The sequence below is a fragment of the Bombus vancouverensis genome, chromosome 1 (assembly GCF_051014615.1).
Source record: "Bombus vancouverensis nearcticus chromosome 1, iyBomVanc1_principal, whole genome shotgun sequence".
NCBI classification, from domain to species: domain Eukaryota; kingdom Metazoa; phylum Arthropoda; class Insecta; order Hymenoptera; family Apidae; genus Bombus; species Bombus vancouverensis.
In genome coordinates, this window is record NC_134911.1 from 15,930,557 (window position 1) to 16,218,914 (window position 288,358).

Genomic DNA, 288,358 nt, shown 5'->3' on the forward strand with positions numbered 1-288,358 from the left:
GTCGACCGTGCTTTTCCTCTGAAATAGGACATGTATTTATACGAGATATTGATCTATGATCGCGTGTTAAATGTTTCGTGTGAAACGTTCGGGCAAACAGTCGGTCAATTTCCGTGGTATATGTATTGCCGAATAAAAAATGCGGAGCTATTAGCCGCGCCAAGGTATACTTTGCTCTTTTCATGGACCTCTAACCACCAACGACAACGCGACCCCGTAGAGTGTTGATCGAGCCCTCGACTTTGTATGCACGGAAAGCCGCTTTACGACGTCAACGAAGGGGACACGCGCGCTTCGGTTGGATACCAGCCATGATAATATGTAATGCCTGTATAGAGCCAAGTGCTCGATCGCGAATCTTTGAAGTCCGAACTGGCTTTTCGCCGACAAACCGGAGCCGCTACGATCAAGTACTAAAAATCATCCGGTAAAACTATGAGAAAGCCAAACATACAGCTCTCGGTGGTCATACTCGCGGGCATCGGCTGCTTCACAGTCCTTATATTCGTTCTTTTTTTGGTACGTGGAACGAGCGTATATACGGGCGAGCACCTGTGGCCACTTTAAACGATGCCGTGGTAAACGGTAGTCAGGATAGATTGAACGGTCCGATAGGGTTTTAGCTCTCTTCTTTTGCAGTGAGGATCGGGACTCGCGCTTTAACCCCTCGACTCATTAGAGCCCATAACTCTGTTCAGCGAAACGTTTTACGTTGGCTGCCGTGCGGTATACGTAGCCACCGAAAGGAAGCTCGATGCATTATACCGTATCTTAGCTTGCGACGCGTATCTCTCATGTTTCGAACGAAATTTATTCCTCGAACGTAGAGTTACGGACTCGTTAGCTGTGTACATTAATCGCGATAACTGTTTCAGAACTGAATGATCGGACCTTAATGTATAATGCAGCGTATAATACCGTAATAATTGTACGGAATCGACCTCGACGGACGTGACGTTCGACCACTGGCTTCACTTTTTTTCACTCGTCTCCTCGAAACACGGTTTTTAGGCGATCGAGACGACGAGTTCGACTAGATACGCGCTGGCTTTGTTGTCTGTTATTGCCGTTTTTCCCGCGGACCTCCCACTGTCCTTCTAACGAGACCACCAAAGGTACCGGGAGTAAAAACCGTGCAAGAAACCTGCCAAAGTACGCTCTTTATACGGGATGTTTTATATCGTAGCCAATTCGAGTGAGTGCAGTCGCTCCAATTATGGACGAATATATAAGTCGCTGCTGTTGGATACGCGCTACCATTGCGACCCTTTATATGGCAAAAACGATAGAGAGCGCGAAGTCCGTCATCGGGTTCAGGTCGAATTTACTGTTACACGTCGGCGTTGCTTGCCATCCGTGGAGAGGACAGCATGATCTAGAAGCTGTTTTTTGCCAGCGACGCGAGCGCATTTGCACCTCCACCGCGCGTTTCTTAGTTCGTGCGTGCATACACGCGAGTAACTCACGACGTCCCTACGTAACGTTCCTCTGGAATCTTTGACAAAAACCGAGCTGGCGTTAGTTCTCTCGTTCCGCCCCGTTCTCCTCTCTGCGAGATACATACGTTTCGATAAACCACAACAGGAAAAGCATTTCATTTGAAAAAAAAGCTAAAAACAGAAAACGTAGACCCTTTATCGCGGTTGTTCTTTCGCGAATAGAGTCGATTATGCGAATAGCTCGATCGAGTAACAACCGTGCTACATCGATGGATCTGCTTCGCGGTTTGATTTTGTTGCATGAAAACCAATGGTATAGTATACCATATCCAATACTTTCATGTATGGGGTGAGGTTATACGAAATACAACGGTTCGTTTTCAAACTATACTTCTATTCGAAAACGAGTAGCTTTTGTTGCGGAACAGAGCCTACCGAAATTTTGACATTACCTATTTGCGTTTTACGTGGTCGTTGTTAGAATTTTTGAAATGAAAAAAAAAAAAAAAAATGGGGACACGAGTTGAAAGTAGAGTTAAACGTGTCTCGTCTGAATAAACTTGTTGTCGAAAACGCTTGGCATTAATAAAGGCACACCTTGTATGCGAGCAGGATTCATGGTTACAAAGAAGCAAGTGTGCGTTGAAGTAACGTTTCACGTTGGTCGAAAGTAAAAGAAGTTGGCGGAAACCATACATTACATAATGAATTCTTGTACACGCTCGGATAAACGTGTACAGTAAAAAAGCATTCCCCTGTTGCATTGTCCAAGAATTAATTAAAATGGCGCGAGAACAAACGGGTTGGGAGAATTATAGGGAGGGTGGGGAAGGGGAAAGAAAAGAAGCTTGCGGTTCTCGTCGGAATCCCAGCGGCGACATATCACTGGGCGGTAGATCACACGAACTCTTTTGCAGTTTGCACCAGACGGATAAAGCGCTGCAGCGGCTGCAGGCTCGCGCATCTTTTACGTATGCACGAGCATAAGCATAACGCAAGGGAACATGGGTAGATGATATCGTGGATGCACCTACGGGGCCACGGGGCGTCGACGCGATTCCTTTGTCCTCGTTCTTGGCCGCTCGTTCTTCTTGCTGCAACCGCTTCGCCCCCGGACGACCTCTTGGTGCACACATTTTGTTCACGGAAATACCACGGCCAATCTCGTGCATCAATCCTGCCGGGTTTAGAATTGTATCAAAGAACACGCTGCGTGTTGGCTACCGCGGTCAAAAGATTACCATCTGATCTCCACGAGATCCCTGATATTGTTATTTGGCGTGGTAAACCATTTTTCCCTTTTCTCTGCAGAGACACAAATCCGTATCCTCGCGGTTGTAATTATTTTAATCGAGCCGATCTCTGATCGTGATGATCCTTGTAAAGCGGTGTTACAGAATACGCTTAATGCGCGTTCATGGTCGTGTTTAACAGCATTGTCATTTCGGCGAAACGATAGCAACCATTAACAATACTTGAAAACTTATGTATTTAACTCGTGAATCGTTTGTCCGTTGCAAAGTCTTACGCGGATCGAGCTCAATCATTAGTCGTCATTTCATTAGAATATCGTCGATAAAAGGGGTTTAATTATAAAGGCACCACGACGCTTCCTGTCCGTGGACACGCATATGCGTGCCGCACGTATACTCCGTCCCTTCTAGTGTTCTCCCTTCGTCTTTTGTGGCTTGTATATATTTTTACACACGGTAGGTGATTAGTAAGGCCATTTTCTTCATTACAAAACATTGCTGCGAAGAACTGTTCTCATTATAACTCCGCGATTATCTGGATAATCTTGTTCAAGACTATACGTATTATGCAAATCATAGACTTTCTTCTTTGTCTGTCGTATCCAGGCATCGTGATGATTATATCAACACCATTAAAAGGCTTGACTATCCGATCTTGTTATAAATTAAGTAACTTTCGCGCAAGATTTTATCGTCGCCTATCTTTTTTAATATCTCGTCACAACAAAACGTCAGAGTGCGTGTTCCTTTTAATGTCGAATAATAGATGTGCAATCGAGAACGTATAATTTTAACTTACACGTACGATAACCTTGGGTCCCAAGGTACTGATCTTAATGGCACCCTTGGGTAGTTAGTAGTGCTTCTCATTTCAAATATACATACAGCAGCATTTATTGTATCATCTAGTTAACGTGAATTATGGCACCAGTCTTAATTTTAAGTTATACGTTTCGTGTAGCGTGTAATTAAAAAATTAATAGTGGTCCGTTTGATTCGAACTTGTAAATGTATCAGATAACGTAACAAAAGTCAATTACTTCATCGACCATCGTCGATGCGTATAGCAGCACTTAAATCGCAGTGTTTAAAGTTTAAAGCTCTATCTGGCTGTGCACGGTTATTCACATTAGTTTGTGCGACGGGTTCGTCAGCCGGATGTTTGCATCGATGGAATATAACGCGTCGGGCTGCTAAAAGGTTTTACGAATCGTCTATTTGCGCGGGCAGAATCAAATATCTAGTTCCATCGACGGTTAATACGTTCGGCTCCGAAGTGAAAAATCGGTTTTCGCGTGGCCGCTGGTTTTTATGTACGTGTATCGCGACATGGGATGCGAGCTAGCAGCTGGATCGCGCGTTACATATTCCATCGCGTCCTACACGATTATAATACAATTAAATTGACTGCTATTATGTGTTATGCATGAGGAGTAACGATTGCACTCGTTACTAATGATGTTAACAATTTTTTTTGTGGTGCAATATGATTACAGTTCGTTAGTACATTATTAAAGGAAGAAATTACACGTTGCGTTCATGTATGCATTTTCACGCATACATAATTTTTATTTGCATTTTTAAGTAGCAATTAGACATCGCTCACTTGTTCCAATGACGTACAATGCGACGGAAGGTTTTCACGATACTACCATCTACAGTATATTAATACGTACTAGACGTATATCTTCTGGTTAGCTATATTGGATTTAGAAAAATTACGTATGTATCAGTTGTCTTCGATTAACAGAATCGGAGTTCAGTTGTAATGCGTTCTGAATTCATTGCGTGTATCGTGCGACACAGAGGTCGTTTTTATCGACAGCACAGCGAGGCAGTGAAGATAGTGGCGCTGCTGTGCCGACCAGTAGTGACAAGATGGCGACGCCCAGTGAACTGTCTATCGAAGAGATTCGCGAATATTTATTGGAAAATGGGGGCACTGCTCGTAATCACGATCTGGTGAAGCACTTCAAGAAGTTCCTAACGGATCCGGAAACACGAGGTATGTTGAAAATCTGATATACGACGTAGTCGAATCACTGTCTCACTTTCGCAAGGTGTGACCCTGATGTTACACGGTGTGCTGTGTGTAAACACGGGCAGATCTTAATACTCGTCACACCGGGAGTCAAATCTAACGATACTTAGTGAATATTGCGCAAATTTACATTGCAGTCGAGGCACGAAATCGGTTCAAGGAGTATGTAAACACCCTGGCTACTATAAAGAACGAAGAGGTGCGTCATCGAGTAGCAATTTCCTTCCGCCTTGACAGCAGCGACTTGTTGCACGTTTTGCGACGTTGCCGGTTTTTCCAATATGTACTTCGCGCAATTGTTGGAAAATGAGGTTATCTAGGAAGCTTTTTTCTCCAAGATTTTCTTACTATTTCTTATCGAACACTGCGTACTATATATATCGTCGTAAAGCGTACTAGGTATTCTTTTTATTTATACAAATAAAGGTGCAAGAAAGCTAATGTTGATATATAATGTTTAAAATATTCGAGTGGTAAATTCGCAAAACGTAATACTTATGTTCGTTCATGCTGCAAGGTCGAGTCTATCCATGCATCATAAAGAAATTGCTCGTGCAGGGTGAAAGATATTTGGTTCTGAAGAAGAAGTATCGTCTAAATTCTCTGCAACTGACGTCTCCGGATCAAATCGGATCACCTATTTCCACTGCCGACATATCTACCCCGGTTTCTCCGTTAAGAGTCCCGCCACCCTACCGGTCCCCACCTCCCGCACCCCTCAGTCCGCCGGCGAATAATACGAACGCACATCGCGAGGAGTCGTGTTCGAATTTCTCCCGCGAAGAAGTCGCTATCAGTGCACAGAAAAATGGCGTTGATCAAATCGAGACCGGATTTTCAACATCGTCACCTCCCGTACCGCCACGCCGTAAAAGTCAAGATAAGATCAAGATCGAGAATAAGGAGAACGTGGACAAGAATAAGGGAGGATCAGAGGCTGTTATCAAGGTCAGTATTTGCCTTATACAAGTAAATGCAATAAAAAGAAACGTGAAATTTTATTCGGATTATGTATCATAAGGGAAGGCGAGGTGCGGTATCATTTGGTCAAGTTTAATTAACTAGTTAATTAAGAGGATATCAATTTTTTCATGTTCTGACTGAGATTCGTTTATAATACGGGAATCATAACTCGTTAAGCTATACAAGTGTTTGATAAAAGTTCACGTTTCTCGTACACACGCAAGCCACGTAGTATATGTTCTGCCTATAGTGTCCTGGTTGTGGTCGTATATGTAAATAAGTGTGCAAACGATAAAATGGTTGAACACGTTTTCGCTTTATCGGGTAATTACCGAGGCCAGATAATTTTGGTATTATTGCGCAATAGTGTTGCGTGTACATGGTTTGGTTATGTAGAAAGGTGTTCATGGTTACAGTAAATGTCACTTACGCGGTATGATAGCGTACGCAGCACACTCGACACTGGTGTTCCTCATCCTCTATCGAAAGCTTAACGTCCTTGCATAACGACACTGGTGTCCACGTCATGAATAATCGAAAATCTTATTTTCACAACTGTCATTGTTCTCTCAGTTTTTTAGCATGCTTAGATACCACGAGTATTGATGTGTTGCTTTAATTAGTATTGTAGCATGATAATATGACATAGATAAGCACCTCTATTTAGCGTGTACTAGTCTCGTCGAGTATTTATATGTTAGCACATGGTTTTTTGTCACCCTTTCTGTGTTACTCTGTTGCTGTTTCGTTGTTGATTCCGCCTTTTATCAGTAGCTGGACGTAGCGTTACGTGTTACTATTCTCTGAGTCTTGACAATCCGAGATATTAAACATGCAGGAAGATGAGGCCGTCGCGACGAATCCGGGCTCAACCGAGCAATTAAGCTTCCGCGAGCGGATGCAACGTTTCAACCGGATGGCTAGCGAAACCGATCTCCAAGGCAGGCCTAACGGCACTATCACACCTACTAAAAAGCGATCTGACAAGGTAACCGATAATCTAATAATTTTTTGCCTTTCTTCCTCTTAAGATGATCAGCGATGCTCGCCGGAACATTTTTCTTTCATCGTCATAATACTAGAGTCGAGGCAATTATTTTGCCGTTCTTTCATAAAATTATATCCGGTGGCCATTCGGTTCATTGACTAACAAATTTGCCGCTTCACGATACATTCCGCGCTATAAGGTGCGCCTCGATAACTTCCTAATCGCGATTGGTAATCGAGGGTATGAAATAACGGAGCAGAGCGATTGCAAAACTTGAACGAGTCGTACGAGTGTAAGAACTAGCACGTGGCAAAAATGAAAAAATACTCAAAGGTAAAGAACTGAGAGACGAAGCGTAGTAATTCCGGGAATAATGGATATTGATGTCTATTATTAATTTCATACGATATATTCGTTTGCACGAAGTTAATTATTCGAAAGTGCGTGTATATTCGTGTATACACGAGGTACGTTTTAAAACAGTTATTAAACATACAAACGGCGTAATCATGTGGCTAATTCTCTGACGTATCCCTCGCTTCGTATAAGATATCGACAAATTACTTTGCTCTAACAGAAAGCTTATATTATCTGACTATGATCTTCACGCGGATGTAATTCATGTGAGAACACGTATCAAGCAGCTCCTCAGTTATAAATAAGTATCTTTTATTTCCTCGAGATAAGATCGGTTAATAACACAAGGTGTTCTTAAACGTTTTGCTTTCAAATCATAACTACCCATCTGCTGCCGTTTCACGTTTGACACTGAGTTATCGGAGAAAAAGCGAACGATTCGAAGCGACCATGGTGGACAGCCGGCTCTCGATATATCGAATAATCCACACGCAAGGATATACCTCCTTTTTTTTTATTTGGCGAAGAAGGGATGCGGTGCGTACAGGTCTGACCGCTCATCTTGCATACCGAATAGACTACTAAGAATCCTTTTCTCGTATCCTTTACACGCGCGCCTCCCGCCAGTCAGCTCCTTTGCATCTTTCTCTATCTGCTCTCCCGTCGTTCCACCCTCTCGCTTTCTCTTTCTTTCTGTTTCTCATCTCGTCTGTCGCTGTTCGTGCGCCGTTTATCGCGGCGAGCAATATTCATCGCATTTGAATATCCTGCGGGCGGTATCTCGCGTACCGATCAGGATGTTGCGTCGATGTTGCCGTAAATCATAATTAGCCGCGCCTGAAAATTAAAAGTGGAGGAGGCAGACGCGGCGGGAACGAGAGGATCCTTTCCGCCGCGGCCGCAAAGCTTGCCACGATCACCACCGCTCGTCCTTTACGCGCTCGATCCTCCATCATAATTTCGATATGTTTATCGTGCCGAACGATTAAAAGGATCGGCCACGTGGAACCCTTCGTGGCAATCGGAAGAAGTTCTGATCGTGCTGGCAATGCTCCAACGTTGCACAACTCGCCGACGAAAACATACCGTAAGGACCTCGACACATGTACATATTCCCAAGAATTTTCATATTCATTGTATGTATGTATATTGTGGAGGATCGTGGAACAATAGATTATTGTCTGGGTCGCCTACAATTCCGGTATTTAGATTGTTCATTCTCCGAAAGAAACGCTAAAAATCTGTCCGTTTTATGAGAAAGATTATCCGATATCTCTAACGTGTAAGCGATGTAAAGTCAACCGGAAATACGAATCGTTTGGAACGCAGTGATCGTTTATGTTTCGCTCGCCGCAAAAGAGCTCACGGGTGGCGCGTGGGCCCAACGATAATTATTTATTATTCAGCTGTCATCATCTATTTGTGGCGGTCCGTCTTTCATGTACGAATCCAACCGGCCGGTTGTTAATTTTTATTAGTCGTGAGCGTGGATAGGGTTTCGGGACATGCCGAGAGAATCCTCTCGCCTCCGGACATCCTGTAATCTCTTGGGAGCTCTCTCGAGAGGCAAGGCGTCCGCCGGGTCGGAGCTTTCTTTGCTGTAATTATCATGCAGCATGGCCATGGTATTCCGCCCTCCGCATCCTTAATGAGCCCTTCGTCTAGCGTTGTGTCGCGTGCCGCGTCGTTTGCCAGCCGGTCGTCGCATCAACACGTTTCACGTAATTTTCCGTCGTGCTTTCTTCGAAAGCCTCGTTATAGGTCATTGAATGCAGCCGTGGCTACGTGTCGACGAATGATTATAGCACCGTGACGTCGACGATTAGGGTGAGCCATGGGAATCGTGACCGAGAGGGCTCTCACATGTTTGGAAATACATTTGTCTTTAAAACGACGGTAATTTTTATTTGCACGAATATTTTCTTGGTGTGGGTCTTGCTGATTTATTTATTATATGTATATATTAGAAACGTTTTTGTGCCATCTATTTGTTTGTTTACTTACTCTTCCATTAGTTGGTTTACGTGGTAGTTACTGATCACTTAATGATCATATTTTACTTGTAGCCTGTGTGTATAGCGGATTTATAGAAACAAGTCAGATTTGAAGCAGAACAATTTACTTCCGAGTTACTAAAGTGTTTCGTAACTCCTCGTTCGCGCCAAAGAAAGGAAATATTAAAACGATGCCACCAAGTTAATGCGGTTATTCGTAGTCATCGGGCTTCGGGGCTACAGAGCCCTGGCTCGTTTTTATGTAAATTCGCTGAAAATGTGGGTGGTAAAGAATACTATTAAGAGTTGTATCTCCGTGAGAATTTTCGTAATCGTATGTATATTCCTTGCTCTTTTCACAGAATACAATATCCGTTGTAACGGGGTGGTATTCCGACGGCGTTAACGCTACGTTGAAACTTTATGCGTCCACGTCGGTCTGGTCATCCAACGGGAAGAAACGTCGTTTGTTTTTCGATGATACCGCGCTTTCTTCCGCAACGTACGCTCTTGAATGCTCGCGGGCGGAGTGGCACGCGGAACGAAGCAACAAGAAAGCTGCTTTTACTTCGACACTTGGAGGAGGACGCGTTCTAATTAGGATCACGCGTGTTCGCCGCTTCTACGGTGTAGTCTTGTCGGTAGTTCGTCCTTTCCTGGAGTCGGGAGAAAGAGCGAGACCGTGCTAGATACTCATCGTAAAGGTACCTAACACGGGCATGCCGAACTTGGAATTTCTCTCGTATAGTTCCGCATACATTAGGGACCTTCTAGGTGAAACTTGCAGGGTAGTTTGCCTCCTGGCAAAAGGAGCGAGCTCTCGTCGAGGGCTGCGAGGCGTTCGGCGTACTGAAGGACGAGCAGCAGCTACGCCGTGGCTGGGTCGAGGGTGTAAACCGCACAAAGTAATCTTACAGAATGTATATGCAAAGAGGTTCACCGACGTAGAACGGGCGAGGCTCGAGGGGTGGGGAGAGCACAGCTTGCATGATCCCATCCGCGACAACATCGACAAGACACCCCCAGAGGCAAACTTACCTCATAGTTCGAAGACTCTTCGACCTTTGCACGCTATCATCGTCTTTGCGATGCTTTTTATCCCAGTTACGAGACCGTACTCTTCTCCCGGAATTTAATCAATAAGCGCCACGCGAAACGGATACGATATTACCTAGGCGATGATATCGACGTCGAATTAGGGAAAGTATTACGTACACCGGTGAAATATTTTCGTCGTTCTTTGGTTGGTACAAGTTTGGGAGACGTTATTAATGGTTCATTGGTTCTTGACACGCCACAGATAGACTGATATCGTGGAACCTTGGTAAAAGTAAATTGGTTTATGTCCTGTTCTCTTAATTAAACGAATCGAGTCGAACTCCAGTGACAAATGATCGCGTTTCGTAAATAGGAAACTTGCTCTTCTCTATTAGGTCTCTCTTTCTTCTTATAATCAAATTTAACGTGATACATAGATAGGTCGAATATCACAGATATTTAATTCACCAGGAAATATTCCCTGATAGATTGTCGATTCTATGATAGTCAGACACCGATAAAATTTAATAACCGGTCCAGATAATTACAAGTCGCGTCGAAGGGTGGTGGGGTCGTTCGACTGGGTAATAATTTATCGGCAAACAAGAATATCGAGATCGGCGGACGCGATGATGCGCGACCCAATTTCCTTGACGCCATCGAGCGCAGGACAAATTCACCCGTACCTCCCGAGATACACGGCGCACCAATATAAACAAGCTTGTCTACAGAAGTAGTTAGCACCTACTGTTCCCCATGTAACAGTGCTAGATACGCCTAACAGGTCTGCCGACATTTATTCCAGCCTATTACGAGTTAATCTTGGAAGCATACATAGCGCGCATTATCATTTAAATTGGTGCCGTTCTACACGCGCATTAAATTTGTTTGCTTAACGGTCGCCTCGTGCCGTACGCCCTCGCGCTTCCGCAGGAATTTTTAATGTCTTCATGCGAAGGTGATTGTACACTGATGGAGAGATGACGAAAAATAGCTGTAACCCTGCTATTTTTCATTCTGTGTGTATCTCTGAATAAAGATACCTATTAACTATACCTTATTCGTCTGACTCGTCTTCTCAAACATCGGAATGGAGATTTTATTCGTTTTTTGTTCGATCAGAAAACGTCAATAGTCGTCCGTAACTGGCTTCGCTAGAACGATCAAAATTTGATAAGCTACTAAAAAATGCAAGGACATTTGTCGTAGTAGAAACCGACCGTAGTAGAAACTGTACCGAGTCGAATCGCTTGATTTCTTCGTTTCGTACACACCATTCACCGGAGACTAAGTACCTTCGTCGGCGGGTGTCCGTCTCCCGTTGTGACAGTCAGAGAATGCGTCGAAAACTGATTGTGACTGTCACGATAGCGAACGAGTCTCCACCCTTCCGGGTCACGTCGTTCTTGGTGGTCCGGTTATGGGACAGGGATTTCTTTTTTACCGCCTAAGCGTAGGTCCGCTCGATGACCTTCCATTGACAAATTGAACGAATCTGTGTTCGGTGGACGTGGAAGCTATCAAACGAATTATAGGAAACGAAGATTCTCACGCAGGATAGAAGAAAGGGAGGAAAGAAATTATAGCGTTTTGTTTCGTGACTGTGCGTATTGTAATTCATCGTCCTTATAACAGTTCGTCCTTTATTTTTACCAAAGACAAGGGAGACATACATTGTAAATTCATTAGAAAGTTTTGAGTCAGGCCGCGTCTCGTGGTCATGAGTGTCTGAACAAATGGTTGTCAGTAGATCGAAGGAGGCGTAGTTCTTACACGACATTAGCCGCAGATAAAGGCAGATACTGTCTCCAATCCTGAAACGCACGGCAGGAGCGTAGGTATCTTCTTACTGATCGACCGGATGAAACCGGGGAATGACCGATCGAGCGATGGCATTCCTTTCTGCTTGGAAGGCAGAACATGGATGAAGACGCGTAATTTGTTATCGGCACTGTAAAATGCATTCCACAGTCGCAGGAAAGAAGGGTGCGGATCGTTGCGAATTCCGATTACACTTTTCAGTACACACGTTATATTGAAATATTCAGATTAATTTCTGGAAATCGTCGAATGTCTTATTAACAAACGTTCATTCGGATGAAGAATATAAGAATTGAGAAACGTTTCTTTCCATCGAATGTGTATTCTAGCCTGAAGATACTTTATTTTCCATTGTGCTTCCGTTACGTTCTACAATTTCTCCTGGAAATATAACCCAAACTTAGGTATCTTCTGTCAGCTGAACGACCGTTATTTTATCTTCGAATATATCGACGATCGGGTTCTCGCTTAAACGCCTTGTTCCCTGGAAGAAGCATATCTGTTGGAAGTTAATAATGTCTCTTTCACCGTCCGTGTAGAGAAACCGATACGGTTGGTCCGCCCTCGGTTCGATCTCTCAGCGAGTCTCGCGAGGTCGTCTGCATGACATTCCGGAGTCCTTTCTTTCAACCGATACAAGGACGATATCGTCCGATGCGAATCTTTCTTCGCCGCGAGGATAATCTTCCGTTAAACGGTGGTGCCTCGGTGGCCGCGAGGACCTAAGCTCGTACTTTATGCTAGTCCGTGGTACCGGTAAGCCAGGAGTGTACCTTATCAGGAATCTGAGTCGCGCAGTAAGCGGCTATTTGTATTCATAAGTCCGCGGGAGGCCGGCGCTCGCTCCTTGGGCCCTGAGTCCCGGGGCCCGTCCTAGCTTCCATTGGGTCCACACCGTTCCCCAGGGATATCCGACCGTAGCCTGGCATCGCTCGGTCGTGCTCGAAGAAAATGGGAGAACGATGGAGAAGCAGAACGGCAGAGGGCCACGTCATTCAACCGAGGCGCCCTTCTCGCGGACATCTTCGAACGGCCAAAGTTCCACAGTGTGCGTGTACGTGTGCACGTTCTTCTTGGTTGCTGTGTATGCCGCGTGTCGGAGAATGTGACCAGTCATCGGGTTATTTAATTTTTCGAGGCACCCCTGTTGCGCATGTTTGCTCAGCCCCGCTGTGAGCACAAATTACCTCGCGACCGAATCACCTCCAGCGAAATATTCGGTCCTCGTCCTCGTCTACTCCTCCCCACGTGGCCGCTGCCAATGGCAAACTGCCATTCATGTCGGTCACACTTCGTGCCAGTATACTCTATTCCCTCCTCCTTTGCATTAGAGACCGTCTTCGTGGAAACAATACGCTCGACCGTATCTCGATCGTTTTTTGCATCGTTCTTTGGTACGTACAAACTCTCAAGTTGATTCTTCGAAGAAAAGGATCATGAGATATTGTTGACGGAGTGTTTCTTTTGACTGATTTCCCAGCCATGCATCAAGCAGGGACACGGTAAAGGAAATGGTTCATTAGACGCGACGATTGATCTACTGTTCTGATAATTAGTTCTGGACGGGCGTTCGATGTACAAGAGACGCTCGGGGTTCATCCGCTGCAGTTGCGGGGGTGTTGCAGCGTAGCACCAGCTGACCCCCTTACGTACAGAGGACACGAGACCAAAACGGACATGGCTACGTCCTGCGACGTAGTCTAGGCGCGTATATATACGGTCAGCCCACCTCGCTATCTATATGCTAATCCATTGAGATGGTACCCGCAGATTACACCTCGGAATTAGCCCAGAGACTGGGGTATCAGGGCCGCACAGACAGGCCGACCTGTACCTATACGTACCTTTATCCCACCTTATACACGTAACCTGTCCCGTCGAGCGCCTGCTCTCGCCCTGCACTTACAAGCCCGTGTGTATAGACTTCCATACGTACACAGGTAGACACGGGCACACGTACAGGTGTGTACGCGTACCTGGTGGAACCGTGGCTCCGCGTTTGGCGGAGGACCTCGGTGACTCGGCACTTCCAGTTCGTTAGCCCGTGTTAATAACGTTAAAGAGGATGCGATAAACTCGTTAGGAGACGAAACTACGCTCGAGGATGGTTAAGCCTGATCGTCGTGAGCTTACGTCGTTTCTTTCATTAGTGGATTTGCTTATAATCGAAAGAAAATTCATGAATGAACGTAGTGTATTTTTAAACGTTAGGAATAAGATAAGGACAGAGAGAAATAATTTCGAATAATCTTGGAATAATCCGGTGGTCGAGTGACAACCATAATTGCTCGCAGAATCATCTCGTCGGAGTAGAATCGCGTCGATTAGCATTGTAAAAGGTCCTTGAAACAGTGACACTGCCGGCAGGACAATCGACCGACGACATTCGTACGATAGTTGTGCGCTCGAGCACCATGGTAAATTTATTAGTCGACGAGAATATGATCGCGCGACGCGTATTGCGGGACCGAGCTACACCGAGGAACACGATAGGTACCTACGAATATAATCCTGTCAACGGAGGCCGGTCGGAGGATGGGAGGTGCGGAGCAGCGTCGATGCTGCATGTTCTCTATCCGGACCAAATTCGACGTGCCGCTTCGCGAAAATACGAGCTGCCGGTTATGAATTACTCCCAATGCCACCATAGCGTCGGCTCAGCTAATAATCGTCTCTATGCCGAATTTCTCTGGCGTCGTGTAATCGTTCGATGCTTGCCTTGTCGAGCGTGCTCGGCACCCAGTCTCTTCGTACTCCGATATAAAAAATTGCTCTGACCCAAGGACCAATTCCATTATTGATTCTTTCGTATTTCGTAATTATCCTTGTGATTCGCATTAAACGTTTTGCGTTGAGAAACTTGTGTGTCATTCGAGTTTCATAGTCCACGTGTTAAAATAAATATCCTATTTGTAATCCTGTTTATACTTTACAATTAACCTGCTTGCCTGCACGCTTGGTCGATGCAATAGAATCTTCCAATTATTCTGAGTAGTGCATTCGAATTAGATAAAACGCACTTGCATACTGTTAGATTTTTTGTCTTGAAACCAAACAACAAAGTAGAAAAAAAAGAATATCCTAGTGTTTTACAAGATACTTAACCTTCATTGCCTCTATACAGGTATCTTTTCATCTATCCGACGTAAAGTTTGTTAATTTTTGATCTAAAGAATTTTTGCCACATCCACCATCCGTCTCTTTACAATCGAATACCGAGAACAGGCGAAGAGAATCCCGGACGAACAAAGCAGACCTGTATCTCCGATTCAGGGAGACGCGGTGTCGCGCGATTCACCCATTCCGCGTGTCCGATTCAAACAGCGGTCTGCACTTCGGCGCGATTTCGTCCGACTCCGGACTAAACCTTGGATTATGATCCCGGACGATAGCAGCCGATGGAAATGGCGTTAGGTAGGTGGGCACCGGGCTAGGTGTAGGCATTATGGTGGTCGTTGGGAGGCGTCGCCGAACGGAACGCTGAATCACCCAGCGAGAGTTTTCCTGTCAGCGGCAGTACGGTCGCCACCATCCGACGAAGCCCCGTGGAATTGCCTCGTACGGCCACGAAATGAATGCGCGAACGCCCATTAGGGGAATAAATCAGGCCAACGTTATCCGCAGCGTTGCATAATCGATCTCGCGCGCACCACTAATCCGGGCCTAATCGTTCGTCCACTGTCAGCGCGTCAGAAAAGTTCCTCCTAACGATGCTCGTTAGAGAGGACCGAGCTTCTACCTTTCACGGTGGAGAACTTTCGGTATCGGGGATGATCTAGGGAATTCTGGTGGGAGTTCTGCAGCTCTGACGTAAATCGAATAGAGGAAAAGTGATTGCGAAGATGTAGTAAGTAGGTAGATATTGCACTTGGCTAATTGAACACGAGTCGGGATTTTACTCGGTCAGTTATCGATAGTTTAATATCTCTAATTCCTCTTTGATTCGAAGAATTGCTGGCGATAGAGATGACCGATAAACGAATCAAATCCCAAACAATTATAAAGACGAAAGATACACGTTTTCCGAGTAATCGATTGAACAATTTAATAAATAGAGGAAGATTCCCGCGATCGAACAAAACGAGCGGATAAACGTTCCAATATAAATGGGGCGAAATAATCCATAAACTCGATAATTACGTAAATCGTGAGTAGTATATAATCTTTTAAGTGGTACCCGCAAACAGGCAGATTATTAATAGTCGGCGGTGGTCGAACGTTAACGGGCACATTAAATAGATATCCAGCTTTAATTCGTGAAATCGATCCTCCTTCCTCCCTGCTGCCCCATCTCTCAGGTCCGGTGGCTTTACGTCCGTCGTGTAGCAGGGATAAATTCGAGGGTGCGGCGAGTCGCGAAAATGTTTGGTTAGCATTCGGCTTATTGGCCGGCGAATGTTCGTGCTCTGTTAGGCATGTATGGATGGCCCCCAGGTTATAATAAAGCTAATTCTGCGGTGCTCTTGAGGCAGCTCGTGCCGCAACATGTTTTGCCTCCGCCATCCCGCACCAGCCCACCACCGCCACCGCCCTTGCCCTTCTGACTCCTTTTGCCGTTTCACCGATATCCAACCCTCCCGACTCTTCACCTCCTGACTCTGGTACTCTCTGTTTCTCTCCTCTCCACTGCCTTCTTCCACGCGCTCGAACAACTGAATATATTTATACGCCCCCTCGGAGGGGTAGCACACGTCCGTTTATTAAAACGTTTCCACCCCGAAGAACAACCGCACGCGCTCACACCGCCTACGCTTTTATTTCTCTCTTTCTCTCTCTCTCTGTTTCTCTCTTTTTCTCCAGCTTTCTGTTTCATTCGGTTTTTGCGTTCTTTTCATTGTCCCGAGAAGAGAAAAGCACCGATGAACGTGAGCCAACACGTGCACCGCTGTTCGAGTATCTGCGCGCGTTTCTCTATGGCTACATTCTCGAAATTAACCGGAGAGGCGTATTTAATTTAATTAGAACAGGGAGAGAATGTTTTGGAATCAACGTCGACGCGGCGCACACTTGCGTTAACAGCGAGATGGTCATGGAAATTCCTCCCTTTGTGTTCGTTTCTAGAGCCGTTACGCTCGTTGTTTCTCCCAGCGATCTAGTATTAACGCGGTACTTCGCTATTTCTTTTTCTCCCGTCCTCTTTCGAGGGGGTAAGATAATAGAGTTTGAGCAAATCGTGGAACCGTGAAGCGAGTCGACAATATTTGACACCGTATCTCGGAAGTTGTCGAAAAAGTTAGCAGCCGGAAAAAGTTTTAAGCGCGTGTCTGGATCCTCCAGAAGTTTCTCACCTCTCGAAACACGTTTGTATATGTACGTACCTCTGATCGAAGAGACAAATCGTTCCGCGTACTTGCCGTGTATGAGAGCCGTATAGATACGTACCGTATGCTGGCGTATTTAGCGAATTAAAAAGTTCCGTGGTGGAATTTAAAATACTCCTGCTCAGAGGTTCGCGTAATCGTAACGGTTATATAAATAACGACGAGTAAAAAAATTAGTCCCGAGATAATATCTAAGGGGCGTCTACGCGCAGCGTGAAGTCGTGATAGTCGACGAAATTCATGGAACGAGCTGTACAGCTCTGACAGGCGCCGTGTTACGATCGATTAAATGAACAGTCCAGACGGAGGGTATAACGACGCCGTTGCATTAATTAATTCTCGGTGATCTCAATTAAAATATTAATTACGGAGAAACAATGACTCGCTGACGGGTCCAGGCGCCGATGAGGATAGATCTGTCTTTTCTCTTTTCTCTTTTCCCTCCCTTCCTATACCTGCGACTCGTTCCGTTCTCGATCTCGCTGGCAACGATGAATCAGAGAAGCCATCGTAGCGATGTTATTACGATTACCGTCCGTCTATAAGCTTATCTGATAACCACCCCATTATAGTGGTGACTCTCGCGGGATCGGCATCGTTGACTAGTCCGTCTGTCCAATCGTTCGCGTTCGTTGTTGCGCCAACACGAGACAAGACCATTTGCATATTTCTGGACCAAGATATCGGAGGAAACAAGTGTCTCGTCCTGGCCATTTACGTCGAGCGTCCAATCGTTGGAAAATCAACCAAACCTACCGGCGACAAGAATCTTAACGTGCTGACTTTTTAACCGGTATATCGACGATGTTCCACTTATCAGAAACCGAGAAAGCGAACAAGTTCCTGGACAAGTTGTCGTTCGTTGTTCGACGTTGTTTGCAATCTATGAAATCTCTCCGATGTTACATCGTTTCTTTTCGCCCCTCGAGTGCCGACTGGCTGTCAGAAGCTAACCGAATTCGTTGTTGACCCGTTGGTTCGCGCGGTTATTGTTAAACAGGCCGGACAATAACAACCGCTTATTGAAAATACGATTGTCGAATCACTGATGGAGGATAACGCTCTGGGCACGTCCATAATAAAGACTATCCCCCGTCCGTGTGTACCGATGCATTTGCACGAGGCACGGACAACTCTGCCGGGAGAGTGGCCGTAGCACATGAAAGCTGGGAACGTAGCTCGCTGCACCACCTGACGCGACGGGGGGTCAGTGGTTCTCACTCGTCCTTTGATTGGTAGGAAAGAGAGGGGCGGGGGATATATCGCGATGACACACGCCACGAAGAGATCATCGGACTCGAACGATCGAGCGAATTTGCATACCACAAGAGGAACGTTAAGCGTTAGGGATTACCCTGCGAAATTAAATTAAGCGCGGAATGCGCGAGCTGTGCGAGGCAGGCTTCTTAAGCTGGCAGCGCTGATCGCCCTCTCGAATCACGATTTCACTTAAAGACACGCAAGGTGGTGTCGATCGATAGAGATATATCGGGCCCGGCTAATGATGACTCGACCGAATTCAACTTCTACCCCTCCCGTTCCTTCGTTGAAAGTAATTTACGAGGAGTCACGATTGATTCGGATACGAGTGTCGATGTGAGCACCTCGAACGGACGATGCAGCCGTGACGAGTGAAAATACAAACAGTTTAACAGGGATGAGTAGTCGTTTAGCGTTCTTGGGATCAGCCGCTCCTCACTGCCTCCTCTTCCTTCTTCTCCGACTTCTTCTTTTTCCTCTTCTTCTTCCTTCTCTTTTTTCGAATGCCTCGTGGACGTACATAGGTGTGGTCGTGTGTTGTGAAAAGTGTCGCAGAAATCGAGAGGGTTGTGTTTTACGTTTGTTGAATGCACTTTGCTTCGAAGGGTTAGTTGCGATTACTTTCACTCATAAATAAATGAAATATTGTAAATTCTATTAATGACGATGCCAATTAATATCGATCGCGAATTCTCGAAACGATTACGAGAAGGATATATCCCTCCGTGTTTAAACAATCGAGTCAAGAAGTAAAAGCGGACAGATCGTTCGATGTAAAAGGTATCGGTTCCAAACTTCTACGAGACCATTAGCAGCGTTCCGCGATCCTGATAGAGACCCACTTTATCCGGCAAACAGCGCCGAGACAAAGTTCGCCGCAGGCTGGTTAAAACGCTTGCCCTCGGCCCGGTGGTGGCCGACAGGGGTTGCGTAAGTTGGTCCAACCTCCTGCGGTCTTGCGTCAGAGAATCAATTATTGGATCCGTATATCAATCTGATGACCGAAGCACGTTCGTGGTGCGCGGCTCCCCGCTGCTTTTACGCATTTTCTTCTCCCCGAGCTCTCCGTGGCCCTTGTGGCGTTCGTAACCGCGAGGGCACGTTGTTCACCGTAAGAAAGACGAAGATAGAATTAAAGCGGGAGAAAGAGGGAACGTGGTTCTCCGTATGGCTCTGCAGGACCATATAGAGCGATCGCGCGCCAACGACCGGTTCCCTCATGGTGTTTCACGGCGATTCACCGTTCGCCCCGTCGCGCGTGACGTAGCACGTAATGTTGATTTCTCGAGCGACTGACTGATTTTCTTCTTTTCCCCGCAGGGCGCCGACGAAGATGACAGCGCTTCCGTTGCCTCGGTAAGTTCATCGTGCGAGTCTTCCGTGGATCTTGATTATCATACGCGAGCCAGCCCGCGAACACTTGGACCGTGTGTGTGAGAAGAGAGACGATAGATTCGGTTCGAACGGATTGCGCGTCTTGGCATGATTAACGCACGCGGCCTCCTCGCGGAGATCTTAATTAAAATTTTCCCCTTCTAATCGAACCATGGATCTCTCTTCGACGCGGTCCTGTTCGTGTTGGCCGTTATCGTTCGCTGGCTCGATATCGCGAGTAACCTCTGTTAATTGAGGCAATTATCGCTTTGGGAAGTAGCAACTGGACGGGAAGTCACGGGAGTGGTTGGTCAGAGCGGCGCAAGGGGATTATCAGGCATTGGCGAAATTGGCCACGGAAGAACCTCGCCTCACCCGACTCAAGGTATGTCAACTTTTTATGATCGCCATTTAATTCGAGCATGTTTTCTCGTTTGTTTTTTACTTTGTCGAAATGCCAGCAACGTCGAGTAAGATATAGGCGTTTTATATAAGTGTGACGTGTTATCTCGAACGACCCGAATAAAGACGGCAGACGTCTCTCGTAAATTTCTTTCGATTTATCTAAAGCGGTCTCTCCCTCCCTCCCTTCGTCTCGGTTGCGTGTACGATCGGTTAAAAAATTGTAGATTCGCGAGCGATTTGTCGTCCCGTGTGTTTAACGTGTTCACGTAGAGAAAGGGGCGCGCTGGTCCGCGCAATGGATCTCATTGAATTACGGCCACGCCGCCTCGGGTGATAATGACAAAGGTGGCGGGCCAGAGGTTCGGAAATATAATTACGGTGTGGCTTACCGTAGGCCTGGGATCAGGCCGTTATTACACGCACGGCAGAACTTAACACCTGCGGCGTTGTAAATTCGCCGTTTTCGCGCGCCACCATTGACAGGTCAATAAATCTAAGAGCCCCCGTGGCAATCAGGCAGCCGGTGTATACCAAACCGCCAATATGTGGAGCGGATCACCAGTGTCCGATAGGGAACGAGTTAAGGATTACTCACACTATCGATTTCACTTATAATCCGTACACTGAGAATCAAAGACAAGGAAGAAGATTTACCACGGAGGGTAGTAAATAGCTCTGGTTCGATCGCACCTCGAAAGGAACTTTCTACTTTCCCCTCCTTAGAACTAGAAAATTCAGCTTGTGCAATCGACGACCGAGAAAAATGCCGCGACTACACGTATCGTAGAAACCGTGTCAATCGTATTCTACACGTTGCTTTCTTCGAAACGGTTAATTAAGCTAAAACGACTATCGTGTACAAAGCGTCGTCCGATGATCATAGCGGCACTAGACCGAGCGATAAAAACTATTCACCGCGACGTGGTCGTTCCTGTTAACACGCGTCGTTTTCTGGCCTGAATAGTTTGAACCGGCCTTAACGGCCGTTCACGGTCGGTGTCGATGGAAAAGGCGGAGAGGAAGGAACAAGGGGATGAAACGGCTGGAAAGTGGGGATGTAGCACGAGGTAGCCTGTGGAGGTGGTGGTCTGCGAAAGGGGTGGAGGCGGCTGAACCGCACAGGGGCTGCGTGCTGAATTCATTCCGCTGGACAAGGTAGCCCCACACCCCGGTTCAGGCCACGTCCGCCTCATCCCTTGGGATAAATTGGTCGAACCCGCGTGTTTGCGGATAACATCGCCGCGATATACGCTCGCCTATGGCCGACGTACGAACGTAACCATACACTGCTCCCTTTTTGCGACGAGTCTCGCGTTCGCGGAAATTGGCAACGAACTCCGGTCTCTCTGTTGTCTTTTTCGCGTCTCTGCTCTCTCCCTGCAGCATCGTACACGCGCCGTCTATCACGCGGCCGTGCTACCGCTTTTGCATGGCTCTCGCATCTACTATCCGAATAAAATGCGGAAAATGTTTTTCCTGTTGGAAATCGTACTTTCATTTCGCTGCCGCGTTTCCTCTTTCTCTTTTACGTCGAAACTTATATTTTCTTGCAAAAGGAAGATAGTTTATATGCATATTTCCGTGTAATTGATTTCTTTCTGTCCGCTTTCGTCAATGCGACATTTGTTTTCCGAAGTGGTCGATCGGTATATATGGTAGTAGTATTCCGATCTTTGATTAATATAAAAATTTATTCTCTACGGGGTGTACTCTCGAGTGACCACTACCATCTCGTTGACCGAGGCTTCGACACATGGATATGTATATATATATTAATCCATCGATGAATATGCAACGGTCAGGCGAGGAGAGAATGCCAGAGCGATGGGATGTGGGAGACAAAGTGAAGCAAACGACATGGGGGTGTCGTTTGTGGGTGGGAAGGGGAACGTCGGTAGGCATTCCAATTACTCCCCCTCCGGTAATTAAATCAACACGGAAGCTAATCAACGTGGGTACCACGCTCGACGTTTCTCTCCCCTTTGCCGAATTTTTGCTTGGATAAATAAATCGGACGATTAGCCGATAACCAATCGGAAAATCGTGTTTCACGGTTGATCGCGGTACGAAGATGTCGATGAATAATTGAGAGGGACCGAATGGCCCGTTAAAATTAACTCGTATCCTTCGGATGAGACGTTGTACAAATTTCAACAAGATCGATAACGGGTTTCGACTATGGCCGATAAAAGATTCAGCACAAAAGCTCGATCGATCTGTTTTCTTTTCTTTCTTTTTTTTTTTTTTTTTTCATTGAGTCACCTCGCATCGATTAGCCATCGGGCGTCGATCGGTCGTATCGGTATCCGCGCGCTTTTGTGCGATTGTTCACGAGCCACCGTCAACAGTCACACCGCGTAGCTTTCTTTTCTCGCGGATGGTTTACGAGCCCGTATTAAAGAGTCGTTCGCACACACGTGGCCTACGTGATCGGTGGCCGAACGTCGTAGACGGCCATTGTATTCGCTGGGTCAGGTGTACGTCGTCGTCCGGGTACCGTGTGCCCATTATACTTTATTAACGGACGCGTCTGGCATCGCGATAGATTCGCCCGTTCGATTTCTGCGTCCCCCTACAATGCAGGACGGCTGCATCAGTCTGACACGACGTTTGACTCTGCTCCATTATACTTGATTCAATGGGATCGTTAGCAATCCGTTTTTGTCGCTTTCGACAGGTGCAATGTGCTAACCCTTTTCATTCGCATCTCCTCAAATATGGCATATCTCGTCTTGGTTTCGAGTTTGAACTTGCACCGTAACATAGAAAAATCTTCGAAATGAAAAAGGAAGGACAAAGGTATCTAGAGGGTCTGAAACGAAGTTCACGAAGACGCGCAAGAAGGAAGAAACCAAGCGAACGAAAGATCAGAACGAAAAGCTGTTAAGAACGATCACAACGTTATATATTGGCGGATGAGCGAAGCGCGGGTTTAGCATCCGTCCGTGTATTTATCAGCTGGTATCGGTTGGTTTAATAACGCCAGGCAATCAGAAGGTGTTCCCTCCCACCTACTTGTGCATTCGCTGCCCCCACGTCTCTGCCGGTCGATAAATAATAACCATTTGTATCGGATTCTAATTACTCGCTCTAAGCAAACAAATAAACGGCAGGTCGGGAAGACGCAGCACCGTGAGAGGCAGGCTTAATGTTATGGTGGCTGCAGGCTGATTTAAGGAGTGTGGGACCGCCCACCTCGAAGATGCATCTACAGCCCGAGCATCGGTCCACCTGTTATGAGTGTTTCAACGCCACTGTGCGTTCCTTTTTTTCTCTGGAGCTCGCCTCGATACCTGTTGCCGATACAGAGCCGAGAAAAATATCGGAAATACCGTGGCGTAATTAAATTGCCAGAAACCGTGATCATCGAACACGTTGATTCTCATCAGGGGAGAATGAAAAAGCTAAGATAAATAAGAAGAAAGAGGCAAGAAGAATAATCATTGGACAAACGAAACCATTTAATCCCATCTTGGTAAAATTGTCCACCGTCGCGACGTATTATAAGCGAGCGTCCTGCGGCTGAACGGTGACCGATACTCGCGCATGCGCGCGCGAGAACCCACGGTATATCATCGGAAGAGGAGAGAAGCACGCGGGTAAGGAATTCGTTTCCAGAGGCAAGAGCGATCCTTTTTCGCAACGACTCGACCAGGATGATCGATAAGAGGCCGGGCGAGAGGAGAGACGCGTTCGTTTTCGCTTAAAAGGTCGTCGAAAAATGCCGACGGTAGTTCGTTACCGGTGGGCTATTAGCGGGCGTAACGCACGTCCTGGCAGCGTCACAGGACTAAGTAAACCCTGGCTAACAAGGAGGCGTATCCAACGGCCACGAATGATCTACCGATCCAGAGTTGGCATTATTTCGTTCTCCGTTTCTCCCTCCTCGATCCGTGGTATTCTCTTTTCCCCTTGACGTATCTTTCTTACCCTTCACGACCCTTTTCTCGCTACGACGAACGCGTACGAGCGTTCCTATAGACAGAGAGCGTATATACCTCTACCTGCACCACCTACCTACGCCCCCGAATATTAACACTTTGATTTATGCGCGTAATTATCTCTAGTTATTTTCTCAGGAAGGCACGGTGCGTTCTTTCGTAGCCTGTCTTCGTAGCTGCCGGTGCTGCTGCCGCTGATACACAACAAATTAACCGTTTCTTCTTCCGCCTCTTCTTATCCCGCTTGCTCGTCCGTGCGCGGCTTCTCGCGTCTGCAACGTATCCTCCATCTTTCTGTTTCCAGCCGGCCGTTTTCCAACTGGAGAGGAGACTCTATTTATAGGTGTCTCGTTTCGCTTGGTAATTGCATTCTTATTATATTGGTGGACGGTTTGCGAGAAGACGAAGGGAAACGCGCTCGTAGACGGTAGCGCGAACAGGGAGAAAGAGGCCGTCGTCCAGGTCGAATTCAGCTCGCGGTGATCATTTATCCTCCGGCGGAGACTCGCCAAACGACCTGTCGCCCCTTTGTGCGCCCTGCCCTTTGAAGCTTCATGGCAAAATATATTTTCAGCCGCGCTCGATGCGCCCGACGATTATTACGTACGGCCGGTCTGTCAGTAATTAGCACGGAATCGTTTGGCAGCCCTCCGAATTAGTCTTGCCGCGTTATCGTTCGAAACACCTATTAGTCAGATTGAACGTCCTTACCGGTTCTTTAAATCTTCCTCTCTTTTCCGTCTCGTTGCTGAACCGTCGAACGTCGTAGATTAAGTAGGAGAAAGTCGACCGTTGTCCAGGCCATGACAGTCGTCGAGGTCGAACAGGAAGTCGACTGGGACCGATAACGGATCAGCGAGGGAGAGATTTTGTGGAGCAGGCCAGGGTGTCGCAAATCGAGGCGCCGTCGAGGCGTCATCTTTCCGTGGCATCGTCCCATGGACGCATGTTCTTCGTTACTTTTCGGTGCCCCACCTTTCTCCTCTCCTCGCTCTAGTAGACTTCTAGAATTTCACGTTTCGTTTCGCTCTGGCGTTCTCTGGCTGGCGTTCCACGATTCCGCTACTCACGCTCGAATTAGTCAACATTTCTCGTACGAAACTTGCGCGCACGGTCGTCTTAATCGGCTACCCCTTGACGTTTCGAGCAAAGAGAAGGAAAAGAACACCGTGGAACATCGAAAAGACAATAGCCGACCATGACGCTGGCCGTGAAACTCGAGAGGAGAATTGCTTTAGCCATTTTGTAAGAGTTTGGTTCGCTTCGAGGACTCGAACCGATGTCGAGCAACGGGCCGTGAACACGAGTTAACCTCGTTGGCGGAATCGTCCTTTGAACGTCACTCCTTTCTGAACGCGAATATTCCTATTTTGTTTCGTCCTCTTCTTTCCCTGTCACGAAAGCGTCTCAATGTTCTCATTGAAATCGTTTATCTTCTCGAATTCCTACTTAATAGCCGTATTCCGTAAAACTTGTAGTTTCGGTTCTTATATCTGGCAATTTAAGATCTACGAATGAAAATCGTATATTCCGTAACGCGCCATTAGTCTTCGAAACGACCAGTCGTCAACCGTTAATCCACTCGAATCAATTTAGAAAATAATATCAAGAATTACCGTGCTAGCTATGGAACATCAGCACGGAAGCTTTTCGTTTCTCGAAGAAATTCTGCGAATTTCTCTCCCATACGCCAATGACAGATCCGCTTCGTTCCTCTTGATTAATGTCACGCGTACAGACGCGCGCCTGGTACACGTGGCAAAGGGACGTGTACACGGGCGGGCCAGCACGCACGTCTCGAAGTCAGTCGATCCTCGTTTATACGTAATTTCACCGCGCCTTGAGCGAGGTTCGCAGAAATTATGCGAGTAATAACGAGGAACGACGAAACGTCGTCCTGGTATCTGGTCGCGAAATCGTTCGTGACGGCCGGTCGTAGATCGTCTCGTGGCCGGTGCGCTCGAGGAGCGTATTCTCCGAGTTGGTACGATGACGATCGAGAGACCGAGTCGAAGAGTAAATGCAAGAAGCACGAGGTGGAAAGAAAAAAAATTGTAGAAGGGCGTTCACCGTTGTATGGAATACACGCGTTTACGTGTATATCGTGGGCCGATGGAGTCAGTGTCTGCTTGTTCGCACTGTGCACCGCTAATTAGGTTCAAGATCGATGGCTATCTGTCCGGCCACATGTCCCTAAAGTGGCGAGCTGAAACATCCGGTACGCCCTTTCCGTTCGGAAACTCGGTCGGTTTCTCGAGGACGGTAATACGAAGGAATCCATAGCCACTTAAGCGTCCAACCCTTGGTCTCGTTTCTACCCCTCTTCGTTACGTTGTATCAGTTAGGCGACGCGATGTCAAACAAACGACCTGCAAATGCGAGAAGCATCGAGGAGAACCTCTGGCCGGGACCCTCTGATCCCTTGTATCGATGCGTGACAACAGCTGTGCACTTTTAAAATTCATAAAATACGTGTGTAACCCGTATTCCGATAATTATGCTTGCATGTAACATCGGATTATCGAGTGTGTTGTCCCTTTCCTGCTCCCCTTTCGCTGCCCCTTTGCTACCCTGGTCACGCATAGCTTTGGACTTTGCGATTGACGCGACTCAAACTCGTTCGCACGGAAACTTTTCAACTCGTTGTTCGTCTGGATATATCTACTTTACGCATTGATCCGTCGTGGCTGCCGGTATTCCACGCTTGATCCGATATTTTCTTCCGCAACGGCTAACGGAAACTCGTGGTAACACGCGAAATTACACGGACGGTGCATGAGAAAATGGGGCGCAATTAACGGGCGGAGCTTATTATGGTGATTCAGTCGCGCAAGTAAATACGTAATACTGGTCCCAGCCTGTGTCTCTCCGTCTCGTTGAATTCGTAAAGAAGCGACACAGCCAGCCAACCCGCATACACAGTGACAGCCACCTAGCAAAGAGAAAAGACTCTTGGCTGTTGGTTCGTTTTATAAACTACGTACGTAAACGTGGGATCCACACGGGCGGGCTGCGTGCACACGAGAACGCTTGGCGAGTGTGTAAGAGTAAGAAACGCCTGTGCGCCCTAAGCGGCGGCCGGATCGCGTGTCGATCTACGCCGAGATATTTGTTACTTTACAGTTGTATCACGTTTTTCGCGTGGAAACAAAGCCATTGTTTGTAGTTCGTACACGCTACGCCCGTCTGAGCCAACCGCGCTCCGCTTCGCTGTTCGACGCGATCGAGGATGCGAAGCGCCCCGTCCAAAACGACCTCTCTTCCTCCTGACCTCTCCTCTCGTCCAATCTGCCATTTTGATCACCATCGTCAACATGGTTCCTCGCTATTTCATTTCTCTCTCTGCTTTTCTCGGATTTTCGGGACACGATCATCACGTGAATTTCTTTCCTTTCTGCAATTTCTGATCTTGAGAATAAATCGTGTTACTTTCTCGATATTTTTAACATTATCGTCGGCGAAGGTATAAGCTTTCTACCGTAATATTCTTCCAGATATAGATTGTTTCTTGTAGAAGTACTATTAATCATAGCCACTCGTAACCGATATATGTCACGATCGAGACGATCGAACAAAAGCGGAATTTTCCACGAGTCACGGTCTGTGACCGAGGTAAATGTTCTAAGTGCACGCGTGTTAGCCCATTCTCGAATTCCGCGGTCGGTTCTCTCGCGTTTCAAGCGACTCGAGCACACGTGGCAGCGTCGCTCGCGAAGCCGAGGGCGGCACACGGCCAGATGAATTCGTGAGCCGCCGTTGATATTTCAGTGTCAGCGCCGGCAGTTTTTGTCATTTGTACCGGCAGCCTTAGGATCGCATCGCCGACGTGTACACCGGTCGCTGGGCTAAATCGAGTTTAGACTCTAATTACGCGCTCGCGCCATTTTCGAACCGCTTGTACGTCGTACAAGCTGTACAGAATAATTAAGAAGTCTTGCGTTCTACGACTGAACTAAAATTTTTGAACTCGCATTTTCGAAGTACAGTAGAGATTTGTGTGATTTATTCGAGCTCGTCGAAGGACAGATATACATTTCTATTCACGGGAATTAAAACAGTTATTATCTTCGTATGAAATTTTACTGTTATTAACTTGAACTATCAAAGAGTCGATTAACCGTTCGTAAATCTATTCGATCTTTTGCGAAAGAGGTAACGTAACAAAATTTGACAGACTGCGCTTTAATGGCTGATTCATGAGCGACGAAAGATTTCGGCGATATTTACGGACGAAGATTAAAGTAGGTAAACTTGAAGCGTTACATCGGGTTAAGAGGTGATTATTGCGTGTTCGTTGCTCTTCAACTCGTGATTTTTATCAGCTTCTAAATGGGGCGATTGTTCGACGTAATGGCTAGTTGACAACAGAGTCTAACAAGAACTTTTCCGAGAACGATCCTCTTTAAAGCGACTACTTAACTCAATTTTATTCTCAGACGGTGTATTATAACGTTGAAATAATGAAGCCATAAGCAGCACTCGTCACGATAGTTCACGGCATGTTCTCGAAGCGCTAACTTGCGGAAAGGTCGAATTCAATGGTAATTACAACCACGAATTAACCAAACCACAAGCGTGTCAAGCGATTAATCATGCAGTTTTTTTTTAGCGGAGTCGTGGTAACGTAATTAACTAGCGTTACGGCGAATAACTACCAGTCGACGTCCGTACCGACGGTAAAACGGTTTTATTCTCACGTTAGATTCGAGGAGGCTCGTTGAACGAATCGAAGAAACCGAATTACCCGGTACGACGTATCCTGGTAGCGTCTAATTGTCCCGATGTATGCGCCTCTCTTCGAATACCAAGACGGATAATCTGCTCACGAAGCGTCTGCCAGAGACGCACAAAAACAGCCTAGGCTCTAGCTGGCTCGGTGAAGATTAGTCGATCGCTATCGGTCCCGGTTGTCTTACGTTAACGAGCCGCTCTATACTCGAGGGGACCATAACCTGTCCCGAACCGATCTCTTCGGCTCACTCAGAGCTCACTTCCGCTTCGTCCACAGGTTACAACAAGGGACGATCGCGCAGGTAAAGAAAACCTCGAGCGGTTTCACGGAGAGCATAACAGTTAATGCGAGTAACAAACGCGACCATCTTGCTTTTTCAAGATCGTAAGTTCTCTGCAGACCTGTAAAGAAGTTCCTTAGGTGCTCTGTTCTCTCATTTACCGATATGCGGCTGCACACGGTTTTATTTGTAAATGTAAACTTTTGTCCACTACGTGTTCTTGTTGATTTTTTAATATGCTGCTTAATAAACAGCTGCCGTAGTCGGTAGACGATCACAATTTGTAAATGGCGCTAATGTACCGAGCTAATCGAGAAGTAAGCATTGTAAATCGAGGATTATCGACGCTTGATTGCATCTAGCCACGGACCAACGTCCGCATAATTTATCCCTTAATTGGCCCTTTTAAAGAATGGATTAACAGCAATTAGCCGATATGGCCGGCTCGTTAATATCCCGCACGTTTGTTCACGCGTGATGGAGACGGTGTAATCTACGCACGACCGGTCTTGTACCGGTAGAATAGAAATAGGTTAGTATAGAAATAGAAATTCATATCCAATAAATTTCTATGATTACGATGCATTCTTTCGCTATAATAAATTTAACGTAGGCTAATGTAACGCAAGAGCAGGAACATAAACGTTCAGAAAGGAGAACACGTTTGGCTGCGGGAACTACTCAAACGCGAGACTTGAGTGGAAAGCGAAAAACGACGCTGGAAAATTTACTGCTAATATTTTTTCGTTGCGGACATAGTGGGCTTAAAACAGTCGGAATATATGGCACAATAGCGACTTTGGAAAATTTATTAGCGCCCTTCTGGCCTCGTGTTACACCAGCCACATTGCAGCAAGATACAGAGGCCTGGCGCCACTACGACCGTCGTTAAACGATCGTTCGAAAGAGATCGTATCGGTTTTTGGGTCTTCCTGCCTCCTAACCCAGGGGCTCAATTTCACGAATTTTCCCAACGATTCACGCAAACCACCGAACGAGAAACTTAGTCCTGCGAAAGCTTACTTGAAAGCGATACCTTCACGGTAATGGTTTAGCTTTACCTGTGGACAAAGATTCTCTGTCAAAAATACGTTCCAGTATCTAATCTTTAAATGGTTGCGATTTTAGTCACCGGACCGATATCCGTTAAGAAAGTTTGAAATGCCTCTCGAGAGGTAAATAAATACGGATTAATTAATGGAGTTAGCGGACAAAATCCACGGGCGCCGTGGTCACCAGGGAGAGAAGGGCCATTTCGATGTGGAACGTTGTTGTCGTCCGTAACGAATTGTTCATTTAATTTCGCTGAACATTTTCGGGCGTTGCGGTGGGGCTCGGCCTACGGCCCTCGACACCGTGTTCCGATAAATCGAGAACAAAAGGGGGCGAGAGAAGTTGGGCTAACGAAAAAAATGCGGCCGTCTTCCGCGAGGGAAACATTAGTCGAGAGCTGGACACGGAAAAAGAAACGCCGCCAACAGTTTGGATCGGGTTAGCGAGGCAAACATTTCTTTCGAGATATTATCTGGTTTACGAGCTTTTACGACGGTCCTTATTTATTGCGCAGCGTAACCGAAAGAAGAGCAGCGCCTTTATTGCGTCTACTCTTCCTAGATGGTAGAAACTCGTTGAATTCTATGTTGCGTGTTAAACGGTTGAAACTTTTACAATCTTAAGAACTTGAGATACAGGGAGACTTCGATTCTCTTACGGATCTAGGAAATATGGAATTATAAATGGAAATTTTGCGCATGGACGATGAATATTATCGCGAAGAAACTTTGACCGATGCGGTGGGTTTGCTTTTGAATCGGCCTGTATCCTGCAGCGTTCCGCAATATTTTCTATCGGAAATATTTTAACGAGAGCAATGTCGAGCCTCGGATTATATCTGTTCGCTGGAGCGTTCCTGTATTGGATTCCGGGGGAATTACGAAAAATATCAATTAAACATAAAAGCCTGGGTCCGTGTCATCCGATAATGGCGAGATCGAACGGCCCGGGGCGTCGAATAATTGGGATGCAGGCAAAAGGGAAAAAGGGACGGCCCGGAGAAAACAATAGTGCAAATAACACAAAGCAAATTACAGGTACAACTTATTGTATACATTGGCCGAGTATAATTGAACCTCGCGTTCGACCAGCGGCGTTACGTGTTTTCGGTATTTCGAACAATACGCCTATCCTTTCACGCAAATCTTTTCTCCGATCGAGACCGTTGTTACGATCCTTGTCAATATCCTCTAAATCGAGCTACCGATCGTTTCATAGAGCCTTCGATCAAACACGAGAGCGTTTCCTCGAAACATTTTTCGTGCCTCTCTTCTGAAATAACAACATATTATGACCGCACGCGATCTCATATTCTCGCGTCTGGAAACAATCATTTTCTACGGTCGAGCGCGTACCAACTTTCTCGCGTAAACGTTCGTAATATCCGTTCCATTTGTTGACCTCGAAGACGATGCCGGCGGCGAGCTTCGAAACGGTGAACTTTTCCTCTGGTAAAGCTGTTCGATCATTTCGGTCGAGCGAGTAAAGAGGAGGAAGGATAAAGAGAACGGCAACCATCTCTCCCCATTCATTTGTTTGCTCGTTGATTCGTTTGCCCTCCGGGGTTTCGTGGATTCAAAGACGGACGCGCAGACCCGTAGAATGGCGCTCTGGTGGGGTTGTACGGGGACGCTGGAACGCCGAAGCGAACAGAAACGGTTCCCCAGCCCGCGATTCCAGCAGGTTCATTAGCGCTGCTGTCCTTTGATTAATGGCCGCCGGAGGATACCACTCGCCACCGGTTTTCTTACAGATCATTTCACCGTCGCCTATCTAGATGGTCGTTAAGGTGATCCTCCTACGAGCTTTACGGCTGAGACAAGCTGCGAATGAAATCGCGCCGGTTACGACGCTTCCTATTACGATCTTACGCGGGTTATCACCTGCTACGTCGCCACAGGTATCGCAATTCGAGTCTAATCGATCAATCGTCTTCGCGATCAGACGTCTCTTACATTTGTTAAACAAACGGTAGTTTCTGTTTTTACAGCGACCCTACGATCGATCTATGCATTCCATTTGTACGATTTATTCAGAGTATATCTCCCATTTACTTTGGTATATTCGCAAAAGTGAAATACGTATAATATAAACGTTGGAGGAGGAAGTTGCTCACAGGATACGAAAAGTTTGTCAGTCAAAGTGAAGAAAAGAGATTCAGCAATTCAATGGTCGCGCGAGTATTAAAAAGTTTCTTTTGTTTCCTCGCGGAGCGTTGTGGGAAACGTCGGTTCCTGACACAGGCTGACGCGTTTCTTCACAAACTTATCGATTATTCGTCCTGGCCTTTGGAATTATTCATAAGCTTTCTCTCTGCAGCTTTGAAGGATACCGCGTGTTCCTTCCTGAAGAGAAGAGGGAGGAAGTTCGATATGAAAAGTAGACGGTCGGACTCTTTCGTGACAATGCTCGTGCCAAACTGAAACATTCTCTTTTCTCTGTCTCCGTGAATTCATCGTCTGGCCGGATGAATGAGGTTAATTCATTCATCCGCTGAGACAATGGCGGATCGGTTACACGCTGACTCGGCCGTTTATTAATGGCCCCTTGAAAATCTTCCTGCATTTCTAATGGCCCGTTTGAACTTCATCGTTCAGGGCCGGTCCTCGTCATTGAACCTTGCCAAGCAAAAAGTCTTGCAATCGTGTGTTTTATACGTCAACGTTGTTAATTAAAGAATTTTCTCTGTCAGTGAAAAATTGCAACGTCCGCTGATTTACAAGATACAGAACCAGAGGTCCATTAAATATATTGTACCGACTCAAAAGCGCGATATACGGAAGAAACAATACAAAAAACAAGTTGCAGAACTCGGGAACGTACGAAAGGCGAGATCTCTTGCTGGCCGTTTTCGGTGTGGTTTATTGCTCGGAAAAGAAAAGGACGCTTCGCGTTGGGCGCCATTTTCGAAATGGCCGGCCCTGGTAGTCCTCGGCGTGGACAGAACCGCTGTGACGTTCACGACTTATGCCGACCCGGAAAGGGATGTAAGAGGAGGGTAAAGAGGTATAAGGAGGAAAGAATGGCGCCCACGCGTTATGCTAACACTAACGCTGCCGACACGGGCTGGGTGGTCCTATTCCACTCCACCTACTCACCCTTCAGCCCTTTACGTGGTCCACACCTTCGTCGTTCAACGAGGATACAAATACAGCTAATTTTATCGATCGAAGAGTCCGAATGATCTTAATACCCGATAATGGGACATCTTCGTATACAAAGCTTTCGCGAGTGTCACCGAATACGTTGCCATTCGATAGAACGTCACCGCTGTTTGTTTTTATTGCAACGCGTACCATAAACTTTTCGCTTTAAGAATTTCATAAGAAAAGAACCTGCCCTAAGAAGAAGATTCCCTACGGGGTTTCATCATTCCAATCGTCGGTAAATTGCACCTGGAACAATTTTCTCGGTTCCCGAAATTGTGACATTGAGCATCAACACCGGTGACAAAATGTTTGACGGTGTGTTCCGGAGATGAGAGCGCGGAGAGGAAACGAGAGAGAGGCGGAGGTGTGAATGAGGCCGGCTTGTAACAGCGACGCCTCCAGCCGCGGCGTTCCCCTTGTGTCAACACCTTTGACGAAACTTCACGCCACCACCCCACGGTTAGCCGTTCGCCGCATCCCCGAGCGCTTCCTCCTGTCTCGCCTTCATCCCACTCCATCCCGCGCTTCTACGCTCCTGAATTCATTCGAACGATAAACATCTTGGCCGCTCCTCGCATAATTCGTCGCGCGGAAGCGCCCATTCACGCGTTCTCTGCGCGTTCTCAATGAGCCGGGGCAGTATGAATGGTGACGGATAGACGAGACGCAAAGTCGAGTACGAAATTTTCTTTGCCAATAGATTTACTCGTTTCACTTATCTTTTATTAGGAAGAAATAATAATAGAAGGGCAAGTTGGTAAGATGGAAATTTTTACGTCTGGTATCTTAATTACGATATCGAGAAATAATCCGTTCGATGAAACTTTTTTACACGTAAATCAAAGATTTTCCTAGACACGTAGCAAAAAATATATCTTTGAAAATCACGATTTCAACGAAAGATAGTAAAGCTCCAGATTAAATAACTCTTATCTAACCCTTCTCTTAAATCTGTTCGCGGATCACTAGTCGGTAGGCAAGCGGACGTATTTATCGCGAACAGATAGTCCGGGCGCGGGCAGCAATTTTTTTGACCGCCATAAATCGTTGGAAGGCTCGAAGAACGGCGGCGTATAGGCTTATCCAAGGGAGCACGGCAAATGGCCGTCTTGTACCGATTCGGGACCGATGTAACCGTTTAAACAGCTTCGTACATAGGCCAGGGAAAGTTGCAGCATCCCTCTTGAGAAAGAGGATGTTGTTTGGTGAGCGCGGCGCGTTTCAAAAAAATTTCGTTGTTCCGCGGCGAAATATATCTGGGACACCCGAGTCGGTGACGGGTCCTCGGGCGGGTTCCCCAGGATTCGTCGAGGCTCGAATGTCGCGCGGAGGCACTAAGTGGAAATTGTTGTCAAAAACGGCGGGTCCAGGCCGCGTATACCGGTTCGACGGTACCAACGTGGCCGCTGGCTCATATATTTCGGAGACCGCGGTACCAGAAAGCCGACGTGGGCGTGAGGGAGGAAAGACACCCATACACGCGGGCCCGATGCGTACGCGTTTCACCTTCACCCGATAGCTATTAGTCTTTCCAAGACCATCAGTGGGCAACGCGTGATTCACGGATAAAATATCAAGAAGCTCTAGCCACTCGATCCTTTCCGTTTTATCCCGATCGTCGTTGTAGCCGTTGAGCAAAAATCGCGGGTTCTGACCCAGGTCCCGACTTAGCTCCGTTCATAAAAGTGTCACGAGTTTTTTGACGAACACCAGCCGCCTGTTCGGGTTCTGTGTGAGTATCGAGGGAGAGCGGGGATCATGGTAGAACCTGCACTCGTTCAGCTGGGCAATAAAGTCGTATTGTTTTTGCGGCGTTGCGTTGCTTTAACGCTCGGCTATATAACTTTAACAACTCTCTGGATGCCTAGCGAAAGGAGAAGGGCGCGAGTGGGAGGAAGAAGACAGCGATGGGTAAAGAGGCCGAGAGATCCCGGGTGACTTTGTGCCCAATACGGCGCCAGAACCTTCGCAGGTCCCGGTTCACCATGGGACCGTCGGACGTTGTACATCGTCGGACGGTCCATAGGTCCGGATGCGGCTGGATATACCTTCTCGTATACACCGAGAGAACGACCCAACCCACCCGTTAGACCCTCGTAAAATTTTTTCTCGATCCTTTTGCTCCGATCCTACGGAGCAAACGGTCCGCTACAGCTTCGACGTCCGAGGATTTAATTTGGCCGACTACGTTCTCGTTCCACGTTCTTCCCTTTCCTTCCTTCCCGACCCGACTCTCTGTCTCTCCCTTTCTCTTTCTGGATCCTCATTCTTCCGCGCCAATCCTCCCTTGTCTCTCGATTCTTATCCGATGGTTTATCATATCCACTCCTCGCCGTCAGCCAGCCGGAGAGTGTGCATCTCTGCGCGTTGAACGTGGGTCTGGTTTTATCGAAACGGTCGAACGGTCGTGCAGGATTAATACAGCGTTATTAATAAAAATCTCCGCGACTTTGCCGAATTGCCAGGTCCGCCATGAATTATCGATCGTGTCACGGACCTGACCGTTTTTAACTGCGGCAGGTGGTTGGATAGGAATGCGTTCACCGATCTCCTTCCTTCTCTCTTTCTCTTTTTCTTCTCCTTTTTAGTCAGACGTTCGTTCACGAAACACGTTTTTCCCTGCTCGTAATTATCGAGCTTTAAGCGGATAGCTGGTACTACGGAGACATGCCCCGTAAGGAACTGTTACACCCGCGGGACGCGGCCTTATCGTTCTTACCTCTGGTTATCTTCCAGTACAGAAGGTGTTAATTAAAAAAGAACGAGGCTGGTACTTATCGTGTCGCTTAAGCCGTTTATCTCGTCAACGACTGTCTGTCGGGTGTAAACATTATTGACGCGATAATGCGCGTCCCATTGAGCTTTCTGACGCTTTTCTACGAGCACATCCACGGCTTGGCCAAGCACGTGTCTCGGAGATAGACACGGTCGTACGATTTTTTGTGAGTTCCCTGTACATTGTCGCTTCAAAGATACATCGACTTTTACGACCGCTCGTCTGTTTTACGTCAGCTAACGGTCGCAACGGCCCTGGAAACTGCCTGCTCGTCCACCACTAGACGCTTTCCTCTATCCTTCTTCCATAAATTACATAAAAATTTATGTATACATTTTCCACGCGTTTTCTCACATCTTCGCGGCAATTAGTAAAAGGAGGTTCCTCGATAATAGACAGCAGGTGAATGTGAAACCGGCACAAAGCTTCACGATCGCGAATAATAACGATCTCTACCTAGAAGTTATCGCTCCGTGGGACCGAAGCTCGGCTTAGAGGAAGAGAACTGGTATGGGGAGAAAGAGAGAAAGAGAGAGAGAGAGAGAGGAGACTTCACTCGTAAAGCGGATAGAGAGCTTCCCTCTCTCTTTCGCCTAGCGCTTCTCTGGTTCCTCGTGTATATGCTAATGCGAGACGAATGTCTCCTCCTGTACCTCCCTCCTGGTCGTCTCGCCTCCAAAAGACGGTGTCTTCTGCCTCGGTACGGTGTGTCGACGACTTAGGAGGATGCGTTACCTCGTGGGCGTGTTTGCTCCTCTAAACTCTGTCCGCAGCGGGGTGGCTGCAGTTGCAACAGATTCCTCTCTCTCTCCATCCTTTACCTCGTTGGCCTTCCTCCGTGCAATCGATTGCCTATCGACAACGCGATAGATTAGTCGGAATTATCGCGATACCAGGCCGAGTTCGTGGCCATACATCGACTATGTTCGCGGAGAAAAAGAAACAGGGATACAACTACACTGTGAAACACAGTGAAAAGTTTCGTTTCGCGAAGCGAAGGCACGCTTTGAAATTACTATGCATCGATGCCGAGCTGCTATAGATTAGTTGAAATTATGCAGGGTCGAACAAAAGGATGGTAATCGATTACGCGGTTTTCTCTTTTGAGAAAATGTAATACGAGCGAAGATTCTTTCTCGTTAAAGGCTCTGTCTAAAATTGGATCATTTCGGAAGGTCCAATTTCCACCGTATTTATGTTAAACTCTCGTCGCAGTGCTATCGATTATCCCGCGAAATTCCACGACATTCGTATAACGTAATTAAGCGTCGGTGTGCCGGTTGGTAACGCGGAGGAATGGGAGAAGGAAACTTTTTGACGGTGAAACTCAGAACGATCTATTTAACGTGGTGGGACCGACGGCGTTCTGGTAGCGACGAGCGTGAACGAAAGACGAAACACGAGTGGTACACTGCGGGAAGAAGCGAAGGAGGACGAAACGCGAGGCAGAGGTAAATGTTCTGAGGTTTCCCTGGGAGAGCAACAAATGCAGGGTGGAGTAGACGCGGAGCGCGGTGATTCCTCTACACTGAGAATTCGTAACACGTGTATCCCGGTGGTTTATGGTGATTAGTAGTTTACGGGAGACATTTCCGTTGCCTGCAATCGTTCCTAGTCTTCCTTGCGACCCATTCTTACATTAGTTACCCCGATTCTCCAACAACGACAAACGCCTCCCTTTCTCAAAATGTCGCAACGACCGTCAGCTTCTCGCGAATCCCTGCCGATCTAGATCGTTTTTATTCATTCGGTAGAAAATTTCGTCTTATCCGCAGCGTTTACGTTCGGGAAAATAGCGTTAACATGCTAATTGATCGAATATATTTTGGACTGTTGTAAAATTTTCTTTTTTAATGAATTATTAATAACAGAAATATATATTTTCTAATATATTTATGAAGAGGATATACTGCGTTTAAAGTATTTTCTTCCAATATAAATATAGGCAAAGATATTTGATATTTCGGAGTTTAAAAATCTTCAAACTCGTTCTCTCATTCTCACTCGTGTCACGAAAGTATGTAAATACTTGGATCACCTGTCCAATCCACTTTCTACTCGCAAGGGGAATTACATCCAAGTCTCATTATCGTTCAAACAAAAGTTCCACCTGAAACTGGCAACTTGAGTGGCAGGCTATTAACGGCTGGCTCTATCTTGTAATTCTATCATTCTAAACCATCCCTAATTCGTCTTATCGAAGCATCCAAAATTGCAACCGAAGTAGCTCGTAAACGTCAAACGAGGTCGAAATTTCGGGAACTATGACAACGGGGTAGTTTCGGCATCTACCAGGCGGGCATCTCCTAATTATGAACGCGACGTGCAGCTCGGTGTCGGGTGACGGGCGTATCCGGGTCGGACTCTGGAGATTGTTAAACGTTTACCCGACACCGAAGTTAAACGGCAGTGGACTAGCGCCACGTTGTATTCGATTCCAGCAGCTTAAAGTGTCGGGTTCGAAAGGTTATGTTTTCGTGTATGTAACAGGACGCTGCAGCTCGTGTGTAAATATTCGGACTAAAAAAATATGTATTCCTGTAACTGCGTTAATAGGGTGGGATCTTTTTCCATGTGTTTGCTATTCAGTTCGAAACGCGTAAGAATTTTCCATCGTTCTTGGAACAAAACCGAACATAGATGCGCGGAGAGTCCAATGTCTAGCAATTCGACGCTATTGTTTCTTTCATTCGCCATTGTTCTGTGCCTGGTTCCGCGTAAACGCAAAGGATTCAAGAATCGTATGAGAAATACGACCTGGTTATTAAGCCTCTGGCCAATATCAAGTCAGACCTTCGTAAAACTATCGAGAAGCGTGTTGCGACACATGCTCAGCGTATGTTTCCGCAAGCTGAAAGCTTCGATCGTCTCGACCGGTCTCTGGTCGCTCGCAGAAGTGCCAACAAAAGACTCGCAGTCGCTAGAAGGACGCTGGCTGTCAAACTAAACATTGACCACACATCGACGAGAAGTACGGTGGTGTACCATGAGCGTGGACGGTGGTGGTGTTATGTTTCGAGCTTCGTTACATCCCCACGGATACGTGAGAACACGAGAAGTCGTAAGAGGGCTACGCGCAGTCGCCGTCCGCTCTCGTCGTCCTGTGTCATTTATCTAGCGTAGAGAAACCGGGAAGGACTAAAGGGGGCTGGATCGACGAGTCCCCGTGATTGATCGGCAGCAACGCCTCGACGACTAGCTGGCGACGTTCTGCTCCACCCTGCGTCTCTCGCCTGCCGCAGGAAATTCGGTACTTCCGTGAGTACGCGCGCTGTGATTCGGCTTATTTAAGACCTAGCAGCGCTAGGTAAATTAATCGACTGAGCTCGAAGTCTCCGGTTTTTTTCGTATCAAAGCAAAAACGTGTTGTCTCTCTAACGGGGCGAGCGTCTTATGAGAGTGATTTATCGTTCGACCAAGTGACACGTTCTTGGTAATTGGCAGAGACCCGATATTTTCTTCTCTTTTTTCATCAAATTCCACAGCCCTAGTTTCTTAAATACTCTCGAGAAGTAAAAAAAACGTAGAGTTATATTAATAAATCTCCAACCAGTTGGGATTAAATTCAGAGTAAGCCTTCCAGAATCTTGGTCCTCGGAATTTATTCCCTTTTGTCGTCTGGATTCCCAGTGTTTCGTCTGTATACGACTATACGTTATCCCGACGCTCGTTCGCAGCGTCGTTTGGAGTACGGTCAATTAGAGCTTGAAACGACGAGTGATTCGTTGAGAAATATTTTGGGGTCGAGAGTGTCGGGATCGGGGACAGAAAAGAGGGGGCGAAAGGAATAAAAAACGACGCTGGAGGAAGAGGGATGGCGAAGAAGAAGGACGAAGGGAACTCTGCCCGGTTGTGCCTTCTTGGCAATCCGAGAACTCCGAGGACGTCGTTGGGACTTATAAATCGCTTCCAGGTTTCGCCGGCCCCTCCACGGGGACGCCTGTCACCCGTTATCCTAACGACGTTTAACTAATCACACCCAGAGAAAATATATATCCGCGATGGGAAGCTGGCGCCTCGAGCCACTCTATCACCGGCTCTGGGACTGGCTGCTTAATTTGTATCAAAACATGTCAGGCCGGGGCGCCACGCGAACGAGTTATACGTTAAACGCAGACACGATAACCGTCGAGCGTACCCGATTGCATCGGACCGTGCGTGCCATCTATTCGCACAATGTGCCCCGCATGTGTGCGCGTCCCCCATCAATGGAAGAACCATTCTCGCGTTCCCTTTCGTCGTTCTATGTGCTGGAGTTGCACGGGGTAAATCAATTAAGCAAGCCCGTATGCCGTTAGGACAATAATGTGCTAAGAATTATTCGCTACAGTCATACTTTGTAATAGTTTCGGGGGATATCGGATAGCTTGCGATTCAGGAAATGTTCTTCGTTAAATGCCATGATCGAATGAATTCTTCGCGTGGAAAGTAAGCGAGTGTGTGAAAAAGTCTTCTAATTCGTCCATTTCTTTTTTCATCGGATCATAGTAAAACGTTCGTTTTGAGGCATAGGTGCAGTAGCTGATCGAATTAACCGGCGCGCACTGGAAATGCGTGCATCTTGCAATTAAGACAGTGACTGCGAAACTACGTCGTTAACGGTCTCTTTCCCGGTCGCCACGCCGGCTCGTCGTAGATTGCACTCGCGCAGTGATAACCAGCAGCTGCAGTGCTGGAACCCCGTTCGATCGCGACACTGCAATTGCCGTGACACCATTGCCTGTACGTGATATTGCGCATAAAAGGTATTACCGTTACGCCTGTCGGCCTGAACGAAAGGTCGTTTCAGGGCTGCTCGGAAATTGCATCGAATTACCCTCCCATTGAAAACTTTCAATCGTATCCGTGACGGGAGAAAAATGATGTCGTTCTTCGACGAGACACGCGGATCCGACACGCGCGAATAAAAGCAAAAGCTCGAGGAGAAAGGAAATTAAATGGGATATCGTTTGCGGAGTAGGTTTCTCTTTCGGTTGAATTGCTCGGGACCGCGATAGAAACTGGCAAAAAGTACTGGTAACACGTTGTCCCTAAAAATTAATGGGAGAAGAGGAGGATATCAGTGGAGGACATCGGAGCCCGTGGTACCTTCTGCCGCCAATTACAACATTCCACGTTCTTCTGCATCGGACGGGCGTCGTTCGTGCGGGCAACGGCACGCGATTTCCTGCCAAATTGGGGCCGGATTACGATCGTTTCCATCGACGCCTTGAGCGACCGCAAGAAAAACTCGTGGGGCCCTCGAACCGTTTCAAACGTTCGCGAGTCCAAACAGGGATTTCATTTCTACCCTGTGGCAGAGAGAGGCTGCAAGGCGGTTATTTAGTCGTAGACTCAATTACATCTGGATGCACGATTCCTCGCAGCGAGCACGAAGGATAATTCGAAGGGGTCGCCTTTTTTCTTCCCGATCCTCGGGTATACCTTGCCAATTTGCTACCTTTTACCGTGTGTACGCGTGTTACGTGACTCGTTGCCGATTGATCGCACGGACGCTGCGTCCCGGGGAGAGACGGACAGCGATAATATTGTAATTAGAAATCATCGGTGAAACGAGCGATGCACGCAGGTATATACGACTTATCACTTTGTAAGCACATCGCTAGCTGCCAGCGACCGTTCTCTGATTGCACCTTTACCGCGAAATCGCGCAGTAGGTGTACATTTCGCGTGTCGGCCGTGTAAATTTCTATCCGTCTAAACGTATCCGCGTGATTACTCGACGCACGGGTGTCATTTGTTCCGATCGAATTTTTCTTTGCCTCGAGTCAACCAGCGACGGTTACCCGATCTGTCGGGTTTGTAACCGGCAGCGATACGACGACTCTCGCTGACTCTCTCTCTTGACCAAAGCCGACGCGATCCGACGCGCAACTCACGCGGTAGTGTACCAACACTAGCTTAAATCGCGAACAAATACCACTGAGCGTGATTCTTCGCGATCCAAGGAATTCGCGTAATTCCAATTTTTCCCACGGTACCGTCGCGAATAGTTGTCGATCTTACGCGACGCAATGCGACGCGAGGACGCTGGCCAGCCGCAAAAGCTCGCAACCCGCCTAGGAGGGAATCTCCGGTCTCGAGTCATCCCCGATGTTTATCGCAGCGTAGCGTGTATTTCGGAATCACGATGAATTTCGCCGCTCTGTAACCAGCACGAAGAAGACGTTTGCATATCGATCAGAGAAGAGAGTGGCGTCTCCTTCCCTGAATCGTCCCTCGATCTTTATCTCGGTCGGGATATCGCGGTGGCTGGATCGTCTCGCGGCTTGTTCATTCGGCTTTTGAAGGGAACCGGCCGTCTCTGGCGAACTCGAAGATCCGTTAACGCGCTCGCGAGGCCGATATCGAGATCGGTAAGGCTCGAATCGAGATTACAAGAGCCTATCCTCTGGCGATTTACAAGAAGCAAAGCTATTATATATCGCGTCGCGGCGGTGTATGTCCCGTTAAAGCCGCATTAAACGTTACGTCGGCATCCCGGTGCGCGCACCTTCCGCGTGCTAGTACGTATACATATCCCTGTGTACCTACCTGGCTGGCCGCGGCCCCGGTTCGTAAATCAGGAACACGAGCCACGGCGGAAAAAGTCACTCGCCGTCTCGTTCGCCGTGCCCGATACGTTTACCTACGACGATGGCGATGCTAACTTATGCCTCTGCCTAGCCGATCCCGCGCGCATGCCGGCTTCGCGATATTTACGATTTGCTGGAACCGCAGTAAACCACTCGCTCGTACGCCCCTTCGTTTCTGCCCCCCTCTGCCCGTTCTTTCCCTCGTTCTCAGGCTTCGACGGCTCTTTGGGAGAATTCCCGACGGCGAAATGGCTACGATGCTCGACGAGGGACCATCCGATACACAGCTCCATTCAACTCGCACCATCGTTCAAAGTGGTTGCTTCATTTGGTGCTTCATTAGGTGTTCGAGCATTTCTCCAAACTTGTTTGGAAATGTGGCGATATAACTATTTCCCGCGAGTATGTACAAATTTCGTCGGATTTTATTATCCAGTTCTTGAAACTCGCTTCGTACAGTATTGTCAACGTTGAGTTTTCATCGTTGCACGCTTAGTTTGAATATCGTTTTCTTTTTTCGTTGCTCGCTACAATGTCTGGAACATGTACGAGCCCGAATAAACATCCAGAGTAGTTCCACACTGTATCGTACATCTTTTCAACTGTAACGGTCGAACTGTTTCTCGCTTTGTGAATGAAAACGCTGATAGTTAAGGGCAAGTTCTTAATGGTACCTTCCCGGTATCGTTGTACCGATGAAATCTAAGGTTACCATCTTCGCTCTCTAGCCCATTTTCTTCATACCACTGGCCGAGACCGTTTTGAAGCGTTCAAAGGACAGACCGGTTAAGTTATTTCCGTCGAATTTTCCCAGAGCTATCGTCGATCTCTCAGAGAATGCGGTAAAAAATCAAAGGTGCGAGAAATATCGTTCCGTTTCGGATAGGCTAAACGAAGCACACGATACGATGGCCGTGGCTCGCCACGCGGCGGGCATAAATATTCCACGGGTTGCTTAAGAAGTAGCTATGGAGCTGCCGCGAGGCCAATTTAGAGGCAGCTCGGTTAATGAGCCACCGCGGATGCCACACGCATCTTTTTGCGCCCCGGGCTCCTGCATCTGTGTGGCCAACTCGCTGCTTAACAAACGAATGGGCACCTGGTTCTACTCCTTCTCCTCCTTTTGAATTTTCTTCTTCGTGAATTTCGTTCCTAGAATTTCGATAACTATATTTCGGAAGTTCGTATGACTATTTCGACAGGTTCATCAGGAGATTAAATGGTTCGTAGCGTCACTTTCCGTCTTTTTCGTCAAATGGATTCGTATACTTTTCTATGTAGTTCCAACAGCTGCAGATTTCCGACATTTAGGCTATGGTTACCACAGTGCATGCGTGTCGTGGCAAATGAAACGTATGGAGATCGAAATACATACATATTCTCATAAGAACGTATTTATGAGCCGTTCAGATGTCACGTTAACATCATAAATGGCAAAGTAAAGAAAAATGACGACGTTGAATACACCATTTCTTTAAATTTCATCATTTGACCAAAGTAAAATTTGCAGATGTTTGATGAACAACCTCGATAACTCAATTAACACGCCGCTAGAACATTCTGAACACTCTCGTTTTCCTTGGTAACCGGATCCAAGAGACAGGAAATGTTCTTACATTCGCGACACGGCGATTATAAAATCTCTCCTACCCTCGAGCTAATGACGCGGTTATAAAACGATGTCGGGTTCGGCGGTCTAAGGCGGCGCTTATTTCATCCGGCCAGGCGTTATTAAAACGTATAAACGCAAGTGATAAAGAAACGTATACGCGAAAGTTAACGCCTTCGGATTTAACGGGCGTCCAATTAATTTCGTGACGCATCGCGCGCATTCGTCGGAGTGCAGCTGCGGGACACGGAGCACCCCTGCGGCGTGCTTTCTCTCCACTCCGATGCTGTCTTTGGTTCCACTCGCAAACTCCTACGGCCCTTCACCAGGCTCTCTCTTTTTTACCCCCGTGAAACTAAGAAGACCGCGTTTATCTCAACTTTTTAATTTTGAAATTCAGGATTGTAGAAGATAGTAGTTCCTTATTAGGTAAAAAACGTATCTACAGATGCTATCTTATCATGGAGTGACGACAGTAGATGACGTAAAATGATAGAAAGCGTGAAGTGTTGAAGGAAGATGAAAGTAGATCATCCTCTTGCGAGGGACGATCTAAAGCCCAGATACTGTCGCGCGGCTCCTTCCCTTCTTCTCTCACGCACTCTACGAGAATCTGGCGGTTCTTACGTGTTTTTGATAATTTGGATATCGTGGCGCATTGTAGAGAAGATACTGTAAATAGAACACGCCATGGCCTGTAAGCCTCGCGGATCATTCTGAATGTTTCCTCCTGCACCCCACCATGGCGCGCGTCACTCAACGCTGGGGACATTATTTGTAGCCACAGACGCTGCCCTAATAATAACGCCAAGCAACGAGAAACGAGCAACCAGAAAGAGAGAAAGAGAGAGAGAGAAAGAGAGGAAGAGAGAGAGAAAGAGAGAGAGAGAGAGAAAGAGAGAAATAGTTGAACGATGAAGAGAGGTCGTTCGTGCGTTTGAAGTAGTTCGAAGGTAACGCCAGAAATCTCGACGGCGTTAAATCGACGCCAATGGCTGGCGAGGAAAAAGGAAAAACGGTAGCCAGCTTTCTTCACGATTCTCCTCGACTGGCCAGGAATTGATAATTAATGTTAGAGACTTAAGGCGGCCGGTTTATCTTTGGCCCGGCACTAACATCACGAAGGCAGGTGCAACCCCTTCTAAGTAGAGGCGAACGCTCTGACGGATGACAAACTACCGATCGCGAAAGGGTGGACGGCCATCGTCTTTGGTGTCTCTGCGCTTCGTGGAATCAAATGCGATCAAAAAAGATTCTTTTTACGCTACGTGCAAACCGGTGTCTGCGAGTTTACGAACAGAACGCGAGCAGTGTTTACCGACAATGTGGAAATCTTCGTCGGCAAGAAACTCGTCACAAACTTTATATTCTGCTTCTCAACAATCTGCAGTTACAGGGTGGATACGAAGATTCTTTTCTTCGCGATCGCTATGCAAACAATTCACGATTATTTCTGATCACAGTGAACGCGACATTACACCTTGCGTGCCGAGACACGCAAGGCCACAGATTCCCTTTGCGACTTATATATTCGGATACATTCGAATACTTGTATATTCGGATACATTGACACTTTGGATGCCAAAAGCGTCTTTTGAAATTTAATTTCAAGGAACGTCGAGATTACCAACTGAAGCGATTAAGCTAATACGACACCGATGCACCGTCGTAAACCAGTACGAAACGATCTCTTGGACTGGATTTTCAAGACAGTGATCTGCAAGAGGGAGGCTGGTATAGATATCAGCGACTGTGGCGGAGAAACAAATAAACGCAGTCGGCGCGTCATAACTGTCGGCACGGGGGCCACGCTTAATAAATACTCGGTTGTTGGCGCGACGTACTCGCCGTGTCTTACGAGGGTGGCGCGGCCCTTGGCCGGGTCTCTCGACTCGCTCATATACGCGTGCAAACCGAGCCAAGCCGAGACACGTTACGAGCTTAGCTGAACGAGTGAGATAGTAGCTTGGTGACAGCGGCAACGAGCCGTGCATCGGTTAGTCTCGCCACATCAGGATCCCGACGTACGAGCCGCTCTCATTCGGAGCGGTCGTACGCGTGTACGCGACGCGAGCCACGCGTTCCTTCGCTCCGGTAGCGCACAGGGAACAGCTCGCGTCCGCTCGATAATTCTAGTCGACGCGTACACGCGACGAGCATCCGTCCAGAGATTTTATCAATGGACAGCCTTTACCCTCGGCTAGAATCGAGGAAACGCACCGCTTCGCGGACGGATCGATAGGTTCGATGGTTAATTACGTCGTTACGTGACTGCATCGAGCTTGCACATGCACTGAAAATATCGCCTTTTGGTGTGCTTTGCTAGCTACGATACGTTTGGAGATAAGGGTCTGTGCTTTAAAGTTTGTCGTGGGTGAAATTTCACACCGTGTGAAATGTTTGCTTGAATGTTATCGTACAAGAAGTAGCTTTCTTTATTTTCTATCTAATATCGATTAAGAATAAAGTAATGTAATTGATTTCTATAGTACACAAAAACATAGGTATATACGTATAAGGAAACAGCGCGGAGGTGTTGATCCGAGGATTCCATCCTGTTATCGTTGCGGTGGTTAAATAAATTGTCGGACGCCGAGGAGTTTATTATAGTCCCCATCGGTCATGCCACTCCACCGAGGAGGACTCCATCGGGTACGGGAATCGCGAAGCCTGGCATTCAGAGAAAATGGAAACGCGCGTTCTCACCCGAGCGATTATTCCGTTTCGTAGCGAAGCGCGCAATTTATGCGCGTTCATGGTATGATTTATCGCCGTCACGGCAGTCGCTGCACACTTAATAAAAGTAACGACAGTTCTAATTACGGTCGTTAGCGGTTTATGATGCCGAGGTAATTGCTGGCCAGGGGACGATGTAAATCTTTTTTCCCGCTTCAGGGACGCGTTAAAAAGTGCGCTTCTGCATCTCCGCTCGTACACTTCACCATCGAAAATGATACTTTCCTCGACGAAAGTACGGCCACTTCCTTTCTCTTTCAATTTGGTTGTTTACTCAAGTCGGTAAGTTATTATCGTTCAGGAGAATCCAGACCGTGTCTTCTTTTTATACCATCTTATTTTTACAGAATCTCTCGTGATCATTTTAACGTCGTAACAACAAAAACTGCACGACGATACGAAATATTTTTCGAGATACGTATTTGCTCGTGTTCGCTGAAGCAAGATTCGGAAACGTTTGTTTTACGAGAACGTCAAGAGCCATTACGTTCATTAACGGTACTTTCTTTCACCGGTTTATTTCCGCGAGCATACATTCGTAGTCTGGTGTTTTCTTCGACGGAATACGTATGGAAATCCTTAGAAGGCCATGTATGCAGTGCACGCGGATGGATACACTCACAAGGGTTGACTTTATGCTCTTTTCTTCTTGCTTCCTTTTCTCCTCCCTCTATCTTTTTTTCTTTTTTGTTTTTTTTTTCGAGAATCTCCAGAGGGCCGGCAAAACATCAAGGCCTCTCTCTCGAGAGAGAGAGTGGCCACGAGCTGCTCTTCAGGAACGTACCGTATTACAATGGTCCTCCTCGTGGAGAGTATCGGGCGTCCCGTGGAGAGCCACTCGAGGATGTGTTTGAGAACGTGGGGGCTCGGTTTTCTCTCGGAGCTTAAAACAAACAGCTCTCACCTGTACCATCGATGGCATAATAACCACCTGTGCCGCCGCCTCTTCGTCTCCTCTTTCACCGTTTCGCCGGTCGAGCGGTCTCTTTCAGCTTTTTTGCCTCGGCCGATCGAAAAAGTAGTTTTTGCTTTCGTCGTCCGCTTTTGGATTTTACCTTCTCCTGCGTTCAGTAAGTTTATTAGATACTTATAAAACTTCACCGTTCGCAATTAGCGAATACCGTATCATGAAATTCCGTTCTTTCCATTTGTTTTTCTTTTTCATCTTTGTCGACGCAGCTGCAACGATCGAATCGATATCGCGAGGTTTTAAATTTACACGCTAAAGCTCGGCTGCATCTCTCCCATCGAATCTTTCCCTCCAATTACTTGGTCGCTGGCTCATATTCTCTCGAGTCCACTTTGTCTTCCTTCACGAATACGCCTAGCAGGCGTCCGTTGTGTTTTCTCCATTATATTCCGCGGCATTTATCATTGTATCCTTTTTTTCAACGCAATCAACGTTTTATCGGTCTCGTATCTCTTTCGCCGTGCACGATTCTTTCCCTCTTCTTGTTTCTTTCCTCCGTCTCTCTTTTTCCTCTCCCTTTTCCCTCGTTTCTCCCTTTCTTCCGTCCGAAGCCCACTCTACCTTGGGTGTCTTTCTCTGTTTGGCCGACTTGGTACTCCATTCAGGTTCCTTGCTCGGGCCCTTCTTCGCAGAACCGTGAGCAGAGTTACGAGACCGTCGAGCCACTCGTTTATCTTGCTTGACGAGGAAAGGAGGAATTAACGAGGAATTAATAGTGGATCCTAATGATAAATGATTCGTTCAACCAACCACCCCTGCCGCCTGTCCTAATTTGTCTAATTATTTCGCTTAATTCCCTCTCGCGAAACGACAAGATTTCGTGCCTCGCTTAACGAAACGAAACTAATTAATGGGATCATTAACCTACGAACCGGTTGGCATACATTTCTATGGCGAAACGAGACAATTTCCGTGGCGATTCCCTTTTGCTTCTTCCGGCCCCCCCCCGTGCTACGGAATTATCTTGTCCCGTTTGAAACGGAAAAAGAATTATGAACTCGGACAGATTGATGAAAGAAGTTTTATCAAGGCGTGAAAGGGGGATGGATAATTGATGGTGATGAATTCGAGCGATTATAACTCGTGGAGGACGTTCACGAATGAAATATGTAGAGACCTGCCAAGGATTGATATCTCGCTGCTATTTATCGTCAACGATATAATACCCGATATCGATGCGGATAAACACGCGCGTCCCCACTTTTACCACCAATCTTTTCACAAAAATACCCTAGGAATCGAAGACACGCACGAATGATACCGACGATGGCCGTCCGTCTGTCGGCCCGTCTGGTTAACAACTTCCTTCGCCTTAACGCCTCTCGAAGGCTATAAACTCTCGCTTCGTTTTATCGTCCTTATATCAACTTTCCGAGTGTTTGCAGAAGAACCAAGAGAAACAAGTAGCCCTCTAATGTCGCTCGTAAAAGTTCGGAGGGGCGGTTTTTTGTCGCCGTCAGCTCTTTCGTCGCGTCACGCTCGTGGACGTCGCGACGAGCTAACAACGCTTCACATACCCGACACCTACTTCCCTCGGCGTGAACAAAGAAACCACATTTCCGGTCGAGCAATTAATACGCTCAAAGCAAAAGAGACTCCCGAAAATACTTTCGTGGCAAAAGCCTTTTTTCCAAATGTTCCTCCAACAGAAAGCAGAAAACACATCCGATAGAATCGCTATAATTTTCTAAATTGCAAGTTTGATTATTCTGCAAAGTGCAAAGTCCAAGACCGAATTTCAAGACGTCGAAACTTAGTCGGTCGAATGACCCAACCTTGATATTCATATTCACCGGGTTCTCTGTCACAGTGAACGCGTGTAATCGCGTGCGTTTCCTCGTGGTTTGATATTATCGTCGTACTGCTCGAATTTTGAAGACGACACGTCGATCGCGCCTCGCTAACGTTCACCGCTAACTTTCGATGTTTCCGTTCACGAAACGTGTCATTATCCCAGCCACGAGACATTTCAGTCTTCCGTGTAGGGTCCTTCGAGTTGAACAGCTTGAACAGAGTACATGCACTGCAACAAGCGTGTCAATCATCTTTTCGACAATCGCGTGCCAACGCAACTCGGTTCTCTTTCACGAACGCGATCCTTTGACAACGATGGTTACCCGATTGTTCTATCGAGATAAGAAAGCCGAGATGACGACGAGAATGGCAAGACGCGTGCGCATGCCTGTTTACCCAATGGCCACGCTCAGCTGGCGCGTTCCATCAGTCACACGCAAATAACTCACTTCTCGCGGAGGAGCGAGCGACCGAGGTAATTTATGCTCGCCGAAGCCCCTATCGCTTTCGTCCGCTGCGACGTTCTCGCACCTAGGCCAGCGACGTTCTTTCCTCTCGTCCACGGCCGACTTGTTTGTATTATTTAAGCGGCGGGGCACCGCGAACAGCTTTATGGATGAATTAATGTCCGCGAAGAGACTAGCGCGAACAACGACCCGGTCAAGTTGCTTCACTGTCGCCGATTGATCTTTGTGATTTTAAGTTGCAAGCGGATCGTTCCGCCATGTTGTTGTTTGACATGTTTTATATGACTTACGGTATAAACTACGTGCGATGCGAAACTCAGGATTATTTCGAATTCGTCGTTCAATAGGGAGACGATGTTTGATATTTAAAATTATTGGAAGACGATAGTAGCTAAACTAATTTCACGTTTCTTTGAAAATGGTAAAACGGCTGAATAGCAAATTCTGTCGATGGTACGCGCGACCGTCCGTCTAACGTCGGCGAAAATGCAGGCAGTTTGAAGGGAAACGAGCCGGTTAATTCTGGAGCCGTTTGTCAGGCGAGGACCGGCATCAACATCGGCAACAGTACACAGAATGAACGAAGCGGTTTCCCAACCTCCACGGTTACACCGCACTCGGTATATTTATTGGTGACGTTATTTCGGTATTTCGTTATGGGCGACGTCGGGCACGAGGCCGCGGCTCATTCGATCCGTTGAGTAATCGTTGCCATTAAGCAGCTTGTCCTCTCGCGTCTATACGCGAGGCTTTTTTGAAAGACAACGCCATGAAGAGGGGTTGCCCGCACGGTGAGAAATAAGGGAGGCGGAGGTCTAGCGAGACTAAGGAACGAAAGGGAGAGTCGAGTCGAAGAAGAAACTGGCTAGAAGAGGAACACCGACGCCTCTTAGCAGTGATAGAACGACCGGGATTCACACTATGACCGTTACACCGCCAATTCGCTCGGTGATGAACTACCCCGACTTTCTCTTTCTCTTTCTCTTTCTCTCTCTCTCTCTCTCTCTCTCTGCTCCTCGCCGCCTCTTTCTTTCCTTCCATACGATGACGCGGATCGTAGCTAAGTTTGCTCCTCATATCCCTTCGTGACGCGCCTCGGTTACCGTACCATCGACCAATTAGAAGATCTCTGATCTCGAAGCTGTTCGAACGATTCCATCGTTGGGTGTTTCTCGTTGAATCAAGGATCAGAGAGGATACAGAAGTTTAATTAGTAAGCGCAGAGAGCGAACGTGTTCGTGTAACCGCGGGTACGGCGCAATAATTCGGCGAGAGGCATTCTCCAATTTACCGGTTAGCGTTAGTCGCTTTTCAAAGTGCATCGTGGACGATTAGATCGGGACTGGTCGCGACACGGTCTCGAGACGCTCGTATTCACTTCTGGCGCGGTTCTCCAGTGGTCATCCAATCTGTCGAAGCAGCCATGGCGATACCATCGAACGGGGTCCCGCCTCGTGAATCTGGAACAACGCGAGTATCGCCAATTTCTCTTTCCACAACGGCTTCGAAGACAAAGTTGCTCGTCCGTTGGCCCTCGACCGGAATTTTGCTCGTAGGCGGAAACCACGAAGTATGGTAGGAAAGCAAGAGACGGGCGAAGAAAGAGAAGAAAGAAGGAGAAAGAGAGAGAGAAATTCGGGTGGACTGGTCCCTATTGCCGCGAGTCCAAAAAACGGTCCCCACGGAACGAACGTGGCCCATTATGTGCGCGAGGGAGCGAGCTTTTTTGCGGGGGACACTGAGGCTCGCCGAGGGTGGCCGCCGCCGTCACGTTGACGAGAGTCGCGCAGCTGGAAAACCGAGCCACCTCGTCGAGATTTCGAGAAAAAGGGAGGAAGAGACCAGAAGACTCTCGAGAGAGAAGCGGAGGAAGAGAAGAGCTAAGACAGAGACCCGGTGCACGAAATGCTCGCGTGCTTTCGGCTATCTCTATATATTTTGCTTCCAACCTACACGTGTCTCCGCGTGTCTCCGCGCTGTTCCGGGCTCAACATTCTTGCGGTACGCCGAGCACTCCTCTCCCGTTCGTCCTCTCTCGTTCGCCACTCGTTTCTCTTCTTTTCTTCTTGTATATCGTCGCGAGGACGGTCGGCGAACTAACTCGTAATCCTCTCGTCGCCTCCACACATCACCCTCCAACGACGACCGTCTCAAGACCGAACACACCCCCGCGTCGCTGTTCTTCGCCGTGGATCTCGCTCGAATCTGCTACGGAAAATTACGAGCCTCTGGTTGAGGTGCACGGTCCAGCTTCAGATCCACGGCTCTTCGTGTGTACTTCAAGCGGGTAAACAGATTTCTGGACCTTTTCTGAGGATGCGATTACATCTCTCCGTTTAGGTATTTTTCAGGGTGATTTAGTAGCCTCGAAACACAAAGGAGCGAGAAACATTCAACTTTTATGTTAAGTACTTTCGAGAACGTGCATAGTGAGTTACGACGTGCTACCATGAAATCAGATGCAAGTATACCATAAAAGATTCAATCGCAGAGTGAATCTATGAGAAATGACAAACTTCCTTATTTTCGATGGATATGTGGCTAAATATAATTCCTAAACACGATGCTCCAAATTGCCACTCGTCGCATGACTCAAAGTCCCATAAGACGTAGAGATTCTACGGTATATTTTGTCTTCGGTGCACCACGCGGTCGTCTAGCCTGTAACACGGCGCGCCTCCTCCAATTCGTCTCTTCCATAATCGTCGCGCGACTTTGGTGTCTCGATGCAGTGACACTCACATTTGTCTTCGACGATCAGGCATCAGGATAAACTATTCCAGCGTTGCGTTCCCCGGCCAATTAGAAATCGTCGGGAAGTACAGCCGGGTCCGTACGTCAGGGCAAAGTGGAAAGACCGATTAGCGCGACTCGCTGTCAAAACATCCACTCGCAGCCGGGACACGCGGCCTCCCTCGTCTCACCCCCGCGCTGACGCATACGCAAAGAGTGCATCCATGCACTCTCGGAGAATCAGCCACCCATGTGCACTCCCGGCAGTCCATCACTCCCGCCTGGACGGCTGCTGTCGGGGAGAGAAAGGGAGCGAGACACCATACGACTCTGAACAGAGGATAAAGGGAGAATAAGAGAGGTAAAATGAAAGCGAGCGAGAGCAACGGGGGCTTGGAAAGAGCGTAGCTGGACCGGCGCATAATATATCGGTTTAAAAGTACCATTTATTTAAATGGCGTTTATACCGGCCCGCCACGGGACGAAAAACACAGACCGCAGACCTGAAAATAATAACGGGGTTAGCAGGGTCCTCCACGAGGAGAGAAATGTCCTGCACGGCCGGCACGCGGATGCAATTGAATCAATCATCCACGAAAATGGGATTTCTGGATGCTCTCTCCGGCTCGTAAACCGCGATGAATTACCGTTCCACAGGAGCAGTCTCGCTATAATAGTTGTCACCAGCCGGAAAAACGTCTCTAGCCTCGGTTATGCCTGTTTTACGACCGCCTGCCACCAAAAATCTCTCTCCTTCCTTTCTTTTTTCTTTCGTTTTACTTTTCTCTGTCTATTTATTCCTTTTTTTTCATTTTTCTTTTTGGTGTTTCAAGAAAATCGTTCACGTCCCACCAACACCATCGTCGATAAACTTTTCTCTCACGGACGTAATTTGTACTCGGTGGCTCGATCGTTAATCGCCGGAGAATTCGTGGAGAGCCGAACCGTTTCGACGTCTCCGCGTTTCACAATACGTCGCGAGTCTCGACGGTGAGTTATTAAAATGGCACGAGCGATTTTATCTCGAGGCCACAAATAAGCAGCTTCCTTTGAACGAACGTTTAGGTGTGATCGAGGGGACAGGCCGCCTAACTTTATAGTCCCTAACGGTGCTGAACTCCTCTCTCTTTTTCTCTCGCTCTTTTTCTTTTTTCATCTCTTTCTCCTGGGTGTATGTTGCTCTTCTCTCCGGCAAAATTACGAAACCACGTTCCTCGATGGATATATACGTGTTTTCTGCTCGAACGTAATCAACGTCAGCCCCGTCCTTCGTACATCACCGCCGCGTACAATTATGTCAGCGATGACGCGGCCGACTGGCGCGGCGGGAACAAGAAAAAGATGGCCGGCCCACGAAACGCGAGAGGCATTAAAGTGTCAGCGGCCGGGGTTCATTTAAATCCTGAGATATCCGCGCTACGTTGCACCATGTGCGCACCGACTACGACAGTTTTAAGTGCAGAGACCGGGCCACGCTATCGGTTCCTCCTCGCGCGTACGTTCTTCTTCCAGTAACGCATTTTTGCGTGTCTCCGCGTTTTATCTTGTGGTCCCATTCTTGGTACCTTTTGTCTCCGCTTTGCACAGTGTCTCGTCGGGAACCCAAGAAGCTTCGAAGCGATCGAAAGGTCACACCACTACCTGTAGCGTACTCGCGTTTCGTCATGGAGAATTCGAGCGGGAAGTCCTCGGTGAAACGACTTTCAGATCTTTAGATAAAAACGGGTTTCGTCGTCGATAACTTATGGGCCGGAGATCACCGTCTAATCCTCGAGCGTGTCGTTTTCAGACGATTACAGGCGATTACGTCGTCGAAGGATCGTTGTCTCGTTAGTCAGAGAGCTATAATTTTTGAAACTGTATAACGCGAAAACATTGAAAAAAGAACCTAAGAGCTTGTCGAATATACAAATCTCCTACGCTATTTACGAACGGTACTATCACTTACAGTCGAAGATGCTTCTCTTCGAACATCGTTAGGCAAAGAAATCTGTCAAAGGTTGACGCAGACATTTTTTAGCTGCCTATCGTCGAACCAAGGATTCCGCCTAGGGCAATTGGCGAAGGTAAACGATGTCAACGATAATGAAAACGACGAGCTCGTCGAAGTCGTCAGAGGGAACCGGAGCAGAACGAAACGCTTCGGGATAGACGGTACGCGAAGAATCGAGCCGAAAGGCAAAAAGAAGAGATAGGCTCCTCCGACGCGGAGGGTGCACGAGAGAAGGGAAAAGAAGGCAAAGGAGGAAGAGACGCGAACGGTAGCGGATGGGGAGCGCGGATTAACAATGCCGCAAATACTGGTACCGGCCGTGGAATGCCCGCGAGCGCACACGACGCATAATTAATACCACGGTCGAGGGAGCGGCGAGTAGAGGCTCGCGGCGAGTCGAAGCGGTCGAACCAAGGGAGCAAGGGGGACGAGAGCAACGCGCAGCCTCCTCGGCCCGTTGCGGATCGTGGAACGGTGGAAAGAAAGAAGAAGGGAAGTCCCCGTTGGTACCGAAGGGATCGGGTTCGGGATGTCCGCGGGGAGGAGATTTATGTGGCTCCTGATTGAATCGTTCTCACTCGATCGCGCCGCTTGCTTTTTGCCCTCCCGAGATTCTCTCCGCGCTCTGCTCCTTCTTCCCTCCTTCACCCTCGCTGCTCTCCTCTTGCTGGTCACCGCTCTTTCTCTCTTTTTCCAGTCGGCCTCCGGACCGCTACGACCGCGATCGCCCAGAACCGTTTGCGACCGTATGGCTTATGCCCGTCTGGAAGCTTATCTCCAAGACTTGGTCTTTGTGGCTCTTGGTAGTTCTTCTCTGAAGGAATCATAAAGTCGACCCTTTTTTCCTATAGCATGAAAAATTGGTTATCACGTAGATTTCGATTATTTTGGTATTCCAACGACGATAGAAATACGTATTGTGGATGAAATAAGAAGATAGCTAGCCAGAGGAATGCAGGTGCGACTGATTGTTTCTATTACGGTCATAAAAATAGTCATGTACGAAACTGTTTAGGAAGATTGTAAAGTTTGTCGACTATTCGGGTGGAAATCTTGATCGCAAAGTTGTAAGGTGTCGTTTTATCGCGAGGTGAAAGGCAAATCGGCCCGTTGATCGGGATATTACACGGGACCGGCGCGAGTTTCTGTCTTTCGAATCGGCCGCGTTGCTATCCGAGATAAGATTGTCGATGGTGCTCGCGCGACGGTCGTGCTTCAGACCGCTGAAAACGTTGATTTCTCACGCCTGTGTTCGTGCCTGTGTGCTTCTCGTGCTCGTTCGTCACGCCTGTACGCCCACGCTTGCGTCCGCGACCTAACAAAAGCTAGAAAATTAACGTAGGAAAGTAGCATTTTGTCGAGACGAATATCCCCTTCCAGCGTCATCGTGAGACATCTGTTCCGATGTGGATTCAAATGACAACGCTTGCCTTCATAAATAAACGATTACACCTAAGTATAGTTGGAATATGTAGATTGTGAAATACAATTGCGTCGTACGGACGATCCAATTTTGGCGTTACTCGTTAGATAAAGGGACGAATGTCGTGCACCGATGAAACGACAGATGACGTTCCTATTTATATACCTACTCTTTAGATGTGCTCCAAAATGACAAGGGCTCTTCACTCACTTTGTATCGTACGTCTCCCCGATCCTCGATATTCACCGGAAATGTATTATTCACTAAGCGGACAGACGTCTCTTGGCTCCGTAGGAAATGCAAAGGAATGTTTTGCTCTAATTTTAAACGTCCAATTTTGGAACTTCGAGAAACTTCGAATCCGCGTATTGACACCATAATACGAAGCATCTAGAAACCAAACCGATCGATTCTATCAAGACCAAACGTTTTATTTCCAAGGGATGAAACATCAGTCGTATACTTCGATGTCAAAGGTGGACGAGAACGAACTTCGTTAGTTTAGCTTTTATCGCACGTGGCACCTGTATGACAAGCGTGTTTCTCTATTTTTCATGGTAAAATATCGCTTCTGTTTCGTCTGTAGAGTAGACAGTTGTCGACGTAGGTATTTATCCGTAATTTTCTCGCATCGTCGTCATCGACGTTGTCGTGGCGCACGGTAAATTTCTGGAACAGAATCTCCATTGTAATGCCACGCTCTCGCTCGGGGCGCTCTGTTAGCTAGCTAGGCGGCGAACGGAAGCAAAACAAAAGACGCCGAAATGCGTTCATTATTTCGAGCTAATTGGCGGTGCCTTTACCCTCGAGCCGAGAGGGAGCAGCTCGACTCGCTGCAGCAGCCACCAGCACCAGCCTCCTCGTACTTTCAGAAGCGACGTTCTCTCTTTTACCCGCTCGCCGCAGGCCTCTCCTCCTCCTCCTCCTCCTCCTCCTCGCTCTCTTCTCCGGATCCCCTCTCTAACCTTTGAATTAAATATTCCTTCTTGGTGAACAGGAATTTTCTATACCCCCTAATGTTGTATTCGTGTCCCGCGTGTTCCACGGGGAACCGGCGGTCCTCTGTTTTACGGCCTCGGTCGTCTTGGGAGTAATCCGAACGTTTGAATCCATGGCAAACTGCTCTATTTCTGTTGCAATCTCTTTTACCTAAAGAGAATTTATTCTTACCATTTTCCTCATCACTCGAATGATTTCTCAAAGAGAAATATATCGATCGATCGAAGAAATCCTCGGAATCAAAGGTACATATAGACAGCACAACAGACGACACTGGTTATTTCGCAAAGCAATCTCGAGGACAAGAGTCCTTTCACTTACTACATACCACCGTAACTGCCGCCGATCCGTCAGACAAAAGGCCACGCTTGTACTTCTTGAGAAGACATCCACCCCGGAAGAGGAGAGCCGGTAGAAATCTCGAAATCTCCGGAGATGGAGATTCAGGTGGAAAAAATGGGCTTCGCGTACCAGGAGGCTCATTCAGGTTGCCGGTAGTCGAGACGCATCGGTCGCTCGGCGAACATGGTTGCGCGGTATGCGTACACGACTTACGATAAGTATCGCGACACATGTCGGCGTAAGTGGCGCGATCAATAAGGCGCGCGCGCGCGACGGAGAGGAGATTCGTCTCTTTGGCGCGGCTGGAAGTCAAGGAGCCACGGCATCGAAACAGCCAATTCGTTTTCTTCTCTCGGCCACGGTTGTCTCCCCCGAAAGACGAAGATACAGACAAGATACGAACGTATATCGAGAAGGAAGCGTAAGAGTAAGAAAGAAAGGGTGAAAGAACCGCAAGGTAGGTCATCGTGCGACCGTAGCGCACACACGGTAGCTGGATCCTTCTGCGACGTACGACGTTACACGCTCACGCATATGTCGTTTGCCGGAGGAGAGCGCAAGGACTATACATAATATTCCTTCGGTGGTGTTACGGCGTGGGGCGCTACGTCGCGTCGTTGGTTCCATCGGACAACGCCACGTGATGGTAATGGCCGCGATAATTATTTAGATAGCGGAGGATATATGCTTCCTAGCGCAGCATGGGTCCCGGCCGCGTCGTTTCCATGGTGCCCCCGTCGCTGGAACCGGGGACGTGGCCGGTGAAACCCGACGGAACGCGTATATGTATATATATTCCAACCACCGGTTCGCCTCCTCCCTAGGTTTATCCACGGCCTCGTTATTCCGCGCCGTCGCCACGAATCACGCCAGGTAACGCCGCTTTTCCGGCCGCGGGCTCGATCGTTCGTCTTGCGCCCGCATCGCCGCCATCTGCCCCCTTCGAAGCGAATAGATAACCACCGACTGAAATACGAATCACCGGTTGCTTCAACGAGGATATTCGTCACTGTCGCGATTGCGTTCTAAATACTAAACGTTTTTCATAGCAAGGCGTTAGAGATCTGTCTTCTATATCGTGCATTGTAATATATCGAATGTTGAGCTACGGCGTGTAGCGTGGAGGTGTCCAAAGTTTCGAAACACGAGTCGGATAATGCGAGCGTTAATACCGCGGAACTAATTATTACCGCGAGAACAACGTAACTACGGTAGTTTTTACAACGGCGAACGCGGTTAATGGTCGGTGGATGGCGAACTGTTCATCAGCGCGTCGACTGCGATCGCGCGGACGGAGCTAGATTAATCGTATGTATCTTCTATATGCGTTGTAAGTGGTACATAATCGCGTAATGTATCGTGCGAGGTGGGCAGATAAGCGTCAAATAATATAATAATATAAACGATAAGTCGATAAATTTCACGGAATCCTGTTTACGAATTATGTTAAGCAGAACGGGAGAAGAGGAATTAACGCGGCGGGTTCGATAACTATCTGGCCAGGATCCGTGGCGCAATCGATCTGTCCGCCGATAAACCCGTCGCCTAGACGCGGATTTCGGCTCGATCGCGTTTGCATAATTAAAGCAAACGAGCATATTATTCCGACGGTTTCGTGGAATCGCGCGCTTATCGATTTCCCTGATCGCTACCTTGTCGAAATCCGGCATGCCAGACCAAATTGGGTGACGATAGACTCGACGAAGGGGAGCAACAAATCAGCAAGCTAATCGTCCTATTTATGGCCGTCCCCCTACACATCGACATAGAGAAAGAGAATGGAATAGGCGATTTCAAGCATCATCGTCGTCGTCGTCGTCATTGAGATACTTCCTCTTGCGGTTTCCATCGCTCTCTTTCTTCCTTCCTCTTAACGGAGTTTGGGGTGGATTAACCCGATTCAGCCAGAGTGTGTAGCAGGGCATTACTTCCACACAGTGTTCCTCGGGTCCGTGAATCCTGGCTGAGAGAGAGTCCCCCGATTTTCGCATAAATCAGCCATGTCCCCCGACGTGTTCCCCTCTCTCTGTCTCTGTCGGATGGAACCGTGGCGGCATCCCTTCCTCCTTGGTTCGCCGCTGTTCCACCCACGGACGACGGGACTGGAGAATCGAAGAGGGAAGAAAGGAGACGGCGAAACGAAGAGCAGAGGAGCGCTATTTTATTGCCGGCTTAATAAATGGAGGCTCCTTTATTTGCTCGAGCCAGCATCCGCTCGCAGTTTGCCAACCTGTTTGCTAACAACAAATTAATCGGGTGACGTATCCCGGAGAGCGCGTATATACACGTATATATATTTATACGTATACACGCTGAGGTTCTTACGTCTCCCTTTCTCCGTAGGGTCCGAGCAGGTCGTACTTTTACCTCTTTCTCTCTCTTTCTTCTGCTTATCCTCCGCCAGGCTGAGACTCTTTCGAGGACGAAGACGACAGGCCGGAATACGAAGCTCGACAGCGGCCGTTCTTTCACCCCTTCGAGCGACCTGCAACCTGCTGCTGTGCTCACTTCATCGTTTCTCTCCTCTCTTCTCGTTCTCTCTCCGCGTATCTCTGCTTGGCCCGTAGCCTCGTTGCGAGGCCAGGTATGCGTTACCCGCGGTGCCACGGCCCGATACGTACTTACGCATTTGCCAATCTGTAATTCATAACGCGAACGTTCGCGGTTTTTGCCCGCTACTCGCGCTGGGAGACCAAAGGAAACAAGAGAAGGAACGAGCGACGTGCAGCATCACGTTTCCGATCCCGTGGGAATAAAACCTGACCTGGTCAACGTCCCAGCTCCTGCAAAACCCGTGTTTCTTCCCTGCGAGATTCTAACCGGTGAATACGACATCAACGGATCGACCGATGACAGATATATGGACACCTACTTCTGCCCCTGATAGACGTAATCGTTTGTACGACTTCGATCCACGTCGTTTTCTTGAGAAGATCCGTTTCTTCTGCGGTTTGTGTCTTCGACAAATGGCTCGATGCTGACGTAAAATTTTTGGACTTTGAATCATATTATGATAATTCTGGGGGCATATGTATTATTTATCCATCGATGAATCTGACGATATTCCACAATTTTTCAACGTCGTCAAGACAAATTCTTATGATTTACGCTTATGAGAGTTGCTCAAAGTCGCAGGAACGCATTTGATTCAACCTGTTCGATCGTTTCAACTGAAATTGATCATTCAAAGAAATCAAATCCAAGGAATTTCCAACGTGCTGATAAATCGATCGTTCGATTTTCAAGAAAAAATCGACGGCCATTATGTCCGTTGGCGAAACAGGTTTACAGAATAGATCCTAAGTCATTTAGATCTTGGCTGGGTCGCGGGACGACCTGCAGGGAGTGTCTTTCGGCGCCGACATCCGGGGATTATATCAGCTGCGACGGACAGCTCGCCTAACAAATGATTCCCCTAATTCTCTTTTCGTCGAGCATTCGCATAATGGTCGTTATCGTCCCCGACCCACCGGGTAGCGCTGATACTTCGGGATTACCATATTTACGACGGAGTCGTTCTCGTCTGCAGGACCTCGCGCGTATATACGTTCAGAGCGTACGTTACTCACCTACGAACGCTTTGTTCCAACATACAACATGAACAGCCTTGATCGTGTTCCCCTCTTTTTAAATACTCTTCCATGGAAGTGGAAGGTTAAAGTCGTAGAAATCGGAGGTGCAACTGCTACTTTGTAAAAACGAAGGCTTCGAGTTCACGGAAATCAGGAAAGACTCGCCGGATGGATTTTTACACGGTGGTCGAAAGTTTATTGCACCCTCCAGTTGGTGAGTCGGTTCCAGCGTTAAACGGAGAATTCCCCGGGCAGTTTCACAGGCTCGACCGGTCGATTCCGTAGCCGGGAGGCGCGGGAAGAGCTATATCGGACGGCCGGTTGGCAAATAGCGACAGCTTACCGACGTTTCGATACATTTCTATCGGGAGCAATAAAGTGGCGGCGTTTTTGCCCGTTTCGAAACTCGTTACACGCTCGACTCGTCTCGATGGATACGCCGCGCGTATCGATGCGTCGAACCGAGAGTCGGGTAGAGGAGATCTTGGGATCCGATGCAACTTTTTCTCGCGCCCCGCGCCTTTTTTCCGCGCCAGCTCCGTATCCGTTTGTCAGTGGCCGTGGCTAAGGGGGCAAGGAGAAGGCGGATGAGAGGCCGAGTCGAAGAACATCCGAGCATCGGACAGAGAAGAGATACTTTTCTTCTTGGTGCACGAGCCGAGCGCGCAGCTTTACTCTCGCGGCGAAACGGCGCTCGGGGGACTTGGAATTCCAGCGCGAGATGCCGGTGCTGTGTGCTTACGTAAGAAAATCTCGGCAAAAGCCGCGGTAAGAAAAGGGTTCGCGACCGTGCCTTCTTTCTCTCTCTTCTCTTTTGCAATTCTCTGCTTCTCTTTTTCCTTCGTTCGTTCGTTCTCAAGGAACAGCAGCGAGGTGGTAGAGTAGAGCATTCAAGAATTGCTTCTCTCTGCACCTGCTCGATCTGCGGTGAAATCTGCGGAGTGGAGAGAAAGAAAAAGAGAAGGAAGAAACAGCGGCGGCGGCGGCGGCGGCGGCGGCGGCTGCCGGCAGCGTTTGTCGTGCTGCTCGTCGGCGTCGTCAGGAGTCGTCGCCACCGGCGCAGTGTCGTCGTTGTCGTCGACCACTCGCGGCAGCCAGCCGGTAGCTGTGCTCCAGGTCTCCGTACCGGTCATGCGTCGCAACTATAATTTGAAATAATTTATAAATCCTATTCAATTCAAATTAAGGCTCCACTCTGTCGGATGAATAAAAGATGCGCCGTACCGCTCGCTCGCCCGCTCGCTCTCGTGCTCACGCGCGCCGCCGAGAGGCCGCGCAATAATGCGCGCGCGCGCGCGCTCTCTTCTGCGCGCAAGGGGCCAAATGGTGGCCCATTATGTCTCTCTCCTTCTCCCTCTTTTTCGCTCCCTTGGATCAGGCGAGTTACGCCAGGGGCGGCTTGTCTCGAATTCCTGCGAAGATTATGATCGGTCCGCGAAATTGGAGGATTAGGCCGCGCGTCGCCTCGCGTACACATTCTTCTGCGTGTTTTCTTTCTTTGTCACGTGTCTCTTAAACGTCGATTGTAATTTCTCGTAGTTGGAACCACGGTGGTCGAGAGATACCCTCTTTCGTACCTTTCGCATCTACTTTTGTTTGAGAAGATCGAATGGCTCGAAGAATTCGATTATCGCGTGAATCGTTTCAGTTCGAGCGTTACCGTACTGAATTTCCTTCGATATTTCTGTCGTGATCGAAGGATGAAATCGTTGTTAATAATACAAAAAGCAACGACATTCCACGAATCGTAATCACGCGTTCGTACATAAATGCGTAAATGAGCGCTAAATGACAGATCCACGGTTGGAAAACTACTCGGAACGGCGATTCGCCCTCTCTAGAGCCATCCTCATATTTTATTGCGAAAAATCCGACGGATGGTGTGTGCCTGGTGTCCCCCTTTCCGTGTTATCCAGCGGCGTAGAGCCTGGCGACGAGAGAAGAGACGACCAAAGAGGAAGAGAGACAAGGGACCCGAGAGAGGCATATACGGGGCATTATAAAGCATTACAACGAGTGCTGTTAACGTCCGTGTCCAATCCGCGTGCCGCTCGAAAATAAAATACAAAATAGCGCGACAGCGCTTTGTAAAGCTTTCTGTCAAATCCATCGGCCGTCGCGCGTTTTGCCTCTTTTCCTCTCTTTCCACTCGAGCCACGATACCCTGTCCCCTCCGTCACCCCTTGCTGGCTCGAAAAATCCATCTCTGTTTCGCCATTGCCTCGTCGTCACCCTCGCGCGACCCGTTCACACTGTCAGTTGTAAAAGGGTCACGATGGAGCGGCGAAAATCACTTCTGTCCCCTGGCCAGCCGATACTTCGTTTTATTTTTTTCGTCGCGTCGTTTCGATCCATCGATACGCCTGATATTCGTCAGATATTATTCCCCGATAAACCAAATAATCAAATAGAAACCGCGATTAGAGGAAAAAAGGATTCAACGACGAGTCTCCGGAGGAAGTTGCAGGAAGCGAAATCAATTTGCACGTATATCCGCGATAGACACTTTCCGGAGATTGCGTTTTCACCCCCCGAGCTAGTGGAACAACGTCGACGACTCTCGATTCGTCTTCCCGCTTGGTTACGTCTATTCGTCTCCCTTTTTCACCGCTCGTACTCCTCTTCTTTCCTCCTCTGGCATCAACCGCTCGTGGATCTCGAACACACACGAGCAACTGACGAACACACGCGCGTTTCTTCTCTTCACCGTTACGCGAGTGCGACCGATTCGAATTGCAAATCAAATAGAACGTGCCCTGCGGAACGCTCGCCGGGGATATTCGTTCCCGTCGCTCGATCTTCCTTTCCACGAATTTTCCGCGAGAAAAAAGCTGGGTAACGCGATAGCTATGGGATCGAGTTTGTTCGTAACGTAGGAACGACACGCTTCAGAAAATTATTTAGAGTTCGGTTTCGTAAATTTATACAGCTTACGTAATTTGATTATAGACGTGATTTATAGTTTGATTCTGCAGATGATATGTCAGCTACAAAGTTCATCGGTAAATGTATTGTATAATTTACGGTACAAGTAGTTCTCCTGTTTCTATTTTCAAGTACGTTATACGATATGTATTATAATTCCTGACTATTGGATTTAGCGTTTAGTAAACTAATGAAATTCGGACTAATGCTATTTGGATAGCAAAAGATCTATGATTCAGAGGTAGACCTAATTTTCAGATTCGACTCATATGATCGGAAGATTCGAAATACTCGCGCACGTAATTACAAATACAAACATCTTCCGCACTTTCCTACATTTTTCACCAAGCAATGGAAGAGTTTTCTGAACCATCGCTCCGTTAAATCCACCCCTGTAGCTTCTCTAGGGCAAAATTTCGAAAACCCTCCGTTCAACGAACGCAACTTCTCTCATTGTGGCTTTTCTCTCGTTCACCAGGGCGCGGATTCACGGGGGATGAAGCGAAGCGGTAGCGCCGCGGCCGCTCGCAGCCAATCGAGAGTTTATCGGGGTGGCGCGCGCGCCACGGAATATTCGCCGCTCAATTTCGTTTTCCCCCCTGTTTAATCATGGTCCTGGGGGTCCGTCGGTTCGGAGGTGGCTCGGGTGCGCTACGCCGCGCAACAGGAACGATAGACAAAGAGCGTCGACGTGGAACGGTGGCGTGTAAGGGGTTCGGGGACAGGGAGGGGTTGCTGATAGCCGAGGAGGGGTTGCTAGGGCGGCGGCAATAGCCTCGCTCGGGCCGTCATTTGTCAGGGGCTGTCGCGGCACGAGCGTGTTTCTGTTCCAGCGGCGCAGATAGCGGCCCATCCATAGGCCGTTCATCTTTATTCCTTTATATATAGAGTTCGTGTGCGCCACCCCCCCACCTTCTCCTGTTCACCATTCCCCCCGTCCATCGTCTCTTTCGCCTAAAACGCCCTACACGATTCCCTCGAACTCATTTAATTACAACAAACAATTTATTAGGTCCATCCAGGATCCGCCCACGGGCACGCACGCGGAATATAGTGGGAGAGCACAGGCTGGCGTTCGAGGTGAGGCGAGAAGACGAGGGGAAACCGGGGGATAGAATGGTGCACTCGTTCGTTCGACCGGCGAAACTGAAATTATTCCGCCGGGGGTGGCCGGTCACCCAATTGTATCCGCACAAAGGAACGTGTTTTTGGTTCGTTCGCCGGTGAAACGTGTCGGTTCCGCTCGGATCGGCTCGGTTCGACCCAGCGGCTCGCCGATGCGGCACGGGACCCCCTCGTCGATGAAACGACCGGGAATATCAGCGTGCCCAATTGATCTCCGAAGGTGGACCGGACGCGGGAACGAATCGCTGATTTGCTGGGAATAATTAACTCTTGACCGTGTAGTAACTTTGTTGCGGGCTACCGCGTGTATGTGGTATTCTCTTTCTCTGATAGTTTCACCGATAGAACAATATATATTTTACATTTGCCATTGCTGCCGCTGATATGATAAACGTATAGGTGTCTCGTGCATGCCGTAAGTAAAGTAACCCGGTTAAAAAAGAAGAATCGCATTATTTGAGAAACCGCGAGTACCGATCGGACACGTACGATAGGGCGACGCTATTAAAAACGAAAGCGTGAGAGATCCGACTTGTTCGACTCGGTGTCTCTCCGTCTTTCACTCCCAGCAATCAGTAGATTGATTGCAGCGGAAAGCAAGGAACATTTCGTTTAGAAAGCCGTACGCCGATAGGAATCGCACGCTATTATAACAGCGGTCTCGGCATAATTCAAGACGTAATTACGTGCCAGCCATTTTCTTCTTACCCACGCAAAGTCAAAACGCGCTTCTAATAAGGGACATGTAACGCATACGTTAGCCTGGATCGCGACGCAATTTTCCATCTTACGTTCACGAGTTTTTCCGCGTAGCCGTTAATTATATCCCATTGCGAAGAACGAACCTGGCTGAAACTGCTCTCTCTCTTTCTCTCTTGTGATCCTCTTTCTCTTGGTTAGCGCCTCCGTAGTGATTCACGCGACTTTCCGTGGACACGCGTGGGCGGCTGCTTGCCTGACCTATGACCTTTGCAAGGCTCGAGCCGACGCGCTATCTCGACGACCGCCGATAAGATTCGCGAATTCGAAGCGATCGTTCATCACACTGCTTTCGTCGCACATAATGTACGTCGCCTCGTCGACTCTATTTCGCGTTCCTTCTCGCATGGAACTGTCCGCAGGGTAGGACCAGCGCGAGGTATCCGATAACTTTAACCTTTCTTCCACTTCCCGACGATTCGTCAGATTAGTTTTATTAATGGCTGCAAACTGCTATCTTAATAGCGGCCTCTTTCTCCGTCTGTACGACTAACGACCACGTGGAAGCCTATCATACGGCTGGTCAGAGAAATAACGAGCAGACCAACTTCATACTTGGTCGTTACCTTCGCGGTTGTTGTTGGGTGGCGTTAGGTGAACTTCCACGGAAGACTCTGTCTGGTATACATATGTTCTAAAAAGTTCAGCGATTCTTTGAAACTCGGGAATGTAGTAGAATCCGTGTAGAAGTAGAATTCTTTCTTCTGACGCTGTTTCTCTTACCTTGGAATATTATGTGAGTCTACTCTTTGACGTAAACACCGCTGGTGGCAGCAAGCTAGGTTTATACGAGAGAAGCATCTCTTACGCAACGCTATAGCAAGAAACTTTGCCTGGAATAAAGAATAGCGCGAAACTGGTCTCCGTGGCACGGAGTAAAGATCTTTTGACCTTCTTTTCGCCTGTCATAAAGCCTTTCTGCGAACCCTTCGTCTTACGGCTGGATATCTTCCGACGTTATTACCACCTTGATGCTGAGATTTTTTCAGGAAGAATTTTATTTAAATACGTAATATTAAAAAGAAGAGAAATGTCGTGCCCCGAGAAGAGTAAAAGTTCCCTTAACAAACGCAACGTAAGTTGAAGCGAGCCAATGATGGCGCAGTCCCTAGTTCCACCGCGATTCGATCAATTAAGCCGACACCATTGTAATTTGTAGCATCTCTATCTGCATTTGTCTGGAACCGGTTAACGAGGGCAGCCAATCTAAGAAGGAACGATCTCTCGTTGCCCCCAGCTAGGCCGATTAATCGACTCTTCGTCGAGCGAAACAGCAGCAACAGCAGCTCTGCGACTCATTGCACGCGCGTACGTTACCTTGAATATTTTCAGCCGGCCACTGGTTGCAGCTGCTGTTGCCGTCGCAGTCCTCTGTGCAATTTTAGTTCTTCGCTTCCATCACTGAACGGCAAAATAAAGTGATCCCAAACACACGAAGTAATTAATTACCGCGATCTGATTGCGCGCAATTAATCCTGCCGTCTTGCCGGTGGATCATTAATTAAGAGTAAACGAATGTCTCCGGGATGTAGACACTCGAGGGATACGCGCTCATTTATTTGGAATAATTTACTTTAAACGGCCGTGCTTAGGACTCGAGGTCCACAAGGAGCACGTCCTCGCGCTAGATCCACGCGATAAATTCTCGCTTATCGGATGCCGGGATATCGATCTGTCTACGTTGCATGTCCGCCAGATGCTTTCTTGTAAATTTCCCAACACCTCAGGTTTGTTCGAGAATTTGTGTAGCAATAGCAATTTACATACGTTTCTTACTAAATCCATATTGCAGAAGATCAACGTTCTTCCTGATTTTCATTTGGAAATCTTATTAATCGTTGGTACAAATTTTTTACGGCAGGTGATGGAATACTTTCATGAACCAGTATAGATTTTACGATTTTAGGAAGAAAGGGATGCTACTAACTGTTGAAGAAATCATAGCTACAAATATTCCTCCGTTTTCTAGACCCAGCAATCCGAATAAAGTTTCCGTAGAAACGCGTGTCGTCGCCGCGTTAACGTCTGCAGAAAACGCAATTATCATTTGGCGCGAACGATGGAGGAAGTTCTCGGACTGGAATCTCGCGTTCTCGTCCCGTTGACTTTTTATTTCTCCTAGAAAGAAGTTAACAGGGTTCGCTTAGCTCGTTACTGGAGTCCTCCCACGTGAATCGAATTATCCTGCACTTGGTAGCGTGAAAAAGAGGAGGCGTGCCATTTACGACCGCTTCCCTCGATTATTGCCACTTCCGGTTGCAAAGCTTTCCGATTAGCGTATGCACGAGCTTTCCTGTTTTCCCTTCCTTTCGAGAGCCTCTCCCTAATTCCGAGTAGCTCACATGGGTATCCCCTCGATCCTCGACGATCGCAAGAAAGGAATATTAATTTGTTTGAACGAGCTCCAGTCGAATTATTACGTCCTGTGAGTGGGATCCTCGGTTTTCGTCAGATTTCTCGATTACTCACAGCCACAACCTTTGTCCATAAGTTCAAGCGGTTTAATAGCACGATCGAAAGAGCGGCAGCGATCGGTGCATTAAGGTCAGCTGGGTCGAGCTATATAAAGATAATAACCAGCCACCGGCCAACCGGCGAATAAGTTCTTTTATGTCCGAGTATGTTACGCGCGTGAGAGGTTTCTTTAAAGGTGCGCGCCGCTCGAACTTTGGGGAACCCCGATCTTTCCGATGCTGACATTTGCATGCAACAAATCGGTGATAGATCCCGTGTGAAATATTACGTTTAATATAATAACTCGTAAATACTTTAATTCGTGAAAAATTACACTCGAAACAAATAAACATTAGGTAACGTTTTGTTACTACAGTTACTAAAAGAATGTAGGTGTTCTGGAAAAAATTAATATCAACTTTTATCAGCACTACTAGCGTTACTAGTAGCGTTAAAAGATCTTAAAATGAAAATAAATACTAATTTAAACCACTGAATTCCCAATTACAAAGCGTTGAATTTATCGCGATATAAATGTAACTTATAAAATATAAATCACTTATAATAAATATAACGATATAAATTCTATTGCACTGCTTTACGATAATAAGGACGTTAAAGGGCGACACGACGCGCATCGCGAGATCGTTGGACGGTCACGCGTTCCCAAGGAGTAATTCGATAATAATTGGTGCGTGGAGGAAATGCTGTCCACCGGTAAAAGGTTTCGGGGTCCCCTTAATGATGAGATCGGGCGATCAGCGGACGAGCGATCGAGCACGGGGGTCAGCGAGGTCAGGCCGCACAAAAATAATAATCAATCGGACGAGCGGAAAGTGAGAGCCGGCCAATTACGCGGTGTCGGCGGTGCCTGTGCTGCGGTTTCCCTTCGTCAAGAGGAACGAGGACAAACGGAGCTTCCTACCACCTTCAATTCACCTCCACCAATTCCTCCTGGCCGCCTATCATAACCTAACAACACGAAACTCCCTCGCTTTATTATTAAAAGTTAAAATTCCGCTGGGAGTAGGCCCGATCTTGCGGCAAACCGCCATCCACCTTCCTTCACCTGCCTCTGCCCTACCTCGCACTCTCGCTCGATTCACGCGGACCCACCACCCTTTATAAAGTCGTGCAAACGCTCTCGTTGTCGGCTATCCTCGGCATCCGGTTCTGGCAGTTCGTGTGAAGCTGCTAGTTCGTCGTTCAGCTTTGACTGACAGGTTGCTGGTGAGTTTTAATCATGTTGAAATGTTGCAAAGGCTCGTGTAATTTGTTCGCGAGTAGAGCTTGTTACGAGAGTTGTAATAAGGAGCACGGAATGATTGGTTCTGTCTAAGACGCTTGTCACTGACGCTAGAAAAATGCACAGTTTCTATAGTATCTAGGTTATCTAAATGGATTAACGAGTCTTGCTATATACAATTTATCGAAATAGCTTAAGAAACTATATTGATCGAGCAACTTGACAATCTACCTAACAGCCTATCAAATGGCAGCCGCATTTACGGTCGTCTTTAGTGTTGCCTCCAATTTATCTTCTAAATATCGCACGTGTATTTCAAAAGTGCCGTGACTCACAATAATTCAATTCTCCGTTAGAAGAACGATAAATAAGCTTGTGTAATCTTCCAAATAGTTTGAGAAACTTGTTCGAGTCGCGTTACTTTTGAAATATGGATAGGTATGCACGCGCGATGTGTTGATGCTGGAAGCTCTGATTGAAACGCGGAAATTTTTAAAATCGCGTCGCGTGTCTAGAAAAAGTTTTCTGTAGCAGCTACATCGTTAAAAGAGGAAGTCGGAGAAAAAAATAAAAATGCAACGACAACAACCGCAACGATATAACTCCAGCTGGGACTTTCGAACGGCGCGTGTAGCGGCAGGGTAATAAAATTCACGGCGCCCACTGGAGGATTCCGAAGCGAACGAGGAGGCGATTTTTTTCCTGAAGAGCGGAATTGTCGAAAAGTGGTAAAACTGTCGGGGAAGAGTAAAGGGATTGGAATGGCGAGGCAGGGTCGTTACGAATTACGCGGACGTTTACCGGCGAGCCGATTGAAACGCGCGGAAACAGGGTCCTCGGGTGCTGGTACTGGTTCCACGATGGAATATTTAAACGGAACAGGAGTCGCTCGACGTGGCCGAGTCGGGAAACCGCAACTCGTTTCCTCGTCCACGAAACTCTGTGTCACCGAAAACGCATGGCCGCAGAACATTTTGAGGGTTTATAAACAAACGGATCTCCGGCCGGAATGAGTTCGCTCGCGTGTTCTCGTTTAAGTCCGATCGAAACCGTGTTTTCCACGAATTGTGAGCCTGTTTTGAGTGGTTTCAGCGGTCACTGTCACGGTAAGAATTGCGTACATACCCGTTTCCTTTGGAGTAACGTAAGTTTCGCAATGAATCGAGCGTGCAATTAAATTTGACGAACATTTTATATTTCGTGCTCTATGAAATTTGTGTTTCGAATGGTTAAAATACCAGAGGACATTTCTTCTTTAAAACATCAGATCAAATTCGACAGGGCACCGCAAACAGTTAAAACAATACCAATTAACGAACAAACAATGCAAATCCCATGCTCGTTAAACTTTATTACTCGCCATTTGTGCTCGATCAATTACTCGAACGATTTACAACAAATTTCGTATAATTATTCCCCGATACTAGTGTTCCCGTACAATTCTTGCGTCGGATCTCGTCTGCAGCACGATATCTTCTTTGACGAACGATACCTCGACTTTAATAATTTATCAAAGATCGATGGCCGAAGGGATTTTTGGGATGAGAATCGGGGGGAGATCGATCATATTCTTGGCGCGAGCTGGTTTTCGATAAGGTATATAAATTGTTCTGGGAACGCGGTTCAGAACCGATCCCGAACAAGGGTTTTTTCGCCGTCGAGAAGATGGTCGAAGATGGTTAACGACTCGATGGACGCGACGCAGCCGCGCCTCGGACGGGATTGGGAATAATTCGACGAGCGACCGATTCGCGCGATTACGTATTATGCTAAACACGCGAAAATGGCTTTTTAAATGGAACATCTACATTTATGCGTCCCCTCTATTCACCATCTTGCCCTGTAGCTCGATGGTGGCTGGTAGCCTGAGTCTCGAGTGCCGGAATGGATGGAACGCGTAAGCAGCGGCGAATTAAACGCAATTTTCGTCCATGCGAGGTATGCATAACAAATTGTCGATGGGGACTGAACGTCTTTATACTTTGAAACTGGCGCGCGGTCATTATGCACGTAGCACGGGGGCAGAAAAGCGGTGCTTCCGTCCCACCGACGATTACAATCCAATTATTATTCCTGCATAAACGCCCCTCGTCGTCTCCTCCCTATCGATCGATCGTTTCGCCGATCGTGTACTCACTTGGCTGACGAGCCGCCGCCGATCGACCTAATCGGTCGCGTTTCACCGACGATAATAAGGAACGAACGATGGAAAGCGGGTCGAAAGGAATCGAGGGACGGAGGCGGTGAGATCGATCCGCGAAATTGAAAATTAAACGGTTCGCGACCACCACCGTTTGATTTTCGAGTAACAGCACCGCGTGTTTCTTCTTCCTTTCTTCTCTTTTATTTTTCTCTCTTTTTTCATTTCCTTTTTTTAATCGGGGTATCCCATGCATTTTTTTCTGTTCCATACGCCGACCGGGATACATCTCGACCATCCAGGATCCAACGTCCGTAAGTATGGGTTGTTATTACGTATCACGAAATGTTGCAAAGTAGCGGCCGAACGAACGAACGAAGCCGCTGCTCACCGGCAGTTAGCACGAACGAACGGGTTTCTTTCCCGTCGCGACGACCGACCGTGATCGATTCGGCCAGAGACCCTGAAAAAAGTCTCGCGCGTATCGCGTTTCGCTTATTGCGACCCGCACCGCGAACTGTTCGTTCGATCGGTCTGGGTGGCGGGTAAAAAGTAGAACGAACCGGCAGCTTTGAAAATTCGGTGTTTCACGGTTACCGACACGCCGCGCCGACGACTCTCTTTCTTGCCTCCGCTTCCACAGAAAAGAACGATGAATTTCTAATCAACACTTTGTCGTCCGGTAAGAGTTACGCTTGCCTGACGTTGCATTCCTTGACACGAACTTCTACGCTTGCAAGTGCTTTTTCCCAGATTTTTTGATCCAGAGAGACGCTTGATTGAGTTCTCTACTCGGTCCACTCAGTCAGAAGTTTCTTGTAGAAAGACGACGAGATACTGTAACGGCGAATAACAAAACCAACGCGTTTTCACACTTACTTTTTAACAATATTTTCTAACGTACGTTATCGATGGCGAATTTTTTTTTTTTCAAATTATAATCGCAGTACGACTATAATCTAAAATAAGATCCATACGTAGTTCGAAGCTAGATCCTCCAAACGGAATTTCTTTAATTTTTACATTGTTTCATATCCGTCTTACCGACAATCTCTGCAACTTCGTGCACGATGGAACTGACTACCATGGGACTGACTTGGAATTCAGGGCGTAAGTAGCATACAAATTCTTACATTGAAAATTGCACGTTATCGATGCGCCTCGACCTCGTTCGAGGTGCGTCATTAAGCGTCGCGCCTTCCTCCCAGGCATGCAAACGCACGTACCGGTTCGCTATCTCGCAAACGAACAGTTTGTTCCAACTCGCAACGGTGAACAAACAAAAACGCGGCAAAAAGAGCATTTACCGGCACGAATCGATGATTTTCGTGCGAACGGTCAAAGACGCCCGCGGATGGCATCGCGTGAACGGCACCAGTTATTGAATTCTATGATCGCGTAACGAGCGTACCATACCAAGGCGTATCAGAAATCGACCCAGAAAGAACGAACAACTAATTATTTAGTAATAATAATCCCTGGGGCGAGGGAGCGACGAGTAATTTATCGAGAAACTTCTTCCCGCGAGTTTGCCGACTTTTTCGCGAAGAAACGCGAAAGAAGAAGATGAAGCGGACACGCGATCGTTCGCAAGGCGTCTCCTCTTCGCGTGTGCCGCTTCGCTCTACACGTCGCGTTACTAGCTCGCTATCTGTGGCACAGTCACGATAAATCAGCAGCGCGTTCTCAGCTGAAAATTGCGATCAATCGCGACAATAACATCATACGCGGCGCAAAACACGGGGATCGTTATCGTACGTTTGTTTCCCGCGGCGGATCCGTTCCCGCTGCGAGAGCTCGGCCGAGCACAGCTGTTCTTGTCAGTATCCCGATGCATCACGATAAATCCAGCGAGCTCCTTTTTCGTACGGTCTCTCGATGTCCGCCGCTCCACTCTCCGGCTACGAGTCGAGTCGCCGAGCCTTGTGTCGAGACGCGGTCTCGATCTCGTCTGGGCGAACGGGTAAAACCGAGCGAGGGTACGCGTGTCTTTTCTCATACGGCAACGACGGCATAATCGCGGGATCGAGGCCCGCGGTTAGGTCTCAATTAAGCGGTAGATCTCTATCGACGGAGACTCGGAGTTGCGCCAGATTATCGATCCCGATTGCATAATGAAACACTCGTGATTCTCCAGCCGACGACGATTCCGAAATTCTCCCCACCAACGTGCCTTTCGACAGATTTCTACTCGTTCGTATCCCATCGTACGTTGCCTTCCAGATTCCAAGAGAAAAGTATTTTGCTCGCTGCGTCCATTCACGTTTAAATATTTTTATCTCTTTATCAGTTATATTCAAAAAGATACTCGAACGTGTCACACGTGTTAAGAATCTCGAAAATTGCTAACACGAAGCTCGAACTGTTTGCTAAAGTAGGAAATTTTGCGAAAGATCCTACGATCGGTAACGGTCCCAGTTTCGCGCGCGGACACGAAAAATCCAGGGGACCCGGACCTCGAGGCCACGAATACGAAATGACGGGACGGATATCTGACGTCTCTATAGCAGTAAAACGGCGGGCATGCGTGCCACGACGGGGGTTCCGAGACGTCGTCGGAGACATCGGGCACCGCAGGCGTCCATTGTCTCAAGGGAGTCCCAAGGGCGAGGCAGGAAGGGCCAACCCCGGCTGACACGCACGAGGGGGTCGCCAGCGCCCCGTCGGGCCCCCAAACGAAATTAATAACCGAATTTCAAGTATTCCTATTTCGGGGCGAGGAATTATCGACCGGGGCCACCTGAGCCTGTCTGCTCTCGCTGACCGGTCCACGCACGATGTCACACCCACGCGATCCCTGGCTCCGAAAACGAATGTTATATCCGCCGGCTGACTTACGACACCGATAAACGATATTTACGGCGTAATCGTTAATTAAAATATATTGTCGCGATCGCGAATCCGCGAGGAACGCGTGTTCACCGGGGATGTTAATGAGCCAGGTCGACGTCTCAGTTAGGTTTCCTTTTATTCGTCGCTGAGAAGCGTCTGGTCAGGTTCCATAGGCGTGATACCGAGGCGTAAAGATCACGGTGGTTGATCGATCACTTCGCTCGGGAAGGATTCTTTGTCAACTTCATCGATCTTCGTAATGACACAGAAATAAAAGGCGTAGGCGCTGGAACCAGAGCAACAAATGTATTGGAGGGAATTTTGGGCTTATCGAAAAATAAGGACGATGTTGGAAGTTGGTTACATGACTAGTAAGGAAAGTTGTTGAACGTATCAGGAAATAATTAGAGTTATTACAAGTTGTACAGTGAGAGTGAATATAGGTATACGTATAGATTACAATATTTTAGGAATGACAGATTACACGAACACGCTATTACATTTAACGTGTTCGACTGGTTGGAATTATAAAATTTAGAGGATGTTATATTCGTCGAACGATCGACTCGCTTTCTCACGTAACGCATAATCGCGTTCCGAGCAATTTGTAAAACAAGAATCACCGGTCTTGCGTATATACGTCTTGGCCTCCGGATCGCGACGTGACCTTGCCTTTTTTCCAACGCCGCACCGCCACGGTGTATCGCGAGCGGCGCTATAAGCGGGCAATTAAAAGCGTGCAGCAGGGACATTTATGTTGGCACTAACTGCCCGTTAAGACGAAGGAACCGCCTAACCGTGGAAGGTGTAATTGGCCGACGTGCTGAACCCGCAGCTCGTAAAACAGCGGGCGTGCCTAGCCAACTGCCGCAGTTTTTCCGCTCGCGCCGCCATCGTGTATCGCGTTACGTTGAATTTGCAATTAATCTACTCCCCACCAATATCTTCCTTCTCTGTCTTTAAATAGAATTCGTTTTTCCTTGCGAGATCTCACGACCTTGGCTGCTCCTCGAGCCCTACTGGCTCATTGTAGATTTAACAACGAGAGGCTTTAATTAGCGTTGACTAACAAGCAAGGCGAATAACGTTGAAAAATTCATTACGCAATTAGCGATCGCTTTACCAATTGCTGCAATGTATCAAACTGTATTCATAACGTTGTTGCCGCATGTTTCGCGTATCTTGTGAAACGGAAGAATCGAGCGAATTCTTTGTACATGACATGTCACGCCTTCCGAATATAGGAAACGCGTGTCTACGTTGGCTTACAAGCTCTTCCGCCTCGCTGTTGAAGGGCGATCGGTTGGAAACGAGTTCCGTTAAAAGATACCGACTAAAACAAATCCGGTCTCGTTATTAACGCAGATTCTTTGATCGATAACGTAATCGCGACGCGTCTCTAATTATGGCGGGTTTCCGCGATGGATGACGCGGTTCGAGGAAAAATCATGGGACTGTGGAGCGATCGGGACGGCACGAAAGGGCGGATGGCCTTTATTTTATAACACGATCGTTACGCTGCCCTGGCCGCGGGGATACGCGTTTCGCCGGCAACCCATTTCTCCCTCGCAGCTTCGATTAAAATGCCAGACGTCGGCAGCCAGAGCAGGAGAGAGAAAAGGGAGGCGGCAGAAAGAGATTCTCCCGATACGCGATATTGTTACGCGTGTACACGTTGTAACTGTCCGGATCCGTGACGGAGTCACGCGATATGCATTATGCACGCATGTAACGCGGCGGCATCGCCGTCAGACGTTTCCGCAATCACTCCCACGATGTAGCGCCGGGTGACGACTGACACCTTGTGAGAAACGAACCATCGATGTTCTCCTACTTGCTCGTCGTTCGCGGATAGATCTGAAACGCGCAATCGATTTGAATGATCCAGTTGAATCCATGATGGAATTTTATCCTTGACGAATGCTGGATACAAACGTTTGGATCTTTGTTCGTGGGAGATAGGAAGTGGGAGTAGACAGGGAAGAGTATTGTGAAACGTAAAATTGTACTACTTAGTCATTTTGCTTTGTAATAATACATAATACTGGCATTATGTCAGTCTCCCCTACTTGTTAGAAGTGAGAACATTTGATAGGAATTTGATAAGTACAGAAATGATGTTGTTGGTGTAACTGTAGCCATTTAGAAAGAGGAAAACGTTTCTCTCTTTTTCTTTCTTTTTTCACAATTATCAGTTTGTAGGGATGTTCTAATTAAACTCACAGAATGCGATTCATAAAGAAGCTTTTACTGCCGCAGAAATTTAAATAGCAATTAACATGTGCGTGTACTACAAGCAAGTAGTTTTCGCGCAATTTCAAGCGTAAACGCACGAAGGGATATATTTACCGCGATAAAAGTTCTCCCTTGTTCTACATACGTACCTGGAAAAACAGGCTTACGAACTTGTTAATATTTTCGAAGTACGGAGTTCACGAAAAAAATCGTAACGATCGAACTTCCATAATAATTACCATCATCTTATCTGGTTATTATTTTCGATTAATTCATCGATCACGATTTCACTTTCCTTTCTTCCAAAGAAGCTCCGTATATTTCTGTAATCGTAACTTATTATTAAAAATGCACGCACGGACATCCGCGCTGCGACATTTCTTGCGGCAATTAACGAGACAGATGTCGTTCATCCACTTCCCTCGTCGTTTAAACTGATTTACTATTAGATAAGACATCGGATGAAGATATGCACGTGTGTGGTAACCAGGGTAATCTGTGGCCGTGCGAATACTTTCTCGGTTGGCCAGCTGTTTGTCGGAAAGCGAAGAAATGTCGCGGTGTCACGCTTCGAACGGTGCGAGGACCTCCGACGCCGATATACACCGTGGTTCATTACAGCAGCTGCATTACTCGTACATACGCGACGCGTCATTATTTTTATTAGCATAATGACAGGCGAACAACTCAATTTGCATGGAAAATCACACAGGTCCGTAACGAAGTTCGCCCGCGGATCCGTGATCGTCCTTCTACCCCGACTGCGCGTGTAATAAAGCCTCGCGCACACACACTGCTCTATGTGTATCGCGAGGAAGGAGAAGAGCATGCGAAAAACATTGTTAACGGAGTCGGAGGGTGCGAAAGAGAGATCCACGAAGGAGCATCCTCGAGGGAGTCGGTCGACTGGCTTCGTTCTTTGGGCATCGATGATCCCTTTGCGCTGGATAATTCCGTATCATCATCGAAATTGCAGTCGATCGTCATCCGGTTGGTCGTCGATCAGCGTCCAACGTCCTTCGTTCGCCGTCCAAGTTGATTGAGAGTCGCCAGGGATCGTTTGCCACCGCGGCCGATCGAAACGTCCATTCGATAATTGGCGTCGGTAATGAGGCCACGAATTACTTGGTAATCGGTCTGTGGCCTCCTACCGAAAAACGAGAACTTCGTCGTTAATAATATCGTTCTTTGATTCGCCTACAGACTTCATTCGCCTCGTACCTCTTGACGTGTCAATCGAACGCTTCTCCGACGTGTTCACGATCACATCGATCAATGTTCGTGGAATGCTTTATGCGTATGCTCGTTTCATAGAAATTCGAATCAGATCGCGTAGCTTTCGGTTCTCAGTTTGTGGGATGTTGTCATTTGAAAGCTTTTATTCTCAAATTATGTTTCACGAGTAGTCGTTCCTCAGGAGAATAACATCTTATTTCGTTCAATTCTATTTCGTCTTTTTGCGATACAATTTGCGAAAGAGGGCAGGTAAGATCGAAAGACGACGTTGTACATAAGATCTTTATGGCCTCATTTACAAAAGTACTTACTTCATGAAAAAACATCAGCATGTTCGAAACCGTGGCTCGCTACACTCGTACGTTTAAAACACGAGCGGACGAAAGCTCGGGATATTACATGGAAAATATGAAATATGACACCGTCGTATCGTGTTTACACGAAATTACCGAGAGTATTAACACGGAGACGGTGCTAAAGTTGCCGAAAACACGGAGTACGTACCGCGTGAATTGACTTTGGCGCTCCTCCGAGCACCTTTGCTGGCTGTCGATTTGCTTTATGAATCGATGCCTATCGCTAATAACAGAGATCCCACTTATCTGTGCATCGCCGGTTGATACCTTTCATGGTCGAGCCATTTCTCGTGGCGCGCAAATAGCTATTTCGGATTCCTAATTTTTGCCGACCGCCCTCATTAAAGAGCCCAATCTCTGTTCTGATACCGATCTCGCAAAAAATTATGTAGAGTAGCTACGTCGACTAACACAAAAGACTCAGAAAAAAAAAAAGAAATTTCTCTCGCGGTAAATAATCGGATAAGGAAATCGATAAAAAAGTTTGAAATTCGAATTTGGCGAGTTACGAGTTACTTACCTTCGCTCAGATATTCTTTTCGTTCGAGAAATTGAATTTTTTCGAAAGTCGATCGTTCGTAACGCTATTTCATATGTTAAAGTAGACGACGACCATGTCTATGGGTTTTAATTTTAACGCAGGTCCTTGTAAAAAGGCATTACACGAGCACTCTTTGATACTGATCTTTCGCGAAATATTATGTAAATAAAACGTGCTTCAAACGGGGCACGATCTAGAAAGGCTGGACGGACCAGGGTGCAGCGCACGTATTCCGCACGACCGGATGCCGGCTGAATAAAAAGCGCATAAAGTAACATTTAGCGCGCGCTTAAACGAAATTGCTGTAATCCTCCGGTGGCGTGGCGGTCAAGAGCGATGCGAGAACCGCGGGAGGAAGAGCTGCGTAAAAGAGGGGCGGAAGAGGGGCTGCAGGAGGGTGGAGGCAGTGCATTAACATACCGATTTACATAATGCGTATAATTCGAGTAATTATGAAGGGAAATATACACAATTTAATATAATGGTGGATGTTTAGGGGCCGGTGCTATATCTGCCACGGGAGATCTCAGTGCACTGCCGCGAAACTGGACCCCTCTATGCTGCCCCCTTTTCTTTCCTTTGCTTTCTTACGCGTTCATGCATATGCATACGCGTATACATGTAGCTGATCCTCGAAACGTCGATGATACCGATGGACAACACCAGCAGCTGCGTTTTGAGACCGACGTCGTGCGCCTTCCTCTGATATACATATCGCGTTGCGCTCGAGGTTCTAAAGATTCCATCATCTGTGGGAATAGATAAGACAGTTCGAGTGGATGGGGAAGATATAGGGATCGATATTGGTGTAGATCGCCCGGGTTGCGACGGAAGTTTGATGCCGCGGATATGGCCTGTCGTTCACGTACTTTCGTGTCGTTTCTTTCTGGATTATTGCGTGGAGATTGGAGATACGATCGAGATACGAGTTTAACTCGAAAGACGAAATTTGAGGTTTATTTTTAACGCGACCAATGAAATCGTAAATCTCCGTGGATCCTGTAATTCGAACTGAAAAGCGCCTTTTCAAGTAGCATCCGAAATACCTAAAATCGTTTTGCATCTGAAATACAACGAATCACCGAGTCGGTCGTCCAGCGTGGAATCGATAAGAACGTTTAACGAGTAGTCTACAGAGCGAGAAAACGGCTCGAACAGTTCGATGTAAGATGTTTAGAGGCAGTTTCGTCCGCGGTGAGTAAATTGCCCGTTTCTGGCACAGTGAGTTCTCCGAAAAGTGGCCCATTGCCGCTTAATGACGAGGCATCCTCGCGCCTCCCTTCTCTACCTACCAGACATTGATGGATACCACTGCCAGTTCTCTAGAGTATTTTAATTTATGTCTTCACACGATAAATACGGATTTTCTTCCCTCGCCTTATTCACTCCCTTCGAGAACCTGGCTTCGTCGCGTTTCCAATCTGAATTTCCAATTTCCTCCCCTTTCAACATTTCTTCATTTTCTCGCACACGTTCAGCCATTATTTTCATTTTACATTTGTTTACTTTGTTCGTTCGATCGACGAACAAAAAGTTAAACGTGTAGAACTAAATTAATCAGGCTCGTAATCCGATTCGTTCACTAGTCGCTGTTCACGCAGGTTAGTTGCCCGTAAAACTGGCAGGATTTTCAGTTAAATTAAACGAGGTCCCCGTGTTCGAAAAGTCTCGTCGTGGGATCGTGGCGGCGAAAGTGCACCGGACCCCACGCGAAGTACTAACGAGATAGTCGGTGTTTATCGGTCCCGTAGTCCAGCTCACGTATCCTCGGTCTCTCACTCCAATTAGCGCTACAGCCGGGGCTAATTGCTCGATATAAATCGCCGCGACTTAAAAAACTGGTCGAATAATTAGACGGAACGTCGCAGGTGCGCTGCCGCTTTATTATGCGCGTCTTCCCGAAGACGTTTGCCGCATTACCAGCTGTATCGTTCTAACGACGCGTCGCGATCCGCGCGCATAATGAGAGAGAAGAGAACCCGCATTGCTTTTTCCATCGTGAGCATGCGAACGCGAGCCGATTACACCGTTTCATGCTAATAGAGCCTATTAGGGAGCTCCGCTATCCGCATGACAATCCGTACGCTGCATAATCTAAATGTCAATCTCGACAGAGAAACCCACGACTATCATGACTTTTCGATCGATCGTATACAACGCCGGTGAATGGATCCTTTCGATCGCTGCTCGATATCGTCCGGTAACTTTGTCTCATTTCGCGGCAGTAGTTCAGATAGACATCGACTTCTTTCAGTCGACGTTATGTGACTCTTGACTCACGCCTACAATTGTTGCGTAGGCTAGCGATTATTCTTACTCTTTGAATTTCTAATTTTTGGACAATTTGAATTTTGGATCTTTGAAATTCGTATACGTTTAAAATAAAAACTTTTGAATCTATCGGAGATTAATTTTTAACTCAAAGACGATCCACAGGGAATAATATCGCGAATTTCTGATGATTTCAATTCCAGATACCATCTGAAATACCATTCCATTTGAAATATCATCTTTGATTTCTTTCTACAAATTCCTTCTTATCCAATCTTTGATATCTTAAGCAATTAGTATGCCGTGCATCAAAGAAAACGTATAATTATGTATGCAAAATTTATAGTATTTAATTTAGCTTTCAAAGCCAACGATTGAAGAAACAGGGAGTATCTGAGGACTGGATTTGCCGCTGAGAAGTCGGAGGTCCGCTCGACTCGTGGTATCTCTACGTCTATCTGAATAATAACGTGTACGACAACATGTCAAATTATTCAGAACTTGCGACGCACGCAGACGTGTATGCGGGCAGAAATGGACGAGTGTGCACATAGTCGGTGGGTGCACGGGGGCGTTGGTATACGCGCGCGCCCGTTGGTTCGTGCGTGCGTGCATGCGTTTGCTCCCGTGTCAACGTCGAAGAACGTCGACCAGGGGTGGCAGCGGCTCGACATGTGTTCGCGGTGGCGGTGGTTCTCGACAGCAGTTTTATAATTGCCAGACTGGATATCGTGCCGGTTACCCGGCGAGATTCGCGAAACTCGCGTCGTTTCACAATGAGATCGACCGTTTCGAATATCTCCTCGTCCTATCGGAGACGAATATAGATCCTCAGTGAAATGATTAACTATTTTCTCGTCTCTTCATCTGAAAAGAGAAATTTTATTTTCATAAATATCCGTCTCTTCCCTTCTCTCGATGTATCTATACACGTTAATGGAGAATACTGTTCGTTTAAACGATATTTTAAGTAACAGGAGATACGTGTTTGAATTATTCATCTTTTCGCAATAGCACAAATGACTCTACCACCGATAGACACTCCACATTCGTAACATCGATAGTATTTCCAACCTCCGTTCTTCTTATCCGAAAAATTTCTAGAAGAAATTAAAAATAATTGCCCCACCGATGCATCATCGTTACACGAAACGGAACAAGGAAACCTCTTTCCATATCGGACCTTAAAAACCACGAAACCCGGTCGAAAATAACTTACCGTGGCCTGGCCCGATCCTGAAGTTTCTCTATGTCGTCGCGGGGTCAGCTGAGTGACAATTAAATCACAGGTGTCGGTTGATCATGACGGATCGAGGCGGAATGGTCTCGTGCACGGCGTCGCACGCTTCTCTGCTTTGCCTTGGAAATTCCCTCGAACGTTTTCCACGCGATTGTTCCTCGACGATTTCGTGCATGGCAGCTACGCTATCATGCTCGTCGTAAAAAACGACGTTAATAACAGTTATATCGTATTTGCAGGCCGATACGCGATTGCCAGCTCGGCGTAACTTGATTGCTGGCTGTCAACGATCGTCCGACTGTATTCTTGATTATTATTCCACTCTGCGACAGCACCTCTTTCACCCCCTCGCACCCTCGTAACATCGGCTAACGACATAGATCCCCGCCGCGCAACGTTTAATCGCAACTACGCAAATAGATTACGCGAACGTCTCTTTTAGATAAATAGGGACTCGATGTCTCTTGATGATGATTGCGTATTAATGTCGTTGCGTTTTCTGTTTCACGCTGTTCCACGCCCCGCCGCGCCGCTATGGACGTCTACTCACGTGCTCCGATGGATCATCACAGTATGTAAGTATCTAATTGAACATTATATTACCATCCGTGTGTTGTTTTAGTTTACAGTGTGCAATTGATGCGTTTGAAATGAATGTATACGTCACGAGGATCGAGCGATACACCTGATACATCTAAATAACTTTTTCCAAGTATTCGATATTTTGTATGACAGTGCAGCGTTGATTAAGATTGCCCGATAAGATCAAATGAAATATCCATTTGCTTAATTTTTTTCGAAGGATCGTTAACATCTATACACGACGGACTTATTACCCGTCCTTAACGTTACCCTCAACGACTTCTAATGTCTCGCACACATCGAAACTAACGATCGTACAGGATCGTCAACGCGAATTACCAAAATTACCCCACGCGTATAAGTAAAATCTTGGAACGCGAGTTCGCGCAGCTGGATCGTTTCGGCGTTTCCCGATCTACCTGTAAAATTGTCCAATTACCAGTGATCAAGGGCGAATTTATCGATCGTAAATGATCGTACACACGATCATGCCGTATACGTGATAGGATCGCGTAAATCCAAGTGGATTTCGCGTGGCGGGATGAACGCGCGTTAAACTTCGGTTCCGATTTCCCGCGGAGCAGTTCCGTTTTTACGGGAATCGGGGGAAGCAAGGGTTAGCTCCGGTAGGTTTCAATTACGCGGCCGTGTCGGCTTGTCTGATGTTGCTGCCGCCCTCATTATGTGGAATATGAGCTTGTGCTAGCTGTTCTCTCCCGCCCTCGGATGTCGGCTGCTACTCGTCGATCGATTGCCCGGTACCTCGACGTTACCAGCCACCTGTACGCCGTGAATCGCGATCGACCGTGCTCTGCCTCTCGATCATCCTCTAGAACCAACGAAAACTCTTCCAATCCGTGAACCACACTTATCATTACCGATTTCGTTGCGTATCCACCTAAATCCCCGCCGAAAGCCATTCCATCGAAATGTATTGCTTCCTAATTACCGGAAGCAGGGGAATCATCTCGCTTCTGATGGCTTTGGGAATTTAGAACGAGGCATGTGGCGTTTGATTTGTAGTTTCGTTCAAAAGTACATGGTGTTACCAGACTGGTAGCTCTAGATTAGATAGGGTTGAAGAACAAAAGAATAAAAAGAATGAAAAATATGCAAAATATGCAAAAATACGGAAGTTCATCACCGTTCGCATCGGCATTCTGATATTATCGCCCATAGTGTCAACTTCACGCGCTGAGCAAACTATCCAGAAGGCTGGATGGTATTTTCACTTGGACATTATAATACTTTCCTCTGAAATTTTGTACGATTACATTATATTTATAACATGACTTAATTGGAGAGCCGGATATTTCCTTTTACATTTTTGTACTTTTTTATGATCGATTTGGCTGTATCGGTAAAAAATACATATTAGTTAAACACCAAGGACCTTGTTACGTTGAGATAAATAACATTGCATTAAGCAACGGTCGGGAAGGCAATTTCGAATACCAGGAAGGACGATGTAAAAGAAATTAAATGAAATTAAACGAAGCTGTCGACGACTCCATTTGCCGGGTACCGAACGGAGGAATGATTACACGTTTCGAGATGAAAGTGACGACGCTCAATTTACCAGCATTCCCGGCAGCGTATCTTTCGTTTCGTGTTATACCGGGAGACTGGGTTCGATCAAGCTTCTACGCGCGCGTCCCACCGCCGCTACTAATAACGGAGCAAACGACCGGACTTGTTCCACGGTACTTAACTTCGCGGGACATTTCCTGGTAGCCGGGTACACTGAAGTTCGTGTATCGTCGCGCGTAACCTGTCATTATCAGGGATATTGCTTGTATAGCGACACGCATGCATTTGGAAACGTCTCGTCTGTATGTGATTTATTATTTCGAACGTTCGCTCGCGCCTAGCCGTCGCAGCATGGCTGATCACGTAGTTCGCAACGATCACTCTTCAAAAGCATTCGGTCGTTGTTAACAAGCACTTTGCTCGAGTAACGTTACTCGACTAAATTTCATTTGTCCTGTAGTCGCAGGGAAGAAGATCGAGGATTTGTTTATGGAGTCGCCAGGAATTTACGATTATTTATGTCAGCTTCTTGCGATAAATCTGTACTAATCGTGAACCAAGATTAGTTATTGCGAGAGATTTTCAGGATTGCGTGAAAGTAACTGTAAAATTCTAAGACTTACGATTTCTTCTCGTAACGGAGTAGTATCATTCATTAGGATCTTTGTAAATAACAACTCCCGAGAAAGGAATAAATCAGCGAGCAATCTTCGCAAGCCAGCCAATAATTCGCCAAGCGTGGGTGGCCGGAGGGCAGGTGGTTCGTTGGAGATCGGTATATCCAGCAAAAACGATCGAAACCGCAGAATATCGGAGGCAGCCGAATCGCGGTGCCGGTATTGCGCTGGCCGCATTAAATACCGAGCCATTTACCACCGGACCGTTTTCCCGTATCGGCGCTAAACGTTCGTTGCCTAACAACACGAGGAGGAAAGCGCATCGAATGGCCAGCTATAATACAAACGTTCCATGAGAAACAGAGAACGAGAAAATGAACGAGACTATAGGAGAGAGGGAGAGGCGGTCCTGGTGGAGCGCGAGGAACCGTGAACAATTATGGCCGATATGGTGGTGGCGGCAGTGGTAGCGCAGATAGATGGAAAGAGAAGGCAAACGAGAAATCGAACGAGAAGGAGAACGCATGGAACGCGGAGGACGGGCATGGGGCACCATGGATCCGCGGACTCTGCGGCCTGTGGTGCTGGCCGAGTACGTCGGGGCTTGGGGTTAATACGGTGGCCAGTGATGCACGACCGACGCAACGCTGCGGCTGGAGCGGCTGACCGCACGCCAGCTGCCCAACGCCGCTCGAGCTGCCCGCAAAAATCTGTAGCTGACCCCTCGCCGCGGCTGTGCTGTTGCACACAAACCCCTAACCCACGCCCTCGATAGCCCCACGCCACGCTTCTTTGCTTCGCGTTCTTCCGCGTGCACCGCCGTCCTCCTATCTTCCTTCTTTTCCCCTACCCCACCGCCTCTTTCACCGGACCTTCGATTGCTGGACGCACGTCGATTCTAAACGCTCTCGAGCTTACCGGTAGTCTTGGAAATTACCGCGAGATTAGCGTTTCGACGACCCGCGACTACCGTGCAACTTATGCAAGCCGGAGGATAGCGTTTGATTAATTTAAACGGATGAACGCGAGATGTCTTTTTGCTCGTGGTGAGTGAGGATACTGCCCAAGGCTACGTTGGGTGAGGTGTACCGGAATGGATTTGCGTAGGTTGGTAGGCCATGCTTTTTATGCCGTTTTATGAGTCGTAAATATTCGAGCAGACGTTCAGCAGCGTATAAAGAATATCGAACAATTACATCGGTTCGAGGATATACAAACGTCTACATTTGAAAATGGAGCATCGATAGGCGTTCCGTTCTAAGAAATACCTTCACCTCCTCTATGCTAACACGTATAAGAAGCTCGAGTTTTGACAAGGCTGTCATCCCTATTGAAACCGAGAAGTCCCAAAAACCACAACCATTTGTGTTCCATGTTTTCAAGTATACAAGCTGTCACAAAATATGTGACTGATATTTTCGCTACAAGATAAATGACACAGGAATCGATTGACATGAAACATATTTCTAGCGTAAAGTAAAATCGTTTGTAACTTGAAAAGTAAGCATCAAACGACGTTTCTGTACGTGAACTTTTTCTCAATTTCGATGTTTAGAATCGATCCCGCAAATATCTCCCACATAGTTTGTATAAATTGAACATTGCCAGAGACCCACTCTTCAAATTTAAACTGCCTCAAGAATTTCCCTTCAAATCGTTTCACGTTTCTATTCCATCCCGTAAACGCTGAAGAATCTACCTGCGACACGAAAAATCGCGGCTAGAGCGTTTTTCCGCCCGGGTGTTGCGGTCTCGCGGCAAGAAACGTCCGCTCCATAGCGCGGTTCTTTCCTTGGGTGACAAGCGGCGGGCAGACGGGTAAAATTGATATTTCACGCACGTCTGCACGGCAGCAAGGTAATTGCGTTTAAACGGCGCGGTTGCGTATGCGACTGCTGCGCCCACCTGTGTCAGGCCGCGTCTAAATAATAGAATTCACGGCGCGCGCTTCTCTCCTGCGAGCGGAGAAGAAGAGAACGTGGTGTTCGATCGCGCGTCATCAGCCTCGTCATCTTGCTGGCCGACACGGAACTGTATGGCGACCGACTACTAATCAACCGTCGTGATTCACGGAGCTTCTTCGTTAAAAACGACGCGTCTCCGATTGCCTTCAGGCGAAAGTGTACCCTCGGTGATACAATCGATTTCCTGGCTTTTCGAGTTTTGACTCACGGACCTCCCTTTCGTATGCAGCCACCGGTCGCGCGACTTACTGCCCGCCCGGCTCGCACTTCCGAATCTTGTACGATGACTCGAGAATATTAACGACCCACGACCTCCCCTGAAGTTTATTAACGTAGAATGATCGTGGTTCGTTTGGGAAATTTAAAAGTTTCATGTTTTAGGGGACGGATTTTTATGAAAGTTTCTGGAAAACCAGAGAAGTTTACTGTCAATAGAAATAAGTTTCTTATATTTTAATTTCATGGTAATAGATTCTTTTGAAGCGAAGGCTATAGAGAAACAACAGATAAAGTTACATTTCCTGTATCTTACAGGGAAACAGTTTTAAAGTTCGGTATTAAAGGCATTGGATCTCTTAGAGACACCATGACTTATGTTGAAATTTTTAAGTCTGCGACCTCCACAGGGTTAAAACAGACAGGTTTACCTTGAATTTTATTTCATGGCTAAAAGCATGTAGCTGCAACTTTTCTGACGTTAAACTTCACGGCTACTTCGTGGATATAATGGGTCCTTTTATAAGAGTCATCTGGCATGTGCATATACGATGTAATCTGTAAACTTTTCCTGGTGGGGATATTTTCCGCAATTTTTCGATCACAAATTACCCGCGCGTTATTTCGCCGAGCGTGCGCTCGCGCGCGTTACATTACAGCCACCAATTTACTTTTCTCGAGCGAGGGCGCCTATATCTTTTAATACGTTTCTCGTGGGAACGATTCTCACTCGCACGATGCACTTTACCGCGCGTAGGCTCGATCGAACCTCAGGGCCCGGACGCATCGCGGTAATTTAATTGACGCAAAGATTGCCACAAAAAGTTCATCTTTACATAATGGTTCTTTTCCTTTCCCAGCAAGACGAACGATCATCGACGTTTCCCATGGTGAGCGCGGCAACCCGCATTACCATGCACCACGATCACCCTTGGACTCTCCTAAATGTCGAGCCACGTTCTTTCCTTTTGTTCCTCCGTTTGTCCACCTGGAAGGTCGGGAATTTCTCTTGGTCGTCATTCGAAAAAAAGAAAAAGATATTTCCATCTCCCAACCAGATTAGGTATTATAAAACTTAGACGCGTTTCTCTTTCGTCCATGGACGAATTCACCAACACGTACACGGTTTACTTACCCACGGAGGAAAGTTTGATCGATCCAAAAGGAAACTGGTACGAGTCGAGTACCCTCGGTTGGATTAGACCGGTATCTTGTAATCGTTCTGCTTTCGATTTTCAAACAATCGATGAAACGTTTATCTTTCTTTGGTTGCGATCTAGCCATTTTACCTTTCTTTCGGTGGTCTTCCTTATGGTTCTATGGTTATAGATCGCTGACTGGTCAGGAAAAATGGTTCCGATTGTCGAGAATCGGCCTCATTGTCGTAGATTGCCTCTTCAGTGACATGGATACCGATCTTCGTTCCTGCTGCAAGAGGGATCGTTGCACGATCGTCGGTTTAACTTTCCCTGAAAACTGTGCACACCGATTGTGCTTGATCGTTATCTTTTGGGATCGTTGGACCATCCTTGGGCTGAAGGGGTCTGTTTCCGGGCGCGCGCGACATTTATCCTCACGGTTCGCTTGAACGACGACAAAGCCCTGTCTCCGTGGTCGAGTAAGGGCCCTCTTCCTCTCTGCCTTCTGCAACCGAAATCCAATTTGCATGAACTGCAGCCAAAATGGACGAGGTAATTGGTACACAGGAGAGATTAGGGCTGCGCCAAGGCGACGGATGTCCGGGCACCGTTGCTGCCCCTAAATTCCACCGTTTGCGGCGCCGCCGGCTTCTTCTAATTGCCAGCGTTGGACGGTTTTCAATTAAAATTTGTGCCGCGATGTCTCTTGATCTATGATCGCACCACCAACCGTATAAAACGAATTACTTCGCTCGACTTCGCTGAAATTACTTCTCAACCATTTTTAGGACTTTGCATTGGAATTCCAATTTTCAGGCTATAATTTTTCATCGCAGTAAGATTCCCTTAATACTTCGCTACTTTCCAACTCGTATTTGCACATACGCTTATTTTCCAATGAAGCGTCTTTTTATCAGTCTGAGAAATCGAGAAGAAGACAAAGCAAATCATTCGAAGCGTTCCTGAGGAGGGACGCGTCCTCGCGGTTATGGCACGAAGGAACAGCGAAGAAAGATGAAGAAGAAGGACAAGAAGAAGAAGAACTACGGGAAGAGCTACGACAGCGATGGTGGCGGCGGAGGAGGAAAGAAAGAGGATGAGGACGCTCACATAAATACGTACGCAACGCAAACAAAAACCCACAAAGGACCGCGCTCGCGGAAGATACGATCTTGCGGCATGCAGATACGAGCATACTAATCTCTCCGAGAAGCCTCTCCGAGGAAACCGTGTCCTTTTGTTGTATCCGTCTATGAAATATATTGGTGGTTGGCCCGACGTCCGACACGAGGGAACGATTCAATATCATTCCGACGCGCTGGATCTCCCGGTGTATTTTTCCGGGATCGCGTCGCCTCTAGATCATCGACCACGCCGCGTACTGGGAAATAGAAATATATACGAGCACCGGGAACGAAACAAAGGCCTGGCTTTTGCACGAGAATCCGTGGACACGCGAAATCATTTTTATCGGCCCGTCAAGTGATGGCCGGAGGAGCTTGCTCACAGGGATGATGCATGGTCAGGATAGTGTAACATATGTCTAAGAGAGCCGATCGTACTTTACGCGAATGAAGCATAGGTTTCTAGTTGAATACTTAAATTAATAATTGATCATTCTGCTGATAGAGTGCTAATGTTGCAAACATTGAAAATTTCCATAAGTCCGTTTCACGATGTTAATGGATCGTATTTACGTCGAGTCCATAAAAAATGACTTGTTCATCCCATTTACTACTACGACCTCGATCCACTTCTTAAACGAAACCCGATCGCTCCCCTGATTTGTCTGCTTGTCACGAATCGCATATTCAATATCCATTTTACGAACATGGCAAATTACCGATTCCACGGAAAACGACGTCGTAGATCATTTGACCCGGGCGAACACCAGGCATAATTCGGTTCTTCTACGAGGTCTACGCGTCGTTCGATCCTCTGTCCAGGATCCAGCTAATTTCCAGCATTTGCATGCCGATACAAGGATAGGACGCCGGTGGCAGGCGGCAGTTTCAGTTTCGCCACGCCAATCCAATCATGTAAATCGGGGGTAGCATTATTAGTGGCGGCAATCGAACTCACTCTCCTAGGCCAATAGGAGGTGTGGTGTCGCGGAGGTGGAGGCAGGACCCGATCCGAAACGAAGGGAGCACCAGCCGTCCAACTAATCCTGGGTTTACCTAATCGCTTACTCCCTTCCTCCTTCGTCTGTGCGCGATTCCGCTCGTTCGCAAAGCGGCTTACCCTTGCACCACAACCTCGTGAAACTCTCGTCGAGACGCTAGAGAAATTCCGCATCTGCGATCGAGCAACGTTCGATTTTCCTCGATCGTTGACCTCCTCTTCAAGTACCGTAGCCAACAGCTTTTTCAAGCTTGGCAATCGTTCGTGAACAAGTATTTTCGCCAAATCTACACGTTTCGAATAAATCGCCATCTTCGTTGTTCCGAGTTTGATTAATAACGTACCACCTTACTTGGCATCGGCTGAGGAATTCGTGAAGGACGATTGATCGTCGCGCGATGCGTCTTTCTTAGCGTCGACGATTCCTGTTGGTGACAACACGAGCGAAGATGCTTTAAAGGAAACGTTTCGACGCGATGGAGAATCGGGCCAAAATTAGACAACTACGATCAGTGTTCTCGAGGTTCAAGCTGGTTTTTAAATGTTGGTGTTGTTTCACCACTTTATGGACAAACGACCAACGATCGCTATTCTTAAAGAAGTTGTCAAGTACGTTCATAAATATCGTTCAATTGCGCGATAATAATTTCTCTTACACCGACTTATCGTTAATGCATCTTCCGTCATGAATGTGGCAATACTATCACGAAGATATATCTATACCTATACGATGATTTCAACTTCGTTTATCGAAAGCTTGCTAATCGAGAACAATTCTAAAGAGAGACTGGTTCGCTTTCAAGTGCAGCACTCTGTATCGAGGATTTCCACTGCTATCGCGTCGTTTGATATTCGATCTGATCGCGGCCGGTTATCTGTCATCCAGCAGACGCGTGGTCGATGAAAGTACAAAGCGATTCGTTTGAAAAAACCCAACTATATTTCCCAAACCTGATAAAAAAACCGATCAAAAATAGATTCACTGAACTTCGACGCGATAACAACGACGTCGTACGTTTACACAAAACGGAACACAAAACAGTGGAAGAAAAAGAATTTCTCTACCGAGGGAATTAACGAGGGAAACGAAGGGAAACGATGGGACTGAAGGGAAATATAATCAGCACGCGGCCGATAATTCCTGACAGCGAAAGAGGTGGAGCGGTGGCCGATCGAACGAAAACGTAAGCCGCGTAATCCCCTGTGAAATACCGCGCTGGATCCGAGAACTTTGCCGTACGCCCGAGGACATCGGGGACATCGATTATTCGCGGCAAACCGCTCGCGTTAATCGTTTAAACTCCGCTCGAAGAGGACGTACGCGGCGATCGTACCTCCGCCAGGTACGCGCCACGTTATCCAGCAAACCACTAGACACCAGGATTCGCTGCGGATATCGATACTCGTCCTAGAAGAATCTCGGCTCGTTGCCAGACTATCAGGCTCTATTTCCTGTGGAACTCGATTGGAGATTAACAACATACCCTGGTGTAGTCGATGGTTTTTAATGTCAGTGTTAAGGCTAATGGTTAGTTACCTATGTTTTCGTTTAGTGGAATCGTAATATATGTTTGGATTTAATTTTATAGCTCTGGTTTAAAAATTGCGAAAGAATTTCTGAATTTTAAACCTGCTATTCTCCTCCTACCTCATATAGGCGAGGTGATTCGAAATGGATGTCACATTTCAATAGATCGTTACTTGCATCCTTAATATTTATCGGCTCGATCAGTTAGGAATATAGTAGATGGCGAAGGCCTAGAAACAGGTTGTTCCTGACACCGCAAATAGGTCAGCCAGTATCCAGAACAGTGAGCATCTTCCTGCGACAAACAGTACCGATCCTCGACTTCCGGTCTCCCACGGTTGCACGTGTAAGACACTCTACAATTTCCATATTTGCTCTCTAGTCATCCATTTGGCGAAATCGTTGCCGGTCGATGCTCGTCGAAGCGAGTCAACGTTTTCAAGTTAATGGACGTGGCTGATGGCGATACCTTGTCGCGTCGCGGCTCAAAGAAGCCACCTGCGACACACCGAGGACACTGCCAAGCAACGATTTCTACCTGCAATTGTGCTTCTCCTTATACGCTTGCTTAATTGCGTAACGGATGTTGATAGCTTTTTTTGGTCGATGGTCGAGTCAGTTTCCTCTACCAATTAGTTAAGACTTACTCGACAGCTTTTTCTGATATTTTTCAGAATGATATAACTTTCCCTTCCCGAATTTTCAGAAGATGATCGTTTATTCCTTGGGAGGACTGCGAACAATACTGAGAAATTACAAAATGAACTTGGATATTTTGGCAATTCTTTTTCATTCTTTAAAACGTTGATGCTTCCAGCATAATCGTTAAAATAAAGCGAAATTCGTACGTCAGGATCGATGGATAAATCATCCAAACTAGGCTAAGTGCGTTGTTCTTAGGATTGAATATTATAGCGAGAATAATAGCAAGAAGCAGTATCGCGCTATCTCGACCGGCGATCGATGGGGGAATTAAAGAGTCGGGAGCGGGATAAAAATCTCGTAGTGCAGTCACAGCTCGTTTGAGCGGATGCCTCAAGTGATTTCGGTTACACCTCGTTTGCACGATCCGGCGTTGTACGGTTCTTATTATTTCCTTGATCTAGGAAGCAGTGTTTCAATCGCGCCGACGGATTGAAATTGCAGGCTCGATGGCGCTGGATAACATTGTGATCGCGATGTAAAAGAGAACGCTGGTATCGGTCCGGAGTGGCCAGCGGGAGCTGTTGAACAATCGAGTGTCCCATTTTCAGCAATCAGTGCGTATCGTTCCTTCGGTCCGAGGTGAACGGTTTGCCAGGAGCTGTTGCGGATGTTGTTGAAAACATTTCAAAACATGTATCTAGTTACGTTCGAATCGTTGCTACAGATTGTTCTAATATCTTTTAATTGGTAACCAAGTCATAAGGAATGATGTATGATCATTTTCATGAATATCTACTGATATACATGTAAGAAATTCCTTGATAATCTTTGTATACGATTTCTTTTATTGGTTACAATACAATAGCTATATCGGTCATAATAGATGAACGTTATTCGATCTTCGTAAAAATGTATGTATCTTAAACTATATTTGTCTACAACGCATTCAGACTGGTTACATTGCCTCCTATTGTTCGTCGTTTGAACCGAAGCCGAGATCGCTGCCATTGCGAACGCTTTTGATAACGAATATTAGTTTCAGAGTTATTAATCATTCGTATGCATGCAAGAGATCGATTGAATCGGACAGCAGCGTAAACACCTAGAGCTAAACGGCGTTAAATATCACCTTAGCTCGTCAGAATATATCCAGATACGAGCGAAATGCAGAGATTTCTCAGATATATGAACGGACAAAAGTGAATTTCCTTTTTTCTGCATCTGCTCCATGAATCTACATAGCTACGGATTGTGGCCTGGGTCGTGTTTACTTGGCGTGCAGCTGGAATTACGAGTGAAAAGAACGGTCTAACAAGAAGGGGCCGAATAAATCATAAAGCACGGCTCTTCCGCGCTATGCTAATGACACCTCCTGCATCCTGTATATCCTTGGCGCGGGCCGCGAAAGTTCCTAGTGGCACGCCACGCGGCGTTTGTTCTTTTTTTTACGGGACTGCCGGCAACACACCTCCTTGACGCAATTGCAGGAAATAAAACACTCTTACCCGGACGTTTCCCCCGCATTCACCGAGCGAACAACAGCCACGAGAGGACCGCGACGCAACAACACCCGTACTCGGCCGTGTAACGAGCACCTCGGTGCGAGGAAGAAATATCGTCCCCCAGTCCGTTTTTCTTCAATCTCGCCAAATATACAGCGCCAATTAATCGTGTCGGTACTCCTTTCGCTTACGGCTTATACGATCCAGTTATTTTATGCTCGTGATCCTTAGACTAGTAAAAAAATTAATTACAATATTCCTTATATCGCATTATTTTTTAATTTCTTTCGCTACAGTTAACTAAATTAACTTTACTCTTTGCTACGACACGTCTTAATCGCCTAAAAAATACAACGAATCTCTTTTAACAATTAAATAGCCTGTTGACACTATCTCAGCCTATGGTATCATACAACCCTGTTGTCGAGGTATAGGAATAGTTCTGTGTATTGTCCGCGCTTCTCATCCGCGATCAGTCGATTCAGACAGCTTCGACACTGGCGTCAATGCGGCGAGTTCCGTCGTAGAAAGGGGAATTCGTGACTAATAGATCCGATCGAAGCTCTAGCCGATACACGGCGGGCATAGACGCAACGAGGCTGATCAACAGGCGAGGACACGCGCCATCGAGCACGCGCCGATAGATCTGACATCTCGACGCCCGACGCCGTACACGTGACCGGAGGCTCGTTACCTCTCCTCTCCTTTCCTTCTTTCTTCCTTCCTTATCCGCCGGCGACTCCGTTCCTTCCTCCACCTTCCCATCGGAAGACACGCGCCCGACGTCTCCCTCGATTTCCCGGAATCGACTTTCGAGAGATCGAATCGCCGCCAGGATCGGGACGACCCACCGCGAGCGGCCACGAGTTCGAGGAGAGGTTCGGTCGCCGAACCGGCTTCCTGCCCCCGCTCGAATCTCGATGTCGAGATGAACGCCGCAGTTAAGAACCGTCCTCGCTTCGCCGGAATCTGTTTACCCTGCCCGATTCCGGGGAAACAAAGACATCTCTGCGAGCCGATTATTCGCGGCAAAGCCTGTTAAACCGCAGCTCAGATCCCTCTTCTACTTCGTCAATTTGTATCTTGATCGTTCGCGATCTACTATATGCGTTATGTATCCTGATACGTGGCCGATATTTCTCTAAAAGATCTTGGAAGGGAGTCGAAGATGTTCGCAGAAACGGTTGTCCTAAGCGATGTTGCTTCAGATATGCAGATATTTTTGCATTTTCATAATTCTTTTTGTGAACGAGATTTATGTCGTCGAACTGTTCTCTCGGCAACTTCGTATGGATCCTGGTGATCTTACACGAAGCGCAATAAAATTATCTATGAACAAATATTATAGATGTATCTTTGATGAATACATTTGGATGGAGATATTTTTTTTCCAATCTAATTACACAAATGTTCAGAAACCACAAACGAAAACGCCTTTTTTCTTATAATTGCGACATCTTTTGCCTGTTGCGAAGTCTCGCATTCGACTGTCGCGAGCGAAGAATTTGGGCTTCCGAGTATCATCTTGATATGGAAGTCTTCGATCGCGGCGATTGTAGCGGTTTAATCAACGCGCCACGAATTGACGTAGCCGGACTTGGAGAAGGTCGCGGGAACGAGGCGCGACGGAGGCAAAAATTTGGGCCGGGATCGGGCGCGGATTTTAAGGAGAGTCCGCATACCAGGCAGCGACAGAGTCCCACGGGAGCAAAAGGGAGGAAAGGGCCACGCTGAGGAGACGGCCACTAAATATTGTGTTCGCGCAGAGAATACAGCTCTCGGGACACGTGTAAGCGGGGCCGCGGGATTCCGTATGAGCAGATCGGCCCGCCGATTATACGCTAATTCAACGCAAATTCCTTCCCGGAGATATCTGTATCGCTCGCATACATCAGAGCCCGCGGTAGCTGGCTGCCGTTGTTGCTGCTGCTGCTGCTGCTGCTGCTGCTGCACAGGCCTTCTCCGTGCCGCTCGCCGTGCCTTCGAGCGTCCGCAGTCTCCGGTTAGCTTAATCAGTACCCACGAGGAGACAACTATATACCCACGGCTACATAGTTTTCGTGCACATGTGGTGTACACACATCGACCGTGGGTACACCAGGGACCCACGAAAACCGGCGACTCTGTCGTGCCGCTACCGGTGCAACCGGTCAGCCAGCGGAAACCGCCGGGATGTACTAATTAATCCAGACGGAGATTTGATTATGATATCGACAAAGGATGTCCGGAACTATTCGTCGAGACGGTGTTTGGACTCTTGCGAATCGAACGTCCGATCAGAATGCTTTCGCAAAGATCAGAGGGGTCAAGATGCTGGCTGGTATCACGTGTCAGATGCACAAGTTCAAATTCACTTGATATTAACTACTGTATACTATGTTCAAAATCGATCTATCACTAATGGCCATTGACGAGCTTCTCCCATGATCGTGATTCAATCTGAAGACTATTCCCATCTCTAACAACTGACCCTAAACGCTCAGTCTACCGAAACGACATACGAAACGTCCCCTACAATTAACAACGCATTAATCCCGTCATTAATCCGGCAAACAAAGCTACATAAGGCAAAAACGTGGCACGAGCTGGCGGAAGATGATGGAACAAAGGGGAGCGCAAATCGCTTGCCAGACCTAGAAGAGAGGGTCAGGATCGACGGTGAACGTTCTCACGCATGACGAAGGCAGCCGGCCAAGGGATTTCCAAGTCAGGAATCGCCGGTAAAGAGCGCGAAGACGACGGCTACCGTGTATATAGGTATGGCGCGCGGTGGTCAACGAAGGTCCAGGGCAGAGGACCGAAGATATATCACGTTGTCGGCCGACATACCATTCTTTCGCGGCAGCCGACACAGTGTGTGCGCGTAGCATTCACAAATTAAGGAGCGCCAAAGTCCACGAGACGGCGTAGGTATGGCGCTATCGCGCTTCATAAAACTTCGTTAGCAGGCTGCAAGTAGACGGCCGACGCGGTATATACGCGCTCGTAGAGAAACGCGCGCTGATGGCCCCTCTCTCACGGCCGAGAGCTGCGGGGCTACCGTAAAAATTCATTTTGTTTCCCCGGCCGTGTAATTTCTCCCGGATTCTTGCATCTTTCGCGCCGGACCGTATTAGGCGGTACCGTGTTCGCCGCTGGTCCTCGCGTTCTCGCTTCTCCACCGCTGATCACGCTCGTCTGTCGTCTGGTTTGCGATCCTAATCTTGATTAGCACTCCACACGCTCCTTTATACTCTGTGTAAACGAGATTCATTGTGCCGTCTTCCTCGAATCTCTGTCGCTGTAGGCGATGTCGTGCGTTGTTCACAGGGTGGTTGAGTTTGTTACGTTAAGGGGATGCCGATATTTTGGTTTTCCTGTCGTTACTTGGTTATACGATATTCAGTGAAAGAGAACAGAGGAGATAACTATTACGAAGTGTTAATAATTCTTATCTTCGTTTTATTTATACCGGTGACTGATCCACGGAATTGCATTTGACAGTATATCGGTGAAAGCATAATTTTAGAAAACTCTTAGTATTTTCCTCTCACTGCGAGTACAAGGTACAAATACCTTATACATTTCGATAACAAGATTCAATAACTCGTAAAAATAACAACAGCGAATTAACAAAGCAGGTTCGCTTCCCTCCTCCTTGAACTTGAATACTTCGAGATCATTTAAATTACACAGTGGTATCCTTCCCAAATCAATTCACGATTTAACGAACCAAAGCGAAGATTGCTCTTCGATATCCACCATACTGAGCAGCCGCGTTTATCGTGCTGCTACGATTTCGATTTCGATCAGGGAGTTCTTGGTCCTCGCGGTCGCTGGCTGAGCAACGGTATTGGCGCCACGTGCCTCTAATATCAAGCAGGAGGTCGTATATCCTCTCGGTGCGTTGCTCGTTAATTTGCCGTGCAGTCAGCGCATATAGAGCTAGTGGGCGCACAAGGTGCACCCCACACGTGGCTGCACGGACGACGCGGTCACCCACACGCTTTCACGAACAGACGTAGAGCATAGGGTGACGTTGGTCGTGGCAGCGCAACGGTGGCCACGTAAAACCACACACACAGCCACATCGGGTAAATAGGCATACACGAAAGAGCGCGCGCGTGGTTCTCGTCATTAGGTACGTAGCCTCGTTAGGATGAGTTTTTCCGCCGCTAATGAGGTGGCCTGCAAGTTGTCTCTGGTAGCGGTGCAGACGGTCCAGCCGCGGTAGTGGCTCTCTCCGTGTGGATCAGGTGGACGTCCGGCTTTCTATGACGGCAGCGTGCGAATCTGGAGACCCGGACACTATTTTTAATCTACCCCCGGGACGCGGACTTGACGGAATTAAAATACATGTCCCTGGGAGCACCGCGAACGCTTGCTTATATCCCCGACGCGGATCGTATATTTCTCTCTTAGCGAACCAGCCACCCTACGCTGGACCGTGCGGAATAATCCTGGTTCTTCCTGGTTGTTTTGCCAACGGACATCTTGTTTCTTTTTCTCTTTTTCCTTCATTTTTCCTTTTTGCTTCTTCTCTTCCTCCCTTTATTTCAAATTTATTATATCCCTTACAGAAAAAAACTGCTGGAATCTGTTAAAAAATATAATTCCGAAGAAGCGCACAATACCACCGATTGTGAGTATTTCTCCAATAACTATTTGGACCGACTATTAATTCCAGCACTAACTAATCTCAGTAATTCACCAGCTGTAATTCATTACTGACTATTGATCAGTACTAAGCTCTCAGTAGTACAAGCACCAGAATCTAGTAATGCACTACTCAGAATCAGTACTATATCACTGGTCAATCCGTGATATCTGCAGGAGGTGCTTTCAAAGCCTTCGCGTTTTCATTCGTGATCAATTTTTTTTAAAGGCGAATGGCGTCATCGATTATACGGATATTTTTTATGTGAAAATCGTTGGAAACACTGCAGTCTAATTATTTGTGAAATAACTTTGTTATCTCCCGTACACGTTTTACGGAAACGCTAAATGCTTAGTGACCATCGACAGGGCCATGCGATCGTCGTGATACCGCGAGGTACCACGCGACAGCGACATTTAAGCGCGGTCGGACGAATGGCGCGCGCGTGTCTGCGCGTTTTTGCGAGACCTGCCCGCGGCCATTAAATTTACGAGCCGTCACGGCTAACTTGCAAAGAATAATAACGTATATGCTCGAAATAATCCGCTGGTCGGAATAACCCGCTATATGGAAATAGCCGGGCATTTGAACGGCTCGATGTCAAAGCAAGCCAGCCCGGATATAACTCAACGCTTAAACGAGACCGCGTTCGCTTCAACCGCTCGTAGACGCGTGCTGTTTTGGATTTAAAAACGCGCTCTTTACATTTTACTCGCGGGTTATTTCTAACTCTCTCGCTTTTTGTCCAGCGTGTCACTCATAGCGTAAACGGACGATTTAAACAAAATTTGCGAAAAACGTTCCCTCGACTTCTTGTTTCGGCCCTGAATTCCATCCCTGTAAATTCTCTGACCGTTCATACGGGATGATCCTCTTTCTGGTTAATTGAAAGACAATGTCGCTGATCGCTTCGCGGTTCACCATCTCTTCGTCTCATTTCACATATGCTACGGTTTGTAAATGAGCGAGCCTCTCACAAGTCAAACTGATCGACTCCACTTGTCGACGATATCATAATTTTATTACATAAGTACACGGTTGATACTCAATTCTCAAGAAATAAACGAGTTAGTTCTACAAGTTCGTTTTATTCGCAAGGAAATGACAAATAACGGTAAATTATTGTGCAAGAGCGGTCAGATGTAAAAGATCCATCGATTGACGTCCTTTAAATTTTCCACCGAGCCATATCGTCGATCTGAATCGCAGCCAAGAATCCAGCGGTCCGTGCCAGTTCCGGTGGAGAATTTTTTCGCCCCGACATCCACGCGGAGTAATTCGAGCCCGGACGACGATTCTAGAGATGTTCGGGTCTTCGTGAGTCGAGTTTCGTCGCACCGTGTCCTTCCCTCTCTCGTGAGCTCGCGCCCGGTGATCGACTGCCCTCGAAGTGCTCCACCTCATTCTACTCTCGAGTGCTGTCCGACGTCGCCATTCATCCAGCTCGTTCCGGTCGACGTGGCCGGGAGCCGTTGCTTAATTCGCGAATATTTCACCGGGGCCCCGCGGGCTGAAAATACGCTACAGCTGGTCGCGTCGTGTCTACAACCGGGCCACCGTCGCGATTTTTCCGAAATATTCGCGACGTGGCCCGTAAATTTCCGTCGTTGGCGTATTTTTACGTTCACCCCATTTTACGTTCATCCTCCTTCTCCGCTGTCTCTCCTTTTCCTAATCGTTTTGTCTCGTTTCTCTGCAAGTGTAATCCGTGCGCAGAGTTATTTTATTTCGCAATATGAGTAGATTGTACGATCTATTATCTCATGTTGTTGATGATGTTGCAGACGGCGTTGCACTGGGCGGCCAAACACGGCGACGAGAACATCGTGAAGCTGATCGCGGGTACCTACAAGGATTATATCAAAAGTGTCAATGAGACTTCGGTGAGTTCGGTTAATTCTCTAAGCGAAGAAAAATTCTATATAAAAATTCTGATGGGTGTCTTAGATTTGACGTTTCTGTTGAAATAAATGACGCAAAGGTTTGATATAAATTTTGTCCCTAATGCGGTTCATCTCTAAGCTTCAGAGTTCATTTAAAATTCGTACAATGTCCTTCTCGCCCGTTTCATCGCGTCAGATGCTTAGATCAGATCATAAAGGCTCCCCGGCAGTATATCTTTTTTTAAGGTATATTATGCAAAGGTGGGCGTATAAGGAGTCGGTATGGATTTTTTAGTATCATACGGTGTCATCGCGAATAAACTTACGATCTATAGAATGCTATTCGATAGTTATATACCTACAACTCAGCAAATATTTTAAGTGTTATCGCATCTGCACCTTTGATGATCGCTTCTAATCTTGTCTTCTTCTATTTCCGGATACTCTGCCAATCTGCGATCCACAGAACGGGGTAAGTCTTACTATCGACTTTTCGATTTTAATTCGTTGCGAACATTCCACATACCAAAATCTAATCGCTAAGACACGTAACAAGGATCAGTGGACGATGGAAAACGTCAAAGGAAAAGTAATAAACTTTCTCCATAACCTTCCGCAATCTAAATCCATCCACGTCTCTCACCACCTGCCGCGAGTGTCTCGAGCAGCGCGTGGCGCAAATAATAACGACGAACGGGGAGGTAAAAAGAACGAGATCGATAAAGAGAAAAGCGAGACAAGGCTGGCTGAGAATAAATCGCGAGCAGAATATCGCTCTGGAATCTACCGTGATCTGTAAGTGGCCGGCGTGCGAAAGGAGCGTAGGACGCGCATTTAAGCGGGTTGCGAGCGCCGCGTGTCTCTTCGTGCCGGCAGAAAGGCGCAGAGTTTGTCCCCGTGGCAGAAAGGAAGGAAAGAGAGGGAAAGGTAGGCGCAGCGCACAGAGAGAAGACTGCAGATAGGATCGGATGTGTGTGGTCCGCCGCTTTGCTCTTTATAAGACTTATATAAGGTGGAGCGCCCTTCGCGGGGCAAAGAAGGAGGGCAGAAAAGAGACGAACCCACGGAGAAAACGAGAGAAAGAACGAGAAAGAGGAGAGAAGGTTGCTCGTTAGCGGCTCGCGACAAACACCGCTGAACTACCGCACACGTTCTAGTTAAACAGACCGATGAAGATAGAAATATGTAACAACTATGTACAGCGAAAAAGATGTAATGAAATTCATCGAAATTCAATTTAGAGGTAATGGAAGCCTTTAGATCGGCTAGAATATTTTACAGGTTTATCGCAAGGAAACGGTTACGTGCTGCACAAGGTTCTTCCCGTTCCCTCTCTCCCCTCCCTCTTCACGAAGAGCCTCAATTAAGCCGATTAGCGGCGTAATGGTTGCAGATCGCATCTAATCGCGATCATATTCGTTCGACAATGAATCTTTCGAAGTTCCGTAGCACGTTCGCGTATCCGCCTGCTCGTTACTTGATACGCTCGTTTATTTTCCCGTCATCGAGACCCGTGTTTCTCGTTTCGAAATTTTACAGAATTCCTTAGAGCTTGCAAATTAAAGAAATTATTTTAAGTCCACAGATAGTCTCGTACGGATAATTGATAGCACGGATAGAATAATGCTGGAGACGATATAGACTTTTGTAACAGAATTTGAAAGAAATCAAAGATTTTGTAACCTGTATCAGTTTTCCTGCGGACCTCTCAATAGCGAGAACGGGAGAAACAGGGAGAATCCTTGGAAAGTAGGTTCGATTCTTTTAAAACACCAGCCGTGTCCGTCGAAGTACGCCAGAATCTCTGTTTTCAAGGATTAGTGCTCGATTTAATAAATACGCGTGTATTCGTGTAGGTACCAACAACGTCGGCCCAGGCTAATCCACTCCGGAATGGATCCATTCTCTATCCGGCTAGCTCTTTTTTCCTTCCAGCAGCGGCTTTAGCGGCAGACGGTGAATCGTGTCGCACGGCGTAATCTGTCACAGCCACCACTCTCGCCGTAGTTTTCTGCGGCTTATCCCAGCGGCCGCCTCGCCCGCTTAATGCTCTGGCAAATGAAAAAGAGGGAAAACCGTGGGGAACCGACGACGAGTCTCTCCGGCAGCCTCCCTGCACTCTTAAGTCGCGTATCCTTCTCGTCGCGATTTCGCGCTGTGTAATATCCTACCCATCTTCTGCTCTAACTGTTTCGAATCAAAGCAACTGTGCTTCTTCGTCGTTCTAGTGTAACAAGAATTTTCTATTTCTCTTAGAGAGATTGGAGCAGAGTGATTGCTACGAGGAACTTTGGTTGAGATGAAAGTAAATGAAGTTAAATTTTAATAAACTTCGAAGGTGTCTATTCGAAACAAAGACACCTAAACTTCTCTGTTTGGAGACTTAAACACTCATCGTCTAAACTCTGAAGTAATCCTACGTTTCTTAGATTTATGTTCCAATGACTTCGTATTGCAATTAATAATTCAAAGATCAAAAGACTGACATTTGCATATATCAATTCGTTCCAAATCTCTGCAAAAAGTAACTTCAAACCTTCCTGCATCAAAGAACACAGAAATTTTTTCATAGATCAAACTCGTTGTAACGACCAATTTAATTCCTTCCTCGACTGATCGTTTTTTCGCACAGTATCTTATCTGGTGGCGAAATTCGTGGAGACATTTCTTCTCGCGATTGACCGAACGTCGAACGTTAGACGTTACCGGCGATCTTACGTGGCGCACGGCGGATCGGAGTCACGAGCGTAATCTGTCACCGGTACCGCTTCCAGCGCAGTTTTCTACGGCTTATCGCGGCATCGGCTCGCATTTAATCCCCGCAAAAAACGGTGCCCGTTCCCCACGGGGACCGTAAGCCGCCCGTGTGGCGCCTGCATCCTTGCAGGCGTACGACAGACAACGACAATGGCGATCCCACTGGTAGACCTTCGAGACACCGGCGGAATCTGTCGCGTACACCGGGTGACCCATTTCGAACGCATCCTGTAGAACCCCGAGATCGACGATCATATAGAGGAGTATACTACTTTAGTTAATAAAAGCTGACGCAGAGAAATCTTAATGATGAATGTCGTCGTGAGCGACTAGGCTTGATCATCCAAATGCACGCGAATCTTTTTTCTATTTTTAGTAATCTTGAACACTAGATAAAAATGCATATACTTCTTCGAGTGTTATTGATGAACCTCGTGGTCTCGGGATTATTTAGTAGTAAATCTATAGCGAATTTTATTAATAAAAGTATGAAAACCTTCCAATTGAAAAAGCATTGTTGCATCGATTGCCGATTTATCCAGCTCTACACCGCAATCGTGTTAACTCAGGCACTACCGTCTGAAGTCCGTGAAGGGATCTTTAAAAAATCATCCGTCGATGTTTGCGACCGTGTAACATTTTCTCTACAAATTAACTCAGGAAAGCCAAGAAGTCGAGGACTGGAGAATGGGGCTACCTGAGAGACTACCAGCCGGCGAGAACAGAAAGGCGAAGAAAAAAGGTGGGATCCGCGTTATAGGAACCAATATTCGAGGGTGTCGAAATACAAAATGTCGGAATCTCGGCCGTCAAGGGCGGGCCGTTATGATTTAGCTGCTCGTAAAGGCGGCTCGATGTAGGAAAATATTAAAATTGAAAATCCTCAACGGTGATATACGCGTGCGTGATATTGGTGGCCGGCAGCTGTCCCGTTCCCGAAGATTGTCGCTGAAGAAGGACGGCGACAGTCTGCCTAGCGCAAGAGGACGCGCAGACACACGAGTCCAGGAACGCGAAAAGAAATCTTTTGGAGTAACCGAGACAAGACGAGAGGGTTGGAAAGCGAAGGTGGAGATCGTGGGGGAGAAAACGGGCCTGGTGACGACGCGATATTGTCTCGAGGCTCGGTGACTCCGCGTGTCGGGACAATGCTACTTTAAAATATCGTCGAAAGTATAAAGAGGAGAAGGGTGAGCCACGGTGCGCGTATACGAGAATGAACGAAATAGAAAAGGGTGAGAGAGTGAGCATGCGTGAAGGCAGAGGGTGTCGTGCCACTTGTCGCGAGGACACACGTGTCGCACGCTATTGGAGTCGGGGAAAAAGGGTGACTCCAACGAGTTACCCCATACGTGCCATTTTCTATTCCTGGCGTCGTTGTAACGCGCTGCCTTTCGCCCACCTATACGCGGGGACTTTAAAGTGAAATAAATTAGAGCCGGCGCCCACCGAATAACTCTCTGCCTCTCTCTTTTTCTCTCTCGTCCAGCCGGCTTCGACCCCTTTCGAAAACCTCTGCACCCCCGAGGGTTGCAGCTCTCGCCTCGAAAACGGCGCTCGCCTATGATCGCGGTTTCGACGCATTTGTCACTGCGTTTATTGCGGAATGCGATATTGAGAGAGATATAGTGTATATACAGGGAGGCTGTTTATGGTGGCGCGTTCGGGAGTCGATTCAATTTTTTAGTCGTCTCGTTCAGCTTGTAACTTGAAAACATCGCTCCTCGCGTTGTCGACGTTGCAACTGGTGTTCGCTTTATCGAATGGTTCGAACGAAGTTTTCGCAGTTTATTTTAACTGCTGACTCTGTATGGGCGCAGAGTGGTTTATACGGGTTTTTCAAATAGTCTGAAATCGTTGCTGGATATTAGTCGCAGCTCTATTTTAGTGGAAAATCTTGGAAATTTAAACGACGTGAAATTGGACGATGACAATTTAAATCTTGTTTCGAAGTTATGAGAGAGGCTGTGCGTACACAGATCCGTTGCATCGTCTACGCAACTCTTGCGGATCGTCCGCGTTTTCACTTCCACCGGATAATGACCGGTGCACGCACACAATTACGCGCAATTTGTCGCACTTATCGAAGCGTATATCGTGAACGGCCGGTACGTGCTCGTAGCTCGCTTTCGTGAGTACCGGTTCACCGAGACACCGTCGCGAGTTTGCACTTTGCATACGATATTTCAAGGTCGCGCAATTTTTATCCCCGCCACGACTGACGCGATCGATCTTTCTTCCACCGATGAGAAATTCTTTCAACCTGAACCTCGTCCGCGTGACATGTTTTCCTTTATCCAAATTGTGATTAAACCCGTCTTTTATAATAATCGTTGCGTACCAATAACTATAAGACTATAAAGCTGAAAGTGTCACGGTTATTTTCTGTCCATGATTCTAGCCGTAATAACGTTGCAGCACCAATCACACTACTTGTACTTATTTTTCTTTCATGACTCGATTTATCCAACTACACATATATATCACTCCGTCTCAACGACTCCGTTACTAGATTTTGCAATATAGCCATCATTAAGATAGTGAGACGATACAAAATCGTCGATTAACTTCAATATCCATAGGGATCTGCTGCGATTCTCCAATTTTTACATTTCATTCATTTGCTCTCACAGTAGCAAATGAAATAGATTTGTAATATTTTAAGAGAATGTTCGACGTAACATTAGAATAAACCCGATACATTTTAATGTCGGAAAAACACAGTTGAGTAAAACATGATCGAGAAACGCAAAAAAAAAAAAAGGAAAACTTTCTTCAATTTCGAGGTAGATAGGGCATTTTAACTAAAGAAGATAGCATAAAAACAAGTTTTAAGATGCTGGGCGATTTTGGTCAGACGAAAAGTTGCCTCCAACGTACATCCACCTTCCTATTTTCCTCGCAGGTACTTTCTCAGTTCGGGGCCACGCAGTCCGCCTGCTAAATTATTCAAAAGATTGGAATCTTAAGGGCGAGCTACTGAATTATTAATTTATAGGCGTTATTGGGTGCGTGTGCGGCTATCTCGATACCGGCACGCATTAGTCAAACGGGTTATGGCGATCGGGCCAGTCGGCTACGCGTCGATCTTCGAGCTAGTATTGTTAATATCTTTGTAAAGGCGAAGAAGCGGATCAAAAGTGGCAGCTGTTTCCTGCGCGACCGAGGAAAAGCGGTCCCTCTTTCACCTGCCGCCCTCCGCGCGATACTAATTGCCAGATAACGTCCCTCCGATGTTTCATCCACCGCGACACAATTTCGTGTACCATCGATTCCGCGCTACGCGCCATTTCACGCGCGTACACTGTCATCCGTAAGTGTTCCGGTGTTTTCAGTCTAGCGAAAATATTTCAGATACGTTTCGAATGAATCCCTTTAATCTGATTTTTTCCTTTGATCTTATCCCAGCGACAACCGTATACAATTAGTGGATATCAGCTAACACTAAACAGCAGTTTATAATACAGTTTATACAAAACGCTTACACGATACGTATTAGCTTAACTTTTGGAAGTGGCTGTTAAGTAATTTTAATTTTCACGCGAGTAAATCGATGCACTTTCTATAGTGTATTCGTTGTTACTGTCATTTTGTGCATATAACATGCAAAATTGCGCCAGGTGTCCGAATACTTGTGGACGTAGCATACGCGTACTCCTTTTATTCCCGTTGCACCTTTTCTCCGCGCGTTATGTCGCGTCGCGACGCACAAGGGTGCGAAAGACGTTTATTCGGTATCGTTTGCATCGTAATTGGCTGTGGCGCGTGTATCGGGATATGGCGATACTGTCGTAGAGCAGGGACATGGAAGAACATGTTATTAGAGCACGATGAGGGATTACATTGTCATGGAACGAGTGGTATAATTCTTGTGACGGACGCGATGGTCGCTTTTGTTCCACCTTTCCTTTCATTCCCTGTTCGATGATAATGAGATGCGTATTGCGGTAGGTTGGGGTTAATCGCTGGTGTTTACCGTTCTTTTATAGCGATCCAAGTTACGAAGTAACATAGCAACCATGATAAGAAACCTGGTAGGTATTCGCAGTGTCTGTAGTAATTTCACCACTCGAGTTTTTTAGTCATCTTCTGAATTGTTGGTTTGAAGGTGGAAAATACACTAATGGTTCAATTATGCATGCTACCAGGTAACTATATTTTTCTATACTACGTCGGTAAACTGGATCGTTTATATTCAAACCTAACCTTCTACTACCCCTAGGCTTTGAAGAAATTCGAAAAGATTCTAGATTACTTGTTAACGTCTATACTAAATTATCTAATAATTCGCTAAGTCAAATGTGCGAAACTTTTTTCAACTTTTCCAAGATAAAAATTCTTTTCGGAAAGATTTAAAGGTGAAACGTCGTTTTATTTTTATGGAGAACTAAAGATATTGAAGACAACCGTCGCGTCCTACCCTGATCTTCGAAAACAGCCCCGTCGCAAAGGAAAACTCGTACAGGGAGACGTATTCTGCGAACGATTATCGAGCAATGTTGCAAGATAACGGTGAATTCGTTGAAACCGCAGAGAGCAGCGGCGAGATCCACGCCGAACAGCCGGATGAAAGTCGGAAAGTTCATGCGTATGCCAATCTGTCTGTCGCACGCAAGGTTCGTTTTCCCGGCATCGCGTTTCAATCTCCTCGTTCGTGCACGCACGCGGCACGGCACGGAGATAATATTGTTGCGTCGCGGAAACGCGAATTCGCACGCTCCGAATGATATTCATAATACGACGCCATTAATTCCTCATTGTCTCCGCGTTCCTTCGCCCCTCCATCTTGACTTTACCTCATTTTTTCTCCATCGTCATCCTCCCATCGCGTTCTCGATGGCGAGAAAATAGCCGCGCCGCGATAACGCATCAATGGAAGAGCCGTTTTCCCGTAGTTCGTTGCGTGCGCACGAGTTTTTCTCTCGCAAATAAGTAAAAACTGGATCCTCGTTACGTGATTCTGATTATGTGGAAAATGTTGCTGGTTAATCGTAGCTTGACTCGTAATTCGACTCTTGCAGGGATACACGCCGTTGCACATCGCGATGCAGTTCGGTCACGAGAATATCTTCAATCTGTTGGTTCAGGTGTACGGTGAGTTCTTATTGTTGAGAATCGCGGATTAACGCTTTCTATTGACACATATGTCGTGTAGTTTTTTTTAATTACTTATGTAATTAAGCGTAAGCGACGCTGCTGACGTAACCGATGCATCTTTGCGCTTGTGTGTGAACGAAACGATTGCTGCACTTGGTACAAAAAAAAGTTGACGATAAATGGACAAGAATTAAATGCGTTATGCGTTAGAAAGCTATCGCTACGATAGCAGTCCTAGGAAAACAAATCATTCTATAGTAAATGCTCTTGACCGATGCGTATAAGAATCGTACGGTTTTCACGATTATCTCTTCCATTCTGTTTTCACACGATATTTACAGGTGCGAACCAAGAGGTACGCGACTACAGCGGAAAGAAGGCCAGACAATACTTGGTCTCCCAGGAGGCCGCTGTCAGTCAGGACACCTTCCGCAGTAAGTACCGCGCTCCTTTGAAGCAAAGAAATTCAAAGCGATGCAAAGGAAAGAAAAAAAAGGGACAGCAGCAAGATGGAGCAAAAAGAAAAGAATAAATACAATTTATTATCCGCGTAAAAGCGCAATAATTGACTCGTAAATGCGAACACTATCAAGGCAAACGATCGAGTGATGTTATCGGCGGGCACCGTAAATGAGACGCGTCAGAGTTTCATAATATTCGCGCAAGGGAAGCTCGTAACGTTTACGCAAATCACCGAGTAAATTACCTCCCCGTCCGTGTACTTTTATAGTCGCCTTCTTTTTTTTTTTTTTTTCTTTTTTATTCTCCGTCGTTTTTATTCTTTTCCTTTTATTCACCATTGAAACCCGAGAGAATGATCATCGTCGTCGATCTCTTTCCTTTCCGTTGCGGTTATCACGCTAACATCGGTGGTCTATTAATTTCGCGTTAATCGCGAGCCTGAGAAAACGCGTCGGACGAGAGGGACGCGGTGCCGCGCCGTTTCAATGCTACGAGCAGATATTGTCGCCCGAACGAGAAGCGATTAAAGTTACGCAACATTAAGAGGCAAACACTCGAACCCGGTGGGGAAAGTATCCCCTCTAACGAGGATTCCCCTGCTCGCTTCGATTGTATTTTAAACAGCGCCCGCGTTTCTGTCGATTCGATTAAATACTTCTCGCTATAGAAATCGTTTGAACCATAGCGCGTATGTTACGGGCTAAAAGTATCTCGATTATGCGAATATTATTGCAATAGAGTCTGGCTCGTATTAGATTCGAGAAATTTATCTAATCCGAATTAATCCAGCTACTTGTCGAATCGGAATAAATTTTAACGAATAGTTCTGCATTTATACTTTTGGCCTGTAGTGTTCGTAGAAATTGATACGTAATTTAAGACACGCGAGTATTCTCTTTAAGAGAACGTAAATAATCTAGAATTTAGTTTTACGTATGTTATTACAAACTGTAATTTACAAGAAGGAAATTTTCCTTGGAAGGATGTTCATAATTTAATACCTTTCAATTACTTCCTCAAGCTGTAACTTGATTCATATAATCCGTGACAATTCGCGATTTTATTTAAGTAAATATCGTACGAGAGAAGAAATACAACGTAATAAAATACGGATGCTCAATCGTCGCGATAGAGCAATTACAGGTTTCCGCACCAGGTACACCGCAGTTTACATTGCTTTCATGCGCTTGGTTCTGGTTCAGCCTTGGTTTTCTAAGCCTTCTATTTTCACTATCAGCTTTCTTTTGATCGCGCGCATGTCCGTCTCGAGGAATTCGCCTGCCGTGTCTCGGCGACGTTTGCTTCCTAGTTTCCATACTCTTTCCAAGGGAGCATGCGAGTAATCTACATGAGGCATTAACTAGTTTGCATCGACCATACACCTTGTTCTTCCTCCTTCTTTATTACAAACAATTAAATTTCTACTTTGTTCTCTGTCTATCCGTATAAATCTTGCTCCAACGAAGATATTTACACAGACATACACGTACATACGTTTGGTCTATACTTGGTAGAATTCTGTCCTTTCCTCCTAACAAACTCATTTCTCAAATCATTTAACAAATTCATTCTTTTCGTAGTAACAGAGTTTATCGAGACAAAGAATATCGCACAATGACGATCAGACATGTGTCGTAATATCTAAAATCCAAACTCATTTCCTCTTTGTCGAATCAAAATCATTCGAAAACAGGGAATTAATAGAAATTGGATTCGTCTTTCACATTTATTAAAGTAAATCGCTATAAGCATGTGCCATAAAATCATCTACACGCATCTAAAATAATTTAATAAACTCCTGTATATTCGAGAACTTTTTACATATTTTTCTTTTTCTTTTTTCTTACAAAAGCTCCACCTTATACATAAACCAACGAAATTTCAACTAATTCGTTCGATCGAATCACGCTGTATCACACGATCGTACTAACCGAACGATCTCCTCCTCTGTTTCTAACCTTCGTCCAACGATAACCACGTATTCCAAAATTTTATAATCTTTTCCATCGTCCAGCATCGAAATTTTCATCGAAATTAACCCTCCATACCAGTAAGCACGAGTTCACGGCATGCATCTCCAGCTTGCTTCTAAACGTTAATCCTGCCTCTGTAAAGAAAAAGTAAAAGGTGTACAGGTATCCCGTGTGACGACCACGCGATCGAAATAGACGACAGGAAATGGTTTCGGGTTCTCTGCTCCTCTGTCCTCTGTTCTCGGTGAGTATCGGGGCTCTGGAAGTATTCTTCTGTTGTAGGGATTACTGCTGCCGCTACGCTCAGGCAAGTTCAGAAGCACACCTCTGCTAAAGTAGTAAAGCGCTTGTGTCGCAAGATTAAAGTAGCCGCACCTTAGAGTAACGTATGACTGTCACTTTTGTCGACGCTGACGTGAGTATTGCGCGGAGAATCCGCGGGTCCACTTCGCGTTTTTAACACTCTGCGCCATCGAGATGCCTCGACGGTCTACGACAGGAAGAAGACTCTCGGACATCTTTTTCTCTATCCTTTTGTTTTATTTATTATATTTTTTTTCTTTCTCTCTTACTTTTTCCTCTATTTCGATCGGTATCCGACAAACAGTGGACCCGTTCATTCCCGAAATTCCAATGGAATCATGTACGTCCAGTACTCGTGACTCTTCGCTTCAATCTTTTTTTTTTTTTTTCAACGAATCGCACACCACTGAATATTTTTGTGATGTCTTTACACGTATACTTAACTGTAAACGCGTATAAAGTCGCGAAGTGTGGCTGTTTGCGAACGCGTAAATATTTCGTTTATCTCGTTTATTTATTGTTTGACGATGTCGTGCTGCTATTAATCGAACGTTGCGCTTGTCATCGAATGCCTCGACGTAATTAAATCACACTTGTGTAACGATCGATGCGTGGTATTCTCGTGTTGCGATACTCTCGAGGCTTGACGCAACGCACGTGGTATCGAGAAGGCTGAAAATAAAACTGGTGAACAAGCATAAATCCTCGCCTCACGTTGTCTCCAAACGATTTGTCTTTGAACGAAAATTACGTTTCAACGATCAATCGAAGTGGCAGTAGTACCTGAAAACACTCCCAGCACCGTAGAAACGATGTGATTTAACCCTGTCAGCCGACGATGCGAACAGTTCCTGAATGCCGCGATTTTATCTCGTTCAATTTACACGCTTATGCTCTCCGGCGATCGCGTAAGGCGACGAGAACGACTCAGACCTGTTCCACATCGTCGGCTAACGACAATCGTCAGTGTTTTCTTTGTTGTCACTGTTCAACGCGTTTGATGGTAAAGCATGTGTACGCGAGCATGAGAAAATTTGCCGATTTCCTTCATTCACATCCGTTTTCCGTGCGCGTTGCACCTCTAAATCTCGACAATCGAATAATCGTCAGTTTTATTTTAACAGAGATTCGCTTTGTTACACGTCCTATCATTACACGTTAATCGTATGCAGCGCGAGTTCACTCACCCTTTCGATCTTCCGTTCGATGAAACACGCGAGAAGATCGACTACTTCCCGCCGTGGCGCCGGAAGGTGCTCGCACGACTTCGCGGCAAACATCGACTTCGCGCGCGAATACGAAGCGACACGAGTTACTTTTTAACCAGATTAACTCTCTCGGTTGTATCTCCGTTCTGTTTCGATTGCTCGTCTAGTACGAAAGACGAGTTTAATCGTTTTACGAGCGAATCCATCTTCGATGCTCGGTTGCGTGGAAGAAGTTTGTTTTTAGATGATCAGTGCTTAGTAGCGTCGTAGCAGGTTGTAACAGAGGCTGACTGCCTACGTATTTCGTATATTTTTCTACGATTAACCACGAAGACAAGAATTTCAAGAGCTTGCTATTGACTGGAACGAGTACGATAAATTCTCTTATTCGTTGTTACTGATAATAATCAGCCTATTTTACGAGCTACTTTATCACGTTAAACGTAATACTACGTTAGGTGGCGTTAATTGGTTAAAGTTATCGTAAATCTTACGAATACTAAAGTTTCTTTAATTTAATTTTTTTGATCAACTGCGACATCGTTGGTCGCTGATTATTCCTATGACAGTTGACGTATTAATCCGAGAAGAAATTTCGACAGAGTGTTCTTTAAGAATTTTTATAGATTCGTGTAGAAATTTTGAACGATTATATTAATCGATCAATGTGGTTACCAAGCACTGAGCATCTCCGCAGCTCTTTCATCCGTTATTAACCAACGTCGACAGCCAGCAAATACAACACAAGCTGTCGTTCTAACGTTTTCTAACCACGACGACTAATTCCGTTCGGTCGTTTAGTGGCTTTCTGATAATTTTTAATAATCACTCCGTGTCTACTAATCCTTGATACTCCTCTTCATCGACGACCGCGCGCGTCGTCGTGCCTCCACGAGACAGTCTCAAATGATTTTCTATTTTATTTCAGAAATAAAAGCAAGGAAAAAGCATGCAGGTAAGAAATAATACGCATGGAACGATCACTAATTAAATGGAGCTATAGTTTAGTGCATGCGTCGGGCCGATCTGTGGAGTAGACAGTGTGTTCGGTAGAGTGGTTTTTCATTTTTCTCTAAACCTGGTACACTACCACTTGTTTCTATTCGCAGTATTATTTTTTAGACGGAAAGTGAAAAGATTATTAGGATCCGTATTGGTAACGTAGAATTTTCACTTTCTACTTCGAAACACCTTTATAGATCTCCGACACAGGATTATTCTATGACCGAAACGAAGAAAATTGGCGTTGCTCGACTATCTTTGTACGCGTAGCGTAACTCGCGAAAAATGATAGCAGAGGCTCGATTACTTTCTTCCGTCAATTTTCTCCTTTCTTATAGATGAACTCCTAGTCTCGAATTTCTACAATTACACTTTACAACTGACGCATCTATCCCTCGCACAAGTCTGCGTATCTCGAAACAATTGCCCTCTGAGGTATCTCACAAAAATCTTGCTCCTCGTTAACAATAACCTCGTCTTACTCCAACGCCATTCCGTCTACAACGATTGCAAAAAGTATTGGCACACGCCCTTCTCTTTCAATGAAGCGTTTCTTCGTCAGGTTCTACCTTTCGTCTTCGTAACGTGAAATGTTTACTTGTCTCCCAACGAATCAGCGTACAATTGCTGTAATAAATACAACGATGCGCCAAATACTTCCTGTAATCACCGTAGATCACCATTGACGATGAACCAATGATACTATAACGCGAACAATAAATTAACGATACCAAGAGACTTCCTCGTCCAGAAGATAGATTCCGCTCTTTGATCGTCCTTGGACTCGATCCTAGCCTCCTTCGCTGGTAGATGCATGCGACACGAGCCAAATTTCAAACACGTAAAACGTTGCAGTGCGTTGCAACGTGTGCAACAGACGCGCACTTGCGTTGCTCCGTTTGCCAGTGGCACGTACAGTTCCCTTAGGAACGGTGATTTAGAAACAGCTAAACGCAACGAGCAACGTATACGCGCGGCAAGCGTTTAGCAACGGCGATGATTACAACGTGGTAACACGATGATTGATTGAACACGCAGAGAAAGATCTTGGTTTCCTGCGTATTGGCTCGCTGAACGTACGCGTGAAACGTACGACGGAAGCGTTCAGCCAGTTCCTGGGTGTGGCAACTAGCAGCAGCGCCAGCAGCAACCACGAGAAGATACACAAGAGCTGGGGATCGGCGGATAATGTGCAGGTAGAAGAGAGAAAGAGGGACGATCGCGTTCTCGAAAATTACCCGATACCCGGCCTCCTTTCCTTAACCCTCTATAATTATTCAACCCTTGGACGAGCGCTCGCCACCATCGTACCCCGCCCCCTCCATCGCTGAATATTATGAATATTACGCGACGAATCGCCAACTCGTTTAATATTAACGCTCGCTTTCCATGCAGAAGGAGACGAAATTACCGTGTAAGCGCGACCACCGTCCTCTTCTTTCAGATGACACTGGATTCATCTGCAAGTCGCGCCTTTTTTACATAGGAGATGGTTGATTCTTTCGATAACAATTTTCCATTTATAGTTCCCTCTTGTCTTCCCCTCGCGCAAGTATTCGATATACAGGGTGGTTGGTAACTGGTGGTACGAGCGGTGAAAAGGGGAGATTCTACGCGAAAAAAGAAGTCGAAAATATAGAATAAACATTTTTCGCTTGAGGCTTTGTTTTCGAGAAAATCGACTTTGAATTTTCGCTCGGTACGCCTGCACTTTATCGCGTCTCGTTATAACGCATCTCACTGTAGATCGTTGTCTCGATGGAAAAATTAAAAAAAACAATTTTTATTCCATATTTTCGACTTCTTTTTTCGCGTAGAATCACCCCCTTTTCGCTTGTACCACCAATTACCAACCACCCTGTAGATAATAAAAATAGTAACGTACGTAAGTGGTGGGATATTGGGTTAGCAATAATTAAGTGATTGCGGATTTTGTCATTAGGTGGTACTGACAAAATCCGCAATCACTTAGTTTCCAACATACATACATAATAGTAGACATAATAGTAGACAAAATAATAGACAAAAGTTGAAGAGTAGAAAAAAGTAAAGAATTTGCAGAATTCCGGGAAACTATCTACAGCTTACATGGGTAACTTAACTTAAGGTTATTAGAGAAAAATCAATTTCCTCGATTCTGTAGCTACTTTCATAAACCGTGTGTTACTTTATGATATTCTCTGCTATATTATTGGCTTGGCAACTAAGTGATTGCGGATTCTGTCATTAGGTGGTATTGACAAAATCCGCAATCACTTAGTTGCCAAGCCAATTCGCCAGAATCGAGGAAACTGATTTTTCTCTAATAACCTTAAGTTGTTATCCATGTAAGCTGTAGATAGTTTCCCGGAATTCTGCAAATTCTTTACTTTTTTCTACCGTTCAACTTTTGTCTACTATTTTGTCTACTATTATGTATGTACGTTGGAAACTAAGTTATTGCGGATTTTGTCAATACCACCTAATGACAGAATCCGCAATCACTTAGTTGCCAAGCCAATATAGTAGAATCGCCTTACAATGCTTAACCCGACGAAAGGCTGGTACAATATCGTCCAAGGGTTGTGATTCTGCCATCGGAGAAAGATTATTAACGATTGACAAACAATTTTTCTAATTTCCACGAAGTTGGAGCAGAAGATGATGCCACCGCCTAAGTACGCGCCCATCAAGAAGAGAAGAAGCCGACGAGGGCAGGATTTTGGATCGTCGCGAGATCATCAGGCTGCCAGTCAACCGAGCACTCCACTGCTTCAGGGCAAGGCTTCTCGGTCGAGTCAATCGATGCATCGTCGACCGATCTCCACGACAGCCGTCAGTTCCGCCGCGCCCAAGACGCAGCAGAACAACGACTCGGACTCGGATACCGCGTGTGGTTTCGACTCCGCGTGGAGAGGATCCGCGCAACTCTAGGAGAAACATTTTATCGCGAAACTTCCCTTCTTTGGTATCGCGAAAGCCCGAGGCTCTACTGAATCACCGTGTACCTTGCCTTCTGGTCTTTTAAAGTAACAATTCTTATCTATCTCTATTTTTATCTCTATTTTTTATCTCTATTTTTATCTCTCTCTCTCTCTCTCTCTCTTCCTCTCCGATTAATCGATCAAATTGTAATTACTGAAGCGTATTATGTTCAAAAGAAAACTGAGAGCAAATTGTTTGAGGAAAGAGTAACGATGATGGTAATTGACGAGCTTAAATGTTGGACGAGCTTGGAGTAACTTTTCGTGGATTGTGGAAGAATGTTATTCGGAGCTACGAAAGTATAAAATCAGGAAAAAGATCACTCGCCCTATCGATCCGACTAATCTGATACGACAGGGGTTTTAAAGGAATTCATTTTTAAAGATAACTCCCGTGATGATTTTCCAATGACATTTTCTTAAGTTACAGAAACGATCTACTTTTTAATATAATTATTATTGTAGAGTTTGTAAGTGCCTTAATTTAATACCTGGAAGCAATGCTTTAGGTTTATCGATGCATTCTTTGCACAAAAGCCAAATCAGCGTGTTTCTGTCGTAATTGTGGTAACGAGATTACGATTCGTTCATACAGGGTGTATTGCGCACAATTTTTTGTGAAATACTTTTATCAATTAAGAATGTGAATACAGTCGATGTACCTAAATCGTAGTGAATAGAAATTGCAATATCGTCTGTGTTCTCGTATTGTCGATGAATATATTAAATATTTGATCGTAGATTTTCTAAATGAATTGTATAAATAATTGTTTGGAATAACAATAAATAATAACTTGACTAATCGTAATTGCACATACATACTTATATGCGTAATTCGTATTCCCTATTAGATTTACTGCAAGTGTCCAATGGAATTTAATAAGCGATATACGCGCCATCTCTTCGGGTGCTCGGATACTAGTTTCACTAACAGCTTCCTGAGTTCTCTGCTAGATTTCGCGTAGTTACATTGCCAAAGTCATTCGACTTACGTATCAACAGATGTCGCTAAATAGTTATTACGACCATATTATCAATGGAGTAGTTTTACGACAAATATGTTTACGAAGGCATTGAACTCTGAATTGTAAATTGTAAGGATTTGTTAGTTAAGGCATATGCTCGATAAATTTTGCTTTACTTTTTCTAAATACTAAATTTTCTAAATACTTTTTAAATACTTAAAGTGTAAATATGAATTGATTTTATCGATTGACTGTTTTCAAATAAAGTGGAATATGTGGGGTTATATTGGATTTAGTTAGATATTCCTTTCTTTTATTAAAGAGAATTATTTTTTCTTAGCCATGTACGATATATGCCATCCTAGTGTAAGTGTATTTAAATAATTTTCAAAACCAGTAGTTTTGAAACTAATTCGCTTTAATACCATTAGTATTTTGATATTGGAAAATTGGGTTGCATCGATCCTGTGAAAATAAGTACAACGTTTTACGTTTATATTGAACTTTGTGAAACAAAGAAATATTGGGAAGTTGATTATAAATACAATGAAAATTTGGATTTATTGTATTTAGAAGTACGAAAAAAGAAAAATTCACAAACAGAAATATATGTACCGTGGCCAGCATCGTGCAACATTTCTCTTGATACGATAGAAAAGATACAAACAGGTTTAGATGTTGAACAGTAAGAGTAAAAATTGTTTACACATTCTGGCGATTATGTGGTCATGATTTATGAATTGATCTATGTATTTTGTAACAGGATAACGTTTGTTTTTAAATTAGAAGATAGTACAAGCATTATTTACAAAGTTAGTAAGGATCTTGTGAAGCCTGTAGATCCAGAGAGAACAAAATTAATGAAAGAGAAGGAGGAAAAAAAATCAAATTTAGAGAAAGAAATCAGGAAAAATACTTCGTATTTGTACGAATTAGCAAAATCATTAACTGCAGAAAATACTAATGAAGATAAGGATACAGATGTAAGCCATAGCAGTAAAACAACAGCTGAATAAAATATGTTATTTTATTTATTTAATTTTCATATTTAAGTGGTATCGATATTCTTCAAAGAGTTAAAAGAAATTAAATATAAAATTGTAATATGTTTCCCTTAAATGTTTATTATATTGAAATTATGTTTGAAATATGTAGAGTTAAAAAGTGTACTAAAAATTATGTAACTATGTATTTAAAATGATATGTATTAAGCTGCCACTGCAAATGTGAATATTAAATAAATTATTGCTTAAAGACATTTTAGAAGCAGTTTCTATATTAACACATTATCTATGTGATTTAATAAACACTGCAAGTATGAGGCACATGCTGTTTCATTACTTCCTACTATCCATAAAGATAATGAATATTCTAAGCTAAGATTAAATCTTTTGATAATTCTATGTTGTTTTGTATGTATAAAAATACGTAACGAAAGTACATTTTAGTACGGTTTCTACTCCGAGTGTTGAAAATATATCTATCTACAAAAAGAATTTACGACACTTGTATTATATACATCTTTGAATTACTATTTTTTGAACGACATGATTTTCATTTTTAACATCGTAGTATATATAAAGAACGTCGCTCTCGTAAAAACTACTTATCTGTTTTATCTTAATGAAATATTCTTTTAATCGTATTTATGCTATGTATATAGCAGATGTTCCACGATAAGTGCCGTTTGATATAACTAATGAACGGCAGGTGACAAAATACAAGGAGACTTTTATCATCAGACATTATGTAAAATGTCGATATGAATACAAATTTTACCTTTAACTTTTCAAGGTCATGCTGTGGCTACTTCATAAATATTTTAAACATTCAATGCTGTAAAATTTATCGTATGAGAGACGAATATAAACAATGCGTACTTTTCTATTTATGTTTACCTTGTTCTTCATACAACAAGTTTTACAACATTAACGTAAAAATATCTTTTAACCTGATCATTTCTCAACCCAAATACCTTAATACTTTTGTAGAGAATTAAAAGAATATGTTGAATAGTGTATGAAAAAATGTATGCTGCCACTTAAGACAGTAAAGATGACCTAGGCATGACCCTGAAAATTTGAAGATAAAAATTTTTTCACGGTGACATTTTGCATAAAAAATGATGATAAAAGTCTTACATTCTTGTCTTATCACCTATTGTTCAGTAGTTACATCGAACAGCACTTGTCGCAGGACATCCTGTGTGCATCGTTTATGTATATGTATACATACATATGACTTAAATATTATAGAGTATATAATTAATACATTGACAAGAAAATATTAATTAATACAAAACGAGTGATTTTTTACATAATTATGTAGTTTGGCAGTTCGATACGTGGGAATAATATAATGTACTACGAATAAAATATGAAAATAAATATTTTTTAATTAATAACAAAACAATATGTCTTGTTATCTTTGTTTCAAATCTTTTGAAAATTCAAGTCAAATCAAGCAATCTGTGACCATTTACCTTTATTGAAATAGAAGTACTTTTTATGGATTGTAAATACGAATATTTTCAAACATTCCAATGTCTGCATATTTTCTTGTCTATTATACAATAAAAAGATATAATATAGTTTTCAATGTCCGCGTATATTTGAACTAAAATTGTATTATAGTTACTGAATAGATTTTAAGATCTACGTATGAGAATTGTATAAAAACAGGCACATTAGGAATAATGTGTTACATGAGCACCTTTGTATAAATAGGTTTTCATTTCTAATATACACAAGGTCTCGGTATAAAATAGTTACCAAACAGTTATTAATTTATTAGTGCATTAAGGCAACTAGAATTCGAGCTGTACTCGAAACTATCACAAGTGATACGATTACTTTTTTGTTTCACAATTTTAAATACTGTTTTTGAGAGAATGATTAATGATTTCAAGCTTATATGACTAAGTTTATAATATAAGAAAATTTCAAATGAAACCATTTGACATTACTATCACAGTATCCCAATCAGTAAATATTATGATCAATCACTTATGTTATTCTTTTGCAAACATACTTCAGATGAAAATTGTTTCATAGAAGTGTAATTTAAGTCTACATAGATAATGGTAAATATTGCATTAGGTTCCATTTAAAAAATTCTTTAACATAAAACTTGTATATCAACTGCTAAATGAACGAACTCGATGGATTGACAATATTGTTACAAGAGAAATTACTACTACAGGTGTGTGGTTCTTAATATTAATTAATGTATTATGTGGAAGTAGTAAATTTACTGTTTTAAATAAGCTCATAAAATGGAACAAAAGAATTCTAAAAGGGCATCAAAATAATCTTAGTATAAAACACTTTCAATAGCTAACACATACATTTGTGATGATTGTACAGGATACTCATAAATATCCACAAAATCAAATACATAGCAAAAAAAAAAAAAAAAGAAAAGAAAAAGAAATATATGAAAACGAATTGAAAGGAAACGAACTACGGTGATGTTTAGATTAAAACATAAAAATGATTACTAGCAGTGTACTAATATGAACTTGAGATGTTACTCTTGTGATATAGTGTTATACATCAAGCTAAACTATTGTACTTATAAATCTTATTCATTATTACTTTTCAATGTTTGGTTACATATTTACAAGGTATAGCACTAGAACACCACAAGTATTCTATCACATACTGAAAACATGAAGATATATAACTAGTTAAAACAATAAAATGGATAAGAGGATTATAGGAATCAGACCTGCAAAAATTTGTTCATTAAAAAAGAAAGGTTAACATAGGGACACTGTCAAGTTAAGTAAATAAGTGGTCGTGTTAATAATTAGGTACACGTGACTGATATAATTAATGCGTCCAGTGTTAACTTGTGATTATGTTGATCAACATTGTTATACATAGTGCCATTTCTTCATTTAATTCCCTATCACATGAGCATGAGCAAATACAACTACGTTTTGATTTATTTTCTGCAACTTTATGAATTATAATATGTTTATACAGTGAATATCCTTTATTCTATAAGGACATTGTTGTTGAGTACTTGAAAACTATATAAAAATGACTGTGCTAAGTGAAAATTGTGAAATAATATTTTAAACAGATATCATTTCAAATATTTGGTCAATACTTCAAATCATGATTACGACATCTAGTGAATTTTAATTAAATGGTATAAATCTTTAAAAATTTAAATTCCAAACTGCTGTTTCTTATCAAAATATGAACATGCTACGAAATTACTTATACAAATTTATGTTTCTTTTCTGGTCATACAGTTGATTAAATCTGAATATTATATCCAGATATTTTAAATTATGATTATTCACTACGTTGCGTATTGGAAACAATCGTGATGAGTGTATAACTACGAGTTAAAAGTCTGACATTCATACATATTAATTAAAAACCTGAGATTCGTATGTTGAACATAATTTTTTAAATTCTATATGCCTGATTATATCGTGATACTAAAAGTAAAACATCTGTACAATTTAAACATCCTCTGAAAATTAAACAAATACATATGAAATTAACAGTGTTATTAATTGTGATTTGATTGCCCTTAAAATGATGTTGAAAATATAATAATAAATGATTTGCGTATCAAATTTAACAAAAAGACAATTAACATTGTTGTTATGGCTAGCACCAATCAGCCATATATGTAAAATCTTTAAATAGACTTTGTTCTAAATCACTAAGTGGTCTAGGATCTTTAGGTGGAGTTAATTGTGGCTTTTCTGATGTAAATTCTTCGTCAAAATTACTGACATCTTCCACAGAATGCTGAAATACAAGTATAATTTTCATTTACCGACAAATATACTAATTGGAGTAAAAAAACATGAGAAAAGGTTAGTACTTACAATTACTGGAACAAATGGTGGTTTTACGCGTCTTAAAAGTAAATCATCCCAAGCTATATGCCTGAAGAATGCTTGTTTTTTGACATCTTCAGCATCTCTTTCACTACTACCCAATCTTCTATCAGGATTTTTTCTTAGTAACTATAATTAAACATAAATAGCGTAAATTATTTATGTTCTATTTATTATCTTACTAGAAAAAAATATATTTATATTGTTCTTACCCTACGCATTATTGCAATTGCTTCTAACGAAAGAAATCGTGGATAACGAACTTCGTCGTTCACAATGGAGTCGAAAACTTCTTCTTCATCATCACCAGGGAATGGTGACTAAATAAGAAGATGTTAATTAGTAATATAGTGATCATAATGCATAATAAAATAAAATTAGATAAAATGCTTACTTCACCAACGAGCATTTCAAATATTAATACACCAAGTCCCCACCAATCAACAGCCCGTGTATATGAAGTTTCAGTAAGAACCTCAGGAGCTAAGAATTCTGGAGTACCACAAAATGTTCCTGTTCTATCTCCATATCCCATTCCCTCCTTACACAAACCGAAATCCGCAATTTTTACATATCCTTCTGTATCCAATAGTAAATTATCTAATTTTAGGTCTCTGTAAATTGAGTAACATCATTAATATCGCATATTTAATGTAAAATATCATACATAATTTTATTTAATTTTTATTTATTTAAATATGTACCTATAAATAATTCGACTTTCATGCAAGTATTGCAACCCTAACACAACACACGCTGAATAAAATACAGCTCGTGGCTCTCCAAACACATCTGCATGTATATGCATCATAAGATCTCCTCCAGCTGCATATTCCATTACAAAACACACATGTGCCTATAAGGAATAAAACATTAATTTTCCATATTCTGACTAAAACATTTATCGTAAACATAACTAAAATAATATATACCTCAGTTTGAAAACAAGCAAATAAATTTACAAGGAAAGGGTGGCGTGTAGCGTTGGCAACTTCAAATATTCTCTTCTCTGAAAGTAATGACTCTACTTCATCCCTTGCTATTATGTCTCCTTTTTTTAATGCTTTGATTGCGAAGTATTCTCCTGTATTTCTGTATTGCGATAGGATTACTTTTCCAAAATGACCACGGCCAAGAACTGATAGTAGTCTAAAGTTTTCTATAGTCATTCCAGTAAGTTGCGAGTGTCTTCTAGACTCGTAGGCACTGTCTCTATATTGAGCAGGCTTGTTCGGCATTTCATATACAACCTATAATCGTTAAAACGTTTAAATCGAAGTACCGAAAGATAATGATTAAATTTATATTAATTACTTTCATATTAATTGATAGTATGTATATATATGTTAATCATAATTCCAATTAAAAATTTTTAGTTATAATACAATGCATATGTTATTAGTATATTTTATAGGTAAGATAAATTTCACTTATTTAATAGAGTTCTTGCTATTTTATCAAGAAAAAGCCCTAAAGCTGTTGAATAATCAAGTATTTACGACATTAGCAGTAAGACATCTATAGTTGATATAAGACATAAACATGTACAAGTACAGTATTAAAAGCCATGATATATGTAATACGCACATACAGACATGCAAAAATTTTGGGTACATGCTTTTACTAAAAGAAATATTAATATACCAAAAAATTAATTATATTTTATTAATTTAATAAAATGAATTACAAGAACTTAGAAGAACAATTTTATAGTTTACGTGTTAGTACAGAAGCACAAAAATTAAAAATATATAAATAAAGCTGCGTGTATTGGAGGTATATACCTCATCTTCAGGAAACTCGACGACAGGTTGGGGCGAGGGTGTGCGTGGAGAGGGTGGTGCAATCAGCACAGGACGAGGCTCTGTTACAAGAGGCCTCAAATTTGCCCCCTGAGGACCCCCCTTTTCCTCGTTGTGCAGGAAATCAAACTCCCTTAATGCACTCTGTAACTACATTACTATCTGCTTAGCTCTAAAAACTACTTTAAGTTGCAATATACTTTAAACTGTCACCTAGCAAAGTTTTACATAATTAATAATAAAATTGTAATAAACATTTTGAATCGAATAATTTACATACTGAGAAAACAAATAGATCCAATTATTGAAGGGAGTTTGCTGCAACTTTGTTGAAGGAGTACTAAATATATTGCACAATGCATATTGCAGAGTACCTTTTTCATGTGGGTGCTAAACAACATTGTAAAAATTACTATGCATAAAAAGCTAAGAATTAAAAATACGATATAAGCTTAAAGTAAAAAACGAATAAACAATTTGTACAGTTTAAACATGTAACAAGTTGTTGCCCATTATACATCGCGTTCTAAAATTTGCAAGATACCTATAAAAAAAGGTATATTTATAGTATATTCGAAGCAGTATCTTGCACAGTTGAAAGTATATAAAAGTATACTAACATGCCTTGATAAAGTACATTGATATAATACTATATACAAACGTTAGCAAGTATATCGACTCAACTGGATATAATATATTGTATGCATGTGTTTTTTTACCCATAACCATAGTGTACCAAAACCCTAAACCTTTTAAGTAAAAGAAGATACTAGATAACTTCGAAATACTTCGTAATATGACGGACAACTACAATATCGCTAAAAAAAAGTACAAAATATAGTGTACAACTATCTTCTATATAACACTTTGGTGAGTATAACGTCGTTGCAAAAAAAAGTAAAGAAAAAAATAATGTATATTTTGCAGGACCTACTTCTTGATCTAATTTTGGTGGCGGTGGAGGTGCAGGCATTGAAGGTTTCTTTGTAACTGTAGGTGGTGGTGGAGGAGGATGTTCTGGAGGACGTGGCAGTGTAGGACTACTACTTGAAGTTGATAGTCCTAAAGGTCTGGCTCCACCTAAGCCTCCCTTTTCAGGATCAGGCAATTCCCCAGGTGTTTCGGGTTTATCTTCTAACGAAGTATCAAAAACAAGTTGCAAAGGTTGAGGTCCTAAAAAATATAGATTCGTACAGCAGTCATGTGCCAATTTGCTGTAAACGTAATGAAAAACATGTACTTACCAGATGGCGGACTTTCGGAGTTTCTTGTATTGTGTAATGAAGGAGCTGATCGTTTCAACAGCCTACCCCAGGTTGCAACGTTAATGTTCATTTGATTAGCTCTTGGGAAATTCTTCACCTGTTGCTTAAAGATCTTGCGTTGACGTTGTAATTTAGGTTTTCTCGAAATCATAGGATTCAAGAACTTAATTTCAGCAAAGAGAAGACCTTGCGGCTCCAATTGTAGAGCCATTCCGTGTCTCACATCATCGATGAACTCTTCTAAACGTAAAAATTTTATAGCACAAAGAGATCTCCAATCTTTCCAATAAATGCCTATTTCAAGTTCTCTCGATTTATCTAGTTCGATGGAAAACCTATGAAAACAATGTATTCATATAAACTAACACTTCCGACTTCTTTTTATCATAAAACGGAGTATAAGAGTTTAGTATAGCTCTAACAGAAATATGTATACAATAAAAGAGTACCTTTGGTCCCAAGCTTGTTGGGAACACGGTCGCCAACTAGTTTGTGCTACTGTTTGATTATCCAGTTTAATAACTGCCATGATATCATCTACGATAAATACAAAAATGAATGAGATTCAGCTTTTCATAAGAATTTGTAATATTTGTAAAACAAACTTACTACTTGTTTCATCTTTAACACTGTACGATTTGCTCGAACTGCGTCCTGTAACACCTTTAACGAAACTACGTAGATCCGGACTTGCTGGGTGCTCTCTTCTTGTGCGACCAGGCACTTCTTCTGCCAGGTCTTGACACCCCATTAATCTTACCTAAAATTATAAGTACATATTATTGAAGCAAGAGAATTTATACGAAGCTATCGTTATAAAATATCTTTTACCTCTAATTGTCCAGTTACAGCAGCACATCTTGAAACCGATGCAGGCACTGTAGCTTTACCTTCCAGAGGACCACGAAACGGTTGTAGCGAGGTGTAGGTTACAGGAACCGGGCTAGCAGATTGTACACTAGCTAATTCTCTCTTCAATTGAGCAGCAGTACCACTGTCAGGTGGTAATTCTTGTCTTCTAAGTTCAAGGGATAATCTCAATAGGTCCAATTTTCTACTTGATTCTGCCAGACTTGCTTGAGCCTAAATTAATTCAGGAGAAAATATAAGAAAGAAAAATTCGATGTTGAACAAGTACTCACAGAGGTAGGAATAAATGAGTTACGTAACGAAGTGTAATTACTAATATAATCAACGTTTATTAACAGCATTAAGTAATTGCGTGTATCTGTTAGTTTACATAAATGCTTTATATTCAGCAGAATGTTTTAGCAGATGCTAACAATCATAAATAGAAAAAAAAGTATGATATTTTATTCAATAAATATAACTTAACACACGCGTTATATGTTACAAAACACAACCTTACAATATTTTCAATACAGTTTCACCAAGAAACAGAAAATACTATTAATAATGATACAATTTTTAAAAACTTTTAAAAACGCGTTAATGAAGTATTGAGTCTCAGGATTTGTCATTTTTCGGGATCGGGCGAAATATCCTCTTTTCATTCTGTAAACGATATCCCGTTTGACGTTCGAATTCGCTTACAGAACAAGCTCGTGAATTCAGTTCCTCGAAATATCTTCGACAATGTTCACAGGAACAGGAGGGGTTCTTGGAAGGTCCTATGTGATGGCCTGGCTTTCGAAACGCGTTCACTACCGCGCCGAATATCGAGGCCTTCAAAATATGGTCGGTTCTTTCGCCCTGAGGCGTCATAAAGGGAGAAGTAACTCGCGAAGGTACTTTCGATGGAAGAGGGGAAGGGCTTTTGGAACCGAACGAACCGATTTGATTACGAAAAGTGTATGGATGGGGAATACTGTCGCTACGGGTCGTGGAATCAGAATGATCTTGCTGTAAATTTTTTTGCTTCAAAAGCTCTTGTTCCACTATACTAGCGCTTCTGTCTGTACATTCAGTGATTGGTTTACTTGCTCGTCGCATGGTCGGAACTTTCTTAAACATTCTTTGATTATCCTCGCTAGATACAAAACTCCATCCAACTGTACCACTTTCGTCAGATTCCTCGCCACTGTCACCCGACGACCATCCTATCTCATGTTTCTTTAAATATTCTTTCATCTTTCGATTCTGCAACAAATATTTGCGCTCAACTTCTGGTGAACGCCATTGTTTCCCTTCACTTCCCGTCTTAGCCCATATTTCTTCAATTCTTCGTATTCTTTCGCGATCCGAACTGCTCGCATACTCAAAGCTATCACAAGGGGTCAAGTCTACTTCGTTATTTATCAAAGACTCTATGTCGGACAGAGTATCTTTAGATGAAGTAGCAATAGTCGAATCATAATCAAATGGAATGCCCGCGTTAGAGGACGCAGCTGACCAGGGCGCTGAATCGAGATCTCTAAGAGCGCTGTAAGAACTGAATTGAGAAGGATAAAGCGAGCTGAGGACGTCATCACTGTCATAGCCCTTTGAACTAGCTATGGAGGGCATCCTTATTGGTGCGTGTTTAAAGCTATCGCATCGTCGTTCTGTAGCGCGTTTCAAAAAGGCCTTGTCATCTTGAAATCCTCTGGGCAGAATGTTACTTGCTACTTGCGTATGGGTGACCTTCACGTCCGGATTCTCGAATACGGTCATAGGAGTATCGCATTCATTCTCAGATGTCGTATCGGTGTTCTCATCATCGTCAGAGCCGGTGCAGTACACATCGATGTGCACGGTTCGTGATTTTCGTTTCGCGCTGTCATCTCTCGTTGAGGAATCGGATCTTTCCGAGTCCGCTGAAGGACCGACGCTCGTGGTCTCGGATACTGTTGGCGATTGATTCTCTTGCTAAAATCAGATACACATAATACGAACCTGTTCATCTTTCAGGACAAGAAGATACAACTTACCTTCTTCTTTTTCTGCTCGTCCAACGGATGGAGACCAGTAGCCGCTTTCTTTCTTACTTTGCTTCTGCTGACGATCGTTGACGAAGATTCGTAGGATTCTATATCCGTCGTTTGCGAAGAAGCGTCTTTACTGACTGTGGTCAATTTGGTCGTAACTTTTTCCTGTACACTACTGCACAAATGCGTATCGTGTACGCTGGAAACGGTTCCCTCGGAGCACTCTTCACAAACTTCCGGTAACGTACTGAACTGCTGACGCGAAAACACATGTTGATGCGTCGAGGGATGGCGCCAAGAATTGTCGTACGAATGCCTGATGGTTTCACTGCTTGCTATTTTGCTGAAACTCTGTTCCTTCGAACTGCCTGCAGCATCCACGGCGGATAGTACGATGCTGCATGTGCTCTTGCATCGACGATTGTATTGTTGAGAAGAACTGTTGGAAGGACGACGAGAAGGCAGACTCGAGTATGATTGAGGTGAAAATTGCCCGCTGTTATAGCCTGAGTCCGAGACATTCACACTCCGTCCTCTAGATGACATAGAATCGTCATTCCCAGACGAGCCTGATCTTGGAATCGTGAAGTAGCTTGGCTTTGGAGGCGGCGTCGAAGTAAACACGATGTTTCCTCGTTGGAAGCCGAACGAGCTGGAGGATAGGGGTGGGCCAGAAGTCGTGACGATTGGAGTTGTCGGTAATGAAGATGATTGACTGGTATTCCATCGATATATCATGCGAACACCACTCGAATCCGTGACAGTTGAAGACATGCTTACTGGTACCTGACTGGATTCCGAAGTGACCGGTGTACCATGGCGAATCGTGACTTCTGCACGCACCAACCACGGCGGTGGTTGCGTGTTATTCGAGTTACCTTGACGCCCGTACATGTTGTAGCCTTTTTTTTCAGCCTTCTCCACGCTGTTATCCACCGCAAAACATCATCGCCTCGAGCGTTTAATCGGTTTCGCTGCGAAAACGCATTCGCACAACCGTTTCTCTCCTCCCTTGCGAAGAGAATCCGACGTTCTTTCGCTAGCGCCGTTCCGTTGCACATCGATTCGAACGATCGATCGCATTCGCGAAAGATGGAAGCACCGCGCTGCTATTTGTTTCCTTTCTCGATGTCGTTTATTTTCCACTAGATTTCAACAAGCTCAATCGTTTAACGACTCGTTCCACAGCAAGCAAATTTGTTATGCAATTTTTTTGTAAAAATTGATTAAACAATTTCAAAGCAAACGAAAGTATTTTCAGAGCGTATTTCACAAGTGCATATATTACATAGTTCTTCGTGAAAGACGGCAATTCTGCGATATTGCGTCTCCGTGATCTATTTTCAGAAACAGTATTACTGTATTCAAGTGATTTCGGAATCTCTTGTATCGTTTCAATATTACGTATCGAAATTGTAAAATAATCTCTTGTTCAAAGAGCGCTCTTGCATCGTAGCAGCACACTTTTCATGAAATAGGAAGCTTTCTTTTCATCCTCGTTAAAAAAAGATTTACGCAACGTTATGATCGCGTTATCGTGTTAACGCGTTGTTTTACTTGAGTTTACGTTTATCGCTGCTCACAAATGATTTTCAAATATCGAGTGCAATTGTCATCGTTTGCTCGTTTCTCGTAAGGTGACAAACCATACGTTACAGCAGCGACGCAAGGTATAATTAGCACAATATAAATTTGGAGCAACGTACAGTCGGACCAAATATACCTGGAACCAGATGATACTTTTAATAAGGCACCGTTTGCCGATTAGTCGTTTCTACTGACAGATACGTCATGCATATCGAATATCAATTTTCTTCAAATAAAAAAAAATTACTAATACTATCCAGTTAGCCAGTCTGAATAAATGCACGGTTTCCTTTGTCTTAATCTTATTCGACTCTTCGAACGACGAAATCGACTCGATCGAAGTAGCCCTCTATATGAGCTTTGGGTCGAGTATTCTCGCCTCCACAAATGTATAATTATTCAACGTGCAACATCCTCTATTTCTGTCAGTTGGTTTCCGTCGTGGAATTCAGTGTGCTTCACAGAAAATCTCGACGTTCTAAAAACCAACGAGAGGGATATCGTACTGAATGACTAGGAACTCGTTTTTTGAGCTTTTTAAACTTCGATCGCTTCTTGCATCCACAGGTATATCTCTAGATAACGGCAACGATATCTCGCGGAACAGACACGTCTGTCTTCTTGGAGTGTAGCAAATTGGGTGCAGAAGAGTGCGACGTCCAACGGGAGTATAACTTTGGGCGGAATCGAGTCAGTCTTGAGATTCAGGTCATAGTTCGGTACGATGGCGTGAATTACCCACGAGTTATATGCCCAGGAATGTCCAAGCAAAGGACACAGACATTTGTTGAACAGTCAGTTCGCGATTGATTGGCGCACATGTCGTTGGTTTATCGCGTTGCTTACGACTGGGTTGTGCCAGCTCCCCTCGAAAGGTGGTAACTAAGCGCGACCCGAAAAGGCGTCATAGAAGACGACGGGGTAGCGGGGATTAGGCAGTGCTATTTCGAGACCGGTGCGTATACGCTACTGCTGTTCGAACTCGACGTAGTCGTCTACGTCGAACACTTTCGTGCGACTTGGATACACAGAAAATCGTTAATCTACTTGGCGAGTTTGATTGTCGGGTCTCTCGTTTCGATTTGCGTCGACCACGGGATACAATAGTGCTTACGTTAAAACGACGATATAATTTTCAAGATCAAACCTTTTGGAGTCTCGTCTCTGTGGTCCTCGACTATATGAATGAAATTTTATAGATAGAAAGCGATGCTAATGAATATTCTTCGCGTAAAAGGCGTGCATGTTAGCTGTTCAATGATACGATGACTTATAAAGGACAGCATGTCTGTTAAGTAGAATATAATATCAATAGCTCCCTTTTGACAGCGTATCTCCGTTCTGTCTCACAAAAGCTTTTCATTATCGAATGTCAGTCCCTACGTGATATGTCATATCATTGCATATATTGAACAGGAAATGATACATACCTCCGTTAAGGCCTTCTTATCGGCGACTTTGGCACTTTGTAAAAGACGTATCACGTTCTTAGCCCCTTCTACAACCGCAGCTTCGATCCGTAAACGATGTCGTAGTTCCTCCACCCTTTCCTCCAGCGCGAGCTCCAAGCTAGGCTCGTACCTATCTGTAATTAGAATGTTCGATATTGTCGACCACGCTACCAATATACCTTTCATCGAAATATCTGATCGAACGATAATAATTAAAATTCTTACACGATTCGAATGGCGTTTCGTGTTCATTCGAACATACATTTCCCTAGCGGGGAATAGATATTGAGAGCTTACAGAGGTACGCGAATGGATAGCTTGTTATAACACAACTGTATTGGCTTGATATCTAAAGGCAAAGTAAAATTGCTTTTGCGTCACGCGAGACTGCCTGCTGGTGTCCTCTTCGAATGGTTGATTCTTTTTCACTGCTCGAATGTACTGCATGAATCGAACGAGAAGAACGACAACGATGAATTTTTTTCACATCAAAGAGATAAAGGTTACGTAGCCACATAGTGTGTACATTTTGTAATTTTAATACATATGTACATATACGTATAATCGAATAAAATATTAAATATAAACGTCAAAGAGCTTCCATTTACAACGATGCTTTGCGGTAACAATGATCGTACATCGACCGGTAACGCCTCGACCAGAGGCGTACCGAGAAATACAATGATGCACAAGTCCAATATAGTCCATGGGTTTTATGCTGTTCATTATCAAGTTGGTAACTATAAAAGAGGAAGCATTAATGAAAAATTATTAACGCATAAAGTTGCAAAATTCAGGAAGGTTTCGAGTTTGGTAAACGAACATTCCCTTTCAATCGTGAGAGAGCAACCATCTTTATGAACATCCGTTGCTACTTCCACTAAATTACTACTATATTTCATGGGTGGTATGTGGCCTATATTTTAGCAATTACTATGATCCAACCACGTAATGCGCGTAATACTTCGGCATGAGTCATGATAGCGTATCCCGAATAACTATATGATATAGTGAACTCTAATTGGCAATAATTACGTCCTTGAAGTGACTAATTTCTTATCTGCACCGGTTAAGGCTCTTAACCTTAAGCAGTTCGAGCACTCGATAGAAGAGACAGCATGCTCAATTTTGTACCTTTATTGCTAGTTGTCTCGCCATTTGGTGGTGGAGCATCGCGTGCATGCTGTTGCTGACGAGCTTGCCGCACTTTCATTATTCGCATGCGTAGGAACTCGATTTTGGCGCGAGAATCGTCAAGCATTTGTTGAGCCTCCTGCAGTAACTTTTTATCTCTACCACTTGTCAAACTCTGAATCATATTTTCCGCCCCTTGCTTCACCTGAAATATGAGCAGAAAAACAGGATCACTATGAAGTTCGAAAAATATTTGATTTCTTGATATAACTTACACAATTTATAAGTAATAAAAATAACTATGTCTGATAACGTTACATTTATAAAGCGGCAGTGATTCACCTTTTTAAAGAAAAATTTCGGCATTTTTGCTGCTCTCTCGACGAGATCTGATAAGCGACTACGCGTTTTCTAAACATTGTAAGTATTCACCAGCTCGATATTTAAACCTATTATACTTTGAAATGGATCGCGTCATATGACGTAGGGATACGATTTCGCTTCTACATATATCGCCGCAGACATTGAAAATTCGTTGACATTTCTAAGCTGGCGAAAAGCCAGGATCAATGACGTACATTTTTTCAGTTTCTCCAAGAAATTATTCACAATATTCTCATCTTTTTTTCTTTTTCAACTTTCAATTTCAATCCGTAAGTAGAAATTAAAATAGCAGGATCTAAAGATTACTTGAAAAGCGATAACAGTGCTCCCGTTCGTTTGATCCCGAGTTCATTTGATCAGATTGATGTTACGAGTGCAAATAAGATTATAAAGAAAGTTCAAAGCCTGCTAACATTGATTAATGAAAATCTCCCATATGATGAAACGAGAAGCTATCTTTAGTGAAGAAAAAATGCCGACGATTCACTGCTGACTCACAGAATGAGAACGGGCTAGAAATGTCTCGCCTGTAATCATTCGTAAGCTGATTACGATAGGAACAGTGCGACTATCACTATGCACATTATTAAGATACACTAAACAGATATCAACCAGTAGCGCAGCATATACATAAACATTACCATGATGTCATAATTAGGTTAATATCCGTACCTTCTTTAATTGATATTTATAATTTTAAAAAATATCTAGGGCTATAAAATTTAGACTAATATAGACTAGACTAATTTAGACTAATATTCAATTTTAATTACGAAATTAAAATTAATATTCATCTAATCGATTGAGTTATGGTCTCAGCTATTTTTTTCGTAACTCGTAAGATAATGATACTTTTAATATTTTTGTTTTTCTTTTTTTTAACGATGTCTACCTTGAGTTCGATATTGAGCTGCTTCTCCAAGGACAAAAGACGAAGATCCGTGAATAGACCCTCCTGACTCGGCGACGACGGCCCCATTGGTGACAGAGGCGTGTCTGAAACGAAAATAGGCGTTGAAAATAAAAAGCCGCTTCTTTATCCACTCTAAAACGTTTCGATTATAGGAAAAGTAAATTTTGCAATTAATTTTCTTCAGAAAACTCTAATACCCTCCATGATTTACAATCTCATTCCATGGTATTCAAAACAATTAAACATTAAAAATATAATAAATAACTAAGAACGATATCCTATTAAAACACGATTTAACGTGGGCGTCGGTTCGCACCAGTACATCTCGTTACATCTATGCAAGCGCCTCGAGTGTCCAATAGTGAAATCGCAAGGTACTCGAATCCCACTTCCTGTAACCCACTAGAGATATCTCCGAGGCTAGCTAAGGACTCCCACGTATTTAACGCTGTCTCAAGCACAATGCGAGCGTAGAAAAAGTGTTAATCTTCTTTGTTTCGCGTATACAGACGAGCACACACCGTTGCTTGTCAATTTCCCATCGCCAGTTTTCACTGGCACTGAAACCTGCAACGTCAGTCGACGTTGTAAACGTTTGACGACCATAAAACGAAAATCCTTACGGTAATCGCCTCGGTTCTCATCGAAATCGTAAAATTAATAGCTGCTCGCGATCGGCCATATTACTGCCTCTCCAAGCAAAGGGAAACACGAATACAAAAAACAACGTAATTGACGTATGATTTACGTAGATCGTTGGAATATGTAGCAAAAATCTGCATGGAAATTTGCGTAATGCTTTATACACAAACATGATCTTCGATGGTAAAATCCTAACATCTATACCTACTAGCAAGGTTTAACGTTTATCCTTTATGACGCGATTCAACTAGCATAAATCAAGGTCGTGCGCTGTGAAATCACAGACTATCCGATTTGCATAAAAAGCAATTGATATTGCCATTAAAATATAGGTACGTACGCTATTAAGACACGTGACTAAGAAAATTTGTCGTCGATATCGTTATAATTCTGTATCGATCTTTATAGAGAGATATTATATATTTCATCGGATTCAAAGAAACTCCTACGAGCATTCATTGCACAAGTCGCGATCGTAAAAGTAGATCGCGGCAAAGTAAGGGCGGAAACATTCTGAAAAACCAGTGTCAGAATTATAAGCGGAGTTTCCGTACAGACCGGAACTTCAAACAATTACAGTAATCAATTCCACTTACGTAATTGTATCGCCAGCATTTGCGAAACGTACGAGAGTCTCGTTTTAATATAGGTACCGGACACGCCTTGATACTCATATTTCTTTGCAATTTCTGTTCGAATCATAGTGAGGTGACGCGATATATACAGCCATGTTTCCATGGCATACAATATACAGTTTCCTGTGTACGAAGTATTCGACAACGACATGTCGATACCTCGTTTACATGTCCGTTGAATTCGTGGCCTGCGTGGCCCTGAGTGCTAGTGTGTGTGTGTGCACGATATTCAAAGGATTACCACGGACGCACGAAACTACGCGAAATTTCTTTCGAGCTCGCCGGACCGTGAAGGCCCCACGGGAGAGGATTTACCATCGATATTAAGCGGGAGTACGAGTGCAGATTTAGCCAACCGCACGGAAAACAACGGTAACGACGTGAAGAAACGTGCTCACCGCCGACAAAGAGACACGTAAACGCACACACGACGCTTATGTATAGGGACAACCGCACTTGCACTCGTCGGTGCACGCGTTTAGCTTGACATGTCCGAATAAGGCGAACAACGGAACGAAACAGAGAGAAAGAGAGGAAAATAAGGAGAATATCGACCATGGGAATGCATACGAGAGTAGTGTCGGTTCGACTCGACCGATTCCATCGTGCGACTCGTTCCCCAAGAAACGAGAAAGGGGATAGCGGAAGGAAGAGGTACTCGCAAAAGGGTTGGCCGACTGGTGGAATATATACGAGGGTATCGTCGTTGTAATCGATTCGATTCGAGTAAAGATCCTTAGAATAGGAATACAGAAAGGACAAAAAATAAAGGGAAGAGCGCAGAAATGAAATTCACATTCCAAACGTGGTAAATTTCGATATCGTACGCATATTGTTGTTAAAATGTACGTGGTAAGTTCCCCGAGAAACAACACAAGGAAAAGGGAGCAACAATTAAAAGGGGAGAATAACATAGAGAAAAGAAGGTGAATGACACAAGGGAGGATGTCGAAAACGGGGAGGGGAAAAAAGAATAATTCGTAATAGAAGGTGGAAGGCGAAACAGTGGAAGAGAGGTCTTAGGACAATGCCGCATCGGAGAGTACGCGAAACCATGTCATTAGCGCAGTACCAGAACACGTGCCCCATTATGCTCCGTTTTCGCAAGCAAGGGGATATGACAAAGACTTTCCTTGTTTCCAGACTACAAAACTCCATACGGTTTGCGCTGTTCCACCCTTTCCGATCTTCCCGTTCGAAACAATGAATGGAATTATTAACGCACTCGTACCACGCTTAACTTTCAAAAACGAAGCAATCGAGATGAGCTGCATTTTTTTCTTATTTTTACCGACCGAGAAGTTGCTATCTTTTTCACCGGTTTGACGAGATAGGGTGCAACGCACGCAACCCTTCGGGACGATAGGAGAAAGGCACCAGTGTATTACCGCGTCTCTTCGTATGTGCATAATTTGCTTGCATGCATCATCTCGTCAGGGACAAAAGCATCGCGTGAAACTTGCTAACTCAACGCCGAGCCATCTCACAAGAATTATATTTTCCTTTCTCGTCTCGAGTCGACACAGTCCTTTCTCGAGTTAGGTATCGTAACTACGAACGTTCTTACGTGGAACATGTTGCATTGCACAAGACGCGTTACTTGCCCATAGGGAGGAATCATATAAAGGCGCATTAAAAAGCAACGAGCAAAGATACGTTGTAATTAGAGAGAAATCGTATGGGATACCGTGAAAAAGGCGCGCTAGATGCGAAATTAAAAATTGTAATCGTTCGACGCTCTAACGATAGACTAGAACATGATTTCCTCTTTGTATGCTCGAGCACTCGACAGACTCTCCGCACGTCGCCCATTCATGATTTCGCCTGCAACGTGCGTACCGGTGCTGCTCTTTCCACGTATTCACGCGATTCACACAGACGCGCGTTCATAAAGCGTAACCTGGGGGCCAGACACTTCCTACGGCATATATTAATACACATATACGTAAAGAGTAATTGTGTTCCGCTGTATCGTAAAAGGGGATGGAGTGTGGTCTGCAACATCCTTATTACGGGACTGATTAAAATAATTAGCGTGACTAGAAGTTAAGCGTGAACTTGCCGACCGGTGTAAAGAACACACACGATCAAGAGGTACACGGTGTTGGTATCCTGTCGCGTAACCATCACTTACGTCAACCAGTCAAGTGTCTTGCGATAGAATATGTTATTAATTGGCCTAAACGTTGCTCAACCATTGTGCGCTGGCACAGTCGATGGGAAGAAATTCTTAGACCTGAGAATGAGCGAGTGGTCTAAAGATGGAAAAAGAAAAAGGTAAATTTTCGTCTCTTCAAAAGTAAATGACCAGAAGAATAAATTTGTCACGGGATTACGGCCAGAACGAGAAGACAGCACTTTGAAATAAAGACAAGATCTTTCCGTGAACCTACCCAGGATAACAGCCAGCGTTTAACTATAGCGTAGCATTTAACTTATTAGTATAGGGGCTACCGTTTGCGTCGAACGAGAAAATTACGCGCAACCGGTTTCCTGAAAAGTATTCCGTTTAAAAACCTTCTCCGTGACCACGGTTGCGAGCCTACTAAAATCCTATACAAGCCGTCAATTAGCTGATATAAATCGCAACGCTTATTTGCGACTGCGAGTGATCGACGAGTTTACGATCGCAGAAAAGCGGTAGTGCTATACCGTTCGCCTCGATCTTGTAAATTATTACGTGCGTACCGTTCCGGAGAACCGTGGAAAGGGTCGTAAAACGGTTTCAACGAAGGCTTTTGATAAGCTTGATGGAACAACGGACCATATCAATCAAATCTATGACACATTTTCTCTCATTCACTGTCCGTAGGCGTCATATGTAACCTATAAACGCACAGGAACGATTCATTCGTATATATCGGCCGATAGCAGTCAATACATATCGACGTGTTACGAGACTTTTGTAGTTCATGACTCATGAAACCTTATCGATGCTTGATTTTTATTCTACCACGCAGTGACAACACGGACATACCGAGAATGCATGAACATTTAAATCATAGGTATCACAAGAGAATAGAATGCCAGATAAGAAAATAGTTAAGTTAAATAAATTCCTCTTCTGATTATTTTCATGTACAATTCGCATATTTAACGGGCTATTGGTTCCTTTATTTTGAAAAAATTACGTAACTTCCTGTAACGATGATGAGACGTGAGACAAAAATAGGATGATGTGTTACGCCGGTAAACGCAAACGTTGAGGCTCGAACGCACATAAAACCGACTTTGTATGCAATAAAGTTCGCACTGGTTGGGGTTTACAGGCCACCCGGTGAAAGGATAACAGAGCGTGGCTCTATGGTACAAATTTTTAGCGAGCATCTACAAAGTTTCCGACAGAAAAATTTCCTAACCGGATCGATGAATCACAAACGGCCACATCATCGAGATCATCCGGGATTCGGAACATTCGGTGTGTACACAGGGCAACGTGATTTGCGTTATAGAACGCGGGAATTATGTAATGCGTTCCGTTTATTTAGAAGTGGTACGCGTAACCGACCAAATGTCGCGCGAGAACGATAACAGTCTACTTGAGAAAGAGGCGTGCAGTTACAACAATAAAACGACAACCTTTTACACGCCATAACTTTACATACCGATACCAATATATCTCGACTACGATCGGAAACAATGATCCGACGAGTGAAATCTGCAAACTCGACTCAAGAATCGTGCACCAATTACTTCTCACGCTACAAATTGCGCTCCCATACATTTATATCGCGTAAAACAGGCCTTGATCTGCCATTTCGGTCCGTACGACCGTAGCAACCGCTGAAACGATCGATCGAAAAATTGCATTTGTCCTCGAGTACGAAGGCAAGCCGTGCATGATGCAGCACAGGAAGAAAGGAACCCGCTGAATTGACCGTCATTTTGATAAATACACGCTGAACAACAAAATGATCGTAATTTTCGAGCAGGAGGAGATGGAGGATGATCGACGCAGTCGAGTACAATTCATGCGTGTCGCGATATCTCTATTATCCATTACATTGCCCGTTGTTTCTAAGGTTGTTCGATTGCGAAGTGTCGCGTAATTTTGCGTCGACTGCTTGTCGAGAGTCTCAGGAGGAAGCAGGTAGTCCCTAAAAGGGGACAAGGGAGTAGAGAGAGGGCCCGAGGGCCTTCTTGATATACGACAGCGTGGAATGCGAAAGCGTGGGTTCGCTTCGGTTCGGCTGAAACGCGATCTCGATCCACATCGAAGCAGGCGAGGGCCGCGGGCTAAATACACGCGCGAGCGCGCAACGGTACTCCGTGCGAGCGATCGCTCGACCGATCGCTTCTCGTAATACGTTGTTCAATGTATCATGTATACACGCATGCAGACGTGTATGTATGGGTATCGCATAAGAGCGTTTTCACTGTCTCCCGCGAGGAGAACGCGCGCGTTACACGCACGTAGCCAGAACTCGAAGAACTGGAAAGTGAACGAGAGAGCCCTGTTGCTCGTTACGTTGCTTCCCTCGCGGCGTCCAATCGCCGGAGGAAAGGAGGGAATATGTACTTTCTCCTCAATCCGTGGCATAGTCTCATCCGCGATATCTTATTCTAAGCTTACATGCTCTCGTTGTTATTGGCAATGGAGACAATACAAGGCGACAATACAAAAAAGACGAGTGGGAATAATGCCTTCGAGAGATACGTGGTTGAAGTATTTCAAGAAATATCATGAATATTGTTTATAACGTAGTTGATGCATCAATGGTTAATGCAGAATGACGGCAATGGTCTGTTTCTAGCCATCAATATGACATAATATGAAAAATAAATCTGGGCAATGCGTACGTATATGACATACTTTTTTTGTAATATCGCCATACGACTGTTCGATCTTTATAGTCACGAGGTGGTTATTGTAAGGAATACCCAATAACATATAAACCTTTAGGACTCGTCTCATGTGTATGAACAAAAAATTCAAGCTTAGATTTCTTTGAAGTATCGATACTTTATAAGAAGAAAACTTTTTTATATATCATAATTAACGCTACCCTGGGATATCAAACACAGAGTATTAAATACGTATAATGCGATTAAGTAGCCGTATAATTGGCAGCGCGATAAAGGCCGTTTTAAGGGCAATCTTAGGGATCGAAACCAGTTATTTCTCTAGGTAACGATACGATACGAAGCTTAGCGGTGCTTGCAGTTGCATTGTTAGGACCGTTCTGAATGGCATAACCCGTCGCAGAGAGAACTGAATGAGGTGGCCCGAAGGCAGGTTGCTAGTCCCCAGAATGTATGATGACTGACTTAACTGGAGTGGATAGAGCGTCTGGGTCCACGGTATAAATAGATGCTACCACTTACCGTCAATTCAAAGAGAACACAAGACTCGAGCTGCTCGCTAGTCGCGAGCGAGTACGAAGCCTCGGGCGCGTCACGAAACGGCACCGATAGCTAAGTGCCATCCAGTGGCGTAACTAGTCTTTCAAGGTCGGGGAATCAAGAGAAGTACCAATTTCGAGAAGACGGTACCAATACTGTCCTCCCTAAAATTAATTCTCTATAGATTAAAGGGTGAAATACTGATTACGTAACATTCTAGAGTTCACTTGTTTTCGATCGGGAGTAAAAATAGAAGCTTCATTTAAATCGGCTTGTTAAATCTCAGAACTATTTAGATATAATTCGGCAAATAGAAGAGCGCCTTTTTTTTTATTATGAAGATATCAAATCAAATGTTTCAATAAAACGGCAAAAAGATTTACATTGCGCTATAATGTGTATCTATGTTACGATAAGATTCCTAAGAAATGGATCATGATAATAGATAAAGCGATACAAAACGGTAAGCATGAAATACAACGCTACGCCCGTGACTATTCAGGATACCATGACCCCTGATTACGAGCATCGGAGTTAATCGTTCTTAATTTATGTCCAGCCACTACACAGCTAGTACATCGGAGTATTCTAAACGAGGGAAATGACCAGTCACACTAACTGGAAATGCCAGCAGAGTACCGTTTCCGGAATAACGTATCGTTGCGACTGCAAACGCGTATGCGTCCCGTGTAGCGATCGAACCGTTAAGAGTAATCTCTCAAAAAAATCCCAGACGGTAATCCAAAGTCCACTGCGAATGACTCATAGCGTAAACAAGCAAATCACGCGCGAAGCAAACAAATTGGATTTTATTCGCGGCAGAGATATATGTATTTCTTACTATTGAAAACCTATTGATGTTTGTCTGGGGAGATTAAAAACGGCCAAGAAGCCATTGAGAAACGGCTGAGCCATGGGCAAGTTTTCAACAAAAATTTATCGAAGCGTCGATCACTGAATCGTGGATGCAATGATTGCTTAGCAAAATAATTATGGCTCCAGAGAGCTGGATATGGTCGATTTGCTAGGTCCGATGCAGTAATAAAACAGCAACTCGCACGCACGGTTGAGCTTTATAAACCGAAGACGTCGTCTCGACGCCTCGTTAGCGGGTGGAGTTATTAAGTGGCTGCTCGTTAACGATACAGAAAGAGCAGTCGTTAGCATGGCAGGAAAGAACATACAGGAACACTTGCCATTAGTCCGATATATCGATAAGTTATCCGTAAGTAAACAGAAACGTTAATTGATATCTTGAAAAGGAGCCGTGGTCGTTCTCGAGTCTCTTTTATAAGCGAATATAAAAATAAAAACGAAAGCAAATCGTTAGCGTGTTTTAACTCGACTACTTTAGACAATAGTTGCGCAATTATAATGGGATTGCTTATCGAGACCTCTCTTTTTTTTACGATTTTTTCGCGAATCATAATCGTACGATAACGCGCCACGTTGAATCTCGATTTCACACGGTTGCTCCGAAAAATCCTTGAACTCGTTTATGGTATCGATGGGCTAAACGTATTCACACGCACGAACCGCCAGGCTGAAGCAGTAATTGATCGGCACGAAGTCTAACACGCGGCATTACATAAAACCCGTTTAGGCGCGCATGAGTCTGCCTTATCCTCTCGGTCAATGCCATGCAGCGTTAAGGCGAATACAAAGATGGTATCTGCCGGTTGGCCGTGCGACTTCTCTTTGCCTTACCTTGACCGTTCGAATGATTTTGCTGGGGCGACTGTGGCTGACCCTGCGTCAATATAATTTGACTCTCCAGTTGCTGAAGCTCGGCCTGAAGTTCATTCAGCTTACTATTCGACTTTTTCACGATCGTCGCCACGTCGGAGAGCGCTTTACGATCGGTCGCCACTTCCCTCAGCTTCTCGGCGCCGGCCTTTATCTTCAGCTCCTGCAACCAAACCAGCGTACGTAAACGTTCCTTGTCGTTTTATGGCGAACCTTTTATGTTACATGGCTACGTCGGGAATAAACGTATTCGCCGCATGTCGTTCTAGGGTACCCGAACCACACAGGAGACGGAATTTCGCTCGACGGAATTCGTTCTGACACGATTGTTATTATCGATCTATCAATCGTCAGAGCGCGTCCACTCGTTCGAGACCACTCCTCTCCCGAGGCAAATGAGACGTAAAATTATACCCGATCTGCATGCCACGGAGCTATCCTTCCATTCTATTACCTCCTATTATATTCGCTATAACTTTTCCCCGGCAAGCACACCTGACAGAAGCTATATCTTCTAATCACGACTGACCCGTGAACACTATTTGCGAGCGGCATTTAATGAAACTATTACCTGCTCGCCAGAACGCGAGTCTGTTCCGCGAAATGTTTTACTTACTTCGTCTAACATGATTTATGACTGCTTGTGTACGCTACAAAAGCACATTCTCTACCTCCGTGGAGAAGACGTTACGTAAATAAACATAATTACAATTGCATCGATATCAACGTGTACTGATATTTTTATAAAAGTGAAGTTGATTAAAAAGTATTCTCAGATTCAGCTTTCTTTAATTTCCATCTTTATTGTACTCCAAGTCCAAATAAATAAATTTCCTACTAGTGTTGAATTGGCAAGTTCGCTTAAATATCCCTGCACTATTCCAGACCACGCGTGATAAACGCAGCAAACAAGCCGATGACACCTCCGATCATGACAAAGTATCGAAACGACTCATTATTTATTTACGATCGGCCAGTCGAAAAGGTAGCAGTGGTTTAGCGCTCGCGGTGCCGTAATTTCTTATCTCATTTCAGGCCCGCGAAAGAGAGGAAGAAAGTTCCTTTTTTTCTCTCTCCTGGAAATAACCATAAATTCTGGCCTGGATCCATTAGTCACGTGGATCGTACCGGTTTTCAACGGGCGTGCCACGGATCGACGATAGCCTGACACATATGGGATTTCTCTGTTCCTCCCTGCGAAGGAACGGAAAAGGAGAGATGCAACGATGCAGAGAGGATGCACGTTATAGAGCGAAGAGAGGAACAACAGAGGAAAGGATATTCTTCTGCTGTGCGAGGGATCGGTGCTCGTGCGAGTCGCGCTACCGTGTATATTGCGGTGTACGGCGAAAAAGAGAGCTTCGGGGAAGAGACGTAGTGCCGAGAAGGATAAGCGAAACTCGACATACCTTGCGTATTTCTCGGCGTATGTGCTCCCGGAGCTCGTCAAGACGAGCCGGCAAGGGCACCTGGTCACTGCTAGCCACTCCATACTTGCTCGACAGTTCGTACACCGGGTGCCTGATGTAATCGCCCTGAAACAGATTCCAAATTCGATTATTCGAACAGTGTGCTTTTTCTCTTTCTTTGTCTTTCACAATACTATCGCAAGCATTAAAATTAAGTATGAGTATTGAAAAACGAAAAAAAAAGACGAGAAATTATTATAATTAACCGTTCCCCAAAGCGAATTTATCGATGTATAGCATGTAAAGATATACACCGTCGATAGTAGGTGTGTGATATTTAAAAACGGAACGTTTAATGTCGCTGCTTTTTATGCGGCGCATTAAAGCACGAATTATCGTATAGTTTCACGAGGATAAATTGTCCTTTCGGGTTCATAATGCGCTGTTAGCAAAGTACTCATTTGTGTTCAACATCGTCCTACGTTCGTTTCTATTTCCACGTCGCTTAATCCTGTTAGTGAGATTTACATTTTTCCGGAAACATCGAAGAACGATGGGTGGGCTTGTGAATTTGCAAAGAAAAACAGTGTGGAATATAATACACCTTTACCGCGGCCGGAAATTGTCTGGCGCGTTGCGGCGGATGTGCACACCGGTGTCTAAGTGTCTACTCGTTCGACCACGGTTATAAACTCGTACTGAGCCGCGGGAAATATTGATCTTAAAATAAGTATCGGTTCCTGGTATCAGTATCCTATGCCTGTTAACGAGCGACTAATTAATGGCCGTATCTATATTTAAATTATTCGGCTTGCGATTGACCCTGATAGTAATGCTTGATCAATTTAGTGGCGTCATCGACTATCCCGACTCCGTGTATATCTATATATATCCACGAGTTAATTATTGATACAACTATTGGAAAATCTAGAAGCGATTGTATGTATCGTTGTTTTTATTCTTAATGATATTAATAATAAGATTATTAAATTTATTTATTAAGATTACTAAATAAATTTTGTCCCTGCACTGTGTAAATGACATCGATATTAATAATCTTATTATTAATATCATTATTAATATCATTAATAATAAGATTATTAATATCAATGTCATTTACACAATCCAGGGACAAAATTTATTTTAAACAAATATTGATATTGCATCATGTTCAATTCATGTACGATGAAATCGACTGATTTATCAGTGGGGCACGTGTCAGACATTTAAATATCTGACCTGCGTAAGTGTATCGTATGAAGATGCTACAGACATTAAAAGATGTTACCGTGCATGGTACAACACAGCTCCAACGTTGCTTGGGTTTACTCGACTTTATTTGCGATAAACGCCGGTACGTTTTCTGCTTCTTTCCCTCGTCACGCAAAGAAATGAACGACATTGTTCAACTTTCCTATCAAATCTTATAAATAACACCACAAAATTTCTCCTTCACTGTTTTTGCAAGTAGATATATTTTACGAATATATAATAATTCACTGAAAACTGTATCCGATTTTCATTAACATTGAACTCACGTCCACAGAAATCGTACACTATTAACTTTCTCCTACTCATCAAGGACTCGATGCGTAGTGCGAGTAAATTGAAATACATAAATATGCTTTAACGCGACCAATCTCTAACGTGCAACAGTGACGAAACGCATTTGGACAAAATCTAGGCTGTACTCTTGGACCACCTGTTGCGACAAACTACGATTCTACGCAGATTATCTTTGAGACAAACTTCACCAATTATCTTTTTACTAGAATATTATCACTTTTTAAGTTCCTATAGAACTACAACTAGTGATGCGTACGATTATCTATAGAACAACCAGGTGGTACTTTTACGTGACCGATCGGATCGTTTCTATAGACTGACTGAAGACTTTGCCGATACTTTATCTCTTATCATCTGCATTACGATAACAGCGATTCTAAATGGCGAATGTGTTGCGACTCCATTAAGTTAACGTTTACTTCAGTAGAAATCTAATTACTCATCTAATGATTGTATGTATATTATATTTGAGGTATTTGTTGTGTAAGCTATATGGTCTGGTATAATTATAATCATAAAATTAGAGTGACAAATACTCTTGTACTCTTTACTGCAAACAATATGAGTCAGAAATATCCTATTCTTGTAGTCGTTCGTTCGCGAGGCTGACATACCTATAGGTTGCTTAAGTTCGGAACTTTGGCGACAGCGGATTCCAGAAATAGTGTATGCTTGTGCATTCCGCTTGAAAACCATGCATGACTACTAATAAAGATAAACTTGATCATGGTCTGATTCCGCTTAAAATTGATTTGAGCAATTGAGATGTTACACGAGTCTTATTTACGCTACTATGAATATCATTTTAAATTCCACCCGGTACGATTACTATTTTCTGCGGCAATGCTGGGGATGAAGTAAAAGGCTTGAAACAAATTATTGTCCATAGAGATAATGTCTGAAAGCTTTTCCATCATAATATAGGAAATTTTGTAACTCCAGAATTAGACATGATCTTGGTTTTCAGAGTGGGTAATAAAATGACGAGTGAAGCGAAATTGAGTCGTACGGTGGGTGGAACGATTTAAAGAAGCAACGAACCCCCAAGTAAACGTGTGCACCTCGACTATATGTAAGTTTGACACACTGACGCATGAGCTATTTTCATGCATTCCGTAATATGTGTGCCATGCATAATAATCCCGAGAGGTCAATAGTCGTCCAGAGCATTAGTATAACAAGGACAGAAAAATCAGCCAGCAATCAAAATATTTACTTCATCGATACCGATCTGATATAGAATAGATCTAAATACTAAAGTGACGTTTACGTTGGAAATGTCCGAGGAATGAAAATCATGTTTAATTGTCTGATTGTACATAAGACTGGACGAGGAGTAAATAATACCATTAATGAAAAATGTCATCCTTCAAAAATTCTAATCATAGTCATTTTTGCCGTTATGATTAGTCGTTATAAGAAAATAGAACTCAAGATGAGTGTACCTCTGCGCGGTAGCTAACCAATATGTACTATCTTATTTTTGGGTTACGCACAACGCAAAGCATCTGTTAGCAAATTGCGAAAGTATCGTATATCTAGCGAAATTGGACGAATCGACGCATATGATAATAATCTTGGTTATATTAATGCGATTTGAAATGCGAATTAAATCAAGTGAAATGAATTTTTTTGTATTCCATTATCGTGTGATGGTAACATGTCAAAATTCTTTGCGAAAACATGATAAAACATTACACCTCCCTGAATATTTGATGTACGATAAAGGGAGACTCGTAATTCAAACAATGCGAATCCTTTGTTGAAGAGAAGTTCGAATTCAAAGCGAAAGTTGAAAAGACGAACCAGTAATCATAGGTGCAGTCATTTGATCATGACGATGCGTTACGCCGTTAAGCCATCGCTGTTTCCGCTACAATGGAGTTGCCATACGATCACGTTCCTGTCAGAATGATTCTTAGCCGTTAGTCGACTACGCTTTGACAAACGTGTCTCGAACTGTATACCTATGTTGGTAATGTCAGGAAATACCACTTGCCGACAGGAACAGGTGCTTCAGGAACTGTATGGAAAGTTTTTGGAATTACCCTAAATGAATTAAATCCATATCAGGTGTCTATAAATCGTCACGACTCGTTTAACGTAAACCAGGCTGAAGGCGTTTATAGTCATAATCTACGAAGAAATCAGTGATAACCATCGTCTTTGAAAAACATTCCTCGAACATAGAGACAAGTGCGAGCGCGTTGTCGGCGTATGATCGTAAGAAGAAGAAAGAAATATGTAATATGCAAAGTGGCTGAATTATGCCCAAAGCGATCTTTTATTATGGCGGCTGGAATCATCGGTCGGGTAGCGACCAATGCGCACCAGTTCGTAAAGAGAGCGTGGATGGACCTGCAACTCACCTGATAATAGCTTGATTCCGCCATCTTGGACACTATACTCCACTCACTCACTCACTGCTTTCTATCCGTCCTTTGTGCATGGAACGACGAAGTCCATTGTGTTTACACGAGTAATGTACGCTGCACCACCGAGCTGGTTGGAAGTGTCTGCATTTCATATATTACCACGCACGTTCGATTTTATTCACGAGATATTCTCTATATAAATCTTTGAATAGGAAGCGACAAGAAGTTACTACCACAGAGAAGTATGAATGAAAGACGCGCGGCTCGCGAACAAAATGCAGACACGAGCGCATTCCACCGCACCAAACTGAAGACTGACGGAAAGTGCCGGGCCAATCGTGGCCCAAAGGCGCGCGCACTGTACTGCCACCGCTATCGCTAAAGGTGTGTTCACGATATCACTTTTATGTCAGCTCGGTGAAACAGCCTTTATTCATTAGTCGATTCCGATAGACAATAAAACGAGTAACTGTGTGGAAACTTATACTCTGCCTATACCTTGTAGGAATAATAAAAATAAAATCGAAAACAATGAAACGTAATATGGGTGTATGTAAAAGTAACCATGTTAAATTAATATATTTTCTTATTATCTTTCCACTAAACATTTTTTATGGGAATAAAAACATTAAAGCTTTATATAATTTATTAGATTTATTAAAAATTATTGTACAATTATGTATTTACATATTTAACTTTTTGTATAATTATACTTAGACAATATCTTCTTAATGGACACTTAAACTGAAATTAGTGTCCGTAAAAGATCCTCGGGAGTTCTTGAAAATAAACTGTTTGGATTTTGGTACAAATTCTTTGGATTGTGACATGCTTCATATAATTGTTTATAGATTGCTCCAATTACTTCAAAAGAACGTTTTTGGGTGATTGAACGGTGATTACTACTTTGTAACAAACTCATTTGTGGCAGCAATAATACATCTGGCATCACTAAAAATGCTTCCAATTTGTTCTATAACACATTAAAAACTTAGAATAAAATTTATCCCTATCCTTCATTCGCAGTATTGAAGTAATAGTTACATACAGTAAACTCCTTTACACTTAGGGGATCCATTCCAGGAATGGAAGACAATGGACCTTGTTCATGACCTTGCAAAATAGTGTAAATTGGACCAAGATTCAAATGTGCCACTAATGAACTGGCTTGTTCTGATGTAAGAGTGTCAATTTGTGCATCAGATTGTGCCTGAAAAATGTCATTTTATCAATATCGATATAAAATATATAAAAAGTTCGTAAATTAGAACACATCAATTGTAGTCTTCACCTGTAATCTTTCTAATCTCTGATCCATATATTCATACAGTGCTAAAGTAGACTGTATTTGATGCATACAATTTAAAAGATATACAGCCATGTCTACTGTAGGTAATCTTGATGCTGTTTCATTAACTTCTTGTAACAGTGGGTCAATAATGCACGATACTATCTGCGGATTATGTGGTATGAGAATTTCATTCAAATACCGATTTTATAAAGCTATTAAATGCTGATACACACCTGTAGCATGTCTTTCTCCCTATCTTCTGCAATACTTGCTACAGAAAGAATTTCGTTAAGAAGTGACAGTAATCTAGAAACAGATGGTGCAGGTACTAAGTCATTTCCTGGTGGTTCTGCACGTTCACCGAGTGCAATACGCGTCTGCTTTTGAAGTCTACTTAGAAAACTTTTTTCACTTAATATTAGTAGATCTTTCAATGTTGAATCCAAGATACTATCTGGTATTACTTGCTGAATTATCATCTGATAAAATCTAAGAAGAGTTGTAACAGAATATAATATTGCTGCTGGTGCATCCATAGATATAACATTTTCTATTCTTGACTTTAAGGGATGACAAAGTCCTTCTGTGATATTACTTAATGATTGCTTAATCTGGTCTGATACATCTAAAATGTGTAATAAAAGCTAAGAAAAGTAGAAGTACAAAGGCAATCACTTAGTTCATACCTGTTTTATTACAGCCTTTCACTAAAGTAAGAATATTTTCCTTTTCAACAGGAATAACTTGATGAAGCCAAGCAAGCATATCACCAATATATCTTTTAGGATCATTTGCATGCATTTCAATAGGATTAGGTGTACTACCATATCCTTCTCCCAATGTTAAAGCATCGATAAAAGAACCTACTAAAGCAGTTCTTCTAGCTGCACAATATTCATCCAAAATATATCTAAAAAAATACATACAAATAAATATAGATTCATTTAACATAAATTATACTAGGTTTCTTATTAGATTTTAAATGCATACTTAAATAAAACTGGTCTATCTTGCAATTTATTCATTGCTTTAATTAATAATGGTGCTAAGCGTTCATTTTCAATATGTTTACATTGATTCTGTGTCCATCTATATAGTCTTTCAAGAGCTGCCTCTTGCAACAATGTCATTCTTTGCATAATATCTAGCCCTAACGTTTGATATCCTGATTGCATTAATATTCTACAACTGCTATGAATCTCCTGTAATTTAATAGAGTTGTTATTGATTCATCTTTAGACGAAAGTTTTTTCTTACTTATCTTACCTGAACACGGTTAACAACAGAAAAAAATTCTTCTGTAATAGGTGATTCCTTGCTAGAACCATGTAAAATACTTTGTTCAGATGAAGTCAGTTGGAAATTTTTAATAAATGCATTTGCAACCTCTTGTTGCATAGATAAAGTTTGGCTAAAAATTATATTATATTTTATGTATATTTTTTTGCATAAAATTTAATTTAATCCTGATAACTATTCAGTGAATAAATGTACCTCTTATTCTGAAGTTTTGCAGTTTGGTCAATAAGCTGTGATGTCTGTGTTTTTGTAGCTTGTAAGCGATTTGTCATACATTGAACTGCAGTATTCATAGCTAAAACATCTTGATATATGTCGTCTAAAGAAGATTTTACTTCCCTAAAAGCGGATAAAAAATCTTCGTTTATTGCAAGACTTCTTCTTTCTATTTTACTACGCAAATTTCTACGAGAACTTAATGTATTTTCTGTAAAGAATGTGGATAATTCTTTTAAGGCTTCTAATGTATCCTAAAAGGGAAAAACAATTTAAATGAAATGTTTATATTTTATTAATGCAAGTAGTAACAATTACAACAAAGTATAATATAAATACCTTGTCATGCTCTACTCGTGATTCAAGTAATTTATTCACCCTTCGAACTAACGTAGTATTAGTATTTTTTTCACTCATTTTAAATAGTTTACTTTTTTTACAATCAAATTCATCGAGATATATAGCCTATTTATTTCAGAAATGTCACGTAGCAAAAGTACATGCATAGCTACGTATATAAAACACATAGAACATGTACTCATTACTCTAATCACACGTACAATCGTACAACAACGTAAATTCTGTAAGGTGATAAAAATCTAGCTTTCGAAGATGTAAAGGTTCGAAAATTTTAGTTTTTAAATTACTTATTAAATATAATATTTGTCAAATTAGAATTACTAGAATTATAAATATTAAAATAATATTAACAAAATAAAATACCCATTAAAATAGAAATCTCATAGAAACTATTTTATTTATTTGTTTATTTAAAGTTATGTACTAATGTTCGTTTTAAATGCTTGTTAGTCGGCGGCAAATTAGAAATTCTGATTGTGTTACCGTTATCATTCTAGTTTACCATCTAAGTTACTCCAATTTCGCGGAGAGGGTATATTTGCAAACTGTCAATATGTCATATCAGTTCCGCGCTTTTCTGTTCATTAAATGAATTTTCATTTATAAAATATGTAATATTTTAGTGAAATGAAAGATTTACGGAATATGATTTTATATTATAAATATAGTTTAGATAGAAAGTTATAGAATAAAACACTATATTGTTTATTCATATTGAGGTTAGTGTTTTAGTTAACACAAAATAGTACATATGATGTTAATTTTAAGGTTTCAAATGAGAATTTTCACAATTGGCATGTCATTATAATATTATATTATTATTCTTGTTGTTTCTTACACATTTTCTTTTTTGATTTTTTTCTATTTAGGAATTGGCTTATATATTTATATCATTAATTTTCTTTATGTATGTAAGCATGCTATTTCTTATTTTATTGTGTGCATTTATAATAATTTGGCCTTAATTTCTTTTTAAGTATGCATGGTTTCATTTAGTTTGTTGGTGGCAAAATGTCCACGTCAGAATCTGGTGTGGGATGTATTAGTGAAGTTACACTTGCAATTAGTAAAGCAAGGGGTTCTCAATCAGGCACTGTAAGAGTACTGGATAGTCCAGACTCTGATGGATCTGGGCATTCAAATTCATTTACTGTACAGAGGTTTAATTATCCTAATAATGATAATGCAAATTCCGATATTTTACATCCTCCACTAACTAGTGATGATGTAAGAATACCAATTGTTGGATATGAAGTTATGGAAGAAAGAGCTAGGTTTACGGTTAGTTAAATTAAAAACTTGTTCTGTATTGTATATCTTATATACATAGTCTGCATATAACATGTACTTTTTAGGTTTATAAATTACGAGTGGAATTAAAAAATGGAGACTGTTGGTTTGTATTTAGAAGGTACACAGATTTTGTTCGTTTACTATCACAATTAAGAAGGCAGAAAATTCCAGTTTCTCAATTAAGTTTACCAAGAAAAAAGTGGCTTGGTGATAATTTTGCTCCAAGTTTCCTAGAAGAAAGAATACGGGGTCTTCAAGCATTTGTTAATGGAATACTAAGCAGTCCTCTTCTCATAGGAACTGCATGTGTCAGAGAATTCTTCTGTTTGGATGAGCCACCTGCTTTATCTGACACAGCAGAAGAATCTAGAGTAAATATACTCTATACAATTTTTTAATTTCTTCTGTTAAAAGATAGATAAAAGGAAAAGTATTTTGTTTTTCTTTAGGCAATTTTTGAAGCATTAGAAGATACTATATATCATTTAAGACAGCAATTAAGAGAAAGAGATGCTGCACTTGCAGCTGAAACAGCTTTATGCAATGAATTTCGGAAAAAGTTACATCAAATATTGAGGTAAATGCTATAATTAGATACAACCATAGATAAATGATATTTATAATAAACATCAAATATCTGGAGTGTTAAATTAATGTTTCAGTGAAAGACAAACCTGTCAAAAATGTGGTGCATCTCAGCCATAATTTCTTATGAACTATTTTGTTATATGATATTGATAAAATTTATTACACAGAGACTGGTATAAATAGACAATTTTAGTTTTACTATCTTTGTTTAAATTCTTACAATATAAGTAATTGTTATGTGTTTACGATTTGTTAAAAGTGCATGTAGCATATTTCATTCGTTCAGTCATGCATTTTTTGTTCTATTTTTGTTCTATTTTATACAAAATAACTTAATTTTTATATGAAGTGATATGTATAAGATTCCTTAATATAATAAGTACACTGAGCTTGCTTAGCATAAAATTTACATGGTAATTACAAAAAGCCTTATAGAGGTGCCTTACAATTCTAATAGATAAACATTTGTATATGTCACCATACTCTGTAGTCAAAGTTTAAAATTGACAAGTAAACTAATAGTAAATGTTACTAAACTTGACTATGAATATATGCCAAAGTATATTAATCTTTGGTGTTTTATAAAATTCTATATATTTTGTAGTACTTTACATGAAATGAGCAATTATTACGCGTAACAAGTTATAATTAACTTTAATAATATTTATTGTTGTCATAATATTAAAATATCAATGTTACTAAAGAATTTGATATTACATTATTGTGATATATAAAGTATGTAAAGATATAATAAATACTCGACATTTACATTTTAAATATGTTTCACACTATTGTACAATTAAATTATTTTATTCAATTCTGTGCTATAGTCGATATTTATTATATCTTCGTAGTTATGTTAAAAATGCTTTACAATACTGCACAAATATAAAAATTTGTTACATATTTAAACTAATTATTAATTTTATAGAAACATGGAATTTTTTTTATGAAAATGAATAAAAATGAATAAAACTGTTATTTAATATTATATAATACAATGTATCTTTCTCTATGTTTCGACTTATATTATTGTTCAAAGTCTAAATCTCTTAAATGAGTTATTAAATATATTTCAACCTAAGTCATATTAATAACGAAAATGATCTTAGGATATGTACAATTAGGTATGAAATGAAATGTCATCAGTTTTCTTTATCTGGAGCAACAACTAGACATAATGCTTGGATCAAGTATGTGATTCTCACTGAAAAGCAACAAGTAAAAATTTACTAGTAATACAGAATAAAATAATTAAAAATGCTTTGAAACATTTTTTTTTTGCAATACTCACTTGCCAAAATACTTCTAACTTTCTTGTACACGTACGTATGGTAGATACCAATACCACCAAGAATAAATAGCAGTGCAAACAGGTATTTGGGTGAGGGTTCGTGTACGATCGGTGTTACAGCCAGGAAGATAGAAACAAGCAATACCAGCCATGGTATCAGAATTGGTACTGCGTACGGTCTGGATGCATCTGGTTTCGTTCGTCGCATAATTATTAACGACAACATCGCAAGTCCATAGAATACCCACGTCAAGAAACTTGCAAATTCGATAAGTGCGATAATATCTCCCAAAAGCATACAAAATAACGTAAGCAATCCTTGAAACGCTACTGCTGCAGATGGAGTCATTTTCGCAATATGCACATAGCTAAAAACTCTGGGTACGTGGCCTTCACTTCCGGCTACGTAACAGAGTCTGGATACTCCAAATTGAATACTAAGACTGCATCCAAAAGTAGATAAAGCAACACCCAGAGGTATTACAAAGCTCAACCAGGAGGGCAGAACTTTTTCCGCCCAGAGAACTGCTACAGCTGGTGCGCTTACCATTTCTGGTATCGTTAAGGCAGCCATGTACATTAAATTCATCGAAACGTATAAAACGGTAATCAAGGGAACCGCAATTAGAATACTCCTAAGAATATTAACTTCCGGCTTCTGGATCTCTTCCGTAACGATTGCAGCGGAAGTCCACCCGTCGTAAGCCCATAATCCACTGTAAAAGGCTAACGCCACGTTACCAGGCGAATCGGTAGTACCATCAAACGGCTTCTTCAATAATTCCGTATGACCGGTGCATAACCACCATATTCCACCACTGATTACGAAAATGCACGCAACTACTTTACATACGGTGAATATATTTTGAACTTTCACGTATAATTTTACGCTGGTTAAATTGATATATGTGATCAATCCCAGAGCCAAGATTGCTATGAGCTTTTTCAATTCAAGCATTGATTCTTCAGGAAGATTGCTTAAATATCCGGAGAACGGTTGTACGCTATACTCAGCGAATGTCAACATAACTACCGCCACTTCTGCAGGTCGTAATAGTAATACGTAAACCCAAGAACATATAAAAGCTGGTATCTGTCCGGCATACTGATGCAAAGGCGAAAAAGCTTCGATAAAATATGCATATTCAGCTCCAGATCGTGGTACGACTGTACTTAATTCGGCGAATGCGAGAGCCCCTAGTAGAGACAGAACGCCACAAGTAGTCCAAACGATTAGACAAAATCCAACGGATCCTGATCTTTCGAGAGCGCTGGTTGGAGACACGAAAATTCCAGAACCTTGAAGGAAAAATAATTCCTTGATTAAAACGAATATCACGCGTAATTTCATTTGTAACAATAACGTAAAAGTAATATTTACGAAACAAATAAGATCGATCCTTATCAGAGTAACTGTTATCAGTTTATTACTAATTGGTTTCTCTATACGATGTATGTAGTAAGAGTCATGGTCATATGAAATAATATAATGTACTTTGAAAGAAAAATAAAATACAAGCAACATAACTTCCTTACATTTAAAAGAACTCTTCTTTGTACAGCTATTTGTACAGCGTAGAGATATAAATAGCTCGGAAGTTACGACGGAATTCGTAATCTCGACCATTTTAACGGTATAAAATATTATTTGGTTTATAAATTGTAGACCAAATTTTAATGATAAAAGTAATCTTATATTCATAGATAAATGGTAAGTATGATAGATTTGTCAGCCTGCAAAGAAGATGTCTCGTAATACTCGAGCGCGTGGGTCAGCAATTAACCTTGATTAACCCCCTTGATTCGTAATCGCGTCAAAGCTCTGCCCGTAATTACCAAAATGTTACGTCAGGTTTTATTTCTTATTGTGCAAAAATACAACATATAATTATATTTGACTTTCAAGCAGAAGGAATTGAGGATTAATCTAAAAGAGACTGCAATATGTACACCATGTGTATATTTGTTCTCAATTTCTACTAATACGATTTTAACTTAGATTGGTTGGATTATACCAGGGTAATGTAGATATTGTTTGAGAAGCTTCATCTGATTGTACTGAAATGATACAGATAAATATCGAGGCTAAAGTACACTTATTCTATTTGTGAACTCGAAAAATATTTCTGTAAAACTTCTAAAATTCGCATAGGATACTTGCTGGAAATACTTTTTTAAGCTAATGTTTACTTAAAAAGCTAGTGAAGTTAAGTAAGATATATACAGATATACAATGCAACATTAAATAACTATAGTTAACTATAATGGCTACATCATACATATTTACAGCATATAATAAAATCATGCAATTATCAAATGAAATCTAATAGCCGATGTAACTAATGAATACTTAAGCGATTAAAAAAATAACTCTTCCCGTCAAAGGAACACTATGTGAAAGTATCGGGCAAAGCTTTGAATGGCTATTGAAGCAGATACGTTATATCGCCGTAAGTATAAAGCTTAAGCTTATTCAAGCCCACACAATAATGCAATTACAGTCAACTATTCTTAACATGTGTTCGGTTGTCAAAGGGATTTCTATTGCTGCTGGATTTCTATTGGACCTTTGCCATTCTTTGAATGTCGTAATTGTTGTTCGTTATTAATTATTACATTAATATCGGCTAAATCGAAAATAAATATTATTTGTAACAAAACGTTAAAGATGAAATGTACATAGTTCATTTCATGATATTATATCGATCGTATCAAGAATTGACAAGATGAGAGGAGCGAAGTATCTTTAGAAACGATCACGGGAGTGTTGTACATTCGTCAATAAATTCATACGGTAACACCTGTTATCATTTTTAAAATACACTAACACTAACATTTAATTTACTATTATCTGCTCAAATGTGGTGATACTTTTACACATAGTAAAGTTTTATCACGTAATCGTTCTCGCAGTTTATGTTTCAAACAAATTTTGCATTTATATCATTTTTATGTTAAATATTGTATTGTAACATAATAGGATGGTTTAAATATGCCTTCTACATATAAATACTCTTATTTAAAAAAAATATTAATGCCGAATGACAAGTATCAACGAAATTCTATCTACATGAAAGTTCACTGTTCGAGCATTTTATGCTGGAAGGATTGCAATTTCATTATGTAAGTAGAATATAGAAAACATATGCTGATAATGCATACCGTATTTCTGACCTTCGGAAATTATCCGACGAATTCATTAATAAATCGAATAGAATTGATTAAACTGTTAACTTATGTCAAGAGTGCAGGAAAGAAGAAAATAAAAAGAGTAAAATCAATAATTTCTGCCGGCTGACTCTATACAACAAACTTTGTGTTGGTACCGGAAGAAAACACTTGTTATTTAATGTCACGCTTTTATATTGGTTTCATACCGATCATAACAGCCACGATGATGCTTACTGCGCTAAAAAGACCTAGCTCTCGTTTTAGCGCAATTCTTTCATTTCCTTTTTCCTCGACTTGTCCCATTTTGCCAAGCTTCAACTAAATTCTTAACGAGTACCGATTACCACGTATTATCCAATTCACTAGCACTATATCAAAACGTTTTCTTCTTGAATTCAAATATACATCGCGCGAGCTGTACGTCTGACTTTTAGACCGCCTTCGATCGGCTCTACGTTCAATCGGTGTAACGAAGGCATGAATCGGCTTCCTCGTGTCTTAGAGCCGGATCGAAGGCAGTTGTGACGTTACCAGAAGATGTCCAGAACGAAACTGAAGTGTTAGCGGGTCAGCTAGTCGCTTGTTTTTACAGGCGTGCATTGGTTCCCCTGATAAGAGTACTATGTACTCTGATCATGGTACCGATATCTTTGATGATCGGTAGCTAAACTATCAGATTAAACGAGTTTAAAAGTGACCGTACAAATATAAAAACGAAGCTTATAAATATCTTAGATAAAAGATTACGTTTCATGAAGAGTTGCCGTGGACAAGATGCGTTTCTCTCGCGACCAACGAATAACTGCCTCATAATTGATAAACGTTAAAAGAACTGTTTACACAAAATTTACAAACCCAAAGATATCGGTAGGGGCACGTGCGTCATCTTTTGGTAATCAGTAATCAGTCATGTTTTGAAGTGTATTGTTCGATTTTGTTACAAGAAGTTATTCGATAAGATAGTGGAATTCGAATTCCAGTCGAACTTCGTGAAACAATGGTAATACGATAGGAAGTAATATCTCTTCAGCGCACATTTTTTGGTGGCCTCATTATTTCCATACTCTTCCACCGATAATTACGCTTAGGAATATTCTTTGTGTTATTCCTCATGTAATTTTATTGAAAGTATATTTGTAATAAAATAAATTTAAAAATAAACGCAAGGATGATATATACATTTCGCATGGCGTGCATATGTAGGCCTTTTTTAAGAATTACTTAATATCTATATAATATACAGTATTATATATATATTATACAATACTTTTATCCATAACGTTGAATAATTTTTATGTATTGTTTATAAATTTTTTCAACTTCTTGTTTATAATTAAAATACAATTTATATAAATATATTGCAATACAATTAAAATATTTGCAAAAAAAAGAATATAAAAATAAGGTACATAATATCACACAATTTTATCTTATATAATATTTATATTTAAATTAATATTTACAACACGTGCTTTTGAGTTCATAACGAAGAGCATGCGTTCTGAAATAATTTTGCGAAAATATTCCAGTATTATTTTGCACTCAATCGTTTATATTCTAAATCAAATTTGCATTGCATTGAAAATGCAATAATAATTAGAATAAATAAATCTACATTGATTTTATTTGATGTTCTACTCGTTATTCGTATTTTGTTTGACAGATGATTAAGGTTAATATGCTACAGTGAACGTGTAGTGAATGTACGTATAACCTGTCTAGCACACTAAGTATTAAGTAGCGATGGAAGACGAAGAAAAAAAAAGTCATGACGAAGAGCCTAGTGAATTTTATTTCGAATCTGATCACTTAGCATTAAAAGGAAATAAAGATTATACTACTCTTTTAAAAACAATTGTTATTCTTGAAGCACAACGAGTTCAAGCTATAGAAGATCTTGACAAACTTTTATCAATTCGTTCTAAAGCATTGAAAGATCCAATATCTTTCGTAGCTCAGATACAAAATGGTGAGCTACCAGAATTACCAGGGCCACAAAAAATTGCAGAAATCCCTTATATTGATTGGGCACAATATAACGTAGCTCCACCTGATATGCGAATGAGACCACAAACAAGGCATGGACATATTTTGCCTCACATACAAACAAAATCAGAACAAGAGAATGGAAAAGTATGTTATGTTATATATATATATTTCATATACATGCATATGTACTGACTTGAATATAATTAGATTTTAGTAAGAGGACGTGCTTTTGATGAGAGTAAACCAGAGACCTTCAATCAATTATGGACAGTGGAAGAACAAAGAAGATTAGAAGAACTTTTAATTGAATACCCACCAGAGGATGTAGAAATGAGAAGATGGACTAAAATAGCTAATGCTTTAGGTATATTATTAAGAATATCATTTTTGTTATGTTTGTACGTTACTATTTATTCTTTTTAATAGGTAATAGAACTCCAAAACAAGTGTCTAGCAGAGTCCAGAAATACTTTATTAAACTCTTAAGGGCTGGATTACCTATACCTGGTCGAGGCCCCAAAATGAAATTAGATGTGAAAAAAGGAATGGGTCATAGACATCAACGTAATAACTACTCATTATTTAGACGTTCTACATTTTTTCCCCATCAAGATATTTCTTTTACAATACCTGATGAAAGCAAGGAACAGGCAATTACAGAAGAATCTGTATGTGTTGCTACAATTCTGTACTCTAGTGAAAATTTAAGTTTCCACCATTTATTTCATTATTTATATTTATAGGAAGATGATGCTGGAAATAGTATTATTGATGACAATCCTGAATTGAGGCATATAGAATTACTAAAACAAGTAAAAATGGAGAAAGAACAAAATTCGTCTCCCGTGTATAAACATGTTGGATATAAGGTATGTACAGGTGTTAGAGCAAATTAGAAGAATTTAAAGCTTAATGGTTTATTTTTACAGTGTTCAGTTTGTGGAGAAGATCCTCTAACAGGTACAAGATGGCATTGCACAGAATGCCAAAATGAAATTGATTTATGTGGTGATTGCGCTGTAGCGCAATTAGAGGCTGAGAAACCATTACATGATACGTTACATAGACTACTCCCTATAAAACCACCTCTGTATACTAGAAGTTATGATTTAGATTACTTTCCACAGAGTTTCAGTAACTCTTCTTATAATTATTTAGATCCCAATTTTTTACCTGAATAATTATTATTTCATCAAATCTATACTAATAAGAATTATATCATAGTTTTATAAAAGTAGAATGTAAAAATAATTCATCATTAAATATTAATACTTTTTTAAAGCTGTGTTATGAACTAGAAGATTTAGTTTCTTTTATATCTGTAGGTTCATCTGCTTCAGCGACATTGCCTTGCTTAAATTTTAAATTAATTTTCTTTTTGCAATCATCAAGAATGCCACATTTTATGCTCTCTCGAATAATCTTAAAAAATTCGAGATATTGGTGTACATTGTGTCTGAAAATATAAATCAATGCGTATATTCATACATAATAATATTAATTAATTATCTGCAATATCAGTATGTAATTAGAACTTACATCATTAAAAGAACAGTACCAAGCATTTCCTTAACATTACACAGATGATATAGATATGCTTTGGTATGATTTTTACATGTTAGACATTCACAGTGAGAACATATTGGAGAAAAGTCATCCGCATATCTGCTGTAAAATATTTGTTATGAAAATGAAAAAATGATTATATATTTAGTTTTACATTACCTTTCTTCTGTAAATGATATTGTATGACCTACATTATTACAGTCATCATGATCACATAGGAAAGTTAAAGCTCTTAAATTTTCAGTAATTATATAAGGGTATGAAGTATCAAATATATCTGTACCTAATTCAACAAGGTCTAATACTGTAAGGGGATTCCAACATCCCACTGATACCTTAAGCTTTTCAGGAGGTAAAAGATTCTGAAATAAGTATATTTCATGAAGAAACATAATATATAATAATAGGTGATTTCTAACTTACAATTGTGTGTTGTACTATTTCTCTGATTTGTTCTGATGGTATATTCTTTACATCTGGTCCATTATTATGCAATCCATCAATCACATATCCTATTACAGGTTTAGTTTTTAAATAATTTATTGATTTTGTTCTAACACCTTTATCATAACCACCTTCAATTGCACCTAATATTTCAGAGGACTTCAATGCTTCAGATGAAGAATGTTTAGTAAAACATTGATCAAAGAATGTCATGCTATTTTGTACAGAATTTGATACTCTTTTTTTACTACTATTGATATTAGTATCTCCATCACACAAAGCAACATACATGTCTGGTTTAAATGTTTCAATAACATTCATATACATATTGGGTGTTAATGTAAGTTTTCCACCTCTTGTCCATATGGGAATAGAATTAGCTTCTCGAAAACCTGAAGGTGTTGTATAGGCTGGGTCATGTATTGTAACAAAATTAATGTACTCCTAAACAAAATATCTTTTTAATATAAAACTTAAAACTTTATAAGTAAAATTTACGTAACTAAAAATGTATAATAACAGTATGTACCTTCATACCCACAAAATTTGCAAAATTAACATTATTATCCTTCATTGATTCCAGCATTAAATACGTGGAAGACAGAGAAACGGATAACATTTGTGGGTCTGAAGTAACCATTTTAAAAACATCCTTAGTTAAATGCGGCACACAACCTCCCTAATAAAAATAAAATGTTAAATAAAATATTTCCGTCAGATTTCAAATTATTAAATTTTACCTTTGTATAAATAAGAGCAAGGGGAGTTTCAAAAATGGCATTAGGAATTCTTTCAAATTCTGTTAACGTCCCAATACGGGCAGCACAAGATTTTATTGAACTAGTAGAGAATTTCATATTATTTGTTATTAACATTTACTACAATTCATAAGGAAGTTAATTTAATAAATATTTTAATCATTTAGTACAATCACATAACTAGAGTCTATATTGTAACATAACCTGAATAAATTCACGTGCTATCCAGCGAAGTTTGTATACTTCGTACTTATATATTGTGTACGTACAATAATATAACAGATGTACGACCATACACAATACGTAACATAGATCTAATATCCAATTCCCTATTGCTAAAATTGTTCGAGGGCTACCGAACTCTCTTATATCTTTTGTAACATTTTCGCTAATATCGGTTCAGCATAGAAAAAGATAACAACTCATCTAGTGGTAGGAATTAAAATTAAAATCCAAATCAAATTTGATTTCTCGCAAGGTCAGTATTTCAGAATGTGAAAAATGACTCCCATCACCGACCTCGTCTGTAATCCCATATGTGGTATGAGTATATATCACCGACTATGTACTTTGTCTGTGAATACACATAGGCTCCAGACCATTGAATAAGAATAGTATAGATATGACATTAAATTGAATTAGGTTCTGACATACCGACTGGAGGAAAATTGGAGTGTTTTTTACGCTTTCCACAACTTAATAAGTCGAATATAGGAATTATGTTGATTTCTATTTGATCGGATGGAAGCTGGCGGGAATGCGCGTAACACATTAATTGTAATAGAATAACTGTACTATTATTAGTAATGAAATGTTATTTTTTTTGTTAGTAATAATTTAAAAAAATTCGCAAAACATATTTATTAATTGATAGAAGCTGTCTGTAGATATGGAATTTGTCTTTATTCACTGTACAATTTCTTACATACAAAAAAGTGCAATGCCTTTAAAAATTGGTCACAATAGTCGACTTAATTGCGCACAGAATAAGTTTATTCATGCACACAAGCGCTTCACGATTATATACATGAAAATAAAATAGTTTTCTTTCTTTACAATTTGCCACGTTATGTACAAGTCGCGTCAGCACTTATTCTAAACGAAAACTTAATACTCTGTTGTACTGTAGAATTGTCAAACATTACAATAAAAATTCCTGAAAGTTTATAATAATTTGATATTTTCATGTAACAACTTTGATAGGGAATGAAGAAAATATTTCTAATCTTTTCAGAAATTTGAAAATATAAATAATTTAATCGCAAGTATGACAATTCATTTTTAGCACCGTTTCATGTCAATAATATGATTAACATTAATTACAATACAAGCAACTTATAAATTTTCTTATTTTTACAGTTTCACACGTTCGTTTCGATTTTATACATTATTTTTCGCATTGAACTTTGCTAGATCGCTATATTACATCTTATTCTCTCACTATAGTTACAAAAGTTATAGGCAAGAAACATCACATCACATAGAAAATACAAATTCGATAGTAAATCGTGCATTTGTGTCAGGAACGTTGTCGTTGGTGCAATAAAATCTCAATACCAGTTTTTTGTTTACCAGTATAAATATCATATCGATACAAGGCGACCGTAGTTTTTCCATTCTCCACGATTTGTACCTTAAAGTGTCGCGATCGAAATCGCGTTTCCAAGATAAACCGCTAGTTTACTGTCTGTTTCGTAATGATGCATTTGATTTTAATCGATCGGTAATAGTTCTCTACGCAATAAGAGTTTCGACACACCGTATTGCACCACTTTATAGAGAATATTACATAAATGATTGAACGGAATTTTTTCATTTCTGCGACACTTTACTTAGTATCCGATTAAACGACTTCTTACAGGTTGTACATAACGACATTGATTCACAGTGCTCTCGTTTAAGAAACTTTATTCGCAAATTCGTTGGTCCGTTCGTGAAAAAGCTCTTGGCGGTTTTCAGCGAATCGAGTTTCGAGAGGACAGTACGCGATGCGCTGAAAGCAGCCGGCGAACAATTCAGCCGTGCAGGGGGTTTCATTCCACGAACATTTTTCCGGTGTGGGAACGCCACGGGGAACGAGGAACGCTGGGTCTGCCGTGATTTCACCGGTAATTCGAAAAATGCATAGGAATTAGCGGGAACGGCATGCGTGCACGCGGGCATAAGGACGTTTCGGTGGCAGCGGGGACAAAGGTATTCGCCATAGGCACGTAGATGCGTGAGTTTATGCGTGCGTGCTAGCGTAACCTTTGGAAGGGGGACGAGAGTAGAAAACGAGCAAAAAGAGGTGAAAGTAGGAGGCGAGGTGTGCGGGTCGCCAACACATATCTCGATATCTCACGGTTCGATCTTTCTCGGCCCGGACGCCCGTATATTTACATGTATAATTTATATATCCCGTAGCAGGGGCGAAGATAGTGTGTATTCAGCTAGGGCGGGTCCGAACGTCCTTACGACCCTGTATTCCTTTCGCTACATCCTAGACGCGTGCTTCGTCACGTTCTCCGTATCGTCTTTGTATCGAGTAAAGAGACAATCGAGAAATTCGCGGCAATTCAACGAGATAAATTCTCACGATCCTGCTGCGCTGTCGATTTTCTTACTGTCGCCCAAGACGATATTACGCTTTTAAGGTTCTTAATCATTTCCCGGATAGATTTTCGTTTAGTTCGAAGAATTTCTAGACTTTTGGAAATATTGTAAGTAAACGAAGCTTGTTGTTTTGTACGCTTCATTTTCGAAGATGCTCCTAAGTAACTGTTAAGCAAGGAGACAAAGGTATGCTGGTGCGCAGCTGCAAATCGCTCGCGAGTTTGACCGATACAAGCTCGTCGCTTAAATGCGGAAGATCCTGGCGGAGAAAATCGGGCCTTAATTAAGCGGAGGCACCAACGAATTCCATAATACCGTTCCTGTTCGCGTAACACGACCACGATAAGAGCCTACCCATCCGACAACGCGCCGCGTTCGTGGGATTTTTTTCGGGGAAATAATGCGCCAAGCACCGCCGGCTCTCCCTATCGCCATTGTGGCTGCGAGGGCGCAATTAATTATTGCGTGGCCACGAGGCAGTGCATTGTTGCATCTGTTGTTGCACGCTCCGCGTTCTCTTCGGTGTGTATAGTTAAGTGGCAGAGAGCTGTGAATGATTCCGCACCGCGGAATGGTTTTTCGGCCAACGAAACATCGCGTTTCTTTGTGTACAACGAACCGGAGGGCCGCGGTAATTTATGAGCTCACGGTAGTACTGACGTAATTTACGTTGGCTTACCGGGATACACGGACGATTGAGAGAAAAAAAAGTATGTACTTTTCGCATTTCGGGAGTTCCAGTGAACGTGGCAACTGTCATGGACGCTTGACATGCATTACTCTTATCTCTACTTGTCGAGCTTCTTTTTCTCGCGTGTAGTTTGCGTAGGTAGTTTCCTTAATTTGAATCATTCAGAAGTCGCACTGATCATTCTCATAAACTAAACAGTACAAGAGATTGATGTTACGGACGTTATTTCTTTAAATCTACGTAACAACTTGCCGTTATTTATACCATTTCGTTGTGATACGCGATCTTATGAGTTAAACCATCTGTTTTTTGAAAATTGAACATCAATTACATTATTTATGTAATGAAATTCAAGAATTCACAAGAAGTGACCGGTTTAGCTTCTGAGAGGCTTATTTTAATGAATGAACTATGCACGTTTATACATTTATAAAGTGTTCCAAAAGAAAAAGAAGATATCTGAAGAAACGTGAAGAAAGAATGAGAAGTACAGCAGGATTAATCGCACTTGTAAAAGTATGAATTTTTACCACAAACGTCTATGATATGTTAACGACGTTGTACTCAGACTTACAGAATGGTCGCTTAAGTTTTCATGTTAATTAAAAGCTTGCGAGAGGATTCGCATAAATGTAAGAAAAAAAGAGCTTCGTTGGTTAAAGGGATGACGCGATAAGTAAACGTGGAAGGTGTGTAGTGTAATCTCGTGGCGACAGGTAGGCGCAGGTGAGATACAAATGAAAGACGTAAACGCGGGCGCGGTGCAGAATCTCGATGCAAAACGTCTCTTCCAGTTCGTGTTCTGTCGAAGAAACAATCGAGCCTGTCCGAGGGAAGGTAATTAAGAGAACACGACGGCGTCGATTAAACGAGTCCTGCCGAATCGGGTGAAACGAATTAATTCTGCGGTCGAACGAGGGTCGAAGATAAACGATTGAGCCTGACGGAGCGCCCGAATCCTGTTTAACGATTCAGTGGCGAACACTGTCGCGCGATGCTGTGAAACAGTCGCCCTCGTTGAAACGAGTTCTCTGATGATGTAATATCTATTTTATTTTTTAAATCCGTGATATGATTTATGTTTTACGTTTATAGATATCAACACATCCATTGGTCTCATATAAAACTGATCCGGATAATCAAGGAAATTAATACGTAGCTATTAGAATCCTATATTAGTACGAAATAGTTTGTGAAAATGATTTCCTATTAAAATCTCAGTTTAGAAATTGAACGTTAAAAATGCAAAGCAATGTAACGGAAATATTCGCACAATTCAATGGCAAATATTCTTTCTATCGGAGGAGTCGAAGTTATTTGAAAAAGGTACAAGAATTTCGAAACAGCGGAGAAAAGATATCGTGCAGGAGAGAAAGGAGAATACCATCGAAGCAGTCCATGCCATTCGCTCGAAATGCAAAAGCAAAGCGGATGTAGTTGAGAGCGCTGACTGAAAGCCCTCGAACGTCAAATTACGAAACACCTGTTCCCCGAAACGACTTCATTCCAATCGGTTTCGTGCATTCGCTGCTTCGTGCTCCCGTTGCCTTCTCGAGGAGACCTTTTCGTTTCGCGTGCGCGAACGAATTCGATCAATAGATCAAAACTGCCGAAGACCGAGTAACGCTCGCGAATCCATTGTCCCGTTGCCGCGTTACAATAATAAGGCTAATACTCGTAACGTATTAGATCATTAATAAGTCCGCAGACTAATTTTCTCTGTGAACGGTCATTCCCTGAGAGAAGAACAATAACAACATTATATACGTAATATAAAATTTCGTTACGCAAGTTTGGTTCACATAGCGCGAGAATTGCTCTGCTCTTCTGAGTGCAACAGACGATGTATTCTTGAAGACAGTATCGACCGTCGAGAGCCGACGAATAGTTGCAAGTATGTGAAATGAAAGTGGAACTGTAAGTCAAATAATATTTATGGCACTATCGTTTCACGCAAAGCGTTGATGACGCGAATTTCGTTGTCATAAAATTCTTTCTTCTCATCTCATTGATCCAACGTAATACACTCGATCATCTATTTTCTTCACGATTCCACGCAGATATTCCTGAGTTCTGATCGTCATCAGATCAAAGCTTCAGTCTTCGATCTTCGCGATCAAACACTCCGGAATCACTATTCCAACAAGTGGAGAAAGATATCGAAACACGATTATCCGAAAAAGAACTTTTCACTGGTTGTTAATTCACAGTGGAGAAATTTCATTCTAAATATAGTCCGAAGGCACGGAACTCTCGTTTATCGCGGCCAAACGATACTGAGGGGTTTCTAGACCCTGTTGGTTCAGATGCAGATTCGTGCTGCTTCCAGAAGACGCCGCCGTAGGCATCTGTTGATTCGCCGAATTCGAGCTCAGGTCGCTGTAGTAGGCGCTGCTTGGCGCGCTGCTCAAAGTTGGACCATCCGGTTCAGCGTCGCTTCCGGTGTACGCTGTGTTTTGATACGACGGGTGGTCACCGTTTCTGCTACCGATCCGCAGGTCTTGATGGTGATGGTGATGATTGTGGTGGTGATGATGGTGATGATGATGTTGCATCTGACCTGGCGGGACTGGCGTTGACGGTCCGTTCTCGTACATTTCGTAATCCGGTTCTTGTAACCTGAAAAGATTGTATTACGGCGACTCTTAAACATTGAAAACTTGATCGATTAATTAAACATAGGTACACGCTCGATATTATTGACGTATACCTTAGAAGTGGTTTCATCGTAATTCTAAACCGACAGTGTTGTAGGGATTTATAAAAAGGAATTTATTTAACACATGCTCGTAGTATATGCACGTGTCTGTTAAACGAGTTGCTTCGTGTTTATTTTTATAATAAATATGTGGATAATTAACTGAATATATTTGTGATAACGTTGCAAAGGTTCAGTCTTTAATGTTCCGTTTCCTTTCGAATATTTAGATTCGATCGAGCAACGGAGATGCATATTAATAGGATAATTATGCATGCTAACGGTACATTCTAGTCAGGTGTATTTCCCGTAATACATGGAGATTGCATGTCATCGTCGGTGTCCTACGATCAGTCGCACATGCTTGTCCTTCGAGAGTAGAGGAATCGTGTGAAACTGATCTTTCTGAGACTTTCTAGGACAGGTTTCGATATCGTTTGGAAACTTTGGACTGGAAATAGCCACAAAAAATAAGCATTTAATAGTTGTCCATAAAATATAATCGCGATAGTTAAATTGAAAATCTTGCGGTATCAGATGGTCGTAACTGTTTCACGAAGTTAAATATATAATGGATAATGGAAAAGACCGAAATACAACATAGCGAATATCAATACGCAATTAATTACCGATGGTACCGCTTTAATGCGCAAAAACAATTAAAGGAAAGGAATGCTGACTACTGGTTGTAGATTGAAATTATTAAAGTTAAGTGCTTCGAAGATTCATGAGGGCGTATTCCAGCGCGATTATTATTGCCGATAGAAAACGATCACGATGACTATAACAGCTCTCGAGAGAAGTAACTTCACGAAAAACATAATTACAGAGATTAATTTACCTTTTACTGTGACGTGTACGAAGCGTGTCCCTTTGCAAAGATTCGTCCCCGTTGCTTCCACCGTAATGACGATGTAACCTCGCGGCGTCTAGCTCGTGGTATTCGTCGTCCTGCCCGCCGGAAGTTGTACCGTACGTCGAGCTTCCTCTCATTTGTAGTTGGAGATCGCTCGCGTAGCTCGCGGCCTGAGAGTCCAGTTCTGCGTAGAGAGCCTCGTCCGTTTGCATGTGGGTGTAGTGATTCTCCACAGGGAGATTCATCGCCCGTCTGTGTTGCGGAAGCGACAGAGGCGTCGTGACGACTCCCGGTGTACCGCCGCCGCGTCGCGAGCCTAACCACGACCACACATTGTGCCCTTGAATCACATCACACCAACCCATACAAGTCGCGTATCTCTCATTTGCTTTACGTCAATTATCGAGTACCCAACGACTGTACGTATGTAGTCGAAGTATCCACGGTTTCAGAGAACAGGAAGGTAAAGTTACTCGAGTCGCTTAAGCTTCAACATCTTAATATTCAATATTGATCTTTGCATAGGATAATCAAATTTGTATATTACGAGACTCCGTAGTCTTTGGTATAATATCGAAAGAATAACAAAATATTTGAGCTCTAGCAAGGAATTCTAATAATCTGTTGCTGTTCAATGTAGATCGTTCAAAGATTGTTCATAAACGAATGTTGCGAACCACGAGACAAATTATTTAACTTGACTTAAACAGAGTATTCGAAGCTATCGTGTAACGATACGACGCGATTTCTGATCGGTTCGGAACGATACGTACCAGGGCTAGGAGCGACGTCGTGATAAGGTGGCAGTTTATCGAGCTCGAGAGGCGGCCGGTCGGGTATAACGGCCACTCCACCGCCAGCTCCTCCTCCACCACCTGGGCCGCCGGCTTCTTGAGCGTTCGAATCCTCGACACCGACGGTACAGCAACTCGCTAGGACACAAACAAAAAAGAATATAGGTCCCACGTGAGCGCTCGGTCCTCTGGAAAATCCGTTGGCAAGGATCGTGAACGAAAGTCGCGCTCGAGTTTCAGTGAAGTAGGGCCGAAACCCAGTGGGACTCGAATCGAGACGAAGCTCGTGAAGTGCCAGGTGAGCTCGGACAGAATCCTGTTACGTTACACTGCCGGCCGTGCGTGCACGTATACGTACAGGCACAGGATCACGTGCATAGATATATTACACGTACCTATGTATACATGGACCCCAATCACCGCATTATGACATGAGCTCGCGTAAGGAGAGAGGAGAGGAAAAAAAAGCGGTTATTTTCTGTATGGCCTCATTGTGTGCCCGTCATCGTGCTGTCATAGTGCTCACAGAAACGCGACAGGGTTTGGGGTGGATGGCAAGAGTGTAAGGGCGGGTGGAGGAACCAGGACGTAGAAGAAGGAAGGCAACGAGGGTAAGAAAGACGGAGAGAAAAGGGGAAAGAGAGAAACAGGGAGGGATGGAGAAAAAAAGAATTTCGGAATTTATAGATCAGAGGTGCCGCCTCGCGGTAAGTGGGTATGAGAATGCCACAGAGGAAAAACGAGATTATGGGAATCTCATGGTCGTGTCTCTCTTTTTTCATCGGTCGAGCTCATAACCTAAGCACGTACGAGGGTCCTCGTTGTCGTGATCGTCGTCCTGGTCATCGTTGTCATCCGGCCGGTGGTTTTCGTCGTTCCGAACTGTGGAGTCTCGGAGCAGACTCGCGCGTCACAGCACGCCTTGGCGGCTGTCACTTGCCAGGAGATACAGAGACTGGTTCTCGTTTATCGCGGTGCCCTTACACCAACGGCACGCATAAGTGTGTGCCCGTGCAACGAGTATAATCTTCTTCTTCGTGGCTCGTCTAGACGCTATTTTCTTCTTCTTCCGAGAAGCCACAGGCTCGGGAGGATAATCGCCGATGCGCTTTAACGTTTCAGAATGAAAAGCAAGGTGACGTACCCGAGGTGAAATTTAATTCTTCCTTTTTGCAATCGGCGTCCGTAGATATTTATAACGAGCCGTTACACCATAATTTACATAATTAGCATTTATGCATCGGCTACGAGATTACCTTGGTAATAGGAGCCGCGAATCCTCTCGCGCAAAACTCTTTCGACGCATCGGTTAATGCATTCTAACGAGCGCGTCGTCGCACTATCGGTTCATCGCGAGTTTCAACATTTTCATCGAACTAACGGATACAACCTGACGAGCCGAGAAAGTTATTTGTCTTGCATTATGTAAAGAAAATTGTTGCTCGCTGATTTGCACGGAGACACGCGAACCTGCTCCATCGGGACCAATTACCAGCCAGCTTTCCAACGTTTCAAAGATTTCAATTGCCTTCCCCTCGACCCTAATCAACCTTCCATTCATTACGAGACACTCTCGGCGCCTGGTGCTCCATCACCCGGGAGGATAGGCGTGCGCGACTTCATTTGCGCGCGACTGCCTAGAAATCCGAGTGCAATCGATTACATCGACGAGTGTCGACGGTAATCGCGTTATTTATCGTGGAACGCGAGTCTCTGGCATTCGGTTGGCGCACGCACAGACCGACGGTAATTCAGAATTCCACGGCAACCGCTGAGCCGTTTATTGCTATCGTAAATAAGACGGTGTCGATTTATCGGTTTGCCACTTGGACGACACCGTCCTCGGAGATCGGTCTTCGTTTATAATTGAACGTCGAACTGTCACAAAGATCTTTTCGTCCTCTTTCTCGCGCTCACGGTCCATGCGGCGTTCGAAGAAGGGAAACCTTAATCGCACGAAACGTTGTACGATGCGTATACAAGTTCTATGGGGTGATTACGCTGTGCTTTCCATCTATTTGACGAGGTGAGGTAACTGGACCCGTTTCTTTTCCAGGCTGTCGCTTCGGGTCGCCCTTCCGTGGACGCGTTAAGCCGCGTGATTTACCGGATTAGATGGTTCGAATATTAATTGGTCGACGGATGCATTAGTCCGGCAACTGGGACGCGTGAAAATCGTGCCGTGTCGTGACAGCGGGGGGCAAATGTTCTCCTCACGACCTACTAGATTCCAACGTCTATAGCCCCGGATTCTGTTTCCTGGCAGTCGTGCGTGCTCGTTACGGATCGAGGTACACGGTTCTGTCTGATATGCCTTTACCGGTCAACGCAGAACGTCGACGGTTTCTTATACCTCCTTATGCGTCATCATGTCAAAGAAATTTTCACTGATGCGAGAAAAGCATACCTTGGGTCTGACCGTTTATGGAATTCCTTGAATGACAGACGGCTCACCTTCGTATTCCGTGAATTTTGTTACCCACTCTAGATATTTTTGGAACGTTCGTAGAAACATGGATGCGGACAGAAAGCTCCCGCGACGGAGAATGGCGTTTTTTCTTGCGAAATAACGCAAATTAATTTTTTTCGCGTATAACAGATAGTAAAGAATATCCTCTGAACGAATACACGCGATCGTTGTCGTTGGTCTCTTCGAGGGAACAGCAGCTGATTCGGCGTATCGAGTGGAGGAACGCGCGATAAGCCGATTAACGCATTCGATTCACCTATTCTACCCGGCCCTCGAATCGCCATTGTGTCGCGTCGATCGTACGGGAACCTAACGTGTACGGGCTCTCGTCTTTTTTGTGCAACAGCCCCTTTCAGCCGTCCATTAACGCCTCTCTTGTCCGTTGGCATTTGCGGCGATTCTTACGCACGGTTGTACGCTTCAACGATGTTTCATTAATTCGTGCTTTTTTTCCTTTTCTCCTCCTATGAAATTGCCTGCCGCTGCAACATCACCGCGTGCGCGGTTATTCAACCAACCCAGTCACTTCCGGTCTACCCCTCTCGGTAGAAATTCCAATTACATCCATATTCGATATATACAGCTATAATTTTCCTGCTGACAAGTTTACATAGACCACGGATGAATAAACCCGCGGTGAACAGGCTCGCGACGTCGGCCGTTGTGGTTTTAACGTAATTAATAGAAACGGACGAAGAAGAAAACGGAGGAATCAAAGCCCGCGATTTCCCCGGTGTAAGAACACGTCCGCGGATGGTGTACTCATAATTTACAGCTTCCTTAAGCACAAATTTATGAGATCGTAATGAGAGTCTTAAAAGACGAGAGTCTTTTACGACCTCTATGCTCTTCGGAATTCGGCATTCGTTTTTTTTTTTTTTTCATGTAACTCGCTCTCTTTTGCAGAATATGTTTGGCATTCCGTTATTACCGCGATCTCATTGTTACTTACCTCTTTAAACAGCGCCTCTATTTCTGTTTAATTAGCCGAAGTCAAACCTTTCGATTAATTACTCGTCTAAATGTTAATCGCACACGATGCATTCGATTTGAGTATCGGGGCGGGAATCATTATCTCGGAAAGGGCTAATCAATTTCTCCACGGTAGACGCCTTTGGCGCCACTGGCAGACAGCGTTACACTGCCCCCGAGTGATCACGACGTGCCGGTGTGAAGGGCACTTAAGAAGCAAATCGTGGATCGGTGAAGAACGACGACGGAGTCCAAGGAGGTTCAGTAAAACGAGTGTCGGATAATTAATTCGGGTGACCCTTGTATCCCTCGGTCGGTAGTAACCTGCCCTTTCTCCTTCTATTTGCCCCGGTTCTCATCTCCGTTCATCCTTCCCAGCTACCCCGGGTCGGCTCGTAGCCGGCTCGTTCGTTGATCGTATCGTGCCGCGGGTGATTTTAAATCAGAAAGTTAATTAGACGCGTTTCACTGTCCTTTATGTCGCCCATCCGTCGTTGAGCTGAGCTATCCTTTACGTGTGCGCAGTAGCAGCAGTAGCATGAGTGCATCGGTAGCACAAGCTGAATATACCGCCGTAAGCCGACCTTCATTATGCGAACTAATTAAACTCCAATCGGTTCTGACACTCGACGCCACGGCACTACTATGCTTCTCGTTTGCACCAATCCACGTCATACGTCTCACGCGACTGTGAGGTCTGTGTGTCTTTCCTTCGACGGATCGAACATCCGGATGTAAGTACGTCTGTGAACTTTGAATGGAGGAAACTCGGGATAGTGATAGATTTAGAGATTGCTCGTGTTTCTCGGAGGAGTCGAACCAATTTGTTCCTTCAGAATTCGGAGATTCTTAAGAATATCCTCCTTATACAATTCTCTTCTTCCTTTTTACTTTCACAGTGGTGTACGAAAATATTCGAACAGCTATCGTACGTCATGATGATCGTACTCACAAGTGATAATTACAAGTATAACACACGTATAATATATTCGTAAAAGGTTTCTCGAATACTGTCGTGAGCAACTATACGTTTTTTTCTTGGAGGACCTTCAGTCCTTATTGTCGATCGCGTTACACGTGGCAAGGTTTCTTGAATACAGATAGGTAAGGTTTCAAAAAGAGTGTTCGTACAAAGGAATAGAATGGAATTATTAGCAGGATATCATATTTTAACGACGGGGATGGTGGTTGAGAATGGGTGGAAGTTTGAATTGATATCCTGCTCAGGATTGGAATAACTGCGAGTCGGTTTGAATGTGACCCATCAGAGCTGGTCATAATCATAACTATAATTAAGGTCATTTGGTATGTCTATTATACTAATTTTCTATACCTGAAGCATAAATACTAAGCCGCGCTATTGAACGAAGGTAGGTCTGAGTTTAGTTAATACTTTTGCTTTAGAAGTAGAATATTTTTCATTGACAATGAACGTATTCCATAGCTGTACGTATACGTGATTATACTAAAACTATGAATATGTCAAACTCGATGAAAGATTTGTACATAATCTTGTTAGAGAGCTTAAATAGGAGTTCAAATTTTATAATAATTCTTGAAAATTTCCTTACCTCTGCCACCAGCGCTTTTCAATCTGTAACAGAGAGAAAAGAATTCTCCTATTAGTGCGAATAATCTACTTAACTTACGACTCGCCAAGTTTCATTAATAATGGCGTAAGTCGAAAGAAAGCATAACATTCCCGATTTTCCTTTGAGTTAGCGTGCTTAATAATAATAAAGGCAACCTGTATGATCCAAAGGCTAAAAGTAAAAGAAGTAACAAACAGTATAAAGGCCGTTAAATGTTATGTTCAGTGGAAAGCAATTAAAGACACGGCGTGATGGAATTAAGAAAAATTCGCATAGGATGGAAGTCTTTGTCTCGACTGTTGCAAGAAATGGGTCTCTATAAAGCTGTCTCGACTTCTCGTCATGCTGGAACGAAGGTGCCGACACGCAGTTAGGATTGTCTCTCGGTTTGCAGCACTTCCCTTTTTTTCACCGATTTCCTTCCCGGTTTTCTTTTTTGTCTCGTTGTTGTTCAACTCGGATTCAAATCGACGACCGATCTAGTTAGTAACCGGTTCACCCTCCTTATTACGGCTCGCTTCTCTCGATTTTGATGCATTGCGGGTAGGTGGTAATTTAAGGGGAATCGATCGGCCAACTGGATTCGTTCGAAGCCCGAGCTAAACCGCGATCGTTTCGCGAATCTACCTGATCGTCGATCCGTATCGAGAGACTCGTCTCGTTCCTCCTTCTTCTTCTTTGTATGGATTTCGAAAGCAATCTCACGGAAACCGAGCACGCAGGTGTTTACGTTCTCATATTTCAATTCGAAATTCCACGATCGACCGGATAAATTCTGCCTCTATCGTATCCTGATTGAATCCGCCGGAACCGCGGTTGAAAGTTCACGCTCGCGTGCAACCATCTCTTCGCGATCTACCGTCCCGCTTAATGAGAGTATTTCCGTGTATTTCATCGTATAATAGTACTGACCTTCGACAGTGAAGAAGAGTCACCATGACCACAGCCCCGATGCCAGCCGATACTAAGGACACTATCACTAGAGTCAGCACCCATCCGAGTTCTCCAGGAGCTTCTGTAAAAAGAGCGAAAACCAACGATTAGACGACCGCCGTTGTAAACACTCGGAACTGATTCTGTCGCGCCATCCAACCGTAACGATCTGCTATCGCTTCTTTGCGGCGACGCTGAAACGTCAAACGACGGTGTAAAAAGGTATTTTACCGAGACCAACAGTTCCATCGATGACTCTATTCCAGAACAAAAGCCTTAAAACGATATTCGGTTCCGTTCCGCTTCTATCCGACCTTTCTCGTTTTTACCCGCAACTGCGCAAGTGTCACCATTATCCGTGCTTCTTTAAACCTATCTTCCTTTCGTTTATTTCTTTTCTTATCAACGAAATCACAACCCGTGGAAAGTTGCTCGTAATCTTCTTGCCATTAATGGCGAGCCAAGTATTTAACCAGTGCGAGAAGTTTCGCGTGCCCATGCCACGGTATCTGGTAAACCCGATCGAACAAGCAGTCGAAGAACGTTTTCATAGCCCTTTTGGAGCGGCAAATTCCCCAGGGTGGACGGTTCCAAATAAATTAGCTGACGGTGGCTCGCGTGTTACGTTCGCGGCCGCGCGAGAAGATCCATAATTGGTTGGCGGTCGCGCTTGCCGCGTCCGATTTCCGCTCAGCGGGACATCCGCAGGGCTTTATTACGCGAGTTTCGCTGTTATTTCTGCAGCACACCTACTAACGTGTAAGTCTTGCTCGCTTTCCAGTCCGCGCTACTGGAAGCTCGATCCTCCCGAGTAACGAGACGCGAAATTATCGCACGACGTGGACGTAATCTAGGAACTGCAGCCGCGTTTAAAGTACACTGAAAGCGGCGGAGATCAAGCAGGTCGTAATCGAGTATGCGTGTCGCGATGAAATAGCTTACCAGTTCTGTAGATGTATAGAACGTTCCTTTTCGCGACTCGTTTCGAACAGTTTTCCACGAACCACTTCTGAGTCAAAGAAGTCACAGCCATTTAACCAGTTTTCAGAGCGCAATTCTCACAGCTCGCGCAGTTGGGACTGTCCGTTTTAACCGGTCGTCGAATAAGAAGCTACGATGCGGCGATTATTCTGTTCGACGCGCTCATTAGCAGTCAACTTGAGTCGATTCTTCCAGATATCTTAATCCTTTAATGAAACGTTTCTGCTTGATTCCCAGTTTAGGGGCTTAATCGGCAGCATTTTCCACGGAACGAGTCGCGCAGCCAGCTTTATTGCCCGCGCGATCGTAAATAGGCGAAAAGATATAATTTAGTTAAGAAGAGACCCGAGGGATTGGTGACGACGGGGAGAAAAGGAAAAGAAGCGAAATTTACTTTGACTCGTCTCCTTTACATGACGAGGAGAATCCTTATTTGCGATAATCGGCGACGTTATCCGACTGGTTATTAAAAACGATCGAGTTTTATTTATTTACATACAGGATGTGTTCCAGGACGTCTTCATTTCTTGTGGCAATATTCTATACGTATATGGTCGATTAGTAAGCCAGAACGATTTAAGTAGCAGATTTTTTACGCGCGGTAGCTGTACGATAAGAAAAATCAACTGTCTCGTCTGGTCTTTGGATCTTTTAGCGTACAGCAAATTGCGTTGGCTGTTTAGCCTTGAGAGACTTTTTACGGATCTTGAGAGGTTCAAGAATCGTAACTCTCGCGTTATCGAATATGTTGTTAATACATTCACATCAAATAGAATGTGCCAACTTTGTAGAAAATGTTGCAACTTTGAAGAAAATAAAAGATATAATTGGATCGAGCTCTTACGTACGTCTCGTTGCATCAAACGCGTATTGAAAGCCTGAGTAGCAAAACGATATCGCTGCTGAAAGCCTGTTATTGTACCCTGTTTATTGTATTTGTCGCGTCGTGCAGAAACGCACGCGTGTTTGAACTCATCGGTGTACCGATTGTTCGCGACAGACGGAACACGAAAGGGTTCGTTCGAGAGGAAAAGAGGGGCGTTTGTAATCCGCTGCTGATGCTCGACCCTGAGAAATCACCGCTAGAAATCCACTCGTTCGTGATTGTCGACCGACCGAGCAACGTTTAGAATCATGCTTCATTCACGTCGCTGTTTGGGAATTGTTCGCTAACAGTTTCTACCCTTTGTCCGAGTCTCGACCTCGTTTCCTTCGACGTACTCCCGCAGGATGACTTGGAGACGAGTTTGATGAATTGCGCGCATTCTGCTCGCCCGAATAGCGATCAATCATAGAAGTCACCGCGACGCGTTGAATCTATTAACTCGAGACACGCTCGAGTTTTTGATTATTCGGAACGTTTAACTTAACTGATAAAGAATCTCCGGCGGACGACATTTTTAATACAAATTAATTTCGGCTACGTGGCTGTCTGTTCACAAGATAACGGTGTGAAATCAGACAGGGGGATGCCAGAGAAAGAACGTCGAACCGTACGAAAAAAAGAACTGGAGGTTAACACGCGAGCGTGTAAGTTTGAATTAACAGGTCGCATGGAAGCGCATCGAGAGACGAAGAACGAACGAGTCAGCCAGTATGGAAGACGAAGAGAAGACGAGGGCAGCCCGTCTATCAGTGTCACGTTTTTGACATGAACATAACCACGTGCACGCTACGGCTGATAACGGCTTACAACGGAGTTATCAATCATCTACAACGGAGCTTGGTCACCTAGGATGATTCGGGTTAACTTCGGGCGTGCAAACAGTGTCGCTATGCGTCCGGTTACAATGTTGTTTCGTACCATGAGATAAAATAAATCAAAGGAAAGAAAAAACGAGGGAAACAAGGGAAAAAAATCATTTTCGATTTGGGAACGTCCCTCATCTCGGATTCCCTGTCAAAAACGAATCAAGCGTACAAAAAGGGACACGTTTTCTGTCGGTGTTCGACCCTTTGTACGCCTGTCGATTTCGCGTCAACCGTACGAACCCATTCGACCATCGAACTTTTGGGTCCCAGCGACCACCTGATCTTGTATATTGTTACCTATTCATCGCCACAACTACGACGAATCATCGTCTTCCTCGTTGCATATTCGAAAGAGAGTTTGGTCCACTAAAATAGTTTTTTGAAGAAGTTTGACGAGAAAATTCTCATTACGAATAATCATAATTGTATGATCATCTCATTTTTTAAAATCGATTTACAGGCAAGAGCATGTTCTTCTTTTTAACTATTATCTTTGACTATTATCGGTATCTCCTTACTAAATCGATTTAAAAATTTTACGATCGAAGTAAAGCCTCAAAATGGCAGACTCATTTCCTCAGTTGTAATAAACAGCAACTTCTGCCGTGATATTTGTCTCGCCGCTCGATCGTACGATCGTATTTATTTTAACGCGAGATCGTCCCATCGTTCGATCTTCGGCTGCGCCGGCAATTGGCCATTAACTACGGCAAACATTGAAACGACGCAGGATCTCTGCCTCGATATTCCAGGATCGTTTAATCTCGTTAGAGGAGTTACCATTCATCGACCGAATGGAGGTTTAAACCTCGTTCATGCACGATATTCCATCGATCGATCCTCCTTTAATTGCTATACTTTCCTCTACACTTCACTCTTCGTTCACCTGTTTTCATTATCTTCATTTATTTTTATATTGTCGGTAAAATACTTTTTGAAATCAAACAACTTTTTTATTCTCTTTATAAATCGGAAAATTTTTTAAACACACTTAAACATATGGTATCCTACGCACTGCTGCTAACCATGCCGGTCCGTTGCGTATTGCGACATTAACTTCCACCAAGTAGCAATTTATACTCTACACACAAGACAGGGGACTAAAAAAAAAGGTACTTCGGAAACCGTAAAAATGGCACTATATTCGCAACAATGCGCCGTCTTTTGCATGCAGAACGTTACCGCGGCCACGCGCAGGAGGATCGTATTTATTCAAACGAGCCGATAACAAAACTACCGGATGGACTCGTTCCGCTTGGCCATATTTTCACCATAACCTACTGGAACGAGTTCAGCGTAGACCCGACGAGTTTCTCCGGTTAATAAATTCGATATTCTTCCTATATTATATCTCGACCGAACATTCCGGTCAGTCGTTTCATACGTTTCCACATTTAAATTTCGCTGATAGTTCATTTCGTATATCTTCGAATACTTTTTTCCGCCTACGCATTCTCCGAGTAATTCGATCAACAATGTAACGTGTACAAGTTGCTCGAAGAGTTTTTGAAATGCACATACTCTGCTAACATGTGAAAGATGCGAGGAATGCAGACGGACAACTGGTATGATTTACGCTTGTCGTTGGTAACCTGAAAAATTCCCACTTCACGAGGACATTTTTCTCGTGTGCTCGGCCTCCAGGTCGAATTACGAGGTTCGACAGGTAGTCGGGTTTCGGCCCGTCATTTATCGGGCCCGCGTATAAATGAGTTTTTTCTCGCTTCTCTCTTTCTTGACCCTCTCTCGGCTGTGCACGGCGTTTCGTGGTCCGGGTAGAATCTAATTTTTGATTTGTAAGCATCCGTGGGGGGTCGACATGCACGAGGACGTGAACGCCGCCGGTACACGCATTCTCCGGTTCGATTTTACACGTGTTGCCTGCCACTGGCGACACTCGAGCCCGACACGCAACGAGTTCGCGCTTATGCGCTGCACGATTTATGCGAATATCGTCCGTTTCGCGGGACGAGTCTGAGAACAGGTGTGAAAAAGCTGAAAGAACGAGCCGTGATACACGACCACCACCGAGAACCGAGCCCATCACGTTATTGATAGTCCCGCTATCTCTTCGCTTAACTTGCAGTTACTGCGATAAATTACTTAAGAGATAAGAGACAAAGATTACAAGATTTTTTGATTTTAATATCACGTTAGAACTAAAAAGTAAGTATTTTAGGTATATTATATTCGTTAAAAGTAAAATCTAAATTCTGTATTTCTTTCGAGTTCACTCATTCGTCTTCGTATCGTTCTAATCTCAATGCATTTTTTGTATCTATAATAGAAATGTTGCGTCAGTGAATAAACATCTCGTCGGATAAGATGGCTTTTCGACCCTTCTCTCTTGACACGGCTCGCCGTCAAACGTGTCATTACCGTTTCGCAACTTACTCGCTTTGAGATTTTAATTGAAAATTTTCACGAGACGCGAAAAAATTCAATCATCCGTCGTCTCAACGCCACCGCTTAACGAACCTACCATACGAGCGTTCCACAGTTTGTACAGTCATTATGTAAATCAGTAATTGCGGCGTTGTCCGTAAACACCTGAAGATTACACGAGACCGTTGTGATTCGGTCGCAACGCCTTGCCCCTTTACTTTCTGCTTGTAACGCACCATCATCCGGTAAATCGTTAAATAGAAAACTGGCGAAAGGTGTTTCGAAATCTATTACGCAAACCTATTAATTTCGAGTCGAATCACGCTTGCCCCCGCTTCGTACGCACGTGAGAGATCAGATTCGAACTTTAGCCAAGTATCGTCGAAACATTAATCATCGGTGTCGTCTCGATACGTATCGACTCTTTGACAGCCTATATCCAGGGTGCTTTTTATGGATTATCCAATATGTGCTTTCAAGGTTGGTTCATCGAGTTTCTCTCTTCATTTTTTCATTTTGCAGATCGTGGTAGTATATTACAGAGTCCTTCTCATCGACTTAGGTTTATTATTAATAAACAACCTACCAGAGTGCTTTCTTCGCTCATAAGGAGGTAAGAGCGAGCCGTGGACAGCTGCCACGCTAATTTCGAATACGAATATTTTCTCCGACCCATTCATGCAAAATTACTACGAGACTTAATACGCCTAATTATAGCAACTTGTCATTATCTCTCTTCGAGAACATCCTTCGTTTCACGGACGTCTTTCGCGCGGCAAAAATTAAACCTTTGGTCCGTGCGAAAAAAACGATGTCCTCGGTCCGCGCTATGGTAATTAGAAATTTACCGTAACTTCTTTTTTGGTTGACACGCGTCGAGATTTTTCCCACCGCTAGAAACCCATGTCGTCAGACCTTTTGCGAATGATTATTGTACGAGACTCTTCTTTTAATATTACTTTCGTCCTTTTTCTAAAAACGGCACTCCTTGCAACAGTAATAATTACACATCATCGAGTGTGGATGTAATAGTTTTAACAAGAAATTCTATAGGTCGTAATCGTCTAAATACCAACGACTGATCATAGTAATTACCGCGAGGAATGTAAAATTCGTGGAACAAGCATTGTTTGTAAAATGTATCAAAAATAAAATAACCATTTTAGGGCGTCCCTCGTGCCATTAACGAGAACTCAATCAGCGTGGCCAATCTTCAATGAAATCGCTTCCTTGAACCCTGCGGTCGATAGTATTTACCTTTATTACCTTTATAAATTTGTAACTGTAACTTGTAATCTGTAATAAGGTCGGAAGTAAACCGAGAACGAATCGATTGATCCGATCATGGAATTTATCGATAACAATTTCATTTCATAACTATTCAATACTCATAACAATTTCGCTAAAACGATGACGGCGATCGTATTCCTCGTGCTGTAAGTTCATTCAATCGGATTACCATTTTGTTTCGTCAATTTTCTCGTAGCGAGTTCGAACCTCGCGGTTGCCGATGATTGCACGCTATTCACTCGCTTCCGCTTTAATACGGACTCTCTCCTCTTCTCCGTTTACCTGAGACTCGGAGAGGATTTGCTTTCGTCTTCCATATTTCACACGACGTTTAATTACGAGCGTTTATCATGTTGTCAGCGGGCCGTGGCAAGAAAAAAAAAAGACTCCCATTCATTGCCGTGGCGCATTGTCGCTGATTACGCGGCTGGACGATGTCGCGCGAGTAGACCCTCTAGTAGTCGGGTATTCAGTTAGTGACAAAATAATTAAGCACCGAACGCCGCTCAAAGGCCAGCCTGCTTCCACGAGCCGCGATCGTTGAATTACGACTCCGTCGGCTAATTACCGAGAGGAGTTACGCAACTGTTGCTTGTCCGCGTGTTCGCGTACGCTGCTCATTAATCATCATTAAGGAACGATTCGTGTGTCCTGATAACGTTCCGCGAGAAGGCTCGAGCTCTCTCTCCTCCGAGTCGCGCGATGAGATTTCGCGACGTAAAAGGAGAACGTTCGTGAAGACCTCGTCTCCCCGGTGAGAATATCCCTCTCGCGCATACTATTCAGTCAGGTGATGTAAACGCACGATGGATATTTTGAAAACTTTTTGAAGACGTATAAATAGCGTAAGATTAGTTTGTCACGGACAGAAATAGAAAGTAAGAGGAGACGAAGTACTTTTTTCCATGCGTTGCTGGTGCTAAAATTGTCCTTCGGACTCTTCGACTCCATCCCCTCGTTAAAAAACACCGCTCTATCGTGATTCCCTTAATCGCGTTTCATCTTACAAACAACGATCATGAAACGACAATTACCCTCAGCGTGCCTCTCGATCCGCGATTTTCTAGACGCCCTGGGCGCCTCCGGTTCGCTTAATCACCCTCAAAGGACCCAGCAAGAGCGATACGAGCGACAAGTCTACCGGATGAAAAAGAGATACACGAAGAACATAAAGAAAAGGAACAACGAGATCCAGCGAGAAAACGAGCAAGTGGAACACAGAGAAGTGGTCCACGAGAGAAGCACAGGCGGACGACGGAGAAGAGGGAAGTCGGCAAAGGTCTGAGCTTCCCTCGAATCAACAAATTATACCGACCGATATGCCGCTGCTTCCCGGTACCTATCCACCGGCGTACCATCAATAAATATGTCATTAACAACAATAATTTATCCGAGGAGTCAGGCGCCGCTGATCGCTCCAGGGCCTTGGCTTCCTCTGGTTTTGTCGTTTTGCAGTCGCGCGCACGTTTAAACGCTCGTGTGCGCCACAGGTCTGGCTGCTTGCTTGGTGATAATTGAGCCGTCGCGTCGCCCGCCACCGCGGCAATTTTAATCGGCTTCGGTTTTTGGCACCGCGGGCGAAATCAACGATCATCATCCCTACTGCCGCTGTTGGCCTCCTTTCACCCCGACACACCGCTCTTATCTCTATTCGGTCTGTTCGAGTCTGTACTTCCCTTAGCCTCAGGTATATACCGTTCGCGATCTTCTTCTCGCGATGCTCTCCGCCTTCGATTCTACTCTCGTTTCTATATTCTTTTTCTATTGTCTGCTACTCTTTTCTACTCTCTATTTCTTTTGTCTTTTCTCTGTTCGTTCGCTCTGGTTGTACCCGTGCTGTTTGTTACTTTTCCGCGCCATTCGGTTTGCTCGTTTTTACTGTTAATCGCGTGCTTTGTAAGTGTCCGGGCCAGCGAGCTTGCATACACCGCGGCTGTCGACCAGAGAAAGGGAGAGGCCGACAATTACGCGCTCTTAAGTATATTTCATCGGTTGTTTTTCGGTTCGTAACACGGTCTCTTTTCAGTACGGTCTATGAACCGATCGGAATTCCGGGTCTTTTTGCTTCACGGCCGCGCCGCGGTTTCAGAAAACGTTACCTCTGCTCGAGCGAACCAATCGATTTTCTCGAGTCCTTTCAGCCTGATCGATCTTTTTTGAAAAGGTAACGATCTCTGTCTTGAGACGGCGTGAGCACGGTCGACGATCTTCAGCGTATATCTCGTTACTTTCGTTTCGTCTCATGGTAAAATCGACTCTTTGTGGTGTTTTCTTTGCCAGTGATATCGATGATCACTGGTCTTGGTTAACAGCGTGCACTTTCGAGGAAAGTAGCCAGGATACGCCGTTAACGAGGATGCTTGGTCATCGTTACAACATTGTAGAGAGCGTCGCCTTAAAAGGTGACACTAAAATTCGCGCGATTATTCAAGAAATTAGTCGGTTGGTCGGTCGTAAATAAAAGGCGCGCGATCGAGGATTTTAAGAGCGTCGTTCGATAGGCCATCTCGACTACCTGATGACTCAATATACTCGCGGCTTCGTCCAATTCATTATATATTCACGACTTTATCCTCATCCGACTCGCTACCATCTGAAAATAGTCGTGCGGAATAAATCAGGGAAACCGCAAGTATGCCTAAGCAATTAAGCGGACCGCAGAGGATCTTAATGTCTTAATAGCGATGGGATTACTGTTTTTTCCTCGAACGGTCGATTCATAAAACTGTGCCTGTTTCAAGAATTCTTTCGTTGGAGTTATTAATCGATGACGCGTATTTCCTTTTAGCGGTAAAAGGTTTAAATTTCGAGAAACGAGAATTCGTTTCGCCTTCGTTGCCATCCTTCTTTCTTTTTCCTTTCCTGGTGGTATCAATTAAACGAATAATGAACGAAGTGCAATTACGTCAGACGATTCGAAGATCCGTAGAAGTTAATTGGTTTCGACGACCGGCAATTTTGCTTTCGCACTGCCAGTATAAAATTTAATTCATTCTTTATTTACGATCAAATTTTTCTAGATAGACACGGACGATTAAAGAGGAACGAGATATACGACGATGGTTTCGAGGGTGAACGTAGCTCGACAGCAAATCACCTTTACTCTCCCCTTTACGAGCTTTCGAGAGCCATGGGCCAGCACAAGAATGTCCAGAGGGTCATCAGGGACTTCTCCTTTGCACCCTGCGTCGCGCATCCGGCTATTCGGTTGTCAAAAGATATTTAAGCCCTGTGCTCAGTTCCTAAATGCTCGTGTAAACAGATCGTGTACCGAAAATGACTGACGAATGTTCTTTAGAATTTACGACGTTAGTTTCTCGACGATCGACGAAATTGTAGGTCTATCGGTTTATTTTCCGTTGTGTCTCGACAACATCATTTTTAATCTGTTGCTCGTTTTACGATATTTATAAAATAAACTTTTTGCTCAAAGGGTATCCTGTCCCGACACTTTTAATACTTACTAATAATATCGTTACGAAGCTTTAAATGAGAATGTATTATCAGCTTCTTTATCTACACCTTTAGATTCAATTTGTTTACATTCCTGGTTTGCTTATTTATATTCGATTTACTCTTTTACCCTAACAATATCATTGATAATATATAGCGGACGTGTAAAAGGGACTGCTGGAATTATTTCCCAGAAGAAACGAAAATTAATTACCATCTTAGTCGAAGTTAATCACCAAAATGAGAATATTCGGCTCCAGGCATGGCCATTAACCTTCGTGTTTATAGCGCCGTTACCACGGTTTTCGATAATATTTTCAACAATGCAGGCGAGTTGGCAGGTATTTCGATGAAATTAGAAGTCAAAGATCCTCACGCTATCTGGACCTCGACGCTATCGAGGCAGGCACACTTCCCCGAGACACGTCGTAATTTACGCATGAGACTTTCACCGTTAATCGTTTCGACTCCCTTTCCTAAAACGATCTGCGGCACCGAGCCACGTTAACGACGCGTAAATCATCTCGTTACTTCGATTGCTACCCAGAGAACGACTAAACGATGTATTTTCAGCCAGACACGAGAGCTTTCTATATAATTTAGTTAACGACTATAACGAGTTAATCGACGCCGTGGTGCAGGCGCCATGACAGATGACTCGATGAAGAACGAGACCAACGTTTGGCAACGATCCAATCATTGTTTTGTTAGTTACACGATCACGAGGTTATTCCTGGATTCCTTTGGATATTTTTAAGGAAAAGGAAACCGGATTCTTCATTTATCCGGCATCTGTCGTATCACTGAGATATGAGGTACATTCAAAGGCTCTTTTTCCTTGATCCTGATCATTTGTTTTACCGTAATCTGCTTGGTTTTTCTTCAATTTTATACCGTCACCTTATTAGGCTAATAGGTTTCCAGGCGTCGCTGGAAAGACTATAACTTCTTGCTCGTAAGATTTATGGTACCGTTGGAGACTTACGAAAGTAAGATAGGAAATGAAAAATTCCACGATCGTGCTTTGTCCTCGAGGCACAGGAACTAAGTAACTGGATGTTCCATTACGTCATATTAATCTACAATCAACGTACGTATTAATGGCGCGGCAATCGTGTCATTACTGTATCGTAACGCGGTCATTATCCGTCCGGAGAAGCGACGATGGAATTATACTGCATTCATGCCCGACTCAATTGCCATCTCGGAACTATAATCGAGATAAAGCCGTACAACGCCGGATCGTAGATCGCGATTGAAAATATGTTGTAAGGTGTACGCGATGGTTGCGTTCAAGACAGGACCAGAGACCAGGGGGAGGGAATAAAGGAACAGCCGAGAACAGATCCATCACCAGGTGAATGATCGCTCTTCCGATTTATCCGTCATCCCATCTAAAGTTCACCAGGTCCGTCGCTGCTTCCATACGCGCCGCTCCTGTCTATCTGTCCGTAAAGGTGTGGCCAGAAAGACAGCCGAATTGACAGTCAACGCTGGGTGGGTCAGAAATGAGATCGAACGTATCGTTCTGTCCGTTCTTGTTATTCTGCATTTAGAAAAATTACTGTGATTTACGGCGGTATAATTTTGAGCTTAAATCATTCGACTTTGGTTTACAGATCCCAAGTAAAATTCTCAATGATTAAAAATTTCAATTGCTGGGAAAAGGATTCTGCTCGTCCAAGTTAATAAATTACCTATGTCATTGTAAAACGTCAGGGTTGTATTTGCGGAAAAATGTCCGTTCATTCTGCCATAGGATTTACGTAGGATCATTAAAGTTACTTTTCAAGCAGTCATCAGAGTAACGAGAAGATTAAAGAGACTCAGCGTCGTCGGAAGAAACGAGTAGAGAACGTAAAATCGCGAAGTGGCGCGTTTATCGTCCGATCTTTCCGATTCAACGCGATGTCAATCGTATCTCGGTTGTCACCTTCGCACGATGGGTTATCGACCACGGCACTACAGATTGCACGGTTCGATTAGGTGCGTAAAATCGGCTCTCGGAGTACGCATCAATCTTGATATACCGCTCGCTATACCAGTCTCTCCAATCAAGGATACTATTTACAAATAAAAATACGAGGCAGTTACACGTCGAGTCGAGCATAATGTTTTCAACAACATCAATTGCTTAGTGTCTGAACCGTAGACTCACTCTAACATCCGATTTCAACGAATCGAAGCGAGTCGAAAATTCTCAAGGAAGCAGCTTTCGCTCGATGCACCCTTCAACGTTTCCTGAGAAATAATCCTGAGGCTACGCGAGGCAACGTCCAGTTAACGGAATCATTCATACTCTACGTCAACCGTACGCGAACCGACGAGGGAACCAGCACTTGGCACACGTCAATGTCAAGTTCTCGTACTTGCGTCGTGTAAAAGTGTAAGAATAGAATCGAGTGGATAGGTTTTCCTCGTCCTTCCTCGACTCGACGTAGACAGAGGTACACTTCTTCCCGTTTGAGAACGCTTGAGCGTAATCGGTAATGGTCGCAGGGAAAGAAGCCAGAAGGAAAACAAAGCGGGCATTATCGTTCTTTGGGAACACGGCCGCTTGTAGTCGCTTCAACGACTCGTACGGTAATTATGACTTGATGGCTCTATTGCTGCGGTGTCTATGTCGTTTGAACCTGTTTTTTTTTCTGAATGCCAGTCATGTTTCAGTCTTTGAGTCGCTCGACTGATCTTGAAAACGTCAGAACTTGAGATCGGTTGAGGGAGTAAAAGGAATTCGTTTTGTTTCGCTTGTGAATACACTCTGGTGATTCTTCTTGAAAAAAAGTTGTATAAGTCGTAAAACCAATCGAGTCAGATCGATCTCACATGTAATATCGAAAATTGCAGCCATTTAGAGTATTCGATAGGAAGAAAACGATTTTATCAAGAATCGAATCGAAGCTCGATCAACTGCAATAGATCAATTTACCACCTTGCCATTATTCTGGAACAGAAAGTAAGTAGAAAATTCACGTGTCAATAAAGATAACGAATAGACACCCTTCGATGGATTGTGCTAATCAACAGCGGTGTGGACCGTTAGGTACAAACGAGAAAGAAATATGTAGAGAAAGAAATTATTACCATTCGGAGGAACCGAGTTGAGTTGGCAAGCCATGGTTTGTTGATTTGCCACGGACGCGGTGGTATTTCTATCGGTTCTAATGTAGCGATATACGCCGGCTGTTAACAACTCTTTCTTCTCCTTGTGAGCGCGCCCGTCGCGTGAAACAAGATAAGCGAAAAAACGAGGGATAAATAACGGAGGCTACTTCTCAGCTATCCTTCCAACGACAAGAATTCCTAAACGAACAACGTATCTGTGTACACACACGCGTGTGCGTGTCTGTGCGCGTGTCACCATGGTGGAAAAAAAAGGTTGCGAGAGGAAGAAGGAGAGAGCGTAGAACGCGGATGTTTCCGGAACACGGTGGATGGGCCGTGTTTCCGAGATAAGACGCCTAAGTTCGGCATAGTTCGGTAAGTGGCGAAGATAAGAGGCATCAAGACGACTGTGTTCAGCCGTTGGAAAACACGCGATAACCTGTCTCCAGGTAATCGACGCGACTTGTAATCTTAATTACCTGAATACCGCAGGCAGAATCGCGTAGCTCGGTGTATCAATATGACCGTTCTTTACGCTACGAGCAGAAAGAAAGCTTGTTAAGTGCGATCCTCGTGAGAACTTTAAGTGTACACCGCGTTCTGTTATCGGTCCAGGGAATGGGTCGAGTCAGTGACAACCAACGATACACCTGCGATTAGGAGGAAAGCGTAGAAATAATGTTGTCTTCGAGAAACGATCATTCGACGAATGAAATTAAGCCGAAGGGCAACGACTTTTTGGCTCGTTATTGGTTGAGCGCTACTTATTGCTCGCGTAAATTTTAATGGAATTCGAGAACGATTACCGAATGCGTCTTGTTTCTACGAAACTTGAAAGTCCAGTAAAATTTACATACGAGATTCGAACCGCTTTGCAACTATCATTCTGATAGTTGTAAGCTAACAGAAAACTCGTTAAGCGCGACCCACGTGAGAACGTCGGATAGCAAACGCAGTGCGCTATTATCGTGAACGAGACGATAGCCTGAGAAGGCACCTGCGACCAGCTTTGAAGGTATTTATAAGGACGACAAGTGTCTGGGAAGACGACTGGATGTCTTAGAATAATCTGTAACTCATTACGTGTCTGTGATAAAGGTAATTCCACTCAGTCTCAAGGTTACAAAACCCATGTAAGTTTTCACGAAGCACGTAGTTCTCAATATCAACGAGATCATTAGCCTCGACTCGTTGCTCGGTCCTTGTTGATTGTATCGATTGTCATTGTTAAGAAGTTACGAGCATCTTGACGACAAACACAACTGTCTTCCTGTGTTTAATGATCGCCACGCTACTCGAATACGGTAATTATGGTATTACAGCTATTGTATACCTTAATTTGTAGCAACACCTCTTCGGTTATGATTTACACGCTTCGTTTCAAAGTAAACTTCGCGTAATATATCGTTCCGCGACAATCGCTGACTCGATCAATCGAGGATGAGTCGATAAATTGGTCTTTCGTGGCGATAATGCACGTGCCACATGTGCGCCTTTCGTATATAACCCTAAATTCATCGTTGCACCGACAACTTCTCCGCGGATTAATGATTCGCTCGAACGTATCCGAGTGCCGTTTGTTTGCATATCATTAACGCACGACGCGGTTAATTAATCGTTCGACGATCAGCGCTGTTACGCCTGTTATCCGCTTTCAATTTGCCATGCAAATACAATTTCACAACTTCTTTTTTTCCTTTGCGCCATCTGCTCGAGGCGGCCGCTTAGCATTTTTCATCAGGATCATGGAACGACGAGTTCGCATTGCCGCGTGAATCATGCCATCGCGCCATGTAGCTTCATTTGAGTTATTGGCTGTTCTTGTGAGAAGCTCATTTGTCGAGACCTATCAAGATTATGGACTTGAGTGCTGTTAACTAATGGCTTTCATAAAAGGCAATTAAAAATTCTCCGAACTATCAAGGAAATTGTAACCACGGAAATTTGAATATCTGATGGTAGGATTTTTCGTGAGCTTCGAACGCGCAGGTTTGGCGCGATAACTGAAAATGATCTAGAAACGTATTTCTTTGACGTATTGCTATGTTACATATACATATAGCATTTGAAACTAATAGAAAATGCCTGCGTGTGAATTTTTCGTCTCACGGTTGTTGAAAATCCTATCGTCAATTTTTTAAGGTCCTAAGTCGAGTTGGAATATCAACCAGTACACGAACTTCGTTCATTTCCATCATACGCTACCAAAGAATCGGCAAGATTCGCCCACTCCAGAATCCAAAAGCGTCCTGTATCCGTTTTGTTTTATTTAAAACGTCAAATTGGTTTATTTCTGCCATACATTGGAGTCGAGCTGAGAACAATTCCTCGGCAGGACGCGCGGATTAACCGTAAGCGGCCGATAAATGCGAGCACGCGTAACGAATCGGGGTGCACGCAATCAAAGGGGAGCACACAAGTGTACGGTAGCCCTGCAGCGCGCAAGAAACCGCTGCCAATAAATCTACGTGGGCGAGATTGCCTCTAAGATTAAAAGTACGCGGCTCGGGAGAGAGCATATAAAAGTGCCGGGCACCAGGAGGAGCCGTCGAAAAATTTTCGGTCGCACGAAAGGGACCTGGTTCGCTCTCGTTTGCATCCTTCTGCAGCTCGCACTTTACGGGCGCGAACCAGCCTGTTTCTCCTTTTTTCTGCGAACCGAAACATGCGACATCGTGGCTACGGGGAGAAAACGACACCGATGACCAATGGATTCCTCGATTAGATGCCCGGCTCAATTAAACGGGGTACTCCCAGCTCCTCTTCCCGCACGATTTATCGTTGCCGACCCCTTACGTAAAAGTGAACTCGTTGTACAGGGATTACCTTATACTTGTGGTCGTTGAAGATAAAGGATTTTTTCTATGCAAAGAAAAAGTCTCTGATATTCCACTTTTTTGGGAGAAGCAGATCGCAGCACGAAAAAGTTTGATAATTACGACATATCAACGCGAAACTCTTTAATTTTTTAAGAAACGGATCATGGAAACAAAAAAATGGATGATAATTAAAGACACTGCGATTTTTAATTACGAAAATCTTCGAACTTTCCGGGAAGAAACCAAGTGAATTTCACGAAAGCAGTCCCAGTTTTCTGTACCCCAACTTCGAGGCACCAAAATCTCGAGGCGTTATCCTGGTTACCAAAGGTGTGACGATGCGCCGCTCGCAGAGGAGAAAGAAGCACAACGAACAACGCTACGACAAGAACGCTCCCGGTCAGAGCAGAGGGGCTGTTACTGGACCGGGCAAAGAGAAAAAGAGGCCTCGTTATGTAGCCTGGGTCCAGTATATAAGTACGCAACGAGAGATAACATCGGCCCAATACGAATATACGTAGCCGGGGGCGCGTAACGCGAATTAAAAGGATGACTCAGGCGAGGACGAGCATGCTTTTGCGAAACGCAAGGATATCCTAACAAGCAACCGATTAAACCAGACCACGGACGATAAATGACATTCGCTGCGAGAGGGATGAAGTTGTCTCACGGTTTTACACGCTCGAAGGAGGCTGTTCGACGTGTGCTATTACAATCAGCGTGCGGCTTCGCGTTCTAATTGACGGTCTGCGATCATTTCGTGCGGCATCGCGTGATTAGCTCACAATCAAGCGAGCCACGATCCATTGCGTTTAAAACGGAGCTTCACGCGGTGATTTCGACTTCCCATTCGAGATGCTGCCACGACGCTTCAACCGTCGCGTTAGCGTGTTTCTTTGCGGTTGTCGGCACTCCGTTGGGTGCACCCTCATTTTACTCGAACGATCCACTGTCGATGGACGATCGGTTAAAATCGAGCGGCGATCGCTGATGGAAACGCGTCGCCTCCGGCTGATCCTTTTTCATCGACCGTTATACACTCGTATCTTGCGATGCGTCTCGATTGCTGCTGTCAACTTTCGACGTGGTAATTTACCCAGTCTTCGGGTAAGCACTATATTATACATATATCCTGCATCTAATTCTAAGAAATATGCGTTTCGTACTTCGGGGGTACAAAGAGGAATGCAACGTCTCGTTTAAAAATCGGTTCTCGAAAAACTCGAGTGGAGAAATGTTCGCGATCAAACAGCACGTTCAAAAAGATGCTTAGCAACGTTGTCGTGCTAAGGAACGAGTGGTCCCGAAGTCACGAGGAATCGCGCGTCCACACGAGAGCCGGTCTCGAAAGAAACTCGAGAGCTCGAATTAAGTTCTCTCTGTCCCTTGCGTTTCGTTCGTCCGCCCGTTGTATCCCGTCTTCTCCTTCGCGCCGCTTCATGCCACGACGACCAGTTCGCGCACTCGCACCACCGACTCTCGAGTCGGAGGCGCGATCTCGTAATTATTACGTCGCGCAAGATGCGAAGTGACGCGATGATTACCCCATCGCGAGGCTGCCTTAAACATCCCCCCATCTCGAGGTCTCCTCTCTCTTTATCTTCTCCCATTCCCTCCCTCCTATTTATCTTAGCGTTTTTCGCAGGGTAATTGCATCGGTTTCGGACAAGACAACAACGCCCGACCGCGGATCGGCCGCAATCTCATCGGTCTACGAAGCGCCTCGATCTTTAGTTGATTTATCTCTTTAATAACGGCATTAAAATCGACCGCACGGCTTATTACGAGTCATCCATCACTTGAACGGGTCGCGCTCGTCTTTCGACTGTGGCGTGCGAGTTTCAATTTCCATGGTATCTCGGACCTTGCGTTTCGCTCGACCGTCCTCGCGCGACCTTTCGTTGGATTTACGAGCGCCCGAGCCGTTCGCCAGTGGTTCGTCAGGCGGCCGCTACGTCGACAGAAGGAGGAATAAATCTTCGCTTTAAAATGAAGCGGGCGACGAAACGCGGCGAGAAAACGAAGCCACCATTCTCCAAGCTAATTGTCGGCTGGCGTAAGCGGTGGAACGACATGCCGGGAGCACAGGCGCCCGAGCGAAACGGGGATGGGGCCGAACGGAGCGCGTCCTCGTTGCACGGTAGGATGCACCGGGCCGCCATTTTCGTGGCGGTACAACAGAGGCGTAATAACTGCTGGAATTCATGGTAATGGCGATAATGCGTGCCTGGAACGATGGGGCCCGCAGGGGCTGAAACAAGGAGGAGGGCGGTTGCGCCGAACAGGCCTCGAACAGAGGTGGGGCACCCTGCCACGATACGAACAGACTTACGTATGTATGTATGTACACTTTGGTTCGCGTACGTGCGAACCAAGGTCCTTCAGGGTAGAGCTGGCTTTCTGATTGGACGAATTCCTCCGACCGAATGTACAGCACGGCCTCCGTCCAAAGAACCTTTTCAATCGAAACCGTTTCTACATCGAGTGTTTAAGCACCGATCGATGCGGTTTTGTTTTTACGTTGTTCAGTTATATGCAATCTTGTCTTTTATTATTCAATTCCGCGTAACCAACCTTGAATTCTTATAACCATCCTTGAAATCGTCCATATCGAATTTGACAGATTCAAATGTTCGCATCTCAGAACCTGGCAGTCTGGAAATACTTTTTTCTATTTCTTTTTATTGTTTCGTTTCGTAGTCTTTTGATACGAATCTCTACGATTACCACCGTGTCAACTAAGTCGAAGAACGAGGAGAGAAAAATAGATCGTGAATACGATCGCTGAAGGGAGAGTCACAGGAGTGGTCGTATCGGACCTCCGATTGGTCGAAACGTCTCAGCCGGATGTGGAGGTCGGGCTAAAGCGAGGGCGAGCTCTTGAATTATCCGTCTTAATTTGTCCGTCACGAGAATTAGCGCGAGTCGAATGAGGGACATGTGGAGAGGGAGCGTGCGAGAGAGCGGTGGAGTGAAGTTTTACAGGCACGAACGCACGCCGGGCCTCCCATGGTGCACCCAACGGTCGACCTTTCACCCCGAGGACCCCATACGCTGGAAGACGTACACCTTGCGTGCTCGTTCCTTTTTTACCTTTTAACCAATTCCGTCCTATCGATTATGACATCGCGAACGCCTTCCAGGTATACGAGACGTTAATGTTCTACGTAGCGTTACACGTACATTAAAAGACTACTCCTCTTCCTTCTTTTCCTCAAATGTACAAGCAGATCGATCGTTCGTTTCATTGATTCTATCGGAAACAAGCGGCAAATGTTATTTAACAGTTTGCTTTAGAGATATACACATTCTAATGTTCTATTACCTAACATTAAATCTTAATAATCTAACTTCCAATGTGTACTGCGACTGTATCGACAGCTGCCTGACCATCGATTTCGAGTATCTTCTCGTAATGAAGTCGCTTCTATTTTCTTATGTAAAAAACGAGCAAGAGAGACCTCAGGATGGAACCGCACGTCCGATAATGCCCGTCGTTTTCTTAGTCGGTGTGCATCGTTACATCTCGTAATAAACGTCCGCAAAAATTCATCTAGTCTGATTTTTCTCGGAAATCCTTTAATTACGCGAATGTCGAGAGTCGTACTGGTCACTGGACTCAGAGGATACTTTAGGAGAGATCTTGTTTTTCGATAGAAACTTGGCTTGAAGCATCCTCTAGAAAAGCTGTTTAATCGGCAAATACGCCAAAAATACGGTAGAGTATGTACAGAAGGAATAACACGTAGCCCTTGATGTTACCACTATAATACTTTCCTAACCCTTTTCAAGAGAGGTCCGGTTGAAGAGCTGACAAGAGGAAGGCATTCCGAAAGGGACACTGAAAACATCATCTTCCAGAAACGCGTCGTCAAAGCAAAACACTCAGACAAAGGATCTTAATTGGAACCGATGAAAAATCTATAAATTTGATCGAGTAAACGATTCGTCGCGTGTTCGAGCGATTACCCACGAATATCTGGAATATCAGTATCGTTGGAATGGAGCGCGTGAAGGGTGGAAATAAGATTGTGCCGGTGGCACTTACCGAGAGTGCCGTCGAGAGAAAAGGAATGCCTGTTGTTCCTCCACGCCCACGAACACAAATCACAAGTGGTAAGTCCGTCGGTGGTAACACCCTCCTCGGGTAAATAAGGTGGTCTAGGCGGCGGTGGTACGAAGCTCCCGATCACAGCCCAAAGAGAATCGACGTCGTTGCCGACGCCCGTGTAGTACAGCAGTTCCTCCTCGGCCACACCGGCAAACCAGTCCATGTCGTTTACGCTGGGATGAACCGTGTTGGTGCTTGGTGTGCTCGTACTGACGACCGTCACCTGCAACGTGAACATCCCCATTAAACAATGGATTTTGGTTGAGACGTTTAAAAAAGACTATTATTTCTTTACAGTGAAACGAATCCTTCGAGTATACGTTGGATCCTCCTTTAAACGTTCAGGAAATTGTCGAGTAAAGGATGGTGTAGATACCAAAGAACGACTTTCTTTTAACAGGTTGAAATGGACAAGAAGTTCCGGATAAATACGGTTAATGGAAGCAGCGTGGAAACATTACGCTTCCCAATTGGAAGGATACCTACATCTGTCCAGGAAAGCAGCGAGAGATTGCAGTGAACAGACTGATGATCCTCTTCCGCTCGTGTTTCGTGAATCACCGGCGCAAATAGTGACTAAAAAGTATACCGTTCGGCTGGTCGTTTCGTTTTCTGAACCGACCAGACGAAGAGAGAAAGAGAGAAAGAGAGAGAGAGAGAAAGAGCGGCACTTTGTGGGGAACGCTCGGTCGTCCTAACTCCTACGACAAACAGTTGAAACGGTGCGGGCGGTCGCAAACAAATCTTTCTCCCTTCGTCTCATCGCTTCCAAGTTCCGAGTTTTACGCGACGGATAAACCTCGGTAAACAGTGACAAAGCGTTCGTACGTTCATCGTCGACCGAATAACTGGGATTGATGAGTCGCGTCCTTAGGAGTGTTTCTTGTAATTGGGGCAGTGCACAAAGGAATGGTGACGATGCACCTTTGAAAATATTCTCATCGTTCCACGGTCTAGCGACGGACTTTAATCACCGAGAGATCTAATGCATCTTCCTTTCATCGATTTTTTTGATGACAAGATTCGAATATGTTCCATTAGGCGTGTAAGCAGTTTCTAGTAACTTCCACGGTGTAACAATATGGCACGTGATTGCTGAGTATTCTTGGGCTGTTATTTTAAACATACCATATTTTTTTTGTAGTTTTCTATATTTTTGTTATTATTGAAATTCCCTTGAATCATTGAAATTTACATTTTTTTCTTGAATGGAAAAGTCTTCCAAGTTGAATGTAAATATTGTAGAAACGCGTTGCTAACAGGGGAATTGCCGAGATGACAGATTATTCCTCGCTGCATACATTTTTTATCTCAGTTTTGGTATAACTTTCGCTAAAAGTACAAAATGGCTTACAACAAGTAATACCGTTCCTTCATGCTTCAATTTATGATCTCGTTATACAACGGAGACTGCTATAACTATCAACATACCTTCGAATTCGTAATGAAAACCGTAACATGATCGAAAAGGTGAAATGCCCTTACGAAGATCACGAATTACGCTATAATCACTAATAACTGGAAGCCACGAGGATTCTACTCGACAAAATGAGCAACTGGCGCATATTACGGGGAAATATCGTGCGGATGATTGTAACGCAAACTCCATTCGATTAATAGAATGAACGTTGTCGTGTTGGTATCTGCGACGAGACTAACCTCCCAGCGAGCACGCTTTAGGGAGGAGCGACTTCGAACAATTTTCTGGTATCGATGCTTACACAAGCCGCGATTACCCCGACGAACGACCATGTGCCACGAGACCGTGGCCGCCTCGAGCAACGAATTTCACACACGATTTCCCTCGACTCGAAGAAATACCACCTTCCACGCCGCGTTTCTTTCAACTACGAGAAATTGAAAGGAGAGTATTTATATTCGTCACAGCCCGAACCTGCCTTCCAGCCACGCGCAACATAATTGCTCGTGATTATTGAAAGAACGAGCCACGAAGGACTAGAATTAAGGATAAATCGTAACAGTAATTTCTATCGTCCTATCGTTCGTTCTAACTTCGTGCACCTTTAAACATCGTTAAATTGATTCCAAGAATTCGGAAATTTCCTGTTCGACCATGTCGTGTCTTTGTATTTCTCGACAATTTGTCGATAGAGCTTGACGAGAAACATTGTTCATGCACGAACTCGAGGTGAGCCTTCGCGAGAATTATATTGTGCTCGTGTTTCAATTAAACGAATTGTATCATGTGGAAGATCGCGTCAATTTTTGCGCCTCCTTTCACGCGGTTTCTCCACAAAAAGAAGTAACGCACAAGGATCGAAACGCCCTGGTGTCCCATGGGCCGGGGTGCTTTTGTGTCGGACGAAGGGGGTCCATGACCGTGATTATGGATGGGCCTTAGCGTCGATGGGGCCCCGCGGTCGCCGCACAATGGCATGCATTGATCGGCTTAATTACCGTGATATCGGCGTAATTAAAGCCCCGTTGTGTCAAGACCCTTCTCTCGAAGGCGTCGACAAAACCCGTGACTGGACTCCTGGCATCAGGATTTCATCTCCTTCTTCGTCGCACCTCCCTGTTCGCCTGCTTTTTTATTTTCTCTGTTCCGCTTGATTCGAGAGACCGCTCTGTCACTTCCTCGCGCGCCTTGCCGATGCTTTGTTAATAAGCTATTATCCGCACACGGTGACGCGCCTTCGACGAATCGCCGCGTATTCCACGCTTCAGGCGTTTTCAATCACTCTACGTACGAAAAACGCGAACATCCAAGCGTATCTAAATAGACGTGCCAGTAAAATTCCAATGATCCTCGTTCCAAAACCTTGATCATCCGTTACTGATCTCTGAGAACAGTAGGTATTACGAAGATCGAGGTAAGCACAATCTGTCAAATTTAATTTTAACTTACACCGTGTATGATGGAGTACAGAACAATAGAATATCGTCGTATACCACTTTTCCAAGAGATCAAGCCGCGTTGGTTTAAACGAGTTACAAAATTCATCGTGTTTTTATAATTTCAAGAGCCCGCGTCAAGTTTGTGTATTCGAAGAAATTCACATCGTTACGTAACGCCGTTCACGCGATTAATTCGAGTAGGAAGCTGAGCAAGAACGGTGTAAACGAGACAACTAACCAAATCGTGCGAGATCCAGCAGGAGTTTGACAGGAATCGTGAGCAGCCTGAACTCGGTGAGTGAACACAGCGGTTCGCTGTAGTATGTATATACGGTTACGTTAACAAATCGTGATGAAGTCAGCTTAGAGCACGATGCTTGTCGCGCTACGGTCAATTAACTCGTTCGGAAAAAGGTCTCCTCGTGAGAGAAATTGATTGATTTGCGATTCTCCGCTATAAACGTAACGAGCAGACCGAAAGCCTCGGTGTGCCACGAGAGGAGCCCGTGGCTTTTCGATCTCCTCTCAGTTGGCTCGTTACGTTCGAACGGGACGTATCGTTATAATTACGAGGCGTTGGCGTTTACGAGCGAGAGAATGATGCTTCGTACCTGTTAACCTGAACGTTCTCTTCGCCGCGTCATTCGTTCCTGTGCTCCGCGAGCGTCGCCTCGTTAAAAGATTCGTTAACTTCGCGCCAACCGATCTTGTTTATCGTATTATTCCGCTATGAATTTTAAATCGTGGTCATAAAGAAGCTCTAGCTTGCTCAGAAAATTTCATTGTTACAGAACCTTGACTCGGACTCGAAGGTTTTCTGCTGGCACAGACGATTCATTCTCTGCGTCGTAAAACAAACACGCGCTAGAAAAAGAGACAGTTCCTCTCAGCGGGACAAAGGGACGAATTCTCTCGTAAAATCGGAACGAATCTTTCCCACTGTCGACGGAACGCGTCAGCCCTTTTCCCGAAACCCCGACTCCCCCACTTGGAACGGAACGGCACGAATTCCTTGGTCTCGGCTCGAATCCATCTTAGAGAATTACACGTTGGAATTCGCGCCCTCTTTCCGTCGACTGCGTCGGTCTCTGTGTTTCGTCGGCTGCCGCGCTGTCCATTTGCAATTCTGACACACTTCGCGGCGCGGCTATAGAAGCGATCGTCCCTGTATCGGCCTCTTCGACGAGGCCGCAGAGGAATCTGTCCGCAGTTTGAAGGAGGAAGGTGCCGCGAGTGGCGGTAGCGTTGGAATACCAAACGATTCCCGGAAACCGCTTCCACCTCACCCCCGGTTTCGCAGCCGGTCTTCCTCCTCTTCAATTTCGTCCTTCTCGTGTCGCGCGTTCGTTCGTTCCTTGGCTCGTTCTCGTTGGTCCGCTCGTGTCCTCGTGGTCATTTTCGTTGTCGTCGAAGAAGGCCTCCCCATGCCTCCGAGTTTTCGGGCGCGATACAGAGAGACGCGTGGAGAGGGGGCTGGACTGTTCGTGGCCAGCTTTAAGGGGTCGTTAAGAATGGGTTCGAGGGCCAGGGCCGTATATAACGGATAATTGACAGCCGTTCTCGAGACCGCCGTTTACTTTGCATGGACATTGAATCCGCGCGGCAACGCCGGACGAATGGACGGGCGGACGGACGAGCGGACGGATGGACGAAACGAGACGAGAAAGCATCGACGTGGGACCACGAAATTCGAACGCGAGGGAGACCGGCCGCAGATACGAGGATGCTGTTAAGGGAACGGGCTAAGGGAGGTGCGGTGTAAAGGCAAATGCTCGGGCTGGTCAACCTCGTAAATTCTTCAATTTCGATGCTCGAAAAGGCACAAACGCGGTCGTGTTATGCTACTCTTCCTCCCGTAACCGCGACCACGAGCACGGATTCGGTTTAATTGCCGACCGCTGAGAAAACGGATCGATCCCGCTTGTGCCGGCGTTGAAGTCTCCGCCGTTGCAATCTCTTCTGGCGCTCCGATTGCAATTGAAATACGAAACGAACATTTTTTATTATTAGCATACCTTTTTCTCTTGTCTAACATGTATATGTGTAATAGTTTATGTGACGTAATATCATTATTATTGATTCGAAATTGCACGTACCAGGGCAGTGACACGTACAGTACTTAGAAACAGGATTTAAACGGTACAAGAAAGGTCGGTGAATACGCGTGTCATGTGATATTATCCGGGGATCCGTTCCACGCCACATTCCTGAACGACATAATAACAATGTACAGTTAGACGAATGACAAGTAGAGCAGTCGCGATGCCCGTGAAAGTGCGCTCTTCTTCGTCGAGTTATGCCGCAAATTACGATCTCCCGCTGGTTTGTCGTGCGCGACCCCACGCGTACCCTGATGTACGTACTGCCACGCAACTCTCTCGCATTAAGAAAGTTGATGAAGTCTTTCGTACACGTTTCAAACGACCACTTTTTCCCTGTATCGCGTTTCTCACCGTTACGATCATGGCAATCTGTACGACGAGGGAATTTTTTTTCTCGACTGTCTCGTTCTCGACTCTCGTTCAACGTGAACTATCGGGCGTGAAGCTACTTAAGGGAAAACAGATGTTCGAACAATTCCGTGTGACTTTAATCGCATCGTATCGCGTGAATCGGGTGGTGACACAATCGGACGGTGATGAACACAGGAGAATCTAGCGTTTAACGCGCAAAAGGGTGGGAGCGAATAAATTTTGATACTCCGCAGGACACCTACGCTCGTCTCGCATTTTAAAACACAGAGACAAATAAAGGGGAAGAAATGGGGAAACAAACGGACAGGAATGGAGGGACACGCAATGTACCGAAATATGCATTTCACTATGGTGTCTGTGGGCTGGACGATATGTTAGCGAGATTGGTATCAGCCGGGAGCGATGGGAACGATTCCGCGAAAGCAGGTTGCCCGGTCCAAAGTGACTTGTCAAAAGATTCCCGACCGCGCTCCCTCTCTTTCCAAGAGTCAGGTAATCGATCGTGTGGTTTCAGGCAACGATTTTTCTGTTCCTCGACCCTGGTACCTGTGGTTTCTCCTTTTCTATTTGTCGCCCCGACCTTCCTTTCTCCGACGAATCGTGGACTTGTCAACTCGTTTGGCTTACACCGGCTCGATGATCGAGATAAAATCCAGTGGTGGCTTAGCTACCCATAATGATACCGGTGCAGAACTCGTCGATGGACCAGTCCGATGTCACAATATTGATGTACACGCGAGTGCAATAGTCCTACTTGACCCGATCTCGATCTTTGTCGCGATTCCAACAAGATGCTGCTGTTCGATGATTCGATTATCAGCTTAAGAGAGACCGACATCGCTCGGAGAATAACGTACGCAACAAATTTTTACTTCTCGTTATCGCAGTGGATTAATTTTGATATCGTTTAACACAATAATGAAAATTACTCGAAGAATATCACCGGAATGGCTGTAAATGATCTTTAGCTTAAATCGCTTCTTACTAAGAGAACGCACCTCACGTGGAACCGGAATAGAATTTATTAATGCTTTTCGTTCGAGCGGGCTTTATTGCCCCGGCGAAAAAACCGGTAGCGTTGCTCGATTTTGCTAAAGTCCAATTACCCCCTGATAACAAAGGCGCGCTTTGCTTGCTGCCAACATAAATTACAAGCCATTTAATTAACCAACGTATTACGAAGAAGAATCGAGCCCGTTAACAAACTTTTGCGTAATGAGTTCGGTCGCTTTTATTGCGACGTACGACAGAAAAAGTACGAGGAAACGGGTAAGAAAGAGATTTTATCGTCGTGGGCGAAAAAATGAAGATCGATCAATTTTTACAACGGTGTATTACCGTTAATTAGTAAACTCCAGCGTGCGTTTCGCATTACTACGTTAATTACTCTTAAGAAAAAACTCGTTTCATTCGAAGAGGTATTTCTCCGTTGCTTGGATAGTGCATCGTCGAAAAGCAACCAAACGCGTTAATAAATTTCGCTGTAACGAGTCAGGTCGCTTTATCAATGTTGGCGAAAAAAACGGGAAACGATCAATTTCTAAGAAAACGCGAACGGCCAACCGGGATGGAAAATTAGTTAACGCGCGATCGACAGGTTATCTTGGTCTCCGTCCTTCTCGTCCTGGTCAAACTTGATGAACGTACCATAACCAGTTCCACAGCGCGGCCTATGAACGATGGAGCGAAGAGAAACGAGAAGAGAATTGGATGAGGAATAGGGAATAGGAAGATGCGGACAATGAAGGAGACGAAGAAGAATAGGGACGAGGAAAGGATGAGTGCAGTGTATAGTAAGCACCGCGACTACTTTGTCCGTCTGTATACGTTGAATCATCCGGTCGGTTTCCTTTCACGAGCCGATGGCAGCCGTTCCCGCATCAAGGCCTGTGGTCTCCTCCGAGCAAGCATAATGACTCAATCCGCGATCCACCTTGCCCCCACCCTCTCTTCCCAACCACCAGGAAAGAGATCTTCGTTTCTCTCTTCTCCCCGTATCTTCCTTCGACTCCGCGCTGTCCTTTCTCTTTCTTCCTCACGCTGATATTATACGTTCGTTCTCTGCGAAACCCGGAGAGGCCAGATTCTCCGGTAGAACCTGCGATTTCTCTCGTCACCGTCTCTTTCTGGACACATTTCGTTGTCTTTGTTACTACGACCGCTCCTTTCATCGTCCTTAAGCCCTCTTCATTTCCTTCGTTCGACTTCCACCATTATGATCATCAACTACTACCGATTTCGCGTCGTTTCTTCTTTTCCGTCCTCCTCTTCTGCTGCCACGATCCCTGGAAGGCAACGTTACCCGACAATGGTCCCCGGGCTGAACGGTGCTAACTCGACCGGCTCGCGTGACGGGCCGCTGTTTGTAATGCTCGACGACCCCTCTTGTGATTATAGCTCATGATCCTCCCGGGCCGGCACAGCTATGACGAGAGAGAAACCAGGCGACGAGATGCGGACGTTCACAAGCCGCACTGGAACGAACCGAGTGGACGCGTAAGGTTGGTGGCTAATTGCCGGCCGACCGTATCATCTCCGCCATTCGGAGAGAAAATCAGAGATTGCCCGGCTGTTAGCGTCGAGGTCCCACTTTCGACCCTCTCCTTTCGTATCCGATATTACGGCTTCGAACAAAACCGCTCGAGGATATCTCAGAACTTCATGTAAAAGTGAACCTCGTTGGCAGGAGAGCCTCTCTTATAAATTGATAGTTTATCGGCCCCGATAGGGATACTAGAACGTCACGGAAGCGATTAGCCGGTTCATGGGAAATTTCGTCGGAATGCCATTCGAATTTTTCACGGTGGCTCCATAGATTAAAAGATACAAAGTGCGCCGTTTATTGGAAGCTTGTACGTATCACGCGGGGCTTCAGGTACACAATTTATTACTAGGAAACGCAATGATCCAGCGACCCGTGGTGAGGAATCCGAATAGCGATTACCATACGGCACCGTAGAGCCCGCTTATTCTGCGGTCGTACGCGGGATCGCCACCGTGTGTCCTACGAGCGTTGCGTGAAATAAGAATCATTACTTAGCCATCAAAGTAAATGTTCGACTCCGAGGATGTTCAAAGGTTTCTCATAAGACAGGAAACTAATGCGCCCATGAGGTTAAAGACGGGCGTGAATCGAACGATTCGAGAGTCAGCTTGGATTATAGATTGCGTTTCCTACGATTCGAAAAGGCACCAAGTTCAGCGTTTTCTGTAAATCTTACTTAATGGCTTCGAGTATTAATCGCGAAGAGACTGGGGTACACAGAAACTCACTTATCACTTTATGTCCTAGCTCTTCCATATTATTATTTTATAAATGGATATTCGTTCAAAGTTCCCTGGTGCGCAACTACGACTTGATCCCTGAAATAACATTTTTCTAATCACAGGTTCGTTAACTTTTCTTGAATACCGGTGCTCGAACAACGTTCAACGTTCTACGAAACTCGACGAATCAGGACGTTCAGAGATCACAATGATCGCTTAATTGAGCGCGAGATTTCGTAGTATCGCTGGAGGAGTAGCACCGGCGGTCAAATTTCCCGTCGATAAGAATTCTGTGTTTCAACGTTGACAGTGGAACAGCTCCGAATGATTCGGCACTTCTGTCAAGGGGGAATGTGGTTCCGAACCGGTCCACGCGCCACCTTTTCGAATTGCGCTTGCCACTCGAATACTTTGTACCGGGTGTTCTACCCGAGTTCATTATCGGAATAAATTTCTGTCGACATCGTAGCTCTTTGAAAACCTCCGAATCGCTGATCGACTTGAATCTGTTCACGTCTTGTCTAGTCAAACTCGTCGAGTCGTGTCCGTACCTCTATCTATCTATTAAGCATTCTTGTTCGTCGCTACTGAAATTAATTCTGGTTGAAGTTTTAACGATTGCTCCAGTAACAGATATACAGCAATCTCACAGAAATTAATTTTAAGATTCTCCTTCATCATTAAGAAAGGTATGTAATCTGCTGTAATGTAGCTGAGATTCTAGTCAGACACTGTGATGAAAGAGACAGGCGCCAAGTATTTTCGTAGACCTCGGTCTCAGAATCAATTTCCATCGTATAGAAAAATATGAAGTTCTCAAATCTACCCCTTCAGCATCCATGAAAGTTCAAACGTCGAACTTATCCGCTCTTCAAAGATGACTATTGTTCTCTCACGAATTCCCGCGCAAGTATCGTACGGCGATCGACGCGCAAGGAGTGATAATATAATCGGTCGACAGCGGTCGGAGATGGATCAATTACCACGAGAGTATTCGCTGGAAGCCGACCGCTAAACGACATCTGTATCCCGGTTCGTAGCCGGGTCCGCGTAATAATGGATCGGCGGTATTATTATGATTTCAATGGTGTGGCCCACCGATGCAAATCTAGATCGTGCAGCGGGCCTCGTTATCGGGCACACCGATCAGTACGGTGATTGATTCTTCGGTATTCATGCGGATCGGCGGACTGCGATATCATCGTCGTCATGGTGGAACCGGCGCAATGCCATAGCGAAAGAGACACGTTGGTGCCGCGATACCAGAGATACACTAGGGCTCCCCCTGAAAACCGTGTCCACTTCCGATCGACGTCACGATCGACCGAAAGCTACCGACCTAACTACCAGTCGGCTTGCGCGTCCACCGTGGATAGCTTTCAGTCTCTCGACATCGTGTTTAGTCGAGTGAAACGTCATTTTTCTGTCTCCATCGTTCGTAGAATGGAGAAAGAGAAGGATCGTGGCCGATGTCGTTTGCACGTCGTTTGATCGTCGAACAGGAGAAATTGATCTGTGAAATATGGCTTCTACCATAACCACTGGGCCGGGCAAATTTTAATCAAGATTTCGGTTCGATGAAATTATCGCTACCGCGAAAGGAAAGGTGTCACAGGAGTTTCGCGACGTTGATGCATGGATCGTTTAGTATCTTGCCGTGCGAACATTATGCCATCACTTGCAACACCCTGCAGTATAGAGGGATAGCGTCATGCAATAATGTCGAACCGATGACACACCGATAAATACCTCGTCGTTGGCATCGTTGTCTAGGTCTCCGTGCCGATATCTGTCGTTTCGCGGTTGTAATTTGTTGCCCTCCGGCGATTCAGAGCTTTACGTAACGCTTAATAGTACGTAGGAGGTATTAGCTGTGTAACTATGAGATCGGAACGTGACTTGTCGATAAGTTGTTAACGGAAGCTTGATCTCGTTGTATAAGAGCAATAAAGGAACGATAATAGAAGAATTTGCGACAATTGAGAAGGCAAAGAAGAAGGAAGTCTCGAAGATATTAAAACGGGAAGCCTACTTTGTATTTCCAGAGTATGACCTGGAGAGCGCAATTGGAACCTTGTGGTTTACATTTCTTGCCGATTATTTCCATCGTATCTCAACATTATGGACGTCGAGATAAAAGTTGCATTACCATTGGTTGGAATTGCAACAGCTATAGTGTCAAGAACTTGGGCATCTCGGCATCTGCAACGAGCGTCGGTGTATTTTTATAAATTCATCATTACAGGTGATATCGCGGCGTTCAGATCCGCTAAGAGAGCGTGAACCACGTGTAGCAGTTGAACATTAAGAATCCGATTCGCTGGACGATGATTCGAGCGTGCATCGATGACGACATCGCTGCTGGCTTAATAATGTCTCCGAACACGAAATCGTAACTTTGTGCAGCGTATAGTAAAAGAGAGAAGAACGGCGATCAGCGAAGAATCGTGGAGAACTTTGCGACGACGAGGAAGAAACGAACGAAGAGAAAGAAAGGAAGGAAAAAAGAGGAAGAGGGAGAAGATCGCGTTGAACGAGGGAAAGAGGAACCTGTTATTTCGGCGAGGCTCGAAGCTAAGGCGAGATTACACGCTGTCACACACCGTTCCTCGTCCGAAGCCTTTCGGCTGCTCTCGCGTCTCCACCCAAGCGATCCTCGCTTCTCTCTCGTCCGGTGTGCTCGAGAACCGTTTAAGGGGGAGACGAAACGCGGACGGCCGGCCAAAATCCGACGTCTTACTCGCGCGATTATCATCGCTCGTCGATTTGCGTTTCGTGGTCCTCGATCACGTTGCTTGCCACTTAATGCATATCTCGTCTTTAACCGATCGTCCAAGAGTATTGAGTAACTGTTATAAGTAGCCTCGCGTTAATTACATTTTCCATATGAGTCGTGAACATTGCTCCGCTTAGTGTGACGATTAAACACGTTATCGTACAGCCTATGGGGCAACTCATATTGATATTGAGATTAAAGAAGAACCGACGAAGTAATAGTGAAATCTTTTTTGTCGATTTATAGTGACTACTATTGGCACGAAGATTAACAATTTTCAGTTGTCTGGAATGCTTACAGTTATTCCTAATTTCACTGTACTGTTATATTTACAATTTGTTTCACTAACCGTCACATCAAGAGTTGTTAAGTACCGGCCTTGCGGCCCATTCTTCGTATAATTGAAACATCTGCTTTTTCACGACTACCAAGGTTTCTACCCAATTGCTCATAGTCTTTCCTAGTTCCTTTATACTTTCGCATTTACGTTTTCTTTCGCCGACCATTGCACAAGAATAGCCTCGCAGCCTATTCTTCGTGTAATTAAAACTGGCTTTGTGTTGCTTTTACACGATTTCCAAGGTTTCGATTCCTCGATGGTTAATCGCAATTTCTCAAGGTTAAGTTTTTGCCAGCTTCATAAACCAGGAACGTATATACGAGCTGCGGTCCACATCAAACGAACCATTATTTCATTGTTACGGAGTTTCGTGGTCGCGATCGAACGCAGTCGCGCGTAGTGTCGCGGTGGCTGCATTTTCAACGGTCGCTTAAACGCGAGCGACAGACGCATTAAGTCGCCGACGCGGTAATCAACGTCAGAAAACGCAAGTCGACAAACGATAATAGCCGCTCGAGCGGATCGAATCGGTCGAGACGTCAGCTATTCACGAACATCTTACTTCCCGCGCGATAACGAGAGAAGCCAGCCGACAGATTTTAATCCAGGGCTTCGCGTGGGTGTGACCTGCGCGCTAGAAACCATATGCAAACATTTAGTACGCTGTAATCTCGTCGTGTAGCCTTGAAACCACGCGCGAACAATTAGACCTCTACAACGTAATTGACGATCGCATTTTACGCCGGTGTTGGGCATAGAAGCCTACCCGGCCAGGTAGTCGGTTAACAGAGCTATAATTTTACCGTGATCGTATTTCCAATTGCGGTGTTTCGTGTCAAAACAGGATCGTAATGCTCAAATCTATCAAGGGGTAAATCAAGTTGCAACGTTTACTTAGGAAAGTATAGGCCAGCGATAACGACGAAAAGAAATCACTAGGAGAAATCTTGTGACGTTATTCGTAAACTTTCACTCGTCATAAATACGGTAGTCTGGGAAATTTATGAACATAAGGGGGTATAAGGAAAAAATATGTAAATTAAGATCTCCAATTTCCTTTCTCCAAAACGACGACTGGGTCTCAAAGTAATTTATAGTCGATATCAAGTTTCCAAAAACAAATGTTTATTTATGCAATTAAATTATATTTTCATTGTGGAATGTGGCGGAAGTCTCATTGAGTGAATCATTTCATTAATACGAAATTCGTCAAATAGTTTTGTCGGTTCGATTTATCATCATCAAACGGACTGTATCTGTCACTTCGATCGAGCAGGACGTCGAATATATCTTCCGCGAGCCGCGATCCATCGCCAGAAATCTGACAGCCGGTCGACATCCGGTGAAGCTAAATAGAAGAGACAGCGAACAGGCCGCCGACGTTGGGAATCGTCCGCAGATTAAGCGATTTAGCTCGGCGATCGAGACGTTTCACGAAGCGAAACTCGTCCGCGACCTCTTCATCCGGAAAGGTTCGTTCATAAAGAGATATACGTGCGGTCTCCCGACAAGAAAGAAAAGACTCGGTAATAATAGAAACACGCGTATAAATATGCAGATCTGCACGCGTATTTTTCACGCTTCGTTACTTCTCTGTTCGACTTCCGGAGTTCTTCCCAGTCAAAGGATATGCGCGATATTTTGTGCCGTTTAGTTTTCTTTTCAACGCTTGCAAACAATTCAATTGATCTGAAATATCATAGTTTATTATCCTTTAAAGACATATATGTATTTCTGTCTCAATAGAAATGTTAGTCGTAGATGAAGAACAATGGAAGATAGCTGCGAGAAACTATAAAATACTAAGAATGTACGTAGTATCTTAAAGATCAAATTCTATTGTATGAGAAAGCTGCTCATCTAGTCGTTCGAGTTCCAACTATTTGCCCCTTTGCCATAACACCGAGTATAAATTAAAAGATAGTACGAGAGTCTTAACGAGTGCAACGACGAGGAATGTTGTTGTTCGTCATATAATGGCGCTCCTAATCTTTACGGCTCGTTGGAACACGTTTCGCCGCCCATTAATACCAGAGTCGCGTGCATTTTACGATGCTTAAATAAGTATCACCTTTAATCCTACGATTTTATATCCGTCGTCGTTATAAAGTTAATTCCAGTTGGTAATCCTTCGAATCCAGTTGATACCGAGGTTGTTGCTACCTGTTTGCTAAAACTTTCGTCCACGTTTGATGCACGAGCTCACCTAAACCGAACAATATTTCATTTTTCGAAACCTTTCACGGACACGAGCTGAACTTGTTCTGCTTCGATCACGTAACGTCTCTTCTTTCTGTCCGTGGTACTTTCGTGTTCGATCAAGATTAGGACGGACAAGCGATCCGGAGAAACCGCTTCGACTTAATAACACGCTATCTTTTACGAAAGTACAGCGTCGGCTAAAAAATGACTGCATTAACGGAAACGTATTTCGTTGCTGTTGCGGTTGAGTGCAGTAATCAGTGAAAGTGAACGCGTGCAGAGCGGAAACGACGAAGTTTGCTGTGACCATTTTGTAATAGAATGGTATAGTGACACGCCGATTCGACGTGCTGCAATCGACAACTACCAAATTTTTAGTGGCGATATAGTCGAATACTTTATATTATTCCTCCCTTTGGAATTACGTACTATTGTATTTTCAATGAAGCGTACCTTTGTACTAAACGACACGAAATAAAACAGTTGGATCTAATTAGTTATTACGTAAATACTGTAATAAATACAGCGATGTAATATAATTTCCATAAAGAATTTCCAAAACACTTCCTTAATCCTGTACCCGCCAACTAAATTATAGCACACGGCCCTAGAACAAACTATTCTCAGGCCCTTCCAGATCTTGCATAAGACGTGGTGCATGAATTCCAAAAATTAATTCCCTCGCGCCGTTTAAATAATCCAAGCGCCATACCCAAAACACACAGAGTCGATCGAACAGGCTGTACACGAAGATCATAATAATAAAAGAGGCAGAAAGAACAGGTATGGATTCAAGGGAAGAGCGTACCTGGCAGGGGGTTGCTAGGCGATGCTGAAGGAAGAGTCGAGGGGAAGGAAAGAGAAAAGTGGGAAGGAGAACGGAGAAAGGAAGAGGGAGAAAAGAAATGCTACATAAATAGATGAGCTGTCGGAGCGGCGGGATTACGTATGACGGGACACGAGGACGGTGGAGGCGAGATGATATCTGGTTCGGGTAGGCACAGTGATAAATCTGTGGGCCTCTGTCAGGTGGAGGCGCACAGGCTCGGGTGTACGAAACCAACCGGCGATCAGCTTCCTACCGCGCGCGCCTCCTTTGTCTCGTCGCGTCTCGGAATAGCTGGAATCGATCAAATCCCTTACGAATTTCGCCACCGTGGAACGCGCCTTCGACTCGTGTCTTTGCGCTGGTCAAAGGATAACGATCGGACGATAAACGATATCGATAAGCGATCGCGTTCGTCGCGCTATGGAATTCGACGTAGAGGCGGACCAGCTTGCGCCGCTTGATTAATTCTTTCTTCGAGCAGCCGACGCGAGACGTCGATTCTATATATATATATATATTACGATAATGTATAATACATAAGTACGTGGAGGTTTATTATGGATCGGCTTGTGCTATGGAAATTTTTCTGCGTTTTTATGACCGGTGATTGCCTTGTGTTTTCGTCACACGTGAGTACTTATACCGCGTGCTTGATGGAAATTCAATGACGCTGGATTCTATAGGATCGAGTTTATTTATAATCATCTATCTTTTCAGTAGATCGATAGTATATCGTTATTCAGGTATCATTTATGTGTTTTGTAAATTATGGGAGAAATAAATATAACGAACGATCCATTGACAAATTCCTATCATTCAAGAATGCCACGAAGCTTTATTCCATTCAGAATTGAAATTTATATGTAATCATAAATGATGTCAAATTAATAGTTTTGAGGTCGATTCGTGGATAGTAGTTTTCGTTCATTATGGCGTTCTCAAAGATTGTATGCGACGTTTAATCCAAAAGTATCGTACGTTTGTTATAAAGGTACAAGACGCAGCTTATAACATTGAAACTCTCATAATCCTCGAAAAGGGAAGGCTTAATCCGTAAACACGCCGTTCGACGCCGACGTTCCTCGCCCTGCATTTCGAGCAACCGTAATCTTTCGTTCCAGCTCACGCACACGCGTTCCAATGCATGATACAACCCTTGGGCATCCACGATCGCATTAGTCGTGCTCGCCTTTAGATCCCCGAAACGGATCCCGGTGACTGGAAAAATTCAGACCCAACCTGTAACTAGGACCAATGAAATTAACCGGAGCCGCTTGGACGTACTGGGCTCGAATTTAAAGCAAAACGAGTCTACGAAAGGCTGAAAATTTGGATCAAGGATTTGTGTGCAATGTCGAGATAAATTGTTGCAATTTTAAATTCCTGGAAACGGATTTCATTTTTAAAGAACCGTTCACTCGCTCCTGAAATTTCCTTTAATCATCGATTAAGAACCCCCGATTTAGGTCGCGACAGATGGTTCTCGTTTGCTGCGATTAATAAACATTTTCACATTCTCAATTACCCGCGCTGATCTTCCATCCCCGTAACTTTAACCCTTCTCGTCGACTTCGAATCTTACACTAATAAAAAAAAAAAACAAAAAGAAAACTCTTCCTTTGCGAGCGCAAAAACATGAAATCCTCAAATCACGAAGGTTCGCGTCATAATACCACGTTGAAGGCTCGCCAATCAGCTCCGATCGGCTGGTCGATTCAGACACGAAACGCAACCCCGACAAAAGGTGGTGAGAGTCGAACTGTGGAGAAATCGGCGGCTCATGTGTGCCCGATCATGGCAAAGCAAACACACGTATCGTCTACCAAGATATACCGGCGTGTATCGCAGGAAGAAAGGAAGAAGGTCGGTGGTGCTTGTAGCCTGGCAAGGTATAAAGGTTAATGAGCGCGCAGGCGCAACCTATTATTTCAGTCGGTTGGGTTCCTGCCCCCTCCCTGTTTTCTGCTAGTCATCCCTCCACTCCCTTTCGCCTGGCGATGCCACGTCTTATCCTTCTTCAGCCCCTCTCTTCGTTCGGGCACGTTCTTGCTTCTCTTTCTGGTGAACGCCGAACCGCCGAGGGCGGCACGAACAGCAAGAGGGAGAAACCGAGAGAAGCCGAAGAGAGCGAGAGGAATGTTCAGAGACAACGAGGAACGAGAAGGACAGACAAAGGTAGTAGGAAGAGCGAGAAAGAGAGGAAGCAAAGGGGAGAGGAATCGTTCCCAGGAGAAGGGAGAAGTGGCAGACCTTGAGCTGCCACGAAGCTCTGGACGTCTTCATCCTGCCTCAAGCTGTGCTCCAAGAGAGAAGGATACGCTCTGCTCTCTCGTCGGACGTGGTTTCACGAAATCCTTTAAATTCGTACGTACCGTGTACAAACTGGACGTCGTCAAAGGATGCCGACTACGATCAACGGGATTTAACCTAGCTGCCAGCGGCAACCTGGAGGAATCGCGTGATTCCACCGCGTGCTTCCTGCCTTGAAAACCTTTCTCTCTCGTCTTCCTGGTGCGCGTTAAGTTTCCTAACGTTTCTTTCATCTTGATAAACGTAACCTATTACACTTAACAGTTACAAAGATATTTCCGAGTAATCCCTTTCGAACAAGATCAATCGAAAATTTCTAAAATCCTAGGCTCCTTTAAGCCTAACCAATTACGCGACTCGAATATCATCACGAATCTGCAATCACCGGTGCTATTGTGGCCGAACTCGCATCGAGCACACTCCACGTCAAATTCCACGTACGACACACACGCAACTGCTCCTTCTTCCCATTCGTTGTCTGACGTCGACAACCCTCTTTCTTCCCGTTCGTCGTTCGTGGTCCACGGTTCTACTCCATACGAGGCTGTCGCGATCCCGAGGAGGCGTGCACGCTCACGTCAGCCGAGGAAAACGTATCTATTCGAAGTGGACGGACACACGGGAGAGACGCGCGAGCTGAGACGGGTGTCTGCACGCGAGCAATGCCATTGTGTTCTCTCGGCGATCGAGGGACATCCACGATGTTTGTCGACGTTCCTATGCTGCGACGACGCGTTGATGTTATAAAGGGCTGGGTCAGGATAGGTCAACCGCAAGAACGAATTCTGCTCTTTCTGCGTGCACACGCGTGTCTGCATACTTCTGTGTCGTGCATACGGTGTTTCGAGTGACTTCGAGATTCGTCACTTGATAGATGTTTCAAAGTTTTCAAAGTCGTAATAGCTTCAAAGAAATATTATGATTTCTTACGAAATTTATCTTTGAAAATAATTCTAACATATTTTAATATGTTCTATGCTTTAGATTGCCCGCTCGTGTTCGATAAACTATAAAAAGCGTCCTATTCGATAAACCATAAAAAGCGTCCTATTCGGATGAAGAATCCAGCTGCTTAATTTAGCAACTCTGTTTTCAAATTAGCGCGCAGCGGTCCTTCCCCTAAATTTAGCAACGATGCGTCTAAAAAGTTGATCGCGTACAGAAAGCATTCTAAACCGCGTGATTCTCGTCGGTGACACGTTTCCGTTTCGTCCAACAAAAGCAACCGCGAACCATGAAAATCGTTTCAAAGGGAACACCCCGTGCACTGATGTTTTTTCTCTTTCTGCTGGGTCGCAGATCAGGTCGGTTTCTTTTGTGAGCGCGATACGCGTCACACGACGCGTTGCGTACAGGGGCAAGGGTGCCACAAGAGGGTGAGATTTAATGCAGTTTCTCTGCCCCTCTCCGCTCCTCCCTTCTCTCTCGTTTTGCTCTCTTCGCGCGACCTCGGAGTCGTTTTCTACGTATCCTTCAGCTTGCTCGATCCGCTTTTGTGGCAACCGTTAAATTGGCTCTACGAGCTACGCATCTGTCGCTAATACTCAAGCCGACGCTGCTCTGTCCAGGTCGTAAAAATACGTCCGTTACTGTTGCGGTTTGCTTCGACTGGTTTCATCAAAAATAGAAACGAAATACCATAGATACTCGTGTTTTCAGTTTCGTCCTTTTGACGTCGATGCTTGAGAGTCTCATCTTGATAGGCACGGAGACGAGACGTTTGGAAATTTCGAATAGCGTTTAATCCCTAAAAAGGGCGCTCTAAGTATACTTCGAGAGGATGTCGAGATTTTAGGAAGGACTTAAGATAATCATCGACGAGAATATCCTGTCGAAGAGTAAATTTATGTCACATTTAAGACGAACTCGCACGGTATCACCTGGTATCAGGTGCGATATTACTTTTACGAAATTCCATCCCTCGTCAGGGATTCGTGGCTACGATCAGCCGAACGTGATTCTCGTGTATACCTCCGATTGACGAGATAAATACAGCTTCGACACAGCGGTGATTCGAGATTGCAGCACGCCGCCTGTAATTAACCCAAAATTGCAAACTCGTCCGTTTGCCAACCATTGGGATGAACTATCAATTATTATCACGTTCGATGCACCGTTATCCCTAAGTTTCGTACGCGCATATGGATCGTGTATTGAATTCTTATTTACACGAGCTTCCGTGCACGCGTGTCTGCTATCGAAGCTATTAAACGCGATTAAAATAACAAATGTGAAGATATTCAAGCGTCGTATACTGAAATGGACGGGAGTCATTTATGCCACGTACGAGCTTCGTCCTCTCTATGACCGAAGATTGCCGTAGAAAGGCATTTCTGCTGATGGCCATAGAGAATCGTTCGCTCACGCGCGATTCTTACGATTTAATTAGCCGTTCTAACATCGCGGGCGAGTATCTTGACCGGTCGAGGTCAACGCCGCCTCAGAAGCCGGGTCAGCGGCTCCGCGGCTATGAACCATTCGTTATTACGATTGAGACTTTACCCCTTCGATCGATCTCTGTCTACGATCCGCGGATCTCGCCGCGATCGCTGCGCGTTATCTTGATCTCGTTTCGATCCCCGCCACTTTCGTCTCTATTACGCGCCGCGTAATGAGAAGATACGGACGGAGAAAGAGTGAAATTATCGCGCGAATTACATACCAGGCTATTTCCAGCGGGGTCGTGTTTCCGGTTTCGTAGAAGGTTACGGATCCTTTTCTAACTTCGTCCTCTCTCTTTTTCCCGTTCTAATGCTCGGTCGAAGTAACGGAATTTGCGGGTCAGGCTGGCAGCCATCTTCGTGAAATTACGAGCGATCATCGATCGCGTCCCAGGCTCATTAGGCCTAGTAATTACAATCTTGTCGCAGCTATCAATCCGGCTGTGTTACGTAACGAGGAGGTAGCCGCAGCTGCGCGATCGTGACGATATTTCACAGTTTTAATCAGCTTCATGTCCAGATATCGCTTCGAGATGATCGGATACGTGGAAACCTTCGGCTGCACAGCGATTAGAAACCTCTTCTCTCTTATGCATTTAGTCCCTATACCCGACTAAAGCTTCGGCGACAGGTTCGTGCGGCTACTTGTCCGCCGCCATGTTTCACCGATTCCGCGAAATATCTCGCGTCCTTCTCACGCGTGATACATCTGGGAAAATGATCGCCAGCAGCACAGCGGCATCTCTTGCTTTCCAAAGAGAAGGAGAGAGAGTAATGACTCTCGTTAGTGGATGGAAACACGTGCGTAAATTGCGATCTCTATGCGCTTCATTAGGGAAAACCGTTCTAGGCGTCATTAACGGTTCCTCTTCCTCGATAATCGAACGGAATTATGTGGCTCTGATGGAAAAGATTGCCATCCTTCCACTTGCTAGCTGTCGACCGTAATCGTTATGGTAAACATTCTTCGTCTAACGATGCTTTATTTGAATATACTAGATAAAAGGATTTGATGGTACGTACTGTAATTTTCTCCGTAGGATGCTTTAATTACGCGGAGAACAATGCAAAGGAGTGAGACGTAGGAAGCTAATATTACATTCTTTTATGCGTTTCTTGCTACCTTATTTTTATGTATATTTCCATTCATTCCGGTAATCAGTCCCCTTCTGAACTCTCTGAATATATCAAGTATATTGTCAAGCGTAACTTTGAAAGCTGATACGAGTCACATTACCAGTTTTCGACGTCTAATTCGTACTTTACTTGTATGCACAACATTTTAACTAAAGAGAGCAGTATAAAAAAATCTTTATTACTCCCCAAACATTTCCCACCATGTTTGATCAACAGAGTCCCCAAAGACGCATTCAATAGGTTTTAAAATACTCCAAGTTTCGATCAAAAACTATCCAGCTGCTAGACACGAAGGACTAAAACGGTTCTCCCGGCCGATCCAGTTCCCGGTTTCGATCAGCGTGGACTAGTCTGCCGCCCCTTTCCACGTAGCTGGTGACGTAGGGTCCGAGGTCGTCTGCGATGCCTCGCGACCCAAGATCGAATGTGCGATCGAGTGTGTAAGTGCGAGAGCAGGCCACCAGCAGAGCTCGGACCACCTCGACCGCCGGTGCAGCCGGCGTATAGCCGGTCCTCTCTCCCTCTTTCTGCCTTTGCCATCTCCTTTTCTGCCCCTCGATAGTTCCCTCTTTATCTGCTCTGTTCGACTCCCGATGGCTCGTCCTTCGTCGCCGGTCCTCTTTCCCTGAGCGTTCGCGGACGTTCCTCCTTCTTCGCCGGTCGACGCGAAGAGCAGCCGCCGCCTCGACGAGAGACCACGATCAAAAAGAGAAGCTGAGACGAGGCTCCGACCGCCGCGGAAAGAATGCGTGGGCCGGACATAATGATTCGTACTTTGTCGGCCCAGTGGCGCGGTACAATCGGTCTCGTGGAACTAGATTAAAAGGCAAGTATATAAATATTCATGAATCACGGCCACGAATTCGGTGTAACTTCCGAACGTGGAACGTCTTTTCTCCATTTCCACGACTATTTCGTTTCAACTAAGCCAAGCGTGTCGAAGACGTATGCAACTGACGGATAAGCTTCGTTTTTATCGTGGTCGAGCGTTGGAACGTCCAAGAAGAAGATCTTTCAGAATTACCGGTTTCTTTGTGTAATGTAGTACTAGTTAGCATTAGTTATGGTATTATCGCGTGGAATCAACGTGTCGATCCCATTAACGGGAGCGTTGGTAAATAGTTCAGCCATTTCCGCCATTTTATTGCTGGAATACGGAATCTGTTTAGTCGTTTTATCGTTTATGTTGCTCGATTGTCTTAACAACACGTTTTTCACGATATTTTATGGAGTTGAAGCGCGCACGTCTACAAATCCTGCTTCAAATAGCCGAGTGAGCGGATAAAGAAATTTTTTATTCAAGCTTGAAATGAACAGGAAAGAGCGCAAATACTCGTATTTAATCTTGGAAGGAAAATTTCTTCGTCGAATTTTTGCAGTCGATAAAATTGAAAATCCATTACACCATTCGTTTCCAACTGTATACCCCTAAAATATCGATGTTTCTTTAAATGCTGAACTTATGATGGTCGTGATCGTGCGTCTCTAGCGATCGGCCGTTCAAAGAGAACCGTCGAAGAAGGCTTTGCGTGCTGGCGCGGCATGTTTTTCTATAACGGGGCCGCGGGGGTATCGTTAATCGGCGACTCTGATTTAAGAATATCACCGGTGCCGTCCATTGTTCCAGCCGACGTTTCCTGACTCCGTGGGCCCTCGAGAATGTCGGTAGATCGCGCGCCACGTGGGCGTCGATCGCCGCGCAAGCTGCCGATCGCGGGATCTTCGAGGAATCTCGACTGGCCATAAATTTCTTTCGCGTACCGCAACTTCTAATCCTTCCTAACAAAATTCTTCGACACTGTATCGAATCATAGAGCGTGTTGATAATTGTATGTACGATCCCTGATCAAAACTCGGTACACTTTATTTCTTTGGTAAGATTAGATGTTGCGAACGAATTTTAATAACAAAATTCTTAATTAATATATAAGGTGTTATACATACATACGTATATCGTAATTTCTGCACTAATTCAATAATCACGGATTATAGTAATAGAGAGGAAGTGCTATATTCTAGCTTTTATCAAGATTTCATCGATGAAAGACGACGAATCTCGTTATTTCTCCTTTTCCTACGTGTAATTACACAATCGGTCGACAGCGTTCGGACGAAAGAGCGAGGATCCCAGAGATTCACGATAGAGAGGATCGTTGTTAATCAAGGCGAGACCACCGTGGCCAATTCGATGGCAGAAGAAGCCGCGAATTAAAGTCTCAACGGAGCAGAGAACACGATTTTACGAGCGGCCGTGGTGGGGTGAACGGCTCGCATTAGCCTAATCGTTCGAGGCCGGTCTGCCAAATAAATTGGCTGATTTGCATGGGAATTAGGAATCCCCCGTGGATCGGCATAGACCTCGCCAGGTAACCCGCGTGCATGAATCTATCGCGCGAGCCATCGACGTTCAGTGTCTCTGAGTCTCACCGGGAGAGACCTCCCTTCTCGCGGCACTTTCCTCCCTCTCTTCTCTGTTTCCTTCTATGTCCTGCTTACGCGGAATGCACAGTTTAAACGCGTAAGTCTTGGGTGGTTGTTACTTCGGGGAAGATACACGCGGAAGTTGCCTAGCTTTCAATGGAATAGTTAGGTTCAGCTACTGCCTTCTGTTTGTTCCTTGCTAATTTATCGAGTCTTATGTTCCATTCGTTACCGACGATTCTAGCGCTTTCTGAATGGTTTCAATGCCTTCGAAGATTCTCAAACATAGTGGCAAATAAGAAAATATTGGGAATTGCAAATTCTCTTGTGACTTTCTCTTTAGTTGAAAAAATTCGTCATGTTATATTTTCTAGTTTTTACTGATATAGATTCCATGGGTCTACAAATTTTATTCAATATTGTATTTTATACAAATTTATACAATATTGTAAGAGAAAGTAAATAATTATATTCTGGTGTTCTCGATCACGGCAGTGCGTAGAATTGTGATCGACGAACGACTAAGTTTACAAGGATGAGCGCGATCGACACTTAGATCAGATCGTTCTTATTCCGACACGTAATTTGCACGGGTTATGCGAACCTCTCGCAATAAGGATATCTTTATTAAGCGCGATTGGGAGGACGCGCAGGCGAGAAGTCACCGAGTAAGTTTCCGTTTACGGTTGGAAGAGATGTGGCGGAGGAGTTTTGTGAAAAAAAATTAGAATTTAAAACTCGGACGGTCTTTCACTGGCTTGCGCGACCGGCTGGACTAATCTCACGATGTATTAATAATCTATCGAATTGTACGAGCAACCTCTCGATAATCTAACAGCCAACGCTACCGTGAAAACTAGTTGCTACTTGCCGAACATTGATATTATTCATCGATGTTCTACGATTGCCGCTTTTCGATAAACCGCGTTCGGATGATTAATTCGACCAGTTACCGATGTAGGGTATTCAAAACTGTTTAATTATCATAATTCCTTCTCCTCTGTCCCGACTCGATTGGAGGGCCTCGACATGCACGGCGGGAGAGGCCATCGGCGAAAATTAGCTCGTACCTTCGATCGAAACGCACGCTGCACCGGCGCCCGTACAGGCAATTAACATAATATTACCCATAACGCAGCGTTTCTAATGGGATATTTATTGCGGGGAACCTCACCCCATCTTCCCGGGCGGACTAAGTGCAGAGATCGTGCGAACCGATCTCGCTCGGTTCACTCTTCGCGCCGCCCGAGGATCTTCTCACCTCGATTATCGCCGATTTTTCTCTTCCTCGTTACCGACCAAACTGCTCTCTTTCTCTCTCTCAATTTACTCTTCTTTCCTCGTTTTTCCTCTTTCTTCCCCTCGTTTCTGTGGCTCGCGGAAACAACAAGCTTCGAGCTACGTTGTTTTGACCGCGTGTTCAACCGTTACGAACGACGCGGACTGAAAGTTACCAGTTCGCGAACAGGAAACCGCCCTTCCCCAATCGATCTTCTAGCGCTGCATTGCGACTACAATCACTGTTAGCCGGCGATCGACGCGCCATGCCAGCCATCGTGAAAACGATAATTTTGAGCGTTTACGCGCGTTCGCGGGAAAAGGAGATGGTCACGAGGGCTACGCTACCGCCGCTTTACGGCGCTTTTACGGCAGGAATTATCCGCGTCGGATTCCCGAAACTACGAACAAGCAGCAAGCCGATGGACGGGCCTTTTGAACGAGATAGAGTTCACGTTAAACCATGATCGGTAACCGACGAGTCGTTCTCTCGAGTGTATCCTCTCGAAGACAGTCTTCTGGTCCGCGTGTGTTTCTGCTCCTGGCAAAAGAGGATCGTCCTTCTTCCTTCTCCAGCATTGATAACGCTAATTAGGTTCGGAGACATAGCTCTCGCCCATAGGATCTGTTTCTTTTTCAGCGGCTTCAAACGACTTAAGTGGAGTCGCGCGTAGCTTGTTCGCCTCGCGTCCTTTCCTTTTACGGCAGTTTTTAAGCGGTGTTTTCCACGAGAGGAAGCTTGTCGCTGGAATGGTTCGAGCGTGTTCTGCACGGGAATATGGCTCCATTGGAATTTGGATCTTCTTGAGTTCGCTTAACAAGGCGATGACGATTATTTAATTTTTCGGCCACTTTGTTTATTATTCGACCAGAGGGAAATAGAGCGTCTGTTTCTTTTAGAATGACGGAAAATTGGGAACAAAAGATTCGTGGGACGAAAGAGATGACATTTCTACAACCTTTCCCTGTATTCGGTTCTTGAAACGTATGCGGTAACAGTTTGGTTTCGGGTATTAAAAGTACAAAGTTTGGGGTATTAAATTGTAGTGTTTATAAGGGGACAGCTGCTCCCAATATTTTAACCGACGCCCAGCGTCCTTCCACATGGTCTCGGCCACGGGAGACTGACTAAAAAAGGGTTCGAGAGTTCACGTTTGTATAAACACCGAGACGACGAAACGGTGCTTTATGTACGATTCGAACTTGGTTGCATATTTAAATATATTCTTCACTGTGTAATTTAAAAGCAATCTAGCAGGCTCCATGTAAACAATTAATCTCGATGATTTACGAACAGAATTACCCTCTGTCCAATGGCTTATGAGGTGAAAAACTAGTTCTAGTAACGTGTATATACGGTACAAGATATACAATTAGTCTAGTTTATACCAGGTTAGACCCGAAGAATCAACCTTGATGGATCCCTTTCGATAAATTGTAAGAATCACCTTCCAGCTCCTCTTTCCGATCAATTACGAGGTCGAGCCTGAAAACAGCCTCTGAATGTTTGCTCACTCCTGTAGGATCGAGGAAGAGAGCGAAAGGGTGATCGAGGAAGGAGCAAGAATGATGGCGAACAGAGGAAAGCGGCATAGAGGCTAAATACAGGTTCGAAAAGGAGAAACGAATTACCTACGAATCGGCTCCGCATCCCCTTTTTATTCTTTCTTCTGTGGACCAGCCAAGAGCGGTTCCTTTCATCCTCTTCTTCCACCTCGCTTGGGAAAACGACTACGGGTCCTTTCGCCCAAAGCGACCACCTCTTATTCTCCCCACTACTCGCGTCCGTTCGTCTCCTCTTTCTCTCTCCACCTCGCCACCGACTCTCGTCTCCTCTCTTCTCTTCCTCTCGTCCCTCCGGCCCTCGAACGTCTCCATTAGAAGCCGTCGCGCCTTCGGGCCTCGCGGTCTCCTAATTTGCCTACCGATCCGCACGATTTCGCTGCGGGTAGCACACGAGAGAGCAACCATACCACGAATCCAGGAGAGAGCGCGCTGCCACGCCGTTGCACCGAGCAATTTATTTTTTGAATCTCTAGCGTGTTCGGTGCGTTTCGTGCTCGGTGAGGCTGCTTTTGTCGGAGCTTGCTACCTCTCTCTGCCGTTCCCCCGAGCGAGCTGCTCCGGACGCCAGAGGCCCACCACCTATTCATCTCTCTCGTTAACCACCGGACATCTTCATCGGGGATCAATGGGTCTCCCTGGATGTCTCAATAATCCGGGCCGCGAATTACACGATCGGCCTATGTCCATTCCGTCCACCCGTCATTTAAGGTTACCGAGCGCGCTCGTTCTCGCGTGATTCCGTGATCACCACCAGCACGCCGGATCGTTCTACTGCCCCCCTTTTTTCCCTTTTCCCTCCTTTCCATCGTCGCGATCCACGCGTAAAAACATCCTTTGTCCGACGCGGTCACTTTTTCGATGTATAATTATTTCAAATATGTGGCGCGTTTTTTGCCTCACGGGGCAATTAAGTTTCGGCCGCCGGAGTTTAGACGCGTCTCTCCCTTGGCTTCCAGCTTCTAACAATAAGGTGAAAGCGTTCCGGGGAAGGAGGACCATCTGCGTGGAGGAGGTGATCGCTTTGATTAAGCCATCGATGAAATTACTCTACTTCGCCAAAACTTATAAAAAGCAAACTTATAAAAAGCGAACTTATAAGAAGTAAATTAATATTATACACGGCAGCTCGCTCCACTAATATTTGAACACTTAATTTCAACCCTCTTCGTCAAACGGTTATTTCTCGCAACCAATCGTTCCCCTTTTAGATTAAAACCAAATCGATACGCGTTCGTAGAAAATTACGGGATTCGTGTCGACCCTATCGCTGCGAGCGCGTGTGTTCCAGCTGACGGTCGCCTATCACCTGGCCGACGATTTCACCGACCCCCGAGGATAAACGCGCGTGAAAATCGGTAATCGACCGGTCGTGGAAAGCTCGCTGCTGTCCCATATCGCTGCTTCCCGACCAAATAATTCGCGTGATTCGTCTCGCAGCCGGCCACTGGTACCATATCTTTTTCTCTCTCTCTCGAAAGACGAGGGCAATTCTCCTCCGATACTCGTGCAACTTTCCAGCAAATAACAGCGTTCGGTGGTAGCCTTGACTGCTACGTGTACGCGAGCGCGTGATCATCGACGATCGAGGGAATCGAGGCTCCAATGATCGTCGCAAAACGTGGCATAAATCATGATTAAACGAGAGTTTCATGTGCGCACGATTCACAGCTGGCGTGTTAGTCGGAATAATTAGATTACGAGGATTGTTGGGCTAGGGAGATGCTGGACTTTCGGTAATATCAGTTTTTCATAGTGTAATAAAATGACAAACACTATTAATAATCGACGTATGTATGATGACATTTAAGGCGTGAAATGTATAATCTATTCGACGATTGCAACATTGTTAAAGAGGTAAATAGGGATAGATCGATGTTATGTTAATTTTAGAATCGTCGATTGAATAATAAATGTTTTGTTCGAAGCAATGCATATGTCGTATTAATTGTGATAAAGTAATATACGATCATTCTAACGTCCAAGTGATTGATAGTAGTCGCAAAAACATGAACACGAAGTATAATAATGTACTTAAACGTAACTAATGATGATCGACCGTGGATAAGTATAATATTCGGAGAGCGAATGCGATTCAGTGACTCGTAATAGCGGAACGAAACATCCGTTTGCATTAATACGAATGCGCTACGCTGAATTGAAAAGGTAATTTTTCTACTCGAGGCTTTAATATTCCACGATCGGTGGATCTGAAAATGAGAACATAAAGCGGGCACGTCTAATCGACTCCGTCGCGTTTCCCGGCTACTCAAAGCGTCGGCCACCATTAACGAAACTCATTAATAGAGTTTATTACCCTCGTACCAAGGCTGTTGCTATTTAACGTCATCATAAACTGCGGTTACAACGCTCGAGCCTCGATTTATGCGTTCGTACGCGCTTCTAATGTATCGATCTCGTTCGATCGGTCCGTCACAGGGCGTCTTCTTCTCCTTGAACTTGACGTAGCCTTGACTCGAGACTAAGCGTGGGCGTCACAGTCGGGGAGCCTTCGTTTTTTATCGTATATTCTGTCCCTTCCCTCGCATCTTTCCCTTTGTCTCACCTAAGTTGCTGCGCGTTAAAGTCACGGTTCGATATTTAAGTCCTCCACATGCTATTTAGTCCTCCATCCGCTCTTTACTAAGAATCACGACAACTACCGTGAATCCTCGTATTATACGGATTCGTACAAAATTGCGACGATATTCACAGAACGTGATAAAAGCAGCTGTTCGACGTATTTTTGACAGTTCCATGTGTAGATGCGAGTCAAAGAACGAGGATCCACAGAAATTGCAGATTTCTTCGCTATAGAATAAAAAAATTGGAGAACAAAATATAGAACTGGCGATTTACGCTGGAGTTAAATGGTAGCAAGAGGAATACTATTCGCGAATACCACCAAGCAAAAGCGTCGAAGCCGAGATGTATCGCGGGAGGAGCTTGGAAAGGCCGCGATTTTCCCTCGCGCGAGCGATTAGCCACAGCGCAATCTGTCCGCTCGTTGGTTCTTCCTTATGCCAGGTCTGCTGCAGTTAGACGCTCGGCTAGCTCGCACTTAAGTCGAGTTAGGCGTTAGTTAAGTCAGGCCAACGGCTATTCACGAGAGCATAGCATAGCGAAACGGGTATACTCTCGCGTGGAAAGGAATGTCTGGTCCGCTTTTCTCTTTCCTCCTGATTGATGCCGGCAGCGCTACGTTCTTTGCCCCTTTGTCTACGATGTACTTACTAGGGGAAAACGCGGTACCGCGAGCCGGTGCACCGTTTAACACGCGGGATATTTATACATCATCGTACTCGTAAAGCGTTTCGTGAAGTGCTGTGCATCGCCGGTGTCGGCCCTCTTCAACGACATTCTCTCCTTGGAAACGATTCGCGTTCCTGTTGCTGCTCCGGTGTTCCACCGGGGAAGTCCGTTTCTAAATTAACACGTTGGAATCCGAAGGATCTGGTAAACGCGCGATGTTCTTCCGTCAATTTCAAGTGGATAATTTGCGGCTAAAGTGTGCTTAGTTAGAAGAAACGGGTTAGAGGATTTGTTGGAAGAAGCAGACCACCTGAGAGTAATTTTCGGTAGAAAAAGAAAAAGGTCGTAGTTGAGCAGAGTATGTGTTTAACGACGGAATCTTCGTGATATGATTCTTTCGTGTAATAATCCATAACGTAACGTCCTAAATGATTCTCCTTGTTATTTATAGAATAACGATTGCGTAAAGTTGCTAGCAAACTTGTAATTACTATTTACCATTGGGAATGGTAAAATTGACAGAACGCATGGAGAACATAGAACCGTAGGTGGCTGAGAGAGCTTAATGGCTTTTTAACGAACAGCTCCGTTTACTCTATTCACGACTCGCGTACCGCTCCTGTTCCGCTCGCTTCGTGGAATATTTATCATAATCATCAGCATTCGTTAGACCGACCGCGATGACGATTTAATTAAATTCGTACAAAAACTACGTCGAGGGGCCGAGCCAAAAAAGTTCTGTCTCGCTGCACGTCCGGTTGCGGAGGCGTGAAAACGTTATTACGCCAGAGACCTTTCTTTACAAAATGCAACCTCTAATCTATGTTGGACTGTGAAGGGAGAAACAGGAAAAGAAAATTACAAAAAAGAGAGCGATTTAGATGGTATTCATAAAGTTCACATTGCGATATCAGGAAAATGTGTAGTTTTATATCGTAATAATCAATTTAGACATCATTTGGAGAACATCCTGCTCTTCATACTGAAGAAAACTTAGCTAAATTTAGATCAATGTAGTCAGTATCCTTCTAGAAAAAGGTATACAAAGATGAACGAAGTTTGCTACGAGCAAAAGATACACACGCCCACGCGCTTCGTCGAACGATCGTCTGAGAATCCTCGCACGCATACTATTCAGCGGATAGCGTTTAACGTGGGAAGTTATGATATTTAAAGAGAGCGGCAGCTCTCGAATGGTTAACGGAAAACAATGCGTTTCTATTTCACGCAGTCCTGCGTTCACCGGTATGGAATTTCCGCGATGTTTCGATCGATACGTACTCGTACCAGCGCACGGCAGATGATGCATATCAAACGGAGTGAAACCGGGCCTCCTTCGCAGACCGGTAACAATGCGTTAATGTCTCGACGCTGATCTGATTACGGGGATTTACGTTGGACATCGTCATTTCACAAAGAACTCGTGTCGCAACCGAGCCAAGGGAAGATTTTTATCATTTTTCTCGTACCATCTGAACCAAACCAGAAACGCACCGCCTCTTATGCCGCATCGTGTACTTACGTGTTTCGAGCATTTCGAATTGCAGGATCGTACTTCCACGTACCTAATCACCGGTATCAAAATTCTTGCAACACTGTACACGTTGAATACAGGTTGATTTGCACAAGCCCGTCATTAGAGACTCGCTTTTGACGGGCTGATTATAAGCACTTCCCGTGACCACGATATTACTTCGGGCTTTTTCGTGTTAAGCAACCAAATGGATGCTCGATCTTCGAATTTCCTGTACTCGGCTGTGGGTGTGCAATTAAGGAAACAGTCGGTATTATTACTCCAAAGAACGAGGGTTACTCATATTTCTTGAGCTTTTTTGTAAAAATGCAGCGCGTTGCATACTCGATTATAATGAGACTATAAACGAGCCAGCGGAACCATTTGTAAGGCTCGTTCTTAGTGTTATGTAACCGAAACGAAGTGTGTGAAAACTCTGACGAATGATGTAGTCATCTGTTAGGCACGGACATATAGGAGAAAGTTCAATTACTCACGTTATACTAAACTAACAATTCGAATCTTGAATATTCTTACACTAACCACTCCAGATATATTTCACTATTATCTCTTCAAACCTACGTACGACTTTAAACCGACGTCAATTTCCTGTACCATATTTCATCGCACTACTTTGCATTCTTTCACGAACCTCGCTTTCGAGTTCTTCGAACATAAAACACTGGCAACGTCAAGGTAAGAAAACCGCAGCAATTTCGTCGACAACAATGACACGCGTCCTCGACCCCATTGAATACAACGTACGACAATCCCCAAACATACCAATCGCGTTGAATCGCGAACATACCAACGCTTGGATTCTTGGATTCCATCTCTTGGCCCCGACGATTAACAATTATAATTATTCCGGCGGAATTATACGAGGAACATCGCTGAACGATTCCACGACTCGCGTCCTCTCGGCGCGAGAGCTGTTCGCGCGAGCGAACGGTTGCAGCCAATTTGCGTACTTCTATAAATGCAGGTACCGGTGGCGTGTACCGGCGTTCGAGCGGTCAGTAAATGTTCCTAGGCGTCCAATACCGGCTGTATTCCGTACGATACATAATGCATGAGCCGGTACGCGGTGTGTTTCTTCCTCCTACTCTTCCTTCCTCCGGATCTCGCACGGTCTGGCCGCTCGTCAGCGCGAACATCAGATTCGCTAATTAAGAAGCCGCTGAATTTATCTAGCGACGATTAAATCCTATGAGCGTTCCAGCTGGCCATCGAATTGTCCTCGTGTACGTCGTTTGTTGCCAGCAGTTTCTTCTCCTCCTATCGCGTCCGTTTCACCTCGTTTAGCAGCGACGAAAGCAGCGGAAAACACTCGTCACCCATAGCCGGGGTCGCGTTAAGGGTATGATTAACGCGCGAGGTATAATCTTCTCGGTAATAAGGTGTCGAGCCACTGAATCGACGAGTTTTTCGCGAATAATTGAAGTTTAAGTTTAACGATCCTTTCTCCTCGCGTAACGATGCGATCCTAGTGGCATCGTTTTTAGACTTCAAGTTCATTACCTTGCAAGCGGATTATTATTCACTTCTGTAACTACTTCACATTAAAATACTGCGCGGCCAAGCGATATAAAATCAGAAAACCAACAAGAGTCTTACGTACGAAAAGTTTTGCAATGTTTTAGAACACACTGTTTCGTATCAGATACTTTAACGATGGAAGAGAAGGATCGCAAACGAAAGCAAAGACTTTGAAATCCTGTACGCTTAATCTTCTACTCCGTGATATCGAGGAAATTAAAAGAAAAGCAATTAAAGAGTGGTAGTTGGGGAAAAAACGAAACAAGCTCCACGAGCTCGTCGACATACAGGTCGCGAGGCGTTCCAAATGTCTCAACGCCGTTTGACGATGATAAAGTGCAGATAATAACGCGACTAAGTAATCGCATGGTCGCGTCGGCCTGATTCGCCAAAGCCGCGCGACTCTGTCCCCAGCGCGAAGAAGATAAATTTCTCGACACTGCTAATGGCGTTTCTTGCTTGCGAATTCATCTTATAAGGGCGTTCTGCGCCGGCGATGATCTGGGTGTTATAAGCCATCAGCGCCGCGGAAAGAAATGCTCCCTCCGCCGCGCCGCTGCATAAATATGCATGCATCCGCCGATGGATCTTGTAACCCTGCCTCCTCCTGGTTTTTGTTAATACCATCTCAAAAATGTAGTCGTTCCTCGTTTCGCCGTAGCAAAATACCAGCCGTCGTTACCGATATATCACCGGTTATGACGCGACACGCTAATAAATTAGCCAGCCCCACTGTTGTTGTCGAAAACCCGTACTACACATACCGTACGACTTATGGTATTCTGTTGCACCGAGTTGCAACTCTCCGCATGCATAGAGATCTGATAAAGTGGACTGTATCGAAATCTTCTGTCGTAAGGGCCGGAGATTAATTTTTACGGGGAATTTAAAAACCTGGTACCTTAATTAATCGAGATGGTAATCTGTTTTCTGTGCAACGAGCCGAGTCAGGAATAAACAGATGCACGTGATGGCCGGATTTACGGCATATTATATCATGAAGCGTAATATGTAGAGAAATATTATTAGAATAGCTACGTTAAATTACGTACGTTCTATGTATTGCCAGCTTTTCTAAAATTTTTTGTTACAAACGAAAAAGTTTCAACTAGTCGCACGATGTCGATTTGTCAGCTTTCAATGGCACCCTCCGCGATATGCAAATGGCGGCGCAGTTTCTGTGGTGAAACGTGGTCCGTACGAGGGTGCACCGATACAAGTCGCTAGTAACTATACGTTCTTCTTGGTCGGTCGGGGTCAACAGGGCACGCTATCGCGCGAATCCGTGCACATCGGTCCAAGAATTTCCAGAGAAGCTTCGTATGCATATGCATGCGGCGGCTGCGTATACGGTAAACACCGGTAGACGTAGGATAGGAAATAACTGCCAATTAGCGCGAGTCCCTAACGGAGGAAACCTGAGCGCAAGCCGCCTCCGCTTAGCGCTGACTCACTTTTCATTGCGCGGTTCTTGCGTTGATGCGCGCAACCCTAACCGTGCGATTGGGCGTTTCCCAGGATCAAAGAACAGAAAAGTAAATATCTCGATTCTGAAGAATTTTGTTATTATCAGGATTCCATAGTTCTATAGCGGGAATTTGTGGATATGAGGGTTGTGGAATGTGGAGAGTGCCTGATTAGTCGATGGAATTTTGGTGATGCCGTGGCAATCTAGCTTTTATTGAGAAACTCGTTTCTAATCGTTACTGGCGGCGGCATTATGCAACTTTTCTATATTTTCAAGAATCCATATAATTAAAAAGAATCCATTATTTCCATTACTCGAACAAACACGAATAAACGATTGGATTTCATAATGGGTTAAATATCCCTCCGCCAATATTTAAGCCCACCTTCGACAAATATGGTCGATCGGCTATTATCTCACTGAAAAACGTTTACGTCACTCAACCCTCGATGGGAAGTAACGCAGCTGTCTCGAATGGCATCGAAAAAGCGTCCATGGAAACTTCGTCGTCGTGTCACCATCGGCGCATGGACACGCGCGGCTGCCTTGCGGGGAACGCGGCAGATGCGTAGAGAATTCGTCTGATTGAGGGTGATACTATAACGAACCAAGGCCTCCAGGTTCGTGATCCAGGATGATAAAATTGAGCACGGGGAGGGCATATGGTGTTTCGCGGTGTTCGCGTGATCCTCTCGCATTTTTCTTCCATCGGTTGCATTATATTGAGCTCTCGTTTATTTTTAATCACTGACGTGTATGTAATTTGTGTCGCGATTAATCGGAAGCCAGTTCGATTTCCTGGGTAATTAAATTCGAATACGATAATTAACCCCGTGCAGAACTGTATAGAATACATTTATGCTTGTACAAGGGCTATATGCTCGGACAAGGGTCAACGTAATTTCGTTCGTGCTCGAAACGAAACGTTGATTTGGAGCAGAACCCACTGTAATTAGTAGAAACCATCGATTCAAACTGAATTTCGTGTTCCTTAACCCGCGTAGATCGTGTTTTTCGTCTGTGATTCAGTGAAAGTCATTTTACCACCGTTGATTCCTTTGGAATCATTCAAAGATCCGGTTCTTACTGTAATCCAGGCTAAAGAATGAACACTAGTAAACACAGAAACGGGTCTGCGTAGTTGCACCGGTTATGCTATGAAACCGGATAAATTATTTATGAATGTCATTCCGGTTCCGAACTTTATGAAACACCCTTCCTAGGTATTCTCGGCCTGTGTTTCTTTTCCTTCTCCTGCCCTCGTTAAACTTCAAAGCTCGCTTTCACCAGGATTGTCGATAAAAGACTAACCTCCTCACCCCTACGAGAATTGTATTACGCTCAGTCATCATCATTCACGTGTTTCTTCCCACGCTATAATCTCGCACCCCAACGCAACGCCAATATGAAGCACCGCGTTTCCACTCGAAGAACACATAACCAGCCACGTGTACAGTATGTAGATAATGACGTTTCTGAAGGCACATGGCGACAGAGAGATTTATCCGGTGAGAATACCGGTGACACTGTTTCCTGCGGCTCCACCCCTTTGGCGACAGGGTCTGGTGAATTCTGAATGCGACCGCGACTTGCAATGGTTGTGGACGAGACATTGAGGAAAAAAAGGCAGCAACGTGTAGAGCGTAGAGGAAACAAAATCGGCCAGATTCGGATCAGAATTCAGGGAGCATTGAGGGTGTCGCTGCCGCCACCACAGGCCGCGCAAGATTTACGAATTCGCGTTAGATCTCCGGCCGAATGCTCGAGCATTCGAGAGTAGATAATCGATGCGGTGTCAGACGGTGCCATTTTCGTGAACAAAGCTTCGAAATTATGCGGAGCGTGAGGGGAATACGCACGAAAAAGGAATACATCCTGAGATCATTGTTCATGGTACATATTTGGAACGATAAAATTCCCGAAGATCGAAAGTTACGATAAATTCATTTTTGTCAATTTCCCGACTTTTACGCTACTTACAAAGCACATATTTAATAGAACGCAAAGATAGCGTTGAAACGCGATTGGTTGACAATACACTGAATTTTATACGAGACTTATAAAAGAAGAAAATATGACTTGTATTTTTTAAAGTCACTGTCACTTTCTTGGTAATGAACAGTAAACGCTTCTCGCGCTGGGCCAGAACGAAAATTCCCAGGCGAGAAGACGGGATAATGAATAACTCGCGAAACTACGCGCTGTCGCTGCGTTAAGAACGAACGAACGAACGGACGCGTCGGATCTGGTCGATAAATTTCCGTTCGTACGTAAAATAATCGCCGTGATATACGAGCCACGATATTCGTAATTTCGCGACGGTAATTTACTGATAGTTGTATTTTCATAAAAGCTATTCGCGGACAGGCGAAATATTGCGCACGCCTCAGCCCGCCGCGATATAAATGCTCCGGTAGAGATCCGTTTGTATGTTTGATCGAGCCAAGCTGCATAAGCAGGTAGGTCAGTCGGAACCTGGTGAAAATTGCTACAAACGTATCCCCGAGGGTAGTCATCAGCTTCTTCTTGCGAGCTTTGGGACTCGGAAAAACTGTGTTGCCAGTCGTGACGCACGCGCCTGAATCGCGATCATGCGTTTCTCTGAAACTAATGTCTCAATTCATGGAAACATTATACGCGAATTACCTCTGCGGGAATGAGCAGAGATCATTGTAGGCTGTCGCGTCATTATACGTGCCATTTGCAAGTTTATCTTTTAAACGCGCGGTGTGCTTTTTCATCCGATAGTCTATCATCATTACTTTCCCGCGAGGAAAGTTTCTCTGTACGTATCTTACGAGGATGAGAGGTTTTGATCGAGCTTGAGTTGTTAAAACACAGATGAAATTAAGTTGGAAGGATTGTAAAAGGGTAATTACACCGTTGGAAATAAATTGTCAAACAAGCTGACGTTTAATTCTCTTATTTGCACGGTGGTTTGCAGAAGTATTTGAACGTTTATGTTCGTTATTTCTAGCGAGTGAAATGTAGATATTACATTGAAGTTATTGAACCGAGTAAGCAGAAAATAATTCTATTATATGCTTCAAAGCACGAACCATCGCGTCGATGGATTAAAAAGATACTCGATGAACTTTTGAAGCGTTAGAGAATCGGAACAAAATTGGAGGCCATTTCTCTTCGTTATTCACGTAGCACGGAAGTCAACGAAGTGTAAAAAATTAGAATTACCGCAGCAATTTCACTACTGAATGGAATTGCCTCTGTCCGTTACCATAGACTATAATTACACGCTACTTCGTCCTAATAAAAGTAATTCGGTTGCGCCGGAGGAGTCAAGCCGAAAGCGAAAAAAAGTCTGGAGCTGGAGGGTGTGTCGCTACCTCCTGTTAAAAGCCGGTGTTTAAAATGGCGAAATTATATAGAAGAGCCGCGTGGTGTGTAAAAGCCGCGAGTGGCCGATTGCTGTCGCGAACAGAGGATTCGTTTCACTTCGATATATCGTGATTAATATCTGTAAAACAGCGTCATTACCAGCGATGGTAGAATGGACGGTGTCATTCGCGGAGTTCGCCTGCTTCGAAGCGGTCAACACGTACGACTGCAATTTCCAGCGGGTGAGCAAAGTCGTCGTTCTTGCAATTTCATGGCGTGTTAGAGCCGATCGTGGCCCACGGCCATCGGATATTTCGCTGTGTATATACACCGTATCGGTACACGAGCGTGTACGAGAGAAAATTCGAAACGATCGCCGGACGAGAAACCGCCATTAAGCGACCGCGGTTTCCGCTAATCGAGTCGTTTCTCCCTTGTAACGTGGGAGGTTCGGTACACGTCGCGCGATTCGCAAAGCCTCAGATCTCGGACAGCCTGTAACGATGTTTGTGCAAGATGATTTACGGAGATCGAGGTGTATTTTCTCCGGTACCGCTCTAAACAATGAGCTTTCAAATCTTATCTGGCCATTGTGCGTGTATTTTATTACGGCGATTCGGCTGAAATCGTCAGGAGGAGGAGCGCCGGGTTAAGTGCAAGCTTGCAACCTTTGCAAGGTGAGTCTTAATTATACGTTATGACTATGTGCAAATGCACGGCGGAAAGGAAGAATGAAATATCATGCGAGACGAGATTTATGGGAAATTTTAAGGTACTATGTGAACCGTATCTCGTGAACAATGATTCGTTGTTCTTCGGTAACGAATGTTCCTCGTACGAGACTCCATTACTAGTTACCAATTTTAACACCTATCTCTTATTACGCCGAGATTCGCGCAATAGAATTTAAGGAAGTGTAACTTTTTTAGTCTCAATTGTTTCAACATCTGTAACTTACAGTGTTTAAATTTAAAATAAAAACCAATTTATCAGGATCTTCTTGCGCATAATTGAACTAATATTAATAGCGAAAATATTGTGCAAAAGGTCCTAGAAATAAAATTGCACTTATCCTACGCGGAATTACGAACTCACTTTCACAGGTTATAAATTTTACGATAGAAAAGGAGTTCCTCCCACGGTGAAATTGTATCGCTGAAAGAAAACGAGACCATAGAAAACACGATCGCGCGTTATCAAGCAGAAATTCCGAAAGGAAGAGTGTATAAAGAGGGTTCGGCTCGAAGCGGCGTTGTTTCACGGGGGGTAACGATCCTCGAGATCTCATTTACAGTACAAATTAGTCGTAGGCCGGTCCTTGGTCCTTAATGGTTGGCCGGCACGCAAAGAGGCTAGCTTTAATGAAGACCGCGCTTTGTCCGTGACGAAGTGCTGCGCGGTGTGACGCGGCTCGCAGCCGATCCGCTCGCGTCGCACCGAGCCGCGCGGCCGTATTTCGCTCGAACGTCCGCTGAATGCGAGTTAAACGAAGATTTATGCCGTGCCGTGTAAATATAAACAACAATATGCAATCCCCGTCTTATTGTCCCGCGCGAACGAGCCGCGCAAGCCGACCAATGCGAACTATGCTTTCACGCATGCTCTCGCGTCGCGAGCCTTTCTACCGAGCTAATTGACTGAACACCCAGAGACACCGGATAGTGACTGCTTTTGTATCGTGTGTTCTTCGCTTTCGAAATTCTTCCAAATAGGAAATATCAAGTACATAACGTATTTCGGCAATGGGAATTACAATTAGAAGCTTGTAATTCTCGACAATGTTTGTTTAATATGCAATGACTGTGGGAGTTCAAAAAGCTGAAGTTGAACGCAGTTTCCGAAATGCCTTTTTATTGAGCGATTTTAGAAGACGTTGAAATAGAACTTGAAGATCATTTACTAGGTGTAAATCTAAAACTTTAAAAGAAATTGTACCCGCAAAATCCTAACAAAAAAAGAACGAAGCAAAGACTATTTATCATAATTCAAGGAACGAATCAAGAATTGCTACATCATCGAAACAATTCCTCCGATCTTCGCTGTGGTCATAATGTGTGTCAGTCCTTCATCCTGTTCTTGGTTCATCATACTCGATGCGATCCGTTTCTCCTAACTATCCTCGGCAACGACGAACAAGATAGACCGCGAAGGGAATGAAAAATGGAGACACGCGGTGTATTTCGTCAGCGAGAGAGAGCGCGTTTCGTCTCGCCGGCGAAATTTCAGCGAGCGCGTAATGCGCGCGCCTATTAAATGAACCGGTTTTAATGAATTTGCTTGTCCGCGGCGTACGCGAGCCGGCGCGGTGTGCACGTGTAGTGCGGCGAACGTGGAGTCGCTTCGGAAGACTAATCGACCGGGGCGTAACGAGCCACCGAGCGACGATCCTTCCTCTGTACGGACGAGGACGAAACACTTCTCTTCTCCGCGAGCGGCCGCGTTTTTTGCGAGCGCGCTTCAGAAATTTGTCTGTCGCTGCCTTAATACGCCGGCTGTCACGCCCGTCGACGCTCATCCATCCAGAGTACTTCTGGCAGGTACGTGCCTCCCTCCGCTCCTCTTGTATCGCTTTAATTCGCCGGTTCCCACGTGCGATTTCGCCGACTGCGATTTATTCTGACGCGCTTAACTCGCGAAAGTTGTCTCGGCGAACGATGGATCGCGTTTCGTTTCCTTCTCTTTTCGAAAGTCTAACTCGGATGACGTAGTTTGCAGGTTTTTTGTAGTGATTACTCTTAGGAATGAAGATTTAGTCATTTGACATTCAGTTCCTCGGTATAGATGACGTGGTTTTAATATCGAAGAATTTTTCAATGGAATGAGCGAAATGAGCGAAGGCGAAGATTTAATTCTCCAGTGCCATCGATGAAATCATCAGACACTGAACTAATTTGGAGTTTTTCAATTAACCAAGGTTCTATCAATCTTGATGATGTGCGTTTTGTTCGAGAAATAGGTTTCAGAATGACACGGCCATTAGACTCTCGTCAGTGATCGCTTCGACTGTAATCAGTACTAGCTAACTTACACCAACCGGGCATATCGATTCAATAAATCTCGCGATTCTTTTTTCGTTGTAATAAATATTACGCGAGATGATACGTAAGACATTCATCATCGATGCGAATGAAAGGAGATTCATACATGGAAAGATGCAGACTGCATCCTGGCATTGGTTTCGAATCAACTACCATGCTAATAATTTAGATCAATCATGAATCGATAAATTTCTGTAAACTCTAACCAGAATAAAATTACCCGCTTTAGGTATTACTTTTATAGAAGTGTAGAGAATTCGACATTTCGAAGGACTATAATCTAAGGGTTGGCTTCTTTATGAATCACAGTGTTTCTCCAATGATTTGAATATGTTTGTTTCCCAATAATTGCAGCCCGGCTTTCGAAGTACCCGCTGCCACCTCACTTATGTATACGTGTCCACGCTTGTTTCCGCGTTTCATCTTGTAATTATTAACAATCGTGTGCGGCTAACGTTCGACGATCGTACGTCATTTGCGCGGGGCTCTGTGATTACAACGCTTACAACGTTTAGAAGGGTGGCAAAGCGACTCGTGGCACGAGAAGAGACTGCAAACGCTCGTCTAACCGGGGTCCCCGTTAATAACACGCCAGTCGATCTGTCATCGACGTTGTTTTACTCTTTTCAAGTGAAATTCATTCCCTTCCCCGAAAATAATAGCTGCTTGACAGGTGAAATGTACTCACTATGTCCTCCATGCTGTGATTTCCAGCGTGCATTAATCCGGGATTAGTACAGCTTCCCACGGGCGTCGTGTGAAGCGAAGAGGAGCTTACATGTACACGTGCGTTGCTATCGCGAAAATTGCACTTCCTGACAATTACTTCTCCCTTCGTCGTTTCCCCGATCAATCACGCTTTCCTTCTTGCACTCGATATCGAACTACCAGCTGTCACGCCTGGGATCATCGTTCGAAAAACGATCACTTTTCGTCGAACTTGTCACCACTTTCAAACTCCATTAAAACTTGTCCCTGCTCCGAAACCGTGCACCGATATCTCCTTGAAGATCATAACACTATTTTCACGGAACGTTTATTGGATTACTCGTATCGGTTGTTAGATACAAGGATTTCTTCCTGCTCACATGTAAATGATTACACTTGGCCGCGTATACTTTCGCGAATCGGAGCTGTTTCTCGTAATCCGAGATGGAGTATCGAGTCTATTTATACACGGAAAAGCTCGCGCAGAGACACGTACACGCGGGCCCCGCGATCTCACCGTAAGATCGCCGCGAGGATCGTCGTCACCGGTACACGGTGACGACAACGACGGTCAGGGTGGTCCACGACGCGCGACATCCTCGTACCGGTCGTCGAAGTCTCCGCGTGCTCGCTACACGTTCGCCAGCATTGTCGAATCCTCTCCGTTGCTATTCCAGTCTTCTTCCTCTAGAATCGACACTACGTCGACCACAATGTCCTCCGGAATACTCGAAAAATCTCCGAACTCTGAGCGACGAATCCTGTGATCAACAAACGTCGTGTCACGCTCGATCTTCCCTATTTCGTATCGATCGAAAGGATCGTCCTGTTTTTATCGTGTTCCGGAGAGCAAGAACTTCCAGCGAATCCAGATCCAGGGACCACACACAGTCGTGGAAGAGTTCGTAGAACGGTCGACGATCGCAGTAGAACACGAGACGAACGGACAAACAGACGAACGGATGCAAAGAACGCGCCAAGAGCCAACCGTTCGCCGGCTCGGGCTGAGTCTCACTGACTCGGTTGTTGCGTTGCCCGCCAGCTCTGGCCGCGACGTGTTTCGCTCGATAGAGAGGGAGAGAGAAGCATGCAGGGGAAGAGAGAGCGACAGAGACGAGTAGGAAACTTGTGTAGAGGGGGTTGTAAGGCCCTTCCATCGAACCCCTCCATAGTAGAGGCCTACCGGGTGCCCAGGGCTTCGACCATTATCTCTGTTAGGCAGCGCTGCCCCGCGCCACAGACGATCCAGAGGGACGAGGTTCCAAGGGCTTTATTATATTTACGAGGCGTTATCGAGTCAATCCAACAATATTGATTCCGCGCCGCGAAGAGATCGGCCATCTTAAAGAACGCCCAATACATGGACCCCCTTTGGTTACGCGTTCCCTTGCTACCGGAGGGCTCGTGGTACTCTCGCTCTTATTTTTTACGCTCGCAATTTCTTAATAAGGATCTCTCATTCTGCTCAAGTTCATCCAAATTTGATGTTAATCGAATCGTCCATCGAATCACTCATTGAGTTTATCGAATTTCGACGAGCCACGAAATCGGAGCTTGCAAAATATAAATTAGAAAATAAGTGAGTTACAACTGTTTCTCTTTGGAGGAGTAGACCATTTTTTTTTATAGATATAAGTACTATAAAGGAGCAATTGATTCTGAATTGGTTCCGATGGTTGTCGACTAGTTGTTCCGATCGTTGAAAATTGTGAACCTCATCGATCGTCTGACTTTACATCCTCGCTATATCTTTTCTACAACGAGTACTTGTATGTTCCTGACGTTAGTTCCGTGCGCTGAAGAATGTGAATGGAATGCATTAGCATGAATAGAGCTGGAGGCATCTAGTTCCGTTCGGCGTTCGGTAAATTCTTCGTTCGACGATCTCGATTTGCTGTCTTCTCTGGACAGAATAGTTTAGAACATGAGGGAGAGTATGCGGGTTTTCGTTTACAGAGATTCTTCTTGATTCGTCATGACACGCGGTTACATAGGGGTGACCTCCTCCGCTTGGAAGCTTTTTTAGATAGCTCTTGGTGGATAGCAAGCACGACGCACTGTGAGTGAGACGTTTTCGATTCCATGCCGGCGGAAGTTGTGGAACATAGTAATTTATTCTTTGTCCAGTCAATCGTTCCGTTCCTTTTCTTCTTCGTTTCCATCAGTTTTTTCTCCTTCCCGCGCTTCCAACGGGATGACCTCTTCTCTCGTAGCGGGAATAAAAACGAGTTTCTCGTACGAATTAGATGTCCTTTTGAATTATTGTGTCGGTCCTTACCTGACTCGTTGCCGGGGTCATTGTCTTTATAATCCGAGATCTCGTTTTAGCCCTGCTCGTACTATAGTCTTGATTTAGGTGAATTCTATTACGCCCTACTCTCGGCATACATATTGTCATATTAAAGTCGGGATCTTTTTTAAGTCGGCATGGCTCTTTCGTACGTGATGAAATAAGAATAATCCATTCATATTTGAATGTTTTCTTCCTCCCCGTGTTCCTTCTCAATTAACGGAACCAAGGATTTAGAATTCTTCATCCGTATAGTGAATTCTTTGTTTCTTTTCGAACGATCCTTGCAGCCTTTCAACATTGCCAAAATGATCAACATCGCCATTTGTGGATCTGTGAATTAAAAAACATCATCATTCTTTCCTACTTTTATATATCCGGGACACCTTTACGATCGTTATCTAAGTATTTGTTCAACTTCAAGATTCCCCGCACAAAAAGAAATTACTTCACAATCAATTTACTCTGATTAAATCCATGTCGTCCGGAGCACAGTAGCTCTATATTGTGCCATTAGCGGTGACTTGAACGTTCAGAAATAACACCGTCTTCCAGCAATCTTAAGCTTTTTCATTTCACAGTGACGTTCAAACGTAACGCAGGAATAACCCAGGGCGATTTTTTGACGGAAACGAATAGCGCCATCAAAAAGTACACGTTACCATTGAACATCCAGAGAACAGACAGTACATGCTACGTCAAGAACATTATGGGGTAATAATCGCAAACAAAAAGACACTTCCCGATGTCTGCTTACGGTGAACTGGTTACGAACGTGTCCTCACCAGCAGCCGATTCTTCGTAGCGTGGCGTGTGTTCAGGTGCACACGTGGGTGTGTCGGTGGCCGCGTAACAGCTGATCGTCGTTGTTGATCAGAATGGTCGAGCAGGAAGCTACGGACATCCTCGTGGCCGCGACCATTTGTACGCGGGCTGCTTTGGAATTTCATCCGTATTAGATTCGAGCGGAATGATAACGATACCGTATCTCGGCCTTTCTCCCACTCGCACCTCGGCCCTTTTTTCATTCGGCTCACTGCTCCGGATGTCTTTTCTATCTCCATTTTTGGTTTCTATTCTCTGCCTATTATAATTTGACATTCTCTATGCTTCTTGATCGTTCATGCCACATGAGATTCAATTAATTTTTTCATCAATCCCAAGGATCATTTTGTATGCTCTTTTTCTTTCGCGTTCTTTCGTGTTCATTGGCGTTCGAGGGTTACGCAAGAATTCAAGTAGGCTGGACAGAAAGTAAACGTGTCATGTGCCAATAGCAAGACGTTTAATTGATTTCGTGATGTAAAACACATTGCTTAAGCTTGAACAATCGCGACTATTAAATATAGAATCGCGAATAATTAGTCGAGTACCATTTCGACGCAAGTTACGATCGACCAGTTTTATATCCCATTAAATTGTTCATCGTTGATCTAAGTGAATATGCGGTGGAGTTGGAGAAACCTTGGGCAAACGGAGAAACATCGTTTATTCATGTGATCTATGCGTGGATTATTTTGTACGACGCATCGCGTATACCTCATAACGATATCGATCGACGTAAAAACAACGGGGGACATTAATGAACGGCATAAATGCTAATACCGTTACTCGATTCAAGAATTGTATTTTACGATTAGGCATCGTCCTACAGTATCGTATCTACCGTTTCATATAAATTCAAACCTTGAAATATATATGTGATGCAAACATCGTTTGTCCGTTTATAACATCTCGTTGAATAGAAACAAGAAATTCGTAAATCTTCTTATACCGGAAATAGAAACTATCTTAGGCTTAAAAATCTTTGATATTGGTCCTGAAGATGTCGGTAATTGCTTCAGAACTCTTACGTATGAAATGCAAAGAGCACATTGGGCTTTACTAATAGAAATGAAACGGATAGAGAGAGGAATAAAAAAAGAAGGAGAAGATCCTAGTTTCTCAAATTTCCTTAGTTTCCCAAATCCTACCACGATTTTTTAACGTATGTTCACTTGACTTAAAGAACATCTCGAGGAACGAGAGTTCTTTTCTAATCCTCGTGAAAGCGCGCTCTGGCTGTGTGCTCACGGAAGGTAAGGGAGGAGACTTGATGAACTTGCCTCGTGAATCACCTCGCCTATAAAAATCGGCGCCGATGCGTGAGAGAGATAATGGCGGGGAGGAGCGGTAACAACAGGTTTGCTTATGTACGCACTTACACTGGCCCCGTTGGGGCAGGGATAGGGCCGGGGAGCAGGAAACTCGAAGAGCAGCGACGAAGAAGGCGGCCGCGCGACCGCAACGCGTGCACCTCCAGCGGGAATGCACGCACACGTCTGGTGAGTGCACGCTTGCGCTTGAACCTGATGCAGGTGAGTCAGTGCGCGAAACGCGCTAACGCCACGAGGCTAACGTTCGAGTTCAGAGTTCCGCAGGTTGCGCGAGGGTGGCATTCTACCCGTGTCGCGTTACGTTTATTGATGTGGCGAGAGGGAGTTACGAAGCAGCTGGTGGTCTCTCGAATTGTTCGAGTTCACTGCTTGTCTTTTGTCGAGCAATAGAAATTACATATAAGGTTTCAACGAGAATTTTAGGGAAATGTTCCTATGATAAGATATCAATTTCCAATATAATAATTTCAGATGATTCTGTCGTATTTAGTGAAAAGTTTATAACACCATGCAGACGACCATTCGGTTATCTTCTCAAATCGACTAGCACACCAAGAAAACACCCTGCGATTACCATTTCTAACCGTGAAGCAAAAACGAAACATTCGTGCGCGATCATTTTCGAAACGTGCAATCATCACCTTCGGCCTGTTGTCCCTTCGGACGTTCGACGAGCAATTACGGACTCGGCCGCGAGAAATCGGCGAGGCAAAAAACGAATCTCGATGCACTTTAATCCGATAAACTTGGTTACCGTGTAACAGTCGACACGGAAAATCGAACGAGCTACGAGCTAACGAGAGATTCCTAAAGTATCCAACTAAATAATCTTCGCAACGCGAACAGATACGCCTGGAATCAATCGCCGCGATCAACGTTAATTATACGCGAATCCCACACACGTGAGGGGCTTTCGTCGATTCACATTCAATTAGCCTTGCCGAATGCCTGGGCGCACCTTCGCGATACAACGATAGCGCGGCACTCTCGATGGAGAAGGACCCTAATCGATTACGTGCCAGGACGATTGAGAAATCCAGCCATTGTTCGCAGCTGTCGATACGAGCCACGGGATACGTTCCACAGGATTCTTCACATTCGACGGAAACCGTTGATTTCGCAGGTGTTCCATCTCCATTTAATGTATTTTTTCTGTACGTTACGTGGTTTGTAATATCGGTGATTGCGTCATTTATGTGTGGTATCGAGACACGACAGACGTGTAATTAAACGGTGGGTGTTTTTTGGTTGGTTAATTTAAACGAAGATAATATAACGGTTGTGTAAGCCAACGCTGTGATTTGATAGTATATTTACATACGATGGTAGTTTAATGTGCTACGCGCTCTTTCGTTTGACTTTCTCTTGTGTTCATATTATTCATTTATGCGGGTACACTTGTTCCTTTTTCTTCCATATGTCTCTTTTTAATACTTCCTGCATTTTCTGTCTATCAGCAGGTACTATATCATGGTCAGCGTGTTGACAGTGACGAGGATAACGATTTGTACGGTATAGGCGTTTCAATCTATTCCAGCCTCGCTAACAAGTCTGAGCTTCGTAAACGTGAAAACATAGGAAACCGAGACGGATAGAAAAATCGATTCGAAGCGGCGTAAAATCCAGGCGAGGCTTAACCCAGATCTTTACTCGAGTGTCGTAAAGCAGCGATAGATTCTAATCTGAAGGAACAACCGGAGGCGAAGTTCGCTATCTTTTCGTTACGCAAGATCGTTTACCGATCGTAAATTTTATCGCCGGCCAGGGATTAATCTGTAAAGGCAATTTGGAATCGTTCACCGGTACCGCAATGGTGACAAAAAGCCGATTCGACGATATCAGCGATGAAAACGGTTTCAATTTGAATTTTGATCGCTTCGGGCGGGATTGTCCGACGAGAAATTCACGTAGGCGTGTTAGAATGCGCCAGTGTGTATCACGGAACGAAATGCCGATTAATTTACAGTCGTCGGTCCCTTTCTTTCTTTTTATTTTTCTTTATTTTAGCGATTCGACGACTAATCCAAGAACAACAAAACTAGCGCGAATTCGATCGAATCGAGGTTCGAAAACGAGATTTCGTTGATGGCGATGGCCAATCGGGGAGAAAACGAGGAAGTCGAAAACCAGTTGGCGAAACGTGGGACGCAATAAACCACGTCCTAAGCCGTTTTGAACACCTTTTAACGTGTCCACAGGAACGCATTTGGCAACCGTAGATATTATATCTTTATTGTCATAACGTGACGTTGGGCGGAGCCAGTTTAAATGGAAAATGTTTTTAGAGCACCATTAGGTAATGGCGATGGAGCACTCTATTAGTTTACAAAGACAATTTGTTCTGTCATTTATTTTTTTTTTTTTTGCTAAAATGTAATGAAAAACCACTTTATCCACCATAATATTAATTACTAATTACGCTTAACCACTTTGTCTCAATAGAAGCTTATAAATGCATATTGCTTCTATTTTCAAAGATAAAACGCTGTTTTTATCTCGCCTCTGTCTCTAAGCTGTTGATAGCTTTTATAATCAGCTTTAAAAATATAAGTCGACTACGCAATAAGTTTCCACTCACAGTTGCTAATATCAAAGAGCATCTTAAAATTTCCAGTACGTAAATTTTCCATTTACCTGTCAATATAAAGAAATATCATTGATATAACGAACTATCTATAGACATAATTAATACCAGTTAATAACAGATCGATACTTTCACCCTCACTAAACGACATCCTTATTTCATATCGAAACATTTTAAATCGTACCTATTACTCCTACACGTAACACGGTCAAATTTATCCACAGTAGATACATTCTCAACTAGTCAGACTGCTTCGAATTCTAGGCGTATTTATTGCGTTTCGTTACACCATAGCCAATCCCATTAACTCTGTTTCTCGATTCTGCCTTGGTTGAGAGATAGCTTTCAGCCACCTATAAGTCGCTTCTGCGGTGCTGTACACCGAATAGCGATCGCGCGTGGGCGTGGAGGATCGCAGAATCGAGAGGCACGAGCTGCTCGATCGCTGGATAAGTCCTATCGCGGTCGTGTACTTGAACTTCACCTTGCGCGCAGGTGAGCAGGGATGCTGTTCAATAACTGTATTACTTCATCGATAATCCTGTATGTACTAGCAGTAACTTAAGACTAGTCACGTGTTTGCGTTACACATCAAGATATGTGTCTGGCTCACGGTTTGGTTCAGTGCTTGAAAATCTACCATAAGTTACCAGTTACCATTGGAAATATTTCTGTGCCTATCGTACGTATGCGTTATATGAAACATTCTGGAATTTCATTAGCATTATAATGAGACTCGCTTGTCATAATTATATTTGTGACGCACATTATATATTTATAAAAGGTGCGTACAAGTGTCTGAATACTTTCGTGAGTTTGCGTACCTACTTACTTGGATCGCAAAGCATCGTCGTATAGGAAGCTAAGATTATTATCAGTAATTATTGTGTCGATATTTATAGGAACGATGGTGAAATTGACAACGTGACGATTAGGTGAATTACGAACATGTTTTCTTGGTTGAGTCATTACCCAGTTTTTCGATACCTGGAATGTGCGTTTGTTCGTAAAACGGGGTAATTATCGCGGGGAACAACGAGGCGGGATTTCGTTGGTATTTGAAAGAGTATCCCCGGGGCTTTCTTTCTTGGTGAAATCTTCGCGTTTAAAGCGATCGCTCGCGGCTCCTCGCTTAGCGTACGTGGCGCTTAATCTCGCGTAAATTCCAGCGGCATTCACTCCCCTCAGTCGTGGCTAACGACTAGTCGCCTGAAGAAGCTAGCGAACTCGCTTTCTGCGTGTGATGAACTCTGCGAACTGTTCGTAGTAATTACGAATATGGCTTCCACCTAGAGCTACGTAAATTTTCAACAATATCTTCTTTTGCGATTCGAACCAGTTAATCATTAAGTTCGTATCATTGATCGTATTAATTTCGTCTGTTTGCGAATAGATTTACGGTAATTCTTCCTTCGTCATGTGTACATACATTTTTTCCACATACTGGTTTTAATCAAACTTTAATCTCACGGAGACACCGAGGATGAAGCTCAAGGTATCATTACGATAAGCTCGCGATAAAAGCTCGTGCTCAGGTACCAATTATCGCTGGTAGAATACATTACGATCCAGGCGTTGTATTATTTACGACGCGGTATCGAACGTTGTTCCAGAGATACCGTTAAATCTCCCTCGTGAGAGAAAGAGGGTGTGCCGAGTGCGAGAACTTTTTGGACAGACGAAATCATCACTCGTCGCGAATTCACGAGCGCTTGCTTGGGTCGAGAGCGAAGAAGTAATACCGGCCCGGGTCTGTTCCGGCCATCTCGTGATTAATCGGCAACGCAACGGTAATTATAACATGTGTACGAATGATTACCAGTACGCGTAACCATACGTTTGCCCCGCGTCCCACAATAAGTCATCGACGCGGCTCGGTAATGCCCGCCATACTTTAACGGCGACGCTTTTCCCCGAGGTGGACGCGTGGCCGTAGGTCCCTCGCGCTACGATCCTCGATAGGAAGGCCATTGGCTTTAATTTAATTGGTGCACCACGACCGCCACGACCGCGCGGATACAATGGATCGAACGACGGATAAGAGAAACGATCCGATAAGAATCGTGGACCACCAACGCGAAAATCTGCGCGCCTCTCTCGGTTTCGTGTTTTACGTGGTCCAGCCTAGGCCATAGTCACGGTTCGATGAGTGGTATAAGCGTACGTTATTAGTCTTTATACATTTTTACACTTCTTTCGAGTAATTTTATGTCTGAACGTGTTTGCAGAGATCTGGTTTGCTATTTGTTGTCGAGGTATTGTGTTCACAGGTTACGCTCCGCGTGATTGTGTATATTTTCATGGTGTCCTGTTGCGTTTCTTACTCCTGTACATAAATTAACATTATTCTTTTAGCGGTATTAGTCCCTGACACGTTAATTGATGCGTAATTATCATGTACAGTGTAGTTATTGCGTCGTGAATCATCAACATCCTACGTGGCGATATTAAGCATCTTCTCAGTTATTAAACTTCAAGATACGGTGGATGATGGCAATTCACGCGACAAAAACTGAGCCTGATACTTGGCCGAAAATCGATTCGCTGTAGAACATCTTATGAATTTGTTCTATCTCTTTAGTTTTCTCTGGTGGATTTTATATCGAGGCACTTGTTACCTTTCAAGAGGCGTGTAACCGCGAGACTATTGCGAGGATAATTCGCGAGGATGCTTGAACGAGGATTGTCGCTGCATCACCATCGCCCACGGGCGGGTCAAACCTTTTTCTTCGGCCGCGAGGAGAAACCATGGTGCAGCCAGCAGGCAGACCGTGAAGGGGCAACAGAGACGAGAGAATACCAGTTCAGCTTGAGATGTTCTCGGTCGTGTATTGGGTTACTGGGTTACCGTTCGCAAAGCTCTTTTCATCGCCTCGTTATTCTCGTTCGCGCGTATCAGAGTCACCATCGCGTTGAGGTTGTTCTCGAGTTTGTTGCAGCTTTCATTTTGTATCTTTAATAGAATACGATCATCGTTTTAATAAAATAAGTACATACATCTGTTCATTTATTTTAGTCGACACAATTATTTCTAGCTAGTCCAATTTAAGGCAAGCGAATTGATATGACAGTTTAATATAGAAACCGCGTATCGATATGTAGTCGTGCAGACACGAGAGCCTTGAATATTTTTCAATCATTTTATTGTTATCAATCATTTATCTTATTCTTTTAGATCGGATACCTTCCCGTTAACATAAAATTCTTTCTTAAATATTCGCGATGTTAAATAATTTCTCACGAGTTATGCTATCATTCCCCGAATAAATGAGCGCTTATATTTGATCCTAATTCAAAGTAGATTGTCATACGAATAATATCTGCATACTTTTCCAAACGAAAGTCACACTCGTACAATCTGTTTTGTTTGAATAGCTCCATATAATCTAACCAAGATAACCAATGTATTCGCAAACATCTCATTATATAAACATCTTCCATGTTCTCTTAGATAATCTACCGGATGTCGAGCAACGTACGCGAGATTGCGATTCGAGGATTCGTGGGAGCAAAGCACAAGCGTGTTCTGTGCGCGCAATCGATAAGCCGATAAATGGCTCGTTGCACAGGTGTTAATTGCAACGATTAAACAGCCTGCGGACAAATCGGTCAGGTGTGGCCAGAGATCGTTTAATCGCGGTTGAATCCCAACCGGTGTCACGTTTTATTTCACTTTCCACGCGATCCGCTTCGTCGTTTCACTCGCCAACCACTATACACCTAAATAGTCGCCAGCGGAATTCCGTGAAACAGGCGGTTGTTGGCTTAAGCTGCGTTTACATTGGCTAACTCTTGGATAAACTACGTGATACTCGAATCTAATATAATATGTCTATAAAACATGTCGTAAATATAACGGTGTGCAAATACTTTACGTAAATCTATTGTTTCAAGTATCTCCAAACTACTATTTTATACTCCGTACAGACAACCGGAATCGATATTATTAAACGAATATTCTATTAAACGTAGACAAAAAGTTAGCTTCGAGTTGAACGGCCAGAAGCAATTATGATTTGATTAACATTTAGTTCGAAAGAGTGATTTTTAACAATTTGTCCGATCAAATCCATTGATAAAAAGTCTAATGTAAACGCGGCTTTACTCGCGTTAGCTCGGTCAACCAAAGAAACAGATATCGTGTCCGCAAGAAGGAAAGGCTCGCGCGCGATTCCTACCGATCGTTTGTTCCAGATCTAGGAAACCTACCGCGGCGCGGTGCGACACAGTAGCGTAGCTACGCTTCTTTAACGAGAAAACCAGCCGCAGTGGTGCGCACACAGGCTCTCGCGCGCACACGCGGTTATTTATGCGGTGGATCGAACGTTCCGCGGAGAGAACATTCATTTCGCCTGCCTTAATGTCCCGTTCATGGTGCACGCGTAATGGCGTTTCACCCGTTCGGGGCCCCACCGGCTATCTTTCATCGTGCGCTTTTGTATTCTCCCGTTTCCGAGCTGACAATGCTTTCCCTGGAAAATATATGGTAAACAGGCCTCTGCTTTGAATCCAATAGACGGAACGCGGCTGCGCCGAGCTGCTAACGCAACTTTTGCCAAGGATCACTGACATTTCGATGCCATTCTTTTCTTCCTCAGCTCGATGATCAGTGTTGGTAAGGCAAGTAGCTCGGTCTGCTTTGACGCCACCATAGAATTGTATTGATTTACGAACTCCGGTTAAATGACAACCAACTGCGCTATTCTATTCTGCATTCATGGAAATTGAAGCAGACTGATTTTTAACGACAGCCCAATTTAGACTGATCGATACGTTAAAGATTTCCGACTCCTTTCCACTCAACAAAATTATGTTACGAATAATAATAGTTGATGGATAATATAACGAAAAAATATCCTTGACTTTCATTTCAAGTAGGTAACAATAGGAAAAATTGGTTCGGAAAAGGAATACGGCACTGGGCCAGATCTGGCGAGCACTAGAGCACAGTATTAGGAAGTTGAAAGAAAGGGAGAGAGACGAAGATAGCTGGGTGAGCATGAAAGTCACGCGACCGCGATATACCGGAGCTTCTTTTTGCCGATTCGTTCGTGCATCGGCACGAGCACTACGAGGTGGCTCGGCGGATCGAGAACCAAGGAAAGGGCATGAAAGATGCGACTAAGGGGAGAGAAGTAGGGGATCGAAGGGAAGTCGGCCTAGCCAGGGCGAGAGGGCCGCGACGACACGGCGGAGGTGAAAGCGGAGGACGCCAGTGGAGGTGGAGAAGGTGGAATAAGAGCTGAAACACGGGATTTACACGTGTATTTGCTAGTGGCGCACTAACGTGCATGCACGACCGAGTCGAGTGTTTATGGTAATCCTCGAGCAGGGTGGCCTCCCTTCCTTTCTTACGTTCCTCTCGGTTACGAGGCTACGCGGCCGCTCGTTCTCTTTTTCTATTTCTTCTCGTGCTTCGCACTTATTTGCTTATGCGTTTTTTCCACTGACGATAGTACGATGTTACCGTAGTTTTATTTTTCCTTCCGAAGGTACTCGGGTATTGTGAAATGGCTGTAACGATCGAGGACCGTGCGAGAAGTAAAATTAGAATTATCTCGTTGAAATACGAAATTAAAATAATCTCAACGTCTATGTTTATGACACGTGTAGAAATTTTAACAACCCCTCAGAAGGCAAATACTTGGTACAATAAAATTTCGCTGATTATTCTCATTACTCGTGATTGCTCACTCAAATAAATGTATGTAATCGGCGGGTGTTCACTTAATCAGATACCAACTCAAACATTCGAACGAACAGAATCCTACTTGTATACAATTATTCCATTCTATCTAACTATTCCATTCAACCGATGAAAGATGGATTCTATTATTGAGATTTGTACTCTCTAAGAATGTTTAAAGCAATCATGGATATTTTATGCCTAGGTTAACTATCGTAATAACATTCATTCTTTAGTCAGTCACTGTTCCTTCCAATCTCCATTTGTCGAGGAAAACGTAGTAACCAGTAACTAACCCTCTTGAACTTTACCCAGGATGGCGTCTGCAAACATCGCCAAGAATTATGTCCATGCGTAGTGTTATTTGTCAGATTTGATAGCAGCGCTACCGACGATCCTCTCCCTTCTCTGTACACCATCGTTGAATACCCAGTGACGACCGGTTTTACTTGCGAAAAATCTCGATTCCTAGCATAATTATTATTAGCCAGCCACGATCGTGGTAATGGAAAGAACGAGAAGAACGAAGGAAGGAGAAAGGGGGAAAACAGAAGCGCCGGCAGCGCGTAATGAGGCTTACGTCTTGGCGGTCCAATTCAGTTATCCTCGTTGCGACGTTCCAAAGAACCTGTCTTAAGAAATCCTGTACTTTGTACTTGAGAATTCTCTATTTTCCAGGGAATCTTGTTTCAGATCGATTTCTGGATCGATGTAGAATATTAAAGGGCAAATCGATGAAATTAATTGTACACGTTCACGTATAGAACATTCGAAGAATGCGCGGATTTTTGTACGTGATCGACGATATCCGGTGATATTGCTCGTAGTCGGTGTGTATAATTACGCGACTCGTTGTCGATGCTAGAACTTCGTAAACTCGCGGGTTTGTAAACGATCACGACGATTTTATTGCCATTCGCTCGCTAAACGAGCGATAGAAGTGTTAGTATAATAGTGGCGATTTGTTCGGGGATTTATGTCGATTCGAGTAAATTTTCCAATCATGTTAATTTCAATCATCACATCATTTAATTCATTTTAATTCGATCAATTATCATTAATTCTGTGTTTTATCGCATATTCGTAATTAAATAAAATAGTTAATTTCATTATTATTTTAATATTCCTCTCACAATGAATGCGTATTATTTGTCACGGTATTAAGTTTAATTTCTTTTTCATCTTTTGTCTTCTCGCCTCACTCTCCACGTATTCTAATGATAAAAAGGGAAATTCATAAGCGTACTAATCTAGAAAAAAAAATAACAAATTAATTCGTCATGAAAAAGATATTTCATCGTTATTCCTTAATAGCCTCGTTTTGCTGAGAATTGCTTTCTTCCCGTGGTCTTGGCTGTGACGATAGTCGGAAGTGTTCCATTCGAGGAACGCGTATGCGCGTGCCTTATCATCATTTTACATGCAACGTCGTTCTTTTACGCCAGGCCTACTGAACTCATTTCCAGCGAATACATCATACCATAATCACTGTGATTTAGCGTATGGTAGATAGACAGCGTCGTACGAGAACGATACTCGTGCAATTTAACGAAATACTTCCGATTTGCGAGATCTTGCTGCACGTTCTCGCACGTATGACAATTATGTGGAAGAAGGATCGATCGCTACGACTGGCTGTGACTAATTGACCTATTTCCAGCGATTCTATATTCATACGTTTGGTATAAATAGCTATAATCTATAGTAATACCATTTGTCTTCGGAACGGTACCTGTTGCTTCAGAAATCGATCCAAATACTATATTTAATTCATATGTATGGTATCATTATCTCCAATAGATATTAGAAACTGTTAATCATAGTTGTAATTTATGAAAATTCGACGGTCGGGACACTAATTGATTATGCGTCTTATATTTATTTATGCACAAAGCTATTTTAATCGTCGTACGTGTTTACCACCGACCGTCCATTGTTCGTTCGATGACTTTATTCCAACTGTTCGATCTTTCGAAGATACCACCCTTCGCGAGGAAGACGAGGAGATGGTGTGTTGTTACATTAACGCCAAGAAAGTTGGAGATGGCGCCAACCGGCAGTCACCGTAAGCAGGCACCGGCTCGGAGATGGAAAGGGCAAAGAGCGGCGCGTAATTCCATAGTATCGTATGGTCTGCGTGAAAGCAGTCTTTAGATGGTAATAATAATCCGAAAAAAGAACAGCGGCTATCAGCGATATAACATTAAAACACGAGGAAACGTAGCCAATGGAAAATACCAGTGTAATCGTTTGATGCACTCGAGTGTAACTGTTCCTTATCGATTTTTCAAACGTCTATGATCGGTTATGATCTTTGTCTACGCATAAGAAATTCTGATACCGCAAAATTGCGCCACAAAAAGAATGTAGAATATTTAATATCCCTACTCGTGTGTGAGAAATAAAGGGCGAAGGATTAGAAGCATTCTTAAAACCATCGAGTTTATGTTCATTAGCTCCGAAAAGCTGGGACGTTTGCCATATCCGAGGATGGTCTCGTCGTCAGCGTCGTAACGTGTAGTATCTCAGGCTTAAGGATTCCCTTGAGAGAGACACGGCGAAATTCCGTGCACCTGCACGTAAGGCTGACGTTTATTAGTCGAGCACAATGTAGCGTCTTTGGGGTCGGTATGAGGAGCGTTTTCGCTACGAAAACGAGCAGCCCAGCTACGCTCAAATCCCTCCGACGCGTGTACTTTATAGGTGTAATTACGAGCCTTAAAACTTAGCCCGGTCGTATCGTGACAGCGAAATTGCATGACGACGATGATACGATAAAGGTCCTCGGCCCCATAAATCGGCAGGAAGATAAGGGCCAATCCGTTCGGTGCTTTTTTCTCGCCGCTTCCCCGGTCACAGCCAAACCACAAGAAGCTTTGGGCTTCTTTCTCTTCTTCTCTCTTACGTCTTCGCAAACGATCGAGATTATGTTAACGTTTCGATGATTTACACCGCTCTCGAATTCTCATTTCGCCAACGGGGGATTCTTTCGTTCACCACGATGAAGATGCAGAAGGATTGGCTTGGCGGTGGAACGGCGTATTTCGACGAATTCGAGAAGTTTGGCTCTGGCACAGGTGTTTACCTGGACGAGTTATGCGGCGCAGGTGGAAAGTTTCCCTCCGACATAATGACTCTATCTTCCGTGCACGGCCTTTCTCTCGAGGATTGTAGAACCGACGGTGTTACGGTAATAGCCCGTGACTATATGGTTGACCACGACTATCGTGCACTTGGGAGGGATCAACGGGCCTCCGGCCACGGGTATTTTACACGTACAGGTATACGGAGTGACGCGCTCGCGTGGTCGTTCATGTGCCACGCTTTCTCGCTCGCGTTACCGCTTTTGCGACCCGACCACGTGCTCAGCGTTTGACATAACGAATGTAATAACGATTTGTTAGCGCCGCGGTGAACGCGCCGTTTTATCTGTCCATACGTTCTGTCTGTGTTTCCAATGCGACCTGTGTTACACGAAAGAAACGCTGCTGGTGACGTGAGCGTAGGCGGGAACGTACTTGCGTGTTTTCGTTTTACTTCGATTTGAAATCTATTAGCTAATTTTATTTTATTAATTGCCATTTTTGTTTCGTATAATCGTTATTTACCTTCGTAATTTCTTTCGCTATATACCGACATTTTAGTTATGATAGAGCCTGCAGAAGTTTGAAAACATACTTAGTGACGTATAACGAAATGGAGCAAATTGAAGTATGTAGTACGAGGCGAGTACATCTTCTGGCTATCTAATTAACTCTGCTCGTTGATTGGTATCTTTGAACGAAACGTATAGTCCGTATACAGAAGTCGGCTTCCACGGAGCGTCTACTTACCCCGTGTCAAGGCAATTAGCAGCGGTGATGGGTTAATTGGTCTCGGTCCTCGTTTTCGTCGCGTGACGAGCCTTAGGAGATGGGGAGATTCCTCCGAAGCGGACAGCTCGCGAATGGGAAAAGGGCACCGCGGGCGTTTAAACCCGTTGCCTGTACGTTGAACAGAAGCTCGGACACGCTTAATGTTCGACGCGCCAATACACCGCACACGAAAGGCAATTTTATAACTTAAATTACGTAAATAATCTAAGAATTACAAACGCTAATATTACTTAGAAACAATTGTAAATAATACCATTTTAAACAGTTACTTAATGAGATTCAAAATATATAATATATGGCTGCTTAATGTCTCTTTTACAATCTTGACAACTCTTACATCGTATAATGTGTGTGTAATTTTTCCACTCGTTACCGCGAACCGGTTCCACCAACTCCCAACGTATTCCCTCAAACACCGCTCGTACAATACCGTTGAACGCTCGAAAAACACGAAGCAACACTCGCGAGAAGTTGCTCGTTCCACGATGGGGCAATGTTTCTGTCGGCGTAAAAATGAATTCGTTCGTTTCGGCGGTACAAACCGCGCGGAGAATAAAGACACGTTCCCTCCCGCGCGTTTCCCTCTGTTTCACCATCGAGTTGCTCTCGCCCACGAGATCGGCGATCTTATCTTCGCCCGTATCTCGAGTCATTCGCGCCTCCGCGAGTCACTAGACGCTTTTAATCGTGGCACCCAAGCGAACACCGTCGCCCATGTATCGTCCGTCTTTGGGAATCGCGAGTGATCGTCTCAATTCGACGCTAAACTTCACCATCTACCGTGAAATCGACGATCTCTCGAACCGTTTTACTCGAACTAGCTGGTTGAAAACGGAGCAAGCTATTTGGATGGGAAAAGGGGAACTGACTGATCAATCTTCTGACCTAGAAGCCCCTTTCATTTGCCAGATGACTGTGCTTCAGATCGGTTGATTCTTTCTTCCCTGAAACTGGTATTCTAAATGGCTGTGTTTACTGTTATTGGATTAGGTAGAAGGGTCGTAAATTCGATTGGATGTCGGACACGTGTTTTAGAAATTAGGGGAAAGTCAGTTTGAAGAAATATTAAAATACAACAGTTTGTATCTCGTTAACCTTCTTCGCCCTTAAATATTAAAATTTCCACTTCCAAATTTTCATGTCAGTAAAATGGAGACTATAGCATCGAAATATTCTTAGTTGGCTTCCTGAGAACCGGTGTTACATCAAACAACGTGAAACGGAAGAAAGAGATTAAAACGAGGGAGGGTAAAGTGGGACAGGCGATCTGGTAACCCCACCTTCTATTCACCTTGAAGAAACAGACGGGAAAAGATGGAGTAAAATAGCAGTGGAATAATGTCTCTATTCTCGCCTCGACCGCCACATTCTCGAGCTCGTTCTACCCGATAATTACACGTTACCGAAGCACACTGGGCGCCCTTCAATTAAGCCGACGAATCACCTGCTTCCATACCATCCGACCAAAAACTCTACTTCGTCGTTGACCGTCAACCAAGCCTTACGTGCCTAGAGAATCCTCGTCAACGAGAAAGTGAGTTCGCAAGACACCGCTTCCTTGAGTGCTTGATGTTCTCGTAAGGGTACAGTTCAGTTGATAACTCTTTCATACAAAAACAGAATCGTGTATAGTGAAATTTTGGTGAACCTTATTGCTGTAAAAAATTGTTGTTTACTTTAAAATTAGCTGCCATTGTCCTTTTTCCAAGTAAATAATTGAAAGCAATTAGTTTAGCTGCAATTCGTAATGAAAGTCGATTTCCTCGCTTCAGTCTCACGCAATTTGTGTTGAACGATCTCCCAGAATCCATGATATTCTTAATTATCGTCCTTGCGGCTGGTAACCACATCCTCGACGACATTTCTTTCGTCCCCTTGCTCCCAAGGATATTTTTTTCGCATGACATCTCCCTCCATCGCGTGTCACCGCATGTTTTGGATGATGGTCGAGTTGTTGAAATTGCGTGTGCGACTGCACGACAGGAACCACGTCTCAATTACAAGAGTAATATGCGAGCAATAAGAACGATATTGCTCTGTTAAGGGAGGGTAGATTCGCGTGATTCGCATTTGGCGATATCTACCTTTGGCTCTTCTTTAGAAGTCCATCATTGTCCTAGCGAGACAAATGGAATTCTCGAGAGTTGCTAAGATTATACTATGAGAAGGAACAGTGTTTTGTAAATTATACGTTATTGCAATCATTATATATCTTATAAGTCTCATAAAAATTCATTACTATATCTTTAGAATTAAGTAAAAAGATAAAAGGCGAATGACTGAGAAATGGAACTGAAACGAACCCGTTCCCGCAGGTGTCCGGGAACTGGAACGCTTACGAGATGAACGGGTTCGTGGAGGGTGCCACGTTCGAGAGTATCGTGCATTACGTGTTGAAGAATATGAAGATTACCCAAGCGCGAGCTGGCTACCTAGTAATGGAGGTTCTGAAGGCAGGAGTTTCTCTAGGACGCATCAAGAAAACTCCTCGCGGCACCTATATCTTGGCAACAGACAAACCTAGCTCTATCACGCACAACATTAAAGAACCACATTTCAGCGACGACAGCGATTATGACGTTTCGTCCGGAGACAGTTCGTGATCAAGCACACGCACACACATATATATGTATCTTAAATCACGACATCCCGCATGAAAAATCATGTCCAGCATTCCATTCTACTAATAAAATGTTAATCGTCGGGCGCAAACGAACCTAACCGGAAGCGTATAATTATTTATCTGCTAATTGAATAATTGTTTCGACCTGTCGGTTGTTCCGCATACTCAGACTGTCATTACGATACTAATTGCATTGGACCTTGCGATGTTTCTTTTTCCTTCGCGACCCTCTTCAATGCTGGAGCGTACGATTGGAACCAAGCATATTCTGTCTATCGTCGGAAAGGGTGAAAGGGATGTTGTAATGTCTTTCAACAACAGCAAAGAAATGGTAATATATATATATGTAATCGCAAGAATTATTTCGCCAGGGCTGTTTCTTAGGATGGTTAGTTTTCAAGCCGGGAATACGACCATCGTTCCGGTAATTGGTTCCTTTTAACTGCGAGCCTAAAAGTTATGAATTTATGCCTCGCCACGTAAGATATAATTGGGTGTTCAATTAATATCTTGATAAAAAACTTGCTACACCGCAAAACGTGGTTCTACCTCTTCGTCTTCCTTCATCCTCTCCCCTATTTTTATTCTTCCTGTTTAATTTCTTTTGTCTCTTTTCTTCCTTTTCGGAGCAGTTCCGCTCCGGGGCTGATCTCGCAGTTCACCGCGTGCTCCATCAGCGGGGGTCCTAAGCTACCGAAAGTCATTTCGGGAGTAGAGGAAACAAGAAGATCGCGAGATCAGTCCCGACCATTGGCTGTATAATTGATTTTCCGCCGAACGAGCGTCCCACGGAGGCGGCCGTTTCGTCGAACCGGTCGAGTATTCGAAGGATCGCATGACCGAACGCTGCTAGACTAGCCACCGTCCCTGAGAATCTTCGATCGACCGTTCGAGTTGTGGAGGCGCACAGGAGCGAGAAGAGGAGTTAGAAGAGTTAAGTAGAGCATGTGGGCTGAGGTATTGTTACCTTAGACGCGTAGTCTCGTCCTAGACATCCTTCCCCCGTATGGGACGCTACTTCGGTAACAGTGGGTCATTCTATCTACGATAATCTAGAAATATCGTCACGAGATCCTACTCTGGCGAGTATAAGAATTATATAGTTGACAAGGAGGAGCATCGTTGTCGGCACTTTGCAACAATGTGGAAGACGTCCACGTTCCACTGTTGTTTGATTTGTGTCCCTTTGTTGAATAAGCATTTTTCCATGCATCGTGCTCCCGCACCGGAACGATGTAGCTCGTCCCTCCCGGTACGTATGTTAAGGACCTTTTAAGACGTCTCTCTAGTTTATCCCGCTGCGCTACCGGTACCAGTTTCCGTTCTCCGTGCCTCTGTACACATAGGCGAACCACGCTATTGCCTCCGCTTCCAGACGAACCCTCTCTCCTCTTCCTTTTTCCTCGCCTAGCTCGTGAGACTCGTTCCTCCTCTTCCTTCCTTCTCTTCGCCCTATCCCTTTCGTCTTCCATCTCTCTTCCTCCGATCTACGCTCTTCTTTTTCGAGGTGCTGCAGGTGTCGTGCATTGTCCGCCGTCGCGGCCTCTAAATCTCGTCCCTGACGTCGTGCGGCGTAGCTGCGTCGTGGCCAGCTCTCCCAAGATACATACGACTGTCGGGAAGTTACACGTTCCACGGACACTCGTTCTCTTATTGCGAAACGGCCCGGCTGATAACCATCTTTTCGAGAATTTCGGCCCCTTTCATAAGTTTCATCGCCGCGCCAGTATCCTCCGGACAACGTCGCGGTGAGAACAACCGCTTAGATCGCTGGCGACAAGTTGTGTAGTCGAGGTAGATTGAGAAATGTGGAAGAATTCATGGGATATAACGATATGGTATGAGGAGAGAGCGGTGAAGGAGTAATAATTTTGATGGCGATGAATTGTCTCCGAATATAGCGTAACATCAATAGAACGTCTGCTTTCCAATTTACGAAGTTAATCGATGCGATACAAATAATTCTTAAAATCACACAAAAACAGAAAATCTGGTGATCCTACTACGTGCACTTTTAATATATCACGTCTAATATTCTCTATGTGAAGAAAAATTCTTGATCCTTATATCGATTTCTACTTCATATTTTACGAAGAAAAAAGATAGCACGCGGAAAGTAAGGAGGTCACCGGCAAATGCAATGTTTACGCGATACGGAGAATTCCATGGGACCAATTACTAGACGCGAGAAGAGTCGTACGGAAGATTTATTCCGGCCATTACAAGGAACGGTCGCCTGCGGTGGAACGGGAAAACACGAAAACTATTCGAGGCTCACGGAGCGGTCGAAACGCGCCCCGCCTCCGTTAACACGCGCTGCCTACACGTATTTATGCGTTGGCTGGCCGCGCAGCGTCGTCGTCGAAACCAAATGCGTGCTTAACAACCTCAGGAAACAGAAACGCGGTTGCGTCCCGTGAAAGCGAGCCGTTTCTGTTGCGGGCCGCCGCCTATCGCGTACGGAAAATGTTCGGCCGCGATCCTATACGGTGTCCTCGCGGCCAGACGGAAGACTTATGCGTCTGCCTTTGCCGCGTACCAAGCTCCGTACGAGGCGGCAGAAACAGGAAGAGCCAGAGGGACACAGAGGATGGTGCACGGGGTGTATCGGCCGCGTACAAATTTATGCCGGTGCCACGCTAATGTCCGCCCGACCGCATACGTTCTCCTTTGGCTCGACTGGCGCGCGCGAGTCAACGTGTACGAGCTTCGATGCGTTGCGAAACGAATCGAGGTTTTGGCCAACAGTGAACCAAGTTCTGGATTTTTTAGGAAAGAGTGAGAGAGAAAGGCAGAGGGACCGTGTGAAAGTAGAGAAACTCTTTCAGTGGAATTGGGAGAGATATCAATACTAAGTATTTTGTTCTCATATTTTCGGTTTATCGAGTGAAAGTCTATAATATTCATGTCTGTGTAGGAACTTTTTGGAAAATTTACGTTTATAATATTTCGTTTACGTTATCACAACGACCGAGAGTGAATAAAAAATTCTTGTAGAAACACGTTCACGATCTCGTTAAAGGTGTACGGCACCTGGATTTCAGAAGGCCACAATTTAGAGCGATAATGGACACCATATTCGCGCGGCGCAATCGCGAACTTGCCTCTCTGTAGCGCCCCGTATCTCCATATATTTACATGGACCGGGCTCGATGTGGCGTTTAAAATATTCCGAGCAATAAAAAGACACGCGGGTCGAGCAAAGGCTACTTGCAACATGCATAATTTGCACCCCGGTGCGCCATATACGTAAGTAGGTTGCCAACCGAGCCCATGCACTGAAAGCGCATCGCCGCGCAACAGAGATGTAGATAAATAAAGTGTGAAGCACCGTAAGCGTGCTGCGCGAGCTAAAAGCCTCCACGTTGTCTTTTCCTTTGGTTTGTGAATTCGACTTTTAGAGGCGAGGTTCTTCTTTGGTTCTTCTCCGGGTTCTTCCTTTCGATTCTTCCTCCGGTACCTCCTTCGGTTCTAGAGGCTAATTGGACCGGCCAGCCACCGCCACGGCGGACCAGCTGCCTCTGTCACAAGGCGGTCCGTGTTTCATTCAAATCGATTCCGAGTAAAATCCCGGTCCGATCGATTCAGGATCGTATATTACGCGTGGCGAGGCGCGCGACCTTGATCGACGGAAATTACGGGACTCGCGATTTGTCTTCCCAACACCGGCCTGCGCGCGAATGCCCATCAACGGAGTTCCCAAAGGAGTTCCAGCTAGCGGGGCCACGTTCCTGTAGGTTACACATATCCTACGCGTATAGTAGAGGCGAACGATCGGATTCAAGGCGAGAGAGCCACGGGAAGCGGGCGTTGCTTTTGCAATCTCATCCAAATAGAGTGTGGATTTCTATGTATCGAGATAATCGATCTTAATGGACCGGACTGGGCCGCTAATGAACGCTGTAACCGGCCCAGGGAGAGAGGAAGAGAACTGGACAAGCGTGTCGAAAGGTGCAGTCTGTCCTCGCGAGTGTGAAATAATCGCCGCCGTAGATCGTCGAATCGTGTTAAAGAAGGACTAACAGTCCTCTCGCGTAGGAAAGAATGCGAGAAGAGGAAGAAGCTGAGGAACTCGGATAAGAATGTCATAATGCGTTTCCGCGGGACCCTGTAAACCGGATTCGAATCGGTCGACAGTCGGGTTTCACGAGGATCCTATTAAAACCTCGACGAAAGGTTTGCAGTGTGCTTCTTCTAGGGCCACCTCGCAATTACATTTTATGTCTTGCAATCAGTAAAACTCTAAGTACGCCGAGGCGCGTAGTTTGCTGGTGTAATTTCACCTTCGATTCCTTGCGTCCGCTGCCCCTACGACCCTCTGCCTCCGTGCTCGCGCAAGGAACACAGCGCGTCGTTGTAATTTCGCGAGAGGCGAGAGAGAGAGAGAGAGAGAGAGAGAGAGAAAGAGAGGCAGACAGAAAGAAGAGCCACAGGCATACAGGAAGGTGTAAGCAGCTCGGTAATCAGCACGTACCTCATCTTCGACGATAACGCGAAATTCCACGCGTATGCGTTCTTCGGAACCTTTTTCCGCCAGTCGCGAGTATCTTTTTAACTCTTCTCACTGTTTGCAGACGCCATCCGAGCTTCTGAGACCGTATAACGGGTGTAAATTAGTACGGGATACTGGAGAAATCATTTGGTCGAGTCGTGTGCTAGGCGGAGCTTGCTTCTTACTTGGTGTAGGAGTGTCAATGATTTGACGCACGAGGTTTTTATCTGCAAAGAGACAATAAGGTGGGTTCTTAAGTAAACGTTCGTTCTTTTTATCGCATATGTACTTTATCGTTTACGTGCGAGGTATCTATCGCTCGTAAAATGGAGAATTCTATGCAGAAGATGCAAATGATCGTCACGCCGCACCGCGTCGACCACGTTTCGCAAACGAAGCTATATATTCCACGTAGCAAAGTAATACCGTCGATTTCGTGTTTCCCACAGATAATCGTAATTAGAGGAACTTGACCGTGAGAAGCCGCGCGATATGAAGCATAACTCGTATAAAAAAATCCGCACATACCCCGTAATAAAAAATATAGACGTACATTTGTTTATTGCAAAGTTTCCGCTTTGAATTTCATACAACTTTTATCCCTTTTGTTTCCGCTTACATTCGCCGATATCCATGTAGATCACCGGTGATAAAGTCGGAACCTTTGACCCTTTGTATGCAGGGGACTATCAGGTAGTTAGTTTCCGACAAACGAATTAATTTCACGTTGATAAAGCTGCGTCTCGCGTTAATCGAGACAGATAAGGGAACTAGCCCAACCCCGGTAAGAGGCGGAATTAATTAGGTTTCCTGGTAACGGATTGGCGGACGTTCGAGTCGGAGGGAGACCGGTACCGTTTCGATCGTATCTGCGCTCAACTGTCGCGGCTGCCGGTTCACCGAGAACGAGTTTAAATTACTCGGGGAAAAGGTGCCGTTGCACCGCCCGCCATGAACGTCTTAATTACGCGACCACGTTTCCGGGGTGATTATCGTCGGCTGTTTAAATATTCAGGATTCGTGATGCGCTACGAGCCTCGTTTCATTGGCACAGGAGCAACCGTCTGATCTTTCGCGTGATCTCTGGTTATTCCAGTCGCAGTAATTTATGGGTTGTCATCCCCGGTTGCCTGATATTAACCTTTCCTTGGTTTTAGACCATTGCATTTTTGCGACGCGGTCGACCAGCAATTTTAGCATACTTTTGCATTGGTGCAGCATTTTGCAACTAAGGGTTTTGTTTTTCAGAGGAAAGGATTATACATGTTTGTCAATTTATTCGTATAACAGACTTTATCCGCGGTTTTATTAATATTATTCTATTTATGTAATACCTTCTGGCACAAAAACGTGTCGACTTTCTTACGTCCTGCGTGGAACCCCCTGTGTGGAAATATCTTGATAGTATAAATCAGAACAACTTACCGGCTGCCCTCGTGCAACATTCCCATACTCGTTTCGCTGCGTAGATAGATAGATGGACGCACGATAAGGTATTTATCCCGTGTCCATGCAGATTACCGTTTCATCGTCGATTCTGGAGGGACTAATTTCATGGGGTGTCCGTTGCGTGCACGTAAAAGCGTGCTACGTTGGATTCCTATCAGGGCGGCGTAGACAACGTTGCGTGCGATTGGTATCACCGCGTTCCTCTGTAACACCGAAAGCCGGTCATTACGCGTTCGACATTTATCCGCGCGAATATGTTACGTTGTGTTATAGAAATCGTTCGGCGCGCGAGGCTATGGGAAGTCGACGCTGCTATTACGCGCGTTCGCTGCATCCTGCTGGTCGTTGCGTCTTCGGAACACGAGGAAATCGTTGAAAACTTGGTAACACTTGCACACTTTCTAGCCTCATAACACGGGTAGTTTGTCTGAAAATAGAATACGCTTTATAGGTATGGTTATTATAATAAAACCTTAATGTATTGCTCGAGACTTTAATGATTATATTGTACAGGAATAGGATAGCGAGGAAGATGAAGGATATTCCTAGTTGTTGTTGGCTATTTTCTTAAAAAGTTGATCGAAAGATAAGTGTTTCTTATCGATTATATAAATTAATTCTTCAAAAATAAAAGCTCACGTGCGATCTATTTTAGACTCGATAGCTTCCATATAAACATCGTTTTCTTAAGAACATATTTCCTTTGATCTAATTATTTTGTTTGCATAATTATTGCACTGAGATCTATATACAGTGTTAACTAATATCTCGTGAAAATACTAACCATAGTAACTTCAGCTAAACTTGATCAGCTGACGTCAATCACGTTACTTTAGTTTTGATATACATATAAATTTGTGTCACTATTCCCTACAGTATCGTATAATCTCTATATCATATTTCCAAACGAAAACATAATCTTCATATTTCTCTGGCTACATTCATACTGGAAAAGAAGCTCGGTATCAATCAGTATGAAGTAGGAAGAAAGATTCCTCGACGACCCTTTTATCTTAGCACCAGAAGAATCTTTATCGAGAATCCTCCGGAGAATAAAAGCGAACATACCGTGTTCGTCGCTGTCGACAGCTTTGCGAATGTTTGAAAGGCTAGCGAGCGAACGAAACGCAAGAACGCTGCTTTCTATTCAATCGGTTCAGCGGAAGCGATGCGAAGAAGCGCGGAGACGCGCGTTGATTTCCGAAGCGGTTACGAACCCTTGCAAGAGCTCGATCGACGCGGATCGTTCGCGATTTCTTGCGTTGCGCTGGTACGCGCGCAATATTGGCTAGCGATGGTTTTCCGTCGAAAGCGCGTGTACACGTGTACGCGCGAGCATCAAGCGCAGCGAGGCGGCATTGTACGCGGGCCCATTTATCTGCGGGAATAAAATGCAGATAGGATCTGCGTCCACGCGAGGTTCTGCCAGTATTTGTCATGGAGATGCGACCCACCGATACCGCCTCGCCCGTCCGTGGAATTACCCGAGCCACGCTCGGATTCTTCAGCGTACGCCGGTAATTTACCGAGCACTCGACGCAGCATCACGCCGCTAGTCCTTCCTCCTCTTCCTTCCTGTGTTTCACATCCCATTTTCTCGTTCGGTGACCCTTTTCCTTGATTATTACATCTGCCGAATTTAATCGGTACTTTGGTTGAGATTCTCTTTATTATTATTATAAATTATTATTAAAATTGTTATTATTCTGATAATTAGAGTAATACAAAATCCGATAGTGTGTCGTTTTGACGCGGATTTTGGTTAAAGTCTATCCATCTTCTGCTTTTTCAGTTACACATAGTAGCACCTGTAATTGAAAGCTCGCTTTCAGTTCTCGGAAAGTCTTCATCGTAGATTGCGATCCTGCTGAATAAGAGTTGCGTTGAAACGATACAATTTTTGTACATTGAGAAATTCCCCGAACACCAAATGAAGAGCAGGTGAAGATGTGCCTGGGACTGTAGTTTTTTTGCTGAGAGTAAAATTGGCAGGTGGTTCGAGCTTTACCAGGATCGCTACTTTTGAGATCGACACAAACACTTTGAAACAATGAGGTTCTTTGTTCGATGTGGATTGCTGTTAAGATTAATACCAGTACATATTATCGTACATTCTATAAATGTTATTGAAGGCTGTTGCTGTTATAATGTAGCGTTTCGCGTGGTCGTGTCTATAGCCAGTCGTTGTCCAATTCTATTGTATGCGAGAATATTGAAAGCAATTAATTGTTGAGCAAGTGTACAGCTGATGGATATTGTGTATCGCGTTGCGTAGGCCGTGGTAACCTACATGGCCAACATCAAGTTATCTTGCATGACTAGTGAATACGCGTGCTGAAATGTTGCAAGTTGTTAGCTGACATTAGGCTCTTAATTCTATTCGCTTTGAAGTCGAGAACAGAATCTATTTAACGTGACGTGACAAAAAAATTCGATAATTCTACTCGTCTAAGGTCCTATCCTTTTCACATTATGCAACGTTTTTCTTGTATGTATTATATTATTCCTCTTGATAATTAAATATCTGGCAAGAAAATTTATGCAACGTATGGAATTTGCCAACAGTCGAAGGATTATTAAAGGAGCCGAAAAAAGACGACGCACCTTCGCATCTGTGTGACCAAGTCCTCTTATGGCATTCGATGAAACACTCGAGCTCGATGAGAGCCCGTGTCGCGTAATCTCCAAAGATAGCCAGGAGGATCTTAATCGCCGAAACAAACAAGGACTGCTTGAAACGCTTTGCATGGAAATGTACAGGTTGGGCATTAGGCGGCTGAACATCTTCAGCCACCGAAAGAGATTCCCGTCGGATTTAAGGAATAGCGCGACGAAGTAACCGTGGAAAGCGGATAAGTGATGATTCATGGAACAAATCTTGGACTCAGACCAAAGAGATGCCACCTTAAGATCTCCGTAAATACCAGCCTAACGCGTCCTGACTTCGACGTTTGTGACTTAATTACGCTAAGAGTCACGAAACTATAGCTTCGTCGGCGAAGCTGAATTTCTATCTCTGGATTTTTCTTGGAGTTTCATTATCGCTATTTCAAAAAGTTAAACAATAACGTTACAGTAAATACGATTTATAGAACAATCATAACAACTCTAAGAGAAAAGATGTATAAACGTAATATTTACGTTTCAATTATTATACCGCAACTACCCAGGCATGATGCGTTCAATGGAAATCGTGTCTAAAAAGAGAAAGAAGAAAAGTTTTGAAAGCATCGAAACGTTCCGAGGAAGCTATTAACGAAGGAGAAAGCTGAAGAAATCCCGTAACGAAAGGCAAACAGTAGCGAGCGAGTCGGTTGGAGAGTCGAATGCAGTAAAAGTCGGCGTTTTTGTCGCGTGAGTAAATTAGAGAGATAACGCGAATGAGAGGAACAGAGGACGTACGTGTGAATGGATCGAGTATACCGGAGATACCGCTTTATAATGCTTCTTTGCGTACCGGTAAAGATGGCCACACAAGCTATTTTATCGTATGAATTGAAACGCAAACGGTTCGAGAAGCGTACCATCCAGAACAAAAGGAAGAGAGAAACGAACCTTGTAAGAGAAAGAAGCAAGCTTCAGAATAGATCAATGAATGTTATTGTCCGTTGTTTTCCTGAAATGCATACGTACTCTGCACGAGGGTGAACAATGGCGTTTGTCCGGAATAACTGCCAGTATCGAATTCGTTGATCGCACACTGGATCGAGCGCGAGAATACCAGCAAAAAACAGAAGAAAAAAACGAAAAGGGAAAAAGAAGAGGAGGAAATTCTAAAACGAGCGTGCGCGAGACTCGGCGCACCCACGACGTGTGTATGGTATTCCGCGAGCGGACAGACTAGCTTCCTTCTCTTTTTCTTATCACATAAAAGTCTCGTGGCGGCTGTGTTTCTTGATCGGCGAGAAAGAGAGAGAGGATAAAGGGAGAAAGAAACAGAAGAGGAGCAGAAAGGTGAGGGAGAGGCGAGAAGGTTCTGGACGAAAAAGAAACGAGAGGGCGAGAGACGGGCCCGTCGAAAAACGACTGTGGCGGCTCCCGCTGAGACAAAGCGCGAGAACCTGCACTCAAAACAAACATCACTCTGCCATTCATTCGGCCAGCGGATTCGAACATTCATCCCCCACGGTTCGTGCGTCACGGTGGACAGGGGGTGGAGGTAGTCGAGGGGTGACGAGTCGAGGGGACCACCGTACGACAATGCGGTGAGATCGAGCCGTCTCCTGGACCGTGCTCGCTTTAGGCTGCATTCACACGCGTCCGTGAAAAGGAAGTGGCGTGCGGAAGGTTGTCGCGCGAACCAACGTGTTAAGGAAGAAGAAAGAAAGAAAAAAAGAAGAGATCGAGCGTGCGACGCGCAACGCCAACACCTTCTCGCTAAGGCGTTAAAACGAGAACGAGTGTTCCCTTCCTCTGGCACGGTGGCCGCTTTTGTATGCTCTCTCGTGGTAGTCGAGATTTAGATCGATCACGGGATCCACACCATCTGGGACCCGTAACGTCGGAGATGACGTATGAAAAACCAAGGATTGTTCGTAGAATTTGGTGGAATTGTTGGGTAAATACTCGAAGGTATTACCCGAAAGAGGATCTTCCTTCTTACTTCCTTGGTACTCCTTTTTAGGAAATGGCAGATTATATAGATAACATTATAGCAGAAAGACAAACTTTAAAAATCAATTTCTTTATTTTTGAGCCGTTCAAAAATTCTCTGGAGTCAATTGCTGTCAGTCACATCTCCGCAGTCTTGCCTAGCATCATTAGAAGCACTTCTACAAATCACCAATTACAAGCAGAACTATCGAATCGTTAACCTCTCCTCTCTTCGGCGTGAGTCGCGGCGGTACGCAAATCAACGAGAACCGTGGTCATCGCTCTTCGACATCTTCTCCATCATCCATCTCTCGCCACCCATCCAACGAGAACAGAGAACCAGAGGAGTAGGATGGTCGGTTCGGGGACCGGTAGCAGGATGATTAATATCGTAATCGCTAAATTAGTAACACTTAACTCCAAAAGAATTCTATCGAGGCTGCGCGCCGATCGACGTTGGCGTCGACAGTACGCCAGGGAGGTTTTAACCACGAGGATCACGATAGTGAAAGAGAGAGAGCCGGTTCTCTGTTGCGGGTCCCGAGAAACGTTTGTCCGGCCTAGATATCATCAGGGTCCCTGGTGGGTCCAGGTTCGGGAATCATTAGGCCCCGAAGACGACGCATTCCGCAGTGGCCATCGGAACAGAGAGGACCACGACGACGGTACAGTCGTCTTGGATGATCCGGTGGCTCTCGACGTGGCTTGTCCACCGCGTCCGGCTACGGCATTTATTAACTCCCTTATCAGATTTCGATTTGGACGACGTGCAGCAACGACGGATACCGTAATTATTTTTATTAGTACCGCGCTAACCGTCGTCCTTTTCCGTGGCGAGAACCACCGGCCGATGGTTTGGACGAGCATACACTGGCGCGAGTTCGATGCTACAAAGGGGCCCCGATGAGTTTTCGGCATGCCTGCGCTCGTCGTTATCCTTTTGCCGCCCGCTCTCTGCGTTTTTCTCTTCTTTCTTCCTTTCTTTCTCCGTTGACGATGTGTCGCGAGAATATCGACGAGTTTTTGGTGGAATACGCCGATATGCGAACGGAGTTAAAGCGTAGTCCGTTAGAGACGAGGACGGCGTTTGACCTTGCAGACCCAATAGTTTGCAGTTGCACAGCAGGTGATATTAAGTATGTATGTGCATACTTTAATCGTGCATAAACGGAGCTCGAGTTTTAATTAAGCGAATATGAATCTGCAACAAATGTCACTCATATTTCAGTACATATACTCGACGACTTGGACACTCGTACCGATAACTCTGATAAATAAGAGTGGGAGTGGTCTCCGGTTAAGCAATTTAGACGTTGAAAACGCAAGGACGAAGGCTGATCGATGCTCGGTTTTGACGGACTCGTCTCTCTCGTTCGTTGCAACGAGAATCTCCGGCCTGCGGCTCGTTGCGTGGGCGTTCCACGCATACAAAAGTCGGATTACAAATTGTAACGATAGACGAACAAATAGGACGGAGTTACGTTGATCAGGTGGAAACTGCTTTTTGCCACTTACACAGCCGGCGTATCATCAATCATCAATCACACCGGCATCAATCTTTGTTACGGTATAATTTCATTGACCTGTTAACGTTCTCTCGTTCCTCGTGCTCTCATCGATACACACAGCCGCGTTATTGACTGCGGTAATCAATCCCGTGTACGTTGCCGCGAGCATCAGTCTTCGCGCGCACGTCATGCAAGCTGATCATCGGACTCGAACACTCGTCATAATAACCTCAACAAGATTGTACAGTTAGAAAGGATCGTTTCCACGAGATCGACCGTTGTTTCCTGGTTATTCACTGGAAAAACGATCCTGTCACGATTACGGGCAGAATTTTGACCATTGTCTAACGTTTGTTGCGAGGTATTCTTGATATTCATCGATTCTTTTGTTTCCTAACTGCATGGGATTAATATGAGCAACAAAGATTCTACATTATTATTCTACGAGAATGTTATTTATTGAAGTTAATTCTTAGAAAGCATGGAGAGCTGGGAAAATGGATGGTTTCTTTTCTTTCACTATTAGTGCAATGAGAATATTCCAGAGAATGAAGCGTGTAATGTTACAAATCTGCGTGGACTGTGCATAAATCGTTAATTGATTACGCAATGAAAGCTATAAGGGCAAGAAGAAGTAACGTTCAGTAACGACACGAAGCGTTCCTAAATTAGCCGCATCGAATCGAAGGTTAATCACACGCGTTAAACGCGCAGCGTTCCGTGCTTTTTGCTTCGTCGCATTTTTCTGTCGACAGTCGACGCAGCTCGTATAAGCCGCGTCTCGTCCGCCTAATTAACGCGTTGTTAATCATCTTGACAGATGAATTCCGCTTCCGGAGCTGTCAGCGCGCCAACGTCGATCACGAATTCTTGCTGAGCATTGTATTTTAATTAGTCGTCACTACGGAATTATTCTAATAACGAGCCGGGTATGCATCCATTCCGCGCCATACGTTAATTATGCGATTGAATCGAATTCCGTGGGTAAGAAACTCATAGCTGCATAGAACATCTCTCAAACGGAACTAGAAGCACTTTCTTTCTTTCAAATCTCTGTAAAATCTATCGTTACTCGGAGAAACTCCATTATCTTCGTCTTTGTCTTTTTTATCTTCTCGTTTATTATTTTCTCCGAGAGCATTGCTAATTATATCGTCAAGTTCCTTTACCGTTTGTTTTACAAATAGAAACCGCAAATTCACAGGCACACGCTCCTCTTTTCGAAACCCCAATGCAACCGAGTTATTCGCTAGCAGGTAAATATCCTGAAACGACCGACCCATTTCAAAGACACAATAGTAGCATCTTATCTTTTGACAAGATCGCTTTTAACCTCGGTGACACCATAAACACCCATCGATGAGGATAATCGACGAGCAGTCGAGTCAAAATCCGGGATTTCTTTGGGCGATTTTTCGTGGTCGACACGGGATTACGATCAGCAGCCTCTCGATCTCTACTTTTCAACGTGGCCGTGGTAGAGCCAGGGTACGCGGCACAGATTTATCGCGGTCCGTTGGACTGGACGGAAAAGAGAGGTAGCTGGATCGAAGGGTTGAAACGAGGGAAAGCGGGACAGAAGGAGGCGAGAGGAGTGACTCGGGGAATTTACACCGTGGATTTGGCCGGTGCACGATCCCACGGGACCGTGAGGAGGCACCGTGTATCCTCTTCATCTCGTCGAGGAAGAGAGGACGCTCCCCGACCGGTTCAAACGAGCGTTCCGACCGCGACGGACATGTTCGAGCAAATTGTACAAGACAAGCCTGCATGCTTTGGCAATGAGCCTCTCTCTTCGCGTACGTACCATTTCGTATATATGCGTGCGTGTACGTATACGTCGTAGCAGCTATGCCGAAGCTACATACACTCGTACGTTTCTCTTTCTCTTTCTTTCGCACAGTTGAACCCTTGGCCAGGCTTTTTAAAGTTTGTATTTTCGGTTACGGCGACGGTTATGGAACGAGTTTTGAGTTGTCTGCTGTCCAGATAGCTTCAAGTACCGTTTCGATTGCGTCGCTCGGTCGTGTAAATTGACTAAAACGGGAAATTGCACGATTTATTTAGGGGACGATTAAGAGACTTTTAGAATCTTCGATTGGGTTCGTTAGATTATAGGAAATTCAGTTTGGTTATGTAATCCCATCAGTCCGAGAATAAGTGAAAATAATACAAGAAACAATTTGTACATTGAGTGTCGTTAGTGGAGCATAAAGAATTGATTTCAATTTGCAATTCACATTACGCGATGTATACTGCCGATGGTCTCTACCATCGTCGTTCCTCGCAATCAAGAAAGTCGCTTCCGCGAATTTGTCCAGCCGCCATATCAATTTGACAATCGATTATTTACGAGTGTAAAACACCTGTCGAACCGGGAACGCGATTGTTCGTGTCGTTCGATCGGGGGACATTTTTTCGAGCGAATCTCACGCGTAGCATGAGAATCGTGTATGCGAGAAAGAGATTCCTCGACCATACACAAGCGGGAGTCGTGTGTGCGTCGGCCATTAACGACTCGTCGCGCATAATTTATAGGCCATTAATTAGAGACTGTGATAAAAGTGAGCGCTATAAAATTATAGAACAGTCGGTGAGCATCTGTGCCGCGCAAGCTTCGGCCTCTTCCTCCACTTGTTCGTCGAGCGTCGCTTGCGCCGAGCATAATACTCGTCGCTTTTAATACCTGGCCGTGCCCCCGCGCGTGTTTTACATTAACGCTGTAATCGCGCCGCTCGTACGATCGCGATAAACCCCAACAGCCTCGCGTGTCTTGTTCTGATCACTCCAGGACGCGTAGGCAAGGTCAGTGATCATCAGGTAATTAGGGATGCGTTTCTAAGAATGGCGCGATTAGACAAAGAAATAACAGAAGTGATAAATACAGATGCAGTTCGGGTTAAGGCAACAGAACTTCATTAGAGATGTAATTTTTCTACGAGGTTAGAATATCAAACGTGAGCGTTTGGATAAGTAATAGAAAGGACAGATATACTTAAATCTATAACGAAAGATTCGTCGCTTTTAGAGGTAAGTTTGAAAAATGGCTATACGCGACGTAACGATCTCTTAATGTCCTTAAAAATTCTATCAAGGACTGGAATTTTTCTTTTCGACGTATCGCGCAATATTTCCATTATCAATAGCAAAATCTCATCAGCGGTTATTTCAATTCTCGCGGCGATATCAAGGGAATATCCAGTGGACAGCGAGGAGGGCGAGAGCGAGGGCACGGTCGACGAGTGATTTATAAACGAATCGAGGGGTGGAACGAATGCAAATTTCCAAGCACGCGAACTCGGTGTTCCGCCCAGGGAACGCCGCAAGAACACTGGTCCCTCCCCATTGTCTTACGTCTATTTATCTTCGCGTGTGTTCGCATCTACTCTTTGGTCCCGTAGGAATGCGAGATTGTTGCGCCTCGTGGGTTCTTGCCACTTAACCCCGCGAACGCTCGAAGGCGACAGGTGTGGCAACGGTGCGACCGCGAGCGTTGATCGCTCGCGCCTCGTTAATCATCACCGTCAGCGGAGATTAAGCGCCGGGGTAGCTTCTGCCACCCTATTAAGGCTGGCACGGTAGGAGCCAGGTTCGTTTTGTTAGGTCGCGCACCTTTCACGAGGTTAATCGACACCGTGGTTAATTAAATAAAACCCGGTGAGAAAATTAAATCGTCCAACGTTGGGATCGGTCGCGACTTTTGTCGCTGTTCTTAACTAAACGAGCTACCAGTATATTCGAGTAAATATTTGGCTAATTACGCGAAGCGTCCAGAGGCGAGCTTCGAGGACTCGTTAAGATTCGTTTAGCCGACGATCTTATATTTCTCGATGGTTATCGCGACCTGTTTGCCTGTAATTCAGCGTGACGTAAAATTGGGACAATTAATATATATGTCTAGCGATAAAGCTGCCGCTGTGGGTATCGCGAGAGAGCGAGATCGCGCGAACAGGAGAGGCTCAAATTTAATCGGCCGGCCGATCTCTCGTATTAAATACATTATATCCTTCACAAGCGTGTCGCCCTTATCAAAATCACTGGCTCGAATCTCTCGGGGGACGTTACGAGGACTCGCGCTGGTAATGGAGGTCCGAAGCGGAGTCGCGGCCGTGTTTTCGAAGGAATCCGTGAAACGGCCTTCCTTCTCTGCGTTTGGTCTCTCTGCCTCTCTGTACCACACGGAAGACGAGATCGGAGAAGGAAAGAAAAAAAGGAAGAAGAAAGGACGATTTCGTCGTCGTCGGCGAGAGATCGCCGATCTCGTAGATGTTGCACGGCGTCGCTGATGTCGCGTACAAAAGGAGAAGCAACCGGGGATGGTGGAATGAGAAGCGGGACGAGGATGAGCCAGGAGAACAGGAAGGAAGGAGGGAGCGGAAAAGAAGAAGAAGAAACGGAGGACAACGGCGAGGACGATCGAGAAGAAAGGAGAGGGCGGAGGATTGTTTCCTGGTGGCTCGAAGCACCGTCTCCTCGTATCTTTCTCTCTCTCTCTTTTGTCGTTTTGTTTTCACGATGGCAAAGCCGGTTTGCATACGAGGTGAACAGAGAGGGCCAGTGGAAACGGGGGGAATGGGCCGAGAAAGAGTTAGAGTCTAGAGCTGCTTGTGCTCCGCGGTTGCTCGAAAAACCTACCAAACGAATCAACGAATCATAGTGTGGACCAAAGGTCTTCTACTCTCACTGCTGCGTCTTTTGGGGTCACGATACGTACATAGAATTGGAGATTCGTAACTTATTGCCTTATTCTATCAACATCGGTATCGATTATTCGCTATACCAGTAAACGATCGTGGGAGGCACTTTATTTCTTTGTCATCCCGAGTACATATACGAGTCGCTCGATGTGTCTTCTTAAGCAGTGACTTCTCTTCCACGCCCTGTTTGTTCGCGGGTACGCAGGCAGAAAGATTTCCCGGATCAACGAGCATCGCGGGTATACGCGTGTGTGTACGCAAACGCCAAGCAAGATCTGTAACCCCAGATACGAATCTGCGAAGATATCGCAACGAGTACTGCTCGAGAGTTGGCAGTCAGTCGGGATAACGAGTACCGTCAACCGAGCTTCCCTCTTCCTCTGTTTCGTCCTCCTCTCGAGCTTTCTCGTCGTCGTCGTCGTCGTTTGCCTCATGGCCGGTCGTTTCACCGAGCACTAAGGTGTCTCGAGGGAAGAGCAACGTCTCGGCGTGACATCGCTCCTTCCTGCTTTTCTTGCTCTTCGTTAAGTCCTGTGTGCTATCACACCTCCTGCCAGATCCTCTATTACCGATACGATCGGCGAAGGACTCGTATTAACTACCGGTGTTTCCTAGTAATCCCTGCGGCTTGAGTACGCTCTAACTCGTCGCCGAGGTGTGTGTACATGCTGAGCGGTTCGCGCGAGATCTCCACGGCGATCAGTCGACTTTCCGTGCACGCCGCGGGAATTTGCTTTAAGTAGGATTTAAATCGGACGAATCTTTGTCCGTATAGAAAATTGAAGTCACGAATCTCTAAAGGAATCGAATGTCGTTTCATCGAATCGGAAATCTACGTTTATTGAAAGGAGAAAAAAGAATCGTAATTTTGTCAAGCTTCAAAATCGATGGATTTACTTTCGAATGGTGTTCGTTCGACAGGTAACGGAGTAAGCAACGTAGGAAGGTGGGAGCGAAGATAAAAAGAAGTCGAGCGTAACCGTGAGATATTGAGAGGGGGAAGGATCAGAAGAAGGAGGGCCACGCACGCGTCGAGAGCAAGTGTGGTCAGAGTCGCGGAAAGGGTGAAAGAAAAGAAGAACTGGAGGGAAGAATGTCGATGGTTCACGGCAATAAAACACCCCGGCGCGCGCGGACGCAAGCGTGCGCGCATCAGCCTGAAGCTCATGAACGAATTACTGTTACAGGCAAACAGAAAGCCAGAAAAGAAAGAGAAAAGCACGTTACATATTGCTGTGTAATAGGGCGAAGGAAACGGACAAACTGAGAAAAATAGGAAGATCAAATAGAAGAAAGGGTGATCAAGAATTATCAAGACGTAGTATATCTCGACATACTATACAAGAATCCTTTTGATCTGCCAGTATCGCGATAATAAAACGAGAATTCGCTCGATTCGATCGTTTCTAGGAAATACGCGACGAAGATCAGATCGAGAAGACTGTTATATGCCGACAGTTGAAGTTTAGCATCTAAACGCGAAAATGCTTGTGATTTTTCGCGGACCTGTTCACGAAGATAAGCGGAAATGGGTATTTTACACGTCGCGTCGTCGGAACCGTACGAGGCGATAGAGAAAAAGCGTAGCAGAGATTTATGCTCATACTTAGACGTGACAAAACGGTGTAGAAAGCGTTCTTGTAACTTGGCGTGTCTCCATAAATTTCGATACTGGAATTTCATTCTTCGGACAAAATTAAGTCTGTGAACCTACGAAGCAATGTAGGAATGTAGATATTAATGGGCTGCTTGATCGGCGCCGCTTTTTCTCGTCCATCTTATCGTTCGCCTATTTGCATAATTATTTGTTCACCTTCGGTCACCTGTACCATTTTTCGATCCCCCGTCATTTTTAATCTCCGCGCGATTAGGATCTCGGTTTATTCAAAAGGATTTTACAGATTTGGCAAACGATCGAACGTCGACTATACTCGTAACAACTATCGTGGGACGTTTTCTGGGAATGCTCATCGTGTATCCCTATTTATTGCGAGAGTCGTAACGAGTTAATTAAGTGTGAGAATAGGCGTAAATGACAGGAACGCGTGGTATGTACCTTTTATTTAGAAGTTTATCGACGCGACTACGATCTCAATATGTTTAGTAATATAACGAAGGAAACCATAGCGCGTCATCTCGAAATCTCCTCTATCTCAGATCTTTAGATCTAATCGATAAATTGAAAATTAAGCGTTGGTTGTATACGAGCGCGTTGTATTTCGTGTTTAGCGAAGGCTGTTGATTGGAGTGGAACCTGATAACCCGGAAGGATTGGTGAAGGACGGATGAAACGAAGCACCACGTAACTAATGTCACGAAGACTAAGATCTACGTTCCCTATCTTGGGTGTCAACTCCGTTAAATATAGGAATTAGAAATCTCCACCTTCAGCATTCACGCCAGCCCAAACAACGTTCGGAATAACATTTAGAAATTCGAAAAAATATTCGATTACAGCCATATATCAAGCGATTCTACCGATTCATCGTTGAAACTCAAGAAAAGTTCATCGAATCATTCGTCGAATCGAGGACAAAGAAGATAGGAAGCTCGCGGTCACGCGAATCGGAAGAGGCAAAAGGAAATGTGGGAACCGCGATCGAGGATGAATCGTCGAGTCAGCACCGTGTCTCGGCCGATTTTCGTTGAGCCGACGGAAGCGCAAAAAGGTAGATTGACATCGGTAACAGACATCCGATCGCGATTCGATTCGTGGCGGAAGAAGGGAGCCGAGTATCCTGGCGGGAGCGGTTTGAGCGGCGACGAGGCGCAGTGAAACGCGGAGTTGCGCGACGACAAGAACCGCGGCGAAATCCGAGAGAACAGAGAGAGGAGAGAAGCCGATACAGGATTCCTCGCAATCAACATTACTGGCTACGGATGGACGTAGCGAGAGGAATCCCTCTCTGCCTTTCACCCTGTCGGTCTCTCGCCCCTCAGTCGTCGATCTCTCCGACAATTGATTGAACACAATGCCGAATAGCGATACCTATGACGCGTCGCTATTCAAACCGCCTGGCATCCTGGATTTTGTAATTCTAATGTCTACACCTTCGCTGCGAGCAAGCGTCGAGATAATCGCATATGAATATGTAAGAACAATGAGCAATATTCCACTCAATAATGGAGTCGTTGGAATACGTTTAAAAGATGAGTTTTATCGATCAACGTTCGATGCAGTTGGAACGAAACGTTGCGCGTTCTGTTCGACTCGATGTATCCATTTTCGCAACAATGTTCTTTCTGTTCGTTCGTTCGTTCTCGGTAATGGTTCGTTGCACCGGATTTCCACCGGTTGATTCGCAATGAGCGTTGGAATCATACCGTGTTGCCGGTCCGCGTGATAGTCCAATGACTCTGTTACTCGAATATTCTCTAGTGTCTTTAAAACGTCGTTTAAAATCATTTAAACGGCAGAAGTATCTATTATCGAGCGGAAAAAAAGAAGAGAACGAAAAGAAGGAGATAGGACAAGAATGTAACAGCGAGGTCATTGCGCTGGAATAAGTAATTAGGTGGCAAGGGTGGCAGAACACCAAGCTTACTCTTTTCTTTTGATCCTCATAAGGCACGCTCGCGATGCGGCCAGTCGATGACTAAGGGCTCCGACACCGCTCCATGGATCGTACATCGAACGAGTAGAATCCGATCCGCTCCATTCCACGCCACACGGAGAAAGAAGCCGCGCTGATCAACTTGTCGCTACTCCAATTATCCTTCGTCGAAACGCTCGTACACCGACTGATTGATTTACGCGAGCTTCTTCTAACCGCTCCAGTATGCGCCCCAATTGGTAAAACAAGCTAATTATCCTAGACAATTAGCATCTTGTTCGGCCATTGTTTTTATTGTCGCGCGTGATTGCGATATCTGACATGTTTGAAATATGTATGAATCATTTGGAAATCAGACTGATTAACTTTATTTACTGAAAGTTTCTCATAGTATCACAATACACGATTAGTGTCTAGCTGTCATAAATCAAACGATTAACTTCAATGGACCTGATCGTTTTGGCTTTTGTATTTCATATACCATCACACAATGGCGTTCATAAACATCCGAGCATTGATCGATTTGCAGTAAGAAATTAAGGGCGAATGCTTCAATTAGCTCAAAAACTTTCCGTATTTGTTCTCACTATACCGTTCTGTATTTCAAAACACACAGGCTCTCCAATTCTATTCGGCAGAAGCAAGCAACAAATCAAAGGTCCGTCACTTAGTAGCAACGTGTACGCTGCGCATCTTTGGCGCACGAGAACAAGATTTCACCGTTCGGTTCACGGTGTACGATGCCAGTTTCACGTGAAATCAATTCGCGTTAATGCAGGTAAAAAGCGCGACGACGTGGCGGCGCAAAAACAATGGCCGGTGTGGCAACTCTCGGCCGGTCCCATTGTCCGCTTGAGCGTGGTTTCGCGTTTGCTCACGCGCGCGCGCTCGCTCCTCTGCTCTTCGTGGTTGCTGGATAAGTCACGAGAGCCGGCTATCCAGTCCCCAATGGAACCGTTCCGCCCGGTTTACCGGGTAAATTTACGAGCAGTGCTCGTCACTTTCGCTGAATCGTCGGGAATTAGTGGCGCAGATGGTATCGTGCGACGGGAACACGCGACGTCGCGAAAACCACCTGCGAGTCGATCGCTCGAAAAACTGTCCGCTCGATGTCTCCGACGTTTCCTGTCGCGAACGTGTTCATCCTTCGAGAAGGATTCTGTTCGTACCAACGAACGAACGACGATGAAGACGATATAAAGAGACAAGAGAGAGAGAGAGAGAGAGAGAGAAAGAGAGAGAGAGAGAGGGAGATTTCACGCTGATAATGCGCCGCGTGTGTATGCAAACAGAGCTTCACGAGGTTCGTTTCTAGTGGCTGACAAGGAGTTATTCAACGCGACGATTACGCGAGGAAGACGTTCGGATGAATACCGAACCGATCGAACTATAGGTGATCAGCTAAACACGCGTTCCGGATCTATTCAAGCGTTATTCTGTGTCATTCGTCCCACGCTTTTCTAATCGTGACACATTGTGCGATACGAAACCGCTTTTAACGCAAACCGCCCACGGTTTCGTCGTAAACATCGATTCGATGCATTGTGCATAGATGGTCGCGCGAGATGGGACTATACTTTGCCAATAATTCGCCGTAATTTGTCGGATAATTGCACGGTCGATTGTGTGTCATCCCTAATTGTTGCTTCATGATGGTCACAGCGACGTAGACGTGCATATACTAAACAGCGATTAATAGAGACGATCGGTAGTGTAGCTATAACGAAAGATGCTCGAAACTAGTCTTGGCTAATATAAAGGATATTTTTTACCAAAGCTGCATACATAATAAAATCGTTACACGCACGTACCCACACGTGAACGCGGTGCCTGGAACGATGATGGCGATCAGGCGTAACAGCGTGGATCTCGCATCTCAGCCAACGGCGACGATCGCACGCAGCACAGAAGGACAGCGATTATTCTCGACGATTATACGAGAAAAATCGAGCAACAGGATGGCGCGTGAAACGCGATGAACCTCGGTCCGATAGCATCGCGGGTGATTCAAGGTTTTCAACTTCGTCATCGCGTTCCTGTTGTCTAGGCGTGACAACGTCCACGCCTTCCGTAACGCGCGCTATCGTGAAATTAACACATTCCGCAAACGAGTCGGCAAGAAAAGACGCGCGTAATTAAGCAGCCGAGTAAATTCCGTCACTCGAGTTGCAACCATCAACTCGACCGACCTCGTGGCAAAAACGACCAACTGAACGAACGAACGGAAGAGAAACTTGCCTCGTCTCTTCTCTTCTCCGTGTCCGTTTCAACCTGGAGAACGTTTCACGAGGAAGGATTCCCGGTTGGTAGCGTTCGGTCGTTTTCACCGCGTCATTGTCTTGGTCGCGCGCAAGCGTGACAGTATCCACGCCTTCCGCGGCAGGCTGGCTGCCGCGAGTCAGCATTCCGACCGGGGTGAATCGCCGTTTTAACGAGCCTCTCCACAGATCGATGTAACGTTACATGACTCGTGCCCCTGTCGGCTAGGAGCTCCGCCGTCATTTCGCGAATAAAGCGCCGATCAAATTAATGCCGAATCGATTAAAATTTCTATTCATCGGCCGTCATCCGTGTAACAACGAATCGCGGTAACGATCTGCAACTCCTGGCTATCCTTTCACCGCTTCGCGGATCGTGAGAATCATCGAGACGTTCGTCGTAAACAATGAAGCGGTTGTGCTTGTGCTCGCGGTCGCGCTCGGTGACTTCCGAGAAGCGAATGAATCGGTTCGATCGTTCGACGTTGCGCGAACTGTACCACAACCGGAGAAAAGAAGAAAGAAAAAGATTAAAGGATAAAAGAAAGAAACAGGAAGGAGTTATCTGGGAAAAGAAAGGGAATAGGAGCGAAAGAGAGTAGGGTGCACGACTGGCCTTATTATGCGCGGCAGGTAACACGTGTACCAAGAGTACAAGGTGATGGCGAGTGTTGGGATCACGACTAAAGACGCGCGGAGACTCGCTGGTCAGCCGCGCGGCAAGGAGAGCAGGGAGTCGCGGACGGCTCTGTAATCAGTAGCTCCCCGCCGACAGTGTTCGCGTTCCCTCTGCTCGTGGTGTAACGAGAGCCAAGGGGACTGGTCGGTGGACCCTCGAATCGAGATTTCCTGGCGTGGCTGCTATGCAACGGTTGAAATCGAACCAGAGGGCCAATTACTCGAACGTCTTCACTTCTGAGACGCCCCGCTTGGCGTCCTACTGAGATCACGGCATCTGCCACCGATCACGCCACCCTCCTGCTTTTGTCTCTTTTCCATGGTTCTCCGTCGGGATATCATCGGCAACCTCCAGGACCGGCCAAATAAATTTGTTCCGATGAGTAAATGAACCACCTTTTCGCCCTTGGAGACTCGCGATTGTCTCGATTCTGTATTTCTGTTAATGAATCCCTTGATATCGCGTTATACGTATTATTGCGCTCTCTTTTTTGTCTTGTTATTTATCAGAAGATGAAGTCCTTCTTTTTCCAAATGCCGAACTGAAATCACGCGTGCCAAGTAGAGTGATTCAAATGTGCTCAGACACAATTTAATTCGTACAGTCTGGGAAAACGGTAGTCAAATGTTAGATAGATGTTGAGTTAACGTGTCCGATTTATGGTGTTCTAAAGAGAACGTTTCGTTCCTTATGATCGTGGAAACGTCGACAGCGTAACAGCGGAGGTAATAAAAGTGAGATCAGGCAATAACTTGACACCCAGTTCTAGGAAAGAAGAGCCAGGAAACGATCCCTCTTTAAGGCCCGAGCTGAAAACAGCAGGTATGAGACGATAAAAGGGGAAACGTTTCACAAAATTGTACACGTTGCTCGTGGTTGTTGTATTGCGATTTTTTCTCCTTGATCCTTTTCCGTGTACCATGAAAGCTCGATGAGCGACACTTAAAAGAATCCGCGAAGGTATTGATCATCAAAGAAAAAGTCATTTTAATGCCGTTTTAATAATGCAGACTTCTTTCCCTGCACCTAACGTGCAGAAAGAAAATAACACAGACGAGGCAAATTGCAATGAACCAGTGGTACAATCAGAGATCTATTTAATTACTGATAATAACCCGCAGCTTTACGATCGTTTTAATAGCGACATACGCCAAATTGGCCGTTTAATTGCTTCAGCGTTGCATCCGTTGCAACGTCCACAATGAAGGAAGTGGCCTCGAGCGACCAATTCATTTCGGACGTGTACTAACGTTCGTCGAGATTCTTACAGCAAAATTACATCGAGCGACCGCAATCTTTAACTGTACCTGTGCCAAAACCGAATCAATTTGCAAAATTGACGTCCACACGTATATTTCTCGTTGTACAAAAACGGACAAAAGGCTCGAACCGGCATTGAAAACCCGTACCCTCTCCAACCGATTTCTCTTCCCGAAAAATGCGACACCGATACAAAGGGGGTGATCACAGGCGCGCAAGGCCATATCCGCGAAGTCGAAAGCGTGGAAAAACCGCGAGGCAGCCGTGTGGTATGCGATCCGCGCGTACTTTCGGCTGCCGCGAAACAGTCGCGACAGTTGGCCAGAGAGTGGAGGCCCGTGTAAAAAGTTCGATTTAATAAAATCAATATTAATTGCCGCGCGGCTCCGTCCGCGGCGGCGGCGGCGGCGCGCCACGATCCGCTCGTTGAATATTCAAGCGCACGCTGATCGCCTAAAAAGCTGTTTATGGGTCCGGTGTTGCGTAGCGCCCGGTTTTTGCCGAACGACTTCACCGGCGAACCGCAGGTCCGCCCGTTCCCGAGATGATCGGTGGTCCCGAAGGGCCACCGCGTTTAATCGCAGAGATATTGCCTCTCGTCGATTCCCGTGCCCGTCGTCTCTCGGTTTTCGTGCCAGCGGAACAAGGAGGGAGCCGATCAGAGCGCACGAACGACCACAACGTCGCTCGACTTTCGATTAATTAATAACGTCGATGCCATTTTCATCGGCCACGCATGTGGAGGCACGGTAGCCGGACTACGGAGGACAGACACAGAGAGAAGGAGAGAAAGTTCGAAGATCGCGAAGATCGGACGATGGCGATCACCGAACGACCCACGGTACTGTCGCTTCGTGCTTTCTGGTTTTTTGCTCGCGTGAGCCAAGGTTGCGGGATTAATTAACGACGCTACGAGTCGTACATCGGGAATACCCGTAAGAGAAGAAAGTTTCGTCTGCGTACGCAGGGAAGAGAATAGGCTATTGTTACCGATCTTGGCAAGGCTAGGTTGTTCTCGGGCGCGTCCCCTTATGGGAAGATCGACGCTTTAAATTCGATCTGTTCCCCGATGTTGATAAATACCGCACTTTTCCGCCTGAATGCGGGCTTTTACGGCGCAGCAGTAAACAATCGCAAGGTTCCATCGCGAGTAACAATTCCCTGATAAATGGAACGATTCTCACGAATCGTTGAATAGAGGGCACGACGACGTATAGTTGTTCTGACGCTAAGAATTGTAAAGTGAGAAATTCGTCGCATTGTAACGACACATTTTCAGTATTCCCTATTCTGTCTCCTTTGCTTTGCATATTGACTCATCCAACACGGAATTATCGTTTTATGAATAATCACAAGAGATACGTAACAAATGTGCGACATTTTTCGATGATACTGCTTACACGACGCAAAGATTCGATGATGTGACTGTATAATAGATTCTTATATCGTCATGACTACCGTAGCTCATTCAAAGTCCCCGTGATTCAGCAGTTACGTCGAAGTTACGATGCTTTTTCTTGCGCATATCTATTGTCCATTCTTCCCGTTCCCGTTTTTCCAGCCACTCTGTTTTCCTCGCCACTGCGCGGTGTTACACGTTATTATTCGTCGGTCGTATTCTCTTGTCTTGTTCCACGCGACTGCATTCTCGCTATTGAATTCAAGGGATATTCAGTCTGCGACTGCCATTACGCCACAGGCAACAGCGACTACCGTGAAAACTTTCACCTGCACGACGACGATTTTCGCGAGTCGATCGAGTGAAACGCTCGATCGTATCACCTGTTTTACTTATGACTCGCTGCGTCGTCAACAGTCGTGTAAAACAACGGCTTCGAGCGGATTTTCGATCGAGAATTCGATGGTTGTTACAGAGGCTATTCTATCAGGTCGATCTATGACTTTCGAAATGCGCTCAGTCTGTTTCTATGAGAAAATCGTCCAAACCAAATGTTAATTGGCAGTCACTGGGATACAACGATAGAATCTTTCGCTACGAGTCGCTTTTCGAAGCTGAGATTATCTGATTCTTAAGCAAGCTTGCACAGCGGCTGATTACTGTCTTTGGAATACGTAGGCGTTTTCCCTATTGCTAACTAAGCCTACGTAATTCTAATGTTTATATATAGATATATAGTCTTGAAAGGTAATTATCTTACTCGTGTTTCGTAACATGGACTGTACAGTACGAATATACGGTGGAACTCCTTTTATACGAAGTCCATTTCTTTAAATGAAATTTTACTGATTGAATAAATTCTTATAAATTGATCCCACTTATCCTAGCGTGAACCGCCGAAAAAGAACCACGCGAAAAGTGTTCTCGATTTTCGAAAGGTGATCTTCATAAATCCCAAGTCGAAATGTTGCGTGCGGTTGTCTGTTCATGGTCCGTTTAAGAGTCGCGGAAGAAGAACGTAAGAAAGGGGCAGAGCTTTCGATCAGTCTCGTTACCTTTGGTGTGTTGGAGACGCGTACGAAGGAGCAGGTCCCAAAGGAAAGACCGACGTAACTCACAATTACCATCGTCATCCCCCCGCGTGGCTCGAGAACGCCCCGTTATTTATAGCGGGGTGTTCCTGCCTGCCTGAAAGGGTTGCAACGACAGGGCCGACGGTCCGAATGCGGACGCCCCGCAGCGTCTTCTCCGCGCGCTGATTAAACACGCTCTTCCACGGTGACGTGTTAATCGCGAGGATTCATCACGTCCTCCTCGTCGTCCTCTGCTCCCTCTCTGTCTCCTCTCCCGGTTCCTTGAGCTGAAATCGTGAATCTTTCGCCTCGTAGCCTCGAGAAATCTCGCGTTTCGATCCGTGTCCCTCGGACAAGTCGAGTTTTCTTGGAAATCAAAGCGTGAATCGAGATGATTTCGCGATGAACGTGTCGGGAAAAGTTGAAGGCTGTGATAGTATCATACGTTTTTATTTCATTTCGAAACACTGTATAAAGAAGACGATGGTGTTAAAAACAACCTCAAAGAGCCCGTCTTTTCGTTGCACAATGGGTTACCAAATTCCGTATTTGAAACCGGTGTTTCGATCGCACCTGGTGCTCGTAAATCTATTCACGCCTACGCTCCGTATATGTAATATTCGTCTGAAAATCCGTTCCATTTAAAATTCCCCTGCAGCGAACTCAAAACTCTCGAAAGAACAAAGCTTCTGTCCAAATTAAACCATACACCTCTCTATACGGCTTCTTTATATTATTCTTTTAATTATTCATGAAGGAAGCATTAACAGCCGATATTTTGTGTTCCTCGACAGACAGAAACGCGGGACATTCAACGGCGAAGGCAACTTCATAAGACGTCGTCGGTTTATGGCGTACGTATACATGTAAATGCAGGGGCCAATGACGTCGAGACGGGCGGATGCCTCGGAGAATATGCAGATCGACGATTGTCGTATTTTTCGCGCGCGACGTTTATAGTTCATGCACGCATCGATGTGTCACGCGTTCGCCGCATGCACTGTCTCGTCGGACGAATTCGTAGCGTGGATCACGAAGAACGTGCCGCCTGGTGCGAGTGAATAATTCCAGACGTTTGTTAGACACAAAATTGCGCGTCACGCGACACCCACGTAGCCTGTGACGCCTGTTTTACGATTCATGGAGCTACCGTCGAATCGTCAAACTTTGCCCCTCGTCAGACGGCTTTGTGGATTTAAAACGTTGATTTTTTCAAAAGTTCGGAAGGCTTCCACCGTTAATGCAAATAGTGATATTTAAATGGCAAATGTATGCACATCACGAGTTTCTCTTTCTCAACATGTTTTCTTTGATTAAGAAATCGTTGCTTTCTTCGTATTTCTTAATTGGAAAGGCAAGTTCCGATGTAAATTGAGAAATGAATAATTCGATCGTATAATTGCAATGCACGGACGGTCTTTGTACAACTTCATGTTTGCGCCGAACGACAGTTCTCCGAAGCGAGATCCAAGAGCGGAACAATCGTTATTTTTGCCCGAGTTACCAGTGGGCCATAGCTCCGAAAGGAGTAACTGGTTCCCCGTGCGCCGCTTATGGGGAGCGGAATATCCCGAGTCTATAAATCAAACCGAACGACGGGAAAAGGTGCATGCAAAGAACTCGAACACGCGAAGAATGTGATTTAGTTACGTCGATGTCATAAGTAACCTAATCTAATTTCGGTGAACCACGCTGTAGAAACGAGGGGTCGCAAAAAGCCTACGTGTCCAATATTCCGACCTACGTGTCTCTCCTTCTTATTTCATCGACTCTCTCGATACTCTCGATCAGGTCGGCGAAACACGAAAGTCTAACCAACGGGGGAAAAAAAGATGGAAGAATAACACTTTCTTGAAACCTTCTCGACACTTGTCCGACTTTTGATACCCTTGCTCCTCTACATGCACGAGCTACCCATTGAAAAACTCACAGGTTACAATTCCTTTTCCTATTGTCTGATTGAACGAGACCAGCCTTAGCTTCCATTCAACTTCCACGGTATATCGAAGCTACTGTTACGCGGTCAGGCATGACCAAAAAAAAAAAAAAAAATATAAAGAAGGAAAGGGTTACAGAATCCTTCGGGTGCGTGAGTATGCGGGATCAGGAAACGCAGGGAAGGCAGAAAGCGGAGCAGATGTCCGGTAGCATACCGGTAGTAGGAAGTGACTTTGCGTTGGCCGTGCGCTCTTTTCTATCGGGCCCTGTTCCGGAACTGCGAGAAAGGGGAAAAACCTCGTTTATCCTAATAATAACAACGAGCCACGTAGGTAGAAGAACAAGGGGAGGTAGCAGATATATGTACGCACCACGGTCGGGAGGTTGCGTGCAAAAAAGGCGTGGATCCCAGCGGGCGTTCTCGACATAGCAGTTCGGATCCCGATCTTATCGGTCCCAGTGTTGGCTGCATTGTGTTGTTGCCGGGTTGCCGTTGCCCGTTGTCCGTTGCTGTTGCCGCACCACCGTCGTCCATACCACGGTGTCCGGTAGTGTGCACAACGAATGTGTGCGTGTACGTAGTCATGCATAAGTTTACGGATCATCGGTGTGTTGGTGGAAAAAAGGAATCAGAGGGGTAGAAGGGTGAAGGAAGCACGGTAGGGTCCACGAATAGGGTCGGTCGATCTATCAGCCGGTCCTGATGCGTGTACACGGGTCGGAGTATAGATCATCTTCAATGTCTCGGAGCCTCCCACCTAAGTATTCCCATTAAGATCGTATCGCGGTCCCAAAACTAATAACCAATCACCCGTGCGCGGAGGGTATACGTGCTCGCGGCTTTATCATTATCCAATATATTCGATATTATAGTCAGCGCGCGGTACGTCGCGCCCCGATCGGCCAGAGGTAAAAGCACTCGTCCCCGGGAGGCGTACCCCGTCCGTTTTCGACTCGATCCGCGAATTTTACCGTCGCAAGACGCGCGCGCTCTCCACCGATTTTCGGTAATATCGTTATACGGGGTTCTGAATCGTCCACAGTGGGTGCCTTGAAATTCACGGATCGATCGTGGGTGTTCGAAAGCAATGGGTCTTTCACGACTTTCTCCTCCGCACGACGATTATCTCCGGGGCAAATCGATTGCTCGTCGTCGAGCCAAGGACGCGTCTGTCAGCGCCGTTTGGTCGCTTATTGGGGTCCGTAGGTCGATCGAGGATATTTCGACGATGGCGATTTTCGATTGTATCGAGGCGATCGTGCACGCAAATATCGGTAAGCATCGCTTTCTGTAATTGAAGAGTCGTGCTTCCGTCGAGGACAGAAATTAGGTAAGGAGATACCGTCTCAAGGACTGAATTCTCGCCGCGTGTAGCGTTTAGTCTTACATCGTTTGCAGCGTACACCGAGTGTCATACGCGTGATAAATGCAGGCCCCGAATGCGGCTGGCTCGCCTGGTGTTTGTTGCAACCGGACTGTCTCCACCGGTTCGAAGCGAAACGAGCTACGTCAGTTTCGTAATGCGTTTTTCTTTTCTTCTCGAAGCAAACCGATGAGTGTTTCGGTGTGGTATTTTTAAGGAGGTGCCTCGTTCGGTAATCTCATCGAAGTTAAGATCAAACTTGGTGCGATTAGATGGGATCGGATCTTTCTGCTTACGATACGGTTCGTCGAAAGCCCGACAACGAAGCTACAACGTGCTCGAAACCTTTTTATCTTTGTAATTTTATCATAAAGCATGTATCTGGTAGTCGATTATCAAGGATGCAGACCGTGAATTTTCTAATAATTCTCTGAATGGAATCATTTCCATCCAAACACTTTCTTCGCCGTTCAATTATACGATAATTAATTGTTAAATCGACGATGACTCGGAAGTTCAACGGCGAATGGAAGCCGTTGGTTTCACGCGGAACAGCTCGAGGGAGGGACTTTTCTCTCAAGCCAGCTTGTCTTTTTCTCTTCTTTCCTTTTCTCTATAGGGGGCTCGGTGAAGCAAGGTACCTACCTGCCACACCATCGTTCACCATACATGGCCTCTCTGTCTCCTCGCGGTTGGCGCGCACGGGGGCTCCATTGTACTACATCGCAGAGTTATTTTCATCGTGAATTGTTCGTTATGGATACGACCGACACCTCTACACGGTTTACGCTCTGAAATCGAGCAGAACGGCCGGCTGCGCCTCGGGGAAACGAGGGTCGTTATCCGGCTGACCGGCAACCGGCCAGGAACACCGCGTTGCCTCGTGGCATTGTTCGAATTAATTTAGAATTCGTTCGTAACCGCTACGCCGTGAGAACCTGTTACGATATCTGCAACGGGGCGTCAACCGCGACATTATCGTATTTTGTGGAAATTGCGAATTTTTGCTCGTTATCAAGTTGCTAAGAAACAAAGTTCGATGCAGTGAATTTTATCACGCGAGTGTGCAAACAGTTGAACGTAGGAAAATACACGCAAGTGGGTGTTTGCGAAAGAATTAAAATGAAAATCGTTCCACACAAAATTGGATATATAAGTTCATCTGGGGTAAGTACAGAAGAAATATCACACACTTAGATACAGCGTTTGAATTTTATAATGGAAAATTTTCTCAATGAATAATTGCTAATAGAAAACCTTGTGTCGTCAAACATATACGAAAACAGTATTCGTTCGCATCGAGTCCAACTCGACGTATAGTTGAAATATCGCCTGATAGAATACTCATTTTTACGAAGACGCATCACAAGCGTAGAAGCATTCGCGTACAACGGTTACGCAGCGAGATATCGCGGTATCGAAGCGCGAGTATTGCAAAATTCCTGCAAGCGGGTATCATGAATCGCGTTATCCCGCCGATCTCCGTTATTCGGTTTTCCCGTGTATCGGAATGAACGTCGGTTAATTGGCATCCCGGATAAGACGACTTCTGGGCGGTTTGTTTCTTCCAACGTGGACGATGCACGGATATGCACGTGATGAGTAGTCAGAGTGAACGAGCTTAGAGAAATTGTTTCACTTAGGATTAGATCGCGTACGTACTACTTTAAATGCGATTCCGGGTAGCCTGTTATTAAGCCTGGCTAGTTTTTGCCGGTATAGGATGAACTGAACGTACATACTAATTGGTAGATTAATTTGTAGCAGCGCTTCGTGTATCAAGATATCATTCCATAAGTATCTGATTATAATTACTGTCCGCCTTTGAGGAATGATTCTGAGCATTTTAGTTATCCATCTCATGCGAGTTAACGGATAAAAGGAACGAACGAAGAAGGTTTGATTGATATAGAACCTATTATTATACGGATACTTTTAATTGCTTCAGAGAACTCATGACATTTCTTCTACTTCGAGAACCTAGAAAAGCTTAAACGGAAAGAAATTATATCGTGGATATATTTTCCAAAGTGTTGATTGCTCATCTATTTCTCACTATCGCATATTTACCGTATGTTAACAAAATAAGTTTTATACCACGATCGAGCCACACGTACGAACCGCTCGAAAGTAATTGAATCGACCTGATCGATTTTCTGAAAATTCTTTGGCTTTAGTATCAGAGTGCACGACTAGTGTTTAAATCTTCAGAAACTAAATGACGAACCTCGATAAAATTGGTACTACACAAATTTTCGTTAATGTTACAGTGCGAATCGTAAATAATGTTGCAGTACGAGTCAATTCGCAGTCAGATTGCAGACATACAAATCGAAAAAGCGTGTATAAAAACTATAGCGATTCACCTTTAATCCCGCATATCGTTCCGTTAAGAATGAATGACCATTGTGCCAGCACTATCAGCCGCGTAAGTAGTCGCATGTCTGCTAGCCGCGTGATTGATTTTCGAACACGGCCCGGTCAAAGCGGCGAACTTGTTGTCCAGCGAACAGATTCCCTCGGCTT

The 288,358-nt window shown here is 44.4% G+C and overlaps 12 protein-coding genes across 24 annotated transcripts; 6 read left to right on the forward strand and 6 right to left on the reverse strand.

Annotated features, from left to right (window-relative positions):
• Window positions 1–4,544: 4,544 nt before the first annotated feature.
• Window positions 4,545–101,226, forward strand: LOC117153546 (sosondowah). 4 transcript variants are annotated; one of them, XM_076621131.1, is made up of 8 exons: window positions 4,545–4,697; window positions 4,871–4,932; window positions 5,292–5,681; window positions 6,535–6,684; window positions 19,796–19,831; window positions 20,130–20,234; window positions 72,350–72,361; window positions 73,166–73,447. In XM_076621131.1, the coding sequence occupies exons 1-8, from the start codon at window positions 4,571–4,573 to the stop codon at window positions 73,430–73,432; spliced, it is 1,149 nt and encodes a 382-aa protein (XP_076477246.1). In that variant the 5' UTR covers window positions 4,545–4,570; the 3' UTR covers window positions 73,433–73,447. The 4 variants fall into 4 exon arrangements, with proteins under 4 accessions (XP_076477246.1, XP_076477251.1, XP_076477257.1 ...); XM_076621136.1 differs by lacking the exons at window positions 72,350–72,361; window positions 73,166–73,447 and adding an exon at window positions 101,026–101,226; XM_076621142.1 differs by lacking the exon at window positions 6,535–6,684.
• Window positions 101,227–108,869: 7,643 nt separating this feature from the next.
• On the forward strand, window positions 108,870–117,697 carry LOC143303123 (uncharacterized). Of its 2 annotated transcripts, none has more exons than XM_076621184.1 (5): window positions 108,870–108,975; window positions 109,320–109,412; window positions 113,853–113,879; window positions 114,965–115,122; window positions 116,555–117,697. In XM_076621184.1, exons 1-5 carry the CDS (start codon window positions 108,927–108,929, stop codon window positions 116,837–116,839), a joined length of 612 nt encoding a protein of 203 aa, XP_076477299.1. In that variant the 5' UTR covers window positions 108,870–108,926; the 3' UTR covers window positions 116,840–117,697. The 2 variants fall into 2 exon arrangements, with proteins under 2 accessions (XP_076477299.1, XP_076477302.1); XM_076621187.1 differs by having other exon boundaries at window positions 108,957–108,975; window positions 111,696–113,879.
• A 102-nt stretch (window positions 117,698–117,799) lies between these two features.
• Window positions 117,800–119,112, forward strand: LOC117153552 (uncharacterized). 2 transcript variants are annotated; one of them, XM_033327711.2, is made up of 4 exons: window positions 117,800–117,983; window positions 118,195–118,220; window positions 118,286–118,539; window positions 118,618–119,112. In XM_033327711.2, the coding sequence occupies exons 2-4, from the start codon at window positions 118,197–118,199 to the stop codon at window positions 118,868–118,870; spliced, it is 531 nt and encodes a 176-aa protein (XP_033183602.2). In that variant the 5' UTR covers window positions 117,800–117,983; window positions 118,195–118,196; the 3' UTR covers window positions 118,871–119,112. The 2 variants fall into 2 exon arrangements, with proteins under 2 accessions (XP_033183602.2, XP_033183601.2); XM_033327710.2 differs by having other exon boundaries at window positions 117,800–118,220.
• A 2,309-nt stretch (window positions 119,113–121,421) lies between these two features.
• Pkn (serine/threonine-protein kinase N) lies at window positions 121,422–148,166 on the reverse strand. 4 transcript variants are annotated; one of them, XM_033327693.2, is made up of 18 exons: window positions 147,835–148,166; window positions 143,900–144,025; window positions 142,452–142,653; window positions 134,104–134,207; window positions 132,828–133,032; window positions 131,673–131,827; window positions 126,620–126,871; window positions 126,398–126,548; window positions 126,238–126,325; window positions 125,768–126,123; window positions 125,458–125,696; window positions 124,506–124,673; window positions 123,654–123,971; window positions 123,426–123,577; window positions 123,116–123,335; window positions 122,934–123,041; window positions 122,710–122,850; window positions 121,422–122,629 (listed from the first exon to the last, which is right to left on the reverse strand). In XM_033327693.2, exons 1-18 carry the CDS (start codon window positions 147,856–147,858, stop codon window positions 122,486–122,488), a joined length of 3,153 nt encoding a protein of 1,050 aa, XP_033183584.1. In that variant the 5' UTR covers window positions 147,859–148,166; the 3' UTR covers window positions 121,422–122,485. The 4 variants fall into 4 exon arrangements, with proteins under 4 accessions (XP_033183584.1, XP_076477222.1, XP_033183582.1 ...); XM_076621107.1 differs by lacking the exon at window positions 147,835–148,166 and adding an exon at window positions 145,188–145,547 and having other exon boundaries at window positions 124,506–124,667; XM_033327691.2 differs by lacking the exon at window positions 147,835–148,166 and adding an exon at window positions 145,188–145,540.
• On the reverse strand, window positions 126,968–130,264 carry LOC117153544 (uncharacterized). The gene is made up of 2 exons (XM_033327695.2): window positions 128,659–130,264; window positions 126,968–128,596 (listed from the first exon to the last, which is right to left on the reverse strand). Exons 1-2 carry the CDS (start codon window positions 129,547–129,549, stop codon window positions 127,256–127,258), a joined length of 2,232 nt encoding a protein of 743 aa, XP_033183586.2. The 5' UTR covers window positions 129,550–130,264; the 3' UTR covers window positions 126,968–127,255.
• A 309-nt stretch (window positions 148,167–148,475) lies between the features above and the next one.
• Window positions 148,476–151,210, reverse strand: Cog6 (conserved oligomeric Golgi complex subunit 6). The gene is made up of 9 exons (XM_033327696.2): window positions 150,986–151,210; window positions 150,626–150,900; window positions 150,398–150,542; window positions 150,122–150,333; window positions 149,818–150,041; window positions 149,365–149,756; window positions 149,132–149,293; window positions 148,889–149,050; window positions 148,476–148,813 (listed from the first exon to the last, which is right to left on the reverse strand). Exons 1-9 carry the CDS (start codon window positions 151,061–151,063, stop codon window positions 148,580–148,582), a joined length of 1,884 nt encoding a protein of 627 aa, XP_033183587.1. The 5' UTR covers window positions 151,064–151,210; the 3' UTR covers window positions 148,476–148,579.
• A 303-nt stretch (window positions 151,211–151,513) lies between these two features.
• Window positions 151,514–153,888, forward strand: Snx16 (sorting nexin 16). Its single transcript, XM_033327708.2, has 5 exons — window positions 151,514–151,725; window positions 151,984–152,287; window positions 152,362–152,670; window positions 152,749–152,876; window positions 152,962–153,888. Exons 2-5 carry the CDS (start codon window positions 152,018–152,020, stop codon window positions 153,002–153,004), a joined length of 750 nt encoding a protein of 249 aa, XP_033183599.1. The 5' UTR covers window positions 151,514–151,725; window positions 151,984–152,017; the 3' UTR covers window positions 153,005–153,888.
• LOC117153547 (b(0,+)-type amino acid transporter 1) lies at window positions 153,679–158,178 on the reverse strand. Of its 2 annotated transcripts, none has more exons than XM_076621154.1 (3): window positions 158,100–158,178; window positions 154,182–155,480; window positions 153,679–154,094 (listed from the first exon to the last, which is right to left on the reverse strand). In XM_076621154.1, exons 1-3 carry the CDS (start codon window positions 158,161–158,163, stop codon window positions 154,033–154,035), a joined length of 1,425 nt encoding a protein of 474 aa, XP_076477269.1. In that variant the 5' UTR covers window positions 158,164–158,178; the 3' UTR covers window positions 153,679–154,032. The 2 variants fall into 2 exon arrangements, with proteins under 2 accessions (XP_076477269.1, XP_033183593.1); XM_033327702.2 differs by lacking the exon at window positions 158,100–158,178 and adding an exon at window positions 157,559–157,903.
• On the forward strand, window positions 158,089–160,622 carry LOC117153549 (Ada2a-containing complex component 1). Its single transcript, XM_033327706.2, has 6 exons — window positions 158,089–158,352; window positions 159,016–159,485; window positions 159,549–159,705; window positions 159,768–160,009; window positions 160,085–160,210; window positions 160,271–160,622. Exons 2-6 carry the CDS (start codon window positions 159,096–159,098, stop codon window positions 160,520–160,522), a joined length of 1,167 nt encoding a protein of 388 aa, XP_033183597.1. The 5' UTR covers window positions 158,089–158,352; window positions 159,016–159,095; the 3' UTR covers window positions 160,523–160,622.
• Window positions 160,243–162,663, reverse strand: LOC117153548 (queuine tRNA-ribosyltransferase accessory subunit 2). 3 transcript variants are annotated; one of them, XM_076621161.1, is made up of 7 exons: window positions 162,092–162,663; window positions 161,881–162,030; window positions 161,331–161,795; window positions 161,067–161,269; window positions 160,881–161,009; window positions 160,614–160,797; window positions 160,243–160,514 (listed from the first exon to the last, which is right to left on the reverse strand). In XM_076621161.1, the coding sequence occupies exons 1-6, from the start codon at window positions 162,224–162,226 to the stop codon at window positions 160,629–160,631; spliced, it is 1,251 nt and encodes a 416-aa protein (XP_076477276.1). In that variant the 5' UTR covers window positions 162,227–162,663; the 3' UTR covers window positions 160,243–160,514; window positions 160,614–160,628. The 3 variants fall into 3 exon arrangements, with proteins under 3 accessions (XP_076477276.1, XP_033183594.2, XP_033183595.2); XM_033327703.2 differs by having other exon boundaries at window positions 160,243–160,797; XM_033327704.2 differs by having other exon boundaries at window positions 160,243–160,797; window positions 160,881–161,006; window positions 162,092–162,661.
• A 342-nt stretch (window positions 162,664–163,005) lies between these two features.
• LOC117153538 (uncharacterized) lies at window positions 163,006–237,632 on the reverse strand. Of its 2 annotated transcripts, none has more exons than XM_033327680.2 (7): window positions 236,335–237,632; window positions 195,541–195,826; window positions 175,687–175,789; window positions 174,754–174,776; window positions 169,720–169,878; window positions 168,932–169,262; window positions 163,006–168,011 (listed from the first exon to the last, which is right to left on the reverse strand). In XM_033327680.2, the coding sequence occupies exons 1-7, from the start codon at window positions 236,365–236,367 to the stop codon at window positions 167,618–167,620; spliced, it is 1,329 nt and encodes a 442-aa protein (XP_033183571.1). In that variant the 5' UTR covers window positions 236,368–237,632; the 3' UTR covers window positions 163,006–167,617. The 2 variants fall into 2 exon arrangements, with proteins under 2 accessions (XP_033183571.1, XP_033183570.1); XM_033327679.2 differs by having other exon boundaries at window positions 168,932–169,286; window positions 236,335–237,629.
• A 17,655-nt stretch (window positions 237,633–255,287) lies between these two features.
• LOC117153539 (uncharacterized) lies at window positions 255,288–255,548 on the forward strand. Its single transcript, XM_033327683.2, has one exon. It carries the CDS (start codon window positions 255,288–255,290, stop codon window positions 255,546–255,548), a length of 261 nt encoding a protein of 86 aa, XP_033183574.1.
• Window positions 255,549–288,358: the final 32,810 nt, after the last annotated feature.

Excerpts from the sequence above, each read along its gene's own strand:
- LOC117153546 (XM_076621131.1), top strand. The coding sequence starts at position 4,571 with ATGGCGACGCCCAGTGAACTGTCTATCGAAGAGATTCGCGAATATTTA. Across the intron at positions 5,682-6,534 it reads GATCAGAGGCTGTTATCAAG|GAAGATGAGGCCGTCGCGAC; the intron begins GTCAGTATTTGC and ends TTAAACATGCAG. Across the intron at positions 6,685-19,795 it reads CTAAAAAGCGATCTGACAAG|GGCGCCGACGAAGATGACAG; the intron begins GTAACCGATAAT and ends TTTTCCCCGCAG.
- LOC143303123 (XM_076621184.1), top strand. The coding sequence starts at position 108,927 with ATGCAGTTCGGTCACGAGAATATCTTCAATCTGTTGGTTCAGGTGTAC. Across the intron at positions 109,413-113,852 it reads CAGTCAGGACACCTTCCGCA|AAATAAAAGCAAGGAAAAAG; the intron begins GTAAGTACCGCG and ends ATTTTATTTCAG. Across the intron at positions 115,123-116,554 it reads GATCGGCGGATAATGTGCAG|TTGGAGCAGAAGATGATGCC; the intron begins GTAGAAGAGAGA and ends ATTTCCACGAAG.
- LOC117153552 (XM_033327710.2), top strand. The coding sequence starts at position 118,197 with ATGTACGATATATGCCATCCTAGT. Across the intron at positions 118,221-118,285 it reads ACGATATATGCCATCCTAGT|TATTTTGATATTGGAAAATT; the intron begins GTAAGTGTATTT and ends TAATACCATTAG. Across the intron at positions 118,540-118,617 it reads ACAGGTTTAGATGTTGAACA|GATAACGTTTGTTTTTAAAT; the intron begins GTAAGAGTAAAA and ends ATTTTGTAACAG.
- LOC117153544 (XM_033327695.2), bottom strand. The coding sequence starts at position 129,549 with ATGTACGGGCGTCAAGGTAACTCGAATAACACGCAACCACCGCCGTGG. Across the intron at positions 128,597-128,658 it reads ACGAGCAGAAAAAGAAGAAG|CAAGAGAATCAATCGCCAAC; the intron begins GTAAGTTGTATC and ends ATCTGATTTTAG.
- Pkn (XM_033327691.2), bottom strand. The coding sequence starts at position 145,301 with ATGTCGTTCATTTCTTTGCGTGACGAGGGAAAGAAGCAGAAAACGTAC. Across the intron at positions 123,972-124,505 it reads TCGAGTTTCCTGAAGATGAG|GTTGTATATGAAATGCCGAA; the intron begins GTATATACCTCC and ends TAACGATTATAG. Across the intron at positions 123,042-123,115 it reads TTGAAATGCTCGTTGGTGAA|TCACCATTCCCTGGTGATGA; the intron begins GTAAGCATTTTA and ends CTTCTTATTTAG.
- Cog6 (XM_033327696.2), bottom strand. The coding sequence starts at position 151,063 with ATGAGTGAAAAAAATACTAATACTACGTTAGTTCGAAGGGTGAATAAA. Across the intron at positions 150,042-150,121 it reads GATAGACCAGTTTTATTTAA|ATATATTTTGGATGAATATT; the intron begins GTATGCATTTAA and ends GTATTTTTTTAG. Across the intron at positions 149,051-149,131 it reads AGAGATTAGAAAGATTACAG|GCACAATCTGATGCACAAAT; the intron begins GTGAAGACTACA and ends GACATTTTTCAG.
- Snx16 (XM_033327708.2), top strand. The coding sequence starts at position 152,018 with ATGTCCACGTCAGAATCTGGTGTGGGATGTATTAGTGAAGTTACACTT. Across the intron at positions 152,671-152,748 it reads ACACAGCAGAAGAATCTAGA|GCAATTTTTGAAGCATTAGA; the intron begins GTAAATATACTC and ends GTTTTTCTTTAG. Across the intron at positions 152,877-152,961 it reads AAGTTACATCAAATATTGAG|TGAAAGACAAACCTGTCAAA; the intron begins GTAAATGCTATA and ends TTAATGTTTCAG.
- LOC117153547 (XM_033327702.2), bottom strand. The coding sequence starts at position 157,655 with ATGGGACAAGTCGAGGAAAAAGGAAATGAAAGAATTGCGCTAAAACGA. Across the intron at positions 155,481-157,558 it reads CATCGTGGCTGTTATGATCG|GTTCTGGAATTTTCGTGTCT; the intron begins GTATGAAACCAA and ends TTTTCCTTCAAG. Across the intron at positions 154,095-154,181 it reads AGTTAGAAGTATTTTGGCAA|TGAGAATCACATACTTGATC; the intron begins GTGAGTATTGCA and ends GTTGCTTTTCAG.
- LOC117153549 (XM_033327706.2), top strand. The coding sequence starts at position 159,096 with ATGGAAGACGAAGAAAAAAAAAGTCATGACGAAGAGCCTAGTGAATTT. Across the intron at positions 159,486-159,548 it reads CAGAACAAGAGAATGGAAAA|ATTTTAGTAAGAGGACGTGC; the intron begins GTATGTTATGTT and ends GAATATAATTAG. Across the intron at positions 160,211-160,270 it reads ATAAACATGTTGGATATAAG|TGTTCAGTTTGTGGAGAAGA; the intron begins GTATGTACAGGT and ends TTATTTTTACAG.
- LOC117153548 (XM_076621161.1), bottom strand. The coding sequence starts at position 162,226 with ATGTTAATAACAAATAATATGAAATTCTCTACTAGTTCAATAAAATCT. Across the intron at positions 161,796-161,880 it reads CAAATTTTGTGGGTATGAAG|GAGTACATTAATTTTGTTAC; the intron begins GTACATACTGTT and ends TATTTTGTTTAG. Across the intron at positions 160,798-160,880 it reads GGTACTGTTCTTTTAATGAT|ACACAATGTACACCAATATC; the intron begins GTAAGTTCTAAT and ends TTATATTTTCAG.
- LOC117153538 (XM_033327679.2), bottom strand. The coding sequence starts at position 236,367 with ATGCACGCTGGAAATCACAGCATGGAGGACATA. Across the intron at positions 195,827-236,334 it reads ATCACAGCATGGAGGACATA|GTGACGGTCGTCAGTACGAG; the intron begins GTGAGTACATTT and ends TTCACGTTGCAG. Across the intron at positions 169,879-174,753 it reads GAAAAGCGCTGGTGGCAGAG|CGAGTTGCTGTACCGTCGGT; the intron begins GTAAGGAAATTT and ends TTTGTGTCCTAG.
- LOC117153539 (XM_033327683.2), top strand. The coding sequence starts at position 255,288 with ATGAACGGGTTCGTGGAGGGTGCCACGTTCGAGAGTATCGTGCATTAC.